The sequence below is a fragment of the Prionailurus viverrinus genome, chromosome B1, assembly GCF_022837055.1.
Source record: "Prionailurus viverrinus isolate Anna chromosome B1, UM_Priviv_1.0, whole genome shotgun sequence".
NCBI lineage: Eukaryota > Metazoa > Chordata > Mammalia > Carnivora > Felidae > Prionailurus > Prionailurus viverrinus.
The window spans coordinates 115601699-115890056 of NC_062564.1; the positions used below are offsets into that span (position 1 = coordinate 115601699).

At 40.1% G+C, this 288358-nt stretch overlaps 1 protein-coding gene, 1 long non-coding RNA gene and 1 pseudogene across 2 annotated transcripts; 2 read left to right on the top strand and 1 right to left on the bottom strand.

Moving 5' to 3' along the window:
* Positions 1–63363: 63363 nt before the first annotated feature.
* LOC125164070 (uncharacterized) lies at positions 63364–117113 on the bottom strand. The gene is made up of 3 exons (XR_007151629.1): positions 117028–117113; positions 112978–113156; positions 63364–63587 (listed from the first exon to the last, which is right to left on the bottom strand). It is a non-coding gene; the product is annotated as an uncharacterized LOC125164070 (long non-coding RNA).
* A 20-nt stretch (positions 117114–117133) lies between these two features.
* PAPSS1 (3'-phosphoadenosine 5'-phosphosulfate synthase 1) lies at positions 117134–222512 on the top strand. The gene is made up of 12 exons (XM_047856517.1): positions 117134–117288; positions 131137–131251; positions 138087–138322; positions 143761–143899; positions 148263–148381; positions 165779–165892; positions 168084–168195; positions 170503–170708; positions 175223–175358; positions 188909–189177; positions 207207–207436; positions 221782–222512. Exons 1-12 carry the CDS (start codon positions 117229–117231, stop codon positions 221918–221920), a joined length of 1875 nt encoding a protein of 624 aa, XP_047712473.1. The 5' UTR covers positions 117134–117228; the 3' UTR covers positions 221921–222512.
* Positions 137174–137501, top strand: LOC125164069 (cytochrome b-c1 complex subunit 7-like; annotated as a pseudogene).
* Positions 222513–288358: the final 65846 nt, after the last annotated feature.

A 288358-nucleotide genomic window follows, 5' to 3' on the forward strand; every position in this document is an offset into this window, starting at 1 on the left:
AAAATACTCTGTCCTGGAAACTTAAAAGTTTTCTTTATAGCAAGATGCCATTTGTGGTAATGTACCACTGGGTAGCAAAGAGGCCAGCCTCTCTGGTTAAATATGGCATAATTATATAGTTCATAAAATTAAAGCAACATGTACATATGTGCTATGATTACTCCTGCTCAAATAAAATCTTGTCTTCTGAAATAAAAATGAAGCTAGAAGTAAAAATGAAATGAGACATGGATAAGCATGAACTAAGATGGAAGCAAATGTGGGAGGAGGCTGTTATTAGAGAGTTCACCTCTGGTCACGGAGAGAGGACTTTGAAGGCAGAGTAACTCCTCAGGATACACGTAAGCATTACAGCTGAAACCACTGGGATCCTACAGTATACTGTACATACCTGAGGAGGGTAACAGATGGAGCGGACGAGCTACCCCTGAGTCACTCTCCAGCGCTAAACCATGCGGACCCTTTGTCTCCTGCTCGGGAAGTCCCCAGGTTCCAGTCCATTCCAGTCTTTTAGATCTGCGACCATTTCCCTCCTGTTTTTATTTTTCTCTCTCACTTTTGTTGTCCTTGGTCTTAAGACTTCTAAGGATTGTTTCCTCTAGCTTCTTCACTAGTTATTAGCAGTTTGCTTCTCTTTTGAGAAACTTGTTTGGGGGCACCTGGGTGGCTCAGTCGGTTGAACGTCCGACTTCGGCTCAGCTCATGATCTCGTGGTTTGTGGGGGTTTGAGCCCCGTGTCCGGCTCTGTGCTGATGGCTCAGAGCCTGGAGCCTGCTTCGGATTCTATGTCTCCCTCTCTCTCTGCCCTTCCCCCACTCATGCTCGGTCTCTGTCTCTCTCTCTCAAAAATAAACATTAAAAAAAAATTAAAAACTTGCTTTAAAAAATAATCTAGTTTACCCTTGTGCTTCATCACCCATCTTATAGTCTCACCCAACAGGCTTCCAACATTCCTTCAAAGCAATCCCAGGGCAAATTACATTTTGGTATATTTACATAATCCTTATTTCACAGAGCAACATCTTTCAAGGTCTTTTAAGTATTAGATGAAGGATGATGTTCAGAGAACAAAATGAGGGTCAAGAAAGTCAACTCTCAGGGCTCCAAAGAGTTATTTGGTGTCCAAATAGAAGACCAATTAAAGTACCAGGAATAGGGGCGCCTGGGTGGCTCAGTCGGTTAAGTGTCTGACTCTCGGTATTGGTTCAGGTCATGATCTCAGAGCTTTGGGAGTTTGAGCCTTGCATTGGGCTCTGTGTTGGCAGCTTGGAGCCTGCTTGGGGTTCTCTCTCTCTCTGCCCCTCCCCCTACTCATGCTGTCTCTGTCTCTCAAAACAACAAACAACAAAAAAACTTAAAACAAAAAGAAAGTATCAGGAATAAATGGAAAAGAGGAAGAAGAAAGAAGGAAGTGAAATGAGGGAGGCACACTAATAGAACTTTATGTAACTGAATCTTGAGCAAGACAAAGGAAGATGAAGCAAAGCACCCAGAGGCCTGGCATGATGAACACATTTTGGGGGTAAGGGCTAGAGCTGAGCATCTAGATGTAAACTAGAAGTACTGAGGGTAGAATCTGAGGCACCACCCAGACTCTAATGGGCTGCCACAAAATGGGATGGTGATGCTGACCAAATAAATAAATCTGCCACGTGCTTTTACCTTCAGCTTCTAAATCATGCATGGTCAGAGGTTACACCCCAGGTACAAAAAGCAAGAGCTGAAGGAGTAAACATTAGGAATGTCATTATTCACGACCATGCTTCTCTCTCTTGCTTTCAGAGTACTATCTACGGGCTTGGACACCTTGGATGTCACTTTGATCTTAGAATATGCCACCTTCAAGAAAAGGATGAGGTTTAGCACATGGAAAAAGAACTCCGGATTCACCCTGCCCCTGTCTCCCTAGAGTGTCTAATGCTTGCTGCAGGGAAAAGCAAAGAATAATTCTTACTTCATCCTTGAAGAAAGGTTTACAGATAGTACATAATCCTAGTTTTTCCATCACATTTCTAAACAAACAAAATGTATGAAAGAAATGCACACCTGTGTCCTCTCTCCATTCAGGGTATACACAGTCACTTTTCATGGTACTTTGGCTAAACCGTAATAGCGTATCAGTGGTGAGCTACTCCTAACTGTCAGCAGTAAGAAATACGATGGACGAAAACAAGAAGCAAAGGGGTTTCCTGGGGGAAGCAGAATAGACAAAGAATATTTCATTACAATGGAGAGACCTGGCTTTCATCTGGATTCTGATATTGCTAATTGTGATCTTTAAAACGTCACTTGAATAGGTCCAACGGGCAGAAAATCAGTAAGGACATAGTTGAACCCAACAATAAAAACTAATCAACAGGATCGATTGACATATATAGAGGACGTCATCCAATAACAGAATACACATTCTTCTCAAGCTCACATGAACATTCACCAAAATAGACCACATTCTAGGCTATAAAATACACCTTCATAAATTTAAAAGACATAAACAGTGTCTCTTTTCTCAGACCACAATGGAATTCAACTAGAAATCAATAACAGAGAGCTGGAAAATCCCCAAATAGTTGGGAGATTAAACAACACGCTTCTAATTAACACATGGGTCAGTGAAGAAATCAGGAGAAATTTTAAAATATTTTGAACTAAATCAAAATAAAATCACAACTTATCAAAATTTGTGGGATGAATTAAAACCAGTACTTAGAGGGAAATCTATAGAAGTGAATGCATAGATTAGAAGATATAAAATCAATAAGCTAGGCTTATACCTTAAGAACTAGCAAAAAAGGGAGCAAATTCAATCCTAAGTAAAAGAAAAGAAATAATAAAAATTAGAGCATAAATCAGTGCACTTGAAAAGAAATTAGTAAGAAAAATCAATGGAACCAAAAGCTAGTTCTTTGAAAAGATCACTAAATGTAATAAGGCCTCTAGGTAGGCTAAGAACAAAAGGGGCAACATAAATTACTAATATCGGAAATAAAAGAAAGGACATCACTACAGATTTTAAAGGGATGATAAAGCAATACTATGAACAATTCTACACCCTCAAATTTGATAACCTAGGTGAACTGGACCAATTCCTTGTGAGATACAATCTGAGAAAACTCACACAAGAAACAGACCACCTGAATAAGAAGCCTATGGGGGGGGGGGGGGGAATAAGAAGCCTATTAAGGGAACTGAATCAATTAATAACATTCCAAAATACAAAACACCTGGCCCAGACAGCATCATGGGTAAACTCTTCCAAATATTTAAGGAAGAAATTCTACCAATTCTCTGCAATGTCTTTTGGAAGACAGAAGCGGAGGGAGTACTTCCTAACTCACTGTATGAGGCCAACATTACCATAACACCAAAACCAGACAAAAACATTAAAAAAGAAAACTACATACCACCAATGTCTCTCATGAACACAGATGAAAAAATGCTCAACAAAATATTAGCAAATTTAATACAACAATGTATAAAAACAATTACATATCATAACTACGGATTTATACCAGGCATGCAAAGCGAATTAAATATTCAAAAATCAATAATGCAATCTATCACATCAAGAGGCTAACAAAGAAAAATCACATCATGTCAATAGACGCAGAAAAAGCATGTGACAAAATCCAGCACCCCATTCATGATAAAAACGCTCAGTTAGCTAAGAGCAGAGGGAAACTTCATCAGCTTGATAAAGAATATCTACCAAAAACCTAACATCATACTCAACACTGAGGAGCTCTTTACCAACATACTAAAATCCTAGCTAATGCAGGAGGAAAATGACATAAAAAGTAGACTGGGAAGGAAAAAAATTAAACTATCTTTGTTCACAGGCCACATGATCTTCTATGCAGAAGATCCAAAAGAACTTACAAAACCCCTGAACTAATAAAAGATTATAGCAAGGTTGTAGTTTACAAGGTTAACATACGAAAGTCAATCACTTTCCCGTACATCCACAATGACCAAGTAGAATTTTAATTTTATAACACAGTACTATTTACATTAGCACTCTCCAAAAAAGAAATACTTAGGAATCATTTTAAGAAAATATGTACAAGAGCTACATGAGAACAACTACAAAACTCTGAAGATATCAAAGAAGTAAGTGGAGATATCCCATGTTCAAGCATAACAAGACTCAATTATTGTCAAGATATTAGTTCTTCCCAACCTGAACTACAGATTCAATGCAACCCCAGTTAAAATCCCAACAAGCTATTTTGTGGATATCAACAAAGTTGATACAGAAAGGCATAACACCCAGAATAGCCAGCTCAATGTTGAAGAAGACTAAAGTCAGAAGACTGACACTATCTGACTTCGAGACTTACTATAAAGCTATAGTAATCCAGACACTGTAGTTTTAGTAAAAGAACAGAAAAACAAGTCAATCGAACAGAATAGAGAGTCCAGAAATAGTCTAAATAGTCTAAATAAAGTCAACTGATCCTTGACAGAGGAGCAAAGATAATACCTTGGAGCAAAGACAGTCTTTTCAACAAATGGTACTAGAATAACTGCTGGTCATCCACGTGCAAACAAAACAAAAGTCTATATATAGATCGTAGCCATTCATAAAAATTAACTAAAGATGAATCATAGGCTTAAATGTAAGATACAAAACTATAAAATAATAATCCTAAATAGATAACACAGGATAAAAATAATTGACTTTGGGTATAGAGATTTTTAGATACAACCACAAAAGCACAATTCATAAAAGAAATAATTGATAAACTGACTTCACTAAAATTAAAAACTTGTGCTCTGTGAAAGGCAACGTCAAGAGAAGGCAAGCCTCTCAATGGGAGAAAATATTCACAAAAGGGACTGTGATAATAAAATGTTATCTAAAATACACAAAGAGGGGCGCCTGGGTGGCTCAGTCGGTTGAGCATCCGACTCTTGAGTTTGGCTTAGGTCATGATCTCACAGTTCAGGAGATCAAGCCCCACACCGGGCTCTGTACTAGCAGTATGGAGTCTGCTTGGGATTCTCTCTCTCTCTCTCTCTCTCTCTCACTCTCGCTCTCGCTCTCAATCTCTCTCCTCCCCCCCCCCGTTTCTCTTCTGCCCCTCCCCTACACTCTTTCCCTCTTAAAATAAATAAATAACTTAAACATTTTTTTAATAAATAAAATACACAAAGAATCTTAAAACTCAACAATAAGAAAACAACCCAATTCATAAATGTGTAAAAGACCTGAACAGATCTCACCAAGGAAGATATACAGATGGCAAATAAACATCTAAAAAGATGCTTCATATCGTGTATCACAGAGAAATAAAAATTAAAACAGTGAGATACCACTATGCACCTATTAGAATGGCCAAAATCTGTAACACCGACAAAATTAAATGCCGGTGAAGATAACAGAGTAACAGAAACTCTCATTCACTGGTGGCAGAAATGCAAGATGGTACAGCCACTCTGTAAGACAGTCTGGTGGTTTTACACAAAACTATACATACTTCAATCATATGATCCAGCAATCACACCACTTGGTATTTACCCAAGGAGTTTAAAAACTTATGTCCACACAAAAACCTGCACACATCAAATATTTATGGCAAGTAATTGCCAAAATTTGAAAGCAACAAAGATGTCTTTCAATAGATGAATGAAAAACTGTGATATACCATAGAATGGAATGTTACTCAGTGATGAAAAGAAATGAGTTATTTCAAGCCATGAAAAGACATGGAGGAACACTCAATGTAAATTGCGAAGAAGCCAATCTGAAAAGGCTATCTACTGTATAATTCCAACTATGTGAGATTCTGGAAAAAGCAAAACTCTAGGGGCAGTAGAAAGATCAGTGAGTGCCAGGAGTTAGGGCGGGGGAATGAAAAGGAGAAGCACTAGGAATTTTTAGGGCAGTATAACTACTTTATATGATACTGTAATGGTGGATACATGTCATTACACATTTTTCAAAACCCATAGAATGGGTTTATTCTATGCAAAGAGTGAACCCTAATGTAAACTATGGACTTCAGTTCATAATAATGTATCAATACTGGCTCAACAATTATAACAAATGTATGACACTGAGGCAAGATGTTAATGATAGGGAAAACTGGGGAAGTGGGGACACGATACATGGAAATTCTGTACTTTCTGTTCAGTCTTTTTGTAAACCAAAAAAGAAAGGCTATTCATTTTTTAAAAGTTCTTCTCAGATTTACCTATAAACTCATTCATATTTAAGACAGCGGTAATTTTTTAAAAAAAAAATTATTCCAAATACTGTGATTTAAGCTGTAAAGCAACATTCGAACATTAATGGCAGAACAGCCCCAATTATGTCCTTCAAGAACAATGACAATTTGCTCAAATACAACCACTGATCTAAATTTGCCTTATAATTCAAAAGCACTTAAGCCTTCTAAATGTAGAAGGCATTCTAAACACTACTTAATGTTGACGAAACATCTGTGGTCAGGGCAGCATTCCATTTTGTGGTATAACATGTTTAGATGTATAACTCCATCACAGCCCCCACAGGTTTTCATATTCTACATACGTATTCATTCCAACAAACACGAAGGCTATGCTTTGTATACCAAATGGTAGGGCACATCTCATCCCTGTGGAAATTAAAGGCCCCATTCAGTGTGCAGCCTAAACCCATATAGGGAGGGGCTCAGAACAAATCCATAACGTGCCATTTGCAAAACTGTACCCAGATGAAACCACACCTAAGACTTGTTTTGCTTCAAAAATGACACCTAAGACATCCCTTAAGAACATGCTTATAGCCGAACACTCACTTTAACGGAGCCCTCTAAGTGAAGAGTTTTCTCAAGCTGTTTGCCTCAAGGAACCTTGCTACCAAGAACCTTGCGATCAGTTAAAACGCAGCTGAAATTTGCAACAGAAATAATGGCCAGGTCCAAAAGATATTTTTCTGCTATTTGCAAAATCCCATGTAAGTTGTACACTGTGATTTTAAATGAAAATATCTCAATTTTGGGGTGCCTGGGTGGCTCAGTCAGTTGAGCGTCCAACTTCAGCTCAGGTCATGATCTCACGGTTCGTAAGTTCAAGCCCCACGTCAGACTCTGTGCTGACAGCTCAGAGCCTGGACCCTGCTTCAGAGTCTGTGTTTGTGTCTCCCTCTCTCTCTGCCCCTCTCCTCCTTGCACTCTGACTCTATCAAAAATTAAAATAAGAAAAACATTTTTAAAAATCTCAATTTTAATCAGCCTTCTTAAGACTTCTACGAATTACATCTTCAGTTCACAAGTGCACATGAATGCCTTTTGTAAAGAAGCACTTTACTGCACGATGATTTTACTCTTTAGTCCTAATCCAAAGGGTGTGGGATCTGGGAACCTCTTCCTATGAAAGCACCCTTGGGATGGAGGCTGACGCTAAGGAGTCTGGGCCTCAGAGTTCCATTTCCAATGTCCTGTTGCTGGCACACCCTCAGCTTATTACACTTCTCACTGACAACCGCATCCAGGGCAATTCACAGCTGACACCACATTACTTCCACTACTTCCGTTTCCAGACACGATATTTAGAAACTATTAGTAACACTTGTGGTTTATAAACAAATACTTAATAATAAAGCTGGCTCATCAGACAGCTGTATTTGTTAAATTCTGGCTAGGTTTAAAGAGTCAATCCAAAATCTTTGTAAAATATAATCAAATCTCATTTAGAGGAACAAAAATGTTTTTGAGGACAAATGATTCAAAAAAGAATTCTGTCAATATTTCTTTTTTTTTTTTTTCAGTTTCATGTTGGAAGGAATCAAAGGATTCTTAGAATTCAAAAGTAGGTAATTAACTACTTATATAAAAAAGGGAGTATGTATCCAACCCTGATTGTTTCACAAACAGCATTTTAGAAGCACAGTGCAAGGACATCATTTAAAACAAACAAACAAACAAACAAACAAACAAATTCAGCTTCATTTTCTTAATGATGGCTGAGTAGGGCAGGGCTCCATGGCTTGTATAAATGGGGCAAAAAGAACAGAAATGAAGTTTAGGGACTGATACCATACATTACCTTTACTTTTTGTGTTTCCCACTTAACCATTTGGAAGGAACTTTTATAAATGACATCCTTCTGGCTGTAGTTTCATACTTTTCCTCCTTCTTGTTCACCTACTAGAGGCAATGGACTTGTCGAGAAGGTAAACAAAACAACCAAAAAGAAGGATTGGAAGGGGGGAGAAGTAGACTACACCACTGAACAGAGAATCTTGAGAAAAACCATTAAAATCTGTATGTCACTGATGGTTGATGTTGGATGAAGATACAGTAAGAGGAAGTAACCACTGCAAAATTTATAAGTCTGTGACACACACTAAGCCTACGTCCAAAATTCACAGAGGTACAATAGGAAATTACAAGACCGGCCATTAAGACAGGTACACCTTTCTCCAGTTTCCATGACTGTTGGCCAGATAACTAGCTTAATCTAATTTTCTCTCTCACGTACGTGAGCACATAGATACAGATACAGAGAAAGAGCCAGACCAGAGGTTCTATCACCTAATTTCAGATATATTCCTTGCATTTCTCTCAACCTTATATTACATGAATTATCCTTGATAAACCCACATCCTTTAGACATGTATAATCTCAACCTGAATGACCAAAGAATCTTAGTGATAAAGAAGAGTTATATCATCCCCTTAATTTCCTTCTCTAAAAAAGGTTACTAGTACTCTCTACCTTTACTTCGCTTTTCTCCTAAATTCCTATAGAGTTTCTTTTAGACAAATGTGCTGTCTCTGAAACACAGAAGCAATCACGAATCAGATTTTCCTTTTTATCCCTCTATGCAGCACCCGTTTCATGATCTTCATCATGTTTTATGAAAGTACTGGAAGAAACTGCCAAATTAATCTTCCTAAGTAGGATTGCAACTTTGTGCACATCCAAATCTTCAGGCTGCAAAACAAAACCTGAACTCCCGACAATCACCATCTTCCCGAATCTGGTCCTCACCAGGAATGCCCTGAAAATGGCACCAAATTGGATTAGAGGGATTGATTAATCCCAGCCTTCCTAGACCATTTAAGGATTTTTCATACTGTATTTCAAATGCTTTTATTTCTCCCTTCCCAACCTCGTGGAAGATTTAAAAAAAAGTGTCTAGGTAGGTGGCATCATTACTATTGTCCTATTAGAGATGGTGTCTGCCTCAAGAAACGCTAAAATGACCCCCACAGACAATAAGTAATAAAGTATGCATTCTCAATGGTGAAAACTGGTGCTCTAAGGGTGGAAGAAATGGTTTGTAATCCTCCAAAAGGCATTAAAATTTCACAGGGGGAAGGGAGTAGTTAGGAAAAAACTGTCTAAAAAAGGCAATAATGAAAAAAAAAAAAAAAAAGGCTGAGAAACACAGATAGAGGAACCCAGAGGGCACCTTATATGCGAATTGGCTAAATGATCATGAACAAATTACTTAACCTGAGTTCCACATTCATATACAGCTGACATCATGGGTTTTTGCTCACACTGGCCAGCATCTTCTCATCCTTCCCTTCTCACTTTTAATGTTCTTTCCTCAAGGGGTCCTTTCTTGACCACTGTCTAAAGAAGGTCTCCCCTCTTTTTCCCTCTGAGCACTACTGACCCACTTTCACAATTTGTGATTATATACTTGTTTCCTTTTTTTTTTTTTTAATTTTTAACGTTTATTTTTGAGACAGAGAGAGACAGAGCATGAGTGGGGGAGGGTCAGAGAGAGAGAGGGAGACACAGAGTCTGAAACAGGCTCCAGGCTCCGAGCTGTCAGCACAGAGCCCAGATGCGGGGCTCGAACTCAGCCACAAGATCACGACCTGAGCCGAAGTCAGACGCTTAACCGACTGAGCCACCCAGGCACCCCTTGTTTCCTTGTTTTAATTGGATGGCTCCCACAGTAGGTGGTAGGCTCCATGCGGGGAGCGACCACGTCTGTCTGTTCACAACAGCACACACCCAGCCAGGCACAAAAGGGTGCTCCCTGGTTCTTGCCAAGCTCTTCCCCTTCAACCGACTTGTATTCCCCTGACATACTGAAGGGTGCACCAGCGCTCTTCTCTAGAGATTAACCCCAAGAGATAGTCTTCAATACTGGCAATTCACTAACTCACTAATTCACTTCAAGGGGTGCCTGGGTGGCTCAGTCGGTTGGGCATCCGACTTCAGCTCAGGTCATGCATACCTCACGGCCCATGAGTTTAAGCCCCAGGTTGGGCTCTGTGCTGACAGCTCAGAGCCTGGAGCCTGCTTCACATTCTGTCTCTGTCTCTGCCCCTCCGCTGCTCATGCTCTCTCTCTCTCTCTCTCAAATATAAAATAAAACATTAAAAAAAAACAAAAACAACTTCCAGGTCTCCTTGGCCCCAGAGCATAACCTGCCAGAAATTTTCCCAAGGATCTTTGATCAATTATAAAAATTTTAGTATGGGGGCACCTGGGTGGCTCAATCAGTTAAGCGTTTGACTCTTGATTTCCACTCAGGTCATGATCTCACGGTTCATGAGATTGAGCCCCACATTGGGTTCTGCGCTGATAGCTCGGAGTCTGCTTAGGATTCTCTCTCTCTTCCCCTCCCCTGCTTGAGCTCTCTCTCAAAATAAATAAACAAACATTTAAAAAATTTTAGTATGGGGGCCCCTGGGTGGTTCAGTTAAGTGTCCATCTTCAGCTCAGGTCGTGATTTCATGGCTCGTGGGTTCAAGACCCGCGTCGCACTCTGTGCTGACAGCTCAGAGCCTGGAACCTGCTTCAGATTCTGTGTCTCCCTCTGTCTCTGCCCCTCCTCCATTCACACTCTGTCTCTCTTTGTCTTTCAAAAATGAATAAATGTTAGAAAATCTTTTTTTTTTTAAAATCTTAGTATGACTTTCAGAGTTTTTACATTAATAAACTTGATATTAAGAGGGATGAGTTAGGGAAGGAATGTGCATATTTTTTAAATTCAATTTTGAATATCAAAATGGTACTTTTTACTCTTCAAGGTGTCCAAGATTTTAACGTTTATTTATTTTTGAGACAGAGAGAGACAGAGCATGAACGGGGGAGGGGCAGAGAGAGAGGGAGACACAGAATCGGAAACAGGCTCCAGGCTCCGAGCCATTAGCCCAGAGCCTGACGCGGGGCTCGAACTCACGGACCGCGAGATCGTGACCTGGCTGAAGTCGGACGCTTAACCGACTGTGCCACCCAGGCGCCCCAAGGTGTCCAAGATTTTAAAAGCCCTTCCTTTTCTTAGTCTAGTGGCTGTTGTTCTACCTTTGGGTGTATCAATAACTGAGCTGCTAATAGATGATACAATGGAATAGTCTAGGATATATATCCAATTCCACTACATGCAGGGAGAAAAATCTGATGTGAACAAGAAGTGAGTGTTTGTATTAGGTAGAGAGAAACCCAATGAGATATGAGAAGTCATTTCAAATCAGAACAGCTAACATTTGGAGAACACTGCTCCCTCAAAATAGCTCCTGTCCATTTAGGAGGAGCCAGGTCAGCCATTATTACAGTAAAGTGAATCTTGGTAAAAATGTAACATGAGGGAATCATGTAAAATCCTAAATGTAAAATTTTTTTAATGTTTATTTATTTTGAGAGAGAGCTCAAGCAGGGGACGGGAATAGAGAGAGAATCCTAAATGTAACAAGAGAATCACGTGTGTATATATACATATATATACACACATATACATATGTGTATCTGTGTGTATATAGGTGTATGTATATATGTGTGTGTATATATAAGTATATGTGTGTCTCTCTACAGCATCAAGACATTTGGCAAGTTTTAAACTATAAGTTTAGTTGGAGGAAGTAAAAGAAAAAATACATATACACATATGTATGTGTTACATATATATATATTACACATACATACATGGGAGTATATAATCCACATATATCTACCTAAAAATATGTACATTATATGGATTAAAACAAAAAAAAGCATAAAATATTTCATTCCTTCCATTTTCTATTAAATGTGGTCTTTACTTAGGGTGGCCATATAATTTAACATCCTAACCAGGCCAGTTCTGAGAGTGCCAGATAACCTTACCAGTAATGACACCAGCACAGCAGTTATACACTGCGGCTGTCCTAGGCATACGAGGACATGGTCACCTTAATAATAATAAAGTCCATGGAAAACTGCAAGATTTCACGAAATAAATATAAGATGAACAATATTAAAATGTGTCCCCTTTAGAAAAGTTTTTTAAAAAAGGCTCTAAGAAATAAATCTTAAAAGATGAAGTCCACAAAAAACTTGCTCTATTTGGGACAACAACCTGCCAAAGAATATAAATTAAAAAATGAATAGTAAAGGATTAAACTAGGGAATTAGCCTCTAAGAGGACCAGCAGCTTAAATTAATATTTTCTTTAATTAAGAAAGCCAATCCTTTCTAAAACCATAAGCCGATCCCATATAGACATTTCTGCACCACAGACTCTAATACCACTTAGTTATTTTTGTTACTAGGAAACATTTGCACAAAAACAAGATTTATATTCTCCTCTTGCTTCTATTCTTCCACCTAAAGGAGTAATCCTCCATTATTAGCAATGCACTTACTATCTCCACAGCAACTAGTGTAATTGTGGTGTTGCAACAGGCGGAGAATGAAGTGGAAAACAAAATAATAGAAATAGTGTAGAAGAAATAAAATTTCCACACAGCCTTGGTGAGGAAATAAGCGCACACACACACACACACACAAGGAAACTTGCTAAAAAGAAGCCTTTTGAAGTTGTTAGTCAGTTGCTTCTAGGCCTTTAAGATGCATAAGTATGCAAGGGGGTAAAAATGGTAAATTGTATGGAGTAACTGCAGATGTCTTCTCACCAAGAACTTGAAGGTGGGGAAGAGGGGTGGTTTCTGGAAGAGAAGTGATTTCCACAGGTGTTCACATGTGGATCTCAAGAAGGTATAAAGTACAAATGAAAGGTCTAAGAGAGGACCAGAGCAAAGACTAGAGCTAAGCAAGCCTTCCAAAGCAATCACTGGCCAACAGGTGTTGGGGGAGGAGTAGAGGGGGAGGAGGGGGGGGGCAATCCTGGGCAAAAGGGGAACATCAGTCCAGGCAAGACCATGGCTGTAGAAGGCAGAGGGCAGCAAACTAAGAATCAGGAAATCTGGGCTCTTCATTGGCCTCTGCTGATACAACACAGGAGTAAATAACACAAGGAAAAACGCAGTTTCAAAAATACTCAACGCATTAATTCAGAAAACATGTACTGAGTGTCTGCATCATGCTAAGAAATTAACGCACACACACACACACATACACACACACAGTATAAGTTTTGCTATCAAAGAGCTCAGTCTGAAAGAACCTAATTTCAACAGAAAATCACCTTCCAATATGGTAGTCCAGTTGACAGAGAAAGGCCTAAGTACTCCAGAACAATGAGGGAACCCCTAGCCCCCAGGGGTGATGTGGAGAAGGGAGACTGTGAGGAAAGCTTCCTGCAGGACCTGCTGTGGGTCAATTCATTTGTGCTTTAAATCACTTCTCTAAAAAACAAGGTCATCACGTAAAAGAATCTTCCACATTGCTAAACCCAATGAATACTGTGTTCTCCTCGTAATCAACTTTTCAAGAACTCACAACAGAACTAATTACTCCATCCTCTTCTAGACATTTGATTCTGCTGGCATATGGAACACTGCTCTTCTGGTCCTTCTCCTGCCTTGCTGGTTACTCCATAGTCTCCTACTTGATCTTTCAACTCGGTTATTACCTGGGGTTTGATCTCAGTCTCTCTTCTCTACCTACAAAATCTCCTTAGATGACAGTAGATTCCCCATAACTTTACATAGCACCAGTCCCATGCTGAAACAGCTCCCACACCGACCGCATCCCTGAATGCAGGTCTCTTGGTCATGGCTGGCTATCTGACATCTGTCTCCATTGGGATGACTAACAGGCAACTCAAACTAACCAATGTCCAAAACAGAACTCTATTCTCTACAACTGTCTCACCCACCAAAAATCTGGGAGTCCTCCTTGACTTCTCCTACTCTCTCATGCCCCTCATCCAAACCTAACCATAAGTCTTGTCAATTCAATCTCCATACCTCTCAAATGCATCTGGGGCTCTCCCTCTCTCATACGGCCTCCCATACAGGCTGCATCCCTTCTCGTGCAGTAGCTTAACAACTGATCCTGCTTCTACTCTTGCTCCTTTCCACCTCATTCTCTGCCCAGCAGCCACAGTCTTATAAATGTAAATCAGATCATGCCTGCTCCTTCTTAGATCAAGTCATAAGGTCTTCTGACTGCATTTGCAGTTAGGCCCATACTCCTCACAAAGTCTGCAAGCCCCATCCAACCTGGTTCTGCCGGCTGAGCCACTTCTCCCTCACTGCTGGCTCCTTCCCACCACTTGTGTGACCAAGCACTCTCCTCCCCAGGCTCATGCATATGCCCTTCCCTCTCATCCTTCACAACCCAGTACAAGTCTCACTGCTTCCAACAACCTTTTCCCAACTGTGCTAGAACAGGCTTCCCCAGTCACTCTCCACCATATCACCCTTAAGTTGCACTTAAAGACCGGCTCTACCTCTGAACTTAACCTTCTTTACTTATTGGTTTTACTTGTTTATCATTGTGCAATCTTTCTTTTCAGCGTCCTTTCCTCTCTCAACGCATAAACTCAAACAATCTCCATTAGGGTAGGAGCCCTGACTGCTATTCACTGAATCTCTAGAATCAAGAATAAAGTCTAGCACCTAGCAAGTGCTCACAACATTGTGTTGAATGTGCTCATCAACTTCAGAAGGAATCAAGGAGGGCTTGGAACTATGTCTCAGCCATCTGTAGAGTGTCAGTACATTTATGAAACCCAAAGAAACCTATCTTGAGAATTTGGTGAGAACAGTGGCTTGCCCAATAGCTGGGGAATGTTTTGCTATGAAATCCTCTGCTTTTAGTTATGTTCCCACACAGAAATGCACTCTTCCCTTCCTTCCCCCCTCCCCTCCCATGTCTCCCTCTCTCCTCTCTCCCTCTCACATCGTGCCTGTGTCTTCTTATATTCTAATCTGTTTCTGGCAGACCAATATTTGGTATCAAGTAATAATTTCTGTGATCTAGGTTTTAGAGTGGACTTGCTCCTCAAATTGTTACAATAGGGAACTGAACAAGGGCATACATGAGTAAGCAGCATTATGTATATACGCAGGGCAAGGACAGGATGAAGACAATGGTACATAAACAGGTAGAGAGTGAGGTGACAGATGAGAGGAGTTAAATGTGGGGAGGCACTGGGGCTGAGACCAGGCCAGATGCTTCACACATCCTATGGTATCAGCTCATAAATGCATAGGAACAGTCATCTTTTCTCTAAGCATTATCCTAATAATCTACATGTTTCATTTATAGGCCTAGGCACACCTCCTGGCATTGAAATTCACAAATTTATGTTACAGATAACCTCAGAGAGATGTTCCCCGGTACCATTCAGCCTGTTCACTCTTTCCAGCAAAAGGCACCAGAACCAGTTTTTTCTGGTGCTAAGGCGACACCATGATATAATTAATTCAGTTTTTATACAACACACCAGAATCACTAGATGGCAACTATTAAGGAATTATTCTCAGATTCATGCAGGGTATTTTTGCTTAAAGATAAAATTGGTCACAGCTGCACTTCCCAGTACAGTAGTTGCTAACCACAGATAGCTAAGCATGCGAGACGTGGCCAATGCACACAGAGATGTGCTGTTAAGTGCAGAATGTATACCAGATTTCAAAAATTTAGAAACAAATAAATATTCCCAGAATTTTTATATTGACTATAATTGGCAATAGTAAATAGAATATTTTGATCTATTGAGTTAAAATATGCTCTTAAAGGGGCACCTGGGTGGCTCAATCAGTTGAGCATCTATCTGACTTCGGCTCAGGTCATGATCTCACAGTCCGTGAGTTCGAGCCCCGCGTCGGGCTCTGTGCTGACAGCTCAGAGCCTGGAGCCTGTTTCAGATTCTGTGTCTCCCTCTCTCTGCCCCTCCCCCCGTTCATGCTCTGTCTCTCTCTGTCTCAAAAATAAATAAACGTTAAAAAAAATTTTTTTTTAAATATGTTCTTAAAATTAATTTAACTTTAAAAAAAACTTTTGTAATGTGGCTGTTGGAAAATTCAAATTATACATGTAGCTATCATGTGTGGCTCATATATATTTCTATTGGCAAACACTGAGTTCTTAGGGGATGGTTACCTCCTGGGGGGCAGGGCAGCACCTTGGTCCCAGGTCTGATCTTTGCCCAGAAACTATTTCATCAGCTCACCCAGGAGAGAGAAGCTCTGATTCATACTAACAAAAGGTGCAACAGGAAACATTTATCTATTAACTTATCAGGGATGGCTATGAGATAGGATAGGTACCTTCTGGTACTGGTGAAGGTTACTAGGCCTCTTACATAACTAAGACATCTTCATTCCATGATGGAGATATTGGCAGGGAAGGCAAACTATTAACCAAGAATTGCCTGATGAGGAGAAAATGCAAGCAAAGGAGTCCAGAGTCCTACAGGAGCCCGGCACCCCTAGAGCCGAGGCTCGAGAAGTTCCTAGACTAAGGAGATGAGAGCCCAGAAAAATCTCCTCCCAAAGCATTTTAGAACACAGACCAAAAGCTTCTTTCCTACACATCATTTGAGTTTCTTCCAAACCTTCACATTTAAGATGAAATCAATCCTACTTTTTTTATGCATATATAATTTCCCCCTTAAATTAACAAAGTGACTCCAAATCTCAAAGGGGTACATTCAAAGGAAATGCAAATATGAAAATGTCCTATCTCTGTGGTTTTAAAAGTTTCCATTTTTTAAAATATTTCTACACAAGGCAGTCTCTTCTCCTAGAAAGTCATATATATATATAAATATATATATATATAAATATTTATGCCATCCAGCTAATTTTCTACCAATATTTCTTTAAAAATATCTTTATTTTTAAAAATCTTACATTAGCCCTTATTTCATTTGTTAAAATTTTATTTATGTATTTATTTGAGAGACAGAGAGATGAGAGTGCTTGGGGGAGGGGAAGAGAGAGAGAATCCCAAGCAGGCTCCATGCTGTTATCGCAGGGCCCAAATCAAGAACCATGAGATCATTACCTGAGCTGAAACCAAGAGATGGACGCTTAACTGAGCCACCCAGGAGCCCCTTTCATTTTTTAATATAGGAAAATCCCAAGATTTTATTCCTTACACTGCTATGTCTACATTGTACAAAGGAGAGACCCTAACTTTTAAATTTTTATTTATTTATTTATTTATTTATTTATTTATTTATTTAATTTATTTATTTAGATGGAGAGGGAGAGTGAACAGGGGAGGCACAGAGAGAGGGGGAGAGAGAGAATCCCAAGCAGGCTCCACGCTGTCAGCACAGAGCCCAACACAGGGCTCAATCTCACAAACTGTGAGATCATGACCTGATCCAAAATCAAGAGGCTGAAACTTAACGGACTGAGCTACCCAGGCGCCCCAGAAGAGACCTTAATTCATGGAAGTTGTCTCCAAATCACAACATAAGATTAGCTATTGGATGATTCCTTTAAAAAACAAAACAAAACTAATCCCATCCATTATAATCCTTGTTATTTTTTTTAATGTTTATTTTTCAGAGACAGAGAGTGTGCGTGCATGCAAGCAGGGGAGGGGCACAGAAAGAGGGAGACACAGAATCCAAAGCAGGCTCCAGGCTCTGAGCTGTCAGCACACATCCCGACATGGGGCTTGAACTCACAAACCATGAGATTATGACCTGAGCCGAAGCTGGATGCCTAACCAACTGAGCCACTCAGGCGCCGCCCCCCCCCCCCCCACCCAATTCTTGTTATTTTTAATTCTAGTAATTGATTCTTCAATTCCAAGATATCACCTACTCTGGGGTCCTCTAACGCTCTGGATACTTACTATAGACGATCCAATGAATGATACCATCTTTTATTTAATTTGCTGTAGTTTGGGAAGTCCTTGTACAGATATGCCCTTGCTCTCAGAGAATTCATAATAAAGTTGCCGGATAAGCAAAGAGCAGATTTAGAAAAAAATTAAAGGACTCTGGAGTCAGAACTCAAGTGATAATCCCCCCCACATTTGGACTATCATCTTACCCCCAAACAAACACAGAGTGGTGATGACCACCACGTGGAGTGCAGAGCCATATTTCTGTCCTGCAACTCTGATGAAAAAGGCCCAGCAAAGTGGCGCTACTTGCTCCAGAACCAACAGACTTTTTTTTTGCTGAAACCTTGGTACTGTCACTTTAAATGTTTGCTAGGTATAAGAATGTACAGAATGATCAAAAGCCCCCAAAGCGGTTAGTTTTGCATGTAAAATATGATAGCCCCCAAAATATAAACACTTGCTATACCTGATGTGCCGTAACAATAAATCATGAGATTACACAGCTTTCCCAGTGCTGGCCTAAGGAACAGATCCAAATGCAGATTGTTGTGGTAACTCTATTAGTTTCTCTTTGCTGCTGTAACAAGTTACTACAAATTTGGCAGCTTACACAACACACATTTATTTTCTTACAGTTCTGGAGGTCAGAAGCACAAAATGGGTTGCACTAGGCTAGAATCCAAGTGTGAGCAGGGCTGTATTCCTTTTGGGAGGCACTAGGGGAGAATCTATTTCCCTACCTTTTCCAGCTTTGAGAGACTGCATACATTCCTTGGCTAGTGGTCCCCTTCCATCTTCAAGGCCAGCAATGGTCCTTTAAGTTTTTTAAACTCAAAACTGCTAGTTCGGACTCTCTGATTCTGACTCCTGTGCTTCTCTTTTCCACTGGGTCCAACCAAATAATCCAGGCTAATCTCCATGTGGTAACATCAGCTGATTAGCAACTTTAATTCCCCCTTGCCATGTAACATAGTAGATACACAGATCCTGGGGATTAGGATGTGAAACCTTTGAGGGGGGCTATGATTCTGTCGACCACCATCTCCAATACCAATTAGGAGACAGCCAATGAAACCTCACATGTACAAATACTGGCCCCCAATTGAACTTTCAACTATGTTATAACGGTGAAAGCCTTAAAACTTAAAAAATAAATATCATGGGGCACCTGGGTGGCTCATTCGGTTGAGCGTCCAACTTCAGCTCAGGTCATGATCTCACAGTTCGTGAGTTTGTGCCATCAATTCCTTGTGACTTACCACCCAGAGGATTAAACTAGGTCCTGTATTTCAGTATCAGTATTGAAAGATGGTGATGCTTAACTTTCAATACAGTATTGTCAGACATAGTTCTCTAAAAGTTTCTGAGTGTTCAGTCAGGGTTGGTATTGAGTCTGGAGAAGAAGTACATTCTTCCATTCCCGAGATTAGTGCACACGGCTCAGCATGATTTGCAATTTTATGCCTGCTACTCTAATGATATATATTTTTTAATTTTTACATTTATTTATACTTGAGAGAGAGAGAGAGAGAGAGAGAGAGAGAGAGAGAGAGAATCCCAAGCAGGCTCTGCAGTGTCAGTGCAAAGGCCGACGAGGGCCTCAAACCCGTGAACTGTGAGATCATGACCTGAGCCAGTCACATGTTCAACCAACTGAGCCACCCAGGTGCCCCTCCATGCTAGATTATTTAAGTGCAATGGTTCAACTCCACTGCCAAACTGTCTGCTTTCAAAATCTAATTCTGCCTCATACCAGCTCTGTGACCTTAGGCAAGTTTAACCTCTCTGTCTCAGATGGGGATTCTTAAAATGGGGATAATAATATGGGCCTCAGAGTGTTTGGGGAGAAGTAGAGAAGTTCTAAGTGCTCAGAAAAAACCCTGGCAAATAGTGAGTGCTTTAAGTATTTGGTGAATAAAATTTTAAATGTTCCTGCTTGCTGCTTATAACTTGCCAAACTATATTCCAAGGGAATGTGCTTCTCAGCACTAATCCATTATAGAGGATATATCATAAACGCACACAGATTTTATATATATATATATGTATATATAATATATATAATTTTATTATATATTATTATATATAATAATTACATATATTATTATATATTTATTATATATGTTATTATATATATAATATATATATAATTTTTTAACAAAAACAATGCCTTTTTTTGCTATTAAAGTTGGGTAGCTACTGGGGTGGTCATAACTGGACATTAAACAACTTGCTGGACAAATGCAAATCTCAGAAAACAGTAGCAGCTGTGTGAAATAAACCGTCTCAGGGCCTCCTAAAGAAAGACTCACAGCATCGGGGAGGACAGTGGGGTCTGTGATTCTTAATGGCCCTGGGCATTTTCTGGGACAGTGGTGTTCATGGTACAATACTCTTCAGAAGGCTGTGCTCCGTAAGGCACAGCAATTGTGCTCCGTTAATGCTACCAGCATCTGCTGAGAGGGCTGGCATATTGTGATTGCTACTTTGAAAGCTTTTCAGCATTCACAGATGATGTTATATAGTTCTTATGAAAGTTCTTGAATTCAATGGCAATGCACAAACAACTTCAATTATTTCATTTTAACCGTGATGAGGAGGAGGAGGAGGGAAGGGTGAAGGATAGGACCCAGACCCTACCAATACAGGCATGATGTGACGAATGGCTATTCTATTGCAAAAGAAATAATGATGGAGCACCTGGGTGCTCAGTCGGTTAAATGTCTGACTTCACCTCAAGTCATGATCTCACGGTTCGTGAGTTCAAGCCCAGTGTCAGGCTCTAAGCTGACAGCTCAGAACCTGGAGGCTGCTTCAGATTTTGTGTCTCCCTCTCTCTCTGCCCCTCCCTGCTTGTGCTCATGCGCGCGCTCTCTCTCTCTCTCAAAAATAAACGTTTAAAGAAGTTTTTAAAAAATAATGAGAAATAATTCGATTTTTGAGGTAACAGAATTGAACCCTTTGTTTTAAAAGTTAGAGATGCAGGTTATATGCAAAAAAAATAAATAAATAAAATAATGAAAGCTAAGCCACTGAGTATTTACTATGAACCAAGCATTACCCTTGAAGTTTTGCTCACAAAGTTTTATACATCATACAGTCACCTTATTGAAGTAAATATTTTATTCCCTTTTTATAGCCGGAAAATGGAGGTTCATCTGAGAAAGCTGCTCAAGGTCACCTAGTGGCGAGGGGTGGTGTTGGGATTCATGACACCCCACTATCCTCCCTGATGAGTGTGTCTTTCTTTAGGAGGCCACAAGACCATATATTTCACACAGCTGCACTTGTCCAGGTGGGCCTAAGCCTGTGTGTGTTCATCTCTCTGGTGTTACTTCATGACCTGAGGTCAGCTGAGACCAAAGAAGCATCCCAGCAGATGGGGTGGTAAACATACAATCCTGTATCAAAATATCCACTCCCTAAAAACTGCCATATTTCCAAAGCCAGTGAAAAGATTACAGAAAGCCTGGAGGGATGTCGGGCAGTGTGGGACATTAGAATCAGCCGGCCCTCCCTTCAAACCCTTGCTCTGTGGTCTTGAGTGTGTTAACATTTCTAAAAATGGCTTCCCTACCTCCACAGTGGAGACAGCACAGTTTCTGTTTTGCAGGGCAGTCTGGAGATGAAGAGAGTGGTTCCAGGGTAGATGAAAAAATGCTATCTCAGAGTATCTGCCATTACTCAACCATCACTATTTTCCCCGATTAGCTCCAGCTTCTGGGTGTGAGGAAGCTTGGAGGACAAGCTCTGTGTCAAAGGCCTGACTTCAAGTTCAACTACTGCTGCAAGTGTCTTCCGAAGAGGTCTCCACTTGTCTTTGGACATGGGCTGCCATCTAAAGGTATGCCTCCACGGCCCCTCAATTCACTAAGTGGTCCATGATCCAAAACCATATAGTCTTTCTTTGACTGGCACCCCTACCCCTAAATAAAAACTCATTCCTTCTCATTTTCTCTAGGTATTAGATCAGATTACCTACTTAAAGTAATTCCCAGGTTAAGGAAAAGGATCCTTAACCCATCCAGTGAAGTGTATGTTAAGAGTGCCTTCCCAGGGTGATTCTCCTTGGCAAAACAGGCCAAGGAGGCCTCTGACACATGTTGTCACACCTGCCAGGCCAGACGCTCCAGGGTCACGCACAACCCCAGTTCCAAGAGGAGGAGCCAACCCTGAGCAGGCCTCTAGCACATTTCCATCTTGGTCTCTGCAGTTGTCTCTCCATCTCCAGGGCTACCCCTCTCTTCAGCTCCTTCCCAGTTGAGGAACAGCTTTTCAAGAGTTTAATTTGTATCACATATTTTGCATTTCTAATCATCTTAAAAAGAGGCAAGGGCACCTGGGTGGCTCAGTCGATTATGCACTGGACTCTTGATCTCAGCTCAGGTCATGATCTCACAGTTCGTGCGTTCGAGCCCTGCATCAGGCTCTGCGCTGATGGCACAGAAAGCATCCTGTCTCTCCTCTCTGCCCCTCACCTGCTTGTGCATTCTCTATCTCAAAATAAATAAACTTTAAAAAAATTTTAAGGAGGTAATTAAATTCCAGGGGTAGACACTTCTCCCCCAATTTTCCATAAATATGATGCCTCCAGTTCCACAGTTTCAATTGGAGAGCAATTTACCTATGTTCAGATACTCACTGAACACTTTCTTGGTGAAACAAGTACAGCCAAATAAACTTAAGAGTCAAGGATGCCCTAAGGTGGGTACTTCAGCTCCTTCCCAATTCTGCCCAAGGCTAACCTTGACATGTGGGCATCTTTCTTTCCACAGATGAAATGCATCACTATAAATGAACCTCAGCACAGACAGTACCAGGCAAAGAAGTGAAATTCACCTGAAGGGGTCCTTCCAGAGTCTTTCACCTGATTTGACTTTTAGTACCTGGCTTTCTTTTCGGACACTTTGCTTTGAATTTGTTACCTCCTCTTTAACAATTTTAATATGTTGTTTTATTCTTTTTTAACAGTACAACACTCAATCCACTTAATGCTTCTTTTTAAAAAAATCTAAGAATGTGCCAAATTTGGTTTGAAAGTTTTAAGTGCCATGATTAAACTACGAAACAAAATTGTAAAGCTGAATCTTAAATTGTCAGCAAATCATCAAGTTAGGGTTTGGTAGCAGGGAAAACTAACCAGCAAATAACAGATTACCCTATTTATATTTTCATCCTAGAAAAGTCATGGATAGAAATTAGAACTGATCTGAGTTTCTGTATGGAAAGGCTAAATTGGGGGTGCCTGGGTGGCTCAGTCGGTTAAGCATCCGACTTCGGCTCAGGTCATGATCTCACGGTCCGTGGGTTCGAGCCCCGCGTCGGGCTCTGTGCTGACAGCTCAGAGCCTGGAGCCTGCTTCAGATTCTGTGTCTCCCTCTCTCTCTGACCCTCCCCCATTCATGCTCTGTCTCTCTCTGTCTCAAAAATAAATAAAAAATAAAACATTAAAAAAAAAAAAGAAAAGGCTAAATTGAACACTATGCATAATCTAACATCCTTTATTAAAACCATAAGAACAGAGTAACGGGCATTGGAAATGCAAATGTAAACCCATAGCAAAATTTAAATGCTGACTCCAGGTAGCAAAGAGGGTATGATAGAATAATAAAACATGAGAATGCATAAATGAAGAAATGCTTTATAACTATAATGAAAATTAGCTAGTGGAAATTTATTGCCCTTTCGTTAAATCAACCCAAAAATGTGTTACCAATGATATGCTTTTCAAGAGATCAAACAACAAACACATAAGGTTTTTTAAAAGGTGACCTATTTAAAAGTGATGGTGCTTAGTCTAAAGCTAGTGTAGTGATAAATCTGCTAAATGCAATGACTGAAAGTTTTAACTTGGTCATCCTACTGGGAATGAAGGAGGCAAATTGTAGAAGCAGAATTTCTTCCAGAGAGCTACCAGGCAAAATTAGCACTGCTCCATTCTGCTATATTTCCCCACAAAACTTTAGCTTTACAGCGAACAACAAAATACAAGCCCAAATAGCTCTTTAAGAAAGCCTGTGTGTTCTGTTTTCATCAGATAAATCCCTTGCGTAATGAGCTACTGACCTATTGTGCAGCTCCACAGAGAATGTTGATCCTATTGCTGAAATCTTATGAGAAACACTAAAGGAACACAGAAACTAAAACTCTTAAATTTTAAAGAGAGAGGAGAAAGTTTTCTAATTCTGAATATCATTTAAAAAAAGGCAACTAAATTGAACATTATAATTCACTTTTTAAAATGCAAAATGACTAAAGTGATCATGGATTATATACTCATAGACATAGCTAGAAGGATACTTAATGCAGAGTTGCTTAAAATAGTAAAAACTGGAAGCAAACTAACTGTCCAAAAATAGGCGATTGGTTCAGCTGGGATGCAGCCATATAATAGAAAATTATAAAAGCTGCTGTAAAAGAGTATTTTAGTGATAAAGACGTCCACATTTGAATGAAAAAAGCAAGTTAGAAAATAAGGTATAGGGAACAAACTCAGTTTTGTAGAGAATGACTTTCTAGCAGTGCAACTTCAGGAAAGTTATTTTCTCTCTTTAAATCAGTGTTCTCAATACACATTAGCTCTTTGTGTTATATGTTCACAGGGTGAAAAAATTTGAAGATATAGTATTAAGTGATTTTCTGAGTGATGGCTGGTTTATCTGTACTTTTAAACTTACATAAGTAATATACTTATCATATGGGGGAAATTTAAATAAATTGGAATATTCTCACACAGAAATCATCTTCTTAAAAACCTACCATAGAGCTTTGCTCACAGTAAATAAGCCTTGGTTGAGTTGAATTTACCCTTCAGATTTCATTTAAACCAGTTTGCTCTGGGGTTCATTTAAAATTACTTAATTTAACAGCCAAACTTGCCTATAATATTTTTGTTGGACAAAGGAAGGCATACTTGCATTGTTCAGCCTCTTACGAATTTATGAGCCCCATTTCAGGACTCATTAGAAAGCCACTGGATCTTGCTATTACCAGTGGGAGGCAGCCTATGGGAGCCTAGTCACTTTCTGTTTCCTCCCCAGTCCCCACTGTCTCCTCTTTTTTGGCTCCTTCTTTCCCCCTCTATTTTCAAAGCCAAGGGACGCTCTGTACTGACTGTAAGCTTCAAGGTCAGTTACAAAACCTCCTTCGTGTTAGCATCACCAGTACCTAGCACAGTGACTGGAATAGAGTATCTGTTCACTAAATGTTCACCAACTGAATGAAGTGAATAAATGTCTGACAGTTCAGGTTAGAGGCTTCAATTCCCCCATAAGATAGCCAGATAAAGGCAGGTAGGCTACTCTAGTCTGAAACTGTCTAGTAATTGTCAACCCCTCTCCCCCCAAAACAAAACTCCCTTCAAAGTGTCACTTCTTTAAAAAAGAAAAAGTCCAGGGGCACCTGGGTGGCTCAGTTGGTTAAGCCATGGACTCTTGATTTCCACTTGGGTCATGATCTCACAGTTCGGTTCGCGAGTTCCAGCCCCACATTGGACTGTGTGCTGACAGTGTGGAGCCTGCTGAGGATTCTCTCTCTCCCTGCCCCTCCCCATCTCATGCTATCTCTCTCTCTCTCTCAAAATAAATAAACAAAAAAATAAGAAAAAGTTCTCATTTGTATTCTATTGTCTATTTTAATAGATGTAAGATTATTTTTATTTTCCCCTATATATTGTTTAAAGTATCTGGAAAATCCCAGTTTAAGTAACTTGCTCAAATAGGGAGAGTCAGGTTACCACCCAGATAGCCTCAGGTCTCCTGGATTCCAAAGCCCAAGACCATTCTACATCATGTGGTGTGAAAAATTCCCTCTGACCTTTGACCCTAAAAGCCGTTTTAGATATGGTTAAGAACAAATGTTTTCAATATCACCCAAGCAAATACTTCCTATCCCTCCAAATACTTCCTAGGGCTTTATAAAATCCCAGAAGAGAAACGGAGACCAGGAGGCAGCAGCCCAAAGGTGTCCAGTGTTTCCCTCCAGGTTTATAAGTCAACCAGCTTTACTTAAAAATGAAAACTAAAGAAACCAAATTAAATATTAACTCGCAAAACAACACTTCAACCAGAAGACTACCCTGAAGTAAGGCTAGCAGCAAACTAAGGAAAGGACCATGAGAATTTTGCACTGCTTATTTGGGGGTGGGGGGGGAGTTAAGGGTAAAGTTAGAGTTTTCCACACGTCCAGTCTTCCTCCAAATTCTAGGTTTGTCAGTTTCAGCCGTTGCTCTGGCTCTGTTTAAACAGTGAACAAGCAATTCCCCTGAAATGGGGTGGCAACCAAAACCTGTCAGGTATCCACAATGAAAGGTTTAGCTTCCTGAAGATCTGAGGAACTTGCCAAAGGGTTTCCCACGCTAGACCACAGCCCACCAAGTTTACTGAGCAGGAAATTCTGTGGCAATTCACTGGTTATCACCCAATCCAGCACTCAAACACACTATTATTTATACATAAAGTCACAATTTGTTGGGGTCTGAGTTGTGCCATACATTATGACAGGTCTTTCTTGCTTTAACCCTCATTATTCTCATCTGTAGTTATAGTCCCATTTTACTGCTTCAGAGTGTTTAATGTGACTGGGAACCCACCGTTAGTAGAGGAGACTACGAGCGACACCAACGATCTGAAAAGTTCAAATTCAAAATCCACACCCAACCTGGGGTCACTAAACAGTTGAATGTCTTCAAAATTTAGCATAAACGTCAAAACGTTTTGAGGTCATATTAGAGCAAGCAAGATGAAACAGAAGAATGGCCAAGATTGATGAACAGAAAGAAAAGACTGCAGAACATTTGAGTTGTTTCAAGGGGTCGCCGCGGGTTACTGACGACGATCCGTATCTCGGAGAGGTAGACGCGTCCACTCCCACCCATCTGCGCTGAGAAACCTACCCTCCCTTTCCTTAAGCCAAGTAACTCGGGAATGCCAACCGTTGAAAGGCTTCAGGGAGGGCAGCCCAGGGCTGGACTGTTACTGTCCACACGTCGTCAGTAAGTGGCTCTCAGAAAAGAACAAGACAGTCCCTCCTCCACCTCCTGAACTTCAGTCCTGCCCTCCGGAGTGGCTCTGGACAATGCACGGTTTAATCTGTGTCCTTTCAACGCCAGGACCGAGTTACCCGAAATGGTTGCAAATGAATGAGACCAATGCTCAGAGCTGGGAGACTCGGCCACACACGCACCCCCTAGCAGGCAAAACCTGGAGAAGGATGCCCTGGGGCGGGGCGCGCGGGGGCCGAATTAGAGCCACGTCCGCGTTCGCCATCCACCTTCCCCCTCCCCGCGCCGCGTCCGTCGCGCGGCTTCTCAGCCCGGTCTCCTCCCCCGGCCCCTCCGGGCGCTCCTCACCCGCTCTCAGCCTGGGGCTCCCGACGCTCCCGGCCGAAGGCGGCGGCTCCCGGGCGGGATCGGCCAGGGTACGGAGCCCGCTGCCGCAGCCACCCCCGGACCGAAGCCGCTAGAAAGTTTGCTCGGGGTCTCTCGCCGTGAGCGCCGCGGCCCCGCCGAGGAAGCCGCTCTCCGGTTCCCTCCCGCGGCCGCCGCCCCCGAGGCCGCTCCCGGCGGCGCTGCAGCACGGGGCCGGGCTCGGCGGCCGAGGACGGCTCCGTGCGCGCCGAGGGCGGGGTCTCCCCGCCCGCTCGGCCCGCGGCGCGGCGCGGCGCGGCGCTCCGTGTTTACCGCGGCCCGGCGGCCCGCTCTCCCCGCCCGCCGCCCTGCGCGCTCCTGACATCATTCATTCTCTCACACCCTCGCCCGCCCACTCCATTTCCAAACAGTGACTCACCCGCGGCCCGGTGGTGGCAGCGGCCGTTCCCGCTGCTGTGGCTCTCCAGGCGCAGAGCGGAGCTCGAAAAACCGGTGCGACTTCTTAAGAAGAAAACCCCAGCCGACCCTCCCCTCTCTCAACCATTAAAGGTGCTGGGAAGGAGGGGCTTGGCAGGCACGGCCGATTGGCTCCGGGCGGAAAGCCTGAGGGCCCGGAGCAGACCTCCCTGAGCGGTGACAGAGATCAATCTGGGAAAGTTCTTTGGGTGCCGCTCCCAGCAACTTTTAAGGATGGGGCGGGGAAGGGATTCCCCCACCCCGTGCCTCGCCTTCTTCAGGAACTGCTTCCTGACGTGGGTGTGAGTGGGCTTGGGGACGTCAGCGGTTATTCGAAGGGTTGGTGCCCCGGCCTAGGTCGAAGAAGTGGGTTTCCAAACCTCGCAAGGTTGCCTGGCTGTGTCAGTAATAGGTCCGCTCGGTGGCCAACTCTAGGTGTGAGCTGGAAGGGTGCTCCAAGTTAATGAGGCTAATAATACTTTCCCCTCGGTGACTAACCGCCGTGTCATCTGTCCTGTTAATTGATTTGCTTCTCTTTAAGGACAAGAGACCGTAACCAAAATAAACATTGAGAGAGTAGTTCTTTGCTCAAGTGAGCGCTGCGCTCTTCCGCAGCTTTTGGAGCACAAGGCGGCCCAGTGGTTTCCTTGATGAGCTCAGCAGATATGTTTTTAGAAGGGGTGTTGCCTTCTTAAAAATGGTCAAGGCTCTACGTTTCTTGGAGTTGCTGTTCATACACCTGCTGGGCAGTTTTCAAAGTAAACAATGGCAGTCTCAGAGTCTAAATAGGATGAATTAGAATTGGCCAAATCTTCATTGAATTTAAATGACAAATATTTTATGTTCATTTCTACTTCTGGACAGGGTAATTATGTTTAGAATTTGCATTGCCTTATGGGTGATTACATATAATCAGCAAAAATAATCCAGAGGCATCTCTAGGTGCCTATTGCAGAAATCATGTAGGGAAACAATCATTTATCTATGATAATTAAAAACTACTATAACAATAACAACAGCAACAACAACAACAAACACACAGGGCTGTTCCAAAACACACAACTGTAAGATTCCACTATAGAAGCTTCCCCCAAATGAACTTGCTCCTGAAATTAACCAAAGTTTCAGCATCGTTGTTGTGAAAAAATGCACTCACTTAAAGCTGCAGAAAGGCAAGAACCCAGAAGAGCACACCAACAATTGAAGTTAATTTTCCTTGGGTTTATTTTTCCTTTTCAGGAGGAATTCATTTTCAATTTTACAAAGCCTAGGCATTTTGCCCAGAAGACAATAGCAAATAGATTGGTTTGCTAGGATGAAGTCAAAGTAAATGGAAATTCAAACCAACAGTTTTTGTGGAGAATCACAGACAGACCTCATCAGAAGTTTGGGTGTCCTGGGACTAGATTCAAATGTGTAGCCACAGGCAAGTTTGGGTGAATATCCCACTGATTCCCTACTTTATAAAGTTCAAATATCTGGACATTATGGAGATATGTACAAATAAGGTTTTCTACAGATCTCAAAAAATGATGTTGTGGACTTTTGGGCCTATGCACAAAGATAAACTCAAAAAATTCATAACAAAGCCTGCCATCCCGTCTGTCTTACTACATGATGTAAATCCCGCAGCTCCATCAGGGGAGGATCACTTTCTTTACAGAAGGCTGTTTTGTTTTGTTTTTTTATGTTTATTTATTTTTGAGAGAGAGAGGGATAGAGAGCGCACACCTCTGCAAGTGGGGGAGGGGCAGCGAGAGAGGGAGACACAGAATCCCAAGTAGGTTCCAGGCTCTGAGCTGTCAGCACAGAGCCCAAAGTAGGGTTCAACTCACCGACCGCCAGATCATAAACCTGAGCTGAAGTCAGACACTTAACCCACCAAGACACCCAGGTGCTACCAGAAAGCTGTTTAATGGATAGTTCTGGATTTGTGGTTATTACTGTGCCTCAGTTTAAATATTGTAAAATAAATAATTAGGCCATATTATTATTCACTTAAATATCCTCCAGTGAACATAATAGTATAATTGTGATTGAGTTGCATGAAGTTTTTACATTTTATTCATTGTTAACATATGGGAAAACAAATTATTCATCTTAATTTCTGTGTTTTGAAAAATAGTGACTTGTCCTCACAGAAAGAGGTGCTTTTTTTTTTTTTAACTTTTTGTTCTTACAATGTATCAAAGTTGACTAAGTCCTTGGTTAGTCACATTACAAAAATTATAGTGCTGAATGCTCTAAGGGAAAGGAACGGTTGACCAGTATGTTCTTGTCAATTTTTTCTAAACTAGTGCATACTTCAAATAACATTTTATAGATCTCTCTTTGTTATGATAAAACATACTGATTAAGTTAGGGAAACATTTGCAGTACTTATCTCCTCTTATACTAACTCTTACTCTGGACATATCTAACATTGACTCAACCAACAATGTTTATTAAGTTCATACTTTGTGCCCACATTGTTTATCTCAGAATCACCATGTGCATCTTCTAAACATAGGTGTCAGTAATGGGAAAGTTTCTTTAAAAAATTTTGCGTTAGAATGTTTATTACAGTATTATTTATTATTTTCCCAGGATCCCGTGTAGTGCTTGGCATGTAATAGTCAATGAGTGAAATAAACAAATGAATAAGCCTTAAGGAACAAACCAATAGTGAAGTGACTCCATGTTATGGGATATTATGTAGGCGACAAAAGAATAAAATAGTCCCATAGGCTCTGACTTCAGAAAACTGTCCTTGTTAGTGACAGGTATAAGCAGTGAAAAATATAAGCAGAGGGAAAATACACCACACACACACATACACACACATACCCCATTTTTGTGAAACAAACACCACTCCCATGAAAACTTTCAGAACCAAACTATATTACCTCTCAATAGTGAGATATAGAAAGGCAGAGTGTGAAGGAGAAACTTGTATTTTTGGACTATTGTTCAACACAAGCAGTATTAGAACTTAGAAGACAGTAATGTAAGTCCACGGCATAGGAAGTTTACAGTCTAGTTGGAGAGACAATGACACCCAGAACAACTAGAGATTAAGGCTCTTCACCTTTCGGATTTGGAATTTCAAATATTCACTTTGTGCCAGGCCCATCCAAAGGCCAAATATTTACCATTTATTGAGTACTTACTATATGCCAGGGACTATGCAAATCGCTTTAGCTGTATTATCTCATTTAATCCTCTTTCTGTGAGGACAAGTCACTATTTTTCAAAACATGGAAATTAAGATGAATAATTTGCTTTGTCATATGTTAACAATGAATAAAATGTAAATACTTCAACAATCTGAGGTTAGGTACTCATAATGCCTTCCTCTGCATTTGAGGGAACCAAAGATAAGAGAGATTATCATTTTCCTGAGATCACACCCAAGTAAGTGGCATCACTAGGGCATAAAGCATTAATTTTTGGCTTCAAAGTACACACTTTTTGACACCTATTCCATAAATTTCACCTACACAGATATAACTCTTCTCATTTAACAATACTTACCTTTTTTTAAAGAATTTTTTAAAAGTTTATTTATTTATTTAGAGAGTAAGCATGAGTGGGGGAGGGGCAGAGAGAGAGAGAGAGAGAGAGAGAGAGAGAAAGAGAGAATCCCAAGCAGGCTCCGCACTGTCAGCACAGAGCCCCACCAAACAGCGAGATCGTGACGTCAGCTGAAACCAAGCGTCCATAGCTCAACTGACTGAGCCGCTCAGGTGTCCCACTTTTTTTTTTTTAATGTCTATTTATTTTGAGAGAGAGAGAGCATGCGCATGTGCACACAAGCAGGGGGAGGGGACAGAGGGAGGGAGAGAAAGAATCCCTATCAGGCTCCAAGCCATCAGTGCAGAGCCTGACATGGGGCTGGAACTCAGAACCATGAGATAATGACCTGAGCTGAAATCAAAAGTCAGACACTTAACTGACTGAGCCACCTAAGTGCCCCAATACTTACATTTTTTTAGTTTTAAACACGTTTGTTTTAAACTTAAAAAAAAATTGTAACATTATCATATTCTAAAGCAATTGAAAAGTGAAAAACATAAGCACTGTAAACATTTTGGTGTCTAATTTCCTTTCCTTAAATTTCTATTGTTAAGATAATTTCAACAACATCATACAGAGAATTCTTATTCTGATTTTTAAAAATTTAGCACTATATCTGTATCCTTTTCTCACAATTATCATATTAGTGGCTCTATGGTATGCCAAAAAATCGTATCTGCTTCCGCATGTATGTGTTGTTGAACTTAGTCTCAATCTGGTAGTCTGTTAATTTGGGGGGTTAGTATAATATTTTTTCATTTTTCTATCAATGAAAACTCTTAGACTACCTTGTTTATATTAGTACTACTATACTATGTGTGCAAATGTTCTACATTAAATAGAAGTGTTTTGAGTCTTCAGAAAAATGAAAGGTACTATGTGCCACACTTAATATCATTGTCCATCTGCCTCTGGCCTAGAGGAAGACGGGGAGGGTGTAGGAGGGCAGCTCCCAGCTTTGCAGCAGCCCAGGTGCAGAATGGCCATGGTCTGCGATGGTAGATGGGATTGCAGGAAGTACAGTGGATTTGAAGTAGAATGAACAGAATTTGCAGATTGATGCGCTATGGAGATGGAACCAAAAATGACTCCAACTCATTTTTGTTTGCTTAAGCACTTGGGTAGATGGTGGTGCCCTTTACTAAGACAAGGGATGCCAAGATAGGAACAGGTTTGTGAAGGCAGAGAATGATTTTTAAAAAAGGAGTTTGAAGGGGTGCCTGGGTGACTTGCCGGTTAAGCATCCGACTTTGGCTTAGGTCATGATCTTACAGTTTGTGAGTCTGAGCCCCACATCGAGCTCTGTGCTGACAGCTTGGAGACTGGAGCCTGCTTTGGATTCTGTGTCTTCCTCTCTCTCTTCCCTTCCCCTGTTCATGCTGTGTCTCTCAAAAATAAATATTTAAAAAAATTTTTTTTAAAAAAGGAGTTTGAGATGTGGGTGGTATAAATGGAGATGTCAAGCGGGCACCTGATGATGTTAGTCTGGAACTCAGAAAAGAGGTATGATCTGGAGACAAATTTTAGAATAGTCAGCATGTAGATCCTAAGGGGGAAAAAAATGAGATGGCCTGGAAATAGTATCCAGAGTAAGAAGAGAAGAGTCCAAGAGAGGGCCCAAAATTAGAGGGTTGGTAAAGGAGAACCCTGCAAATGGGTGAAAATACATAACTAGGAAGAAAAGTAGGACAGTGCAATGTTAAGGAAACTAATGTTAAGGAAACTCTACATTAAATGCTCCTGAGAAAGCACATAAAATAAAGACCAAAAAAGTCCACGGATTTGGTGACACAGGGCTGTTGCCTTAACCGGGGTGGGCAATGGGGGGATGATTATGCCAAGATGGAGTGGAATCTGAATGAGTGGGAGTGAGGAAGAGCTGGGGTTGGCAGGGGGCTGACTGGGGTAGAAGCTTACTTGGCTTCCTGGAGTGCTAGTCTATAGGGGTTCCAAAGCATTACAAAATAACTTTATAAAATACAACTTGGGTTTGGTAGGAAATGAGAAGTGACTGCTAATGGATGTAAGTTTTATTTCTGGGGTGATGAAAACGTTCTAAAATTTATCTACAACTGATTGAATGCCGATGGGAAGCCATCAGTAAAGGAGATGAGGAGAGAGACAATGGGGAAGATAATCACTAGTCAAGGTTCAGGAGAAGTCAGGAGAAGATAGTACCCACCACACAGAAGGAAGGAATGGCCTAACAGGCAAGAAGGAACAGCTCCTCTAATATAAGAGGGGAAAGGGAAAAAAGAAGCATGGGAATCATGTTTGTAGATTGCTTATAGGAAGTTGAAATCATTGCTTTCTATTCTTCCATTTCTTTAGGAGTTCAGAGGTGGGTATTAGTTTTCAGTTGCTGCTGTAACAAATCACACACTTATGAATTTGAAACAACACAAAATATTAGCTCACAGTTCTGCAGGTCAGAAGCCCTCCAAACTCTCTGCTGAGTTTCCCAGCTCCCGGTTTTCTGGGGCTGAAATCAAGGTGTTGGCAGGGTAGGCTCTTATCAGTAGGCTCTGGGAAGCTTCCAAACTCATTCAGGCCCTTGGCAGAATGTAGGTCCCTTTGGTTGCAGAACCAAGCCCTCTGTTGCCCTGCAGGCTGTCAGCTGGGGGGCTACCCTTGGCAGCCAGAGGCATCGGCCCCAGAGTTAACAAAGGAGTGCCGAACCCTTCCCACACTTCCAATTGTTCTGACTTCTGCCACGTGTCTTTGCCTCAGCTGGAGAAAGGTCTCCGTTTTTTTTTTTGTTTGTTTGTTTGTGTTTGTTTTAATTTTTTTTAACGTTTATTTACTTTTTGAGACAGAGCATGAACGGGGGAGGGTCAGAGAGAGAGAGGGAGACACAGAATCTGAAACAGGCTCCAGGCTCTGAGCTGTCAGCACAGAGCCCGACGCGGGGCTTGAACTCACGAGCCATGAGATCATGACCTGAGCCGAAGTCGGACGCTTAACCAACTGAGCCACCCAGGCGCCCCGAAAGGTCTCCGTTTTTAAAGGACTCATGACTAAATTGGGCCCACTGGATAATTCAAGATACTCTTTCTATGGTAAAGCCCGTAATCTTAATGACATCTGCAAAGTCCCTTTTGCCATGTAATGTAACATATTCACAGGTTCCAGAAATTAGGGTGGGGACAATTTGGGGGCCCATTCTGCTGACCCTAAGGTGACATAGTCAACTAAGAATAAGGAAGTGGAAGAGGTGGGTGGTTTTAGAAAGAATGAAAACAGTCTGAAGTCACCACACTGCAGAGTAGGAATGTGAACTGACTAGAAAAATATAAATTTGGCAGATGCTACTGAAGACTCAAGTCAGGCCTCAGTGGTACCAAGAATGTCCTTCTCCAGCAGTGTTCAGACACCAGGGCATGGGCACCAAGAATGGGGGTGGTGGATGGGATAGACAAGCAAGGAGCGGGGGAGTCTAGGATAGTGTCAGTGGAGCAGTGGACTAGGGAATAAAAGAAGGTCAGGGGGAGAAGCAAAAACACTCAGAACTATTTCTGCCTTTATAGCCACTATGAGGGGGCTGATGCAGAAGGGCCAAGAAAAAGGACGAGTGGCCTAGAGATCCTGGAGACATGGCAGAAAATGTGAACCAGGGGTAAGAGACAGAAAAAGTCGGAAGCACAAGAGATTGGGTGGTGAGACTTACGAACTACTTATCTGAGTAGTTTGGGCAATGGCAGGGCCTGAAATGTGGCTGTGAGTGGGTGGCTGAGGTGGAGGGAGGGAGAAGAGAAAGAGCACAGGGCACTAGAAGAGCAATTCTCATGGCTGCCGAAGTTACCCGGAACGATGGCCAGACTAGGAGTAGAAGACTGTAAATCAGCTGCCAAACAATTAATAAGTGGGAATGAAGAGAGGAAGAGGATAGCAGAAAAGATGTGAACGCTTCAAACAAGCAGGGCACTTTACGAAAGCCTGGCATAATCTCAGTCCAGACATATATCCAGAAATCAAAGAGACACAGCCTTCACCTTTCAACTCCAAGGGATGTACAGTGTGAGAAGATAATCAGATATCCTTGATAGGCTTCAAGGAAAGCATGTCCCTAGATTTCACGTAAGGCCAAAAGATATGGGGGAGATTCAGAGACATGATTGAGCAGATAAGAGAATTTGTGATCATAAAGTAGGTATTTCAGAGGATATAGGAGAAGGGTTTAGGGAGCCTTGGGTTAGAATCAGAGACATCGGGGAAATAAGTCACAGAGTATTATAGAAATAAGTATATGGAAATATGTATAGAGATGGAATAGGCAGGTGTTGGGGGAGATTTTCTCCCTAAACCCACTGCCTACATTTTCTGAAGCTGACGGCTTGACCCTTTCCCAAAGCCAAGGTAGTAAAAGGTATTCTTGTGTAATATAACTCAAGGCTGAAATGGAGACATACTTATTTAGCGTAATAGAGTTCTGGAGATATGTCAAGAGGAGATTAATCTTAGTGCAAATGGTCTCATTTTATATTGGCTATTCCATTCCAAGGCCAAACTACTATAGGGACCCCTGCTCCTCTCCTTTTCCTCCTTCAGGATCCAAAATCCACGAATTGGCCCCTAATCACCTGCACTTAGATAGACTTCACAATGAGTGACAAATCATGACAATGTTTTGGAAATAGGCAGGAGAAACTGGATTTGAAAATACTGAGCAGCTCTTCTTGGGAAGAGAGAGAGAGAGAGATCCGGTAGGGGTGGAGTTGGGGGGGGGGCACACTTTACTGATCAACATAGGAAGCCATGGAGTCAGCTAGGATAGGGCACGGCTGTGGATGGAGCAGGAGTAGATTGGGCTAAAGAGAACAGTACCAAATATCCATCACTTGGAAGAATCTGGTCGTTTGAAATATAGTACTTGAACTAAAAGTAAGAGCTGATCTAACCTCTGGGGTCTGGTTGACTGGCTAATGTTGAGATTGCTTTTTTTTTTATTGTATGACACTCACTTCACTTCCACCATAAAGGGATAAGTGTTGGGACAACATGAGAAAAGAAATGGCAGAAATAGTTCCGAGAGTCTCCTGGAAGGTAGTGGGAAAAAGTTCCTTAGAAAATTCAGCAGGAGCAACAACAACAAAAAAAAGATGACAATGAGTTGATTCCCAGATAGATGAGCCTGGAGCAGCATTGCCCAAACTTGCCAGTTTTGTAACAATCGTCATCGTGTGAAGCCCACCCATTAATGAATCTTCAGGGGAGGGATTCCAGACACCATTTTAAGTCAGTGTCTGAGATGATTTGAATATTGAGAAAAAATTGGAAAATTCCACCTCAAGGTAATGATTCTCTACCTTTTTTCCCTTTATTGTTGAGCAAACTGCACTCTTATTAAAGAAGCACTAGCCATAATTTTCAACCTGGGATCATGCCATCTCAGAAGGGCCTATCGGAATCACAAGACTGTCTGGGGTTGGGTGAGAGGGGGAAGGGAAGGGAGGATGGAGGGCACTTCAACTTTAACCAGCTTCCTCAGGGAGACTGGAGGCTCCTTTTCAAGAGGGAGGGTCATCCCCCACCATTCTACTCCCAAACTCCTTCCCTGTGTGAGTCACTCATCCAGACTAGTCTAGGGGAAGAGAATTTACTAACAAGCTTAATAGTTATATTCTAATGTTTAGAGTGTTCTGTGACTATGATTCTTGTGAGTCAGTCTCTAGTGGGCCAGTCACCTTGATGTTCTAGCAAAGTTGAATTTTAAGCCAATCAAACTAAAGACCAGACTTCACAGACAGGTACCCACAGCAGGGAAGTCACTCCTTATAGGATACATGTCCTTATTGGACAGCCTGATAGCCTCTCAGGCCACACTCACTTTCTCCATTCACTGCCTCTTCAATTGTTCCCCCTGCTTCCCTTCCAATTAAAATGTGTGCACACATCCTCCCTCCATACCGTTTATTAGGGCACTACATGTGATTATATCACCTTACCCCACTCTGCCCTTCTTAAAAGGAATGGGACTTGAATCGCAAGTTTTAACAGACTTTTCCCCCCTAATTTAAAATGTGAAGGAGGACGATATTGCTGTAGGACATGCTAACTTTATGCAGATCTGACTTTTCAGCTATTAGTTCAAACTGAGATGTCTAATGCAAAAGGTACAAAGTCCACCTGGTTATCCAAGCCCTTTCTAGAATGAAGGGAGGTAATAATTGCATCCTGTGCTTTCTATATGAAAGTATCCAGTCAATGACCTTTAGTACGTAATAAATACTATATCAATCATGTTTTCAGTTACAAGTTACATGTTACTTCCTAGTGACTAAATATAGTCAGGGATAAAGAGACACGGAAGATAGATGAAAATCTTTGACTTCTCAGCTTTTTCAATTCTTCCAGTCATAAGTGTATTTTTAGGCAGTGGCCAGTAAAAACTATATCATATATACAATTTATAATTTTGACATGAAATAACACCTGCTTTTATACTAATGTCATTGAAAAGAATCCAGAATACTTTCATATAACATTAACTCATGTATTATATCTTTACAACATCCTCTTAAATTTTGATGGCTCCTTAGTCTGAATTCAGTATTGAATATGCATGCTCCAAGATTCAGAAGAAAGTAACTGACTCTAATAATTTTTAAATTTCTCATTTTCCTTTGTGTTTTTAAAATCCATTGTTTTCTGTTTATTTATTTTTTTTAAGTAAGCCCCACACCCAGTGTGATCTGCAGCTTGAACTCACGATCCTGAGATCAAGACCTGAGCCAAGATCAAGAGTTAGATGCTGGGGCACCTCGATGGCTCAGTAGGTTAAGTGTCCAACTTCAGCTCAGGTCATGATCACCCATTTTGGTTTGTGGGTTTGAGCCCCACATTGGGCTCTGTGCTGACAGCTCAGAGCCTGGGGCCTGCTTCGGATTCTGGTCTTCTTCTCTTTCTGCCTCCTCCCCAGCTTGCTCTCTCTCTTTCTCTCTCTCAAAAATGAATAAATGTTAAAAAAAAAAAAAAGAGGTGGATGCTTAACTGACTGAGTCACCCAGACACCCCTACACTTAATTTCTTAACATTATATCATCCACTGCTACCCCCAACCTGGCATTCTTCATTCTCTCCTGCCCTTGCCCTTTCTTAGCTAGTTCCCATAAATTAATCTTGTCCTTGTTTTAACCATCTATTCCTTGGTCTGGTTTCATTCATTCTATTTACTTTTCCTTTGATTAAATCTGAAGAAAAAGATTATCTTATTTATTATATATATCCTAGGTTTCTCCACTTAGCAACCTGTCACTACTCATTTGTTTAGTTGTACTTTTCACCTGTTTTGAGTCCATCTATCCCATAAACATTTATCAAGTACCTATCAAGTACCTACTATATGCTGGGTTTTATAGGGGGACAAAGGTATAGCATATATCCCTGGTTTCAAAGTGTTCTCAATACAGTTGGGAAAACAAGATGAACACATTAGAATTACATTTGTCAGAATGTGATCATATTTCACCTAGAAGTAACTTAAAATTTAATGCATTATTTCACATTTGTTTTCAAAAGTTCTCACTCCAACTCATGGGCCCCATGACAACCTGCTTAGAACCCACTTTAATTGTGTCTACCAGTGTCAACCAACCACTTCTGGCTTCTGGCTTCCCACTGCCCTTCATCTGAACAGCCTTTGAAACATGCTAGGTGATTTAAGTTGGATGTAATTGCATTAACAGAAAAAGTTAAGAGGAAAACACAGAATAATAATTGTAATCATATTCACTAAAATGCCGCACCATAGGCAAATGGCTATACATGTACCCATATAGCCAGGGTCTTGGCAGGAAAAAGTTGGCACACCCAAAGAGATTAACTAAAAAGAGTTTAATGAAGGGACTATTTATAAAGGATGTAGTCAGAGAGGCTGGTACAAAGATAAAACAAGAAATGATGAAGCACTCAGGCACACTGGGAAGTCATTACCACCTCTGGGCCTGAAAAGGAACGGAGGGAAAGATGTTTCCATTGCCAATAAGAGCTAACACTGTGAAAACGGGCTGCCAGACAGAAGCTGTGGCTGCAGGTGGAGGAATGTAGCCATTCAGAGTGGAGAGAGTGAGATGAACAGTGACCCTGACCTCTCTCCTCCTGCCTCCACATTTCCTGCTGGTGACTGACCTGGAGCTGAAGGGTGAGGAAGCCCAGATGATACAGTCAGTAAAGTTCAGGGTCCAGGGCTACAGAACAGGGCTGAGAAGGGTGAGAATGGATCTGGAAGGGCAAATGGAGAATAACCACAGCATAGCTCCCTACAGAGTTTTGGGACCTATGACAGATGGGTTTATGATGAGGTATATATATTTTTTAATGTTCTGTTTTTGAGACGGAGAGCACAAGTGGGCGAGGGGCAGAGAGAGGGGGAGGGGAACAGAGGATCCCAAGTGGGCTCTGTGCTGACAATAGTGAGCCCGATGCAGGGCTCGAACTCATGAACCATGGGAATGAGATCATGACCTGAGTCGAAGTCAGACACCCAACTGACTGAGCCACCCAGGCACACTATGACAAGATATTTTTAAAGGCAGTGAACTCCAGCATCCTCAGCCCAGTTGGGAATAGGCATAATAGGGCATATTATAAAGACCAATGACCTCAGAGTTTAGCCTAACCAATCACCCTCCCAAACTCCTCCCCTACATCAACTACTGTATGTTTTAAACGTGGCCAAGTTGTTCACATTACATTCCTTGTTGCTTTTGTGGGAAAATGCTCTTGGGTCATGCTAAACCTTATCTTTATAGTAACTAGGAGAAAAAGAAGCCACCATGAAGGTAAGGTAAGCAGTTATGCAGGTATGCCCCTGGATAATTCCAAATTAAACCACACATACAACAAAAATCATCCTAAGGTTTGTGATTCAAAGACTCCCTAAATGGCCTCTCCTCAGAAATATGCAAATAATCCATTCTTAGGATCTTAAATAATTAGAATTAATTTGTGGAAGCATTCTAGGGGTAGGGTGATACACAAAATGATTCTTAAGTGTCACAATTTACCAATTGTTTAGTCAATGAAGACTCGGGCTCTTTTCCTGTAGCAAATGACCTTCTGTGGGCCACATAATCTGACCATGGATTCCCAGGCATTGTCTGTTGATAGCAGAGTTCTCTGAAACAACTGGGCTTTAATCAAGGAGACAGTGAAAGGAAAGTAGCCTGCTCTTCTCATCTCCACCTACTTCCTGGCCTCCATTCCACATTATCTTGACCAAACTGTGGTCATTTTAAATAAAGAATCGTCATGATCAATAATCTCTGTTACAGAACGGATGAGGACAGGGGAACAAACATTGCATTTGTCAGTGAGGTCACTGATGTCCTTTGCCAGAGCAGTTTCAGTGAGGCAGAGTTTCCCATGTGGTAAGACAAGGGAGGCTGCTGAGCCATGAACGATTGCAGGTGAGCTAAGCCACTTAAGTTTCTAACATGGCCAGGAAAGGGGCTGAAGCGACCTTGATGGGGGTCCTTAGGATGTCAAGTAAATACAGTAATTTCCTCTGGTTGCCACAGCATGGGAAAGTGTGGAAAGCACAGCTGTAAGGTCATAGCAATGGAAGTCAAATTGCAATTGAGGGGGAGTAAGCAGAGAAATGGAGGTGGAGGCTGCAAGTACAGAGAATTCTTTCAAGATATAGGTCAGTGAAAGAACAGGGAGGGAATAGACTGATTCTAAGCAGGTTCAGTAGGTAAATACTTGAGCACATTTGTGGAGAACAGAGAAGGATCTGGCCATGGAGAAAAATCAAAGATACAAAGGAGAGGAAAGCTATAATGTTAAGGTGGAAAGGAGGAGTGCTGAAGGACTTTACTACTTATACTATTTTCTTTGTTAAATAAGAGGTTGAGTTAATGGCTGAAAGTGAGAGAGGCAGGATCTTGATATAGGGTTTTAAGAGAGAGAGAGAAAGATTTGAGATATCTGCTTTCAGAAATGAGAAAGGAAGCTGGCAAAAGATAAGTAAAAATTTGCCAATGTTGAGAGCCAAGCTGAGGATGGAGCTCATAAATATATAATGAAGCTAATCAGCAGAATTATATCTTTAACACAGCTGTGCCAGGATGCCCGGGTGCTTGAGTAGAGACAGTTGGATGGTTTCATCTGGAATCAGGACCTGGGAGACTAGTTTAGTAGAAGGGTAAACTGGTGAGAGTACTAAAGCAGTAAGAAGAGGAGGGATAGAATCTGAACTCATTAGAAGATGAGCTCTGCCTTACTTTCTTGGTCATTGCTGTATCTCTGGTCTCTGGAGCGGTGGTCCCTAATCTTATCTGTGGATTAGAATCACCAGGAGAGCTCTAGAAACTCCTGATGCCTAGGGGCTCAGTGGGTTAGGCGTCAGACCTCAGCTCGCATCTTGTTCTCGCAGTTCGTGGGATCGAGCCCCAGGTCCAGTTCTGCTCTGAAAGCACAGAGCCTGCTTGGGATTTTCTTTCTGCCTCTCCCTGCCCATGCGCTCTCTCTCTAAATAAATAAACATTAAATTAAAAAAAAAGAAAGAAAAGAGATTCCTGAACCACTTAAATTGGAATCTCTGGGTGGGCTCCAGGCACAGTATTGTTTAAAGGTCTCCTAATGATTTCAGTGTACAGCCAAGGATGAAAACAATTGGTCTAAAACAATGTCAAACATAAAGTAAAAACTTGATAAATTTAGTTCAGTGAACGAAGCAATGGAATTCAGATTAGAGAGGCCCTAAAGCTAGGAAGGGCTGAGACTAGGAAAAGGGATAAAGACTGAAGTCTCCATGAACTTGAAATGCAGGTTTGAGGCCACGGCTCTCAGAGAGAGGGATTATAAGTTTATTATTTTGGAGTGGACACAGCTGCAAGAGATATGATTGAACACAGTTCAGGCCAAGGGGACTTTGTGCATACTACGGAGTGATGCTTGCTATTCAGCAGAAGTTAAAGACCTAAAATTAGGGTATTGGAAGATTTGTGGAGTGAAATGTCAAAACTGCACAGGGGATTGCCAGAGAGGAGGGGAGGAAGACTTGCTGTTCACAGCAGTCAGGTTGGACATCGATCTCAACTGAACTGGTTCGGAGATGGACTTCCTCCTGTTGGTTTCATGATCCCAAAATTCATGTTTTCAGCAAATTCGTCAGGCCTTCTGAATCTGAGATCACCTTTGCTTCCCTGGGACTGCGTCTATACCTTACACTAAGACAACATACTAAAGACTTATTGGGAATTAGTTCATTTGTTTTCCTGCTTCTAAGTGAGTATCACAAGAAGGCATTAAAGCCTGGCGATGCAGGGCAGCAAAAAGTGGGAAATGCTGTCTAAATTCACATCCTTTACCTACAATTTTGCTTGAGGCTATTCTCATCAGGGCTTCTGTTGAACAAAGATGACAACAGAAACAAAAGCAAACCATAAAACTCTCCCCTCCTCAAATCCCATAATGGCTTAGGAGAAAAATATTGAGGCCAATAACCTTTAAAATGTCATGTCTTCTTATTTGAATAGGGTATTTATTGCTTACTTATCTTATCGCAACCCATGACTTCAATATCGGATTATGCCCAGTCACATTGAACTCTCATGGTGAACTAAATGATTGGGGTGGGGTGGGTTCCCAGGAAAGAGCTAGATACACCCTCCCCCTTGCCCAATACCCAAGTCATTTTCAAGGAACTATTTTTAAGTGGTTGGACAAAGTATGGTCAGGTGGTGAAGAAGTTGGTAACTCATTATTTTATTTTATGAAGTACTTGCACTACTCCTCCCAGTGAGGTGAACATTAACTTTCTAGATGGAAAACTGCAGTTCTAATCATCTCTACAGCACTTCTGTCACGTGACCTATCTGGGGGCAGCTCCAGATGGCAGCGTGCAAAACAAATGGTGTGAGCCTCAAGCAGTATTTGATTAAGAATTGTTCTTTTTGGGGCGCCCGGGTGGCTCAGTCGGTTAAGCATCTGACTTCAGCTGGGTCATGATCTCGCGGTCTGTGGGTTAGGCCTGCATCAGGGTCTGTGCTGACGGCTCAGAGCCTGGAGCCTGCTTCAGATTCTCTGTCTCCCTCTCTCTCTGCCCCTCCCCTGCTCACACTCTGTCTTTCCCTCTTTCAAATAAATATTTTTTAAAAACATTAAAAAAAAAAAAAAAGAATTGTTCTCTTTGTGGGAAACAATCAGCACTCAAACCAGCAAACTCTGGTGAACTCTCCAGAGCCTGCTGCCCTGGCAGGATGTTTTGGGAAGTTTCAGGAGGACAAAAAATACCCCTCACTGTAGTAGATGAGAGGGGGTGAGCCAAAGAAATGGTCACAGGAAAAATGTATGTAAGAAAAAAAGACGATTTCAAACTGAAGACATGAAGTGTTCACCAAAATGGCAGGACTAGAGAAGCATACGAGTCTCCCCATCTCTACCCTGTCCCAGGCCACCACCTTCTATCCCTCACTTAGAACCTAGGACAGGCAGCAGACTCCAAATGATTTCCTGCCTCCGGTTGTGGACCCTCCATTCCATTCTATATTCTGCAGCCATCTGGCTCTTTCTAAAAGGTCATTTTGGTTTTATCACTCTCCTACCTGAGCCCATTACATGGCTTCTCATTCCACCCATTTCTCAGGATAAAGTACAACTCTGAGGATAGCTGAAAAGGTCTATTATGACTTGATTTCTACCTACCACTCCAGTTTTAAATCTTGCCACTCACTCCCAGTTCCTTTGCTTCATATTAAACTTCCACTGTGTTTAAACCAGTGGCTGGAAACTCTCTTGCCCTTCTTTTTCTGGCTAACTCATCCTTATTTATCAGGACTCAATGAAGACATCCTAGTGGGTGCTTCTATAGCACCCTACACTTCTCTACCGTAAGTTATGACATCCCGTAGGCTGTTTAATTATCTGCCTTTCTTGCTGGACGATATTAGCTCACACTGAGTGTTTAATATCCGCCATACCCTGTTAAGCATTTCCCTTAGCTTATCTCTTATGATTCCCACAGTAATCCTGCGAGGGAGACACTCGATTACAAATAACTAAACTGAGGCTTATGTGAAGTCATTTGCTTAAGTCATAGGTAGAAAGCTCCATAGAGCAAGATGTTGGTTTTGCCTATCATTTGATCCCTAGCAACAAATGTAAACTTAGCCTACGGGTTACCTAGCATTTACATTGCACTTAGAGTGCACTGGGCATGTCGCAATCTTACGTATCAATAGGATGAGGAAACTGAGGGATAAAGGTTAAGTGAGGAGCCCTTAGTGACACAACTAAATAGCCAGGCTGGGATTTAAACCTAAGCAGCTAGCTTCAGAACCACTACACTCTTAACCACTGCACTGTTGTTCCTTTGCATGAGTAGAAATATTAAGGAAATGAATGAAACAGTCAATAAACCAAAGCAAATTAAGGCCACCGTTTCATAAGGCAATTTGTTAAGTCTTAGGACTGCTCCCATGAAGTCTTTCACAGCACCAACAACAGAAGGATGAATGCACAGTTCCGACAAAACAAAAACGTGTCTAAAAAAAAGAATCCTTTTTTTATCTGGCAGCGTCCTAGCTTCGCTGAGTAGTAATCAGTGATTTAAAAAAAAAAAAAAAAAACCAGGGGCGTCTGAGCTGCTCAGTTAAGCATCCCACTTTGGCTTAGGTCATGATCTCACAGTTAGTGGGTTTGAGCCCGCACCAGGCTCTGTGCTACAGCTCAGAGCCTGGAGCCTACTTCAGATTCTGTGTCTCCCTCTCTCTCTGCTCCTCCCCTGTTGGTGCTCTGTCTCTCAAAAATAAGTAAACATTTAAAAAAAATCAACTGAAATTTCCTTCATTATTATTATTATTTTTTTGCGCTGAAATATGTACTCAAATGGCATTCTGTAGAGAAAATGGGGGGAAGAAATCCAATGGAATTATAGTGAAAAGCTGAAGTCAACCAGCTATACTAGAAAGGCACTGCTGTGGTCTGGGAAAAGCAAAGAAGAATGGAAAAATCCTTGCAGTTCCTAACAAGGCAAAAAGTTTAGTTTGGCCTTGTCAAGTACAAATAGAACTTGGGTGGCAGAGAGAAAAAAGCAAAGGAATGCTTTCCTAGTTGTGTTTTTCTCCTTTCCCCAAATGGAAAATTTTATTGCTGTTTCTTCTGATTTCCATATTGTTTTGGTGGTTCCTACCACAATGAATTGTTTTAAAAAAATCACTTCAGCATTTTTCTCTCTTTATAAAATAGAAGAAATTTGAATTAATGAGAAAAAAATTTCTTTTAGGAGGATAATAACTTGGAGTACATGAAAGCAAGAGGATTTCTAAGTGAGTGAGGGACTCTCCCCCAATTATTAGAAGAAGATATGACCCTGCAGTTGTTGTAGCTCCTATGCAGGAGACCCCCAGTAACTGTCCCAAATTTGATGCCAGAGCCCTATTTGACTTGGTTAATATACATATGTGTGTGTATATATATATATATATATGTGTGTGTGTGTGTGTGTGTGTATACACATACACACACACACACACATATATACACATATACACACACATATACATATAGACTCATCTATCCAACTGTCTATTTTACATCTCTTACACGTCAATAAATCCTACCCCTAACCTGTGCACTCTTCCATATCTCTGAGGCAATGTCCCTAGTCAACAACGATTGTCTTTTGTCTCTTTAAAATATATAGAAATATAAATAAATCTATATAAATAATATAAATATATATATAAACATATATGTGTATATAAATAATATAAATGTGTATATATATATATTTTAAAGAGACGAAAGACAATCGTTGTTGACTAGGGACATTGCCTCAGAGATACGGAAGAGTGCACAGGTTAGGGGTAGGATTTATTGACAGTTGGATAGATGAGTCTATAGATCAGAGAGGTGAAGTCCAGAAATATTAATCTGGGAATGGAAAATAGTTAAACCTATGAGAATTTGATAAAATTACCTAGGGAAAAGGCTTGACTAGGAAAGAGAAGTTCCAATATTAATACCTGCGAAACTCCAACATTTTGACATCAACTAGAGATGGAGAAACCGATAAAGGAGGCAAATGATTAGAAGCAGTAATGTAGGAGAAAACCAGGAGATGTCTGGAGAGGAGTGTTGTATGAAGGAGAGATGGATCAACAGTGTCATCTCCTACTGTGGAATTAAGTACGCTAAGTTTAGAAAAGCCTCCACAACATTGGCAATAATAGAGACATTTACTGACCTTGATAAGGACAGTTTCTGTGGAGATGGAAACTAAGGTGTAGTTTGCCAAAATGGCTTGAGGATATACAAGGGGACTGCATCTTAATATATTTCCACCAAGTAAGAAATGAGGAACAATAAGAGACAATAAACCACAAGGTCAAAATTAATAGGAAAGGAGGCAACAGCAGATAAGCAGTATCAACACATTTTTGGAAGATGGAAAGCACAGGAAGTAGAGGCTGACTTGACCTAGCAGAGCGTAGGGGGGGGATATATGCTTAGGTACCTGGGGGCAGCGGCAGGGTTGAGTAGTTTTGATGAGGAACAAGTCAGTTCGCCCTGTGGAACTCTTTAGATGTTCTGCAGTTGGATTCAGCAGGTACTTCAGAAGGTGGGTGTGAGTACCTGGATGAAAATAGAGATGTTCATTGAAAGTTGTTATACAGTGACCAAGCTCACTGATTCCCTTCCTTATGTGACCCAGCCAGAGGACTACATTCCCATGTGTCTCCTGCCTGCCCAAGAATTTTATTCTCTGGAGAAATTGGATTAGAGAGAAACTTTTGACTTTGGGACACGTAGTCCAGTGAAAGGACAGGACGAGGCATGGAGTTGTAAATACACAGATTAAATGAACATTTTCATACCGAATTATAGTTCTTGGATGCCTTTCCCCTGCTATGCTCCCAGAATTCTGTCAACAGACTGGTAAGCAGATGGGAGGATTCTTCTCTGGAGAACCTAAATTACCCCTAAAAAAAGACTGACAAACACTGATATTTTCAGATTCACCCAGCGAAAAGTCACTGCCTTAGATTTCTCAGACCACTATAACAAAATGCCAAAGACTGGGTGGCTTAAGCATTTATTTATTTCTCAGTTTTGGAGGCTGGGAAATCTGGTGAGAGCCCTCTTCCTGGCTTGAAGATAGCCAGTTGCCTTCTCGTGAGGATTTCTTTCTTTTCCTCTTCTTATAAGGCCACCAATCTTATCCAATTAGGACCCCACTCTTAGCACTTCATTTAACCTTAATCCCTCCTAAGAGCCCTATCTCCAAATATAATCACTTGGGATTAGAACTTCAATGTATGGATTTAGGAGGGGATACAATTCTGCAGCCGCTCTGGAAAACAGTGTGGAGGTTCCTCAGAAAATTAAAAATAGATCTACCCTATGACCCAGCAATAGCACTGCTAGGAATTTACCCAAGGGATACAGGAGTGCTGATGCATAGGGGCACTTGTACCCCAAAATTTATAGCAGCACTCTCAACAATAGCCAAATTATGGAAAGAGCCTAAATGTCCATCAACTGATGAATGGATAAAGAAATTGTGGTTTACATACACAATGGAATAGTACGTGGCAATGAGAAAGAATGAAATATGGCCTTTTGTAGCAACGTGGATGGAACTGGAGAGTGTTATGCTAAGTGAAATAAGTCATACGGAGAAAGACAGATGCCATATGTTTTCACTCTTATGTGGATCCTAAGAAACTTAATAGAAGTCCATGGGGGAGGGGAAGGAAAAAAAAAGAGGTTAGAGAGGGAGAGAGCCAAAGCATAAGAGACTCTTAAAAACTGAGAACAAACTGAGGGTTGATGGGGGGTAGGAGGGAGGGGAGGGTGGGTGATGGGTATTGAGGAGGACACCTTTTGGGATGAGCACTGGGTGTTGTATGGAAACCAATTTGACAATAAATTTCATATTAAAAAAATAAAAATAAATAAAAGTTTCCCTAAAAGGAAAAAAAAAAGAAGGGGATACAATTCAGTGCACAGCAGTAAGGAAGAAATAAATGTCAATAGTTTGTCTTTTAATATATTTGGGGTCTGTTTATAATGGCAGTCATCCCACCATGATTAATACAAAAGGATCCAACAGAAAATAAGAGTGAAGGGGTTGTCTGTCAGGCACAAAACTTTCTAGAGGGCAGCCAACCTCTCCCAACTAAAACAGAAGACAAAGGGCTTTAGGAGAAAGGTCTCTAGGTGAAAAAATGGAATGGATGTGTTAAAATGTTTGGGAAAAATTATTCAGAGGTTCATCAGATCTCTTGGAAAGAACATTCAGAAAAAAATAAATAATAAACATAAGGGAAGCTAAGAAATGGCAGTCTGAGTCCAGGAAAACGAAAATGCTGTATGAAAAGGAAATATTCATTATGTACAACTTGAGTTGAACAGTGAATATTTACTGGTTATAGTAATGTAAATGACTGCTGACAGCCAAATATTACAATAAAGTTATACTGAGAAGATGAAGAAGGAAAGGGACATGTGTATACGTCTGTTATGACATACTTTAACTTCTGTAACAAGAAGTGTATGGAAATTGTTTAAAATAGATCAATTAGTAGCAGTATAATCGTGTAATTTTAAAAAACACATAATTCCTAGTAGAAAAAACATAAAAGTTGAAAGTGGTTTTCACTGCCAGTGGGGTGAGGAACAGGATTGTGGACTGGGCAGGGGAGTGTTAGTTTTCGCTAAAACCTTTTAGTACTAGCTGGATATTTCAAAACTATATGTATAATTTGCATAAAAATCAGTTACACATTTTAACTTTTTAAAATATATTGAATGAAAAGTGAGGAAGGGGAAATGGGAGCATCAAAAGCTCTTTCAGGTAGCTTTGCCCCCAAAGAGGAACAAAGGTATACAGCAGCTCCAATATTCAAGAGTGGGCTGAAACTTTTTTTTTTTCAAAATAATTAATTAATTTATTTATTTGGACAGAGAGATAGAGAATGAGCAGGGGAGGAGCATAGAAAGAAGGAGAGAGAGAGAATCCCAAGCAGGCTATACACTTGGTGTGGAGCCCGACACAGGGCTTGAACTCATAAACCCATGAGATCACAATCTGAGCTGAAACGAAGAGTTGGATGCTTAACTGACTGAGCCACCCAAGCGCCCCAGACTTAAACATTTTTTAAAAATTAAAGTAATAACGCTTAGTTAACAAACCAAATAGTGCAGGTTAATAATGAAAAGCAAAGTTTCCTGCCCCACCCTTTCCAGCTCATTGCTCTCCATTCACTTATAAACGTTTAAACATAGTGTCTGTCAGCACAGAACCTGCGTATGGTTTCCTGCCCCAGGAGAGAAGGCACAGATAGCTATAAAGGGAGAGGAATGTCCCACGATCCTCTTACTATCTGGGGCTGGATGCCCCTTTAGAGGGAGGGATGCCCGGGGAGAAAGCTAGGAAGCAGACAGGGCATTTCTGGGTCACTGCTCTGCGCAATCCTGTGATCTCTCAGAATCAGCATCCTCACTAGGAAGACGCCTACTGGAAGAAGAAAGAAAAACCAATTCTGTGTGTGGCATAGCTTAAAGTTGTGAGGACCGCATTCCACAAGGGAAGTAAAAAGAGTGATTTCCCATCTCTGTCCCTCTTGAGAAAAAGGGTGAGAAGAAACTCACAAAAGCTTTCTGTTGGTATCTTTGTCCAGATCCTGTGTGGCCATAATTATAAAGAGGCATAGAATGGTTCTTGTGGTCACAGTTCTACAAGTGTATGGTATGTAGGGATGCATTTTATTGCACTCCAGTGCCTATAACCATAACAATATGTTGTAAACATACACTGCTTACTTTCTGAACATTAATGAAACAACTATACTAGTTCAGAAGAACAACCAAAACTATAAAAGATTTCAAAAGAAACATAAAAAAACCCTAAGGAAAATGACTTAGCTGGCCTGCAGATCATTATCTGATGATTTTTAAAGATTACATTTTAAATTATTTGGCATCCTATGCTTCTCCTGTTCCCAGCATATTTAAGAGAATGACAGATGTGCCGAGTTTAATGTAATACAATCCATTATAAAAATTACTGAACTAAAATGCTATAGGCAGGGCTGAGCACAGGTATGAGCCACTGCCCTGGACTGAGAATTCCTTTTTGGAGGGAGGTTGTGATAACCAACTTGGGAAGAATCAGCCACCCATTTCCAGAGGGATATTTCATATGTATTCCCCAACAGAGACCCAACTCTGAAGTTTTCCATGATATTGTCATATTGACATGTTGACAGAGGAGTAGATAGTTGCATCTTTGAGCTGTGGCACACAGTGACACCAGCCTGGAAGAGGGACCAGACTTCAGGGACCAGACAGGTAAGTAAAATAGTATTGATGGTGGGACACAAGAGTACTTGTGTTAAATGAAGCCTTCACTTATATGGTAATTGGCAATCTGCCCTTATCCCCAGGGGATACATTCCAAGACCCCCAGTGGATGCCCACAACCACAGATAGCAGTGAGCCCTGTGTATACTATGTTTTCTCCTATACGTACACACCTACAATAAAGTGTAACTTATAAATAAGGCACAGTAAGAGATTGAAAACAATAACTACTAATAAAGTAGAACAATTACAATAACACACTGTAATACAAGTTATGTGAACGTGGTCTCTCTCTTTCTCAAAATATATTATTGTACTGTACTTGCCCCTCTTGTGCTGCTGTGAGATGAGATGGAATGAGGCGAATGATGTAGGTGTGGTGACATAGCGTTAGGCTACTACATATCGTCAGAAGGAAGAGTGTCTATTTGCAGATTGCTGTTGACTATGGGTAACTGAAACTGTGAAAAGTGAAACCATGGATGAGAGGGAGGATGCTGTACATACATCTACACATACACGTAGCAGCCACACTGAGCTGGCCAAACAAGAGTCTGCTGGTCACATCCTTCTTAGGGGCTGCCAACTTGTGATCTTTGATTAGCTCTAGGAACACTGCCCCTGTACAAACTCTAGGTTCAGAAATGACCTCTAGAGTCTCCAGTATTTCTGACCCCATCCTGGAGCAGAAATGATTTAGGCCTAACATAGTTTAATCCAAAATAACTGTCTAAAGTCCACCTATCCTTCAAGTCCTGCTCAAACTCCAATTTGTCCATGAAATTATCCCTTTCACCCCCTGAGATTTAGACTTGCCCTCTGCTGACCTTGCTTTTTTTTTTTTTAGGTTTACTTATTTATTTTGAGAGAGAGAGAGAGAGAGAGAGAGAGAGAGAGAACACAAGCAGGGTAGGAGCAGAGAGAGGGAGAGAGAGAATCCCAAGCAGACTCTGTGCTGTTAACACAGAGCCTAATGCAGGGCTTGAACTCACGAACCATGAGATCATAACCTGAGCTGAAATCCAGTTGGTTGCTTAACCACCGGAGCCCCCCAGGTATCCCCTGCTGACCTTGCTTCGTATTTCTGTTACAACAATTCCACTGTCCCTTATTGCAATGGCTTGGGTATGTGTCAGCTTTAGCCCCCCCAATGGCCCAGCCTTACATATAATTCTTTGTAAAGTTTAAATGAAGGAATTTCTTAGTATTTTAAATGGCATATAGAAATTATAAAAAATCCTGTATCTGTATCCAAACCAAAGAGTATCTCCCCCTCCCCAAACTAATTCTCTTCCCGTTTCTCAAACTGGTATTCCTCAGAACATTAGTCCCAAGCTTCCTTAAAAATGCTCTGTGAACAAATGGTGGACTCCATATCCTGACAAAGAGTCACAAAGCACATTGACATTGTAAAAGCTCTGAGAAGATCAGGAGACACCAAAGAAATGTTTACTTTTTTCACCCAGGGTTCTCTTCATTTATTTGACCAAAGATCCCTTTTCAATAGGACTATTTAATGGCTTGCTCTTGGAATGTAGCCTTTGCCAAGGCAGGGAGGACAGACTGGCCCCAGGCTGCCTACAACCAAGTCCTTACCATTCATTGTCCTTGGGTAGATTACTTGACTGCTTGATGCCTAAGCTTTCTCATCTGTAAAATAGGCGTAATAGAAGGACATACGTTTATAGGGCTGCTATGAAGGTTAAATGAATTAATACATGTACACTATGTGCTTCAGCCTAGATTTGGAGTTTAGGCTAGAAAATCAGGCCTCTGGGGCGCCTGGGTGGCTCAGTCGAGTAAGCATCCGACTTCAGTTCAGGTCGTGATCTCAGGGTTCATGGGTTGGAGCCCCGTGTCAGGCTCTCTGCTGTCAACACAGAGCCTGCTTCGAATCCTCTGCCCCCAATCTCTGCCACTCCCCCACTGGTTCGCTTTCTCTCAAAAATAAGTCAATAAACATAAAAAAATACGAGAAAAAGAAAATCAAGCCCATGTGTTTCATATTCAACAACTGAGAAATAAGATACTGATCTGTTAGCTTTGCTACCAATAAAAAGCATTTAAAGAAGGAGGCATGCTGATGGGTTTGCTAATATGATCCACCACGACCCTGCCTTACCCACTCCACTTCACCACTTTGATTGCAGTGTCTCGGTCAGAGAGGCCAGGATGGACATGTCTTTCTTTGTAGGGGCAGAGTGAGCAGGGAAAGTGTTTGTCTCGGTGAACTAGTTTGCTAGGGCTACTGTAACAAAGTACCACACATTAAGTGGCTTAGAGCAACATAAATTTACATCTCCCCTTTCTGGAGGCTAGAAGTCTGAAGTGAAGGTATGAGCAGGGCCATGCTCCCTCGGAAGCCTGTAGGGGAAGAACCCTTCCTTGCTTCTTCCAGTTTCTGGCAGCCCCAGATGTTCCCTGGCTTGTAGCAGAGTGATTCCCACAATTCTCCCAGTCCCTTCATGTGGACTTTCCTCTGTGCACATTCGTCTCTGTGTCTATAAAAACATCAGTCATCCAAGGTTACAAACCACATTAAGGCCCTCATTTCAACAAGATTACCTCTGTAATCTAGACCCTATTTCCAAATAAGGTCTCATGCTGAGGTATGGGGATTAGGACTTTGACATATCTTTTTTTATGGGGACACAATTCCACCTACAACATCTTGAGACCAGGTGTCTAAAATAGAGGAAAAGAGGTTGAAGATAAGTTCTGAGGCTTCTTCCCCACATCACCAATCAGAGACATAATTCCTCTTTATTTGGGAATCCAGAAGAGAATCCAGAAGTCCCTCAGTCCTTTCTCTCTTCCTAGGGCTGAAATTTAGAAATGTACCCCTCTCTCTATGGAAAATGAGGAAGTAGGGAGATGTCACCCCCCCCCCCACCCGCCCCCAGTCCTCAAAATGTAGCCCAGGGATAGCTCTGGGATTAAATAGGTCTTTTGGAACTTCTTGTTGTCCTGCTTAGGTCCTTCCATCTCTCAAGGGTATATCCGTGTTTACTGAAAAAAAGAAACTGGTTACCTAGACACTGGAAGACTTGAGTACTCCTTGGTGTTGCACTTGGGGCCACCTCAATTGGCTATGCCCTTGGGACCTATGTTCTTTCAGGCCTGATTTTTTTTTTTTTTTTTTTGGCAATATCCTCATTAGTCTTAGAAACAACTTTTAGTGGCTAATGCACAACAACAATATGTATTTGGATTTTTAATAAAGTTTTGGGGGAGGGGAATGGTTATTCAATAATGAGGGAAAAAGATGGAGTTACACGTGGAGCAAAGATAGTGTTCCAAATAACAATGTATAGAACAAGCCAGGCATTTTAGTCTGGGGAGAGGAGCTAGGAAGTGTCAAATGTTTACGAAATGCTTGATATGTATTGTCTCACTGAAATCTCACGCCCTGTGAGGCCTGAGGGTGGGCTATAGGTTGGGGCACTCTGTCTCCAGAGCTTGCACTTTTTGGAACAGAGCTACACACCCTCCTCTGCATGTTACAGAGGATGTTGCTCTTATCTCTTTGCCCTGAGAGAAGTTTGTAGAAGTTCTTCCACAGCGCTTGATACATTTGGAATTATTCCTTCAGAACAGGAAGTGGTCTACACTCACCTAATTTGTTGCCTGTCACCTTGTAGGCAAATTCTTAGTTAAATGAATGAATAATTTTTTTACCAAAGAATCTTTTGAGGATTTTTCTGATCCACGCAGATGTTACAGTCTTGAAAGTAGAATGATGAATAGTGATTGATGTCCAAGCTGATGATCTATATTCAGAGAAGAGACATTATGTTGACCATTGTTTTTCATGACTTAGAACTTTCCCCCTCAGTTTTAAACTGAGAAAACCCAATTTCTTCCTAGGTCTCTTCATGGAAGTGTCCGGAAACTGGTGCTCAATGCTAGTGCCTTAGTATCCTCTGGGAACCTGCTGAGTGGTCACTTGTAGAGGCTCTTTCTAGACTCACTGGGATAAGGTGACTTTCAGCCATTGTCAGTAGAGAAACACATGGTAATCTGGTGTCCCGTTCAAATCTCAAGTTCATTTACATAGTGGATTTTAGAATGCAAGGATTTGACTGGCCTTGGTGTTACATTCTACTTCCTATGAAGCACCTGATTTCTGGAGACCCTGAAGCACAGGGTGGGTCTAATAAATTCATGGAAGGAAATGCATATATTAGAAGAATCTCAAATCAAAATCTGATGGTAACTGACCCTATGACTTGCTTTGGGAAATGGAAGGAAATGGAAAGGAAGGAAGCTGTGGTTAAACTCAATACCCTTGCCTTATGCTATTCTAGACGATTTGTTCATATAGGACAAATGAAAGAGCAAGAGGAAATAATGTATTCAGGAAAAAATAGGTATTGGAGGCTAAATGGGGGCCAAAGGTAGGCAAAGAGTATGTCTCTTCTGTTTTCTAAATTTAAGAGAGAAAAAAAATGGCTACTGCTTCTTAGTCTGGTGGTTTCTGGCAGCCTAGATCTTCAAATATTTTTTCAGTAGCTTCTATTTCTTAATTCAGTCATTCATTTATTAGTTTATTCCTTGATTGACTTGAATAACAAGCATTTATGGTGTACCTACTGTGTGCCAGGCACTCCATGGGACACTTAAAATATAGAGATGAATGAGACCTATTGCCCATCTTCCAGAGTTTGTGGAAGAATTTAAACATGGAAACAGAGTAGACTGGAAACACCTTGGAGGCAGAATATTCATCAGGTAACACCAATACCTGGCATGGTGACTGGTACATAGTAGGCATTTAATAAATGTTTATTGAATGTCTTAATGAAGGTATTGGTTTGACATTAATAAAGCAATTATGACATTTTAGTGTTAAACTACAAAATACACGTAATATAGTCAAAGACTTCAGTAAATACCAAAAAGAGATTTGTGTGGTAGGAATTTAATTAAATTTGCTGATTGAGAAAATATCCCAACATAATCTATACAGTAGACATTCTTTAATATAGTGAAACCTCAACTGTGCTACAGCACAGCTAAGTTCCGACTACGCTTTAAATGATTCATCCTGAGTTAAACGTCTCAGGGTAGAGTGTTCTTCCTTAAAACTGGCTGATATTTCATTCAGCTGTGGCTCAACCTGAGGAAAACAGCTGATATCAGAAGGGCATCAATTGTTCTAGTTATATCTGTGAAAAGAATAGCATGGCATGGGATGACAGTTGCTATGAGGACATTTATAACAGTGGTGTGTTTATATTCTTATTGATTTCTGATAGCACTTTTAAAATAGAAGCCATAAATTATGTATGGCCAAGACCTATTAAGAACTGCAAGGGAACTACACTTAAAACAAATGGCCCAAGAAATGTAAAGTCAGCTGGCTTAGAGCAAGAATTTCTAACAATCATTTATTTGTAACCGGTACTAGTCATGCTTGTGGCCTTACTGGATGCTAAGGGGTGTCTCTGGTGTGGCCACAACCAGGGGTCAGTTACCAGCTATGGGGAGTGCACATATGATCCAGTGCCTGCCAAGGACTAGGGGTTATATTACCAGGGGCTCTAGGATTTTGCTGATTTCCACAGATGACTGCCAACAGAGGGCCACGAAGTTCCGCCTCATGAGACTGTGTCCTTTATAACTGAGCAACACTCTTTCCATAGCATGATAGAGACAGAAGAGCATGAGATAGGGCTGCACATGTCCAATATCAGGGCCAGTGACACTGCTAGTTTGAACATGCTTCAGCCATGGCTTTTCCCAGAGCTGCATAAGGAGGTCTTGAAGCATCAGCTGTCCTGGAACAAAATAGTGGCATGTTCTAAGCTCTTCTAGTCAAAGAACTCTGTGGATAAGGGATTATACTTATATGAATGTTCTTTTTGAAGTTCAGGCCCAATAGCATGTGACAATTTGGCTTGAAGGACTGCAGAGAGAACATTCCTTAGCTTCACCTAATGTTTGAAGACATACAAACAGCTCCTAGGAGTGCTTTTTAATGCCTTCTAACTGTGTAAGTGGAGGAAGACATCCAGAAGAAAGTAGGAAAGTATACAATCTGTGTGGAGAACAGAAGAAAGCATACAAACAGTTTCTGAACAGCATGCACAGTGACTTTGTGGCCACCTGTACCTAGACTTTTCCTGCTAGCACCAGTCAGGGAATGAGCTAGTTGTTCTCAAGGATGGTTGAATGACCAGGGCTGGAAATCAATCTCTGGGCATGAGCTGGCTCTATGACAATTAAAAGGCACATCCCGGCCCTTTTCAATAGCTTCATCATAGGGCAGGGACCTAGAATCTGGAAAATGGTTGGCCAATGTTCTGAGACCCCTCCTCCTGGCATGTAATGTGGAAGTGAAGTTCATTCTTTCAGCTAATATTTATTGTTTGGTACATGCTAGTTTCCAGGACTATAGAGGTGAGAGACCCAGACTGCCTTGATGGAGTTTGCTATTAGCCTAGTGAGATAGATAGATAGATAGATAGATAGATAGATGAAAGAAAAAGAAAAAAAAGTTTTAAAACCCAGTCATAAAAATAAATATATATTTTCAAATAGTGATATGTGTTGTAAAAGAGAGAAGTACAGGATACTTTGAGGCATTGTTATAGAAAAGCCTAATTTAAATTTGGAGGTTGGGGAAGGCCATATTTTGAGTAAGTGACATTAAGCTGAGAGTTGAGTTGAAGTTAGCCTGCATGTGTGAGGGGTGGGAGATGAGCCCTGGGGATATGGGAAGGCTAAAGGAACAGCAGATGTCTTGTGGGGGAAATCTAGCCCTTCTGAGGAATGGAAGAAAGCCAGGGTGGTTGTTATGTAGCGTCTGACACAGAGATGGGTATGACTTGATGTGGGAGGTAGGCAGGGAACATACCATTCAAGGTTTTATGGGCCATGTTGGGCATTGTGATTTTTTAAAATGTTTATTTATTTATTTAGAGAGGGAGAGAGGGAGAAAGCACATGTGAGCAGGGGAGGGGCAGAGAGAGAGAGAGGGAGAGAGAGAATCCCAAGCGGTTCCTCACTGTCAGTGCAGAACCCCACGTGGGGCTTGAACCCATGAACCATGAGATCATCACCTGAGCCAAAAACAAGAATTGGATGCTTAATCTATGGAGCCACCCAGGAACCCTAAGAATTGTGATTTTGTCCTAAGGATGGAATGTGGTGGCCCGTGACCTGTAGTGGGCAGCTGCTGACCTGAATCATACTATGATACTGCTTCTCAGCAGTGGTTTTTTTGTTTTGTTTTGTTTTTAAGGGATTGGAGTGTGACTTTGGGTACAATGCCAAAGAAACAGAGTCACATTTCATAACACATTTTGTAGGTTATCAATGATGATGGTGATAGTGCTTTGTCAAGGTTGTGAGAAAGGCACGCAATCCTGCAGGAAAATACTTCATGTTAACTGGATATCCCACAAACTTCCAATGCTACAAGCACATGTGCAAACTTCCAGGAAGGAGGGGCCAGTAAACAGAGAGGGTCCTTGCTAAAAGGTGAATCTGAAGGCAGTTGTTCACCCCCTTGTAAGCTGCTGCCTCCTACCATCAATTCAAGAAATAAAAAGTGGGTTTAAATAGCCCCCTCACTGACCCTTCTCTTAAGCTTGACATTTTTTTTCCTGTATGTTTCTTAGGAAAGAATAACCAAAAAATACCAAGCTGCAAAATCTTTAACACTCCAAAGAATGCCCGTGGTGCTGCCCACATTTGCAAAGCCTGAGCTGGGATTTTGTTTTTGATTGAGATTCTAACAATAATCCCAAGGAGCATGTACCTTTTGAGATGTTTTTTATAAGTATGTAACTTAACATGTTTTGCATTTGGCCTGGGAACTGATTTTATTTCTTTTAAATTTGGTGTATGGGAAGCATATGTATAATTATGTGTAGAAACCTACCACCCCAATGAAACAGGGAAAACCTATGGATCAGAAGAGGAAAGGGCTATCATTTCAAGTTAGGTTTTTATGAGTTCAACCATCAAATATTTAAAAAGGAAGTAGCTGTCTAAAAGCATTATTTATAGAATATCACATAAACTATATGATCTACTGTTTATGGATGTATTAGTTCAGAAGAACAATAAATTCTTGGTTTTAAGTAAGTGTTAGAGATGGCAACCATGACCTCTACAGAATAAAAGTAGGTTGGAGAGGCGATGGACTAATTGTTTCAGAAGATTGAGAATGAGAACAAAAAAGTGCTAGGATCGCACAGGGTGTGTGAACTCCTCACACTGCTCAAGACGTGGCCGACAGCCATCAGTCCTAAGGCAGTAAATTGGAGCTAATACTAAACTTACTACGTGCCTTATTCCATAGAAAAATAGTTTCACTTTCACCTTAAGAGAAATGGGAAACTAATAAAAACCTACTTGACAGCTAGAAGTATGGCCATGAAGAAAAATGATTCCAAAGCCATTGGCAGATAGGGGCTGGATCCACCGAACTGAACACTATGAGGTTTGAACAAATATTTTTCAAGTCCTATTTGGCACGGGACTGTGAAGCTGGCCTTCTAGAAAGGACAGCAGGCCAGTCTTACCCTGGTCTTACTATTATTATTTATGATTCTTGATTGTCCATTGAGTCCCATTTTAAAAGTCCAGAAATTCAAAGGGCGCCTGGGTGGCTCAGTCGGTCAGGCGTCCTGGCTCAGGTCACGATCTCCTGGTTTGTGAGTCCGAGCCCTGCGTCAGGCTTTGTGCTGACAGCTGGGATCCTGGAGCCTGCTTCGGATTCTGTGTCTCCCTCTCTCTCTGCTCCTCCCCCGCTCGCACCCTGTGTCTCTCTGTCTCTCAAAAATGAATAAATGTTAAAAAAAAAACTTTTTTTAGGTCCAGAGATTCTTGGGACACCTGGGTGGCTCAGTCAGTTGAGCATCCTACTTTGGCCTGGGTCATGCTCTTGCAGTTTGGAGTTCGGGGCTCCACATCAGGCTCTCTGCTATCAGCATCAAACCCGCTTGGGATCCTCTGCCCCCCTCTCTCTGCCCCTCCCCCACTTGTGTTCTCTCAAAATAAATAAATAAATAAACATTAAAAAAAAAAGTCCAGAGATTCCATACTTGAGTATAAGGGAAATGAGCACTTACTTCTCAGCTGCGAAAATGGTATGAAGGTGAGTGTAAAATTCTGAGTATCATTCAGTCCAGATGATTTCCAAAGCTTTGTACCATATTTCAGCTGTTTGAAAATTAATTTTTCTTTGCAGTTACTTAGTTTTCGAGAAACTTAAGGACCCATTCAGGTAACGTTCTAGTATTTTAATGAACGATACTTAAAAGAGTTGTTCCAGGGACGCCGGGGGGGGGGGGGGGGGGGGGCTTGGTCAGTTGAGCATCCCAACTTCAGCTCAGGTCATGATCTTGCAGTTCCTGAGTTTGAGCACCACCTAGGGCTCTGTGCTTACAGCTCAGAGCCTGGAGCCTGCTTCCTCCCTCTGTCTCTGCCTCTTCCTCACTCACGCTGTCTCTCTCTCTTTCTCTCAAAAATAAACTTAAAAAAATTTTTTAAAAGGTTATTCCAATGATTTTTCAAATGCTTGTTTATTTAATTTACTTACTCATTTACTTATGAGCAGGAGAGGGGCAGAGAGAGGGAGACAGAGAATCTTAAGCGGGCTCCATGCTGTCAGCACAGAGCTGGATGCGAGGCTCAAACTCATGTACTATGAGATCATGACTGGACTTGAAATCAAGAGTCAGACATTTAACCCATTGAGACACCCATGCGCCCCAAAACTTCTGTTAGTTATTTAAAAGGGAAGGTCTTGAAGAGAAAATCTAGAAGCTGATTTTTTAGCTGTAGTAATTGAGATAATAGTTTTATGTGTACAATTGAGAGGCCCCATCTTCCTGTCTTACTCCCACCAGCTTCCTTTATTTGAACACCCTTCATGGGACACAGTGAAAACCAGAGGAAAGGGTATTCATTTGAAATGGTTTCTTTGTATTTTTTTGACAGACGAATAAACTCACTGCCTAAAATATCATGAGTTCTTGCAGTGAGGCAATAATAAATGTTTTTTATATGAACCATGGTTATTTTCAGATATGTAATACATTTAATTTGTCAAAAGAGTAGTCCTCATTAACAAATTTTTTGTGTGTTTATATTATGTTTATATTCTGACACATGAGAACATAAATTCTAGGGGTGCCTGGGTGGCTGGTCAGTTGAGCGTCCGACTCTTGATTTTGGCTCAGGTCATGATCCTAAGGTCATGGAATCAAGCCCCACATTGGGCTCTGCACCTAGTGTGGAGACTGCTTAGATTCTCCCTCTCTCCCTCTGCCCCTCTTTCCTGCTTGCTTGCTCTCTCTCACTCTGTGTCTCTAAAATAAAAAAATAAAAGATCATAAATGCTATCTGGTGACTATGGAAATTAGCTTCAATTAATTAATTTTATAAGACTGAAAGGGACTTGAGACTTTTTAAACTTTAGATAAAGCACAATAATGTCACTTCCAGACTACTGATTAATTTCAATACCTGAGACTGTTTCCTGCAAAGATCTATGCTTGGACTTTGGATTGTAGATTTTCCACACCCCACACTTCTACATCATCCAGTTTTCTGGAGGTCATTCACATAGATTGCTAGAATCTATTAGAAGGAGGAATCTTAGTCCATTGTTTTATTTCAGGAGTTCTAGTAATTGAGGAGATAATAATAGGAAACTCAGTAACAAGTTTCTTTCACCATACTATTTACGGATTTTCACCTACACTTCTTTTTTTCCCTTGTTCTCAATACTATTTCTGCAAAACTTTTGCAGGTGGCACTGAGCAATAAAATAATAAAAGTCTGAAGATATGGTCCATGTGTTCTGGGAAGTTTCGGTCTAAAGCAGTTAGTAAGACTATCTAGGACTTGGCAGAGTCTTCCAAATGGGATTTGCCTCAGCCATGCTTTAAGGAGCAAACTAGTGATAAAAGGCTTATAAAATACTCTTAGGTTTGCATGCTATTGAACAGCTTGGTCTGCCTTCAGCCTGTAATTTACTTCTGGGACTCCAAAGTGGGTTTTGTTGTCATTCTGAATAAAATGAGTTGTGTAAATAACAGGTTGGTGGAGACTGCTGGTTGTCCACCAAATTCTGTTCCACCCTTTTCTAAATTACAGAGTTGTAGGTGGGCCATAGCTTACAAGCTAGAAGTGCCATTTCCAAACTCCCATATAGCTAGATATGACCATTATCTAAGGTCTTCCTAACAGAATATAAATGGTAGTGATGAGGTTTAGAGCCTAAAACACTACATGTACATGCCTCCCTAGACAATGGGGGAGAAACATGAATCATTCATTCTTACAGCTAATATTTGCTGAGAATCTACTCTTTGCAGGTAGCATTTTATTTATTTATTTTTTTTTAATTTTTTTTTCCCAACGTTTATTTATTTTTGGGACAGAGAGAGACAAAGCATGAATGGGGGAGGGGCAGAGAGAGAAGGAGACACAGAATCGGAAGCAGGCTCCAGGCTCTGAGCCGTCAGCCCAGAGCCCGACGCGGGGCTCGAACTCACGGACCGCGAGATCGTGACCTGGCTGAAGTCGGACGCTTAACCGACTGCGCCACCCAGGCGCCCCTACAGGTAGCATTTTAAATGCTGGAGATATTTCAGTGAACAAGAGACCAGAGTTCTTGCCCCCTCCTTGAGCTCATATAGACAATAAAAACAGGTGAATAAGTATAATGTACAGTTTGTTACAAATAAGTGCTAAGGACAAAAATAAGGCAGGGAAGGGAGATTTGAAACATCGACTAGGTATTAGGCCATTATAGGAAGTGAAATGAGACCAAATACAGGTATAGACAAGGCAACGGGAGGAGAAGCTGTTGTATTCTGGATGTATGTTGAAGGTACAGCCAAGATTTGTGGAAGGACTGGATATGAGGTATGAGATAGAAAAAAGAAGAGTCAAGGATGACATCAAGATTTTGGCTTGAGGAACTTAAAAAATGGTACTACCATTAATTTAGGTTGAGAAGACTGTAGGAGGGTTTAGAGGGAAATATCTGGAACTCAGTTTTGGACATGTCAAAGTTGTGATGCCCATTAGATTCCAAGTGAGGTGTTAAATGACTACTAAAAATATGGTCAAAAGAAGGATCCCAACTAAGGGTATTTATCTGGAAGTCGTCCATATGGATGTTATTTAACATTACAAAACAGGATGAGATCACCTAGGGAGTGAATGATAAGGAAAAAAGAGATGATCCAAGGACTGAACCCTGTGCCCTTAACCTTTGGATGTAGGGTTGATGAGGGAGACCAAGCCCACTCAAAACAGAAGAGAGACCAAAAAAAAAAAAAAAAAAAAAAAAAAAAAGATAGGAGGTATACCAGCTAAGTGTGATGTTCGAAAAGGCAAGTGAAGTAAGTTAGAAAGCTGGGGAGAACTTGGATCCTTAAGTGACTATGTAAAGCACAGCAGCCGCCTTACTCACCCTGTGGGAATGTTAAATGAGAAAAATAGACTTCATTATTTTTAGCCCACTGAGTTGCATCTCTTTGATACAAAATTTTAAACTATTTACCCTAAAAGCAGGTCAACGGCAAATAGTATCACTAGATAGATCTTCAACAACAACAAAGTCAGATACTAACTTGAAGTGTGATGTATGTGCGTGTGCATGTCTGGGTGTATTTGGAAGGGTTTGAACATTTCAATGATGTTTTTTAAAACCCCGCATAATTTGGAGTCAACTCTACTACCACATTTATGGTCTTAGAGAAGGATTTATTTCTGGGAAAATAGAATCTACTTATATGTACATAGTAAGCATGTCTAGTTTTGTTTTCTTGATAACCATCCAGAGGGTAAATTGAGACAGAAATGATTTATTTGAAGAGCCCTTTTCGAGAGTCCTTTTTGTGATCTTTGACCTTAGTTTTCCGATGGTTCTGTTGTATTAATTCTCTTGACTTTCAAGGACCAAGAAGTGAACCTCCTCAACCAACTTCTACTAATCATTCTGCCTAAAGGAAATAAACACAGAAGGATAAAGTTATTTTGATACTCATGAATTTGTGTAGTAAGCTTTCAAATTTTGCTTCTGACCTAGCTATTTTACAGTGGGCACATTTTCACAGCCCTATGACTAAATGTTTACATGAGGACTCCAAGGTTTTTAGAGAAAATCTACTTGCTGATATTCCTTTCCTTCCACATCCTATTATCATCTCTTAACCTAGAAACGATGAGGATCTTTGCCACCATTTCATAGCAGTGCTAATTTTGTACCCCCATAATCTTCCCTTTTGCCAAATAATTTGTAGTATGGTCCCAGTGTTTGGCAGGATAGAAATGCTATAAAGTGCATTTCTTCCAAATGGGATTTGCCTCAGCCATGCTTTAAGGAGCAAACTAGTGATAAAAGGCTTATAAAATACTCTTAGGTTTGCATGCTATTGGACAGCTTGGTCTGTGCTCCTTTTAAAAGTGCTCCTTTAAAAGTGCTCCTTTTAAAAGATGACAGAAAACTCAACAACAAGAAGAACAAAACAGAGTAAAGTTGCAAATGCAAAGCTGATTTTATCAAATGCACAGCTGACTTTATCAAATGCACACAAGGCAAAACTTGAATAGGAGCCACACCTTTCACTGGCCAAAATGGAAAGATCCTAGCTTAGAGAAATTAAGAGGAAAATAAAAGTACTCTGAGTAGTAGATTGCCAAATTTCTTAACCTTCTATCCAAGAACTGCATATTGCTAGAGTCTAAATGGCATCATACACCATGAGTCAGAGAGCTGGGTTCCTGTGTCAGCTTAAATACACAGCAGCTGTGGATCTTGGGATTTGGGGAAACACCAAAATCAAGGGCAAGAGCAAAACTGAAGGCAAGGAGGGAGCCCATTCAAAATGCTAGAAACTGGTATCTATGCATGTTGCCAAGATTGAAGGGGCCAGAAGCATTTCTCAAAGCTCAGCTCGTGTAATCAGAAATGTGAAAGTCAGAGGAAGAGACCAAGGGCAGTCAGCAGAGGGCTTTCAAGAAGAAGGGAGCATTCCAGGGAAATTGTCTAGAATAGGTGTTTATGAGTGACCATTAGGGACCAGATATGGGGTAAGCTTTGGATGGGTGCACTCTTTCTGTATGAGATAATAAAATCTATATCAGTTACATTGTTTGATTCTTCCTCCACTTGTACACTTATTCCTTCACTCATTCAACAAACACTTTGATGCAAAAGACACAGAACTAGGTAGTAAACATAAAATGGTAAGTGGAATAGACATGATTTCTTATCCTTACGGACTTTACAATCTAGTAGAGACCCACAGAATTTAATCAAATCATCCATTTATCTTACAAACACATAGTGTTCTGTACTTGCCACTTATAGTGTTCTAACCACTTTATAAATAGTAACATTTAATACTCGACAACCCATGAGGTAGTTACCATTATTGTTCTTGTTTTATAGATAAGGAAACTGAAGTATAAAAAAACTTGCCCAAGGTCACACAGGCGGTGTGTGTTACAGCAGGATTTGAATCCAGGCAGTCTGGCATCAAGGTCCATGCTCTTAAGCATTTATTTACAAACTCTCATAAGTGTTCTGTAAGCAAAGTATAGGGTGCTATAATAGGTTATAACTAGGGGATCTGATCTAATCTGGGAAGAAGCGATTAGATGAGAAGTTCAAAAAAAGGGTGTGTTATTAGTGTTAAGTGCTCCAGGTAGTTCAAGCAATATGAAATTAAAAACAGGACACTGATTTTTGCAGTAGGGAGGTCAGTGGCAAATGTGGTAAGAACAGTTTCAGAGGATACGTTGCAGCTGCCAGCTCATGGTTAATTGTTAGAGCTTCCCAAGGAGGAATGGGCTGCTTTGTGAGGTGAGAGTTCCTCCTTTTAGAGATTTTCTTCAGAAACCCTTGGCTTATCACATAGTATACGCTCAACAAACACATGCTTACTAACTGGTAGGGATGTTACAGAGTATCGGATTGTTAAACCAGATAAACTTTAGGTCTCTTCCAACCTTAAGTTTCTAAATTGTCACTAATTCTGAATTTGTGAAAACAGTGCATTTGGTTATGCTGAAGTTTTTCTTCAAGACCTATCAAAATGGCTTGACATAGAAATTTATAGTGGGTGTAAGATTTTAGGGACTGTTTTGAACAAATTGTTTTCAAATGCTAGGAGTCCAATTTACATATAGTTAATGCGTTAATCTAAAACAAGATACTCTAGGGGCACTTGGGTGGCTGAGTGGGTTAAGCGTCTAACTTTTGATTTCAGCTCAGGTCATGATCTCACAGAGTGGGATCGAGTCCCATGCCAAGCCCCACACCGGGCTCTGCTCTGAGCATGGAGCTTACTTGGGATTCTCTCTCCTCTCTCTGCTCCTCCCGCATGGGCACGTGCTAGCATGCTCTAAATAAACAAACAGGGTACCCTTATTAAAATTTTTGGCATTATTCTTGTGACAGTTTCATATATATCACTATATGAAGGTAATAAAATTGTATTTATTTAAAGTAAGTATATAGTCTAGACGTTGATTTTTATCTGACCTTTCCTATCATTCCCTAATTAGTTGCACTAGTGAAAAAGGACAGACAATTTTTAGAACATACACTCAATGGCTGGCTATAATCCCCATTCAAAGATTTACAATAGATGTTGCTCAATTACTTTCCAAGAGATATGTTTTGCTCACATTCTGAAATGTTTGCTGTTCAGGGTACAACTCACATTGTAATCCTTGTTCTTGAAACTCTCTGCTTGCGGAGAATGACTTGAGAGGAATTTCACTCTTTTCCACATGCTTCCCCAATTTCTGAAGACCATAGACATTTGGGAGGGACCTCAGTGGTGGCTCTGGTGTTTTAAAATGTGATTTGGGGAGTGCCTCGGTAGCTCAGTTGGTTGAGCATCTGGCTCTTGGTTTCGGCGCAGGTCATGCGGTCGAGCCCTGCTTGGGATTCTCTCTCTCTCTCTCTCTCTCTCTCTCTCTCTCTCTCTCTCTCTCTGCCCCTCCCTCCACTAACATATATGCTTTCATTCTCTCCCTCTCTCTCTCAAAATAAATAAATAAACTTTTTTAAAAAATGTGATATGGGTACCCAGCTGCCACTGTCACACTGCAAGGGAATCTGGAAGGCAAATAGAGAATGTGAATTCCTTGCCACTTTGGGGAGAGAAAAGCATATTTTAAGAGTTGCAGTAGAAAAAAAATTTTAAAGGTGGGTTAATTTTATGGCACTCCTGGAACATTTAAAGGAAACAAATAATGACACAACTTAGCTTTAGTTGTTCCTGCTGTGCCAGCATTACAAAATAGTTAATCTTATGATCTCTCAGTGATACTATCGGAGGTAGCAGTGGAGTGGTTCCAGAATGTAAACTCACAGAGTGAGTGCTTTAGGCTAAGACAGCTTCTGCAGGGTAAGTCAGACATCCACTGGAATGAACTTCTATGAGGGCGGGCACCACTTCTATGCTCCCACAATAGTCCCTCACTGATGGATACGTAAGTGCTTTCTAATTTTTCTCAATTACAAACAATGCTCTACTAATATCCTTGTGTATACTTTTGTGTACATATTTCAGTTAGGTCTGAAGAAAAGATCTCTAGAAATGAAACTGCTGATTAAAGAGTAATTATATTTTACATTCTTATAGCTATTTCCAAAATGCCCTTCAAAGAAGTCACAGCAATCTATACTTTCTGAAATTTGTGTTCCAGAAATATTGACCCAAGAAGAAAGACACTACGGAGGCATTTATAAGTTGTGTGTGTGTGTGTGTGTGTGTGTGTGTGTGCGCACACACACACACGTTTTTATTAGAGATTAAATCATACTTCATTAGATTACTGTTGAACTCTAAGGCTTTTACACTACCCATTCTCAGAGACCTGGGTTGATAACAACTTCTCTCTCTACACTCAGACCTGAGACATTGTATCCCAGAGATTTGTTGTGTTATTTGGGGGTGTTTCAAAGAAATTCATGATTTGGTCACTTGAGTTTTGCTTCTTTTGCCAGTTTTTCTTTTGGCAAGGAGGAGACAGGGTACAGAGAATGACAATCCCAGGGGAGGTAGGAAAGGAGATGTAACTCCTTGTGCATCTGGGTGTACTTCTGCCTACAGCACTAGGTATGGAGAATAGAGAATGGTCGGGAATCCCTAAAAGGATGGGTTTTGAATACACATAGAAGGAATCGTAGAGCGGTTGCCGAGCTTGGTGCTTGAGATCATAGGCACTGGTGTACAAGTACAACAAAAAGATGGGAAGGTAACACACAGAACATACTTCAACAGTTATCTTTCATGGCTATGCCTTTTTATTCTTGCTGACTTTTTTATATTTTAGGATTTTCTTACAGTGTGCATGTATTATTGGAATGTCTTAGGTTTCCAAATTGGAAAAAAAAAAGAAACAAAGAAAAAGAAAACTAAAGAACTTGGATTTTAGTTCTGCTACTTCCTAATTCTGTAACCTTGGGCAATTTAAATTTAAAAATTTACCTTTAACGTTTTATTTATTTTTGAGAGACACAGAGAGACAGAGCGTGAGCAGGGGAGGGCCAGAGAGAGAAAGGGAGACACAGAATCCGAAGCAGACTCCAGGCTCCAAACTGTCAGCACAGAGCCTGATGCGAGGCTTGAACTCACAGACTGCGAGATCATGACCTGAGCTGAAGTCAGATGCTTAACCAGCTGAGCCACCCAGGCACCCCAACCTTGGGCAAATTTTTAAATCTTGCTTAGCCATAATCCTCCCATTCTTAAAATATGCATAAATAAGTTAATCATGAAGATTAAGTGAGATAATATATAAAAATGCTTAATATGCACGAAGGACAAGGACCTGGTATACAATAGAGCCCAGTGAATTGTTTCCTCATCAAAATCATTATTATTACTAGTGGTGGGGATGATAGTAAACAACTTACATACAGAAGTGGTGGACTGTGTAAAGATATCAGTTGGTAAGAACTTCTTCATACAACTCATAATTGAAAAAGCATTGCAATTCTCAAGAAATGAAGGACAAGGAGAATAAAGTGTAACAGTTTTCTCAAGAAGAATGCTTTTTTACAGGTGGCTGGTGCATAGAGATTAATTTTAAATCTGAGGAAAACTTTATGTATTAAAAAAATTTTTAACGTTTATTTATTTTTGAGAGAGAGAGAGAGAGAGAGAGTGAGCAAGTAGGGGAGGGGCATAGAGAGACAGGAAGACACAGAATCTGAACCAGGCTCCAGGCTCTGAGCTGTCAGCACAGAGCCTGACGTAGGGCTCTAACTCATGAACCCCGAGATCATGACCTGAGCCAAAGTCAGACGCTTAACCAACTAAGCCATCCAGGCACCCCAAACTTTATGTATTTTTAATCAATATCTTATAGCAGGTGATATGTACTCTCCAGACTTTCCTCATGAAACACAATTATTAGCTCTCACTTTGGAATCAGACCAATATCCATTACTGCGGGTCGTAACACCAGCACTGATATTTATTGTTTGGGTATTCAAATAAAGTCCAAGAGGGGCACCTGGGTGGCTCAGTCCGTTGAACAACTGATTCTTGACTTCAGTTCAGGTCATTATCCTAGAGTTGTGGGATTGAGCCCCATGTCAGGTTCCACACTGAGTGTGGAGCCTGCTTGGGATTCTCTCTCTCCCTCACACTCTGCTGCCCCCCAACTCACATACACCTGTGTGTTCTCTCTAGTTCCTTCTCTTTTGCTCTCTTTCTAAAATAAATAAATAAATAAATAAATAAATAAATAAATAAATAAATAAAGCCCAAGTTATTGTTTATGCTTTTTTAAGTCAAGCTCTCAGCTTTTGTGGAAGATCCCCTTTATGGATCAAATTAAGGTTTTTAATTCATTTATTAATAGCCTACAAGTAATTTCACTTAACTATGGATTGTCTTTTTGTCTTTACAGTTCAATATGGATTGTTATGCTTCCTTAGAATTTATATACCAAGAGAAATAAAGCCATATTAAATTTCTGGCTGAGGAAGATGGGGATTTCCTCAATTTTAATTGTTCAAAGTCATCTCACCACTTCAACTTTTCTATTGCTGGTAAGCAGCCTCTCTCTCTACCAAAAAGCACTACCATGAACTGGCTTCTTTGCATTTTCTTGCTTTTCAACATTTGTGATTTCTGTGTCCTTTGTTTTATGAGGGGTCTCTTGGCTTATTCATAGTTAAGTGATAGACTTTTTTCTTTTCCAATTTTTTAACATTTATTCATTTTTGAAGGACAGAGAGAGACAGACAGCGAGCATGGGAGGGACAGAGAGAGAGGAAGACACAGGATCTGAAGCAGGCTCCAGGCTCTGAGCTGTCAGCCCTAAGTGGGGCCAAACTCATGAACCCGAGAGATCGTGACCTAAGCCGAAGTCGGACACTTAACCAACTAAGCCATGCAGGCGACCCCCCACCCCGTGATAGACATTTTTAATCTCAGGATTTTTATTAAAAATTGTGCATAAATCTGAGAGGAGGCTTTTGGCCATCTACTCTGAACTTATAATTCCTCTTTTTGTTTGAACTCCTAACTCTAGTGTTGACCTGAATCCTAGAATCATTGATCCTCATTTCTTATGAGTAGGTATTTTCATTGTTAGTGCCATTTGTGTTCTTATTTTTCAAAGTCTTTCATTTTCAAATATTTTTGCATTCTCAAAGCCTAACACAGTGCCTGGCAAGTGCAGGCCCTTTGTGAGGGTTTATTGGTGTTAAAGCAACCACTTCCTTTGGTTAAAAACCTGCCCAAGTATTTAATTGGTTAGATGTAGATCTGTGTTATCAGCCCTCTTGCACATTAAAACCATCTCTGTGATTTGAAAAACGCCAGTGCTTAGGCCCCACTGCAGGCAATTTTGTCAGAATCTTAGGAAGGTGGGGCCCAGGCATTTCATATAATTTAAAAGCTTTCCAGGTGATACTAATATGTACTGGGGCTGAGAACCACTTATGCAGGTCACATTTTTTGGTAATTTATTTTAATGTTTACCTGATTACATTTTTTCCCTTTGTAATCATTGCATCAATATCCAATAACCTAGACTTCCTATGAGATTTAACGTAGATGTTTGCCCAATCTTTTATATGCCAAGAAAAAAAAATCATTTGCCACCTTCTCCTCCTTTCCACTTTTATTTAGTACATTTAAAAATTTGTGAGAAAGATAAGAGATCTTGAAAGCAACACAGTGTTGCTCTCAGAGCCTTTGTTCTACCCACTGGGTGTATTATGACCTCACCCTTTGGTCCCTAGGATGGAAATTAGCTCTAGAAATGGTACTTGGTAACAACACATGCATACATGTGAGGGGCCTCCCTTACAAATGTTACCTATAATCCAACAAATAGTGACTTTGGGACTTGAAAGATGCAATGAGAGAGTACAGTTAAAATCTAAAAGCCACTTAGAGTTCAAGGCATTTTTGCCTTCAAAGGCAAAACAAAGTTAAATTAAGGGGTTGAAAATCATAGTTCTGAGTGTGATGTTTTTAAAAAGAGTTATTTTTTGTAGCTAGTGTAGGGCATAGTTTTGTCTACGATTATAAACACTGCCTTCTAATCTTTTTTCCTCCGTACTCCTAGCCTGTTTTTATGGCACAAGGGCAAGAAGTTCTAGAATTAAAGGGCTTTTTGGTGTCCTTTGTAGTAAAACACTGTATTCTTTCCATAGTAAATGAAACAGCCACAAAAATTATGATCTCACTTGTAAGATAAATATTTGGATAATTAGTGTGGTTTTAAAAGGAACTATCCCACACACGAATACAAACAAGAAAATGTTTATTTAGTGAATAAAAAGATTCTATCAGTAGAGCATAAAATTTTGAGAAAATGCTTGAAAATATTTTTAGAAGATATTTGTTCTATAGGAATTAGCATTTCTGGAAAATCATGAAAAATAGGTCACTTCAAATGATAAACAAGTACCTTTGTACTAAGTTTATCAGATACAAAGCAAAGAGAAAAATTGACTATTAACTAGTCAGCCAAACTAGATCATTTAGACTATTCAAATTCATTCTAATTAGATTTAGCTAAATTAGCAGTATAATGACCATTTTTAATGTATTTTTACATTTTATTGTATTATTGTTATTCATTTTTATTACTGTGTATGATTATAATTTCACTATGCAGTAAATAATCGATTCCAAAAAGATTTTTAAATATCTTAAGCAGTACAACAATCTTATTATTTCTTGTTAAGATTATTATAAAGCTTTTGAATTAACAAATTAAACTACCTAATTATTTGGTCAATACCTACCCATGGAAATGCTTTGAGGTAAACAAATCTAAAAACTAAACTCTGGGAGTGCCTGGGTGGCTTAGTTGGTTAAATGTCCAACTCTTGATCTTGGCTTAGGTCATGATCTCAGGGTTGGTGGGATAGAGCCCCACATCAGACTCTGTGCTGACAGTGTGGAGATTGCTTGGGATTCTCTCTCTCCGTTTCTCTCTGCCCTTCTCCCGCTCTCTCAAAATAAATAAATAAACTTAAAAAAAAAAAGAACTAAACTCTGAATTTGCCCGTGTACATGAATTTATGCTTCATTCTAAATGCTCCCTCGTAGTTTTCAATATTTGTGTGTGAACTAAGTGAATTAAATATTTTAAAAGCAAACCAGAAGGCATATCTGTAATGTATTCAGACTGTTGTGACTGAACATATATATCAAAAGTATTAAATAAGTAGATTTAGAAGAACAATCAAGTTACCTGTGAAATTAATAGAGAGTTCTACTCACAAACAGGAAATCATGGTGTATTATTATTGGTTTTCTACTCCTCACTATACATTTTCAGTTTTACTCCCTTTTTTTCTTTCCTTCTTGCCTGCCCTTGCCTCTCCCTTCCTCTTTCCTACTTCTTTCTCTTCTTTCCACTCTCCTCTTTCCTATCTCTATCCTTCCCACCCTCCTTTCTTCTAAGAAACACATAGTGAGCCCATGCTATGCACTGAGTATTGTGCTAGTTGTGGGGACATAAGCAAGAGAGACCTAATTCCCACTTAATGGCAATTTTATATTCTTTTTTTTAAATGTTCATTTATTTTGAGAGAGAGAGAGTGGGGGAGTGGGGCAGAGGGAGAGAGAGAGAGAAACTCAAGCAGACTCCACACTCAGCATGGAGCCCAATGCGGGGCTTGATTTCATGACTATGAGATCACTACCTGAGCTAATATTAAGTCGGATGCTCAGTCAACTGAGCCACCCAGGTGCCCGGCAATTTTATATTCTGAGTTGGAAGACACAGATGAACCATTGGGAAACTAAATGAAGAATTATAATAATATCAAGCAATAATAATTAGTAAGTATTTTCTGTGTCAATACCCTTTTAATCATTTTACTTGTATTGTCTTGTTTATCCTCAACAGCTCTATGAAACTAGTTGTATTGCTTGCCCTTTTCTACAGAAGGTGTAACTGAGGCCCTGAAGAAGTTAAATCACTTGGTCCAGGGTGTGGAGCTAGTAGGTGGTGGGAAGTGCCATTTAAATGCAGAGAATCTGACTCCAGAACCTGTAGTCTTAACCACTAAACTGTACTACACAGTAGAGGAATTCTTTAGTTGAAGAGAAGGGAGCAGATTAAAGAGTTTGGTTGGTTTATTTTGACCATAAAAACAACAAAAAAATTTTTTTTCTGTCCCTTTTATATGGATGTAATTTTAACCTAGCTCAGCAGTGAAATTTTCATCTTGATTATGTGGTTCTTATAGATTGTTTTACTAAGATTTAGTTCACAGTTATCCTTTTAAAAATTTTTAATGTTTATTTTTTGAGAGACGGAGACAAAGCGTGAGTGGGGGAAGGGCAGGGAGAGAGGGGGACACGGAATCCAAAGCTAGCTTCATGCTCTGAGCTGTCAGCACAGAGCCCAACTTGGGGCTTGAACTCAAGGACTGTGAGACCATGTCCTGAGCTGAAGTTGGACACTTAACCGACTGAGCCACCCAGGCGCATCTCACAGTTACTTTTTTATATATGGGATCCAGTCTGGCTTGAAAACATGCTCCAAATTTTGACTGCAGGACTGACAGTTGTCTTGGCTGCATACTAGACGAATCAACTAAACCTTCCAAATGAACTGTTTTTCAAACAGGTTTGGCAAAGGATGTGTGTTTAGTGAAGATAAATGTCATGTCTAAGCCTTGGTAGAGTGTTCCCTTAGGAGAGATGGCTAATATTGCACAACTAGCATTTCCCATGGCAATTTTGAGATAAATAAGGGAATCTTTCAGTTTGGGAATTGATGTACTATGTACGATTACAGCCTTATCCAATAGCTCATATTTCAGATGCTAAAGATAGATGCTTCAGTTATAATGTGTGTTTGTGTGTGTATTTTAGATGTAGCAAATAATTTCTAATTCTTTTCGTATACAAATGTGCCAAATAATTCTAGAAGGGGAAAAAAGGGCTCTTTGTATATTTTGGATAACAGTCCTTTATCAGATGTATGTTTTGCAAATATTTTCCCCCAGTGTGTGGCTTGTCTTCTCATTGTCTTGACACTGCCTTTCACAGAGCATAAGATTTTAATTGTAGTGAAGTCCAGCTTATTAATGATTTCTCTCATGGATTGTGCCTTTGTTGTGTCTAAAAAGTCATCTCCATACTCAAAGTCAATTAGGTTTTATCCTATATTATCTTCCAGCAGTGGTATAGTTTTGCATTTTACATTTAGGTCTGTGATCTATTTTTAACTAATTATTGTGAAGGGTGTAAGGTTTGTGTCTAGATTTTTTTTGTGTGTTTGTGTGTGTGTGGATGACCAGTTAGTTGTTCCAGTATCATTTGTTGAAAAGATTTGCTCCATTTTCAAACATCAGTTGACTTTATGCATGTAGGTCTACTTCTGGGTTCTCTGTTCTTTTCCAATGATCTATTTGTCTATTCTTTCACCGGTACCACACTGTGTTGGTTAATGTAGCTCTCTAGTAAGTGTTCAAGTCAAGTAGTGTCAGTGTTCTGACTCCGTTCTCTTTCAAAATTGAGTTGGCTATTCTGGGTCTTTTGCCCCTCCATGTAAACTTTAGAATCAATTTGTCAATACCTACAAAATAACTTGCTGGGCTTTTGATTGCAATTGCATTGCATCTATGATTCAAGTTGGGAAGAATTGACATCTTGAGAATATTGAGTCTTGTGCATGAATGTGGAACATCTCTCCATTTATTTAGTTTTTTGATATCTTTCACCAAAGTTTTATAGTTTTCCTCATATATATATATGTATATATATATGTATATATATGTATATATGTATATATATGTATATATATGTATATATGTGTATATATATGTATATATATGTATATATAGTTGGATTTATTTCATTCATTTCATTTTTGGGAGTGCTAATGTAAATGGTTATGTGTTTTAAATTTAAAATCCCATTTGTTCATTGCTAGTTGACTTCTGTATATTAACCTTGTATCCTGCAATCTTGCTGTAATCACTTGTTAGTTCCAGGAGTGTTTTTTGTTGTTGTTGATTATTTCATATATTACATGGACAGTCATATAATCCCAGGAGATTTCTTGTCTGGTAAGTTGTGACTGTATCTGTATCTGCATGTATGTCTCTCCAATTTTGGGGGGAGTGGCTTGCTCTGTGACTTCACTTCTCTGAAGAATTTAAGAGGAGTTCTTGATTTTTACACTTGTTCAGCTTTGTACTTGTTGTTAGGACTGAGTGGCAACTTCTAAGCTCTTTGTGTGCCAAACTGGAAACCCAGGTTTTCTCTTCATGATCTTTTAATAGTTGATTTCTTTTCAATTTCACTGCATTGGGTGTTCAGTTGTAAACATCTTCAAATAAACTCATTCCTGTCACTATTAGAACTACACATTCCAATAAATTGCTGCCTTTACTTATTAAATTAAATTCTAGTACCTTTCCACTGTTAGAATGATTTTTAGTATAGACATATGTGCTTGTGAGACATACTTATATTCAAATGTAAGTACAAAATCACATTATAAAGCTACACATTACACATTATTTTTGTTTGTAAGTCACTGTAGATTTATTTATTTTCTTAATTTTTTTAAAAATTTAAATCCAAATTAGTTAACATATAGTGTAATAATGATTTCAGGAATAGAATTTAGTGATTCATCATTTATATATAACACCCAGTGCTCATCCCAACAAGGGTATTCCTTAATGTCCATAACTCATTTGGCCCATCCCCCCCACCCAACACCCCACCAGCAACCCGCGGTTTGTTCCCTGTATTTAAGAGTCTCTCACAGTTTGTCTCCCTCTCTGTTTTTATATTATTTTTGCTTCCATTCCCTTATGTTCATCTGTTTTGTTTCTTAAATTCCACATATGAGTGAAATCATATGATATTTGTCTTTCTCTGACTGACTTAATTTTTCAAACATCAGTTGAAAAATTCCACTCTAGTTCCATCCACATTGCTGCAAATGGCAAGACTTCTTCCTTTTTGATCACCGAGTAACATTCCATCGTGTGTGTGTGTGTGTGTGTGTGTGTGTGTGTAGATATACATGTGTATATGTGTATACATACACTACATCTTCTGTATCCACTCATCAGTTGATGGACATTTGGGCTCTTTCCATACTTTGGCTATTGTTGATAGTGCTGCTATGAACATTGGGGTGTTTGTGCCCCTTCTAATCCTTTGGATAAATACTTAGTAGTGCAATTGCTGGGTTGTAGGGCAGTTCTATTTTTAAATTTTTAAGGAACCTCCATACTGTTTTCCAAAGTGGCTGCATCAGTTTGCATTCCCACCAGCAGTGCAAAAGAGTCCCTCTTTCTTTGCATCCTCACCAACATCTGTCGTTGCCTGAGTTGTTAATTTTAGCCATTCTGACTGGTGTGAGGTGGTGTATCATTGGGGTTTTGATTTGTGTTTCCCTGATGGTGAGTGATGTTGAGCATTGTTTCATGTGTCGGTTGGCCATCTGGATGTCTTCTTTCAAAAAGTGTCTATTCAAGTCTTTTGCCCATTTCTTTACTGGATTATTTGTTTTTTGGGTGTTGAGTTTGATAAGTTCTTTATAGATTTTAGATACTAACCCTTTATCTGATACGTCATTTGCAAATATCTTCTCCCATTACGTCGAATGACTTTTAGTTTTGCTGATTGTTTCCTTCACTGTGCAGAAGCTTTTTATCTTGATGAGGTCCCAATAGTTCATTTTTGCTTTTGTTTCCCTTGCTTCTAGAGACATGTCAAGTAAGAAGTTGCTGCAGCTGAAGTCAAAGAGATAGTTGCCTGTTTTCTCCTCTAGGATTTTTATGGCTTTCTGTCTTATATTTAGGTCTTTCATCCATTAAAATTTTTTTTAATTTTGTTTAATTTGTGAGAGCAAAAGCAGGATAGGGGCAGAGAGAGGAGAGCAGAGAGTGAGGAGAGACTACCAAGCAGGCTCTGTGCTCTCATCACAGAGCCTGATGTGGCGCTCAAACTCACAAGCTGTGAGATCATGACCTGAGCTTAACCAACTGAGACACTTAAGGCAGACACTTAACCAACTGAGCCACCCAAGCGCCCCTAGGTCCTTCATCCATTTTGAGTTTGTTTTTGCGTATGGTATAAGAAAGTGGTCCAAGTTCACTCTTCTGCATGTCATTGTCCAGTTTTCCCAACACCATTTGCTGAAGAAACTGTCTCGTTTCCATTGGATATTCTTTCCTGCTTTGTCAAAGATTAGTTGGCCATACGTTTGTAGGTCCGTTTCTGGGTTCTCTATTCTGTTCCATTGATCTATGTGTCTGGTGTTTTTTTTTTTTGTTTTTTTGTTTTTTTGTTTTTTTTGCTAGTACCATACTGTCTTGATGATTACAGCTTTGCAATACAGTGAAGTCCAGAATTGTGATGCCTCCAGCTTTGGTTTTCTTTTTCAGGATTATTTTGGCTATTCAGGGTTTTTTCTGGTTCCATACAAATTTTAGGATTATTTATTCTAGCTCTGTGAAGAATGCTGATTTTATTTAGATAGGGATTGCATTGAATATGTAGATTGCTTTGGGTAGTATCAACATTTTAACAATATTTGTTCTTCCAATCCGTGAGCATGGAATGCTTTTCCATTTCTTTGTGTCTTCTTCAATTTCTTTCATAAGCTTTCTGTAATTTTCAGTGTATAAATTTTTCACCTCTTTGCTTAGGTTTATTCCTAGGTATTTTATGGGTTTTGGTGCAATTGTAAATGGGATTGATTCCTTGATTTTTCTTTCTGCTGTTTCATTATTGGTGTATAGAAATGCAACCGACTTATGTACATTGATTTTATATCCTGTGACTCTGCTGAATTTGTGGATCAATTCTAGCAGTTTTGGGGTGAAATCTTTTGGGTTTTCCACATAGAGTATCATGTCACCTGCAAAGAGTGAAAGTTTGACTTCCTCCTTGCTGATTTGAATGCCTTTTATTTCTTTGTGTTGTCTGACTGCTGAGGCTAGGACTTCCAGTACTATGTTGAAAAACAGTGGTGAGAGTGGACATCCCTGTCGTCTTCCTGACCTCAGGGGGAAAGCTCTCAGGTTTTCTCCCATTGAGGATGATATTAGCTGTAGGCCTTTTGTATATGGTCTTTATGATCTTGAGGTAGAACCCTTCTGTTCCTATTTTTTTAAGGGTTTTTTATCAAGAAAGGATGCTGTATTTTGTCAAATGCTTTTTCTGCATCTATTGAGAGGATCATGTAGTTCTTATCCTTTCTTTTATTAATGTGATATATCACATTGAATGATTTGTGGATATTGAACCAGCCCTTCATCCCAGGAATAAATCCCACTTGATTAATAATTCTTTTAATGTATTGTTGGATCCAGTTTGCTGGTATCTTTTGAGAATTTTTGCATCCATGTTCATCAGGGAAATTGGTCTGTAGTTCTCCTTTTTAGTGGTGTCTTTGGTTTTGGAATGAAGGTAATGCTGGCCTTGTAGAATGAGTTTGGAAGTTTTCCTTCTATTTCTTTTTTTTGGAAAAGTTTCCAAAGAATAGGTGTTAAGTCTTCTTTAAATGTTTGGTAGAATTCCCCTGGAAAGCCATCTGGCCCTGGAGTCTTGATTTTTGGGGAGATTTTTGATTACTGATTCAATTTCTTTACTGGTTATGTGTCTATTCAAATTTTCTATTTCTTCCTGTTTCAGTTTTGGTAGTTTATATGTTTCTAGGAATTTGTTCATTTCTTCCAGATTGCCCAATATGTTGGCATATAATTGGTCATAATATTCTCTTATTATTGTTTATATTTCTGCAGTGTTTGTTGTGATCTCTCCTTTTACATTTTTTATTTTATTTGGGTCCTTTCTTTTCTCTTTTTGATCCATCTGGCTAGGGGTTTATCAATTTTGTTAATTCTTTCAAAGAACCAGCTCCTGGTTTCATTGATCTTTTTTACTGTTATTTTTATTTCTATATAATTGATTTATGCTGTAACCTTTATTATTTCCATTCTTCTGCTGTTTGGGGGATTTATTTGCTGTTCTTTTCCCAGTTCTTTTAGGTGTAAGGTTAGGTTGTGTACCTGAGACCTTTCTCCCTTCTTTAAGAAGGTCTGGATTGCTATATACTTCCCTCTTATGACTGCCTTTGCTGCATCTCAAGGTTTTGGTCTGTCGTGTTTTCATTTTCATTGGCTTCCATGTACTTTTAAACTTCCGCTATAATTTCTTGGTTAACCCATTAATTCTTTAGTAGGATGTTCTTTAATCTCCAAGTATTCATGGTCTTTCCAAATTTTTTCTTGTGGCTGATTTTGAGTTTCATAGCATTGTGGTCTGAAAATATGCAAGGTATGATCTCAATCTTTTTGTACTTGTTGAGGGTTGATTTGTGACCCAGAATGCGATCCATTCTGTAGAATGTTTCATATGCACTCGAGAAGAATGTGTATTCTGCTGCTTTAGGATCAAATGTTCTGAATATATCTGTGAAGTCCATCTGGTCCAGTGTGGCATTCAAAGCCATTGTTTCCTTGTTGATTTTCTGCTTACATGATTTGTCCATTGTTGTAAGTGGGGTGTTGAAGTCCCCTACTATTATAGTGTTATTATCAATTAGTTTCTTTATGTTTGTGATTGATTTATATATTTGGTTGTTCCACTTTGGGGACATAAATATTTACAATTGTTAGATTTTTCTTGGTGGATAGACCCCTTAATTATGATATAATGCCCTTCTTCATCTCTTGATACAGTCTTTATTTTAAAATCTAATTTGTCTGATATAAGTATGGCTACTCCAGCTTTTTTTTTGATGACCGTTGGCATGATAGATGGTTCTCCATCCTCTTACTTTCAATTTGCAGGTGTCTTTAGGTCTAAAACGAGCCTCTGGTAAGCAGCATATAGATGGGTCTTGTTTTCTTATCCATTCTGATAACCCATGTCTTTTGATTGGAGCGTTTAGTCCATTGACATTTAAAGTAAGTAAAGAAAGATATGAATTTAGTGCCATTTTGTTGCCAGTAGAGTTGGTGTTTCTGGTGATGTTCTCTGGTCCTTTCTAGTCTTTGTTGCTTTTGGTCTTTCTTGTTTTGTTTTGTCTTTTCTCCATTCAAAAAGTCCCCCTTAAAATTTCTTGCAGGGCTGGTTAAGTGGTCATGAACTCCTTTAGTTTTTGTTGGGAAACTCTTTATCTCTCCTATTTTGAATGATAGTCTTGCTGGATAAAGAATTCTTGGCTGCATGTTTTTCCAATTCAGCACGTTGAATAGATCCTGCCACTCCTTTCTGACCTGCTAAGTTTCTATGGATAGGTCTGCTGCAAACCTGATCTATTTTCCCTTATAGGTTAAGGACTTTTTTTCCCTTGCTGCTTTCACGATTCTTTCCTTGTCTGTTTTTTGTGAATTTGACTATGATATGCCTTGTTGATGGTCGGTTTTTGTTGAAAAAAAAAAAAAAAGCCAGGGAGTTCCCTGGGCTTCTTGGATTTTGATGTCTGTGTCCTTCCCCAGATTAGGAAAATTTTCTACTATAATTTGCTCACATAAATCTTCTGCTCCCTTTTCTCTCTTTTCATCCTCTGGGACTCCTATGATTAGGATGTTATTCCTTTATAGTAAGTCACTGAATTGTCTAAGTCTTGTATCATGATCTTTTCCTTTGTTTCCCCCCTTTTTTCCCCTTTATTATTCTCCACAATTTTATCTTCTATATCACCAACTTGCTTCTCTGTTTCATCCATCTCTGCCATTGTGGCATCCATTTGAGATTGCATCTTGGTTATAGCATTTTAAATTTCATCCTGACTAAATTTTATTTCTTTTATCTCTGCGGAAAGGGACTTGATTTCTTTTATCTCTGCAGAAAGGGACTCTATGCTTTTTTTCAACCCCAGCTAGTATTCTTATTATTGTGGTTCTAAATTCTAGTTCACACATCTTGCTTACATCTGTCTTGATTAAGCCTCTGGCTGTCATTTCTTCCTGTTTATTCTTTTTGAGTTAAGTCCTTCATTTTGTCATTTTAGATGAAGAAAAAAATTAATAAAATGAAATTTAAAAATTAAAAACAAAACAAAAAATCAATTAAAGGCAGCTGTATCCTAGGTGCATTTTGGTCTGCTTGTTGAAAGAAGCTTGACAGAATAGAGAAAAAGGGAAAGAAAAGAAAATTAAGAAAAAAATTAAAAATTAAAAAAATAGAATAAAATAAAATAAAGAAAATTGAATAGATTAAAAAAATTTTTAAATAAAAGAATAAAGTAAAAAAATTAAAATTTCTTTCTGTATCCAAGAAAGAAAGAAAACATAAAACAATTTAAGCAAAAACAGAAGCAAAGAAAATGAACCAATAAATGAACGAGCATACAGAATGAAACCCAAATGAAGTTACATCCAGTTTCCCCTAGAACTGATACTATGAAGCCCTTTATAGTCCATACAGTAAGTGGAGTGACTTGTGCTGGTCTTCTAGGGAATGTGCTTGGAGGGCACAGTTGGGTGGGGCTTGGTGTAATGGCTCTGTTCTCCACTAGGTGTCACTGCTTAGCTTACTGGGGTGGATCAGCGTGGTGAGTCTGTGCATGCGCAGGAAAGGTGGAAATGGTTTCCGCAGCTCCCTAGTCACGGGCACAGGAACTCTGCTCTCTCACCAACCTGCAATCATGCACCCCTCCTTTGTCTCAGGCCTCCGTCCACTCCCTGCCTTTACCCTATGTCCAAGCTGTCCTTGGACAGCTGCCGGGTGGCACCTCCCTCCAGAGTTTTATCTCAGGTGGGGTTCAAAACCCCACACTTCAGAAACCCCTGCAGCTTGGATTCCTGCCAACTCTCTGGAGGAGGGTCTCTCTGAGCAATGGCTGGGTGCCGGCTTGCCCTAGAAAACATTTGTGTGAATGTGCAGTGGCAGAAGTTCAGCAATTATGGCAAATCACAACATACAGTCAGCCTCAGGTTTCACCACACTCTGGCATCTTTGTCCCAATACCAGCAAATATGGCTGCTCTCTGGGGTCCACCGGGACCTTTGCCTGTGGGGATGCCGTATGGCCTCTACCAAATGCTTTGAAAGCAGGGAGACTGCTTCTCCCATGTGGCACAAGGACCCCTCAGACCCCACTGCCTGCTCCTGGGTCTACTTCCTCACCAGAACACTGCCAGGCACTGAGCTCCAAAACTTCAAACTCTGTGCTCCACTGTTTATAGAATCCTGGTGGTATTGAAACCCTCTTTCTTCCTGTCAATGGTTTTGGGGAACAGATTTCTTGTTCAGTCCCCTGAGATGTTTTTACTCTTTCTCTCTCTCTCTCCAGCTACTTACAGGAGAGTGCCTTTCTTGCATGATCCTGATGTGCCACACTCTCCCCCCTTCTCTTTTTCTGTCCTCTCTCTGCAAAAACAGCTCCCTATCCCCCCAGATTTTCTTTCCCCCAGTTCACCTCTCTGCACTGTGTACCTGCCAAGTTCTGTGGCTCAGGTTATGCAGAATTCTGTGTTAATTCTCAGATCAATTTCCTAGGTTTTCAAAGTGGTTTGGTGCTAATCTACCTGCATTTCAGGGACAAGACAAGCTCAGGGTCTCCATGTTGCTCTGCCATCTTAACTCCTCCCTTACACATTATTTTTTTTAAGTTTATTTATTTATTTTGAAAAAGAGAGGTGGGGAGGGGCAGAGAGAGAGAGAGAGAGAGAGAGAGGGAGAGAGAGAATCCCAAGCAGGCTCTGTGCTGTCAGTATAGAGTCAGATACAGGGTTTGATCTCATGAACCATGAGATCATGACCTGAGTTGAGATCAAAAGTTGGAGGCTTAACCAAGTGAACCACTCAGGCACCCCCCTGTTTTTTTTCATTACATGTTATTTTGAACCAACTGCCACTTTGGCTTCCTATTTCTGTGAATGTGGAGTTCACTATAAAATAAGATGTTTAATAAGGTCTGAATATAATTATTCAGGTGAAATCATTATTGGAAATAAATGACATTTCTCTGTGTTCTACCCCCAGGAAAAAAAAAATAGGGACAATTTTGATGTTACCTTGTTATCACTAACAAGCAGATTTTGATTATTTTAGCAGCAGAGATAAAATTGCTAGCTACTCAGAAGTTTCAATCTGTCTTTTTAAAAAATATAAAGTAGGAGCTCAACATACGTTCATTAAACCTTTTTAAACTAAATTACCTTCTTAAAATGTTTGAATAAGTAATAATAGAAAAAATTTTAAGTCCCAAAAGAGCAGCTATTGTAAATAAAGTTTTTTCCTGACCGCTTTGCCCAGAGGAAACCACTCTCACCAGCTTTCTTATAAAATTTTCCAGAGATAGTCTATGAATATTATATTTTCACAAATGATGGTGATGGTAATGATCATAAATGACAACATGTATGCCAGACACTGCTGTAAATATTTTACATAAATCAATTTCTTTAATCCTCATACTAGGTCTACGATATGTACTAAACCCTATGATAGTACCTTTTAAAGACAAAGAAATGGAGGAACAGGAGATTAAGGAACTGTCCAAGGTCACACAGCAAGTTTGGAAGAGCTAAGATTCCACTGCAGGTAGTTGATTCCATATGATATTATCTGCATCACTATATTGTCTGCATACTCACCACACTGTTTTGGACCTTTCATTTTTCACTTAATATTTTATCTTGGAAATAGTTTAGAATTAATCCATGCTTTCTGGTGGCTTAATACTCTTGCATTATATAGGTTCCCAACTTGGAACATTTGACAATGTCTAAAGGTATTCTTTTGGTTGTCACAACTGGAGGGAAAGCTGGCTACTGGCATCAAGTAGGTAGAGTTTAAGGACATCCTCACCAACAAAGAATTATTTGACTCAAAATGTCAACAGTACCAATGTTGGGAAACCCTGCAATATACCTATATTTAACCTGTTAACATATCTTTCTAGACTAAAAATATTCACAATCAGAAATCTGATTGTATACATTTGCACTCCAGTTTCCATAAGATGAAAGAGTAGAGAAACAAAATCTAAAATGGACAACTCTGGATGATTTTGAGGACTCAGAAACTTTTGCCTATCTGTAAAAGCTTTAAGGTTTCTAAGAACAGCAAAATTGATCTTTAAAAATTTTTTTTTAATTTTTAATTATTAATTTAATTTAAAGCTTATTTTTAGAGAGACAGAGACAGCATGAGTTGGGGAGGAGCAGAGAGAGAGTGAGACAGAGAATCCCAAGCAGGTTCTGCACCATCAGCTTGATGCAGGGCTTGAATTCATGAAGCCATGAGATCATGACCTAAGCAAAAACAGAGTCAGATGCTTAACCAACTGAGCCACCAGGTGCCCCTGGGAAGGGCAAAACTGAGAGGGCCCAAAGTTGAAACCATTTTCTGATTGATCTAATTAAGCCCCTCTGATACTTCGAGTGATAACACATCAAAATAATGTTGATTTTCATTACCTAACGAATCTATTGTGATCCAAAATGAGTTCAACTCTGGAGAAGTTTGGGCTCTCCTCATTGTTAGGTGGAGAGGACTGACCAGCTTTGCCAAGTCTCCTATTCCTTCTTGAGCGTTTAGAAAGAGCTTCCGGGGGGGTGGGGGGTGGGGGGCAGTGGGGGGGAGAGCTGCTGGAGTGAATCATCTTTGAAGATAAAGTAATGATTCCCTAATGGGTATTATTTATCTATAACAAAAGTGATTTTTTTTCAAAAATAACATAAGTAATACATGCTTATAGTAATTCAAATAATATCGAAGGATATAAAGAAAAAAGTAAACATTTCTCTAACTGCTCGACCTAATCCTATTTCTAAGGATAATCAGTATTGTTTGTTCCATAGTCTATATCTATTTCATATATATTTGCAAATATCTATTTATATATTTACTATAAATGCACACATATAGTATTTTTCTCATAACGATGGGCTCCAACTATTTATCTAAACCTCTTTTCCCACCCCACCATTTATCAGTTTAACCTGGATACCTTACAAGTCAATCCAAACAGATCTAACTCATTAGTCATCACCATATTATATGTTAATACAGGTATACCAAAATTTATTTAACTATTACCCTATTGTGGATCATTTAGATCATCTCTAGTTCTTACCATAAGATAATGTAGCAAATATGATATTTATGTTCACACACTTCTAAAATTATTTCTCAGGAATTGATTCTAAGAGGTAGATTTACTAAGTTAGAGGATATGTGAATTTTAAATTTGAGAAGTTTTATCAATGCATACAATTGCCTATTTGCTCACAGATTACTGAAAAAAATTGGAAAGAATTATAAATGACTAATGATAGAGATAATTATGGTACTGCAATAGATGAATTTTATAGATACTAATAGATGGATTATTGTATAAATATTAAAATGTTATGGAGGTTTTACAACATTTACAACATGAAAATGTTTACAAAGCAAGGGTAAAAAGTAGAATACTTTGTATGTATAATTACATATGTATAGGCTTGAGAAATGGAAGAGTAGGTGAACAAGTGAAAACAGTTTGGTGGAAGTAGAGATAAACTTTTTCCTTTATAGTTCTTTGATATTATGTTGCTTGTATAATAAATACAATAAAAATGGGAACCTTTAAATAATTAACAGAAAAGATCAGTATAAAAATAAATTTTTATCAGATTTATTGACTTATCTCCATCTAGCCTTAATTTGCTATTTACCCCTTCTAATATACAATGACAAATTACATGTGTGTTCATGTTATTGGGACTGGATACTTTAAAAAGATGATGTTTCCAGGGTGCTTGGATGACTCAGTTGGCTAAGTGTCCAACTCTTGATTTCGGCTCAGGTCATGATGTCATGGTTCATGGGATCGAGTCCTGTATTGGGCTCCATGCTGATGGCACAAAGCCTGCTTGGAATTCTTTCTCTCCCTCTATCTCTGCCCCTCCCCTTTCACACTCTCTCTGCTTTTTATTAATTAATTAATTAATTAATTTTGCCATTGGATACTCTTTCCTGCTTTGTTGAAGATTAGTTGGCCATATATTTGTGGGTCCATTTCTGGATTCTCTATTCTATTTCATTGATCTGTGTGTCTGTTTTTATGCCAATAGGATACTGTCATGATCATTACAGCTTTGTAATACAGGTTAAAGTCAGGGATTGTGATGTCTCCAGTTTTGGTGTCTCTCCCTCTGTCTCAGGATAAATAAGTGAACTTAAAAAAAAAAAAAGATGATCTTTCCTTCATAGAGAATGCCATAATACTGGAAAAATCACTGCACATCACATTGTGAAAGTTACTGGTAGGTGTCAACCCAATAGATTTAGCATAGTCTCTTGGATTTGGACAAATGTTCATTCGTTGAAGTTTGCCTTCCTAATTAGGTCATCAAAGGTGTCTTTCATTCAACTTTTTCTATAAGTTTTAATGAAAAAAAACCAGCTTTGAAGATGATAAAATAGTAGAATTATGAGAAGAAATATCTTTGCTCCTCCTGAAGCAGGTTTTGAAGGAAAGGAAGGCCTTAGCCAGGTCCAGAGGAGATGGGCCCAGGTATTCAGGCAATAGCTTGACCTAAAAGATAAATGCAGGCATGGCCCAAGGTATGCTTGGTTCTGAGAGAGCCATCTAACTTGAACAGGAGTTGCCTATTGTGATGTAATGGAAAATAAGTTTAGATAGGTAGAGGGCAAGGAAAGAGAAGAACAGGCATTGAAAGCCACACAGAAAAAAAAAAAGTATATTGAATGCATTAAATTGGATTGATTGAAACAAGGAGACATTCTAAGATCCTCAGCCAGGAAATAAGAAAAAGTGAACAGTTGCTATTTTTACAAGGATGGAGAGGCAGGTATTTAATTCTGGAGTAGGGGCAAAGGGGCATATTCGGTATGAAAGAAAAACAGCATTTTGTCTCATCAATTTAAATTGCTTTTTGTCACAAGGGTGCCTGGGTGGCTCTGTCAGTTGAGCATCTGACTTTTGACTTGGCTCAGGTCATGATCTCACGGTTCATGGGATCAAGCCCTGGGCTGGGCTCCCATGCTGAGCATGGAGACTGCTTGGGAATCTCTCTCTCCCACAGCCCCTCTCCCCCACTCATGAGCTCACTCTCTCTCTCTCTCTCTAGAATAAAATTTAAAAAGTGTTTAAAGATTGTTTAAATTGTTTTTATATATTTTTTAAATTTTTAAAAATGTTTATTTATTTTGAGAGAGAGAGAGAGAGAGAGAGAGAGAGAGAGAGAGAGCATGAGCAGGGGAGGGGCAGAGAGAGAAGGAGAGAGAAAATCCCAAGCATGCTCTGCCCTGTCAGTGTGAAGCCCAATGCAGGGCTCAAACTCACAAACTGCAAGATTATGACCTGAGCCAGGACCAAGCATCAGATGCTTGCTTAACTGACTGAGCCCCTCAGATGCCTCTAAATTGTTTTTAGTCACAAAGAGTGTTTTATTCTAATCTGCAAATGACATTGAAAGAATACATGGGTTTGGTGGTTGGTTTTTGTTTGTTTGTTTATCAAATATAAGCATGGGTTAAAAATTGTTGAGAAACACAGAATGAAGTCCATGTATTACTGCTTTTCACTAATATAATTAAAGTAATGAGATATAATAGACCATTATAATTTTTTTGACAGTTGTAATTTTTAAAAAATGACCCACTTGTCCCTGTGCCCAGTCTCACCCATCAATTTCTGATCCTTTTCCCATATGTCTTCCAGTATTTATCTTTCTACATTAAGAATTATATGTTTATGCTGTTATATCTTGATACAGCCATTTTTAATAATTTTTTTTTTTTTAGAGAAAGAGTGACCAGAGAGGAGGGGCAGAGAAAGAGAGAGAGAGAGAGAGAGAGAGAGAGAGAGAGAGAGAGAGAGAATCTTAAGCAGACTCTGTGCTCAGTGCAGAGCCCAAAGTGAGGCTGGATCCCTGGGATCATGACCTGAACTGAAATCAAGAGTCAAATGGTCACCCGACTGAGTCACCCAGTCATCCCTTGATTCAGCCATTTTATATGTGATCTACTGATCTTTTTACATTGATAAATGAGGATTTAGCCTCCCTTCGCTCCAACTTCCCAGTATAATCAAACATAGATTTGTCTATATTTTATTCTGTATTTACACTACTTTGATTGTCTACATATTTTTTCACTGCCGGATCTAGTAGTGTACCATGATTATAATTCCTTGATTTTCCCCTGGAGTCATTGTGCCAATTATTCATTTGGTAGTCATCTAGATAACTTTTCATATAACCCAATATTTGTCAGATAATCTGAATTCCATTTATAATTTATTTCCAGAAACTTTTGCTCCCCTACTTCAATCTTGACTGATTGCTTTCTAGCCCCATTTTGTGATTTGTCATTCCTCACTTTCTTTTTGCTGTTATCCTGGGACTTCTTCTCATCCTCTTCTCTTTTGGATCCTTTGTTTTGAGAATCATGTCTTCTTTATAGGTTTCCTCCCTATTTGTTTGACACTTTGCATGCCTAAGAATGGCTTCGAGTCTGCAGAATATTTTGAGGGGCATTCAGTTTCTGCCCAGAAAGAGACTCAAGTCTTGTGTCTGGCTGCAGGTGGGGACCTGGATAGGGAAAGGGAACTGGTGGTGGGTGAGGGTGTGTTTCTCTGATAAATACATAGACTTCCATTTAACTGACCTATTTTTAGCCCCTCAACTCCTTGAGTTTTTCTGTACCTGCTGTCCTTAAGTGCAAAGCCTTTTTGACTCATGTTCTATAAGGAATCAACCTTAAGTCTGAGAATTTGGGAGGGAAAGTCACCAGGCTCTTTGAGATCTAGGTGTCTCTTAGGCAAACTTTTTTTTTTTTTTAAATTTTTTTTTTCAACATTTATTTATTTTTGGGACAGAGAGAGACAGAGCATGAATGGGGGAGGGGCAGAGAGAGAGGGAGACACAGAATCTGAAACAGGCTCCAGGCTCCGAGCCATCAGCCCAGAGCCTGACGCGGGGCTCGAACTCACGGACCGCGAGATCGTGACCTGGCTGAAGTCGGACGCTTAACCGACTGCGCCACCCAGGCGCCCCTCTTAGGCAAACTTTCAAATGATTCTCTTACCTCACATTCCCCTTCTGCAAAACCCCATTCTTGAGCATGTGCTGCTTGGTTTTCTTTCCTCCTGCTGAAGAAACTCAGGTTCAGCTTCTTCTACTCTTCCAAGTCATCAGCTTTCCACTCTCCAAAACATGGTGATATTTCCTACCCACTGTGTCCTGTTTTTTTTTTAATCTTTTAGAGCTATATATTTTAAATATATTATTATATATATTACATATATTATTATATTTTTAAAATATATTTTAAATATTGTCATTTTAATAGGCATCCAGGAGAGAATGGAAGTAATGCACTCTGTTCACCTTATTGAATCAGAAATCCCCATTTCTATTTAAAATCCTGTGATAGTGCATTATTTTCTTTCTTTATCTTTCATTACGGAATCTGTTTTCAAAGATAATTTTGGCAGAAATATAAGTAATGAATTGAGTCATTTTTTTTATCATGAGGATTAAAATAAGACTAGAATTATCATTCTTTGATCTGCCTTTGAAAATGTGATTTTTAGTTGTTCACACATGACTTTTTATCATTCTCTTGAAAACCTTTTCCTTTCACCAGTGCTTCTCCATTATCAGTTTATTACATTGACTCAAATACAACATTCTTATGTCTTAAGCAAGTCTTATGCAAGTACCATCCCTCCCCATATTCTCCAGATCCTCTAAAATCGCATTTCTTAGGACATTTACATTAGTTATCATAGCTTCTCTACATGATTATATTTTTGGAGAATATACTGGCTGATGTAAAGCTGTCACAGTAAAAACAAGGCAATAGTTGGGTTACCGATTCTTGTACATATAACTGCAAGAATTTTGTAACGAGTTTCTTTTAAAATTCTTAACTTTAAGGGGCGCCTGGGTGGCGCAGTCGGTTAAGCGTCCGACTTCAGCCAGGTCACGATCTCGCGGTCCGTGAGTTCAAGCCCCGCGTCGGGCTCTGGGCTGATGGCTCAGAGCCTGGAGCCTGTTTCTGATTCTGTGTCTCCCTCTCTCTCTGCCCCTCCCCTGTTCATGCTCTGTCTCTCTCTGTCCCAAAAATAAATAAACGTTGAAAAAAAAAAAAATTCTTAACTTTAATACTACATATACCTGCCTTCATCTCTGGAATTGTCAGTGTATTTATAGTATATGAAGCAAGGAAAGGAGAAATAACAAATAAAACTGTGCTAATGAATATGTATTATATTGATATAAAAATAAGGTGATAATAGTTGATATATAATTTAAGTAGTGAATGTTTAAGAAATTAAACACCAAAGCAAGTAACCAAAAGCACCTCCTATAAACCAACAGCTAGGATGGTCATTTTTTGGCAATATTTCTAGTAAGTTAGGGTGACAAATTATCTCTGTATGCTATCTAAATGGAAAAACAGTTAGGGTTTGAGATGACAATTGATATCATTGATTTTCTTCACTGAATTGACCGTTAGAAACGCATAAGCATCATCAAATTTGCTCTACTGTTCACACCTGATGAATTCAGTTACACACATGATAAGCTGAAGTTAGCTGTGTGGTATATATATACTCATTTTTATAAGGCCCTTACTATGGAAAAATTAAATTTTAAATCAGCTGTGGATTAGCTTATCACAGCTCCTTTACTGTATCCCTTACAGCAGAGCCATCCTTCAATGAAATGACTGCTCAATACATTTTGCTTGCTTTTTGGTTGTTGCTTTTCTGTTGTATTTTGCAATTTATTCAGGGCCTCTGGTATATAAAAAGTAGGTAAGCCATAAGAAAATTGTCCAAACAGTGTGTACATATATCCTGTAAGAGTTATTTTTTATGTGCTGCAAAATAAAGGTCAGAATGGATTCACTTATTCTGCACTGGGAAAATCATTATTCTGCGTGGTGTGCTTTCGTACAGTCTCTAGTTAATGTACTAAATTCCCAGCTCCCTTTGTATCTTCCACCTCCACTAAAGAGAGTCTCCTAAGTTCTCCGAATTTTAGATAAGAGAAAGCTTACTGCTGAGGCAGGATGCCCTGACCAGTTAAACCTGGTCAGTATACTTTTCTGCAACAGTGACCTGCCTCTAGACCTTCCGATATACATATCTGTTTTTTCTTTCACTTCTTACTTCCAGATTATGGAGCGCACTTTGGAAAAAGATACACAAAGCTCATTGGCTCTCTTGGGGATTTCCAACATTAGCTCGGTTTTACTCTCTAGATACCTTCCTTTCCAATTGGCCATAAAGATGATTCTAAACCTCTATCGCATTTACCAAGCCTAATGCTGGAGGGTGTACTTCCCTTATCTCCACCTATCGGAGAAAATAACAGCAGCTGTCACTTACTGAGCACTTACTACCAAGCACTTCACAACAAAACTACACGGTGGGTAGAAAAGTGAACTTCAGGAAGGGAAAGAACCATGCTCAAGGGCATGCGGGTCATACATACACATAACTTATCAGATACATCGATTCATGCCTTATTATGTTTTTGTTTTCCCCTTTATTATCTTTTAAAATATATTCTTTGATATGTACACAAATATATAATATATGTCATCATTACAGCTAAATAATAAAATGAATGTCCATAATCCCATCATCTAATTTAGGAACTAGAACATAATCAGTAGTGTTGCATCTACCTGTGTTCCTCCCTCTCCCCTCTCTGGCCTCCCCTTACTTACAGAGATTTTGTATTTATCATTTCCTTGCTATTTTTTTAGCTTTTTATTTCAAAACAATTGAAAATGTTGAATTTTTAAAAATATTTTAAAAAATTCCTGTATACAGATTCATTTTGCCACATTTGTTTTCTCCTTCTCTTTCTCTTGTGCATGTTGTTATTATTATTTCTGAACCACTTGAGAATAAGTTGCAGATAGCATGCTCTTTTGCCTCTAAAATACTTGAGTGTACATTTTCTAAAAACAAGGATTAAAAACATTCAGTTATCAACATCAAAAAATCTAACACTGCTTCATTACTAATCATTATCTAATCAAAGTTTGCTTTCAAATTTCACCAGTTACCCTAATAAAATATCCTTTAGAGCCATCCTACTCTATCCCTCTATGCCCACACCCCACACTCCACCACAGGATCTAGTCCAGGGTCACACATCACATTTAGCTGTCTGGACTTAATCTGGAACAGTTCTTCAGTCTTTGTGGTTTTTAACCTTCACATTTTTTTTTTTAACAGTTCAGAACAATTATTTTGTGAATATCTCTCAGTGTGGGTTTCTTTCATAATTTTTTTGTAGAATGTTTCTTCCTAATTAGATTTAGGTTGTGGATTTTTGGCAGGATTAATGTCCTTTTCAGTGCAACACTCTGGAAAACCATAAGGTCAGTTTTCCCATTTTTGGTGATGACAACTTGGATTAGTTGGTTAAGGTGATGTCTTCCAGATTTATCCATTTTTAAAGCACTGTTTTCCCTCTTTGTAGTTAATAACTAATTTGTGGGGAGATTAAAAAAAATTTATTTTATTTGAGAGAGAGAGAGAGACAGAGCACGAGCAGGGGAGGGGCAGAGAGAGAGACACACACACACAGAATCTGAAGCAGACTCCAGGCTCTGAGCTGTCAGCACACAGCCCAATGCAGGGCTCGAACCCATGAACCATGAGATCATGACCTGAACTGAAGTGGGATGCTTAACTGACTGAGGCACCCAGGCGCCCCATTATCTTTTTCTATTGTTTATTTTGAGAAAGAGAGAAAGAGAGAGAATCAGTGGGAGAGGGGCAGAGAGAGATGGAGAGAGAGAGAGAGAGAGAGAGAGAGAGAGAGACAGAGACAGAGACAGAGAGAATCCCAAGCAGGCTCTGCACTGTCAGCATGGAGCCTGATGTAGGGCTTGATCTCCTGAACTCCTGAATTGTGAGATCATGACCTAAGCCAAAATCAAGACTCAGATGCTTAACCAACTGAGCCACTCAGGCACCCCTGTGGAGAGATCTTTGAGACTGTGTAACTATCTTGTTTTTCATCAAATTTCAACCCAATAGTTTTGGCATCCATTGACAATTTTGGCCAAGTCAATTATTATTACAATGCTTGCCAAATGATTTTCTACCCCCATCATTCCTTCTGCATGAGATTCTACTATAAAAGCTCATCTTTTCCTTCATCTCTATTTATTTATTATCAGTAGAAACTCATCTATTTATTTAATCTAAGTATGAACTTTAATCACTGATCAGCAGGGCCATGTTTGTCATATATCAACTTTCCATATGGTCTTAGATCGTTCTGGGCTCTCTTGTTCAATTGGTCATTTGGTCTTCCCTTTGTCAAAGCAACATTATCAATTATCATGACTTCAGTGTCTTATTGGCCAAGTTCCCACCTTTTATTAAGGAGGTCTTGGAGGGGTGCCTGGTGACTCAGTTGGTTGAGTCTCTGACTCTTGATTTCAGCTCGGGTCATGATCACACAGTTGTGAGATTGAGCCCCACCTCGGGCTCTCACAAAGTGTAAAGCCTGCTTGGGATTCTCTTTCTCTTTTTCTGCCCCTCCCCTGCTTGTGCATGTGCTTTCTCTCTCTCTCTCTCTCTCTCTCTCTCTCAAAATAAAAAAAAAAAAATAAACCTTAAAAAATATTTAAGGAGTGTCTTGGATATTTCCCTTTGTCATATAAATATCAGTATTAGCTGTCATGTTTCACAAAAACCTCTGTTGATATTTGGTTGGAATTATATGAACTCTGCAGGGCAATTTGGGGAGAATTCTCTTAAAAAAATTAACTTTCCTTTCCACAAACATAGCATATTTCTCCCTTTATTAGGTCTTCTGAATGTCTTTTTATAATATTTTATAGGTTTTTTTTTTTTTTTCTGTACAGGCCTTATACATCTTTTATTAGATTTAATTTTGAATATCTCATTTTTGAGCTATTTAAATGGAATATATTTTTAAATTTCATTTTTATGTGCTTGTGGTTATAGAAATGTTTGCTGAGTACTTATTAGATTTTATAGAAATGCAACTGAGTTTTGCATATTGATTTCACGGTAAGCTCTAACTATTTCTAATAAGTTGTCTTTTAGATTTTTATAGACTGTCATATCATTTGTGAAATAATGAAGTCCTTTGCCTTCTTTTCCAATCTTTTGTCTCTGATTTATTTTTCCTGTCTTTCAGTGTAAGATTAATAAAACGACTAGGCGAGCCTGCACAGCACTGGGACTGTCGCCTCACTGCCCACTTCCATCCCGGTCCCCCTTGCAGTTTGGCACCATCTGGTGGTTAATTACCCACTCCAGTTTATACACTGATGGGAGTGACTCAGGGCCTGTAGCTGACTGGCTTTTAGGAAAACATCAATGATTCCAGGAAGCTGGACTCCTGGCTCCAGCATGCCAGTTTTTTTGGCCCATTTTGGGAATACTGAGTTGGGAGATTACTGAGCAAGTAGAATTCGAACTCCACCTCCCCTTTGGGTTTTGTGCTCTTTTTCTGCTTGGCTCCCCACTCTACCTGTGCCCATACCATTTCCCAACCTCAGAAGATAAGAACTTTATCTTCCTTCCTCCCTTTGTTCTAGCTGTGGGGTTGAGTGGTAGATGGAAGCAAATCATCCATTCTATAATCTCAGAATTCATGAAATCTTGGGTATATTTTTACAAGGTTTTATTGTATTTATTTGTATATTTTGCTCTCTCCTTTCATTATAACATAAGCTACAAAAGTTTGAGGATTTTGTTTTATTCATAGCTGTATCACTAATGAGTAGGAATTCCTAGCATATAGGCACTCAAACATATTTACTGGATAAAATAAGTGGATGGATATTGAAATCTTTGATTATATGGTAGATTTGTTAATCTCTTCCTGTTACTCTATTAATTATTGCTTTATGTTTTTAAACCTCTTTTATCAGATGCATACAAAATTAAAATTCTTATATCTTCCTTTTTTTTTTTTTAATGTTTATGTATTTTTGAGAGAGAGAGACAGAGCGCACAAGCAGGGGAGAGGCAGAGAGAGGGGGAGATACAGAATCTGAAGCAGGCTCCAGGCTCCAAGCTGTCAGCACAGAGCCCAACCTGGGGCTTGAACTCACAAACCACGAGATCATGACCTGAGCCAAAGTCAGATGCTTAACCAAATGAGCCACCCAGGCACCCCTAAAATTCTTATACCCTCTTGATGGACTCAGTCTTCCTTAATAATGTTTTGTTTTGTTTGGTTTCTCTTTGGTTATAAAACCTATTTTAATGCTAACATGTCATGAAGCTTTCTTTTAGTTAGTACCTGTCAAGTATATCTTTTCATTTACTTTTACTGTCAACTTTTATATATCCTTATGTTTTATGCTCCTTTTTTCTAAATGATATGTGGCTTGATTTTTTGGGGGGGAGCTGGATTTTTTAATGCAACTGAACAATCCATTATTTAACTGGTGAGTTTAGTTCATTTATGTTTATGATGATTACTGATGTATCTGAATTTAAAATTTCTATGTATCTTGAAACCTGTTTAATCTGTTTATTGATTTTTTCAATAACAATTTAACAATTATCTTTCTAGAAAACACTTTACTTCTTTTTCAGATCATACTGTTCCTGTTAGTCTTGTTTTGCCTGCTTATCTTTAATTTCATTGTTTAATTCCATTGTAAGTTAAATAATTTAATTATTTATTTCAGTATATATTCTATACCCAATCCTCCAATCTATGGTTAAGTTACAAAAGTTATACTAGGTAGCATTTATATGGTGCTAACATAACTGCTACATACATTAGATAAACACGTATGTGCCAGATACTCTGAAAATTTTTTTAGTAATATATTGTATTTAACCCCATATTCCCAAAGTATTACCATTTCAGTGAAGTACTCTTTTAAGAACTTTACTTGTATTGACTCATTTAGCCCTCATTTTCCTGACTAATCCTATTTCACAGATCAGGAAACTGCAGCAAAGGGAGGTCAAAAAATTTGATCAAGGTCACATAGCAGGTGGATTTCTGAGCTGGGATTTGCACTCAAGCTGTCACTATACTCTCTCTTATACTCAGTATAAGGAGGCCGGGTGGGGGTGAACCAAACATTGTTTTTGGCTAAAGAAAATTTTATTTTTGTTTTTTTTCAATGCTTGCGATTTTCAATTTTCTTCATGTGGTAATTGGCTTTTTTCATTTCTTCTTTTGTATTGTTCACAATCTCTGTCCATTTTTTTCTTGGAGTCCTAAATGAACTTTATATTAAAAGCTTCTTGCCTTAACAGCAATAAAATGTAATTTTATTTAATAAATTTTATTTTTTACAAGACATGAAATCCCAGTTAACGTTTTACTTTCCTAAGTAAAATTAGACGGAAGATTTATATAATAATTCCTTTTTCAAAAAAAAAATGCACCTCTGCTCTCTCATCCTCACTATCAGGAAAGTCACAGCTATTATTTTCCAGTCCCTGAACTCAAAGTTCCGTAAGACAAACATAGAAAAAGGGAAAAATGTGTTATTTAAAAAATCTGTTATGTCTATCATGTAAAATATCATTTCTGGATCCCTGTGAAATGAAATAAAAAGTTATTACTTATGTAAAAGGACTAAATTTACCTAAAATGCCACAAACAGAATATGACATAATTAATAAATAGACACAACTTATATTGCATTATTTTAAGGAAAAAAATCCAGCACGATTCATACTTTTTTTTTTTAAAGGTAAAAGTTAGTGGCCATACAAGGTATAAACAGGAATAACTAATTTTCAAGAATGAGTCCCTATAGAGTTCCTTTATGGAGATATCCAAAGGATTATTCAATTTTTAAAACAAAACCAAAATGTTTAAGAAATTCAAGAATTAGACACTCCCATTTTGAGGCTTCAGAAACCAAGCCTTAGGAAAACAGCACAATTTAGGAATGTTGCCATCTAGTGTTCACCTTTAGAATTGGCCCCATAAAATTAACGTAATCTAAACAGATTATTTTAAAACGTTGTTAAGATCTTGCGACTCTTGAAATTGGAGCCAGAGATCAAGAGAGAGTTTCCTCAGGTAAATGAGAGGTTTTTTTTTAATTAAGAAAGAAGGAGGTTACTAAAGATGTGTGTGTATATACATGTGAGGACAGCAAATGAATGAGGATAGACAATGGAACAAGAAAAAGGCAAATACACAGGATCCTTTAGGGAGAATAAAAATGTGAGGAAAAGGTTGAGGGTAAAATCTTTGAAGAGGTAGGAGAACAGAGCAACTGGTAATTGAAATGTATTGTATGTGAACTTAAAAAAATAAAATGTATTTTGTGTTTACAACTGTTGAGGGATTTTTTTAGATAATAAAAGCTACCACTTGAGTGTTTAGTGAGTGCCAGAGATTCTAAGTGCTTTTCATGTAATACACCTTTGACTTCTATAATTACTGTTAGTATCTCCCATTTAAAGATGAAAAATTGAGGTACAAACTGTGATTTGTCTAAACCTAAAGGGCTGGCTCCAATGTCCATGTTCTTAATCCATGTGTTATTCCTCTTTCTTTCTTTAAAAAAAATTTTTTTTAATGTTTATTTATTTTTGAGAGAGAGGGAGAACACAAGAGGGGGAGGGACAGAGAGAGAGGGATACAGGATTCAAAGTAGGCTCTGCACTGACAGCAGAGAGCCTAACATGAGGCTCGCACTCACCAACCATGAGACGATGACCCTAGATGAAGTAGGGAACTTAACTGACAGCCATCAGGTGCCCCTGCTCTTTCTAAAATAAGTACAGGGTGCCTGGGTGGCTCAGTCAGTTAAACCACCAATGCTTGATTTCGGCTCAGGTCACAATCTCATGGTTCATGGGTTTGAGCTCCGCACTGGGATCTGTCCTGACAGTGCAGAGCCAGAGGCTGCTTGGGATTCTCTCTCTCCTCTCTCTGCCCCTCCCCTGCTTGCACTTTCTCTGTCTCTTTCAAAAACAAATAAACTTAAAAAAATAAAATAAGTACAGAATTTAGACTGAAGTCACTATATAACATTAGCTGGAAAGTTTAGTTTTATTATTTTTATTATCTGGAGCTGGTGTTAGCACCAATAAACTCATCCAACAAGTGCTCGGTTTTCCCTTTTACATCTATGCTATACTCTTGTCAAACTTCAGTATATATACAAATATTACAGTACTCTAGTCTTATTTGTAAAGTATGTTTATTGACTTCTTTAGTAGTAGTGATTAACTTTGTCTCCTCCACTCGATCCTCTTTCTGATCACCAACCCAATTTTGGTCACTATTATGAGTTGAACTGTGTCCCATCCCCGATTCGTATGTTGGAGTCCTAACCCCCAGTACCTCAGCATGTGATTATATTTACAGATAAGGTCTTTAAAGAGGTAATTAATTTAATTGAGGTCATTACGGTAGCCCTAATCCAGTATGACTGGTGTCCTTTTAAGAGGAAATTTGGACGCAGATGGTTACAGAGGCAAGACTGTGTGAATGCACAGAGACAGCGATCTATGCCGCTATCTGTAGGCTGAGGAGACAGAGGCCTCAGAAGAATCTGCCCCTGCCAACACCTTGGTCTCAGACTCTAGTTTCCAGAACTGTGAGAAAGATAAACTTGTGTTGTTTAAGCCACCCAATCTGTGGAGGTATGGCAGTTTATTATGGCAATACTGGCCAACTAATAGAGTCACTGTATTAATCGGGTCTTAGTTTGACAAAATACAAACACTCTTGCTAGTTTAGAAAGAAAAGAGAGGGGTGCTTGGGTGGCTCAGTCGGTTAAGCATCTGACTCTAGATTTCCGCTCAGGTCATGATGTCACAGTTCATGAGTTTGAGCCCCACATCAGGCTCTGCACTGTGTTAGCCCGGAGCCTGCTAAGAATTCTCTCTACCTCTCCCTCTGCCCCTCCTCCACTAGTTGCGTGTGTGTGTGTGTGTGTGTGTGTGTGTGTGTGTCTGTCTGTCTGTCTCAAAATAAATAAATAAACTTAAAAAAACTAAAAAGAAAATAAACATTTCTCAAAGGAAAGTAGATAGCTCAGAGAATCGTTAGAGGACTAGAGAGCCAGATTGGGAGGCTATGCACTTCAGAACAACGCCTGAGCCATGTTGTGAGATTGTGCCAGTAACAGCTCTGACGAAACCAGATGCTGTAGTGCAGGCCACTCACTCTCCACCTGAGATGCCAGAACTTCTATCTTCTGATCATGATGTAACCGGGGCCCACAGGTGCAAGAGCGCCTGGCTCCAGGGATCCGAAACAGACCAGGTTAGGCTCCTTGCTGCTGACAAAATCCAAAGGCAGAGAGATGAGTAATAGTGAAACAAGAAAGGAATTTACTTCGGTGAGGCCAATGTGGGGAAGACAGGGGATTAATAATGTCTCAAAGACTGTCTTCAAATACTTCTAAATTTATGTAAGGAAAAGTTTGGTGGGTATATGCAGGTGGCAGTAAAGGTCAGGTAGATCATTGCCTTGAGGTCAGTTATTGCTCGAGGGGTGGTTTGGGTTCCTATCAAAGACACTTTGCCCAACAGGTCCTTTGACTGAGTTAAAAGTTAAGCTGGAAAGAACTTAATCACTTAAAAAGTACAGAGGTCAAAATGAAGGCAGTTAAAGTCCTCTTTCAATGAAAGTTAACATTTAAGCTGTCACCTTGGCAAAAACAAACAAACAAAAAAGGATTTCTTGCAGTCCTTGTCTAGTCATGTAGCTCATTTCTGGTTTGATGTCTCACTGGGGTGTGTGTGATTGGAGAAGCCTAGACTCCATGCCTGCAACCCAGCTGTGAGTTGAGTGTGGGAGAGTGAGTATTCTGACTTCCGCCTTGTGCAAGTGGATCAAAAGGCAGGAAAATGCCCAGAGAAAGGGTTCTTGAGAGGTGGTGGTATACCGGAAAAGGCACACAAAGGGAATCAACTTCAAAACCTCAGTAGTATGATTCTTTGACTAGCTGCTCAGGTGGTACATTTCTCTGAGACCTAGTTATTTCCATAGTCCTTAACCTTTTCTTGAATCTGTTTTTATTTTCACTGGATAAGACTCTCTCCCGTCTAGAATTGAACTATTAAGCGCAAATAGCTGGCCCCCTCACCCCACTTACCGTGTGCTCTTTTGTAAGAAAGAAAAAAAAATAGGTAGGTTAATATGAAGATGTTGGTTGCCAAATGTTCATTTATCCCACCTTATATCGGTACAAGAATCCACAGCTTTCCTCAGTGAGTCATTCCTTCCCCCTGTCTTTCTCTGTGGTTTTGTGGGGATAACATCTCTACTCTGCTACTCCTGCCCAAGTTCCAGAAGACTTATGGTTCAGTTTGGCCACAGAACATACCACATACCATCCCTCCTCCCCAGCCCTGTGATTAGTTTGGAATAGGTAGGCACAGTGTCTGGGACAGACTAATGAGACTCAGTCCCAGGTCACTTCCTAGGACTTTTCTTTGGTTCTTCTCTTCTGTGGTTGCTAGGCTAGGACATAAGCCTTGGAGTTGCTGCTGACCAAAGTGATGTTTCTTGATAAAAACTTTCCTGAGTGTAAAGATGACACAGAGGAAAGTAGAGCCAAGGAATAGATAGGAACGGTCCAAGTATCCCTTGAACACCTAGAACCAGCTGTGCCAATAGTCATTTTCAGCTTAAATCCATTTAAATGATTTCAGTAGCTTTCAAACAAAAGACTTGACTAATTTTGTTAGTTAAATAAAATAGTTAATTGCTGGGGCACCTGGGTGGCTCAGTCGGTTGAGCATCTATTTGACTCATGACTCAGGTCGTGATCCCATGGTACATGGAATCGAGCCCCCAGTCAAGCTCTGCTTAAGATTCTCTCTCTCTCTCTCTCTCTCTCTCTCTCTCTCTCTCTCTCTCCCCCCCTTCCCCACTCATGCTTTCTCTCCCTCTCTCTCACTTTCTCTCTCTCAAAGTAAATAAATAAACATTTAAAAAAAGTTAATTGGTGGGGTGCCTGGGTGTCTCAGTCAGTTAAGCATCCAACTTTGGCTCAGGTCAGGATCTCGCAGTTTGTGAGTTCAAGTCCCGCTTCAGGCTCTGTACTGACAGCTTAGGGCCTGGAGCCTGCTTCAGATTCTGTGACTCTCTCTCTGCCCCTCCCCCATTTGTGTTCTGTCTCTCTCTCAAAAATAAACATTAAAATTAAAAAAAAAAGTTAATTGGTAAGCATAGATTTTTCCCTGAAAATTCTGCTTTAACAAACATTTGTAGTACCTCCTACTCAATGTCCAAATGAAAAAAACTTGGCCTTGTTTTTATACAAACTGTGTATACCCACCCCATTCCCCCCCTCCCCAGACACACACACACACACACACACACACACACACACACACACAGAGTAAGGGAAAATAGAGCAAATATATCAAAGATTTTATTCATCTTGGGTTCCTCTCTTTAGAGAAAATGACCTTTGTAGGATTTGATGAGAGATAAAACATACTTGCACATATTTTGTTGTATCTTTGCTTTGTCCAGATTAACTCTTGAATGTAATAGAGAATTATTTTTCTCTTTCTTGCAACCCAGTGTTTGGATGTCAGCATAATGTTAACTGCATTTATTTTGTTTCTTTTTAACATGTGTGGCTTCATTCTCTTTAGGTTTGGCCTTTTAGTCCTTCCCTACATCTGATTATTCCAAGGTAAATGCTGGAGCATATATACATATTTGACAGAGGAGTATTACACTTTTATCTCTGGGTCTTCTGTAAGAATTTGTGAGTTCTATCAAGTAACAATAGTACTCTGCTCTACTTTGTTTCATCTTTTAGCTTGCAATGCCTGGTTTTAACTGTCCTTTGTCTTCCAATCAGAAATCAGATCCTGCTATACTAATCTTAAGAGCAACTGTTATATTGAAGGAAAGAGACCACTGTCACCAGTTTATATCTTTGGAGGAAATATTTCATTAAAGGTACTATGCCTGAATATTTATGGACTCTGGTTCTCCAGTTGCGTTTCTGCATAAATTACAAACTGAGACATAAATAGGGGCCCTAGAGAAACAATAGAAATAAGCACTGTCTTAGTCTGTTTGGGTTGTTATTACAAAATATCACAGACTGGGGGTATAAACAACAGACATTTATCTCTCACAGTTCTGGAGGCTGTAGGTCTTAAGGTCAAGGCTACAGCATAGCTGCCTTTCAGTGAGGGCCATTTGCCTGGTTCATAGCTAGTGCCTGTTTGTTGTGCACTCACGTGGTGGAAGGGGCTAGCGATCTCTGTGGGGTCTTTTTTATAAGACACTAATCCCGTTCATGAGGGCTCCCCCCTCATAACCTCAATCCCTAAGGGCCCCACCTCCTAACACCATCACCTTTGGAGATTAGGATTCAACATGTGAATTTTGGGAGGACACAAACATAGCAAGCACTAGGACACATTAGTGGGAAGAGATTTGTCCCTGATACGCCACAGTGCCTTCTTTTATTCCAGTTTTTCCTTTAACAACATTAACTCTGTGTTTTATTGGACATACTGTCATTGGACATACTGACATAGTGTGTCTTTCCATATCATCTTGAAATGTGTTCTCATAATTCCAAAACAAAAACTTACTCCTAAATATTTAGATTCTTATTCTACAACTCTGCTTTTATGAATTTCATTTACTAAAATATCTGTATGGAATAATTTTCACGTGACTATCTGGAAGTTGTGTCCAATAAAGTCAACCGAGAATACAACTGCTACGTAAGAAGTGAAGAGCTCTGATTTTAGGATCCTATGCATCTTACGTTGCTAGCCTGCTCAACCTAGAAAGGGACGGATACTAAGGTGGGGGTGATTTCTTGCTATTACAACATAATAACACAAGGTCTGGGCTTCTGATTGGCTTGTTTGAAATGAATGCATGGGTTTCTTGGAATCTTATCTCACAAACACTCAAACCAGTGTGGCCAACTCAGTATTCTGGACATCCAGGGAGAAAAGAATTGGGGATGAGGGGGGTGGCAGAGAAGAAGGAAAGAGAAAAGGAAGAGGAGAGAAAGAGAATTGTGTTGAACATTTTATCTTTTGTAAATAGTGTCCCCAAGCTTGTAAATAAAGGATAATATTCCCTGACTGACATTAGGATCTTGTTTTAATATTAGGAATTTATAATTCCCTAATTGCTATTGATATTTGCAGGCTAAATGGAGCAGATGTACTTTTAAATTAGATTTGCCAATTATAAACAAATGGATGCCTCAAGTTCAATTTTTTCTTAGTTCCTTATTGTATGAAAGTATTCTAATTTTGTTTACTGCAAGAAGTATATGCACAGTTAAATTGGCATTTCTGTGATTAAATATTTCAAAACTTCTTTTATTTGATTTTTAATTTTTACTGAGAAAATGGTTATTTCCAAAATTAAAAGAAGGCAAGTGATTATAGTAAACAGTAAAATTCTTTAAGTATTTATAAATAAATACCTGTATTTTCTTTAAAAAGGGTCATTTCTGAAAGATACCTGTATTTATAAATATAATTTAGTCACAATATGTTAACTTTATGCAGTAATTTTTCAAATGATTTATATATACATTTAAAAATTTACTTTTGAGAAAGAGAGAGCACGCATGTGCACAAACGGGGGAGGGGCAGAGAGAGAGAGGGAGACACAGAATCCAAAGTAGGCTCCAGCTCTGAGCTGTCAGCATAGAGCCTGATGTGAGGCTCGAAATCATGAACCGTGAGATTGTGACCTGATCCAAAGTTGGATGCAAAACCGACTGAACCACCCTAGAGGCCCTCAAATTATTTATACATTTTTGTTTACCTATCTAACAAACTACTTCAAACAGTGGCTTAAAACAACCACCATTTATTATGCCTCACAATTCTGTGGATTGGGATTTGGCTATGGCTTTCACTACTAGGACTAGAATGTCCAGGTTGATTTCTTCACTCACATGTCTGCCATTTTAGCTAGGATGGATTAAATGATGAGGTTTGCCTCATATATTTCCATTGCGGTCAGATATTTGGGGCTTTGGTTCTCCCTGTTGGTCAGATTCCTTGGTCTTTTCCATGTAGTATCAGAGCCTCTCTTTCTCCATGTGGCCTCTTCATACTGTAGGACTTTGGGCAAGGTAGCCAGATTTCTTAAATTGTCAGGCTCAAGCCTGGAATTGACACAGTCACTTCTGCTACATTCTATTAGCTAAAGTGAGTCATAGCGTCAGCCTAGATTCAGGGTGGGAGAAGAGCACACAAGGAGGTGAATACCAGGAGAGCTGTTCCTCAGGGGAGAAGAGGTACTTTGTGGAGACTAGATACTACAGCACATGTGTCCCTTGACAACATCATTTTCTGGAAATTCAATTGTAAAATTGAGTATTTCTCAGGGTGTATCTTTCATGTAATCTGAGGCTTAAGAAACGCTTTTCAGAAAAGAGAACCTGGTTTAAAAAATTTGAAAGACAGTGCAAACAATAGCCCTTCTCTTGAGCTTATAATGGCATGCTAAAACCAGTTCGGATTTTGCCAGATAAAAACTTAGTTTAACCCACATTTCCCACACATTTAGGTGCATTGAACTGTGCCTGGCATTTAGTAACCACTTATAAATATTTGTTGAATCAGATTTATCATAGGACCCTTTTCCACAAAACACATGTTGATGGTTACAAAGAATTAATGTTTCCAACAGAAGGAACTTTGGGGAAATAGGTCTATTATGTAAGAGAAGAGTACATGATTCTGAGTTTCTTCCAGACCTACAACCCCCATCTAGCTGCTTTCTAATGAATTAATTGTTGTATCTTAGACTACAGAACCCCACCTCCTGGTTGCAGGTGATTAGATTCCAGATAGACCCCTGACCTAGAGGCACCTGTCTGCAGGCTGGCCAGCAACTTAAAAGATATCCTGGCATGGGAGCTTTTACCAGTAGGAGTAGCCTAAATTGGATTGTGATAAGGAGATCCAATTAGATCCCTGTCACTTGGATAGTTTGTGAGAAAATCAGTTAGTTGGTAGAGGTAGAAGTAGTAGAAGCAGGAGTAGAGAATAAATAAGTTTCCATTCTACAAAGCACTAGGGTGCTATATTTTTTTCTTATCCTATTTGTGTGGCTGCTGAAAGCTCCTCTTCTTTCCCTTTCTTCCCCCATCTTTAGGATAAAACCCTGTTAACTAAGGTAGTCACCTATGTCTCCATTTCCTACTATCTGAAAGAGCCTAATTAGTACATGATGTCAGGGAGTGAGACCTATATTCTCTTATTCAGAATAAGAAAACAGTGTGCTCAATTGCACAGTCAGGGGAGAAGCGCCAGTATGACATGGCCTTTTGCAAGCATGCAAACACAGCAGGAGCTCCCACCAGTGGGGCCAACGACAGGTAGGACAGAGTCAGCTGGCAAAGGACCTGCTCAGTGTTTTCAAATGTTGTAGGAAACTCTTTGATCAATAGCTGCAGAGGAAGCTGGCTACAGGTGAGGATTTTTCTTTAAAGAATCTCAGAAATATATGATGAAAATTCTAGTCTGGGCATGTTATTTTTCCCCATTGACTACCAGAAAGGAAAATGAGAAAATTAATTATAGGAGGAAGGTGCAGGTGGAAGGAAAGAGCACATGGACACCAGGGAAGCTGGAATTGTGCAGATTTCACTAATTTCTAAAGCAGGGTTCTTCTAGGGAACAGTGGAAAATGACGAGAAACGTTTGCTGGCCACTCACTAGTCTAAGGCTATGTTGCAGTCAAAATGCAACCACTCCCAACGGTACTAGGAGAGGAGTGGGGAACAGCACCCAGAAAACTCAGTTTATGTCCACAGAAATGCATGTCTAGAACATCAGTGAGATGATGTAGGATACTGACAGGAGATCCAAACAGCAAGTTACTCAGTGGGCATGGCCACAATTCTCATGAGGCAGAAGTAAGTTGAGATGCCAGGAATAAACAGAACTTGCCTGCTGTTGTCCAGACAAGTTCAGTGGATGCCCAGCATTTGGGGATTTATCAAAAGAGAGAAACATGTTTGCTTTGGGGTGTCAAGATTCTTTTTTGTTTTTTGATAAATACTCTATTTTTTAGTATATGTGCTGCTGAAACAAGCACAATAGTCTTTATTTTTTAAAAATAGCTTTATATTTACAGGTAAATGAAACAGGTGGTACAGGGTTCCCGTATATCCCCACACTCAGCTTTCCCCATTGTTAGCATTTATCTTCGTATGAGACATTGTTACACTTAATGAATCAATACTGATGCATTATTATTAACTAAAGTCCATGGTTTATTTGGATTTCCTTAGTTTTTAGGTTTTTCCCTGATTTCTTTTTCTGTTCTGGGCCCCTCTCCAGGATACCACATTACATTTAGTTGTTTCATGTCTTCTTAGGTTCCTTGTGGCTGTTACAGTTTCTCAGACTTGCCTTGTTTTTGATGACTTGGGCAATTTTGAGAAGTACTGGTGAGGTATGTTGTAGGTTGTCTGTCTAATGGAATTTGCCTGATGTTTTTCCTCATGATTCAACTGGGATTTTGGGTTTCCGGAGGAAGATCACAGGGGTAAAGTGTCATTTGCATCACTTCATACCAAGACTGCACCCCGTCAACATGATTTATCACTGCTGATGTTGATTTTGCTTACCTGGCTGAGGTAGTATTTGTCAGTTTTCTTCACTGTGAAGTTACCCATTTGCTTTCTATTTCCATAATGTAGAAGAAGGGGGTACAGCCCGTATTTAAGGAGTAGAAATTTATGCTCCCTCTCCTTGATATTTGAGTATCTACATAAATTATTTGGAATTCTTCTGCATGGGAGATTTGTCTCCTTTCCCCACTCATTCATATATTCAATCATTTATTTGTCAGTTTGGACTCAGAGATGTTTATTTTATCCTTTGATAATCCTATATTACTTTATTTATTTTGTTCCTTAAATTTTTCCAGCTTTGGCTGTTGGGAGATCTTTCATTTGGCTCCTGTGCTCCTTTGACAGACCTGCATGAATATGGTATTCTGCTGTTTTTTTGTTTTTGTTTTTGTACTTCAAAAACACTCTGGGGGCTCCTGGGTGACTCAGTCAGTTAAACCCCTGCGTCAGGCTCTGCCCTGACAGTGCGGAGCCTACGTGGGATTCTCTCTCTCCCTCCCGCTCTCTCTGCCCCTCCCCTGCTTGCTCGCTCTCTCCCCCCTCCTCTCAAAATAAATAAATAGACTACAAAAAACAAAAACAAACAAAAAGCACTCTGACACTCCGAGATGTTCCAGGCTCATCTTACATGTTTCTTTGCTTGTCCTAGAATCCAGCCATTTCTCCAAGAAACTCTGGTTCCTTTTACTGGAAATGGTATTAGAAACCAAGATCTGGGCATTAGGTATACTCACTGCTACTGGGATATTGTTTCTTCTGAGCCCTCTCAGCTTCCAGAGCAAAGTAACATATGTACATCACTTATGTATATGCCCATATCTATAAATATTTCTATATGTAATCATCTACATCTGTATTAAACTAAACCTGAGTTATTACAACGTCTCCGTTCGAATCCATTACCAAATCCATTACCTCCTTCCATCCAACCCCCACCTCTTGTTTATCTGAATCTCACTCCAACGGTGAGAAAGTTGGCTCCTACTTTGTGCCATCCACTTGTTTAATTCCCTTGCACATGTACAGCAGCATCAGAATTGTTAACCTGTCCCCTGATGGGGAATGACTTTACCAACTAGTATAGTGATTATGTGCAGTTCCTTTTATTTTTTTTTTAATTTTTTTAATGTTTATTTATTTCTGAGACATAGAGAGACAGAGCACGAGTTGGGGAGGGGCAGAGAGAGAGGGAGACACAGAATCTGAAGCAGGCTCCAGGCTCTGAGCTGTCAGCATAGAGCCTGATGCGGGGCTCAAACTCACGAACCATGAGATCATAACCTGAGCCGAAGTCAGACGCTTCACCGACTGAGCCACCCAGGCACCCCTACAATGACTAAATTTAAAAAGACCAACCTGGGGGCACCTGGGTGGCGCAGTCGGTTAAGCGTCCGACTTCAGCCAGGTCACGATCTCGCGGTCCGTGAGTTCGAGCCCCGCGTCAGGCTCTGGGCTGATGGCTCAGAGCCTGGAGCCTGTTTCCGATTCTGTGTCTCCCTCTCTCTCTGCCGCTCCCCCGTTCATGCTCTGTCTCTCTCTGTCCCAAAAATAAATAAACGTTGAAAAAAAAATTAAAAAAAAAAAAAGACCAACCTGTTGGCAAGAATGTGGAGCAACTAAAATTCTCATGCACTGCTGGCAGGAATATAAAATTGTACAACCACTTTAGAACGTGGTTTTGGCTGTTTTTCAAAAAAAATTAAACATATGCCAGCCATCCTCCTGATACTGATACTCCTAGGTATTTACCCAGGGGGAAAGAAAGCAAATGTCCACACAAAGACTTGTCTATGAATGTTCATGGCAATTTTATTTGCAATAGCCTCAAACTGAAATTACCTTCAACAGATGAATAAACAAATCATGGTATATACATGTTGTGAGTTTAGCTAAGCTACTCCATGATATTCTGCCTTGGCACCTATTTTGTTTTCCCAAGGGACCTGCAGGGACCTTAAACTGACACTAGTCCTTCATGCAAGCATATACCCTAGACAATAGCCTGCAGAGTCACAAGGAAAAGTAAGTTCCTGATATGACTTCCCTAACTGCCCTTGTGATCAATAGTCTCCCCAACCTCCCAGGACTTTCCCCTATGTGTCACTTAGATGACCCCCCCACCCCACCCCAACAGAGCTTACCCAAACCCTGCTCTCTTTGATTTGAATGGATCAGTTTGGGGTTAGCCTGGGAACCCCAGAGCATTCCACCTGGGGATCCTAATAGAGGCACTTGCCCCACCCAGCCTTGCCTCTTTCTCTGCCTGCACCCTGCCTAGCATGGCCCCTCCAAGTGAGCCATGTATTTCCTCAAGGACCTATGAGTAATAAACTTCTTTACTTTACTATCTTTTGTATTCTGTTGTTGAGCCACAACTCACCATCCAGCACCCTGTGCTCTGCTTAACAAATGTTAATTTAATGAAATCATAACACTGTACAATGGAATACTCCTCATCAATAAAATGGAATAAACTATTGATACACGCAACAACATGGATGAGTTTCATCATGATTATGCTGTAAGAATCTAGGGAAAAGAATATATGCTGCGTTTGGTGCTGCTTCCCATTACTTATTACTCAGCTACTTTCACAGAAATTATTAACACAAAGTTTCACATATAGTGAAGTGCTTGAAGATAACTTGTGATTTTTATTAAATTGTTCTCAGGTTCAAATGACACCTATATTAAGAACATAGAATAATTTTATTTTTATTTTTTTCAGTGAGACAGAGAGAGCAAGTGTGCACAAGGTGGGGAAGGGCAGAGGGAGAGAATCCTAAGTAGGCTCCATGCTCAGCAAGGAGCCTGACAAAGGGCTCAATTTCATGAATGTCAGATCATGACCTGAGTTGTAATCAAGAGTCAGATGCTTAACCAACTGAGCTGCCCAGGTGCCCCAAGAACCCAGAATAATTTTAGAACCGGAAGAATTCCTTAAGATGAATTTATCCAATTGACTCCCCACCCCTGTCTCCACCCCAGAAGTTACATGATTTACCTCTCTAACTAGAAAGCCTAGAATTTTAGCAACTTATTTCCACTCCCTGTGAAAAAGATCTCCTCTGAATTATGAACAAACCATAATTCTAAAATATAACAATTTTTAGTAACTGGTCTTATGAACTTTATTATTTGGGGGCTTTTTTCCTAAGGAAACAAATGACAATAACCACAAGGAAATGCTTTAGATGAAATTGATCAGTGAAGTTTCAGGGATTTTTTTCAGCCCTATTTCTCTTACCTTGTTCTTTTAAAAATTTTTTTTAATGTTTATATTTGAGAGAGAGAGAGAGACAGAGTGCAAGTAGGGGAGGGGCAGAGAGACAAGGAGACACAGAATCCGAAGCAGGTTTCAGGCTCTGAGATGTCAGCACAGAGCCCTATGCAGGGCTCAAACTCATGAACCACAAGATCATGACCTGAGCCAAAGTCAGATGCTTAATCAACTGAGCCACCCAGGCGCCCCTCTTATCTTGTTCTTTATTCAATCAAATCCCCCTGGTGGAGAAGATATGCCTTACATACCTTCATGTATCTTCCCCACATAACGCAAAATGTGAAGAAATGGAACTGCCTCGACTAGAGAGGTAACTTGTCTACAAACTGATCCCTTGGCAAGCCCCAGAGACTTGTAGTAAGTAGGAGGAAGAGAATTTTTCAGAATCTGCAGTGATTCCTTCCAAACAGAAATAAAATATCCTGGCCTGCTTCCAAATTGCTGAGAAACTGGTGGGGATTTAACTAACAATAGGAAGTGTGGAGGGTGAATAAGATCCTACTGCACATTGCCTTTGGCTTGTGCAGCAACTTAAAAAACATTTTTTAAATATTTATTTACCTACGTTTTGAGAGAGAGAGAGTGAGCACAAGGCAGGGAGGGACAGAGAGAGAGAGGGAGACATAGAATCTGAAGCAGGCCCCAGGCTCTGAGCTGTCAGCACAGAGCCTGACATGGGGCTTGAATTAGAAACCGTGAGATCATGACCTGAGCCCAAATCAAGAGTTGGATGTTTAACCAACTGAGCCACCCAGGTGCCCCACTTGTGCAGCAACTTTTAAATTCTGTTTATCCCAGATGACCTTCTGAGACTGATGCTCCAATACTAGTGAGGTAAGTGATGGTATTACCAAGCTTATGTAACTATTACCCTTTTACTGGGAGTACCTGAAAGGGTTAAAATACACTTTGCTCTGGGTTTCCCAAGTTTTATAGCTCTTTGGTTTAGATTAAAATATTTGCTTTGTTCTTCTCAGTTTTGAATGACTTTTGGAATATTCAAGGTTACGAGGGACAGTATCTCAGATATGTAGGAATGCACATTCATTATTTAGAGCAGTAGTCCTCAGAGTATGGGTCCTCTCTTGCTAATGGCTTTGCCTCATATTTACCTGAGAGAATAAAGTCCCTCAGTGGAAAGTCCCTCATCTTCCACCTCCTATACAATGGGTTGGCATCTGTGCCTATCTTCTCCTTTTACTGTATTTTGCAGGAATTACCTACTCCCTGTCAAAGGCCCAGCTTCACTTGTGCCCTGGATTCCAACCCCCAAGGGCTTCCATCCATCAGTCACCTTTGTTCTGTGTTGGGTCATTCTCATCAGCATGCAATTTCTGGGTTAGCCTTTTCTTTTTTTTAATATCCTACCTTGATTCTGTATTGTCTTTCAACTATGTCTCGTTTCTCTTCTTCTTTTTTAAGCCAAACATTTTTTTTTTAATTTATTTATTTTGAGAGAGAGAAAGAGAGAGAGAAGAGGCAGAGACAGAGGGGGGTTGGGTGGAGAGAGAATCCTAAGCAGGCTCCATGCTGTCAGTGCAGAGCCTGATGCAGGGCTCAAACTCACCAACCATGAGATCTTGACCTGAGCTGAAATCAAGAGTCAGAGGCTTAACTGACTGAGCCACCCAGGTGCCCCTAAGCCAAACATCTTAAGGGCTGTTCCTACATGCTCACTTCATTTGACCTCTAATTCAGTCTTAAAAATTTTTTTGTATGTCTATGTCAAAATTATATATCCAAATAGTTTAGAGTCAAATAATGCTATAAGGAATTTTAAGACAAAGAGCAAACCCCTGGTCATCTTCCTCTCTTCCCCCAATTTTCTTGCCCTAGGGGCAACCACTCTTAAATCTTTCAGGTAAATCTCTTGGTACGTATCTCCATATCTTGAAATAATAGGTGTATTGCTATTCTTGGTCTTTATGTTTTAGGCAGTATCTATTGGTTTCACACCATAGAAAATGAAGATTTATCTATCCCTCTTTCTTCTGGCACACATGCGCACACACACACACACACACACACTTCTTTCATCCCCTTAACCACTCCATGTGGTGATACTGCAATTTTGTTAAGGTTTTATTCATAGTTTATATTATTATGACCAAGTATGTGTGATTTAAAGCTTAGCCAAGTAGTAAAACTATTACCATTCTTCCTTTCCACCATGATAGTAGTACTCTGGAAATAGTTTCTTTTTTTCTCTTTCTTCGTGTGTGTGTGTGTGTGTGTGTGTGTGTGTGTGTGTGTGTGGCTTTCTTTGTAGAGTTCTTTATTTTTTTTTCTCTTCTTAAAAATAAGTATCATCTTATGTGAAAAAGAAAAAGTAGAGAAATGCACCCATGCTTTTTTTTTTTTTTAAGGAATACTTCATTAAATGGTTATATCAAATACTTCTGGTGCCGCATGCATATTCCCTCAGCCCTTGCTATTGTAGAAAATATCATCTTGACTTCCACATGTGAATATACCTCCATTTCTTTGCATGAAGGCTTTCTTTGGGACCAGTGCCCTCTCTACCTATGGGCATTGCAATCCAAAATTCCAAGGGATGAACACTCTTCTCCCTAGGCGGCATCCTTGAATAATGACTCCCCAGCTCTCTCCTCTCGGGTAATATATTTTGAAGCATGTGTTCAACACTGTTTCTTAGAGTTACTCAGTGGGATTAAAGTGAGTTACTCACAATGGCTGCTTTATTGACTTCCTTCATGTATCATGTTCCCACTCTACCAATGGTGTTTCTTGGACTCACCTCCCAAATAAATAATGTGTACTCAAATCCTTCTTTCCATGTCCTGCTTCTTAAACAACACAAACTAAGATAATTAGTGCTGAGTATTTCCTGTTATATCACATTTTAAGGTACATTATGTCTGGTGTCCCAGTTTTAGAAGATGCTAAAATTGATAAGTGGGTGCAGATGGTACCAGCCTGATCTCTCCATTATAAAATTCCCTTTCCTGCCTGTATTAGTCAGGGTTTTCCAGACAAACAGAACCAATAGTATAGATAGATAGAGATTTACTATAAGGAATTGACTCACGTGGTCATGGAGGATGAGAAGTCTCAAGATCTGCAGTTAGCAAGCTGGAGATCCAGGAGAGCTGATGGTATAGTTCCACTCCAAATCCCAAAGCCTGAGAATCAGAAGAGCTGATGGCATAAGTTCCAGTCTGAAGGATAGCAGGCTTGAGACCCAAGAGCCAATGTTTCAGTTCGAATCTGAAGGCAGGAAAAGACCAATGTCTTAATCAAGGAAGTAAGGCAGGAGTTCCCTCTTACTTGCAGAAGAGTCATCTTTTTAGTCTAATCAGGCCTTCAACTGATTAGATGAGGCCCACCCACATTATGGACAGCAATCTACTTAGTCTACTGATTCAAATGTTAATCTCATCCAGCAGTACCCTCACAGAGTCACCCAGAATAATGTTTAACCAAATATCTGGGCACCCTGTGAACCCATTCGGGTTGACACACAAAATAAACCATCACACTGTCTTCCACCTAATACTTTTAGCAGACATTAATGATTATTGCCTATGTTAATTGCCTCATCAGGTGCTTAAAATGGTGATTTTTAAATGCCAACATTCCTTCTGCATTTATTAACTAGAATTCTATCAGTATGAACCTTTCCTCATCAGCTATTTGATTACTCTGAAATACAGTTTGTACAGAAAGGCTGTGGTAAATTTGTCCTTTTTGATGACTTACTTTTCTAAGCAGTTATCACTAATACAACCACAAACTCCTTGTCAGTGTCTGAATCATTTTCAGTATGGTCATTCCCATAAGATGCTATATTAATTTTATCTTCCTAAACTAGGCTCTCCAAGGGCCTTCTGACTTCTTGGAGAGCCTTCTGACTAATTATCCTCTAGACCTGGTACATGGCAGTCATTCTCAGATCTTCCTTCACCATAAATCTGGGAATTCCTTTTGACTGTTTCCTGTGTGGAAACATCTATTTTCTGAATGCCCTCTTTCCATTAGGTGGAGCACATCCTCCAATATTTCCTTGAGAAAGGGTGTATGATAATTCCAAATTCTGGGTGGGAAATGCATTTCTTTTGGAACTCTGAAGGTATTGTTCTATTTATCTTCTAGCCCTCAGTGTTTTTCTTAGTACCTTCAATTCATTTTCACTCCTGATTCTTTGTTTTTGAACTGTCCTTCTCCTTTGAAGTTTGTAGGATTTCCAGGCAACAGTACTATGCATTGTACATTCAATTTCTATCTTTTGAGCTGGACATTCAGGGAAAGACTCCAGTCCTTCACTTCTAGAAAATTTTGTCTAATGATTTACTTAGTTATTTCCTCCTATGATTTTTCTCTTTCTGGAATTTCTAATATGTGGATGTTGGATTTCCTGGACTATTCCTTTAAAAATTCTATTTCTATTTTTTGGGGATTTTGCTCTGCATTCTGGAAGCTATCTTCACCTTTTCTTCCATTTCTGTTATCTTGTTTTTAATTTCCAAGAGCCTCATTTTAATTCTGAATACTTGTGGCATTGCCATCTCACTGATAAATCCTTCAATATGTAACTCTAAAATTACTCCTTTCAAAAATATAACAATGTTATTATCACCAAAAAATGTAACTCTTTACTATCAAGAATCCAGGTACTCTTCAAATTTCCTCTATTGCTGTGTACATTAAATATTCTTCTCTATGTGAGTCAGTCGTGAAATAAGTTTCATATGGTTCAATTGCTTAATACCTCTCTTAAGTTTTCTTTTAATCTTCAGTTCTTCATTTGTTTTTTTTTTTTCCTTCTCCTTTTAATTTAATTATTGAAGAATCAGGTCCTTATGTAGAGATTTCCACAGTTTGGATTTGGCTGCTTGCATTTATGGTGATTTGTACATCTTTCCTCTGCATTAACTGTAAACTGGTAATCAGATCTGAAGGCTTGATTAGAATCAGGGTTGAATGTAAGGGGCATTAATACCACAGGAGGCAAAGTGTCATCAGGAGGCAAAAAAGTTCTGATGTCCTTTATTGTCATGATGTTAGCAGCCATGAGCAGCATTGTCTTTATACATTATTTCATTAGAAGGTACAAAATGGTGATATTATAATTCCATCTTTCCTTCATCTATTAGCTGTATTTCTACAAAGAGAACTTCCTCTCATCAACTTTTTTCATTACCTTACTTACAGTTAGTGCAGGGAAGGCAGGGTAAATTCTTTCCTTTATCAGTTTCAAAATAATGAGTTGGCTCAGTAGCATCCTCCAAGGGTAGCAATGAGTTGTCTTTAATTATAATCATTATGAACACGGACATTTAAACATATTTGGCTTATTTCAATACCTTATAGTTATTATCCCTTTAGTGCTCTAATCTAATTGTACCATCTTTGACAGGAGAAAACTTCTTAAAGTTGGCTTCTGAGTCCTTTTGACATAATTCTAGTGGGGTTTTTTTTTGTTGTTGTTTGTTCAATCCTAGTGTTTTTTGATGATTTCCTTGTTTCTGGTTTGACAAGATGTTGCAGGCTCATTTGCATGACTGATGTCTGGAATCATGAATTTGAACTGAGAGTATCAATATAAAGTCATGATGTATTTTAACCCTAAAAATGTCTTTCATTGGGAAAAGCTCACAAATATGGACTGAGAAGCAATGAGTACAACTTAAAGCCCAGATTGTGATATCTTTATACCATTTCCCTTTAAATACCATTTCCTAGGACTCCTTGAAGAAATGGCTGGGGCGCCTCAGTCTCAGGTCATGAGCTCATGGTTTAGGGATTTGGAGTAACGCATGCGCTGTGAGCCCAGAGGCTGCTTTAAGATTTTCTGTCTCTGTCCCTGCCCCGCTCTTTGAGAATTGAGAATTATATCGAAATTCAATTCTATATACAGACTTCAAATTAAACACCCCTTAGAAAAAGCTACAGGGAACCAATGAATTGACATTTTATGTGGTCAAGTAAACAAGGTTGGATTTAAAATTTTATAAGTACCACTCTGACAGCAATTCAAAAATGGAGTAACATGTGTGTGAGCAGCAGCCACACAGGTGGAGGGTGCTCAGTTAAGGGGATTAGTTGTGATTCATCTTGAATAGGGGGAAGGCCTAACAAACGGCAGTAACAGTGGGGGAAATAGACTGATTTGCTACTTATTGAGAAGCAGTACCCTCAGGTCTTAGTGATTGAAGATGATGTGGTGGGCGGCGTGTGGGAGGGGGCAGGCGCAGAGTACTATTTCTGTGCCTGTAGCAAGCTTTGGAAAAGCCCTTAGAATGGGGGGGGGGGAGTAACTCGTGGAAGAAGACCTCCCCCCCGCCCCCATTTTCCTATGAACTGGTCCTATAATAATTAGGTGAATTTGAGAATGTCCTGCACATGTGGGCAGTCTACCCTTTGGTAACCAGCAGCCCTCCCTAAGCCTGGAATTCAGTCCTCTAAGACTTTTCGGAAAAACTAATAATATAGGGGCCCTTTTGGCCTAGCGGTTGAGAATTACTGGACAGAAATCTCCTGATATGAAGCGAGGTCTCCAAGTGGGGAAGGAAGCACCTTGCAGATGACCACTAATCCCAGTCGAGATATTAATTATTGATGACCAAGGAAGGGGCATTGACTGTTTCTTGAAGTTACGCGTTGAGCAGAATTTTAAAGCCACCAAGCGGAACGTGTGGAAAATAAGCTGTTCAGTAAATCATTTCTTCCCTTTGCGAGGCTGGAAAATCCCTTTTTAAATGTGGCCAGGGTGACAAGGATACAGAATGGGCAGACAGAAGACTGGTGGCCGCGCTTATGGAGGAAAAGTCAGAGGGGCAGGAGACTCCATCAATGTCTCTTTCCAGCCAGCATCAGCTGCAGGGAGCCAAGAACCTCCCTTGCCCTTCCGTGGGTGGCCCGCGCCTGGGACTTGGCTCCAACCTCAGCGCCTGCGCAGCACAAGGCGTCAAGCCCGGGAGAGGCCAGGAAACTTCCACGACTACCTTCCCAGGCCCCGCCCCTTCCTCAGAATCAAGAGGGAGGAGCGTCGTGCGCGCTCGCACCGTTGCAAGCGCCAAAGCCCCACCCCAGCTCCTGCCTAAGGTTCTGGCCCGCCGCTTCGCCCCTCCCCACATACCTCTGCTCCAGATCCATTTCGGAGGCGCAACCAACGCGCCACGCAGTAGGAGGTACGAGCACGAGCCCGTGCGTACGTAAGCGCGCGCCGACTCGGGCGCAAGGAGGCCCCGCCTTTTCGTCCCGCCCCGCCCCCGTCGGCCTCTCCTCCGGCTACTCTCCTGGCGTTTAGGATCCCGGCACCCGCGCGCGCTCTGCAGCTATGGAGGTACCTGGGAGCCTGTGCAAGAAAGTCAAGCTGAGCAATAATGCACAGAACTGGGTGAGTCGGGGCAGAGAAGCGAAGGAGGCTCTAGGGAGGCTCTGGTTGCAGCTCGTTTCGGAGCCGCTCCTTCCCTCCCGCCTCCTCTGCATCCTCCCTGGAGCTCGGGGGATGGTACCCGAGGCCCGGCGCCTTCCAGCTGGGGCGGTGGGGGGTGCCAGACGGGCTGGCGCGGCGGGGGTCTCGAGCTGGGCTCTGTGTGCGGTCCGACCCACCCTTCGTGGGAAGAATGAATGCTCCCTTACCGTGCTCCTCGACTCAGATGAGACCTCGCAGAAAATCTTTCGGGAATGAGCTGACGGCTACGGAAGCGTGCACCCCCGACAGGGGATGCTTCCCGCATCTCTTGGAGTGGCCAGAAGGTCTGCAGAGGAGGCGAAGGCGGGCGCATTTTCATTGCGTTCGTGGTTTTCCTTGGCTCTGCCAGTGCATTTATCCCAGGTTTGGATCCATCGCCACGTCTTTCCATTTGCGACTTTCAGTGTGAAGGGAGAGTACCCAACAATGTGGCCATTCATGAGTTGAGACTGCTCTGAACTGAGGTTCTTTGTGGCTCAGTATTAAATCGGAATGTTTGACAAATAACATGGAGTTTTAAGGACTCGATTCCTGGAGACAGTAAGGTATGGGTAGACTAATAGTTTATAACGTTTAGCAAGGACTGCCAATTGGATTTGATGGTTAAGTGCTGTGTCCTCAGGAGGTTGTTTCCTTCCTTATTTCTTTGATGAGAAACAGCCTTAAGATATTGTAAGTATAGAGCAGATTGAGGTGGGGGAGGGGGAGGTGGTGTCCAACTTTGGAGTCAGGAAAGGCGCTGGTTTTAAGTTTAGATGGGTTTTTATTTCACAGTACAATCCGATCATGAGGTTTAATTTTAAATGCAACCTCGTAAATCATCATTAACCTTGATGAGTTAAAAAAAAAAAGCCATTTCAGGCAAATATTCATTTGATGTGAGTTTATCATATCTGTTGTTACTTAAGATTCTCACCTGATTCCTTTCTTCTTTTAATTATTTAATCTTATGTGATAAGGAGGGAAAGGAATAAAAGGTAAATTAGAACATTGGAAAGAGCACTGGACTACTGGCCTGGTCTCTGGTTCCAGCTTTGCCATTTAGTAGCTGAGTGAACTTGAGGAAAAACATTCTATTTCTTTAACCCTTAGCTGTCTTAACAAGGGTGTAATAGTGTGCACTTCTCTAGGTTGTTTCGAGGAGCAAAGAAGATAATGAATTTGAAAGCGCAGTGAAACCACTACCGTGTAACTTGGTGTGGCTCTTGTACCTCATGGTGTTTTTCAGTTCGTGAAATAAGGTTGGCTAAATTAGGGTATTTACAGATGATTTCATTTACACCATCCATAATTTATTTTTTAACTGTTTGCCAAATAGGTGTTCATTCTTTGTACAGACCTTTGCCACTGATGGAGAAGATGAAAAATGAGGGACTCCATGCTTTCCGGCCAGGTGCTCATGGCCTGGTTGGGGCTGGAAGTGGCATTTGCCAGGTGATGAGTATTTCAGACCACAGTGACTAGTGCAAGACATGTTTTATCGCAGTTTAGAAGGGAGATTTGTTTATCCTAAATGTTTGGGTAAAGTTTATGGAGGAGAAATGTGCCCAGATTTGTGAGGCAGAGAGGAACTGTATGAATAAAGGCTGGAAATAAGAATTAATAATAATACTATTTTTTATAGAAACAAGGAAACCTTGTTTAACCACTCTGGAGAATTTTTACCGAGGAGTGGAGAGAAGTTTGAATGGGTAGGGTGGGGCTAGGTTATGCAGTTGTTAATGTTAGCTCAGTTAAGACTTGATTCCTTGGGAGATTTTTGGTGAGGCTAGAATTTTTAATTTTCTGGGCCTTATAAGTCTTTTTTTGCCCCAATAGAGAACATCCGTCATATTTTCCTTTCACATACTGAAGTCAGCTGATACACACAAGTCTGAAGAACCCATACTCCTTTAAAGTTTCCATCGCATGATGAAATTGGATTTCCAGGAAGGTTGGGCTACTGAGGAAATTAGATACTGTTAGAGCCTAGATGTGGAAGTCTTAGAAAACAGATAGGGTTATAGTGAGGTCTAAATGAACTAATAGATTTAGAGCGTGCTGGTACATGAACACTGTTTAAGTTGTTCTTGGTATTGATTTATCCGATGCGAGGGTGCAAAGGGCCGGGTTAAAGCGCCTGTGGGAATAGCAGAATAGATGCATTAAAAACACACAAGAAGAGTAAGAAGGAGCTGACTAACTAGAATTAGGGAATGAAAGAGGGAGGCGTGTTAAAAGTTGGATCCTGAGGTTTTAATCTTGAGAAATGGGGAGAAAAGTTGTGCCGTGCTGGGAAATTGGGAAGTAGGCTGGAGGCTGGGGTAATGCTGATAAAAGTTAAACACTGAAGGAGAATTTACTGTGTGTCCAATACAGTTTTAAATGTCTTGCTTAAGTTAACTTACTGAATTTTTGCAACATTTCTGAAGTGGATATCATGAGAGATAGTCATTTAAAGCTGCCTGGGCTCAAATCTGGGCTCTGCTCTTTACTAACCACATAACCTTTGGCTAGTCACTTGATTTCCCTGTGCTCACCTGTAAAATGGAAGCGTTGGTCTCACTGGGATGTTGTGAAGATTTAAAGGAGCTAATATATGAGAAATGCTTACAGTGCCTGGCATATAGTAAATGTTGTGTATAGTTCTTATTTTTACAGTTATCCCATTTATTACAAGTAGTGTTTTCATATTATAGATGAAGAAACTGAGGCACAGCGATGTCATAGAGTTTCTTAGTGGTGGATCCAATTTTAAGCATGCTGCACACGCGAGACAGCTTTTAGTAGATATGCTCTCCATAGGAATATAGTGAGAGCCACATAATGTAGTTGAAAATTTTCTAGAGGGTCCATTGAAGAAAAAAGAAACAGGTTGAAATAAATTTGATTAATGTCTTTTATTTAACCCAACATATTTAAAACAGTCATTTCAACATAAATGTAACTTCAATACTATCATAACATAAAATTACTAAGATATATTACTTAAGGGTGTATTTTACACTTACACATCTCAATTCAGACTAGCCTCATTTCGAATACTCAGTAGGGACACGTGGACAACATGATAGGGACTGAGGTGGGTTAAGATTGGAAATAAAGATTTGATGATTAAATTTGAGTTAGAGAATGAAGAGAAAAATGAGAGACTAAGTCCTAAGCTTTGGGTAGTATCACCTGTGAAGGAACAGGTAAGAGAAGGGGCTTCATGAGAGCTAGGAAAGACCTAGGAAAATATAATGTTCTGGCATTGGGGGCATTATTTAGTATTAGAGGGAGATGTCTCCATACATCTACAAGAATGGTTAAAGAGAAATCAGGAATAAACTTGCTTCGTTAGCTTCCTCATACCTCAGTCTGACAAAGGATCAGATGAAATGCATTTCATTCTCCATCTGAGTGAACCTTTCTATACTGAAACCAGCTTTTTTCTTTTTTTTTCTTTTTTTAGGTTTTTTTATTTTGAGAGAGACACAGACAGTGTGAGTGGGGGAGGGGCAGAGGGGGGGAGAGAGAATCCCACGCAGGCTCCACGCTCAGTGCAGAGTCTGACATGGGGCTCGAATTCGTGTAACTGTGAGATCATGACCTGAGCCGAAACCAAGAGGACACTTAACCGATTGAGTCACCCAGACGCCCCAATGTGGGACTAGCTTTTATCTGCCCTTAGGAGTGTGTGAGTTGAGCTGAGGGAGATGTGGGGCACTCGGTTCAGGTCCAGGGGTTACTCACCCATTTGGTAGAATCATGTTGGGTTGAATTCCTTGCTTGGACCTGCCTTACTGGGGAGTTGGAGCCTCCAGCCCACGGAGTGGTCTGACATTCAGAAGCAACCTGTAGTCTCATTCTGGTTTGCCTTTCCATACTCCTATCTCCTGCTACTCCCCAAATTTCCATAGCTCCATATCTCCAGCCCCAACTTCTCTTCTGTACCTTTCATCCTCATGGTTTTACACAAGCCTTTCCTTGTGCCTGGGCTGCATGTTAACCTTTGTCACTTCCTAGAATCTTCGCAGAGCTGTGGGCTTGTTTATCATACAGTGGCCCTCCCTCCTGTGTGCGCACCCTCTTACACATTGCTGAATTGGGTATGCATCCCTGTATTATGTTGCATGCTGCCACTATCACGTATTATGTAGTGATATTTCATTACAGATGTTTTGTGTCTACACTGAGCTTCTCATATAACAAGATGGGGATAAGGAATATGGTACATAGTAAGCTTGGGTGCTTCAGACATTAAAATCCTTAGATAACATTAATATCTCTGCACAGCTTTAGAGAATATGCTTCATATGTGGTAGGATTCAGATTATAGTTTTGTCACCACCTGTGTGATCTTGGGCATGTTACCGTAATACGTTTGTGCCTCATCCTCAAAGGTAATAATGTGAATAATAAGATACAGCTTATGGTGGACCTATATCTCCACTAGGAGATAGTGCATATCTCCTAGGGTTATAGTGCGGTTTATTTTTTTAAGTTTATTTATTTTGAAGGGGTGCCTGGATGTCTCAGTTGGCTAAGTGGCTGACTTCAGCTCAGGTCATGATCTCGTGGTCTGTGGGTTTGAGTCCTGCGTCGAGCTCTGTGCTGACAGCTCAGAGCCTGGAGCCTGCTTCCGATTCTGTGTTTTCCTCTCTCTCTGCCCCTCCCCTGCTTGCTCTCTGTCTCTCTTTCAAAAATAATAATAAACATTATAAAAAAATTTTTTTTTAAGTTTATTTATTTTGAGAGAGTGTGCACATGCACGCATGAGCGAGGGAGAGGCAGAGGGGGAACCCTAAGCAGGGTCTGTGCTGTCAGCACAGAGCCCCGTAGGGGTGGGAGTGGGGGTGGCTCCATGTAACAAACCGTGAGATTGCAACCTGAGCCAAGATCAAGAGTTGGATGCCTAACCAACTGTGCCACCCAGGTGCTGCTGTAGTGAGGTTTAAGTAAGTCAGTATATTTGAAATACTATAGTGATACCTGGCACATGAACAATATTTAAGGTGTTCTTCTTATTTTTTATTATTAATTTTTTATTTTTTTGGGGGGGGGGAGGAGGGAGAGAGAGAGAGAGAGAGAGAGAAAATCTTAAGCAGGTTCCACGCCCAGTATGGAGTCCCATGTGGGGCTTGATCTCACAACTGTGAGATCATGACCTGAGCCGAAATCAAGAGTCAGATGCTTAACTGACTGAGCCACCCAGGTGCCCCCTTGTTATTATTTATTCATCAAATATTTAACACCTACTCTGTGTGTGCCTTTGTTCTAGGTGCTAGGGATGCAGTAGTAAAAAGACAGAGAAGGTATTGTATTCTACCTGGGAAAGAGTTAATTAAAAAGAAAACAAATAAATGAATGAGATAATTCTCCCTTTTACCAGTTCTACCTTTTTTGAGCAGTTTGTCCCATACACTGTTAGATGCCTTTCACAGAAGGCCAGTACCTCATTCTGGATTTTGGAGGAGACTGAGGTGGAACAGAACAGAAACATGCATGCAGAACACCCAGCTTATGAAGGGCCGAGGCAGAGGCCAATACTTTCATTCTTCAGAGCATTGGCCTGGCCCTGGTCAGGGGCAGGTATTGATCTGCTGCTGGAAAAATTGCCTAAAGAAGAAGGAAAGCTGGATTTCCACCAAGAATGTACTCTTACGAATGTTGACTAACAACAATAACAAGAACGATAACAAGGTCTGGATCTGTGTTGTCGAATCTGATAGCTGCTAGCCACCTGTGGCAACTTAAATTTAGTTAAAATTAGTAAAGTAAGAGATTCTTTTCCTTAGCTGCACTAGCCACATTTCAGGCACTCCACTGCCTAGTGGCCAGTGTATCGGACAGTACGGTATAGAAGATTTTCATCATCTCAGAAAGTTGTATTGACAAGGCATGTCTAGATAGTAACTTTGGGGTGGCTGCCAGCATTTCTTCTACTCTCTGTGTATTTATGTATTCATGTATTCATTTTTACTCTCTTTCCAGGGCAAGAAATTTTGAGAGCTAGTGGCTACTTTGGAATCCTAGTTCTGGGTGATTCTGTAGCCCTGGCTTCTGGCATGATACCTGGCAGTATTAGCTTCCCCCTCAGCATACTTGTGTCTCTACATGTGAATTGTGAAATAAACTTTCCCAGCCTGAGCTCTGTTACATTGAATTTTGAGAAGTAGTTCTCTACTCTAGTGGCTCTCAACCAGATAAGATTTTGCCACTTCCAAGGGGGTGTTTGGCAGTATCTGGAGACATTTTTGATTGTTAGCGTGTGCCTGTGCTGGGGGTGCTTCTGGCATCTGTTGGATAGAGGCCAGAGATGCTACTAAACATCTGACAGTGCACAGAATGGCTCCCACAACAAAGAATTATCTGGTTCAAGGAGTCGTTATTGCTGAAGCTGAGAGACCCTGTTTCTCCGCTTTGTTTTGGTAAGAAAAAGGGAAAGGAAATTGCATAGCTCTGATATGCAAAATTAGGAATTTAAAGTAAGATCCAGTTGATAATAACATTTTCTTATTCACCAGCTTGGAAGTTACCATCTTTTGCTCTTTTTTTTTGTATGTTTATTTTTGAGAGAGCACACACGTGTGCACGCACACCAGTGGGGGAAGGGCAGAGGGAGAGGGAGACACAGATTCTGAAGCAGGTTCCAGGCTCTGAGCTGTCAGCACAGAGCCCCCGCATGGGGCTCGAACTCACCGTGAGATCATGACCTGAGCTGAAGTCGGACGCTTAAAATTCCCAACTCTGAATTGTTTTGAAAGCAAGTTACTAAGTAATATAAATGAAGAGAATAACTTTTTTTCTTTTTTGGTATTTACCTAAGTGGTAATTATTTCTGTGAAATGTCCTTTTCTAAGGATATAATTCCTTACTGAGTGAGTTTTGACCAATAAAAATAGTGGGAATGTTAGACATTATGTATAGAAGTCCAGTTTCAATTTAAATGAATGTAGCCATTGTTCTGTGTCTTCTTTCTAGTTTCCTTGATGTTTGCATCCTTTCTCTGTGTCTTTATCTCTTGTATGTTTAAGGTTTTTTTTTAGTATATTCAGAGTTGTACAACTATGTTTAAGTTTTTTTTTAGTATATTCAGAGTTGTACAACCATCACCAGTGTCTAATTTTAGAACAATTTTTTCACCTCAAAAAGAAATCGTGTACCCACGAGCAGTCATTCCCCTTCCTACCTCTTCCTTTCTCTCTAGCTCCTGACAGTCCATAATGTTTTCTGTCTCTGGATTTTCCTATTCCAAATTTTCCTATAAATGGAATCCTACAACATATGGCTTACTGCATCTGGCTTCTTTAACTTCGTATAATGTTTCCAAGGTTCATCCATGTTGTGGCATGTTATCAGTACTTCATTCCTTTAGGTGGTCGAATCATGTTCCATTTTATGGATATATATCACATTTGGTTTATCCATTCATCAGGTGATGGACATTTGAGTTTCTGTTCTTTGGCTTTTATGGGTGATGCTGTTGTGAACATTTGTGTCCATGGTTTTTGTGTACTCTCGCATCGTTTTAGTAGTTAATATCAACATCTGAGGTAGACGTTAGTGTATTTTTGTCCAGCTTCTGAACTCCCTTCGTATGTATTAGGAGTGCCCCACTGTCACTATGGTGGGAGATGGAGGGGTCTGTCATGGCGTAATGATTTCTTTATTTACAGTTTGTCTCCTTACCTGAAGTGTTATCTTACCCCAGTATCTAGAAGGGATCAATGACTAAAATAGACTTAGATTCGTTTCTGACTTCTAGGAATCTTAGAGCTGGGCTTTCTACCTGGAGGTCATCCTAGGGCCCTTCCATTAAAGGTACCGACATTTTGAAATTTTGATTCAATATGTAAATGTTGCTTAATCTTTAAAACAGACTAGTTGGGTACCTATGATGTATATACAGAGTGCATGCATGGTAGTTGATGGCAATCAGATAAGCCTCCTAGGGACTTAGTTTTGATTCATGAGGTCTGGGGGAGAGCCTGAGATTCGCTTCCTGATGAGCAACATCATTCCAGTGTTGCTGTGCAGCATGTTTTGGAATCTCACGGTGTTAAGTATAGTATTTTCAAGTTTTCTCAGCCTCCAGCAATGTATGATCTTCACTTTTGCTGTTTGCCTTTGGCTTGTTAATGTTCAGAAGATTAATTCCACTTGTGAGTAACTAAACTAAGTTATCAGTGACTGTGAACTAAAGGTTTCTTCTTTTTTTTTTTTAAGTTATTTTTCAATGTTCATTTATTTTTGAGAGACAGGGAGAGACAGAGCATGAGCATGAGTGAGGGAGGGGCAGAGAGAGAGGGAGACACAGAATCTGAAGTAGGCTCTAGGCTCTGAGCTGCCAGCACAGAGCCCGATATGGGGCTCAAACCCACGAACCATGAGATCATGACCTGAGTGTAAGTCGGACGCTTAACCCACCAAGCCACACGGCGCCCCAAGGTTTCTTCTTTTTTGTATGTACTCTGCCATGTCTTCACTTTATTCACATGTTACGCTACCATCTCTCCATAGTATGTCTTGAGACATGAAAGAAACATGACTGTTACCATTTCAGAGATTCCCTTGACAGGGAAAAATCTGTTATAAGATGGCCGACAGGACTGATAGGGGAACTCCAGTCCCTCCAGCCTGAAGACTCCCCTTCCGGGTTCTTCTTCCCACCCTGCTTGCTGCCACTGGCACCAAATTACTACTAATGAGGAATGCAGAAGTAACAGACTATAAATTGTCCCCTCTGTTGATGCTCTGGGCTCAGACCTCTGGAGGGTGATCTCTGAGCCCACTGGTCTAAAATAAACCTCCTGCCTTCCAAGATCTCCGAGTGCCGCTTGGTTCTTCTGCCGGGTGATCCAGACCAGTTTCCGTAACACCCTTTCAGGAATACACTGTTTAGCAGTCAGCTTAAGGCGGGTGGTGGGATGGATGATAGATGTCGAGTCCAGAATTATACTTGTTATTTGGTATATGCTCATTGCTTTTACACATTCCACTTAAAAAGGCAGAGTTGCTCATAAAGTCATGATAAACTCATAAGGCATAAGATTCTCTAAATGGCATCATAGGAGAAGTTCATTTGTCCCATAGGGAAGTGGACAAAATAATAAAACCGCCCATGTGGAAATTAAGGACGGTCAAAAAAGGCACCCTGGGCCACTTGTGTGCATCATGACAGAAGTGTGTCAAATGTGTAGAAAATGTGCACCACAATTGTCAGAGGCCATGTGAAGTTAGCCTGGTAACAGGACTGAGAGTTGTTTAGCCTTACGTGTTGAAAGTGAATAAATTCTGTTGAATCATCCCAGTTCTGCTAGACTTAAGATTGCTGAATGTTGGTCTTCATTGGCACGTTAGGCAGGGAAAACAAATCATACCTTAAAATAAGTGCCTTATATCTAACTTTTACTGAGCACTGACTAGGCACAAGAGAAGAGTTGGAACGTTGGGGAAAATACCAAGAACTGCAGCTCCCTGCGCTTGACCTACCCACCCAAGGAAGTCAAAACATATGTATGTAGAAAGACACCTGAAAGTATAAAACGGTCCCTCAAGAACAGGCAAACCATATAGGCGGTAAATGTTACAGGGACTGCCTGGGTGCACACACCAGGCCACATAAATATTTCTACAAACCACCCAGACGATTAGGAAGGAAACCATAAACCTGATTTCTCTGTCCTGTGGATAGAAGCTAGGCCCTTGAAGACTGAGCAGGAATGTAGAATCAGAAGGAAACGACTCACTCTTGGCCCTTAGTGAGTCACTAATGTCATTTCTTGTGGGTGTAATTGGGGGAAGGATTTGGCCAGTGGGAGGGTGGAAAAGAAGGGAAGGGGAACTAGGAGATTGCATGTGGGAGTGGCCTTTAGGTTCTTAGTAAAGTTCAGGCATAATTCCACCTCCTTGCTATTCCAGTAGTTTAAGAAAAGTGTTCTTTAATTTACTCTGAGAAACTGGGAGGTAGGAGATTGTGGCAGAGCTTTTTTTTTCTTTTTAAGATTGTTTTGTAATATGAGAAAGATCAAACATCCATAAACAATAAGCGTCCTTAGACTGCCGTCCCTGCTGCCAGAATTTTTTTAAATGTGGGAGGCAAGAAACCCTGAGGTAACATTCTTTTCTAGTGATTAAAACAGACAATCTCTGCTTATCCTATATTTTCTCCCAGCCACATCCTCAGTGGTTGGTTTATAGCTTCTCAGGTAATTTTATACATTCTACTCAATTTAAATGAAAGCAGGAGGTATTTTACAGGGCCAGAATGAATTAAAATTCATTAGATACATGTTTCTTCTTGCCCCAAACCGAAATAACTTGGAACAAATCCCAAAGCAAAATGACCTGAGTCAAACAGGTTTTGCAGCTGACTTGTGTAGCACGCCCCCACCCTACCCCCTTCTCCCCAGGCAGCCTGGCTGGGGGCTGAAACTAGTGACCTCTGGGTAGAGGTGTCCCTCCTCAAGAGATGAGGGTATCTGTGTGGGGAACCTTGTTTTTGTTTAAGATCTTGGAAATGTGGAGCTGGAAAGTTATGTTTGCTTCATTAGTTTATTGAAGAGAAATAAGTCGGGTGACCCATATTATAATTTTTCATAAGTGATTATTGAACATGTATAATATAATTTTATTGGAAATCCATCTGTTAATGAGACGATTAGTGGGTGAGGGGTGTGGCTCTTGCGGTGTACTTATTAAAAAGAATTGGCAGATTGTCCCTTTGGCCTCAGAGGATTTTCCACAATGAGTGATGGTAGGACCCAGAAGGGCAGAGATGCCTTTGTCTGGTGCACTAGGAGTACCTGCACCGTCGGCAGGGAAGTGGGGAGAGAGACCTGGCGCCTCGGGCAGACCGTTTTTAGAAGCGAGTGCATCTGGAAGTTGAAGATCTGGATAGAAATGCATTCCTTTACAAAGGTCATGCTTCTATGCCTCCAAGGGTGTTTGTTCCCCATTTTGAAGACCTCTGGGCCAAACCACAGCCCTGGTTGGATCTACTCTGACTGTTACATGCCTCAACCTGTGTCCCCCTGATGTGGCTGCGGAAAACACTGTCCTAGTGACGGGTATTGCTTTGAATTTATGAGTGTTGGCTTCACAGGAGTTGTTCAGACTGCCTGCCAACCACTCTAGATTTCCTTCGTCCACATTTTCACTTTTCTGCGTTCTCACTCTTCCTTCTGTCTGGAGGTGCTTCACCTCCCCCCCACCGCCCCAGCTCATCACAGGTCTTAAGTGTCCTCTTTTTGGTGAAGCCACTCTGTCTGGACATCACTTCTCTGATATTTCTTCACAATTTTGCTTTATTTACTTTTCTCCTTTCTGATATTTATTCCTGCATAACTTATATCATTTACTTAATCATTTTGGTCTTTCTTCCCCCTGTTGTCTCTTCCATTGACCAGTGACTTTTTTTTTTTTTTTTTTAAAGAGAATATGCAGGGGAAGGGGAAAAGAATCTTGAGTTGGGGAGTGGCAGGGGGGCTGGGAGAGGGCAGAGAGAGAGAATCTTAAGGAGGTTCTAGGCTCAGCATTGCAGGGCTCCATCCAATGACCCTGGAATCATGACCTGAGCCCAGATCAAGAGTCTGATACTCTATGGACAGGAGCCACCTAGGCATCCCTAGTCCAGTGGCTTTCAGGCACTAACTTGTATCATCATCACCTGGAGGGCTTTAAAATACAGATTGTTTGGGCCCTGCCCCAGAGTTTCGGATTCAGTTGGCCTGGAGGCAGGATCTAATAATTTGCATTTCTAACAGTTCCCAGGATACGCTGATTCTGCTCTTCTGGGGTCACACTTTGAGAACCACTGCACTAGGAGTGAGGACCAGATAAAAGTCCCAAGAGGAAAGAGATTTTTTATTGGTACTGTAAACTGTTTCATTCCTAGAGGAATGTCAAGCATGTAGTATGTATTCAGTAAATAGTTTTGAATGAATGATGAATAAAACTGCCTTAAAAAGTAAGAGTTTATAAGCAGTATCAAATACAAACACCCTATCAAAAAAGGATGCTGTCACGTACCTATTTTGTAAAGGCATGCTATTAAAAAGAACCTTAATTATGGTTTTGCTCCATAGGGAGAGAAAATAGAGACTCTTAATTCATTTTGTTTTGTATAGAAAACAACATTATTGATATAATATGCATACCATTCAATTTATCTGTTTAAAATGCATAAATGGCTTTTAATATTTTTCAGTTTTGCAGCCATGATCACAATCAATTTTAGAGCATTTTAATAATCCCAAAAGATCCTTCTACACGTTACCAGTCACTCTCCCTGCCCTCCAGTCTCCCAGCCTGAGGCAGTCACTAATCTGCTTTCTGTCTCTCTAGCTTTTCTCGTGTTGGACAGTTCAATAAATGGAATTATACCATACATGGGTATTTGTGACTGGCTTCTTAGCCTAATGTTTTTGAGGTTCATCCAAGTTGTAACGTGTTTGAGTACTTCATTCCTTTTTGTTGCCCGATCATCCATTGAGTGGGTATATCGTGTAAATTTTAAAATATTTTATCTAATTATCAACTGGTGGACAATTGGGTTTCCACTTTTTGGCTTTTATCAATAAAGCTGCTAGGAACTTAGGTATGTATGTTTTGTGTGGACATGTTTTCTTGTGAGTATCTGGGAGTTTAATTATTTGGTCACGTGGTAACTATATGTAACATTTTCAGAACTGCTGTTTGCCAAAGTGGCTGTAGTATTTTACATTTTCACCACAAATGGATGAGGATTCTAATTTCTCTGTATTCTCACTAGCACTTGATACTGTCTTTTTGATTGTAGCCCTCCTGGTGGATCATATACGTATCTCTTTGTGGTTTTGATTTGCTGTGCATTTTTCTGGTGGCTAATGATATCGAACGTCTTTTAATCTGCTTTTTTTGCCATTTGTATTTTTTGCTTGGAGAAATGTCCATTTGGATACTTTGAGACCTGTATAAATTTATGCCATTTTTGTTGAAGAATATTTGGGAAAATGATTGCATTCCTTTTTTTTTTTTTTTTTGTGGAAATAAGCAATGAATTTCATGTTTTGCCAATTAATTTAATTAATAATTTAATTAATCCAGCTAGTTTAATATTTGATTTAATTAATTTAACCCTCTGAGCCACCCAGGAACGCAAAAGCTCTTACTACTGTGCATTTCATGATGCCTACAGACATTCCTTCCACACTTTGTTTAGGAGTCTGCTTCTATGCTACCTTCTTAGAGGCCTTTCTTGATCGTCCTGGCTAGAGAGGTACTCATACCTGATGTCTCTTTTCAGCTTACCATGTTTTATTTTTTACAGTCGCACTTGTCATGCTCTGATACGACCAAGTTTTACTGCTTTGTCTCCCCCAGTGTGATGCAAGCTCAGTGAGGGTAGGGACCCTGTTTAGTTCACATGGTATACTAGTAGGGCCTAAGTGAGTGGAAGACTGGGTTTGGAGTCCACTGCTCCCTTGTTAACTGGCACTTGGGCAAGTTGTTTAGCTTTTCTCAGGTTTAACATCTTCATTTGTGAAAACACAGGACTAAGAGTTTTTGCGTTCCTGGGTGGCTCAGAGGGTTAAATTAATTAAATCAAATATTAAACTAGCTGAGTTGATTAAATTATTAATTAAATTAATTGGCAAAACACTGAACACCATGCTTAGGTACTGTAAAGAAAACTGTTAGTTTTAATCTTTTTCCTTGCTTTTGGCATGTTACATAGAATAGTGACAGCAAGGAATATGTATTTACTTTTTAAAGGACTGAGGTAAATCAGAATTCTTTTTTTCTTTTTTTTTTAATTTTTTCCAGGGGATGCAGAGAGCAACTAATGTCACCTATCAAGCTCACCATGTCAGCAGGAACAAGAGAGGTCAGGTCGTGGGGACCAGAGGTGGTTTTCGTGGCTGCACAGTTTGGCTGACAGGTAAGATCAAGAGAAATAAACCAGTTAATTTCAAAAGCAGTGTTTATAGACAGTCTTGAACAAGGATTAAGGGTATTTATTTAAATTTTGAGCTATTTGTGTGTCTGGAACATCACTGCATGTACCTGGCAGCGTTGCTTAATTATAACCTATTTCCTTTTGGTAATTCCTTTTGTTCTTTACAGAATTGCTATTGAAGTAAAGGGGGAAACCAGAATGCATCTTAAAACTACTTTCTAGGGGCGCCTGGGTGGCGCAGTCAGTTAAGCGTCCGACTTCAGCCAGGTCACGATCTCGCGGTCTGTGAGTTCGAGCCCCGCGTCAGGCTCTGGGCTGATGGCTCAGAGCCTGGAGCCTGTTTCCGATTCTGTGTCTCCTTCTCTCTCTGCTCCTCCCCCGTTCATGCTCTGTCTCTCTCTGTCCCAAAAATAAATAAACGTTGAAAAAAAAAAAAAAACACACACAAAAAAACAACTACTTTCTAGTTAATAGCTATGTTATATTCTATAAATTTTTGTATGCACCAAGACCTGGATTCTGCCTTCAAGAAGCTAATGATGTAAACGATATGAAGAGAAACAGTGATAAAGAATTTCACAAAAAAGAATTTTTGCTTTGGCGTCTGATTGTTTTTTTCATTGGTTCTCCCAGAGTCTCCCTTCGGGTCAGCCAGCGCGGGCTGGTGAGAGGGTCAGTTGATCTAGATTTTGGAGGTGGCTTTACGAATGATGGATTCTTGGGGCACCTGGGTGGCTCAGTCGGTTGAGCACCTGACTTAGGCTCGGGTCATGATCTTGTGGTTCGTGAGTTCAAGCCCCACATTGGGCTCACTGCTGTCAGCACTGAGCCTCCTTCAGATCCTCTGTCCCTTTCTCTCTGCCCCTCCCCTACTTGTGCTATCTCAAAAATAAGCATATAAGAATGACGGATTCTTTCACTTCTAGTAATTGTATTTAAAGTTTTGTATTTAATTGTAAATTAAATTTAATTTAAAAATATTTAATTGTATTTAAAATTAACCACCAAAATTTTATACCTATTTACTCCCCTACCAACAGTGTGGGAGAGGGTCCATTTCCAAGTGTCTTTTCATCAACATGGATATTACCAATCCTTAAAATTTTTGCTGATGGGTGAAAAGCAGCATTCCTATTTTCTGTGTGTATGCGCTTTTTAAAAATTTTTTTTTCATGTTTATTTATTTTTGAGAGAGAGAGAGAGAGAGTGTGAGTGCATGAGCAGGGGAGGGGCAGAGAGAGAGGGAGACACAGAATCTGAACCAGGCTCCAGGCTCTGAGCACAGAGCCCGATGTGGGGCTCGAACCCACGAACCGCGAGATCATGACCTGAGCCGAAGTGGGATGCTCAACCTACTGAGCCACCCAGGCGCCCCCTGTGTGTGTGTTTTTAATTATATGCTTCAATTGTAGACGAGTCTAATTGTTTCTGTAGGAAAGAAGACCCTGTCCTCACATTCTTCTCATCTCCTCATTCTTAAGTTTAGGTTGTTGTTAAATTGTTACTTTTCCATTGTCTACGTTCATAACACATTCTGTTCTCAAATCTTAAATTTTCATGATTGTTTTTTGTTTGAGCTCTGTAAGTAAGTTGATTCTATATCCACCAGTTCATCATCAGTCCTTTTTTTATGGTGTGTCCACTCATGAGCTCTCTCTTTGGGTCTAGTTTTAAGTGTTTGTGTTCTGTTGTTGTTTCTATAAGATAGTCCTCCATTGGATTTTGAATTCCCTGAGATTTCTTTTTTTAATGTTTATTTTTGAGAGAGGAGGAGAGAGTGTGCGCACATGTGTGAGTGGGGGAGGGGCAGAGAGAGGGAGAGAGACAATCTGAAGCAGGCTCCGAGCTGTCAGTGCAGAGCCGGACATTGGGCTCAAACTCTGGAACCATGAGATCATGACCTGAGCTGAAGTCAGATGCTTAACTGACTGAGCCACCCAGGCAGCCCTGAATTTCCTGACTTTTTATGTTTGAGAATGTCTGCCTGTCTTTTATGATGATTTGGCTAGATAAAATATATATTTGGTTCATACTATGTTTTGGAATTCTTAAAGCATTACTCCATTTTAATCTGGTATTAAATGATGTGAAGAAGTGTGAGACTACTTTGATTTTTTTTTTTTTTTTCTTTTTAGGCGGTTTCCTTTTTCATCTGGAAGCCTGAAAAATTGTTTCTTTTCCTATATTTTCTTTTAGCAGTTTTGCCTTTCTCATTTAGGCCCTTTATCCATCTGTAGTTGATTTTTGTGTGTATATGAGGGAGCGGTCTATTTTCTTTTTTTTCCATGCGGATAATCAGTTGTCTCAACAGCATACATTGATGAAGGGGCATCCTTTTTTTTTTTTTTCCCCTCAGTGCCAACTGTGTTATGTCAGGTTTCCACCTAGGTGTGAATTTGTTTCTGGGCTCTCTGATCTATTCTTCTGGTCTGTTCCTCTGTGATTGCCACACTATCTTACTATATATTTATAAGTCTTGAAATCCAGTGGAATAAGTCCTCTTACCTTATTCTTCATCAGGACGATCTTGACTGTTTTTTGGTGGTGGGGCAGGGGGGCTCTTTGCTTTATTGTATAAACTTTGTGATTGGTTTAACTCTAAAATTTGATAGGGATTTAGTTTGGGATTCCATTGTATCTAAAAGTCAATTTGGGGAAAATTGATCTTTAGAATATTGGGTAATCCTTCTCTTGAGTGTGGTATATTCCATTTATCTTACCACTAATGATGCTTATAAATACTGTTTTTCAGATTTTTTGGTGCTTGCTTTATGGTCTAGTATGTAATCAGTTTTCATAAATATATATTTGAAGAGAACATCAGGGTGCCTGTGTGGCTAAGTTGGTTAAGTGTCCAACTTCGGCTCAGGTCGTGATCTCACAGTCTGAGTTTGAGCCCCATGTCAGGCTCTGTGCTGACAGCTCAGAGCCTGGAGCCTGCTTCAGATTCTGTGCCTCCCTCTCTCTCTGCTCCTCCTCTGCTCATGCCCTGTCTTTCCCTGTGTCTCAAAAATAAGTAAACTTAAAAAAATTTTTTTGAAAAGAACACCTATTCCCCCGATACGTGCAGTGTTTTTAGATATGCTCATTAGATCAAGCTTGTTAATTATGTTGTTAAATCTTCTATAGCCTTTGCTGTTTTTTTTTTTTGACAATATTTTTGGAAATGGAAGTAAAGATTTCTTTCTCTGTTTTTTTTTCTTTTTGAGAAAGTGCACAGTGGGGGAGGGGCAGATAGAGAGGGGGACGGGATTTGAAGCGGCACTGTGCTGACAGCAGCGAGCCCAGCGTGGGGCTCGAACTCAAGAACCCCAAGATCATGACCTGAGCCAAAGTTGGCTGCTAAAACCGACTGAGCCACCCAGGTGCCCCGGAAGTAAAGATTTCTTTCTTTTTCTCACAATTCAGTAGCTTAATCAGGATCTGTTGGGGTATTGAGTGGGTTGTCATTTTCCTGGAACATAGTTTTCTTTTTCTCAGATTGTACTCCAGATAAGCTTTCTTTTATATTTCTACGTTGGTTGGCGTACTAGTTTACCAGGGCTAGTGTACTAGGAGACCCAGACAACTACACCTCTGCCAACCTCCTAAGTACTCCACCACACATTAAGCCTGAGTGATGTTTCCTGTTCGCATACACAATTCTCGGATCCATCTCCAATAACCTAGGAGGGGTCTTAGCCCTAATTCTCTCCATCCTAGTTCTAACAAATCACATCAAAACAACAGGGAGGCTTCCAACAGCGGAAATTTATTCTCTCACCATTCTGGAGGCTGGGAGTCTGAGATGAATGTTTTGGTAGGGTTGGTTCCTTCTGGAGACCCTGAGGGAGAGTCTGCTGCAGGCCTCTCTCCTAGCTGCCGGAGGTTGCTGGCAGTCCTTGGCCTTCTTTGGTTTGTAGATGCAGTGCTCTGTCTCCTGCTTTCATCTTCACATGGCCCTGTCACAGTGACACCAGTCGCTGGATTTAGTGCCCATCCTGGTACTGTATGACCTCGTTTTAATTTAATTACATCCACAAAAACCCTATTTACCACTAAGGTCCCATTCTGAGGTTCCAGATGTGTATGAATTGGAGGTGGGGGATTATTCAATCTCATACATTTGGTTTCTTTTCTTCGGGTATACACATTTTCCTTATCTAAGTTTTGGATTATCTGTCTTGTAATTATCTGCTAATTTTCTCTAACTGCTTTAGCTTTTTGTCTTTTTGTCTGTGTTCACTGTAATCTCAACGAAACTTCCTGTGTCAGTAACTAAAATTTTCAGTAGTCTATTCTTATTTTGTTTCAAACTATGTATATGTATGTATGTGTGTGTGTGTGTATATATATATGTGTGTGTGTGTGTGTATAAATAGGTACTTTTATTATGATTTAGGTTGTTTTGTGTAAAAAGTCTAAGATTTCCGGTTTCAGCGTTTTTTTTTTTTTCTTTCTGATGCTTAGTGTCCAACTGGTGGTTAAAAACAATAAAAAACAGAAAACTGTTTTTCCTGTTCCTCCCCGTCTCCATCTCTTTTTTCTAGTTATTGTCTCTGTGTAAGAGATTAGCCAAGATCTAGTGGTGTAAAACAACCATTTAAATTCAGTTCCCATTTTGTGGGTAAGGACTTCCGGAGGGCTCAGCTGGGCGGTTTGCCCTGATGTCTGGCTTGGTTGCAGTTCTCTGAAGGCTCACCTGGCTGGCGTCCGTGATCACGAACTCACTTGATGCCGCTTGTCAGCCGGGAGCTTAGCTGGCTGAAACACTGGCTAGTGATCTTTTGAGCACGGTGGCCTCAGGGTATTAATAGTGGGCTTCTCTCAAATGGAGTGTCCAGGTAGCCTCAGAAGTCACACATTGTCGTTTTCACTACATCCTTTTGGCAACAGGTGAGTCCTAAGGCCAGCCCAGATTCAAGAGTAGAGAATTAGACTCTGCCTATTGACGTGACAGTGGCGATGTCACATTGTCAAATAGTTTACAGGGTCGGAAATTCTGTTGTGGGCATCTTTGGAAAATATCTGCTATGCTCATTAATACAATTTTAATTTAATTTAATTTATTTAATATTTAATTTTTAATATTTAATTTTAATATTTAATATTCTTTATTTTATTTAATACAATTTTTTTTATATAAAACTAATACAGGTTTTTCATGTATAAAGCAACTAATGCTATTAATCCTCCTTTTTTTTTTTTCTTTTTTTTTGGTTTATTTATTTATTTTGAGAGAGAGAGAGAGACCACATGCATGGGTGCACATGTGAGAGAAGGGCAAAGAAAGAATCCCAGGCAGGGTCCAGGCTCTGAGCTGTCAGCACAGAGCCCGACTCATGAACCGTGAAATCATGACCTGAGCTGAAGTCAGACACTTAACCGTCTGAGCCACCCAGGTGCCTCAACACCATTGATTCTCTTAACGTATCAATTGTACCTTCATAGTGTCTTTCAGGGGAATCCATACATGATTATCTCTTGCCTCGTAACCACCTTAGTTATGAATTCTGTAATTACATACTCAGCAAGATGGCACGTGTTTCTGCAGGAATGTATGCTTTCCTTTTCCTTCTTGTTGTTTAGTGAATAAACATCATTGGTACAGGAAGGTGAGTTGAAATGAGGATATTCTTTCAAGGTTAATTTAAATTGGACTCCCAGATACTTTTATCTATGGTTGTCTCTGAGAGGTATTGATCCTAGGATATAGAGATAGCTTCATTTGTCCTTTTTCTTCCCTCACCAGGAATAATTTGGGCATGTAACTCAGTTTTTAAGTTGGCATGCAGCTCTGGAGTAGTGTTAACAGGAGGACAAAGTGCATATCTGAAACGGAGTGATTTCTAGGATGCCTTTGGCCACAGACAGGAATTATTAAAAACAAATACTTGAGTATACAGCGCTGCAGTCTTGGGTAAAATGGCCAGCAGGCCTGCTGTTGCGCGTCAGGCCGGTGGCCAGAGGGTATTTGAAAATGGTGTTACAGTGCTGCAGGGTTCAATAAACTGGGGTTAATGCAAGGTGTTACCATTTATGAACATGATGATGTGAAAGAGGCCATAAAGCTTCCTGAGAACCTGTATAACGACAGCTTGTTTTGCATTCAGAGAGCAGTGGACCTGACCATAAGGCTGCGTATCTTGCCTAAAGAGCAGTGGACAAAATATGAGCAGGATGAATTTTACTTTGCACCATATCTGAAAGAAGTTATTTGGGAAAGAAAAGAGAAGAATGGGCAAAGAAATAATCGCGGAGTTTAAGTTGGTGGTTGGTTGTAGCTGCCCTGAAACATTTTTTAGGAGTTGGATAAACCAGGGGCACCTGGGTGGCTCAGTCGGTTAAGTGTCTGATTTCAGCTCAGGTCATGGTCTTATAGTTCGTGAGTTCGAGCCCCATGTCAGGCTCTGTGCTGACAGTTCGGAGCTTGGAGCCTGCTTCGGATTCTGAGTCTCCCTCTCTCTCTGACCTTCCCCTGCTCACGCTTTGTCCCTGTCTCTCAAGAATAAATAAAACATTAAAAAAAGTTAAAAAAAAAAAACCCAAAAAACAAAGAAGTTGGGTAAACCTTAAGTGTATAATTTAGAACTATTTGAACTGCAAATGTACTACTTTACGTGAATGTCTATTTATTTAAAAAACATAAATGCTTACTTTATTTGAACTATAGATGTTTTTCTAGCTAAGATCTAAATCTTGTAGAGAAATGTGGGATAAATGTTACTGAGGGATTGCTACGTGTAATGAGTGTTATGAAGCCAGTGATTTAAATTCTTTGTTACTAAGTGGTCTCCTAACATTGCATATGAAATGTGCTTGGACTATTCAATTTTAGGCTTGTCTGGAGCAGGAAAGACCACAGTGAGCATGGCTCTGGAGGAGTACTTGGTTTGCCACGGTATCCCATGCTACACTTTGGATGGTGACAACATCCGTCAAGGCCTCAATAAAAATCTTGGCTTTAGTCCTGAAGACAGAGAAGAGAATGTTCGACGCATTGCAGAAGTTGCTAAGCTGTTTGCAGATGCTGGCTTAGTGTGCATCACAAGTTTTATATCCCCTTATACTCAGGTATGTGGCTTTTGTACCATTGCTGTTCTGACATCATCGAGTGAGATGGCCTCAGGCAAAAACAAGTGATTGAAACGCTCACGTATGCTTGGAAGCTAAATTCAAATTAAAATAATTAACCTACAACACTTTTGTGCTGGGACTTTCTGAGTAAATTCCATTTTAATAAAACCTGTTATGACTGCCCCTGCCTCCCAAAGTATAACCAAACTTGTTGACCTCAAGCCAGTGGCCACATTATTTCAAGCTTGACTTTTCAACTCAATAAATGTATAATGAATACTCAATGTGTGTCAGACACCCAGGGAAAGTCTTAAGTTTCTTAACATGTGCCTGACCGTGGCTTCTTTGCTCACAGACAGAAGCACTCTCCTCTTTCATCACATTCCTCCTCTTATTTTAGCACTAATTCACTGTTTTGTAGTTCTCTTAAAAAATCATGTCATTTCTCACGTGAGATTTTTGTTTCCCCACCTGGAAGGCATACTTCTCCTTCGATCGATCCTTCTCTTCTCGCCATCAGTTGACTCCTGTTCGTGCTTTCAGGCTCAGGTTAGGCATCTCCTCCTGAGTGCCTTCCCTTTCTCCCTCAGCCTTTGTGGGGTACCTTTGGTGCCCTTGTTATTGTGCCCTAACCCTTTGTTTTATTACAAATGCTAGTTCATTGGTTGGTGGTGGTAATAGTGGCAGCAGTCCTGGTGGTGGTGGTGGTAGTAATGAAAATAATAGCAGCTAACATTTATTAAACGCCAGCTGTATACCATGAATGAACTCACGTAGTTCTTATCACCCAATGAAGAAGGCAGAGTAGTAATGAAAATAATAGCTAACATTTATTAAATGCCAGCTGTATACCATGAATGAACTCACGTAGTTCTTATCACCCAATGAAGAAGGCAGAGATGAGGTAAAAGGTGTAAATTACCCAGGGTCACTGTACATGGTAGAGCAAGGCACCCAGACAATGTCATTGGAATCCATATTCTTACCATGCTTTATTGCCTCTAACCCCCACTGGTTCCTTGAAGGCTGAAACTACATCTTATTTATCTTTATAATCTTGATGCCAAGCCCAGCTTCTGGAATACAGTAGATATTTAGCGTTTGTTAAATGACAGCATAGTACAGATGTGAAAGAGCAGGTGAATTACTATGTGGTTAAAAGCAGGGACTTTGGAGCCAGAAACAATGGGTTGGAATCTCACCTCTGCCTGTTATGACCTTGGCTGGTTGAGTTGACCTTCCTAAGCTCAGATAATGCCTACCTCCCAGTGTTGTTCTGAGGATTAGGTAAATCATGCGTTCAAAGCTTTCAGCATGGTGCCTGGTGTGTACTGAGTAAATATAAATAATAGCACAATTCTAGTGTTGTATCATGAATTTGGATGGTTACATAGACTTTTTTTAAAACCAAAATAAAACATGAACTGTAAGAGTTACAGGTAAGTATCAGATGGAATGTTAATTGTAAAGATTCACTTAACTGAACCATGGCAGGAGTCCTCAAGGGTCCTGTGAGGACTAAGTACTTTTCATTTGCCTGAAGCATTGGGATCAGCATCAATACATCCGTTTAAAGTATACTGGATCATGAAGTGTGTAAGACAATGATAATTGTTTGAGTTCTTGAATCCTTGATATAAACAGTTTCATCGTAATGTAACAACTGATATTCTTGCACATTCTGGAAATCTTTGCAACTCTTAGAAGAGGAGAAAGTAACATGATTTGGAGAGCTGTCAGCTGGATTTCTAAAAGTATGTACTGATCTGCTTTTTGGCCCCCTTGTTTCCATAGTACGGAGCGAAATTTGTTGCTCTTACTTCTAAAAGCACAGAGAGTGAGGTTTGGACTGTGCTTAGGTCATGTCAAAATCTGTGATGTTTGCATCAAACCATATGATACAGGATATGTGTATTATTCTATGTCACCATTGAACTTGGGCATCTTGGTTCTGAAAATAAACCTGATAGTTCCTAGCCAGTCTGGTGGGATCTTAGAGATGTTGAAGTAGGTGATTAGGCAAATGTATATAAGAGGTGCTGTGGAAGAATCGCAGAGGAGATGATGCCTGAAATGAGTGATGGAGGATGAATCAGAGCATACTATTGAGACCAGAGGGAGAAAGCTATTTTAACAGAGACATAGTACAGTGTTTGCAGCAGCATGGAAATGTGAGGGAGTCTGGTCTTTTGGGGGAACTGTAGGTACTTTGTTACGACTGCCGTGCAGGGTGAATGTGAGGGGAGATGAAGCTAGAGCTATTCGCAGAGGTTCGATGATGAACCTTGACTGCTCAGGACTTTGCCCCATAGGGCAAAACTTGACAGTTTGAGATTGTTCTAAGGAACGCTGTCTCAGGGTTTGCATTTTAGTAAGGTCACCTTTGAAGCTTGGAATGAGAGTGGTCTGGAGATAGGAGACTGGTTAGGAGGCTTGCAGAGTGAATTCAAACAGCAACAATGGGAATGGAAAAGATGGGGGCTATTTGAGGGCTCTTAAGCCTGTAGCATCGGTAGGACTTGGTGCCTGCTTGATTGTTGAATTTGGGGTGAGCACGAATGATGGTTCTTTCTGAATAGAAGATGGTATGTTTGAGTTAGGAAATACAGGAGGGGAAGGGAGGAGATGACTATTTCATTTTAGGTGGGTTAGGTTTGAAATCCTAGTAGAGTAAGCAGGTCATTGGAAAATTGGTTCTCAGAAAAGCTGTGTAGAATTGAGATAGATTTAGGAATCACTAACTTTGTTAATTAAAACCCAGTTGAAGTTGAGTATATACAGAGTATATAGAAGAGTTGTATAGAATGAGAAGAGAGCCGTGGACAGAAACTTGGAAATACATTCATATAAAAGGACAGTTGGGATCAGTTAAGGTCACACCTTAATCATTCTACCACATGCTGTGGTTATTATAGCTAATGAAAGATATATCAGAATAAGATCTACGATAGGTATATAGTAGGTATTCTGAGAAGCCAGAGGAAGCAAGGGCCCTCTGTCAGCCTGGGCATGCAGGTTGGGCTTCCTGGAGGATGTCAGCACAGAACTGTGCTATGAGGAGAACATGCTTTAGCCAGAAGAGAGGGGTGGAGGGTTTTGAGCAGGGAGGGTGGCTAAGGCCTAAGGTCCAAACACCTGGTAACAGCCAGGTGTGAATTATTAATAGAATATCTAGTGTAAGACTGAGAAGGGTGGGGCCAGGTATAGAACACCTGATGCCTCTCCCTGAGAAGCCTGGGTTTTACCCTGATGGTGGTAGGGAATCTCTGAAAAGTTAGCCACATGGTTGAATTTGCATCCTCTGCTATTCTAGGGACAGTGTTAGGGTATGGCTTTGAGCAGATCAAAGATAAAAGCCAGCAGACTGATTAACAGCATGTTGTTGCAGTTGACCAGGAATGAGGTTGAACTCGGGAGTAGGGAAGACGTGCAGACTGGGTTGGTGTAATAGAGGCAAAATCTGAAGGACTTCGTGGCAGAAGGCAGAGGGGGTGGGGTGTGGAACTGAGGGAAGGAACCAGAACAACTCTTGGGATTCTGGGTGAATAGTGCTGTCATCCTTGATTTGGGCAGTATAGGCAGGGATGTCAGCTGGGGAGAAAAGAGGGTGGATGCCATTATGGACATACTAAGTTTGAGGTGCCCGTGAGATCTCCAGGTGGGTATATTTAGGAGGAGGTTGGAAAGGTGTGTTTACTTCCAGGAGAGAGGGTAGGGCTCAGGCTGAAGCATTAGTGTATATGTTGTAGTCGACACTGTGAAGGCTGCTGAGGAAAGTGCTCAAGGACTGACTTCATGTGAGCAATGGGCTCCTAATGGGCTGTGGGCAACACCAGTGTCGAAGGGATGGGGAAGTAGGAGGAGCCATGGGAGCCTGCATAGGAATGATTAGGAAATAGCGTCACTGGAATATATAGAGTTACTAGTGTGAACAGCAGCAGAAAGTCCTGTAATTCAAAGGCTGAAGAGTACTTATGATTAAGGGATTTTTGTGATTTGTTAGTTCACTGTTTTTTTTAATGTTGATGTATTTTGAAAGAGTATAAGCGTGTTCAAGAGTGGGGGAGGGGCAGAGAGAGACTCTTAAGCAGGTTTCTGGCTGTCAGCGCAGAGCTGGATGCGGGGCTTGAACCCACAAACTGTGAGCTCATGACCTGAGCTGAAATCAAGAGTCAAACACTCAACCTACTGAGCCACCCAGGCGCCCTAGTTCACTTTTTTTAAAAACGTTTATATGAGAGAGAGCGTGTGCGCACATGCACAAGAGAGCCCAAGCAGGGAAGGGGCAGAGAGAGAGGAGGAGGAGAGAGGTTCTGAAGCAGGCTCCCTGCTAACAGCAGCAAGCCGGATGTGGGGCTTGAACACCCAACTGTGAGATCATGACTTGAGCCGAAGTTGGACGCTCAACCGACTGTGCCACCCAGATGCCCCCGCAGTTCACTTGTTTTTAACGGATAAGTGACTTGTTGCCAGGGGAAAAAGCTGGCAGAGAAGGAAGAGGATTTCAGATGGAGGGGGGACATGGATTGAGGAAGGTCCATTAGAGGGGTGGCTCTAGAATTCAAAGGGAGGAAGGGGTAGCAGGAGTGAGGGAGACAGAGGTTGCTGGCCATGTGGATACATTTATGTGGCTGAGGGGAGATTGAGAGCATTCGTGCCTGCGGATCTTCATTTTGAAATGCGGAAGAGAGTAGTGACAGTGGAAGTAGGGGCCATAAGAAATGTGAATGGTAAAATGAGCTGTGTGGGGATAGAGTGGCGGGAGTTGCAGGGCTGGCTTTGGAAATGTTGGCACTGCTTGTGTCCAGAATATGAATGTGGAGTTGGCCTTGAGTGTGGAAAGATGAGTGGATCTTAAGGGGGAAACAGTTTTAGCTTAGACAGAAAGAAGAGGTTGACTTAGGAAACCGTTCCAGAGGACAGGGCGGAGCAGTGAAGGTGATTACCCGAGAGTTGGGGGGTTCGGGGCAGGACAGAAAAGTAAAGTTTTGGGAGTGCTAGAGATGAGAAGTGGTCGCAGGACCTTGTATTTGGCACGGAGATAAACCACCTTGAGGACTCTGAATGGACTCAGGCTCAGGCTAAGATTGAACATGTTATGAGAGGCCTGATGGCACCTGCATTCAGGCTGGGCTTTGACTGTGGTTCCCTGTAAAATTTAGGTGAAAGTTTTTACAGGGCATCTGTTGTTTTCCCTCCTGGAACTCCCCAATATCTTGGATTTTTAGAATATCAGATTTTAAAATCGTTATGAGGAAATAGTTTTTTGGGTTAAATTTTTTTTGTTTATATTTTAAAATATAAATTGTTTTGTCTAATATTTAATTTTCCACTGCCTCAGCTGATAAAGCCCTTTTACTCATCCTTGATCATTTATAGTACCTTTGATTCGTATGAGCACCTTTTATTATGTTTCTCTACATCTTTTTTCTAAGGATCGCAACAATGCAAGGCAAATTCATGAGGGTGCAAGTTTACCATTTTTTGAAGTGTTTGTTGATGCTCCTCTGCATGTTTGTGAACAGAGGGATGTTAAAGGACTCTACAAAAAAGCACGAGCTGGAGAAATTAAAGGTAAGTTTCCCTTTGCTTGCATTTTTTTTAAGACTTTATTTTTAAATAATCTCTACACCCAGTGTGGGGTTCACATGCAACCCCGACCCGAGATCAAGGGCTGCATGTTTTACTGACTGAGCCAGCCAGGCGCCCCTTTGCATACTTTATCTTGCCATATCTGAGACTGATCATCTTTGCTAAGAGATTGGGAATATTCAAACAACTTGGAGCTCCTTGAGAAGAAAAAGTGGGTCTTAATACTATGCTCTTGTGTCTCTGAAGCCTACCAGCAGTACCTGGCACCGTGTGTAATACTCAGTGGGAATGGTTGGTCAGGTTGGAATCCTACTCCCAAGACAGTGTTTTAGAAGGTTGGGACTTCTGGGGCTGTTGGAAACCTACTTGGTATAATTAGGTGCATTAGACTGCATAGCAATTGCTAGCTGCTGCCACTTCTGCTTTTTGTTCCGGTGAAAATGAAGGAAATTCCATAGATCATGGGAATTGTAAACATTTTGAAAGCAAAACCAGTGCCTTGTTCTTATTTATATCATGGTGTGGAATGGTCCCTTATTCATTCGGTGTACATTTGTTTAATTAGGTTGAATTAATATATCTCTGATTCCATCAAAATGAAGATACCTTGATTTTAAAAATTTTTATGCTTTGCTCCTAAAGTTACAACTACGATGAACATTTGGACATAGGAGACATTTAGAACCTGTCTGATGTGACCTTTGATACCAATTATATTAATCTTCTAGGTATCGTTTAACATTAGTTCTGTTCTATTATTGTTAACAACAGAGGACGTGCCAGGGATTGATTACTCAGCGCTGTGTAGGGATCAATGATTCATGCAGGTAACTGCTGCCTTCCCAATAGGGAGTATAATAGCCTGGGACTATCACAGGAGCTCTGTGAATTCAAGATTTTGTCACTCAGCTTCTGGTTCTGCATAGCAAAAGGTGGAACAGGAAGGACTATGCTGTTATTCTGGGCTCTTCTACATTGGACCTGGGGATGCTTAACCAGTTGGGGCAAGTGTGGGGCAAGTTCCACCTGCTGTGGTGAAACCTGGTTCCTTAGGCAAGGCTGGCATTCAGTTGTGCCACCAGGGAAACTCAGTTTCACCCATGAAGCCTGTGCTTTCTTGACTCAAAGAGAACAGGTTGCCTGACCTGAATAACTGACATTAGGAGGGAAACCAGTTCAGCTCTTCATCATCTGTGTCCGCCTGTCTCTGTCGATGGCCACTTTTCACTTCGGTTTCTCAAAATACAGATTTGGCAAAGAGAAGCAAAATGATGTGTCTGGGATCTTGAAATCTAAACCTTATTTTAATTTTAGTTGGCTTTGTTTTTGCAAGGATGGATTGGTGAGGGAGGTAGATTTGTCTCTGGCTGGAGTAAGCTACTTTTGAACAGGGATAACATCTTGAATATTTTTGTATCATTAGAATTACACACATAGTAAATGCTTATTGGATAGATTAGAAGATGGAGTGGAAATTGGATGTTCAACACACATTGATCAGTGCTACCTGTTTGCAAGCTGTGTGTTTGCTGCTGAGATGCAAAGATGAGTAAGACCACATGCAAAATACCTTGAGTTATTTGTAATTTGCATTCTATATTTGGGAGTGTGTTTGTAGTAGCTTAGTTTTGTCTGTGTTACTTATTTACTTTCTTGACTGTTTTCTGTCTGTTCCTCTCGGTAGACATTAAAATGTTCCTTAGATTAAAATATATGTGTTAGAGTCCCCGATTGTAGAGTTGTATGTATGTACACATGTATGTATGTATTTATTTAGAGCCCCACGCATGAGTGGGGGAGAGGGGGAGAGAGAGAGAGAGAGAATCTCAGCCTCCATGTTCGGCGTGGAGCCTGGCATGGGGCTCCATCCTGTGACTCTGAGATCATGACCTGAGCTGAAATTAAGAGGTGGATGATCAACCAACCAAGCCACCCGGGCACCCCTGGAGTTGTTGGTATTTAAAAACCGTGTACTGGGGCGCCTGGGTGGCTCAGTCAGTTAAGCGTCCGACTTCGGCTCAGGTCACGATCACACAGTTTGTGAGTTCAAGCCCCGCGTCGGGCTCTGTGCTGACAGCTCAGAGCCTGGAGCCTGTTTCAGATTCTGTGTCTCCCTCTCTCTGACCCTCCCCCGTTCATGCTCTGTCTCAAAAATAAATAAACGTTAAAAAAAAAAAATTAAAAACCGTTTACTCATTGTCAGAATGGTAAATGCTGTTTCAGAGTTGTGATGGTAAATGTTCAAGGACAGAAGAGATTGTATACATTCAGCAGACCTCAGGCTTTTAGAGGGCTTTTTGTGACACTATAACTATCCCTGTGTCAGCCATTCTAATGATTATTTTCATGATTACTGCTCAAGTAGTTGCTATTTACTTAAATATAAATGCTTTGCTTAAGCATACATTTATTATAATCATTTATGGGATAAATTAGCTAGAAAGAGAATTCCTGGGCTTTTAAAATAAGCCAAATCTTCTAACACAGTGGTTTTCAGGCTTTGCTGCACAATAGCATTATTTGAGTGAACTTTTAAAAATCCTATGCCAAGCCCAAATCAGAATCTAATGCAGGTGGGGCCTGGCGATGGCATTGTTTAGCTGCATTTGAGAATTAGAGCTTAAGAACTAGTGTTTTAACCAGAATTATTTTTCCCTAGCTAGTCTATTGTGACTCACCACTAAATACTACTAGGAATATTGGTAATGCAGAAATCTCTTCTTGGATTCAGGTCTTCGTGTGATACTTAGAAACATGAAATAGAAGAAAACAAGTGGGCTGTAGACTTGTCTATTACATTTTAGAACTCTTTTGGTGACTGCACCTCTTAATAGTAATTTATTTTATTTTATTTTGTTTTATTTTAGTTTATTATATTTTATTTTAGTTATTTTTTTTAAGGAGATAGAGGTTTATTGAATATGCCGCAATGGGGTGGTTGGCATGACAGCAGAGAAGAGGCTGTCAATAGTAATGATTTTAACTTTTTTTTTTTTAATGTTTGTTTATTTTTGTGAGAGAGAGACAGAGCATGAACGGGGGAGGGGCAGAGAGAGAGGGAGACACAGAATCCGAAGCAGGTTCCAGGCTCTGAGCAGTCAGCACAGAACCTGACGCGAGGCTCAAACTCACGAGCTGTGAGATCATGACCTGAGCCGAAGTCGGATGCTCAACTGACTGAGCCACCCAGGTGCCCCAATAGTAATGATTTTAAAGTAATGTTTACCATTTTAACCCCAAGGTTGACCTAAGCACTTCAAGGCAGACAAGCCTTAAATGACTTCTGTAGGGGGTCATGTCAAGGGTGTAAGATAGGAACAACATATCTTCAGCTCAGCCAGCCCATTCTTGGGAATCATCCTGTATTCTTTCTCTTTGGCAATTACATGGTAACATATTTAAAGGGGAAATCTAAATAGTGGTTGACACATAAACTGATTATGTTTGATTGTAGAATGTATTTTGTGATGTGACAGGATTAGCTCCCTTAGTTACGTTTTGCTTAAGCTAATAGTGGTTACTTTGTCTTGAACACTTAATCCTGGTAGCAGAAGCAGCCTTCAGAGCTTCAGTTTGGCTGTAGATAATCCTTGTGAATATAATGAACAGATTAACTTGGTGTCAGTGTTTGCATTGAGAGGAAAAAAAAACCTCATCTAGTTTGGTTTATGACTAGGGTTTAAGTACTGTATTCTGTCTTCCTGTGGAGACATTGAGGTGCCCTGGACCACTTGGTATTTATTCCTATTTATTCATAGGCAGTTTGGGCATTTAGTTAAAAGAAAAAAGGTGACAGAAGAAGTTATAGTCAATCCTCATTATTTGAGGATTCCATATTTGCAAGTTTTCCTACCTGCTAAAACTTTTAACCCCCCACATGAGTACTCATGGTGCTTAGGCAGTCACTTGTGGACACACACAAAGTGGCAAAAATTTTAGTCCTCCCACCTGAGTACACGTTCCCAGCTGAAGTTGAACAAAGTGACACCCAGCCTTCCTGTTTTAGCTTTTGTACTGTAAAGAAGTGTCAAAAAGAATCTGGTGATGACTGAGCCTTGCAGGAAGCTGACCCCATGTTTCCCCTAGGGGCCAGTGGTTTCAGTAGTCACTCACTTAGTGTCCGTGGCAACTTTGTTGAACTGTGAGTGAGAATTACCTGTACATGTTTAAAGGAGAAACAAAAGTTTAATCAGAAGTCTTCTCCCAAGGAAGAAGTTTCAATACTATAACCTTGTAACTCAGAAGGGTTAGTGTAAATACGAACTTCACCATAGCAGAGACTTGCACCAAAGAAACAAGCCTGTTTTAATTTCTACCCCCTTCAATGCTCTGGTACCTTTTGTAGGTTTCACTGGAATCGATTCTGAGTATGAAAAACCAGAGGCTCCAGAATTGGTGCTGAAAACAGACTCCTGTGATGTGAACGACTGTGTCCAGCAGGTTGTGGAACTTCTACAGGAACGGGTAAGGGAAGGTCAAAGAGAGAATCATCAGAATAAATAATATTCATCTCGTGATCTTCCCCCACCAAAAACAAAACAAAACAAAAAAACCAGGTGATGCTAATATGTAGCATATGGTGCTGACAGTTTTCTGAGAGTGTGCGTCCCTGTGTTAGGTGTTGTGGGGGCCCCAGTGTATACAGTATGAAATACGTTGGTCAACATGAACCATAGGAGGCTTGGGAGCCAAAAAATCTTTTATTTTACCAGTAGTTTTACCACACAAATACCTAATAGAGAATATTCAGCCTTGATTATATAGCTCTACAACTTGGTATTATTGTATTTTTTTTTTTTTATTTAATGTTTATTCGTTTTTGAGAGACAGAGACAACGTGTGAGTGAGGGAGGGGCAGAGAGAGGGAGGCACAGAATCCGAAGCAGGCTCTAGGCTCTGAGCTGTCAGCACAGAGCCTGATGTGGGGCTCGGACCCACAAACCATGAGATCATGACCTGAGCTGAAGTTGGATGCACAACTGACTGAGCCACTCAGGCGCCCCGACATTATTGTACATAATGCAGGTAACTTTTCCTAGACATTTAGAGAGTACCCAGATCTTAGCCTGTGCAACATGATGATATCCTTACGGTTGAGTTTTAGGAAGGGAAAGGTTCCAGGACATAAAGATCTTTCTTTGGTTCTGGAGCATGTAGAAGCATAAAGAGGCTGGCTATTTTCCCAAGGACTCAAGCCATTTATTAGATACATGATTCTCTCAGAGTTTAGTGCAGTCTCCATAGTTAGAAATTCTTTTTTTTTTAATTCTTTTTTTTGTAATTCTTTTTTATTTTAATTTATTTGAGAGAGACAGAGACAGAGTGAGCGGGGGAGGGAAAGACAGAGAGAGGGGATCCCAAACAGGTTCTGCACTGCCAGAGCAGAGCCCGATGGTGGGCTTGAACCCATGAAATGGTAAGATCATGACCTGAGTTGAAACTAAGAGTCAGATGCTCAACTGACTGAGCCAACCAGGTGCCCCCTAGAAATTCTTTTTCTTTCTTTCCCTGCTCCTTTCTTCATACTTCCATGGGCCCAGTGGAGGGTCATGCACTTAACTCAGTTAGGGAGGACCTGGCCTTTGGGTGGGCATCAGTTGTTACTCTTTCTCCTAGTCATGGTGTCCCCACCTTTGCTGCCTAGTGCTGTGCAGGAACTCCTGTTTAGTGGTACATAGACAACAATGCATCATTGTGCCCCATTCTGTTTTAACTGTGGCCTGGGGCATCTGAACCCCCTCTTGATGTTTCAGATCTTATTACCATAATCCTCTGTCATCTAGTATTTCTTACTGGATGTATTAGACATCAACTTAAAAACATTACCTGTGTCTGGATATATTATAGATGTTTGGCCTTAGAATTGTTTTCACATTATAAAGTATCTGCCAGATAATTTACCTGGAACTCCCGAATGTATTTCCCTAAACGTTTTCGCCAAATGAGTAGAAATAATGTGAATGTGTAATGGCACTGCTCCGATGTTTTTCTCCGTATGTATTGGCGTACAGTCTGCAGGCTCACGAGACCCCATCCTGGGAGGTTTTCTGTGCTTCGTCTTTCTGCTGTCTGGGTTTCCTGTTAATCGGCTTCTGAGCTCTGCTGCTGGTCCTGCTGCTGTGCCTCTGGCTTCCCTCCTCATTATCCATTCTTTCATCGTCAGCAGTCAGACGTCTGTCAGAAGCTCACTACTTATTTTGTCACAGTCCTGAGCACTGGCAATACAAAGATTAATCAGCCATGTCTCTGTCCTTGAGGGATTTACACTGTTGGTGATGGAAGGGGGGATAAGAGGGTGCAGCTGCTAGAGATGTGTTAGAAACATGGTTTCAGTGTGCACAGAGCATTCTGGGAGGCACAGAAGAATGAGTTTGGAAAGGCTTTATTCCAGATCTTTCTCACCTGTTCGTTTTTAAAAGATTTTTTTGGGTGCCTGGGTGGCTCAGTTGGTTGAGCACCCAACTTCGGCTCAGGTCATGGTCTCATGGTTTGTGAATTTGAGCCCTTCATCGGGCTCACTGCTGTCAGCACAGAGCCTGCTTCGGATCCTCTGTCTCCTCCCCTCTCTACCTCTCTCTCTCCTGCTCACGCTCTCTCTCTCAAAAATAAATATTAAAAAAAATAAAAGATACTTTCACTGGGCATAGTATTCTGAGTTGACGGGTTTTGTCCCTTTTAGTACTTTAAAGATGATGTTCTATGTTCTGTGGTCCTCTGCATTGCTTCTGATGAGAAGTTCATTTCTTGGCTCCTCTCCTTGTAATGTTTCCTTTTATTTCCACCTGAATTCAAGATTTTCTCTTACTCCTTCGTTTTTAGCAGTTTGAGTATGGTGTGTCTGGGTCTTTCAGCAGTTTTAGGTTTTTTTTCTTTCAGTTCAGAGTTCTTTGACTTGTTCTTTTTTTTTTTTTTTTTAATTTTTTTTTTAATGTTTATTTATTATTGAGAGAGACAGAGACAGAATGTGAGTGGGTTAGGGGCAGAGAGAGAGGGAGACACAGAAGCAGAAGCAGGCTCCAAGCTCTGAGCGGTCAGCACAGAGCCCGACGTGGGGCTCGAACTCACGAGCTGTGAGATCATGACCTGAGCCAAAGTCGGACGCTCAACCAACTGAGCCACCCAGGCGCCCCTGACTTGTTCTTTTATTACTTTCTGAAAACTCTTTTTGGCCACTATCTCTTCAAATATTTCTTTTGCCCTATTCTTTCTCTTTTTCCTGGGATTCCAGTTAGACATATGTTAGGCAATGTAATACTGTCCCACAGCGTTTATGTGTTCTGTGCTTTCATTCTTTTTATGTTAATTTGTCAGCTTTAATAATTTTTACTCTCTTACTTTCAAGTTTAGTCATTCCTCTGTTGTATCCAGTATATTGACACTTAGAATTATTAAACTTCGATAATCATTACAGAAATTATATCATAATTTGGCTCTTTTTAAATTTTTTTATTTTAGAGAGAGCAAACGAGTGGGGGAGAGGGGCAGAGGGAGAGAGAGAATCTTAAACAGGCTCTATGCTCAGCACAGAGCAGAGCTTGATCCCGTGAACTGTGAGATCATGACCTGAGCTGAAATCAAGCATCAGATGCTTGACAGACAGAGCCACTGAGGTGTCCCTCTAGTCAGTGATTCTGAATTGTTTTATAGAACCTCAGGGAAGTACACATTGATACTCTCATATATAATGTAGGGGGCTCATGAATCTCTGAAGCCATTTTAGGGACTCCAGTTAAAACCAGGTAGTTCAGATACTTATATGGCGCTATTAAACTTAGCGTGTGATGGATGCTGTGTCATCTCCCTTCTGTCTTTACTTTCATTCCTAACCACTTCTTTGAGGCCCTATATAGAATAGCATCCTTTGGGTTTGACCCTTCATCTACATAGAGGCTTTTTTTTTTCTTCTTTTGTAGTGAGTGGGTGATTTTGTTGTTTTTTAAAACTATTTTGAGAAAATTTTACAACTTTTCTGTAAATGTAAAAGAGTACAGAGAGTTCCTTATATCCTTCACCCAGCTTCCTATTATTTTAATACCTTACATGACTATAGAACATTTCTCAAAACTAAGAAATTGACCCTGGTAAGATACTGTAAACTACATGACAAATTTACTTGTATTTCACAGGTTTTTCCACTAAGGTCCTGTCCTGTACTAGGATTTGATCCAGGATCTCACCCTGTGTTTAGTGTTAAATTGGGTTTTAACCATGATTCTGTGAAATGAAAACACAGACTTCAGGTAGTGCCTGTCATGCCCAGGACTTTTGCAGTTCCTCCGTCCCCAGTGGTTAAAAATTGAGGGTAAACTGCCCCCGTATGATTTTCAGCTTGTACTACCTGATATTTCCTTAACTGGTCACCCCATCTCCAGTTTGATATGCCTTTTAAAGATTAAAAAAAATTTTTTTTCTAATGTTTATTTTTGAAAGAGAGAGAGAGTGAGCTTGTGTGAGTGGGGTAGGGGCAGAGAGAGGGCGACAGAGGATCCGAAGCAGGCTCTGAACAGACAGTAGGGAGCCTGATGCGGGTCTTGAACTCATGAACTGCGAGATCATGACCTGAGCTGAAGTCAGACACCCAACCAACTGAGCCACCCAGGCGCCCCTGATGTGCCTTCTCTTCCATCCTGTATCGTTCACAGAGTCATCTTTCTAAAGTGTAGTCTAGGTTTTGTTTTGTTTTGTTTTTTTTACTCTAAAGAATTTACTGATTTTGCCATGGTTTATAGAATTAAGGTGATCTGTGTTCAAGGTTCTCCACAGTTTGGTTCCAAGCTACGTATTTTCTTATTATTGTCCTTATGTATTTATTCTGCCACAGTATTATTACTGTTTTTTTCTTGGTGCTGTTGCTTGCTTTAGTGTCTGTGGCTTTAATTAAAGCCTTGCTTCCAATGTGTTTGCCCCTAATCAATAATTATACTAATTGTTCTTCTTTATAGATGGTAGTTTATGTTGTACCTGCTAGACAGTTGATGATTGGATAGTTTCATTCTGTCTAGATAAAAAAAACTAACATTTACTGAGTATCTAAGGGTCATATGTGTGGGACTTTGTGTATTTTATTTATTAATATATTTAAATGTTTATATTAGTGCACACACGCTTTCATGCAGGGGAGGGGCAGAGAGAGAGGGGACAGAGGATCTGAAGCGGGCTTTGTGCTGACAGCAGAGAGCCCTATTTGGGGCTATAACTCACGAACCATGAGATCATGACCTGAGCTGAAGTCAGAAGCTTGACCTACTGAGCCACCCAGGCACCCTGCTTTGTATCTTTTAAAATATTTGTTTTGATTGTTAGAATCTGGGTGGAAGTGACCTTTCTCCTAGTTCAGCTTTCAGCTACTTCTCACTTGACTGTGATGTGACAGTTTCCCAAGTGGTCTTTGTGCTGAGTATTTTGTGTAAGTACTCTGGTTTTATTCAATACAGTAAACCCCTGAGGTGTTTTAGAGATACTAAGTAATTCGCTTATGGACATATTGTATTTTATACCTAGGATTTTGGGTGTATGAATTCCTAGGATTCATTTCCATTTGCCTCTGGCTTTTACTTTCAACAGTGTTCTCATGATACCTAAAGTGCAGTGTAATTAAATCTATAACCAGAAAAGTGTTCTGGTTATATTAGTTTAAGATGGGGAAATTTTCTCTTGAAAAATTATTTATTTGTTATTTTTTAGAGAGAGAAGGGAGTATGCAAGTAGGGAGTATGCAAGTATGCAAGAAGGGAGGGGCCAAGGATGGGGAGGGGAGAGAGAGAGAGAGAGAGAGAGAGAGAGAGAGAGAGAGAGAGAGAGAGAGAGGAGAGAGAGGGAGAGAGAGGGAGGGAGGGAGGGAGAGGGAGAGAGAGAATCCCAAGCAGGCTCCATGCTCAGTGCAGGGCTCGATGCAGGGCTTGATCCCATGACCCTGGGATCATGACCTGAGCTGAAATCAAAAGTCAGATGCCCAACTGACTGAGCCACCCAGGTGCCCCATGAAAAAATTTTTATTTTTATCCTAAAGCTCAGTGGTGACAGAAGAAATGCAAATGGCTTCTTAATGCAATTGCTTTCTTTTGGTATCACCCTCATTTGGGGAAAAGATAGGACTTCACTTCTCATTAAAAGTATGTATTTCTGTGTTTTACTTGGTTGAACCTGTTAGTTAATTTAAATTTTTTTTAATGTTTGTTTCTTTTTGAGAGACAGAGAGCACACATGGGGAGGGACAGAGAAAGGGAGAGAAAGTATCCCAAGCAGGCTCTGCACTGTCCTTCCATATGGGGCTTGAACTCACAAACCACAAGATCATGACCTGACCTGAAATCAAGAGTCGGATGCTTAACCGATGGAGCCACCCAGGCACCCCGATCCTGTTAGTTAATTTCACATATACTTAGTGTCTTACGTAGTAGGTACTGTTGTAAAGCACTGGGGATGTGGCATTGTATTAAACGGTAAAAATTCTGCCTCATGGATCTTAATTTTTGGTTTTAATTACCATTATTTATAGTTGTAGACTAGAACGTATAAATTCATTTTTTCTTTTATTAGCATGATGTAGAATTTATGAATGTAGTTGAGGGAAGAAATACACACCCGTACATGACTACTTCTGTTCTGACATTTATTCTCCTTTGATTGTTTTTTTTTTTTTTTTTTTTTTTCACAAAGTTGAACCTCAGACGAACATTAGGGCACATGGGTAAACCAGTAAGCACCTGATGTTCAGCTTGGAGTTGATGGTTGGTGATGCAAGGAGTCCATTTGCCTGCTGCACCCTGAAGGCAAGGGAACTCCGTGTGGTCTGCACCTTCCGAAGAAGCAGATCCTCCCTGGTGGTCCAGGGTGGCACATGCAGCACAACCTCATTGTCATCACAGAGGCATTTGTGGGGTTTTCCAGAGGTGGCTCATGGGAGGTCAGGGTAGAGCTGGTTGCACAAATCTAGACTGGGAAGTGAAGGGGATGACAATGTCGAGTGCAGTGCTGAGAGCAAGGAGTGAGTATATGAAGTTAGAGGTTGTGCACTAACCAGCATTATTCGTATGAATAGAATTGTGTGCACTAGAAGGGAAAGTGGCAGGCAAAGATAGAAGTCCAAGAGAATTCCCACATAGGCAAGGCCTTCAGTAGTTGTTCTGGTAGCATTAATACATTTGATGTTGGGGGTGCCTGGGTGGCTCAGTCACTTAAGCATCTGACTCTTGGTTTTGGCTAAGGTCATGATCTCACAGTTCTTGGGTTCGAGCCCCTGCATTGGCTTTGAGCTGGCAGCATGGAGCCTACTTGGGATTCTCTCTCTCCCCTTCTGTCTGTTCCTCCCCCCACTCATGCTGTCTCTTCCTCTCTCAAAATAAATAAAATTTAAAAAAAATACATGTAATGTTATATCAAAACTCTGAGAAGTAAGTTATAATTATCCTCATTTTACTGATGTGGAAACAAGTCAGAGAAGTGAAGCTGTTTGTCCCAGGACGGGGGGGGGGGGGGGGGGGGGGGGGGAGGGCGGGGGGGGGGGGGTAGAGTCAGATTTGAACACGGTGTGTTGGATTCTGCGATCCAAGAGCCCATTCTTCTCCCAACTGCCTTGCCTTTTATCTAGATTCTTTCCATTTCTTGTTTGTGTCTGAAGTATCAGTCTTTTCTGTGGGTCTTTTTCACATTCCTTGACCTTTTTTTTTTTTTTTTCCTAAGCATAGTTGGGAATGAGAACTTGAGAGTATTGGGTCTTAGAAGGAGCTCATAATTTTTAGCCTACCTTCAGAGTACTTCAGAGCAGATCAGAGGCAGCACTGTCTGAATTGGAAGGAATGTTGACCTTGTAAAGAAGTAAATTGCCTGTGCCTGTCTCTGATTAGTGTGAAATGTGTATTCTATGTAGTGTGAAATAACAAGTGATTGTCGGTTACCTAATTTAACTTGCAAAGCTGGGGCACATCGTGCCAGATGAATTACAATTTACTTATGTACTGACACCTAAATCTAAATAGTAAATGAGTGGCTTGGGTTATTAAGCCATAGAAGAAAATCTTATTTCTAAAATAATAAAGCTAAGTACATTTTGTTTCTTTTTCGGGTTCCTCAGTTTGTTAGATTTTTGAGGTTGGTTTGTCTTATTCTCTTACCAACTAATTGTCGAATTCTCTGACACCAACTGGGTGTCTAGCAATTCGATTCTGTTCTCACACTAACTGTCCAGAGTTAGTTTGGACACTGCAGGTGAAGGGCTCCGTCTCACAAGACTGCCTTCACTTCAGATGCCAGCTGCAAACAGACACCTACATTTCTGCCTGACGGACTGTACATTCAGGGGTTACCCAGACCCCCTATCCCCTGGTTGAATAATTCAGCTCACAGAACTTAGGAAAGCACTTTACTTACCATTACCAGTTTATTATAAAGGATACAACTCAGGAAGAGCCAAATGGAAGAGATGTATAGGGCAGGGTATGGGGCAGGGAGAGCTGTGGTGCTTCCATGCCCTTTGTGGGCATGTTGTCACAAACTCAGAACCTCTCTGAATCTAACCATAAGGGCTTTTATGGAGGTTCCATCACATAGCCGTGATTAAGTCTTTGGCCACTGGTGACTGAACTCAGTTTCCAGCCTCTTCCCCAGCCCAGAGTTCTGGGGACAGAATTGAAAGTTCCAATGCTCTAATCTAAGTATGGTGTGGTCTTTTTTGAGGACCCCCTTAGCCTGGAATCATCACATTATCATATCAAGCACACTTTCCAGTTAGGAGATTCCATGAATTTTAAGGACTCTGTGTCAGGAACCAGGGACAAAGACCAAATATATAGTTCCCATTGTAATATATGGCAGACTTTTTTTTTTTTAATGTTTATTTTTTGAGAGAGAGGGGGAGACAGAGCATGAGTGGGGGAGGTGCAGAGAGAGAGAGAGAGAGAGAGAGAGACGGAATCCAAAGCAGGTTTCAGGCTCTGAGCTGTCAGCACAGAGCTTGACACGGGGCTTGAACTCACGGACTGTGAGATCATGACCATGACCTGAGCCAAAGTCGGATGCTCAACTGACTGAGCCACCCAGGCGCCCCCATGGCAGACTTTTTATTGGAGCAGAGAGGGATAGCATGGTTGCGGCTTCCTAGACGATCCAGCTGTTTGAGAAGTGCTGTCTCCATGATAGCTAGCAAAGGAATTTTTCTATCTGATGCTTGGTAATGCTTTGGAGAGACTCTCCCGAAATGAATTCTACCAGGTATTGTTTCTTTAACGTTCTTTGAGATATGGCACTGGTTTTGCTGTCCAAGAAAAATTTGTTTTTAGTGTTCTGTACAAGGGCTATTTTAGGATGATGGGTATTTTGATCAGCATAATGTTGTATATTCTCAGTCGTTCCTGGATTGTCTTATTTCTCTTTCTGTCTGGTCTTTGTACTATAATTGGAATAAGGAAATGTGTTCGTTTATATAAATACTTCATTTCTCAAGTGTTTGGTCAGAGCATCTTTATTTTCTTAATGTGCTTCTGTTGGTGTATCTTCACATTTTATTCAAGAAAGTAGAAGGCACTGAAAAATGCTGAGGATTTTGGATTTAAGTTTCTTCCCCAAACCCTTGAATGGTCACTAGATGGCCTGCTGGGATTGCATTTAACTTGGTGTGTTATGACATAAGGAAGTAGGATTCTTGCTGCTGGTTTTAATCTAAAGTGATATTTTAAATACTGTTTTTAAATCTGCTAGGAACTCTAGATTTACTAGTGCTATAAATTATTTAAAGGTTTGTCTTTTTATGAAATGGTGGTTTAGTGCTGTAAATGGATTTTATACTGCACATAAAAACCTGACTTCACAGCTCAGTTTTAAAGTGTTGCCAGAAGGTCGTTTGGTGTTCATGCTTTGGATGCATGTAGTTTAGATAATAGAAATTTAATAGTTACATAAAATATGAATGAGCTGTAGTGTTCAAATCTGTTGAGCAGATTTGGCTGAAGAAAAAAGTGCAGAAAATACTTAAAGGCAAAACTTAGAATGTGGAATCACAATGTTTATTAACGTGTTCACAGTTCTTTAGGAAGATTAAAAAGAGAAGGCAAGATTACTACTATTTTCAGGTAGTGAATGTTCTGTCTGCCAGTTTCCAGATAAAAGCAAACAATTGTTCTTTTGAACAAAGGTTACAGATACAGTGTGTTAGCTCTTAGATTGTGTTTAGTCAAGCAAAAAAAAAAAGAAAAAACCACTTTTGAATACCCATATAACAGTTTAGAATTAAGTTAATATTTAAACATTCATAATATTTCAATATTTCTAGATCTAGGTGATTCCTGGTAGCATGTGAATTAATGATCCCCTACTGAAGAGCTTCCCCTGTATTCCCTTTATCCTTAAAAGCTGGGTGACTGTGGTGCTCTTAAGACTGGACGCGAGGGGTTTAGGTATATAAACTCTTGCTCGTGGCCTGGCTTGTGGTCTATTTTTGTTTTAGAGGAAATTCCCTGAAATAAAAAGTTTTCTGTGTACGAGGCGAAGAAGAACACATTGTTTCCTAACAGCTGACTGTGTTTCTGGAAATCCTAATGAATCCCAAATAGAATGGATAGCTCAATGTGGCTGGGACTTCACGTTATGTTGTCCAGATATCTTGTCTCACTTTGAGGTGGTTTTGCTCCTTTTAGATGTTTGGCAGTGGTTTTGGAAACTGAAAAGATTTGTCAGTAGAATGTGCTAGAAACTGGCTGTGTCTACATTTAAAAAATTCTTTTTGTATTCCTCGTAGAGTGTTCTCTTCTCTCTACACATAGAATCTATATAGAACTTGCATTCTTTGAGCAAATGTTCCATGTTTCTTTTGATTCGTGCTGTTATGCTTGTGCTGATTCAAAAAATATTCACTTGATGTATTTTTTTTTTTTATTTTGGAAGGGAAAAACAGTAGCAACCTCTTGAATTTTTTTTGACTTTAGTTAAGCATTGGAAGAATTTTGTACTTAAGTTGGGAGGCTAAATTCATTTAAAAATATTGCTGGATGTGAATTTTGAAAAGGGAACAGTTATGGGTAATGCTTGTGATGAAAAAAATGATTTTGATTCAAAATGAAAAAAAATTCCCCTTTCTTGAAAGGAAAGTGATTATTATAGCCTCCATGTCCATGCATATAATGTAGCAAGTTACTAAAAATGTATTCATCCCAAATGTGCTCATGGTTGCATGAGTACACAAAACATTAAAAAAATAATTTGAGCTCATAGTATTGATACTACTCTTTGATGTTCAAACAAGTTCCTTGGAGACACTTAGATTTTCTCACAAATTATTTGTATATTTGTTCTCTTAACCTAGGGTGTGGTTGGAAGGAAGACGTGATACATAGAAATATTTGTTCTCAGTTCTTACTTTGAGTGTCTCTTCAGCGGGAGTGGGTTCACGTTCCCCAGTGTCCAGTGTGGTTCTGGAGAGGGGTGTTTCCAGGGTGGAAGCAAGGTGCATGCACCCAGCCACGTGCCTGGAGCATCACGGTGGACAGTGCGTGCCGCTGCTGTTTGTCACTATTTGTGAGCCGAATCTAGTGATGCCGGTCTTGGGAACCAGCTCAGCATGCCCTGTTGCATCCAACAAGGGTAAAAAAGATTAGTCTGTTGGATGCTGTCCTGTGGCCCTCCAAAACTGTTGACAGTTTTCAGCGGTAAATGCGGTGGCAGAGCAGAATAGTCAACGCCTACAACGTAAAAAAGATCTCCCACTCTTACAATAATGTAACTTTCAGAAATGGCAAAGAAAACTTTATGTAGAGTTGTTTGTGTCCGTGAAATTCTTCTCTTCCCTGGGTTCCCTATGTCATTGTTGCCTGACTGTGGATTCTGGGTTTTGAAAAAAGTTGGTTGAAAATCCCTCACTTAACCTTCATGGAAGTGATGAGGACTAATTGAAATGTTGAGTATTTTTAGTTTTTGTCTAGAACTTTATCAACTTGTGAAGATCACATGCAGACCAGAATTCCTGGGAAATTATGAACTAAGAAGATAAACTAAGAACAATTTGTGTGACAGAATGTCTCATAACTTAGTTTTCATGAGAGAGACAGTAAAGGTTTGTTGTTGTTGGTTTTTTTGGGGGGAGGGGGGATAATATTAGGACCTTAGTTGGAATCCCAGTTGTAATATTTATCAATTAACTACATAAAATACCTAATTTCTGTGGCTTCAGTTCCCTTGTCTGTTCAATGAGAATTACCATACCTGTCTTAGAATTGTACCGAGGAGTCTATATGAGTTAGTATATGCAGAGTGCTTAGAGCAGCTCCTGGAACGTAGCAAGCACATTATATTTATTGAATATTTTTTGTGTGTTAAGTGCATTGGCAGATAGTATGGCAGGGACTGGGGGCCAGTTCTTAACCTCTTCTGAGCCTCAGTTTCCAAATCTGTTAAAGGAGAATGTTTCTGTCTTCATAGGTAGGATTGCATGAAGATTAAGTGGATTCATTCATATGCCCTTAGGACAATGCTGGAATGGTAGTGGGCATTAATGTTAGTCCCTGTACTTCAGGTATTTTATTTTTATTTTTATTAAAAACATTTTTTTAATGTTTGTTTATTTTTGGGAGAGAGAGAGCATGAGCTGGGAGGGGCAGAGAGAGAGACGGAGACACAGAATCCGAAGCAGGCTCCAGGCCCTGGGCTGTCAGCACAGAGCCTGATGCGGGCGGGGCTCAAACTCACAGACCGAGAGATCATTGACCGAAGTCGGATGCTTAACCGCCTGAGCCACCCAGGCGCCACTGCACTTCAGAGATTTAAAATTACTGAATTTCACAACAGGCCTGTACCATATATGCATATATATCTATTTTAAACAGTTGAGGAGGAGACAGGTTCACAGATGCTAACATCTTTGGTTTTGAAGATACTGTGTCTCTAATGTTTCTGGTTTCAAGTCTGTTTTGTGAACTTTTATCATGGTCTTCCTGTTAATGAATGCCTGACTTTTTGTGTAATGTCATTTTAGCATTTGTTCCTAGTGTGGAGGATTTCTGGTCTTTATCTTGCAGCTGGAAAAATGGGTGTGTCTCAAGACCTCTGAGAGCTTTTGCATTTCTAAGAAGCTAATTGAACATGGTAGGGTGTGTGCAGTTCTCCTAATGCATGTCATGTTGTTTGTGCAGGAAAAGTTGATCCTGAATTTTTATTTTCTAGTTGATGAAATAATAGGTTTTGTACAGACTTCTGAAACTACCAGTGCCCTGTAATGGGAAGGGAATATACGAAAATGACAATGATAACTGTATGTGGGGTGATTTGTTTTCTCAATTCCAAATTCTCTTCACTGCTCTTTTATAATTTAAACTAAATATACTAACAGTAATTCCTGGAATTAGAATGCACAGAATGGACGACCGTAAGTTATTTCTTTTGCTAGATTATAAGAAGAGTCATCTTTCATCCGGTTTTATTGAGATATAATTGACATACCAGAAAAACAAGAGACTTCGCTATATGTGATTTCCTCTTCAGGTACACAGTGAAATCAAGTATTATATATAAATTGTGAATGTATACTTACCATTTAGACCCCAATGGCAAACTTTTTTTTTTTTTTTTTTTAATTTTTATTTTTTTTTTTCCCAATGGCAAACTTTAAGACATGCCCTCTTTTGCTTGGCATCATTAGAAATAATTTGCCTTGGGGCACCTGGGTGGCTGAGTCGGTTGAATGTCCAACTCTTGATTTCGGCTCAGGTTATGATCTCACAGTTCCTGAGTTTGAGCCCCACATTGGGCTCTGTGCTGACAGAGCCTGCTTGGGATTTTCTTCCTCCCTTTCTTTCTGCCCCTTCCCCTCTCACCTGTTCTCTCTCTCTCAAAATAAAAAAAACAAACTATCTGCCTCATTTTTTTTTTTAATGTTTATTTATTTTTGAGACAGAGAGAGACAGAGCATGAACGGGGGAGGGTCAGAGAGAGGGAGACACAGAATCTGAAACAGGCTCCAGGCTCTGAGTGGTCAGCACAGAGCCCGACGCGGGGCTCGAACTCACGGACCGCCAGATCATCACCTGAACCGAAGTCGGCCACTTAACTGACTGAGCCACCCAGGCGCCCTACTGTCTGCCTCATTAATACAGGTTGTATAGTATTGAAACCTACAAAGAGAAGAGAAAATAGAGGCAGGTGGTGGAAGCTGTCATTCTTCCTTCACTGTTGTCTTTAATGTCCTCACGTAGTATTAGCCATGTAAACACAATGAATAGCCTGCAGCTGTGGATGCCTGCTGGCTGCTTCATTGCAGAAGTTCTGGAAGGTATATGAAGTACCCTGGGCTGTGTGCATGGCTTATGTTTTACACACTCACTTTTCCACTTGCCTCCTCCTCTGAGCAGTGGCATGCTCAAGGGACAAAAATACCTTTCATGTCTGCACACCAGAGCAATTAGCTAAACTTGGTATCGTAGCAAGTGGTGTTTTTTTTTAAATTTCTTTCCTGTGTTGAAATTTTATTACTTAGTTTCTCTTTTCCATCATGTTTACTCTCTTTATCCTTGGTTTTATCATGAGAAAGATCAGAGGACTTGAATTTACCAGTAGGAGGAGACTGATTTTGGCATATGATTTAGCTGATGCCAAACTGTCTCTTTTGTTTCAAATTTGAGGAGAAATGTGGGAGAGTAAATCTTTCTAATGTTTTTATTTAGTTTTGATGGGGTGGGGAGGGGCAGAGAGAGAGAGAGGGAGACACAATCTGAAGCAGGCGGACACAGGGCTCGAACCCATGAACTGGAACTGTGAGATCATGACCTGAGCCAAAGACAGATGCTTAACCGACTGAGCCACCCAGGCGCCCTGAGAATAAATCTTTCTAGATTTTCAGAATCCATAGGGGCTACTTGAATAGTAGCACTAGGTCTTCTATGAGATCATCTGGCTTTGATATACATATCTGATTGCTTTTTTCCTCTACTGAAGATATTAATATAAGTCCAAATATAAGTTGGAAGTTTCTTCCCACACTTACTCCTCAGGAAAATAGAGTCTGTCTTCAAAAATCTGATTCTTCTATTGGTATTTATTTTATTTATTTATTTTTTTAATTAAAGTAACTATTTTAATGTTTATTTTATTATTGAGAGAGAGAGAAAGACAGAACCTGAGCAAGGGAGGGGCAGAGAGGGAGAGAGACACAGAATCTGAAGCAGGCTCCAGGGTCCAAGCTGTCAGCACAGAGCTCGACACAGGGCTCCAACTTACATGACCTGAGCCGAAGTTGGATACTTAATTGACTGAGCCACCCAGGGGCCCTCACCATTGATACTTTGAATTACTTTTGTTGTTCTGCATTTTTTAATGGACTAATTTTTATTATTTTAACTTTTGTTTTAGAGAGCATTTGTGGGAGAGGGGCTGAGGGAGAGAGAGAATCTGAAGCAGGCTTTGTGCTCCACTTGGAGCCTGACAAGGGGCTTGATCCCACAACCCTGGGATCATGACCTGAGCTGAAATCAAGAGTTAGATGCTCAACCAAATGAGCTACCCAGGTGCCAACCCCTCCCCACCCCCATTGACTATTTTTAAGAGCAGTTTTAGGTTGATAGCAAAACTGAGTGGAAAGTACAATGAGTTCCCATATACCCCCTGCCCTCTTCCCCCATAAGCCTATCCTTTCAATACCCTTCACCAGAGTAGTACATTTGTTACAATTGATATACCTAGTGTAACATCGTCATCCAAAATTCATAGTTTACACTAGGGTTGTAAATTCTGTGGGTTTTGACAAATGTATAATGACACTATCTACTGTCGTAGTATCATTTCATTGCCCTAAAAATGCCCTCTTCTCTGGTTCTTCATCTGCTTACCCCCACCCCTTGGCCCATAATTCCTGGCAACACTGATGTTTTTAGTGTCTCCATAGTTTTGACTTTTCCAGAATGTCATATAGTTGGTATCTTACAGTATGGAGCCTTTTCAGATTGGCTCCTTTTACTTAGTAATATGTAGTATAAAGTTCTGTAGTGTCTTTTTCGTAGCTTGATAGTTTGTTTCCTCTACTGCACTTGTTGTCTGGATGTCCCAGTTTATCCATTTGTCTTCTGAGGGACATTATGATTATTTCCAAGTCCTGCAATTATGAGTAAAGCTGATGGAAACATCTGTGCAGGTTTTTGTGTGGACATAGGTTTTCAACTCATTTGGATAAATACCAAGGAGCACAATTGAGTGTGTTTAGGTTGTTTTTTTTTTTTTTTAATGTTTGTTTATTTTTGAGAGGGGGACAGAGGGGCAGAGAGAGACACACAGAATCCAAAGCAGGCTCCAGGCTCTGAGCTGTCACCACAGAGCCTGATGCAGGGCTCCAACTGACAAACCACAAGGTCATGACCTGAGCCAAAGTCGGACACTCAACTGATGGAGCCACCCAGGTGCCCCGAGTGTGTTTAGTTTCGTAAGAAACTGCCAGCTTGTCTTCCAAAATGTCTGTACCATTCACATTGCTACCAGCAGTGCATGAGAATTCCTGTTACTCCACATCCTCACCTGCGTTTGGTTTTTGTCAGTATTTTGGATGTTGGCCATTCTCATAGCTGTGTGGTGGTTTCTTGTTTGTTTTAATTTGCCTTTCCCTGCTGACGTGATGTAAGGTATCATTTCGTTTGTTTCTTGGTCATTTGTAGATCTTCTCTGGTAAGGTTTCTGTTCAGATCTTTGGCCCATTTTTTAAATATTGGGCTATTTGTTTTTCTATTGTTGAATTAAAAAAAATTTTTTTTTAATATTTATTTACTTTTGAGAGAGAGACAGAGCATGAGCAGGGGAGGAGCAGAGAGAGGGGGAGACACAGAATCTGAAGCCAGGCTCTGAGCTGTCACCACAGAACCCCAATACGGGGCTCAAACTCAACGAACTGTGAGGTCATGACCTGAGCTGAAGTTGGACGCTCAACCGACTGAGCCACCCAGGCGCCCCTCTTATTGTTGAATGTTAAGTGTTCTTTCTGTATCTTAGATAACAGTCCTTTTTCAGATATGCTTTTTGCAAGTATTTTTTCTCAGTCTGTGGCTTATCTTCTCATTCTCTTGAGTATTACTCTATTTTGAATAACAAAGTATTGCTTGGACAAAATACATGTATGAAAAGTCCTTAATCATTGACAATTTTGTATGCTTATAAAGGTTACCTAATAGATTTGGCTTAAAAGAAAGTTGAAGTAATTAAACACATTTAGTAATTATTCCTTGGGGTATGATAAGTGTTGCGAACAAGCCTTGTAAAGATCAGCTCAAGAGCTATGTTGTGGTAATCACAAATACATTCTTGTATATTCTGAGAGACAAGCATTGCCCCAATGTTGTGTTAAACGCATACTTGGAGTTCAGATAAAATTTCCAGACTGCATTTCATATGGGACCAAAAAGTGCTGTTCCCCAAACTGCCAGAGTGGGAGTAAAGCTGACATACTCTTGGGTTTCATGTGGCAGGACTGAGAAGGTGATCGCTAGTGATAAAGATGCATACAAAGGCTGGAATAAAATGGTTTGGTGACATGTTAAAGATAATAATGATTGTATTCAGAGTCACTGTATTTACTTCCAAGTACTTTCTATTGTTACCTCTTAGTTGAGGTCACCTCTTCTTTGCAGTTGCTGGGTTTTACATATGTGGCACATTCTCGGAATTCATTCTTTTCACTAGGCAATGGGACATGATACTCAGTGACTTCTTGTATGTGGGATATTCTCTGTTGAGAGAGCTGACATGAGGAAAATTGGAGAGGGGGCACCGCAGTCAGAGCCCTCTTTTATGCTTTTTTTATAAAGTCTCACTTTGAAATGTTAATGTTCTTCATCAAGACACCCTTTGGAGAACTTTAAATTGTTGAGGCAAACATCTAATTGTACTTTTGTTGTTGTATAGGATATCGTACCTGTGGATGCCTCTTACGAAGTAAAAGAACTGTATGTGCCAGAAAACAAACTCCATCTGGCAAAAACAGATGCAGAAACATTGCCAGCACTGAAAATTAATAAAGTAAGTGCTTTGTTGGTCTTCGTACCTAGTGATTTAGCCTTAATATATACTCATTATCTGTATACTTTGTTTTTTAGCAATGTTTGAGGGCATGGGTACTGGTGGCTGGGGGTTAGTTGTAGTTTATGTCACAATTTCCAGGATTTGGAAATGTATTTAATGTATTTAATGTCATAAGATTTATCTATTTTGAAATAGCAAAGATCAAAGATTGTGTAAAAGTTTTAGGTTTATCAGAAGGAATGAGTTCTTAAGGCTTCAAAGTACTATATAGTAATTAAAATGAACAATTTTTCCCTCCAAACATGTTTCATAATCCTCTGCCAAAACCTTGAATCTCTTATTTTGGTAAGAGTCATTATGTGCATGTCTTAGCTCTCATTAAGTGTTCTCCCCGCCAAAAAAAACCTACTGAGGTAAACTAGATACAACAACATTGGAAACTATAATTTATCATTTTCAAATATTAGAGAATTTTAAATTATATCCTTTAGATGCACTTTTAAAATTGAGAGATGAATAAGAAGCTGGACCAGAAGTTGAATTTCCCAGCCTTTCATTTTACCAAAAATCCAGAACACCCAGGGAAGCACCAAATCTTTAAGCACCAACAAATTTCTGGGCTTAGAGAAGGCCTCTTTAAGTAATTATTCAAATCCCTGATTAGAAGTAGATTATTTGATGTGCTTTATGGGATTGGGTCTCTGACCAGAAGCCAGGACATTCTGAGGGAGCAGAGAGGGAGAGCCGGAGAACAGAGCCACGTAGGAAGGTGGCCGTTGCAAAGGAACAGATGTTGTCATTGACATACTTTGCATGGAGTGAACATACATATATACACACAGAATGAGGATGAATGATTGTGAATCCAGGTCAGCAGAGCTCTCCAACACAGAAACACAGTAGCTCTTTTAATGTAGTGGCTTGTTCTTTGCATGGCAGTTATGAAAAGTAATTAACTAAAAAAATCCATCTTAAGTCGGATAGTGTATTAACTTGGGGGGCCAGAGCAAATACCGTAGACTAGATGGATTAAACAGCAAAAATTGCCCCTCTTGTGGATCTGGAGATTGAAAAGTGTAAGATCAAGGTGCTGGCTGATTTTGGTTCTTGGTGAGACTCTTTCTGGCTTGCTGATAGCTGTGAGCTCTGGTGTCCCTCTTCCTGTGAGGGTACCAGACCTGTTGGATTAGGGCCCCACCCTTATGACCTCATTTAACCTTGTCACCTCCTCATAGGCCACATCTCCAAATACAGTCACATTGGGGATTGGGGCTTCAACATATAAATTTGAGGGGGGACACAGACATTCAGTCCATAACACATACCATCTAGAATTGAATTCCAGTAGAGACAAATAGTGGCCACTGTCCAACGTTTAGAAATAATTGGTAAGAGGAAAACTTGAAAGTAAGTGAAACAATTTGGTCTATGTATATAATTTATCCTGTGACTTACAGGAGGGGAATACATTGGCCCACATACTTTGGGAATAAATGGTAAGCTACATTTTACTGCACCCAGTTGGCCAGGTGCTTTATCTTTTCTCATTTGAGAGCCACTGCTGCACACACGCACAGTTAAAAAATGAGCATATCCAGCTTCTGTTAATGGTATGTAGTCCATCAATTCCTTAATGTTCTGGTAGGATAGGTTAGAAATCTGAAAAGTCAAGACGTAACATAATCTTTATGAAATAAAGGGTGCCCTGTCATTGGTCAGCCACTTGTTCTGGTAAATATTTTTATGTAAAGTTTGTTTTAGTTTAAGGCATTAGTTGTCACAGTATAACTTGCAGACTATCATTTAGCATTTTCTGGGAACCTATTAAAAATACAAATTCTTGGGCCCCACACCAAAGCGATTGAAGTAGAATCTGTGGAGGTGGAACAATCTCTATTTTAATAAAGGCCTTCCCAGGGTTTCTTCTAGCATATTAAAGTTTGAGAGCCACTAGTTTAGGAGATGCCATCCTTATTAGAAATGCTTTGAAGACTAATGTTATGCACATTTATTAGGAGAGATGCACATTTTCCTAGTGCCCTTCATCTTTATTAGATTTGTATAATCTATAATCATTCTTGAGGTGTTTCTTTCCATTGCTTTCCAAATTAAACTCTTAAAGGTTATTACTGCTTTTGTTCATAAGTATATGAAGTAGAGCATTTTCCTTTACTGTCTCATTTACTAGGTGGATATGCAGTGGGTACAGGTTCTGGCAGAAGGTTGGGCAACCCCCCTGAATGGCTTTATGAGAGAGAGGGAGTACTTGCAGTGCCTTCATTTTGATTGTCTTCTGGATGGTAAGAGCTTCTGCATTCAACTGTACATTGAGTATGGAAGAGAAATTACACAGGGGCAGCAATTCATCACTGCCTCTAAAAAGTAGTGGTGATGTCTTTAATGGAGGTAGCATTTTAAGTGTTTTATTTATTTTTGAGAGTGAGTGCAAGTGGGGGAGGGGCAGAGAGAGAGGGAGACACAGAATCCAAAGCAGGCTCTAGGCTCTGAGCTGTCAGCACAGAGCCCAACCCGGGGCTCGAACCCACGAACCATGAGATCATGACCTGAGGTGAAGTCGGATGCTTAACCAACTGAGCCACCCAAGCGCCCCGGAAGATAGTATTTTAAGACCAAGTTATATCGGTACTGAATGTTTGAAGTGAACTGTGAGATCTTTTTGTTTTGTTTTGTTTTCTGGATTGTGATTTATTGCAGAGGGAGATATGCAGGTTTATATATGTAGGTTTCCCTGGGCATAAGGGCTGAAAATGGATTTAAGAAACAAATAGAATTTCCCTCTGCTGTATCCACCTGATCATCATGGAAGGCCTTTCTCTGAAAAAGTGCACATATATCCTGAATTTTGCTGTCCTGAAATCCATGCTTGTGTGTTTTTTTTTGAATTTTTTTGTCAATGTTTATTTATTTTTGAGAGACAGAGGGAGACAGAGTGTGAGTAGGGAAGGGGCAGAGAGAGAGAGAGGGAGACACAATTCAAAGCAGGCTCCGGGCTCTGAGCTGTCAGAACAGAGCCCGACGTGGGGCTTGAACCCATGAGCCATTAGATCATGACCTGGGCTGAAGTCGGAAGCCCAACCGATGGAGCCACCCAGGTGCCCCTGCTTGCTTGAGTGTTCTAATAAGGAATCAGCAAGGCCAAGTTAAGGAGTCCTGAAATAGGGGCACCTGGCTGCCTCTCAGTTGGTGGAGCATGTGACTCTTAATCTCAGGGTTGTGAGTTTGAGCCCCAAGTTGGGTGTAGAGTTTCCTTAAAATAAAATCTTTAAAACAAAACAAAGAAGTCCTGAATTAGATGGTTAAAGTGATGGTTCTTCTTCCTCTTTTAAAGCACTAAAAAAAAAAAAAAATTGTCAAAGGCATTGATGTTTAATATATTTTACTGACAATTCAGCTACCCAGAACTTTGTATACTGTTGGTAAGATTAATTTGTTACATTAAATAAAATATTTTTAAATGTCACTAAGCCTGTAAAATAGCCAGCATGTTTTTCTGTGTTATGACTTTTAACTAAGGAATGAAATTGATACCAGAAATTGTAACTCCTAGTCATTCTTCTCAAGAAACTTGTATCACAAAAATGTAAGTGTTAAATACTGCTTTTTGATTTTTCTTCTTTGGAACCAATGGCAGAATCTTTGTGGACTGCCTCCTTCGGAATGATTTAGCCTTGTGTTTGTTGCAAATCTACCTATTAATTTTCCCCTTTAAACTGTACCTAGTGGTGGTAACTTTAAAGCAGCCAAGCAGTTATCACTGATTTTTGTTGACCTCTTTTGTCCAAGGAAGGCAAGCCATGATTTCCAAGAAAGTATGCTTTTATCTGGTCTGTAAATAAGATCTACATATGAATTTGAGAGTGCATTTTATTTTTCTAACCTGGGCATGATGAGTAGGAAAAAAAAAAACCTTTTAGAACTTGAAAGGTTGGAAACTGAGGATGTGCTTATTGTCTCACAGACAACATATTTGGATTGAAATAGACACACTTGCTTCCTTTGTTTCTTGGCCAATAATCACTGGTATTGGTTTAGTTCCGATTAAAAACAAAGAAATCAAAAAATCTTTTGGGTGTTTTTGTCTTCCTCTCTCAAGGAAACCCAAGTATCCGCAGCAGACTCAAGTATACTTGCCACTCAAAGTATAGTTATCAGAACGGATTTACATTTTCCTAGAAAGGCCCTGAAAACATTTTTTGTCTAATTCATATATTGGAGGTGCTCAGTATATTTTGATGACACCAGGCTTAACCAGTTGATTCTTCCTTGTTAAACTGTTTCTTCTATGTCTGTGATTTTATACCACTTTTTTTCTTCCCAAAGACAGTTTCATGAATTGTTGTGGGAAGTGTGGGAAGTACATTGCTACACGGTGTTGACGCTCTTAATGTTTTGCTGTTTTTTTTTTTTTTTTTTTTAAACCTGTTTGCGGTGGGGGGGTTGTTCTCTCTCCTGATTTTCTGTGCCAGGTACTGTCACTGACCCATAAATCTTGTATTATTTGAAGAGCATCCCCTGAAGTGGAAGGTGGATATATGGCCTGTTGAGTAACCCAAGCTGTGTGCTTCATGTTCTCTTGTGTCCTGCAGGGGGTGTCATTAACTTGTCAGTACCTATAGTTCTGCCGGCTACTCATGAAGACAAAGAGAGGCTGGACGGCTGCACCGCATTTGCTCTGATGTATGAGGGCTGCCGTGTGGCTATTCTTCGCAACCCAGAGTTTTTTGAGCACAGGAAGGAGGAGCGCTGTGCCAGACAGTGGGGAACAACGTGCAAGAACCATCCCTACATCAAGGTCCTGAGCAAACCTTGCTGCCTTGTATCTTGATTTGCCAATAGTGTTTGTGCCGCAGTGCGGGCATCACCCGTATGTTGACTCTTCTGTTGGAATTGTTCATATTTTGCAGAATGGGGGGGGCGCCTGGATGGCTTAGTCAATTAAGCGTCTGATTCTTGATTTCTCGGCTCAGGTCACGATCTCACAGTTGTGAGATCGAATCCATGCTGGGCGTGGAGACTGCCTCAGATTCTCTCACCTTCTCCCTCTGCTCCTCCCCTGTTTGTGCATGCGGGTGCTCTCTCTCTCAAAAAAAAAAAAATTATTTTGCAGAAAGGACACTGGATCTTAGATTAGTGTGATGAACCATGATCTTGTCATTTTGGTGCAGATAAATAATTGTTCAGTAAATCTTTTTTGCATTAGGCACTGAGCTTGGTGCTAGTTCTGGGGATATATGGCTGATGTACACGGCAGGCACGTTCTTTATAGGCTTGGAGCTTACTGGCTGGTGGTGGAGCAGACATCATGTGCCTACAGGTCGGCTCTGAAGACAGGGTGCTATGGGAGCCCGTGGCAGGGTGATTTTATCTAGTCTGGACTTCCAGTCGAACGTTGTTTCCGATACGAAAATAGTGAAATCCGCTTAGTCTTTCCAGAGGGCCTCGTGTATTTTATGTATTATGTGTGAAATGTTATTGAAGTAAAATTCCTGTCAGTTGTTTTAAAGTACACTATGAGCTTTAAAAGAAATTAAGTGAAATTTTAGTAGTTTTATCTAGAAAATTTTTATGACGTCTGTTTAGATCCTGACAATGTCCTAAATCTCATCCCATGAAGGATAAGAAGTGATACACTTTTTAAAATAGGGAGATATATTGTTTAGAAAATAAGGAATTTGAACTAGTGATGGTGGTCAGATGTTTCTTCAAGTTAAAATTCTGCCGTTATTAAAAAAAATTTTTTTAATGTTTATTTGAGGGAGAGACAGAGAGAGAGACAGTGCATGAGCAGGGTGGGGTGGGGGCAGAGAGAGAGAGAGAGACTCCAGGCTCTAAGTGAGGGAGGGGCAGAGAGAGAGGGAGACACAGAATCCGAAGCAGGCTCCAGGCTCTGAGCTGTCAGCACAGAGCCTGACACGGGGCCTCAAACTGAGGAGCTGTGAGATCATGGACCTGAGCCGAAGTCAGATGCTCAACCGACTGAGCCACTCAGGTACTCCCATAATTCTCCATTTATTAATGGTTTACAAAACATGCTTATGTAAATTCTTCAAACCGCATAGCAAACCTATAGGATGGGTGGCATTTCTATCCTACACAGGGAGAAATTGAGACCTACAGGGGATAGATGTCTTGAGCAAAATTATAGAGCTAATAAGTGGAATGAGGGTCTGATTTGAATTATAAGACTTTGCGGGGGGCCTGGGGTGGCTCAGTCCGTTCAGTGACCAACTTCAGGGTCGTGATCTCTTGGTTCGTGAGGTTCAAGCTCTGAATTAGGCTCTGTGGCTGACAGCTCAGAGCCTGGAGCCTGCTTCAGATTCTGGTGTCTCCTCTCTTTGCCCTTCCCCCACTCACGTTCTCTCTCTCTCTCTCTCTCTCTCTCTCCCCCCCTCCCCCCTCTCTCTCCCTCCCCCCTCTCTCTCCCTCCCCCCCCTCTCTCTCCCTCCCCCCTCTCTCCCTCCCCCTCTCTCTCCCTCCCCTCCTCTCTCCCTCCCCCTCTCTCTCCCTCCCCCTCTCTCTCCCTCCCCCTCTCTCTCCCTCCCCCCTCTCTCCCTCCCCCCTCTCTCCCTCCCCCCTCTCTCCCTCCCCCCTCTCTCCCTCCCCCTCTCTCTCCCTCCCCCTCTCTCTCCCTCCCCCTCTCTCTCCCTCCCCCTCTCTCTCCCTCCCCCTTCTCTCCTCTCCCTCCCCCTCTCTCTCCCTCCCCCTTCTCTCCCTCCCCCCTCTCTCCCTCCCCCCTCTCTCCCTCCCCCCTCTCTCCCTCCCCCCTCTCTCCCTCCCCCCTCTCTCCCTCCCCCTCTCTCTCCCTCCCCCTCTCTCTCCCCCCCCCCCCCGTCAAAAATAAAAGTAAACATTAAAAATTAAAAAAAAATGAATTAAGGACTTTGGGGCTTCAGAGCCATCTTCCATAATCTATAGCAGAGAGTAATTACTGATGCATGTGCTGCTTCTATTTAGAGTAATCTGCACAACTTGTTAGGATGCAACCTTGAGGAACCAGCAGGATTTCGATAAGGAACGGTGAGAAACACAATTCCAGTTTTAGGGATCAGGAGGAGCAAAGACCCCATGTGTTTGAGAAATGGCTGGTTATTAAGCGGGAGAGAGGACCTTGGGAAGAGAGAAGGCTTAGCATTCTACCCTGAGATGTTAAAATGTTCAGTCATCACATGGTTTACATATATTTATGCTTTATGCTTTTCAAACTGCCTTTCTGTCGTTTAGTCCTTACAATGATCCTTGGAGGTAGACTAGTTTTCTTTAACTTGAGGAGTCTTCTTTTGGGTTTGGCTTGCCCAGACCTGCAGAGGCACCAGTTAGGAGTCAGGATTAGAGTCTGTCGTGGGTCTTTTGTGCTGCTCTGCCTTGCTAGGAGTGGAGGTCACAGGCAGCCTGGGAGCATGAGACCGTCACAAACAAAGTGGCACTTTAAGAAGCTTGGCCTGGTGGTCTTGTGCAGGATATCCCCATCCCACCACCACTTGCACTGGTACTGTCTGAGCTCTCCAGGTCTCCAGCCTACACCATCCGCTGTGCTCTGGCTGGAATCCCACTTCCTTATGCCCACTGCCTTTCTGTTCTTGGAGCAGCCGGAGTGAGCCTTCAAAAATATAAATCTGAGCATAGCACTCTATCCTCTGAAACTCTCCAGGGGCTGCTCGTTGTCAATAGAATAAAACCCAAATCCCGACAAGGTCCGGCCCTGACCTTCTAACTCATGGTCTGTCTGTCTGTCTGTCTGTCTCTCTCTCTCTCTCTTTCTCTCTCTTTCTCTCTACCTCTGCTCCTATCCCTGCTCTGACTTTCCTGGCCCTGGGCTGCTTCTCAAGGACAGATGCTCCAGGCTTTTGTTTCTGCTCCAGCACTTTTTACTTGTTCTTCCTCTGCCTGAAATACTTTACCTCCGTGGCTGGTTCCTTTTAGTCATCTCGGGTTCAGTGCCACGCTCCTCAGAGAGACCTTTATTGACCTCTTGCTCTTACATGTCGTTCACTCTGCTTCCTGGGCACTGTGTTCCATTGCCCCAGTTATTTTCTCTGTGATACTCGTCACTAGCCACTACCTGTCTGGCTTCTGTTTAGTGTCCCACTAGAACGTAAGGTCTCTTCGATCTTTCTCCCATTTTCTCCTGCATTTCCCGGTGCCCAGCAAAGGCCCTGGCATGTACCAGTTACTTGGTAAATATTTATCGAATGAAGGGTTTGATGGATGGGGAGGGACTTTATAGACCCCGTAGGAAGGGACTATAGTGGTCTGGGTATATTATTAGTACCTAAGCTGAAGCCAGGGAGGGAAGGGTGAGTTTCAGCTGTGCTGTGGAAGTGGACAGGTCCCAGAGGTCACATCCCTACTCTCAGATGCAGGGAAGGAACATGAGTGAAGTTGTGAGAAATTAGAGGTGATGTGGAGATCAGAAGGTATGAATTTGCGTCCAGCTCCATCAGCATTGCTTTAAATAGTCAAAAGTTTAGGATTGGAGAACACAGAGGAGGGGTGGGCTCACTCAGGGTTACAAAGGTTTCTTTACAACAGTGTACAACAACAATGAAGACAATGTTTTGTTACATAACAAGTCATAATTACTTACTTTGACGTTGTTTGCCTTTACTATGTAAATATCCTAGTTGTGTCACAAGACCTCTGAGAAATTATAATATATATTCTAATTTTTGTTTGTTTTGTTTTTTAATTTTATTTGAGAGAGCGAGTGAGCATGGGCGGGGAAGAGGGAGGGGGAGAGAGAGAGAGAGAGCGCGCGAGAGAGCGCGAGAATGAGAGAATCCCAAGAAGGGTCCATGCTCAGCATGGAGCCCGATGTGGGGTTAGTCTCATAATCATGAGATCATGACCTGAGCTGAAATCAAGAGTCAGATGCTCAACTGACTGAGCCATCCAGGTGCCCCAAATACATTCTAAATTTTTTTTTTTTTTCAACGTTTATTTATTTTTGGGACAGAGAGAGACAGAGCATGAACGGGGGAGGGGCAGAGAGAGAGGGAGACACAGAATCGGAAACAGGCTCCAGGCTCTGAGCCATCAGCCCAGAGCCTGACGCGGGGCTCGAACTCACGGACCGCAAGATCGTGACCTGGCTGAAGTCGGACGCTTAACCGACTGCGCCACCCAGGCGTCCCCCAAATACATTCTAATTTTAATGTGTCTCTAATCCCAGTTCAGTTGATAAGCCAAACATGTTTACCATTGGCCTTAAGATTAGTTTACAACTATATGTAGCTCATGTGAGGGAAATGTTCTTCCTTATTTTGATCTTGTTTTCTTTAAAAAAAATTTTTTTTTTCTTCCCATTAGATGGTTATGGAACAAGGAGATTGGCTGATTGGAGGAGATCTTCAAGTCTTGGACCGAATTCGCTGGAATGATGGTCTTGATCAGTATCGTTTCACTCCTACTGAGCTAAAGCAGAAGTTTAAAGATATGAATGCTGGTAAGACATGGATCTGATTATCTAACATGGTACTTAGCCTGGAGTTTCTGCTTGATGGGAATGTTCTATTTTTTCCAACACTTACTGAAGTGTGAAAGAGAATGATGAGTAAATGTAGAATGGAATGTGTTGGGAGAGATAGTTGATCTAATCCAACCTATGTAGTTCTGTTAGATTGGTGTAATTTGGAAGCTGGTTTTGCCAATTACAGATTGACCTTTTATTTGTGTCTTATAAAACTCATATGCTAAAGCTGAATACAGCTATGGAAGAGAAATTGAGTAATTCACTCTTATCAATGTGCTTTATATATTGGAATATCTTATGAGTCTAACATATCACTGCATAAACAATATCATGTTTGCTGTTCATTCAACAAATGTTTATTGTGCACCTTCATACCAGGTGCCAAGTGCTGAGGATCCATTAATAAATAAGACTGGAGTATATGGTGTATAAGAGAGAGATGTAAAGGAGATAACAGGAAAAGTTGTTGAAAAGTAGGTTAATAATGGTTTCAGATTTCTGGATTAGGGTGAAATGGACTAGTATGAGTAGACTCCATAGATGCTGCTCTTTATTATTATTTTTAATGTTTATTTTTGGGAGAGAAATTGCGAGTGGGAGAGGGGCAGTGAGAGAGGGAGACACAGAATCCGAAGCAGGCTCCAGGCTCTGAGCTGTCAGCACAGGGCCTGATGTGGGGCTCGAACCTGTGAACCGCAAGATCATGACCTGAGCCAAAGTCGGACACTTAACCGACTGAGCCACCCAGGCGCCCCGTTGCTCTTTATGACCCTATCTTATCTGGGGCAGGGATTTTCTTATCTGACAGTTTGTGAATTGTAGGTCTTTCACACAGAGGTAGGTAAATGATGTGTTTACACTGGTGCACCCACACTCACAAATTCAAGCTTCCATTTCAGGGACCAGCATTCACTGTAGAGTTTGGGAGGCATTTTTAAGATCTGAAGATTGCTGCAATCATGCTACCAGTGAATTCTCACCCATTACCGAAGTGGTTAAGCCCTAAGCATTGCTGCTGCCTTTTAAAATATTTTCTGTGTAGAAATGGAGTGGACATGGCTGAGAAAAGTCCGGTGAAAATGGTTGCTTTTTGTAAGGAACTAGCTGGCCACTGAGCCATATTTGTTAACCCGGAGCCTCCTTCTCAAGTGACTACAGAACCTGGGCAAGAGCACTCGTTTCATGAGTCGTGTTTAGCTTCTGTGAACTCCAGGTCCTGGTAGTCGTGCTGTTCCCTGCTTCACCACCCAGAAGTCATGTGGTTGTTGAGAAATTACTTTCCTCTCTAAGGCTCACTTCCCTCACTTGTAAAAATGAGGACAGGTGATACCTAACACATAACACTTTATTTTAAAAAGTGAAATAAGTTGCTTACGGCACTGTAAAGGGTACATGGTAACAGGTTAATGTGTCATAATTTCTGAGTCTGAAGCTAGTCTTACCTATTTGTGTAAAGGTTAGAGAAAGAATATCTTTTCATTCTTTTTTTTCTTAAATGTTTGTTTTTGAGAGAGAGAGATAATGCGTGCATGCACGGGAGGGGGGCAGAGAGAGAGGGAGACAGAAGATCTGAAGTGGGCTCTGTACTGACCACAGAGAGCCCTATGCGGGGCTTGAACTCACGAACTATGAGAATGACGACGTGACCTGAGCCGAAGTCTGATGCTCAACTGACTGAGCCACCCAGGTGCCCCGAATATCTGTTTATTCTTAAACTCTACTGTACCTCACTGATATTTGAGATAAGAGTGTAAAATAAGTGGAGAACTGGAGGCCACACACTGTTCAGAGCTGTGCAGTTCCCACCCAGCCTGCCTCATTTGTTCACAGTTTCTGCTTGGCCCGTGTAGGGTATCTGAGCCTAGGGCCCCTGCCCCCACCCCTCCTTAACTTCACTCATCTCTGAATTTGAAGCATGACTGAAACTATGTGTGCAGATGTTTTTCTGGATGCTAGACTTGGTGCCTGCCTGTACGATAAGATATTTTCTTCTTTTTTGCTAACATGCTTTGGGCCACTCATAGGGGAATGTGTCGTGATGGCTGTAGGTCAGTGATGGCACCTCATTCTCTTCAGTCAGCAATTTAAGGGTCCTTGTGTAAGTCCGTTCTGGCATTGAAATGTAAGAGAGAGGGGCTTCTGGGAAAGGTTTTCTTCCTGAGAAGAAACGGGCTTAGGACAAAAAGTCCTCTTTTCCTATACTTTTTCTTCCTGCTTTGGATGCTGTCATGGAAGGATACAGTGTTTGCAGCTCAGGTAGCTATTTTGTATCTGTGAGAATCCATGAGAACCTTACACTGAGTTTCTGGTCTAGTCCTGGAGTCCTTTATATCCAGATTTCTTATTCAAAGACTGAATGCGTGAATTATTTAAGACACTTCGAATTGGATCTTATTTCATATGCAGCCATAATCATCTGATGGTTTAAGACATATAGGCCTTTGCTTTTTTTTCCCTGGTAAACAAGAACATGTTTAATGGAAAGCGTGCTGAGACCACACCATATTTACTTTAATTTTTTGCCAAAATTTGAATTCATAACTGTAATTCATGTTAGTAAATTAATTGTTGGCACTGATGAGGGGTCTTATCAAGGAATTATTCATAATTGGAGTCTTTAATATTACATCTGTTTTATGCTCTTCTTTTCGAGCCAAACATTTTAGGTCATTTAGAGAATTTGTTGCATAATGAGTGATTGCAACTTTGTTTAAAGTAGCTGAGAGCCAATTATCCTTACATCAGACAACAAAGATTGTGGAGTATTATTTTGTTTACTTTTCCATTTTAGACTAAGACAAGCAACAGACCAGGAGTTTCTTTTGTAATTCTTGTTCCCTCTTTTAGGAGGCCATTAACAACTCCTCTGCTGATGTGCCTGTATCTCCTACATAGTTCAAGGAGAGAAAAACGCAATCTTTATTTTTTCTTCTACTTGGGGTTTGTTTTCCTACCTCTCCCTCTTTCTCCTTCCTGCATCTTAGAAGAAGAATTTTGATTACCTGATGGTGGGGTGTTGTCTTGTGCTCATTATTATTATCACTTCTGCTTCTTTGAGACTGTTCTGTAGCTTGGAAGGATTGAGAAGTCTTTAATAACCACATCAGTGATTGCAAGGTGACACAGTCCCAGAGGGCAGGTTCTTTGAGTCACTGATGGTTGATCTTGGAAAGGAAGAATGGATTTCACTTAACCTAAGTGAGAGCCAGTTAGTATTTATTACACACAGAATATTGTTCTCTTATTGGATTACCAATAAGAAAAAGTTGACATAACTCCTTCCAGGCTAGTATAGTATCACAGTGTTGAAGAAATCTGGGAAAGCTTTGCAGAGTTGTTGAACTACAAACTAGAATGGATGGAGACAGCAGGTGGATATTTTACGCAAAATTGGGAACAATACATGAGAAGGCTGACGCAGAAGCAGATAGTTTGCCTGTGAAGGCACTAGACTTTCTGGACCATAAATGACAGCGAACTGGAGATACCGTGATTCGAAGTTGGGTGCAGGGAGCCTCTGTCAGTCAGGTCAAGGCACACTCAGATGAGGCTGTCAACATAATTTAACAAAGTGAGTATTTGAAGAAGGGTGGTCAGGGTTAAGGGAACCCAGGAGGAATCTTGAGGCCTCCAGGGATTAGCAGCTTGGTGTAGTGTTACCCCTCCTGAGGACGCTGGAAGGAGACTGTGTTTCTGAAGCTGGGTGAAAGGAACTGAGCTGTGAGGAGGGGCTCTCGCCAGAATCCCTTTACTCTCCCCCCGGTTGTATGGGGACGGAGGCCAGAATCACGGTGCTGAGGCAGAATGGTGCTGGGGCAAGAGCCCCCCACAAACTTTCTCTGGTTGTCTGTTAATGTCTCCGACATCACCGAGGCAGGAGTACAGCCCCCATGGCCTGACACACAGATACACACACAGACACACAACAGACTAGGCAGGAAGGAGAATGGAGAACAAGTAGGACAGAGCCCAATTGGCAATACATTCAATTTTTTTTTTTTTTTTTTTTTTTTACTATAATTTGAAAGCATTTCTAGGCTTGAGAATGGAAAACAATTTATTGCTGCCATACTTTGGGGTATAAGATTATCACTTTGTGAAAAATGCTAACTAATATGTTCATGTTTACTCAAGTGCCCTGTCTTATTGATTCTTTTTCCCCCCTTCTAAGCAGCTTAAGTGAAAGAAAGATCAGTAATTTATGATGGTCCAGAGGAAGGAAGAAAAACCAAACTCTTTCTTACTTGCAACTCTCTTCAAAAAAGCTCCCACAAAAACAAACATTAAACACACAACCTTCCCTAATAACTCTAGAACTACTGTCTGTACTCTTGTTTAGCTGCTATATTGACTTAGGGAAAATCAGAAATGCCTATTATTAGAGCTTTGGGGTAAAGTGGCCGATAATAAAGCTTGAGTGGGACTGGGAGAGACTTATTAATTAGTGCTGCATGTAGGACAGTTTTACAGAGAAGAAGTTGAAAGGAGGGAAGCAGGAAGATGTTGTAATTCTGGGTTTAGTGGTTGGGATGCATACCAAGGCTCTGACTGTGGGCTGGGCAGCGAACACTGTTTGGAGAGATCTGGGGGAAGGGTGACTGGGAGTCAGGAGCACTTCACGCTCCTCACCTCATCTGTTGCTCGGAACAGCCTTGCTGCCAGAACTGAAGTTGTCTGTGGGCACTGGGCTAAGAAGCCACAGAGCAGGGTCGGAGCCAGGTTCTTTGCGCCCAGTGGCATTTGCAACCCGGCGTCCTCCTACATGAATCCGGGGGTCAGTGTTCATGCTCTTCCCACCACCAGGAGGAGCTAGTGGTTGCCATTTCCTTTCCCTGTCACAAGTCAGCACGTGCTGAGGAGAACCTTTTCCTGTGTTCCTCCCCTCCCACCTGCTGGAAGGAAAGGGATCAGACTGTACTTGTTTCCTAGTGTGTTGGCTCCTGGACTAGAGGGAAGGGGAGAGAACTTGCTTTACTGGGTTGTCCCTTTATGTAGACATCAAATAAGAAGGAATAGGTTTTGGGGGCCAGACCTGTGTTTGGCTTGAGTAATAGTGAAGGTGGAAGGATTGACAGGAGAGGGGACAGCAGTGAACATTATGTATTGAAATGCTTTCAGTAATAAGTCTCTATAACTGATGAATTGGATGGTCAGAATTAGAGATGCAGCTAACAGAAGCCATCTGTGTGCACACAGTAATTGAATCCAGGCGAAGGGGTGAGTTTCCCGAATGAGTATGCAAAGAAAGCACTTCATAAGACACAGCAATGAACCTATTGCTCTGAGAGAACTACAGGATGTCAGAAACAAGTGATCAGCCCGAAATGGCCACACAGAATATAAAACATACACATCTGATTACAACTTTGTAAAAAGAAAAAATGTTATGTATAGAGAGAAAACTAGGGGATTGTGCAAAACAACCAAAAACAGCTATGTTAGGATAGTGCATTTGTAGGCAGTTTTCCCCCCCCAAATGTCCTTAGTGTTTCATGGTTTTTACTTAAAAGGGTCAAGGGGAAGATGAAGTAGAAAAGTTTGGTGCCATGGTTGGCAGGCCCTGAGACTGTGAAGGCCGTGGGGTCGGTGTTTTTTGTCAGAAGCAGTGGAGAGGTTGGGACACTTTATTATTTATTTATTTATTTAAAAAATTTAATGTTTATTTTTGAGAGAGAGACAGACAGACCATGAGCAAGGGAGGGGCAGAGAGAGAGAGAGAGAGAGAGAGAGAGAGATAGACACACACACACACACACACACACACACACACACACACACTCTGAAGCAGGCTCCAGGCTCTGAGATGTCAGCACAGAGCCTGACACGGGGCTCAAACTCATGAATGTGAGAGCATGACCTGAGCCGAACCCACTGAGCCACCTAGGCACCCCAGATCAGGACCCTTTAAAACAAGAAAGTGCCTATTGGATTTGGCAGGAGTTTTGTATTCACTAAGTAACAACGGGAAAGAATTGGTTAAGTAAATGAATGTGGTCCCATTCTTTTCTTCCATCGCTTGACCTTTCACACTGTCACCAGGTGTATCTTCTGAAGACAAAGATATAATCATGTCCTTTTGGAGTTGAAGGACCTGTATTCCTTTTATCATACACTTCTCCTCTGATTAGTGAATGTTTGCTTCTCCTCCTCTGACTAGATTGTAAGCTCCTGGGGGTAGGACCAGTTTCACCATTGTTACCTCAGGAAGGCATATCTAAAACAGAATTTCTGTCCTGTCCCCAAACTGGTTTCTTCCCTGCCTCTCGCTGCCCTGGCAGGTGCACGGAGTCTGGATGGGGGAGGGGGACCAGTTCGTAGGCGCGTCTGGTGAAGGGGCAGTGAAGGCTGATGTGTGCAGCTGTAATGGAGCAAGTGGAGGTGAGATCTGGGGACAGCGTGATTCACTGGTTGGCTGCACGTGGTGTAGGAGGGCGGGAACAGAGCCTGCAGGGAGGTCGGTAGGAGTGGAGACTCCGGTGCCTGTGGAGTGCTAGGAGGCAGCCGGGGAGACCGTCTGGAGCTCAGGGGAGAGTTGTAGTCAGAGAATGCAGATTCAGGAGCCACCGACATGGAGCGCTCGGTGACCTCAGGCATGGGGGGCGCGGGATGGGGAGAGGTCTGAGGGAAGGGGTTCACCTGCCTTCACTGTTGCCACAGTGTGACTCCATTCCCCAGCACGTAGGTTGTGTCTGTCAGACGAGCCTGTCAGAATCCTGGGGGAGGAGTAAATGAAGCATGAGGAAGAGTTGGTGGAAGTTTTATTTTACATGGAAGTGTGGGAACATGCTCCTCAGCAGCAGTCTTCTAATTTTGTGGTCTCTCTTCTTGCTGTACCTTCTCCGACGTCAATCCCGCACAGTCCTGTGGAGACCCATTTTCTATAAAACATGACTGATTGAGTCACAGCCCCTGTTGAGTACACTGCATCCTTCCTAACCTGGCATTCGAAATTCTACGTAATAATCTTGTGCCAGGTTTTATATCCACCTTTGGCAAAGTGAATGATTCTCTGTTCCCCAGACACATCTCTGCTTTCCTGTCTTAACACTTTGGCTCACACCAGTCAGCTTGGTTGTGGTGCTCTGTAGACTTCTCAGCCACGTTGCATTTGTCTGTTGGAGGTCAGTCAACAACAGTCTGTGGGCCAAATCTGGCCTGCTGCCAGTTTTTGTAAATAAAGTTTTATTGGAAAACAGCCATACTCACTGGTTATCCATTGTCTGTGGCTGTTTTTGCACCACTTTGGCAGGGTTGGCATAGTTACAGCAGAATCCCCCATGGCCTGTGAAGCCTAAACGATTCACTCTGGCTTTTTACAGAAAAAGTTTGCTTTCATGCGTGGTGTCAGCAGCTTCACAGTGTACTTTCTAGAAGTCAAGATTATAGAATTCCTGGTCTTTTTCCAGGAACATGGAGACAGAGGTCTAGAAAGAGATGGAAATCAGAAGTATAAATATTAAATTTTAGTCATCTGGTAGATCATCTCCCATTTTCAAACACGGTTAAAACAGTCTTAAACTAAGCCATAAAGAATTACAAGTAGAAAGGCAAATATTTGACACTCATTGTGTGTGACAGTTAGGAAAATCATTGTCCTTTAGAAAATGAGGATGAGGATGTGAGGCAATAATGACAGTTGCTATAAGTATTAGTGGCCCCAGGTCCATAGTGGCTCATAATTTTTTTTTCCATCCTTGATGGAAAATTGATGGAGGAAAATTTAATAGTGATGCATTGGGGTTGTGTTAGTTGGGACAGTATCCTGGGGTGTCAGCTTCCAATGGATCAGGTATTCCTATTGTTCATCCAGGTAAGTTCTCTAGTGGACAAACCAGATGGTAGGGATGAAAATACAGCCTGCGACTAACAGCTAAAGCCATTTGTGTAATTCATTGATAAATAGTTAGAAGAGATTGACTAGAAGTTTAGGAAAGACCTGGTAATATTGGCAAGAAAAAATGGGCAGATAGATTTCTGAGGAGTGGATAGTAAGGAAATAATTCTACCTGGAAGAAATGTTGGCAGTAAAGTCCTTCATATGCTGCTAACGCATTTTTACTGAGTCATCTGTCTTAACTTTATCTGTTAAATGTTCAGTGTGGAGCTAGATTAATTCTTTTTGGAAAGAAAGCCTGCATAGATAATAAATTACAAGGATCTGTGAAATATGTGTCTTTGAGACCGTTTATTCTATATGTTTCCTTTTGCACATCCTGTCGTATAAATAATCCTGCCAAATGGTGATTTTACAAAATCAGATTTGATCTGATTGAAGTCTAGGCATGTAGTGGTCGTACCTGAGATACATCACCCAGGGGCCCTATTCAAAGATAGATGCCTGTTCCTGATTAAGGAGGACAGAAGCTAATGAGCACAGTGCTAACGCACCCTCATCTTGCAAACACCATCTGACAGTGTGAGTTTATGTTGGTGTGGACCCCTGAGCCACCAGTAGAACAGTGGGTTTAGTTTCTTGCCAGGAATATTTATTTATTTATTTATTTAAATTTTAATTAAAAGGTTTTTTTTTTAATTAAAAAAATTTTTTTAACGTTTATTCATTTTTTGAGAGACAGAGACAGTGAACGGGGGAGGGGCAGAGACACAGGGAGACACAGAATCCGAAGCAGGCTCCAGGCTCTGAACTGACAGCACAAAGTCTGATGCACGACTCGAACTCACAAACCATGAGATCATGACCTGAGCTGAAGTCAGACACTTAACCGATTGAGCCACCCAGGTGCCCCCAAAGGTTTTTTTTTTTAAATGTTTATTTATATTAGAGCAAGCGCAAGTGGGGGAGGGGCAAAGAGAGACGGAGACAGAATCTGAAGCAGGCTTCAGGCTCTGAGCTGTCAGCACAGAGCCTGACTTGGGACTAGAACTCATGCTGTGAGGTCATGACCTGAGCTGAAGTTGGACGCTCAACCGACTGAGCCACTCAGGCACCCCAAATTTGAAATTTTTTTTAAAGTTCATTTATTTTGGGAGACAAAGAGTGTGTGTGTGTGCAGGTGGGGGAGGGGCAGAGAGAATCCCAAGCAGGCTCTGGGGCTATGCACTGCGCCCAGCATGGGGCTTGACCTCACAACTGTGAGATCATGACCTGAGCCGAAATCCAGAGTCAGATGTTTAGGGCGCCTGGGTGGCTTAGTCAGTTAAGCGTCTTACTCTTGGTTTTCGCTCAGGTCATGGTCTCACAGTTTTGTGAGTATGAGCCCCAGGTCAGGACCTGCTTGGGATTCGCTCTTTCTGCCTCTCTCTGCTCCTCTCCTACTTGCGTTGTATCTGTCTCTCTCAAAATAAATAAAATCCCCCCGCAAAAGAGTCTAGTGTTTAACTGATGGAGCCACCCAGTGCCCCTCCTTGTAGTCACTTTTTTAAATAGTTTGTTTGAATTGGAATGTAAATAAGGTCCACACATTGTATTTGCTTCATATGTCTCTTGTCATAATTTTTAACGTTTTTTAACTTTTTGTTTTGAAATAATTTTAGATGTATAGAAAAATTACAAAAATAGTATCAGAAATTCCTGTACATTCAGCCAGAATCCGCAGCTACTAACATTATACTTTATTTGCTTTGTTCTCACTCTGTCTGAAAGTTGTAGACATGAGGGGATGCCCCATTATCCCTTAGTATGTCTACATGCCTTTCCTAAAAATTCCAATCTCCTGCCTAACCATAGCATGCTTGTCAAACTCTGGCAAAGAATATTGATGTAACACTGTCAAACCCATATACTCTGTTCAAATGCTGCCATTGTCTTAAGAAGGTCCTTTAGAGCAAAACCAACAACAGCAATCATGTTTTTTCTTTGCCACCTTTCCTTTCTGGTTCAGGACTCAGTCATGTCTCTTTAGTCTACTTCAGTCTGGAATTGTGTCTGTTATGACCTTGACATTTTTTAAGAGTACCTATCATTTATTTTGTGGAATGTCTGTCGTTTGGATTTATCTGCTGTTTCCTCACAATTAGATTCAGGTTATACAATTTTGTCAGAGATCCTACTGGAAGCATTTGTGAGTTCTCAGTGCATCATATTTGGTGGCTGACAATTTTGATTTGTCCTAAACTTTTTTTTTAAGATTAACTTTTTAAAAAAATTTACATTTCTCTCTTGTTTAAGATTGTGTTTGCCATGTTTTCCTGATGTAAAGTTAACAAATTTTGTACTTACTAAGAAGTATTTTTGGAGAGAGATTTTGAAACTATAAATATCCTATTATCAAACTTTTACCCACTAGTTTTAAGGGAAGCAAAAATAATATAAAAGCATGGAGGGGCATAAAACATTAAGAGACTCTTAAATACAGAGAATAAACAGAGGGTTGCTGGAGGGGTTGTGGGGGGGGAGGAGGATGGGCTAAATGGGTAAGGGGCTTAAGGAATCTACTCCTGAAATCATTGTTGCACCATGTGCTAACTAATTTGGATGTAAATTATAAAAAATAAATAAATTATAGAAAGTAACAAAACAAACAAACAAAAACCAGATACTGCCAAGTGGTGAGTTTTCTAATTGTCATTCTTCCTACATTTGTTTGTTGACCTTCTGCCATAAGGTAGAGTATTCCATTCTCTCCCATTGGTTTATTCATTTATTTTAGTCTTAAATTTTTTTTAATGTTTGTTTATTTTTGAGAGAGGGAGGATGAGCGGGGGAGCAGTAGAGAGAGAGGGAGACACAGAATCTGAAGCAGGCTCCAGGCTCTAAGTTGTCAGCACAGAGCCTGATTCAGGGCTCGAACTCACAGACTGCGAGATCATGACCTGAGCCGAAGTCAGATGCTTAACTGACTGAGCCACCCGGTGCCCCTTGTTTATTTTATTTTTTATGGACTCACATATTCCTGTTTTACTCAGTAGGTTACAATTCATTACCATCATTAGCATTATTATTTACGTTGGTGTTTAACTTGTCCTGGGTTGGCCATTGGGGTTAGTCATTGGGTCATACTGGTTGACCCACTCATTTTCTGAGCACTTCCTTTCTTTATGACACACACAAGATGTTCCAGCTCATGTTGTACTTGCCTTGCCCTAGCCCTAGAATCAGCCATTTTGCCAGTGGTATTTAGAATAGAAAATTTGTGCTTTTGTTTTGCTCATTGTCCTTGGGTAGTGGTTGCTTGCAGGACCTTTCAGTGGACAGAACTAAGAGGTGTGTATATGTATATGCACACACACACACAAATAACCCCACACATTTATAGGTGAAGACCATGAGCTCATGCCGATACTTTCAGTCCTAATTCAGTACCACATAGTCTATTCTAGCCTTTCTCCTTTCCGTATTTATGCCTTCCATCTCCGACAGTTTTTTGTTTTAATGTTTTTAATTTAATACTCGGGGAGGGGCAGAGAGAGGGAGGGAGACAGAGGTTCCGAAGCAGGCTCTGGGCTGACAAGCCATCAGGCAGCGAGCCTGATGCAGGCTTAAACCCACAAACTGTGAGATCATGATCTGAGCCAAAGTCAGACTCTCAACCAACTGAGCCACCCAGGCGCCACCATCTCCTACAGTTGAGAATCCTGGCTCCCATTATCCTTACTATATTTACGTATTTGCCCTCCCTTGCTGTATATAAGCAGTCTCCCAAACAGGTGGTCTCCTGGGCCATGGTCCTGCAGGCTTGTGCTGGCCCAGAGTCCTCCCCACTCCCTGAGGTGTGAGTCTGGAGTCTCCCCCCGCTCCCTATCAGTGCAGTGACTCCCATTGGCCCAGGAGGAGGATTCACTGATGCTTACTAAGTGTGTTTGTTGAGATCAGGCTGTTTATAAAGAATGGGCAGCATAAAGTGAAGGGAAGAGAGGTGAGTGACCAGACTTAGGCCGGAATCAGAGTGGGTAAGGTCAGGCAGTAATCTCCTAAGTGGGGAAATATATACATTCTTCATTTGTCCTTTTATGAAGGACTAGAGTATATGCAATAGAGTCAGGAGGTAAAATTGCTTCTTGCTCCCAGAGTAGGAGGAATTCTGGAGTTTTACTTAATGGTCAAAGGGATGTTTGGGGATCTTTTTATATCCATATATAAAACAAAATTTGAAGTGAATTCAGGATAGAAAAACTTTCAGGTGTGTACCCTCTTCCCATCTCCTTAAGGCAGAATAGTTTGAAATGCTCATATATTTGTATCAAGACTTTCTTATTCTTGGGTGAAAGTCTATTTCATGGGTGAAAACCAACCTTGTTCATGTATAAAAGGTAACCTAACAACTTCAAAGCATAACAGTAATGCTGTAAATCTTGGAATATCGCAGGATGTGTGCCCCCCCCCCCCCCCCCCCCCCCCGCGCTCAAAAAAACCCAAACTGCTGGTCAAATAAGGTGCCACAAATTTCCTCCTGTGGCCTTTTGTCATCATGATAGAAGAAAGAATTCAGAACAGATTGGGGAAGACATTGTATGATTTGGCTTACAGTTGTTAGAAGAGGGGAAGATATTCTTCTGAGTCAGGCTTCGACCCACATGGCTTGATGCTCTACCACATGTTGTGAGGGCAGTAAAACACACAGCTCTTCTAACTGGGTTCACCACTCTGTTCTGTGAAATTTCTCTATGACTCCAAAGAACCATGCTTTCTAAGAACATAGCCTGTTAGCAAGCTCCATGTGGGAGTAAAGCCAGGGTTGTAAGCAGAATTAGTCTAGGAGTTTTCATTGCTTGGGTAATAGCAATGGCTCTTGTGAGGGATAGTGTTGTTGATAAAAACTATAATACAAAATCTAGACCTGGCATCACAAAACAACATAGGGTTCTAGTCAAGCAAAGTTAAAATCAGTGTATATGAGCACATTTGGATAGTAAGTAACTTTTTTAAACTATAAATTTTTCTACCTTCCTGTCTCCTTTTAATAATGCAGTGTCTTAGGTACTATGGAGGGATTGACCTGGTGGGTAATTAAGGCAAAGGCCAAGAAATTATATCCATTGTGAGCAGCTGAACCAGGATGTTGGGACCAGAAAGTCTGGTGATTATTCTCGTTTCCCATGAATGCAGAAAGCAATTGTTGTAAATCCATGACCATTCTATTACACATCCTCAGACATGTAAAATTTGTAAAGTAAAAACATAGCAGAAGTAGAGGTCAAGTTGCCTTGGAGTAAAAGGTCAAAGCAGTATATGTTTTTCACCAGTCTCTGATTGTGGGCATGTATGTTTGTTTAATCCTAAGCGTCAAGCTTTAGGAAGAATTGCTTATCCTTTGGAAGGTAATCTGTTAGAAAAGTACTATTCTCGGGGCGCCTGGGTGGCGCAGTCGGTTAAGCGTCCGACTTCAGCCAGGTCACGATCTCGCGGTCCGTGAGTTCGAGCCCCGCGTCAGGCTCTGGGCTGATGGCTCGGAGCCTGGAGCCTGTTTCCAATTCTGTGTCTCCCTCTCTCTCTGTCCCTCCCCCGTTCATGCTCTGTCTCTCTCTGTCCCAAAAATAAATAAACGTTAAAAAAAAAAAAAAAAATTTAAAAAAAAAAAAAAAAAGAAAAGTACTATTCTTGACTCTGGAAATTCTCTTTTCAGATGCTGTCTTTGCATTTCAATTACGCAACCCAGTGCACAATGGACATGCTCTGTTAATGCAGGATACCCATAAACAACTTCTAGAGAGGGGCTATCGGCGCCCTGTCCTTCTCCTTCACCCTCTTGGGGGTTGGACCAAGGATGATGATGTCCCTTTGATGTGGCGTATGAAACAGCATGCTGCAGTACTGGAAGAAGGAGTCCTGAATCCAGAAACAACAGTGGTGGCCATCTTCCCATCTCCCATGATGTATGCTGGGCCAACTGAGGTAGACTGCTTTTAAGATTTGAACTGCAGCAAGTTGAAATCACATTTACTAATACAGCTAGAGTGGATATTTCTTTGATCTGTTGGTCTGCTCCAGTCATTGCCTGGAGTACTCTTATGCTCTGTTGGGAATGTTCTTTAGAGGTGGCCCCAGAAAAGCAGCCTTTTTGTGAACAAGAAGACAGAGACTTGGCTTTTGGTCCCAGTTTTGTGAAGGAGGGAACATTCCCTGCAGACAGATGGCTCAGTGAGCTTGGGAAGGTGTGACAGAGGTACCCCTTAAAACTGTTGGCTAGCTCTGATAATACCCATCTTAGTCCTTTAACAAAGTACTGTCATTCTTCCCTGGAAACAGATTTGGTCTGATTTTTGTAGCTTCTAAATTTTGGAAGGGCCACAGGTATTTTAGTGGGAAGGTAAGCATGGTACCTTTTAAAAAATTCTCAGAAAACATTCTTCATCTGTTTATAAAAGACTGGAACAGAATAGAGTCAGGAAGTAAATTACTTTAAAAAAAAAAAAACTATTTTAAGTTTATTTATTTATTTTGAGAGAGAGTGAGAGAATGAGCCAGGGAGGGGCAGAGAGAGAGGGAGAGACAGAATCCAAACCAGGCTCTGCACTGACAGCACAGAGCCTGATGCAGGGCTTGAACTCCTAAACTGTGAGATCCTGACCTGAGCCAAAGCAAGTGTCAGACACTTAACTGACTGAGCTATCCAGGCGCCCCAAAATTACTTCTTGATATTTGGTGGGAGGAGGGTTCTGGAGTTCTCTTTAGTGGGCAAAAAGAATGTTTTGAGATCTTTTTATGAGCATACATATAGAAGAGCACTTAATCAGGTTTTTGCTTCAAGGCAGAATAGGCATTCAAAAAAAATTTTGTTGAATGGATGAAAAAATCAATGAATGACCTAAGAAACAGTATGTGGCAAATTCCTAGCTAGCTTCTTGTTGAATTTTCAAGATGAAGTGCACATTATTGTTGCACTGTTTTTCAGCCCTTGAAAGGAGATCAATTTATTTATATTTACTTGGGAGGCAAACCCTTTTAAAAAAGATCTAAATAATTTGTGTATATTCTGTGATGTCTTCCTCCAAAAACGTTTGGGAAATCCAAGCGTGTTTGGCTGTTTAGGCTCAAGCCTAAAAATTTTCATTGGAACTTAGTTGTGGGATTGTACACTCTTACTCTTTATCCAAGAAAAACCGACAAAGATAAAACAATCGTAACAAAAAAGCTGAAAGATTAAAATGTATTTGATTCTCTTTTTAGATCCAATGTAAATAATGCATTGGAACTTCAGTAGATAAAACTCCTCATATTCTTCTCTCTTTGTTGGTATCAAACGTTCATGAAAATGGGGCAGTGATCACCCTTTAAGTTTCCTAGAGACCACTGCGACCTTTAGTTCTTATATCTCAAAGAGTGATTAAATTGTTTTTGAGAAAAAGTAACGAATTTTGTTCCAGTAGTTCCACACCCTTTCCTTTGGTGCTGTCTTCATCATCATTTTAAAGGAGTCATTTGGTCTGAAATTCTGCGGAGTTTGGATGAGTGGTTTTGAACATGGGAGTGACCCAAGCGACCAGCGTCAGGAATAGGCTACCTAGGAAACGGAAGGGCTTTACCATCCCAATTCAGGATATATTTTGTCCTCTTTGTGTTTCGTTTCTTTGTCCTTATGTAAAAGGGGAAGAGAGATGACATTTTAAATAAACCAAAAATTGCTTTTAAAAAGGGGAGGCTGAGAGGATAAGTAGTAAAAACAGCCAGCTATGGTAAAAACAGATTATGCTTTCTTGAGAGAACACAACAGAGGATGGAAGCATGCTGTTTTGTCTACATCGGAAAGGTTTTTACATCTTCTGATTTCAGAACCTGGGCTGTTTCTTATGGAAGATTCAAAGGTGAAGAAGGTATGTAAAGGTACATTTGGGGTGCAAGCTAGCATTTTGGCTTATCTAAGGGTTGAGTTTTTGGCAAGCATAGCTGACTTGTTGGTGAGCTGGCTGCAGCAGGCCCTTCCTTGGCCTCAGATTTGACTCCTGTGGCTACCCGTCGGGGCATTGTCTGGTGAAGACACTACAAGCCTGCTGCCGGGGGGTCCAGGCATGGTTGTGGTTTGCCACCGGTTGGTTTGTAATCTCAGGTTAGGCTTCTTTGGACTTCTCTGGGTTACATTTAAATGCACAATAAATGATTATTTAACTGGTACACAGGGAGGTCGGACTAAATGTTCTTTAAAGGGTCTGTTCCAGGTCGTTTTCTAGTTTGTCTTATTTTATTTGAACCTCATGTTTAAGTGTAGCATACGTAGGAAGCAGCGCACGTTTTACAGATGTATGGTTCAATGAATTTCTCCCATTTGAACAGTTATACGGCCAGCATCCAGACTTTAAAAAACAAAGACTATTAATCTGCACCCTAGATGCTGTCCTTCCTGTCCTTCTGTTCCCTCCCTGTTTTCCCCCAGGTGGTCATTGCTATCCTCACTTCTTACATCGTGGGTCCAATTTGCTTGTGCCAAAGTGTGGATACCCTGGGAAGCAGACTCTGAGAGCAAGGTTAGAGTTCAGGAAATTTATTAGGGAGAGCCCTTGGGATCAATGCTCATGGAAGAGGAGAGAGAGGAAGGGAGTGGGGTTGGGTAGAGGGAAAAGTTGAGCTGTGATTCAGTCTTAGCGGAAGCCTGATTTGACCCTATGGAGTCATGGAAAGGCCCTCAGAGATGTTCCATGTTGCAGAAGAAATAGTCACTGACGCCCCTGTGTTGACCAGTGATTGGCTCCCCAGGGAAGGGGCATGCCCTTGGCCACTGTTGCTCTTTTCTGCAGAGGCAGTTTCTGAAGAAGGCTGACCGCTGCTGGGTGTGTGTTGGCCCCTCTCCGAGAAGCTAGGAAAGAGTCCTCTTTTCCTGGGGGGACCCAAGTGTTGCATCACAACATCCAGTCCAGCCTTTTTATAACTGAAATCGTGCAGTATATACTTTTTTTGTGTCTGGTTTCTTTCACTTTACATTGTGTTTCTGAAACTCACATCGTGTGTGGTTATTCTTAGTACAGTCACTAAGTACTACTGTACTTGTGTGTGACTGCACCCAATTCTGTTGGTGAGCATTTGAGCAGTCGCCAGTGCTTTGCTATTAAGAATAATGCTGGAAAAACAATTGGGTGTTGTATGGAAACCAATTTGACAATACATTTCATAAAAAAAAAAAAAAGAATAATCCTGGAGGTGGCTCAGTTGATTAAGCATCCAACTCTTGATTTTGGCTCAGGTCATGATCTCACAGATTGTGAGTTCGAGCCCTGATGGTGTGGAGCCTGCTTGAGATTCTCTGTCCTCCTCTCTTTCTGCCCCTTCCCCTGGCTCTCTCTCAAAAATAACCAAACATAAAAAAAAAAAAAAATAGTGCCAGTATGAGGATTTTAAGTGCATGTCTTTTCATGGACATTTGTGTTGGTATATTCCTAGGGCTAGCATTGGTGGGTCATAGGGTATGCATTTGTTGAGCTTTAGCACATGCTGTCCATCAGTTTTCCCTTGTGGTTGTACCATTCTACTCTCCCAAGTGAGAAAATAAGTTATGTCCTCACTATACATGATTATCTCTTCTCTTCCATTTTAGCCAGTTTGTTCCTTTAGCCTATTTAGCCTCACATTTTGTAATACTTTACTACTTCTTAGCCAACCTCAAAAATGTTTTCATTGAGCCAGTTTTACTGGAGAGGAAATGGAGAAGTGGGAAATGAGTTGTATTTATATACAATGATTGAGAAATGGAATATAATAATAGCTCATTTTCATTGAGTTTTTACTGTATTTGCCTGGCAACATTCAGGGATTTTATGTGTAGTAGCTAACTTATTCTTTTTTTTTTTTTTCTTTAAACTTTTTTTTCAACGTTTATTTATTTTTGGGACAGAGAGAGACAGAGCATGAACGGGGGAGGGGCAGAGAGAGAGGGAGACACAGAATCGGAAACAGGCTCCAGGCTCTGAGCCATCAGCCCAGAGCCTGACGCGGGGCTCGAACTCACAGACCGCGAGATCGTGACCTGGCTGAAGTCGGATGCTTAACCGACTGCACCACCCAGGCGCCCCATCTTATTCTTTCTAGTAACACTAAGAGGGTAGGTATGATTATTCTAAGTTTACAGATGAGGAAACTGAGGTAGAGCTGTTAATAAACTTTTCTAGATCACAGAGTAGTCTATAGATAGTCTGGGTCCAGGGCCATGTGCTATAACTTCCACAACATTTTTTTTTTTTTTTTTTAGTTTTGTGGTATATTGTTAAAATATATATTTTTAAATATTTACTTGGAGAAAGAAAGAGAGGAAATCCCAAGCAGGCTCCGTGGAGGGCTCGAGCTCATGAACCATGAGATTATGACTTGAGCTGAAACCAAGAATCGGATGCTTAACTGACTGAGCCACCTAGGCACCCCAAAATGTGTTTTGAAATAAGTGGCCACATATGTTTTGAAAAAGAGTTTGGAAATAAATTCTTAAATCATCCTATAAGAGTCCCAAAACAGTGAGGTCAGATGGCCCTGTCTGGTGTTCATTGGAAGAGGAACTTGTACACAGTGGCTTTCAAACTTATTTTTTGTTCATCACAGCCTAGAATTGTGGGTTGTGAGATATTTTTGTCCATCTGTATTCTTGCTCTTTGTATTCTTATGATACCTGCCTCATGGTATTAGTAATATCTGCCTATCTTTTTGTTGTTGTTTTTGTTAGGAGTGGATAGGATGATGTAAATCATTTAATACATTGCCTGGTTGGTGACAGCACATGATAATAATATCAACCGTCTTTACTAAAAACAATAACAAACTGCTTTGCTGCAAGTTCTCAACACCCCTAGGATTCTGTCCCCACATCATGGGAGCTGCCTATACCTCAGGGCACTTGTCAATCTGTGTGAAGTCCTAGAATTTCAGCTTCGGAGGGGTGACCTCCTCTGGAACAGACTTCATGTCCTTTGGTTTGGAATGTCCTTTGGTGTTTGAGATAATATATAAAGAACATGAAAGTAAATAATAAAAAGACAATGAAAATAACCACTTTTTGAGTGCCTGGGTGTGTGTCTGTCACACTGAATAGATTCTTTGCCTACATTGTATAACCTCATCCCCACAACAACTCAATGAGACAGCTTTGTTCTCATTTTACAGATGAGGTTACTGAAGCTCAGAGAGGCCAAGTAGCAATGGTGGTCCATCAGAGAACATCAAGAGTGGGACAGTAAAGTGGTAAAAGCAGATTTTATTCAGGAACTATTGCGATAGGGAAAAGAGTCCCGTATAAAACTGTGCTCACTTCTGAATACTGCTAAAGTGGGGATTGACAGCCAAAGGGCAGAGTGGGTGGTAGTGGGGAAAGGGTGGGGAGGTGGTTGGGAGGGGGCTGGTCAGTGGATAGACAATTACCAAGAGGAAACATCAGAAGTTATGAGCAAGGGATGATTCCAGTTAAGCAGACGTCGCAGGATTCTTGCTGAAAGTAGGCCACCTGATCCAGTATCACTTGGTTGGGGGGTGCAGGTGAGGAAGAAGAATTTGATCACATGTCGAGGATGGAGAGTTTTGGCTAACCTGACTTGGCAAGAATTTTGCTAAAGCTGGGTCACACGAGCTGTACATGGAAGGACACTGAGGGCTTAGAGGAGCCTCTTTAAAGTTAGGTCAAAAAGCGAGTCAGATCTTTCACCAGCATGACTGCAGAGTGGTGCTGAAACTGTGGCCTGATTCCATGGCCTGCTGTTCTCTTCTCCAGAGCTCCTTGCTGCCCGGAAGTCCCTAAGGGGCCTGTGCTTTGCCAGTGGGTGGGAGGGCAAAGAAGTCAGGTGCCTGCACAGAGGTCTCACGTTTTCTAGAAGAGTATAAAAGCACCTTAAAGTTGTGTCTGCCTTGTAGATCTCTATCTGGAGTATTAGTTATAAGCTAAGGGGTGTGGCTCTTGTCAGGAAGCACTGATCTGGTACCTGAGCAAGGGGCAGTTTTTAACTTCTGAACTTTTAAAGAACAAATTAGAAGTTCTAGTAAACACCTTTGTATTTTAAACCCCTTAAATGTTTTACTGTTTATGACCTGGCAGGGTGTAAACTGTTAGATTGGGTGACTTAAGAAAACTATTTCTTTATCTCAAGTGCCCCCCCCCCCTCCCCCGCCCTTGAGTGTTTGACTTATTTGGCTTATTCACAGCCTTAAGTGAAAAATTTTTCTGTAATTAAAAAAACACTCATTTTTTTGTAGCTTTTCCAGTGACATCAGGAAAAAGTCTGCCAGTAATGCTTATTTGCCAACTAATAATAATAAAAAAATAAAAACAATGACTCTTCCTTTAATCATTTTCTGTAGGTCATTTAGAAGGCATTGGTACCAGATTTGTTTCCCTAGCACAAATGCTTTTTAGAGCAATGAGCAGCTGTTAAGCCTGTTTGGTTATCAACAGGATGTCCCTGATTTTCCAGTCTGTAAAGATTTAATGGCTTGATTCCTAAATTCCATTTTAGGAATTGGGTGGGTGGGGGAGGCATGTGGAGCGAGAGTTACTTTTCTAATGCTGCAAAGGTGTTATGTGCCTGCATTTTCATTTTTGTGAGGTATCCATTGACTGTAGGAAATTGTGGTTGTCCTATCTCACAAAATACTAAATCCATTTTTGTGAAGGATAAATAAATGCATGAGAGTGCTGAAAGTCCCATGTATTATGGAATGTGAATGTGTGCAGCTAATAGCTACATCCTTGGTTTAAGACATTTGGATGAGGTTAACCAGTTGAATTTCGGAGGAAACATACAGTTGGAGGTAGCGATTTCTCTTTGCTGTGGAAGTTATCCATGCATGAGTAAATGACTCCTTAATAGAAACTGTTTCTGTGTAAATGAGCAGATGCCCTACGTGGGGGACAGTAGGAGCATATTGCCACCTGGATGCCAGTGTGTTTATTTAATTAGTCGGTGCTTCGCACCAGGATCTGCAGTATAAGTAGGATGTCTGTTAGGATATACATCTGTTCTCCCTGTAAGCACTTCTAAGAGTTCCAACAACCTAAAGGGACATTACTTCTTGAGATCTGAGCCTAATTATAGGAGCCATAGACTACCAAATTTTAATTATAAACTTTGATCCTCTCTGGGGTCTTTGATAATTTTGTCTTCTCATTTATATTATTCATGTTTTTAGAGTAGTGCAACACAGGCTTACAGTCTCTTATCCAGAATCTTTGGGGTCATGTATTACCTAATTCCCCTGGGATATAAAGCACATTAATATTTCTGTAGTGAATGACTCTTCACACCGAGTGGGATCAGTAGAGCCCGTAACTAATTTCATGTCAGTTTTGATCGGGTTTTATGACTAAATTAGTTTTAAAAGCTCAGCGTTTGGGGTTTTTGATTTTTCACAGGGATGTGTTACCTAATTGTAATTTCACAAAATGTACATATATCCTGTTGTATGCCTTAAACTCACACAGTGTCATATGTCAATTATATCTTAATAAAGCTGGGAAAAATTGGATTTCAGGTTTTTGGATAAGCAGATGTGGGGTCTGTTGCACAAAAACATTTAGAATCTGTTGGTGTATTTTTATTTTGAAAGTAATTTTGAGGGGCATGTGGGTGGTTCAGTTGGTTGGGCATGTGCTTTTGGCTCAGGTCATGATCTCGTGGTTCATGAGTTCAAGTCCCACATTCAGTTTGCTGTTGTCACCGCAGAGCCTGCTTTGGATCTTCTGTCCCCCACTCCCCACCCTCTGCTCCTTCCCCGCTTGTGTGTGCTCTCTGTCCCTCAAAAGTAAATAAACCTAAAAAAATAATAATAATTTTGAGGATCTGTATAGTCTGATATTTTATATATTTTTAGCTTATATATAGTTTCTTGATAACTGAAGTTACTAATTTAATTCAGAGACATTAAATTTTATAAGTGTTTTAGGATGCTTTTCATGGTGGAAAATAATCCCTTTTTTCTCCTGATTTTTCTATAGATTCTCTGCTCAGCATCTGTTCTGGTTTCTTACTAAAGCAGCATCATGTTCTAATATTGTCTGTTAGTCTGGTCTTCCGAGGTTTCCTGCAATTATGTAATCTACACTGTTTCTTTCCTAAATACAGTGCTAACCAGAATTTTTTTCTGCTGGCGTTCCATCTTACTGTAGGGCCTGACACGGTATAAGGGCTCAGTAAGAATAGGTATGCATGGATTTGGGGGCTGGAGATGCCCAGGAATAATACTTGATCTCTGAGTTGTTCATTTTGCAGCCTTGGACATGTTACTAAAACTCTCTAAGTTACCAGTGTACTTATTTATAAAACAGGAATAGTAACTGATCAATGTGCTGTATATATAAAATGGGATAATATTTATAAAACACTTTGTGCAGTGACTAGCATATTAGGAAGAGCTCAGTAATTGGTACCTGTTTTGATCTTCTCTGACCCTGGTAAAGGACTTCATGAAATGTTTTCCAGTGCCTTACCACCTTTGGTTCCTTAAAATAATACTTGCTGAGAGAGTGAAGAGGCAGAAGCAAATCAAGCTCTTTGGTCTCTTTTTAAAAGCAAATTTTAAGACCCTGGGCTTGACAGGCAGGAGCAAGAGGGGCAATCTGGGCCACGGTGGATTTACTCCCACCCACCATGGGAGAGTTTCCCCTCCCCAATCCTCCCACTCGGCAAGGCTGGGCTCAACCAGGACAGCATTATTTATAAATAAAATTAGTTTGGTTGCTTATGTTTCTGAACAAATACATCTCTTACATTTGAGTTGTATTAGTTCGAAGACTCAGCTGAGATTCCTTGTGAAAAAGGGGACCTTTGGAAAAACTTGTAATTTGAATGTCAGATCTCAGTTTCTTGATTTGCAGAAGGAGGGATTTGGATTCCACAGTCAAAACTCCCTTTCAACTCTGAGGATTGTGTGAGAGTAATTCTAAGTTGTGTATAAGTACAAGTTGGAGAATGAAACATCTAAGTAGAATTTGTAATTTTTGCATTGTACATCAGAAATGTGACTCTTGTCAGGACTGAATACCATACAGAGTAATAGATATTGGTAGAAGCATTTAGAGTACTAGTTGCACCATTGAGATAGAAAGCCATTAGAACCAGAATCTAATGATGGGAAGGATGAACCTCCTTTTTCATTTGTCTCTCTAGATTTTCCAGTCACTTGAAGAGTTTAAAATGATGCCTACTGCTGAGAAATCAGGAGGCAAGCCACTATGATTTGGGAATTTCAAGAAAATAGATTAATATTTGAGTGATTAACGTACAAAGAAGAGAGGGGTATTTTAACATGCAATTCATGAGATGAATGAAGGTAGTCTTTTTACCCAACAAAAGTAGATCATGGATTTGACTTTCTAAAGAATTTTTGTGTACTATTAAAATAAGTACATTTTTGATAGTCTGGAAAAGAAAATTTGCACATTTATGTAAGAAAATCATTTCTGTGCCTAATGTTCTTTTATAAACCAGTTGAGTATTTGAGTTTTGCTATATGGAATGTTGACTTTGATAAAATTTATTACACTTCTCTAAAAGCAAATGTCGGTATAAATATATAAAGAAATAGGTCACTTAAGTTGGCCATATATTGTTCTACTTATTCTCAATATTCTTAATAAGAAAAGTTGAACATATATACTTAATCTGCTAGGCTTCTGGCATAGTGGGATTTCTCAACTGGGGCAGGAGAGGATGGTGTAGGTAGGAGTTGTGGTATTATAAGAGGTGATATTTCTAGTTATATATTTTTATAATGTAATTTTATTTTTTTATTATTTTTTAAATGTTTATTTTTGAGAGAGAGCAAGAGCGAGCGAGCAGGGGAGGGACAGAGAGAGAGAGAGGGAGACTCAGAATCCAAAGCAGAGCTGTCAGCTCCGAGCCCGATGTGGGGCTCAAACCCACGAGCCATGAGATCATGATCTGAGCTGAAGCTGGATGCTCAACCGACAGAGCCATTCAGGCACCCCGATAATATAATTTTAAATTTGGAAAGTTTGTTCATTTTTTGTTTCAGAAACTCCTGAAAATAAAATTTACCAAAATCTTTGCCAGGTTTGAGAGTAGGGGGATAGGTGATGGCTGCTATTTTTCTAATGGAGTCAGGGAACAAATGGACTTTATGTTTGTCAAAAGGGATGCCAATTAAAAATAGGTAAGAGAAAAATAAATGGATATGTGACACTTTTCTGAGTAAGATGGACATATTGGGATGAGCAGTATGGGACAAGAGCAATTCTAAGATATTTACATTATAAATATTGTGTATGGGAGAGAGAGAAGATGGCGGAGTATGAGGACGCTGGGCTCACCGCGTCCTGCTGATCACTTAGATTCCACCCGCATCTGCCTAAATAGAAATAGTGTGTATGGAGATATATAATGTGGTTTGTGTCCATCAATAATCTTTTGGTTCATTAGTCACACGATATCTTAATAAATCTATGAGGGTGGCAAGGAGCAGGCATTATAGGATTAATATTTGCATAGATAAATGTAATTTGAGTCAATTATAATTTGAATTATGAACTACTTCCCTATTCACACTATTGAACAGCAAAACTTAATTAATTCTGACTTGGATTACAATATAGAAATTAAAGATTTGAATAAACCTTAGCCCCCACAATGTACTTTGGGAGGAAATTCTAAGCAAATATCTATTTTACCTACAGTTATTGATTCTAACTAGTCCATAGTCTGTGTAAAATTTTGATAAGACACTTCTCAAACCTTATTTGAAAGTGAAGTGAGATAATTGTTGGACCTCAATATTAGGTGGAATTTGAACAGGGGAAGTTTAAAGAATTATTAGACTTCAATAGAAGAGTAATTATAAAAATGTAAAGTGAACTCTGAAGGGTACCCTAGGGTTGAGGGAGATTACAAAAGTAGAGATAAACTTAGAAAAGAAATCCCCCTCCCTAAAGCTGGGCTTCAGACCTCATTGAAAAAGGCATGGTTTAGGGGTGCCTGGGTGGCTCAGTTGGTTGAGTGTCCAACTTGTGGTTTTGGCACAGGTCATGATCTCCCGGTTCGTGGGATTGAGCCCCGCGTTGGGATCCACGCTGACAGCACAGAGCCTGCTTGGGATTCTCTATCCCTCTCTCTCTGCCCCCCAGCCCCCATAAATAAGTAAAGAGAAAGCATGGTTTCATCCCACCACATGGTGGAGAAATTCAGTGGACTGTCTGGACCATAACTGGTTCACAGAAACCAGAAAGCAGGAAACAACCCTCTGATGAACAGGCTAGCTGAGGCTGACAGACCAGTGCTGAGTGGGTCAGGACTTTGGGAGGGGGCCCTCTTGCTGCCAGAGCAGTGCACAGAGTGTGATAGCTGTGTTGAGGTGGATGCAGGAAATAACTTTCTGGGGCATGGGTGAGCACAGGCTGGTGGGTGGGTGAATGGCAGGACTCAGAAAGCTACTGCTGCTGAGAGGCTTGGAATGCACCAGTGTCTGCACTAGGAGGGCAGCAGTGAGGTGTTCATTGGGCTCAGGCTAGGGCTTGAGGTCGTTGAAGGCTTGTGTACTTTGGGCTTGCCCATGGGCCCGAGTGCCACCCATATCCTCCATACACAGGCCGCTTGGACAACCCCTTCCTACTACAATGTCTCTGATACCCTCTACTGATAAAACTAAGCATTTCTTCTTTACAGTGAGCATAGTGTTAAAAGAGTTCAATCTGTTGTCTCAGAACAAGGACTGAAGGGTGAATTTGGAGTTGAGAGACAACTGATTGATAATTGGCACAAAAACCTAGAGTGACATGCCCAAAAACATTAAAAACAAACTTCAGAAGGGGCTCCTGGGTGGCTCAGTTGGTTAAGCATCCGACTCTTAATTTCAGCTCCAGTCATGATCTCACAATTCATGGGATCCAAGTCCTGCATTGGGCTCTGCGCTGACAGTGAGACCCTGCTGAGGATTCTCTCTCTCCCTCTCTGTCTGTCCCTCCCCAGCTTGTGCACTCTCTTTCACTCTCTCAAAATAAATGAACGTTAAAAAAAAGCCTCAAAAAAATGAGAAGTGCCAGTAAATTACCTGTGGGCTAGAATGAAGCTATTGACACTTTAAAGGAAAACCACACAATTCAGACTCCTTAGAAGAAATCATGTGCTAGTCCAGCTTGCAGTAACAAATTGTTTAAAATATGAAGAAGCAGAAAGGGGCGATCTATAATTCAGAATAAAACTGTCACTAGAAACATACCTTGAGATGATGCTGATGTAAGAATTAGCAGTTAAGAGCATTAAAACTTCTTAAAGCAAATATGGTCTAACGGATAAGAAATCTCGAAAAAAAAAAGGAAACTATAAAAAAAAAGGATCAAATGGAAATTCAAAGACTGAAGTAGATATGAAATGAAAACATTTGTTGTATGGAGTTAAATGCAGACTAGAGGTGGCAGAATAAAAGGTCAATGAGCTGGAAGTCACTCAAAGTTACCTGAGAAAAGAAAAAGGGAATTAGATGGGGAAAAAAATGAGCAGAGCCTCTGTGACTTGTGGGCAGTATCCAGCCATCTTACAAATGTGTAATTGGAGTTCTGAAAAGAGGAGAGAGAGAAAAAAATGTGGCAGAAAAGGTGTGAGGTTTTTTTGTGTTGTTGTTGTTGTTGTTGTTGTTGTTGTTTAAAGTAGGCTTCATGCCCACTGCTGGGCTGGACCTCACTCTGAGTTCAAGACCTAGCCGAGATCAAGAGTCCAGATGCTTAACCGACTGAGCCACCTGGGTGCCTGTGGCAGAAAAGGTTTTTGAAAAAATGGTTAAAAGTTTTCCAAAATTGATGGAAAACATCAGCCTACGAATTCAAGAAGACTAATAAATCTTAGGATACATCCAAAGAAAACCACACTTAGGTACAGGCAGTCAACCTGCTGAAAATTAGTGATATAAAGAGGAGCCTTAAAAGCAAAGTGATGGGGGCAAGGAGGTCTGACTTCTCAGGAGCGATACGAAGTAGAAACAATGCAGTGACGTCTTTAAGAGAAACACAGAAAGCCTGTTTATCTATAGGATTCTGTATTCAAACAAAAATAAAGATGAAGTAAAGATGTTTTCAGGTAAGAGTTGAGGATTTTATTTGGAAAAAGTTTTTCAGAAGTCTTCCAGCGGACTTCCCCAGAGGTTGCATTATATGCCCAGATGCCCACGCTGTATGGCAAGGAAGGGCCTGGCGTTTTCATCTTCTAGAGTGAGGTTTTTGTCATCAAGAAATAGATGAAGAGAAATCAGTTATTGTATAGGCAGTCATCAAGAAATAGATGTCATCAAGAAATAGATGAAGAGAAATCAGTTATTGTATAGGCAACCAGCACTATTTGCCACATAGGTGTTAAATTACTTTTGTAATCAAGAAAAAAGCCAATCTGTGTTTGGCACACGGATGCAAGTAAAGCAGAAAATAAGTCATTTGCTGTTAGGTTGGCCATTTATGGATCCTTAGAAGGCTCCGTAGGAAACCTGTAGACCTCATCTTATATTCCTTCCTCGGTATGCATTCAGTATTCCAAACATGCTTGCCACTGGGCATAAGAACACAATAATACACTTTGACCTCGGTGTGCTGGAGAGAGACCCAGGCAGCTCTCACTGGGTTTTAGTGACTACCTTCTAGGCAGCATGTCCTCTTTGTCAGAGAGCAAATGAATTTTCTTTAGAAACTGGTTAGGAAGCAATTAAATGCAACTGGGATTGTCATGGACTATTTCACAGAGTAATAGTTAGCAGCAGCTGTGTTTGCAATTGTCCTCTGTTGAGGGTCAGGTGCTATCTTGAGTGCTTTCAAATCTCCCATCAATTTATGTGTTAAACATTATCTTTCCCATTTTTATACTTTTTTTTTTTTTTTTTTTTTTTTTTTGAGATAGCGTGAATGGGGAAGGGTCAGAGAGAGTGAGGGAGACACAGAATCTGAAGCAGGCTCCAGGCTCTGAGCTGTCAGCACAGGGGCCAGCGCGGGGCTTTCACTCATGAGTGAGATCGTGACCTGAGCCCAAGTCAGATGCCTAACTAACTGAGTCCCCCAGAGACCGTCTCATTTTTATAAATGGAAATTGAGGCTTCTATTAGGAAATCAACTAAGGACATTGCATCGTTAAGAGGCAAAACTATGGTTTAAATCTAGGACAGCCTGATTCTAAAGCCTGTGTTCCTAAACCGGATATAGGATGGCTGTGGGCGGACTTGGATTCTCTTGACTGAAAAATATTGTACCTTTTCAGTGGGTTGTAAATTGATTCACACCAGTCATTCTTGGAAGTGTTACATGTGATTTGCTCATTCCTGGTTGTTATAATGCTAAAAGTATTCTCATAGGGAAACCATTCACTAGAATATAAATTGAAATCATTCAAGTTATTTGCAGGATAGTGTTGACTCTGTCCATGCTTGTTGTATTTACATTTAATTTACTCATTTAATCTCTAGAAGAACTCGAAGAGGCAATTCAATTTTCTGGTTATTTTATAAGACAAAATTAGAACTGGCCACTGCCACCAATATGCTTTGTGATTCAGTAAGGTACTGATTTTTCTGGGTTTGGTTTCCTCTCCTTTTAAAGGGGCAGAGGGAGTTGGATTAAATGATCTGAGCTTCCTTACATATTAAAATTAAGCTATACATTCCTTGTTCATAAACCATTTGGTACCTGAATGATTCAGGTATCTAGACATAAACATTTAATGAGCAAAGTAAGTTCACCTAAATTCAGAGAATGTAGATTGGTCTTTTAATTTAACTCTGTAAGCAGTAGCTAATTTGCATGAGGCTGAAATGATTTTCCATTTAACTGAAGTTGCAAAATGGTTCATTGATGATTTGATTCTGACTGACCCTTTGATAAAAATTCTGAGTCTGAACTAGTCGCATCTACAGTGAAGGGGCAGAGAGGAGTGAGCAGTATTTTCATGAAGGACTGAATCAGGGTGGTTGGAGGAGGAGGTGGTGTCTATGAGGAACACAAGTATTCTATCGTTGTGTTTTGTCATCTTGTTCGTACAGAACTATTACAGCTTGTTGCAAACTGTAGTAATGCTGAATAGTAGAAGAGATATAGGACCTTGGGGTCCTCTTTATTTAGCTAGCATATGGGGAAAGAGAACTAGAATAGTGCACAGGCAGCTTTTGAATGGTCCTTGTTTGGAAGTGGTACACATCACTCTGGGTCTCTTGGTTGTTTTGTTTTTTTTTTTTTTTTTAAAGTTTATATCTTTTGAGAGAGAGAGAGAGAGAGGGAGAGAGAATCCCAAGTAAGCTCTGTATTCTCAGCGCAGAGCCCGATGTAGGTCTTGAACTCATGAACTGTGAGATCATGACCTGAGCTGAAATCAAGAGCCAGACGCTTAACCGACTGAGCCACCCAGGTACCCTGGCTCTTATTTTTTGGACCAAATCTCTGCCACATGGCCACACTGCAAGATATACTGAGGGTTATATTAAACTATGTGCTCAGGAAGGATAGTATAAGGTACATAGAAATACAGGTAGTTGGGAAAATAAGTGAGTGAAAAAAAATCAAGACAGTTTTTACTATAGGAAAAACAAACAGTTGTACAAGGAGGGGGATGAAATAAAGATGATAATGGGTGACATTTACTGTGTACTTTATACCAGGTACTATTCTAAGTTTTTACATTTCCCCATATTACTTTTCTTAGAAACTCTGAGATAAATACAGTTGTAATTACCATTTTACAAATGAATTTCACCAACAGTGATGATATCACCATATTTATTGGATAAGTGGGGTAGGGAATAAGGACAATGGAGTGAGTCAAGCATCATCACAGTAGGAAATAGAAATAACATAGAAGTAATATAATATCTAAAATTAAATAGATCAGCAGTATACACATGCCATTTAGAAACACAGAGGTAGGGGCTCCTGGCTGGCTTGGAGCATGCAACTCTTGATCTCGGGGTTAGGAGTTTGAGCCCAGTGTTGGGTGTAGAGATTACTTAAAAATGAAACCTTAGAAACACAGAGGTAAATATCAGTAAGCTTAAAAAGCTGGAACTCCTCAGGGTGATCATTTCAGGTACGGGGTCTGGGATTGTCCTTGTGCTATTGCACTTTCTAAACTGTTTCAATAAAAGTATGTCTTGGTATCAAAGTATTGAGAGATCAAAGGACAATGATGTGTGGGTGGTCATCATTTTTATCTTATTTTCAGATACAGCAGAAATGGTTTTGTAAATCATTAAGTAGTGGAGCCTAACACTGAAAGGGAGCCAAGGCCAGATTTCTTTTTTCTTTTCCTTTTTCTTTTTCTTATTTGTTTGTTTGTTTGTTTGTTTATGAGAGAGAGTGTGCATGTGTGTGTGCGTGTGCACGTGGGAGACAGGCAGAGGGAGGGGGCAGAAAGAATCCCAAGCAGCCTCCACGCCCAGCATGGAGCCCGATGCAGGTCTTGATCAATCCACAACTGTGAGATCGTGACCTGAGCCAAAATCAGGAGTCAGACACTCAACCAGCTGAGCCACTCAAGTGCCCAGGAGCTGAGAACAGATTTCTAGACTGGGTTTCCTCTGCACTTTCTTGATAAGTCACTTAACCTTTGGGCACTCATTTCTTCAAATGTTAGTGAGAATGATGATCTCTTACATGGCTAAAATGGTTTTTAAAATTACTTTAGCTTCTAAAGTTCCATGTTTCTGGGTGTTAAACTAATTTTGTTTTTAAACAAGCACTACTGTGAATGCATCAGAGCTTCAGAGCTGGTTTTGGATGCAGCATGGCTGTGTGGTCACAACTAGCCCTTGCTATTATTCTTACCTAGCATCTTCAGTAGTAGTCACTTGGCTGTAGGGTTTCTCAGTACCAGTTTATGTAAGTATTCATATAATTGAAATCCAGTAGCTTTTTAAAAACCTATTCAAGTGTAACAAAGAAGAGTGTGTACCTTACAAGCTCTGAATTTGGAATATACAGCTCAGTGACTATAGTTGATAATACTGTACTGTATATGTGAAATTTGATGAGAGTATATCTTAGTTGTTTTCATCACACACACACTCCGAGGTGATAGATGTGTCCATTAACTTGGTTGTGGTCAGTATTTGGCAGTATATATGTATATCAAATCATGTTGAATGCTTTAAATATATACCATTTTATTTGTCAATTATACTCAGTAAAACTGGGAAAAAAAATTGTCATTATCCCAGAAGCCCCTTCCAGTTTCTTCCCTCGAAGGGTCAACCGCTACCCTGACTTGCAATAGATTAGGTTTTAAACTATATATAAATGGCAGGTAGTGGTTTTTAAAATCATACATATATATGCATATACATTTACTTGTTTCTTAAGTCAAAAATATTTATAAATACATGTACATAAACGTCTGTACACATTCATACTTTTAGATTTTGCGGGGAGGGCTTGCCAATTTTGTTTCTGGCTTCCCAAGAGGACAATATTTAAATTTGTTGAGATTTCCTGCTGATATTGATTGTATAAGTAGTCCGAGTCCTCCCCAACTTATGATGGTGTTATGTCCTGATAAACCCATAAGTTGAAAATACCATTAAGTCAAAAATGCAATTAATACACCTAACCTACTGAACATCCTAGGTTAGCCCAGCCTACTTTAAATGTGCTCAGAACACATGAGCACAGTTGGGCAAAATCATCTAACACAGAGCCTATTTTATAATGAAGTGTTGACTCTCTCATATAATTTATTGAATGCTGTACTGAAAGTGAAAAACAGAATGGTTCTATGGGTACAGGTAAGTGTGTGGGTTGATTGCATGGCCTACTGGTGGCTGGTGAGCCCAGCATCCTGAGAGAGGATCCTACTGCCTATCGCCAGCCTGGGGAAAGATCAGAATTCAAAGTTAAAGGTGTGGTTTCTACTGCATGCATATTACTTTTGAACCATCATAAAGTCAGGGACTGTAAGTTTGAGACCATCTGTATGCACACATTTATTACCCATTTACTACTTCTAAGTATGGGCATAAAAGCATAGTTTCAAGTATGAAAACTTTTATTCTAGGTCCAGTGGCATTGCAGAGCACGGATGGTTGCAGGAGCCAATTTTTACATTGTCGGACGAGACCCCGCTGGCATGCCTCATCCCGAAACAGGGAAGGATCTTTATGAGCCAACTCATGGTGCCAAAGTGCTGACAATGGCCCCTGGGCTCATCACCTTGGAAATAGTTCCCTTTCGAGTTGCAGCCTACAACAAGAAAAAGAAGCGTATGGACTACTATGACTCTGAACAGTAAGTTTTATTGTCACAAATCTATGAAACGCCTTGTGCTCTAAGCTGCTCCCAGGGCTTTAAAGTATTGTCTCAGTTTTATAATAACTTCACTTTGTTGTACAAACTTTGTTGTACACATTTCAGAGAAAGGCCAAACCAAGGAAACTAATTTCTCAGTATTCCAGCAGTTAGAAGTAAAAATTGAATCTGGTTTCATGCTTCAGGTTCATATATAAATGGCATGTAGTGGTTCAGTTTTTTTGTTGTAGAGTGCATAAGGGCAGTATTGACATGACTATTTCTGCCATATCTACTGTATGTTATGGAGCATGTAGTAGAGATGATTACTCTGGTAAGCCCCAGAAATCTTAGTATTGAGAGAATTTAATAACTGTGCAATCACTTATGTGATAGACACTGTCCTAATTGCTTTATAGGCATTAAATTAATCCCTACAACAATCCCATGGTGCTGTTATCCTGATTTTATAAATTAGTAGTAAGCTGAGGCATACAAAGTTCGAATAACTTTTATAAGGCCCAGAGCAGTAAGTGGCAGCCCAGCAGTTGAATCCAAGCAGTGTGACTCCAGAGCCTTTGCTCTTGACCACGAAGAGTGTAACTTCTTTCTTCAAAGATCTTAGGAGGAGCAAAACACTAACAAGCTTTTAGTACAAATTATTGGTAGTGTTGAACATGTATCTGTGTCCCTTTAATGAAAAATTGTATTAATTTTTATTTATATATAACAATTGTTAGTACATTCTAAATTTATTTTTAAACATTTATTTATTTTTGAGAGACAGAGAGCACAAGTGAGGGAGGGACAGAGAGAGAGGGAGACACAGAATTCGAAGCAGGCTGCAGGCTCTGAACTGTCAGCATAGACCCTGACATGGGGCTCGAACCCACAAACCATGAGGTCATGACCTGAGCCGAAGTCGGACACTGAACTGACGGAGCCACCCAGGGGCCCCAATTGTTAGTACATTCTAAATTTAGAGTGACACGTTAGGGCTCTAGAATAGGAAGTTATGGGTTCTAGCTCTTTCTTTGCTGTGTGACTAGCCTTGTTTCTTCATCTCTAAAATGATGGCAGTAGATGAGTTGATTCCATCTTAGTTCAAAATCTGTAGTTCTTCCCATGATCTGTAGCATCTAGTTATTTTTACATTTTTAGCAGATACTTGTTTTGTTGATTGATGCTTTTTTAGTGCAAATTACAATTCATGTACAGCAAGTAGAATGGAGAAGTATTTTTTTATTTATGTTTTCTTACATTTATCTTTACTGATAGGTACTAATTGAAAATTGTCCATGGTCTAATAACCTTTAATCTAAGAGTGCTCATCCTTTTTTCCATGATACTTTATAGTTAATTCTGTGTTCAGGAACAGAGAACACTGATCCTGACCCTGTGTCCTCATTTGGTGTAGCCCATTTTGTAATAATGGGGAGGGACAAGAAAGAAAAAGAAACCTTTTAAAGATCAAAACATTCTCTTGTCTCTATAAGTGACATGAAGTTTGGTGTCATTTAATTTCTTTGTGATAAACGGTAAATTGGGTAAAGAAATACTGCTATTTACAGTAGAGTTTGAGAGATTTATTGGCTTTTCACTTAAGGCATAAATACTGCTGGAGAAAAAATGCATAATTTTAGATGATAGGCTTTTCTGAGTGATGAACTGGAGCTAAAATGCAGGAAAATTTTATGAGTCAGTGAACAGAAAGGGCTTATATAACTGATACAGGCAAGCGTAAAAGAACTCCTAAGTACACTTTGGGGCCTGGGTGTGGAATTCAAGACAGGAGCTATTCTAGACTATTATTTTCTGAAAATCTGAAATGTGATCCAGATTCTAGTATACTTCTGAACCAAACCAAGAGAAGAATTTGCAATAATCCAGACCATTTTTACTTTTATAAAAGATCAGGATTTGCCAACATATAGAAATAATTTTAAATCGTGGCATGTTTTGTTTTGTTCCGGCCTAAAAATACATAGGCCTGTGTATGTTGTTTGTATGTCTATTTATATATGTATGCATGTGTACATACACTTACATAATGTATGTGCACACAGAGCAATGTCACTGTCTCACAAACAGGGCATCTATAAGAGGGGTGTGCTGAGAGTCGCAAATGGGCCCTTCTCTTCCAAAGGGATGCCTCAGAAGCTTTAACAAGAGAATTTTTTTTTTTTCAACGTTTATTTATTTTTGGGACAGAGAGAGACAGAGCATGAACGGGGGAGGGGCAGAGAGAGAGGGAGACACAGAATCGGAAACAGGCTCCAGGCTCTGAGCCATCAGCCCAGAGCCCGACACGGGGCTGGAACTCATGGACCGTGAGATCGTGACCTGGCTGAAGTCGGACGCTTAACCGACTGCGCCACCCAGGCGCCCCTAACAAGAGAATTTTAAGTAAAGGGGCACCTGGGTGGCTCAGTCGGTTGAGCATTTGACTCTTGATTTCGGCTCAGGTCATGATCTCATGGTTTGTGGGTTCTAGCCCCACATCAGGCTCTGTGCTGGCAAAAAAATTTAAAAAAAGAATTAAAAAAATAAAAACAATTTGAGTAAACCTTGAACTATATTGCCACAAAAGGTGATTGAAACTGAAAATATAAATTAAATGTTAAGGAAAGTAAAAAGTTTCCAATACAGTCCTGTCTTTTTGTGGTTAAAATTATCTAGTGCCTCCATTAGAGATTCTAATTTACTTATTTCAGGGAGAGGCCTACACCCCAGCAGTTCTTTTGTAAGCTCCCCAGCTGCAGACCCTTCAGTGTGACTCATGGAGGGTAGCATTGCTTTCTACATATTTGTAAAACATACAGTGTCAGAGACAGAATGCTGGGCTGGGAAACCCTTTACTTCTGATCCAGCATGCAGTTGTTTGTTTAGTTTGTGTACAAGATGTTATGAACATAATCTTGTTCTGAAAGTAACAGTCACTTACAGAGTGAGGAGAGAGAAATAGAATCATTCTGCCCGTGGCCACATGGTTAAAACTTAGGTGAGTTTCCATGTCCGTGAGTTAAGGAAACAAAACTAAATAGAGTTGGGCTTTTCTTTTTCACTTCTCCTTTACTGATGTTTCATTACTGTGGTTTCTTTGCATGCATGATCAGGTGATTTAATCACCCGCAGGACCTAGAACCCATCTGTATGTAGTTGACAGAAGTGCTGGGGGAAGCCCTTGATAACTTTCACGTTTTGTTAAATCTGTGTAGTATTGCTTTAAGTCTCTCTTTTAATCATTCAAAAGCTAAATAATTACATCAGTTCTCATAAGATTTTCCAGTGATGAATTCTATATTAGTTGCATGAGTGGCTCATTTTCTTGGAATTTTTTTGAGTTTACCGAATCTTAATAAATTGTAACTTGGGAAGCCTTAAAACTGCCTTAGTTTTCTGATTTTTTATATTTGTGTTCACATATAATTAAGTTGATGGGAACATGTTGGAAAGTGATTAAAATTTTGTGGAAAGGCGATAGTCTTTGATGTAGTGAGAAAACAGAGTTATTAATTATGCACATATGAGGTTGTCTTATGTTTGATTAATGGATGTTATTCAATGCCAGCTTTTATGTAATTAATGATTTTGCAGCTTTTGATTTAATTAAATACTAGTGTAAGACAAGGCTTAGGGAGAACAAAAACAAACTTTATGAAGATTTCAAGTAAGATATTGATAGGAATTATGATAAAAATCATCTGTTTATACTTAGGAAGCTCAAGTAGGCTCGTATTTGCTATAATAGTGACTCAAGGAAATTTAGTTTTAGGACTATAAGACTGAACTCCATTCTTTCAGATATTACAAACAAACTTTTAGAATTCTCAGTTATTTGTAATGTTTTCTCCTTTATGCAGATCTTCTTAGTATTTGGGTAAAAAAATTCAAAGTTATGGTTCAGACTATTGAAATGGCAATTTAACAAAAAGAGCACACATGAATGAGAGTGCCTTGTGGAAATGGGTATATGAAGGGACAGGTGGACGAAAATGTTCCAGTCTGGTTATTTCCACATTATCAGTAGAGTGTTTTCATAGCTTTAATGTTGAAGTTGATATTAATTCACATACTGTTAGTGTCATTTAAAAAATATTCTAATTATAGACACTTTTTCATATAGCTTTCCCTTCTTTTATGTGCTTTCCACAGGAAAGCTCATCTTTTCTAGTGGTTTCTGTGCAATGACTTTTAAAGCTATACTTCATTGTTTCCAAGTTGCTAATTGTGTTAGTTTTCTAGTGCTAACACATGACTACAAATTTAGTGGCTTAAAACAATCCTTACTGTCTCAGTTTTTTGGGTCAGAAGTCTGGGTGGACTGCATTGGATTCTCTGCCCAGGCTGGGCTCTCATTTGAAAGTTCTGGAAAGAATCCATTTCCAAGGTGACCCTTGTTGGCAGAATTCAGTTCCTTGCAGTTGTGGGGCTGAGGTCCCCATTTTCTTGCTGGCTGTTGGCTAAGGATTGCTCTCTGATCCTAGAAGCCATTTTAGATCCTTTCTTCTAGACACCTCCGTCCCAGCAACAGAATCTCCTTCATGGTGAATCCTTCTTCCACTCCAAATCTCCCTGATTTTCCCTTCTATTATTTGAGAAAAGTCTTTGCTTTTAAAGGGCTCCAGTAATTTAGGTTAGACCCAGGTAATTTCACTATTTTGCCATACAAATGACCTATAGTGGTAGTAACATTATTTGTCTTCATTCTTTCATAGACCCCTCTTTTGCAGACATTCTAGAGAAGTGAGAAAGTTAAGTTTTCTAGAAGTAAAATAAAAGTAACTTTTTTCTCTGGAGGTTAATATTAGGAATAATAAATAGGACATCCTAAGGAGATGTTGTGGTATTTTCATTATAAAACCCAGTAGTACTCCTGTCCTGCCTTTTTTAATCAGTTACAACGTCTGAAAGAGAGAAGACATTGGTGGGGGGGAGGGTAACCAATATAAAGGTCCCAATCACAACTCTATTGTGCTGGAATAGACTATATGGAAGACTTATTTTTTTAATGCCAAGGACGCCAAAGAAGCGTTGAACCAAAGAAGGCCAAAGATCTGCTCCTTCCCTCCACCTCAGAGCCCTGACCAGTTTTGACTACTCTTATGAGATAAACGGACATATGTGATAGGGAAAAGTAGAAAGAGCAAATGAGACAGTTCTTGGGAAAGAGTTCCCACAGAGCTTAGGGGAGAATAGTCTGGGTCTCCCCAGAGAGCAATCCAAGGTGATCTTAACACTCCAGCCTGGTAGAAGGAAAATAGGCCTTAGTCATAAACCTTTGTTCCTAGAAAGTTCCTTTCTGGGTGAGTGGGGTACCCCGATTTTGATGCAATTTGGGGTAACAGATGAATAGGATGCATTCTTCCAGTGGTCAACCAATAAAATCATTATGGAAACATTTAAAAGAAAAATAACACTCAGGCAGTCACCTATTTTATGTGTGTGCTTTGAGTTTTATTCTTTTTCTGTACGTTGATTTAACATAGTTGAGTTTATAATAGGTTTTTTTTACCCTGCTTTTAAGTATTTACTTTTCATGAGCATCTTTCCATGTTGAGCTCACGTAAGCATGTATTTATTGTAAGCTCTCTGTATACATTCTATTATTCGTTCTGGTACCGTACCGTGCCACAAGTCCCGATGGTGTGTGTGCAGCACAGGGCCGAGTGAGGAAGCTTGGGAAGGTTCCCTCCGTGCTGCGGAACAAGACTGGCTGAGAGGCTTCCTCACACAACTTGTGTCCTTAGGTATCACCGAGGGCAGGTAGCATCTGCTTGTCATATCTGGTCCCACCCCTTTTACCCTGTTGTCTCGCACACATGGAACAGAGTTTTTCCATATCTGTACTTTCAAATGCTGCTCTACTGAGACCTGGTCGTGATCTCCCCTCAGACTGTGGAGCTGTGCCGTGTTGTCACTGGTCTTACTGCAAACAAAGAGTTCCAGGAGGAAAGAGCCACAAATCATCATGTCTGATGTCTTGATTTTTTGTTTTCTCTCTGCTTTGCTTTTTTCCCGTGACTTTTGGGGTCTCCTCATTTTTCTTATGCTTTCTGCCCTTTTGGGGTATGACTGGGATTTACTTAGTATAACAATATCAAATCAATTTCTTTCTTAACAACATGCCATTAGCAGACAGGCTTTCTCAACCTTGGCATTATTGACATTGGGACCAGATAATTGGTTGGGAAGGGGTGCCATCCGGGGCATTCTAGAATGTGTGCCCTGGGGAGGAGGAAGTGAGGTTGCAAAATCACCTCTCTTGAGAATCAGAGGTTTGTAACAATATTGGCATGTTTGGGTACTTATTTTCACTTTAATTATTTTGTCATTAGTCACAAGTCAAAAATATGGGTTTGTTTTTGTTTTTGTTTTTTACTCCAGAGACGACTTTTTACTTTTGTACTTGGAGCTGATCTAGATGTTTTGAGAGTAATAGATATCCTGGTTTCTAAGTAAATGAGGATATTCACATGTTTCTTAAAAGTAGAAAGCAAATAACAAGATGAAGAAATCCTGGTGACAGATATAAAGGAAATTATTTAATGTAGTCAAAGCAGTGTCCTTGCCATCTAGCAGTGTCCTGGGTTTACCTAATTTTCTGGTTAACTCATGGATGCTTAAGCTGCTTGAGTTACTAATTTTGAAAACCCTTTGAAAATGTATTATTTCGGTCTCTATAACCTACTGCAACTAAACAGGCTGTATACAGAGAGCAGCACTCAGGGACATCAGCGTGTGCTCAGAAGAGGTCACTACAGTCTGCTGAGAGGAAGTTTTCATACAATGGGATTTCAGCCATGTACCTCATACCAGACAATTTTATTTGGATGATGGGCACCTGAGAGCTTCTGAGTTCAGCTTTCAAAAAATTGAGATCCACCATCCACTCTTGAGTAATCAGAGGCTTCTTTCAGAACCAGGTGAAAGTTGATATGCTCTTTCCCAGCACAGAAGCCCCATTTTGGCCATTAAGGTATTTATGGATCCTTTTGAAACCTGTCCATTGGCACTCAGTTCAAAACCTCTGTTTGTCTACACTGTGGTAGATTTTGGTCTTCATGACCCTTTTTGGTAAAGAAAATTGACTTGACTGCAGTGCACTTCAGGACGGTCCTTGAAATTTGTTGGGTTTTTTTTTTAATGTTTATTTTTGAGAGAAAGCGTGTGCGAGAGTGGGGGAAGGACAGAGAGGGAGGGAGACAGAGGATCTGAAGTGAGCTCTGTGCTGAGAGGGAGAATCTGACACAGGGCTTGAACTCATAGCTGTGAGATCATGACCTGAGCCCATGTCAAGATGCTTAACCAACTGAGCCACCCAGGCACCCCTAGAAATTTGTTACCTGTCTGAGTGTTTGATAGGAACTGTTCTCTAGCTTTTACTTAAAAGATTGGGGTGTTGGGAGGGAAGTATGATGAATTAAGGATTTTGGTTAGGTAGGTTCTAGATAGTTGAATTTTTTGTGTATTTCAGTTGGTCTTTGGTTTGAAACTAAACATTGTTAAATTTGTCACGTACATTGCCAGCCAGTGGTTTTTTTGGTTCTGAGAAAGAAATCCATAAATAACTGTTTATCTGGTTTTGGAGAGGTGACTTTTTGACCTCACGCCTAAGAATTCTTAGTGTTTTGATCTACACAGTGTCATATATGAGCTTCTTTCAAGTTGGATGAAAAGTTAGACCCCAAATAGTTCATTTGATTCACTTAGAAATTACCACTATGATTTTTAGTTCCATCAGAGAAGAAATTCCCCTTTGCTCCTCTGCTTGCTTATCATCTAGTTACCTTTTTTTACAAAGCCCATACTAATTGAATAACGAACCCTCAAAAGGTACACTTGATGGGCCATCTGTTGACCCCAGCTCTTGTCCATTTGAACAACTCATGCTGCTGGTGGCTCTGATGACCACATATGTGGACTAAGAGACAGCAGATGGTTGTAAAGATTTAAAATCTTCAACAAGTGGCCAAGAGTCATTGTACTTCGGAGTTAGTCAAGATGCTGGCCACATGTAGTTAGTATATCCCACGTGGGACAGGATGCTGGTCCACAGGGTCCCCGCATAGCTTGCTAGATGGCGTGTTTTTCCTTCTCCCTGCCATTCCATCCCTTTTCTTTCTTTAAGAGATGTGGACTGTAAGAAGCTATGACCAAGTGGTTTTGAGAAGGAAAAAAAATCAAACATAGTTGTGTGTTTGTGTGTTGTTGTTGTTGTTGTTGTTTTTCCAGGCACCATGGGAGATTGGTTAACTAGTGTAATTAGATGGCTTATTAGAATTGCTTTGTAGTGAAAGCCCTCAGGGTCATTTATTTGGTAGCCTTTCTGTTGTGGCAGATTCCTGATTACTCCCAGGTAAAGTTGAGAGCTAAATTTAGATTATTCCCCAAATGCCTGAGTTTTTACTTGACTCAGTTATTTCTGTAAGGTCATGTCTAATTAAAGATGAAATGTGAAAAATATGATTTGATTCTAGATAATGTGACTCTTGTACGAAGTCCTTGCACCTGACTTCTTATAAAAAGTAAAATCCTTATGTGACAGTACAAGTATGAGGCAGAGGAAAATAAATGTGTTTTCTGTAGCCAGGGTGGAGTGGAACCGCCACCATGTGGGAACAGAAACTCCCATTTCATGTGATGAAGAAATGCTTGTGGCATGCGGGGCAGATGGAGTGTGAAATAGAGTCAGGAAAAGAGGTACCCAGGGACCTTGGTTTTAAAACGCAATTTCAGAAAGAATGCAAGCAGACTTCTGGATTCCAGACAGTTTGGCATTCTAGGGGAAAGAAAGGGCTGTAATTGGTCTGGCGTTTTTCCTTTAATCAAATAGTCAAGACAGTCATCCAGAAAGCTGTGCTCTCACTTCGTTCTCATTGCCATCACAAGCAAGCACTTTATGCATGGGGCACAAGATTTCCTTTGTTGAAATCAAAGTTTAAGATTTACGTGGCCATAAATCTCCAGGGTCATAATTTTCCTTAGTGAAGCTTATATAGGGAGCTGATCAGTGAACCTTCTGAAGACCTGCAACATTCAACCAGTGTTTTGTTGGGTAGATTCTAGCTAAACTAACTGATTTTACATCAGATTGGAGTGAGGATGTTTAGATACAATTGGAAAGCTCTCTGGACCCCTCCACCCTCTTGGCTTCCTCTCTGACCTCAGGCTGGCCTGGAGAGAAAGTCCGTAGTGTTGATGGATTCTATTATTAATCCATTCTCACACAGCTTCTTGTTCTCCTTGAGGGCAGTCTCAACATCTTTATTGAGAAGGTTGGGAGTGTGCTGCATTGACTGCCTCGTCTTTTTCTCACCCCAAACCATCCCTGTTTCTACCTTCCTTCACTCCTGCTGCTCCTCCGTGTCAAAGCCCCACTTCCTGTGTTCTTCATGTCAGACTTTTCTTCTTCATGTTTCATTTTTCTCCTGGCTTTCATCTTCCTTCCTTTTCTCAGTCTTGCCGTTTATTTTCTTCCACCTATACACTTGCTGAAACCTCCCATTTCCTTTAAAAAAAAAAAAAAATCTCATCTCTTTTTCCACTCTGTATCTCTGCCAGCTTACCACCACATCTCTTTCCTTCGCCATCTACTAAAACTCTTCAGTTAAGAAGATTTAAATTCCAATTTGTAAATCCAGTAGTTATTTTTTTCCCCTCATGGTCCTTTTCTCAGCCTCTCTGTGGCCTTAACACATTAGGATTTCTCTTCTCCTGTGACCTCCATATCATCTTGGTTTTCTTCCTACTCCTTGACAAATGCTTTTCCTTTTGCTGAGTCATCTTTTTTTGGAGAGCTTACTTACCTGTTTTCTCTGACACAGTCTTCATTTTAGTGTTGATAAATTTACAAATTATGTTTCTAACCCCAATCTTACTGAATTTTTTGGAATCTTGTCTCCCAGTCTTGCTTCTTGTCTAGGCCCATCTCACATGCAGTCAATTTCTTTTCTCCCCTCAGGTTGTCATGTGTATGAGAGAAAGGGGTTGGCTTATTTCCCTGTGGTAACCAGCCATCTGCATGGGCCAGTTTATTATAGTAGATCTGACTTGTCTGACACATTGAACAGATGATAGAAGTGAGAGAGACCCCTAAATTTAAACTAGTTTGAATCCATCTTTTAAGCAATGTCTGTTAGCCTTTCATTTTTATTGATCATCTCTGAAAATTTATATAGACATTTAAAATATGTTTTACCTAAGCAGATGAGAGCTCTTTATATATTGAGTTGAATGCATAGGTATATTTTCCTGTCTTTCTTGTAGTTGAGGGAATAGGTAGAGCACACAGGGTGACTAGGGGAAGATGTTGCATGCCTGAATTAAAGTAGTGCCTTTCTGCCCAATAGTTAGAGATGCTTTTCCTGTGACTGATGAAATGAGTTACACTATTTTGAATGGTTGTTTTTTTTTTTTTTTTAATGTTTATTTTTGAGAGTGAGAGAGAGAGATAGAATGTGATTGGGCAAGAGGTAGGGAGAGAAGGAGATACAGAATCTGAAGCAGGCTCCAGGCTCTGGGCTGTCAGCACAGAGCACGATGCGGGGCTCAAACTCACAGACCGCGAGATCATGACCTGAGCCGAAGTCAGACGCTCAACCGACTGAGCCACCCAGATGCCCGAGTCATACTATTTTGTATTGATGTCCTATATGTATAATATTCCACAGTAAAATTCTTAGATATGTTTCAAAGGGGGTTGGGGCAATTACTAAAGTCTGAGTATCTCACTCTGGAGTTGGAAAGGCCAGAACTGGGGCCAGCAGCAAATCCTAGATTCAGGACCAAGAGTCATGTTGATCTTAGGAACTAACAATTGTGATCAGGCATAGAGCCAGGCCAGATGAAAGAGGTGCACAGAGCCTGGTGGTGATAAAACCAGTTCCAAGGTTTAGAAGCCCAGTGAGCAGTGGGGTCATTGAGCACGCAGACAGAATCAGAAAAGCAGAAGGAGAGACCAGAAACCAATGCACAGTTTGGATCATGAGGAAATCACAGTATTTCTTTCTTGGTCTAGAGTCCACAATCTGAGGGCTCATAGGTAGACAGTGAGCCAGGTTAGGAAGGTGTATGTGGGTTCCCCTGTCTGAAGTGGAGGTGAGCAAGGTCAGAGAGAAGGTAGATGTGCAGATGATTATGGAAGAGATTGTTGTGAAAGTTATGGAGAAATTTCTAGGGAGAACAACTAGATAAAAGGGAATATACAAGTAGCTTAAATTAACCACAGCAATCAGAAATCCTACATTTCCCTTTTTTTTGCCAGAAGATGAAGAGTAGGGACTCATTTAAGACCAGATATGCACCGTTCTATATTGAACCAGTAAAATTTTTCTATGCATACACTTTTGCATTCTTTTATATTTCACCAAATATTTATTGAGTTCCTAATTAGAAATAGTTTTGAATGTGTTCTGTGTAGCTAGCAGCATCCAGATACACTCTTTACTGTTAATGCCTGGTACATAAGTGTGAGTTAATAGCCATTATAACTACTTTGAGACCAATATAGGAAGCATAATGGTATAGCAGGACCTTATTTATCTGCTTTCATCAGGGGCAGTATTGAGGTTTCAGGTTAATTTAAGGTTAAATTTTTAAAAATTACTTAAAATCAAATGGCTGGAGATTATTTTAAATAAACTTTTAACTCGTTATAAAAATTATTTGATATTTTTTGATTTTGATAATTGATAAAAACCATTTTTAGAAAACTACAGAAAACATGAGCAAAATTAATAGCACTGTGGTAATACTGTATGGAGATAACCACTGTAATATTTAGGTAGGGCCGCCTGGGTGGTTCAGTTGGTTGAACTTTCGACTCTTGATTTCAGTTCAGGTCGTGATCCCAGGGTCGTGGGATTAAGTTCTGCGTTGGGCTCTGCACTGAGCATGGAACCTACTTAAGATATTCTCTCCCTCCTTCCCTCCCTCTCTCGCTCTCCCTCCTTCTGTCTTCCCCCCTTCCCCTCTGCTCCATTCCTCTGCTGGAGCTCTCTTTCTCTGTCTCTCTCTCCAAAACAAAACAGTTTGCATATATTTCTCCTTCCTTTGTTCCTTCGTTCCTTCCCTCCTTCCCCACTTTGAGAGAGAGAGCAAGAGCTTGAGTGGGGAAGGGGCAGAGGAAGAGGGAGAAAGAGAATCGGAAGCAGCCTCCACACTCAGAGCAGAGCCAAACACAGGACTCAAGCTCACAGCTGAGATCATGACCTGAGCTTAAATCAACAGTTGGACAGCTTACCGAGCCACCCAGGCGCCCCTTGGGTATATTTGTTAATAGCCTTCTCTCCACACCCTCTGTATTTTTAACAGAATTGTAGTTGTATTGCATAGAAAGTTTTGTGTCCTGATTCTTTTACTCAGGGCTAAACCATAATTTATTTAGAAACTTTAACCTTCAGGTCATTTACAGTATTTTACTATCCTAAAACAACTTCCACTTAGCTATCTTTATGCATAACATAAAGATGTTGTGCGTAGATGTTGTGTGCATCTGATTTTTCCCTTAACATAGGTTCCTAGAAGTGTAATTATTGGTTAGAAAATATACTTGGCATCCCTCTAGAAGCACGTGGCAGTTTATGATTTATGTTCCACAAATAATGAAGTGGGAGGGAACATACGGCTGTTAGCTAGGAGCAAACATAGCCTGTGATCTGGTGACCCGAGTCATCCAGAGCTCTTGCTGGGTCCTGGTCTGCTATCTAGGTTGGTTCTTTTTGTTTGGGGGAAGAGGATAAAATTACTAGTGGACCATCTGTGCCATAGCCATACATGCTCAGTGCTTAATGGTTTAAGGGCCTTTGTGTGTTTTTGAATATAAGAAGATGAGAAAAACTAACAATACTTTGGTGGTATCAGTGGAAGAGTATCATTTATTGCTACTTACCTGTTTTTGCTATTAAAAAATTAGTTTTCTTTTAATGTTCCAGTATACATTTAACCTTTCAGAGTCAGACTTCCTAAAGAGCTTTCTGCCTGCATAACTAAATTGGATTTAATGGGTTTTTTGTTTGTTTGTTTTTCATTTTTTTTAATGTTTTATTTATTTTTAAGACAGAGAGAGACAGAGCACGAGTGGGGATGGGGCAGAGAGAGAGGAAGACACAGAATCTGGAGCCCGACGCGGGGCTCAAACTCACGAACTGTGAGATCATGACCTGGGCCAAAGTCGGACGTTCAACCGACTGAACCACCCGGGTGCCCCTGTTTGTTTGTTTTTAATTTCTAGTTCTAAATTAGTAGTTCCCATGGGCTGAGGAAGAGGAAGTGAGGGAGGGAGATGGGTATGGCTATAAAAGGACACCCCAAGGGATCTTCAAGGTTTTGGAACTGTTAATGCATCTTGACTGTGGTGGATACGTGAACCTACATATGTGATAAAATTGTACAGAACTAGGGGTGCCTGGGTGGCTCAGTTGGTCGAGCATCCGACTTTGGCTCAAGTCATGATCTCACAGTCCGTGAGTTCAAGCTCTGTGTCAGGCTCTGTGCTGACAGCTTGGAGCCTGGAGCTTGCTTCGGATTCTGTGTCTCCCCCTCTCTCTGCCCCTCCCCTGCTCATGCTCTGTCTCTCTCTCAAAAATAAATAAAAACATTAAAAAAAATTTTTTTAATTGTACAGAACTAAATACACAGAGAATTGAGTACAAGTAAAACTGGGGAAATCTGAATAAGATTGGTAAATTGTATTCATACTGATAACCTGATTGTGATATTATGCTATAGTTTGGCAAGATACTACCATTGGGGAAAACTGGATAAAGGATAGATGAGAGCTTGCTGTATTATATCTTACAATTACATGTGAATCTTCAGTGATCTCAGTAGATATTTCAATTAAAATTTGTTTCCTAGTTCTAAAAATGGGTATTTTGATAGTATGGTGGTTTTTGTTCAGTGACAGATTTGAAATCAGATTGAGCATTCATTTACAAGTACAGTACTATGTTTTATCCAGATCTTTTTGTTTCCATTAAGCTTATCTACCATGAACAGAAGAAGAAATGCTTTTTAAAATTGCACTGTCACTGGGGCACCTGGGTGGTTCATCAGTTGAGAGTCTGACTTTTTGGCTCAGGGCATTCTTGAGGTTTGTGGATTCAAGCCCTGTGTTGGGCTCTGCGCTGACAGCTCAGAGACTGGAGCCTGCTTTGGATATTCTCTCTCTCTCTCTCTCTCTCTCTCTCTCTGCCCTTCCCCTGCTTGCACTGTCTCCCTCACTCTCAAAAAAATTAAATAAACATGAAAAAAAAATTTTTAAGTTTCACTATCCCTAAGATTCTAGAAATGGGATGTAATTTTCTTTCTTTCTTTCTTTTTTTTTTTTTTTTCTGTTTCAGCCATGAAGACTTTGAATTTATCTCAGGAACACGAATGCGCAAACTTGCCCGAGAAGGCCAGAAACCTCCGGAAGGCTTTATGGCTCCCAAAGCCTGGACTGTGCTGATGGAATACTACAAATCCTTGGAGAAAGCTTAAGCTGTTGACCCTGTCACTCCACCTTTGACACTTAACTGAGTAACGAGGGGACCACGTAGTTCCTGTTGGCATTTCTTTGTGGTGGTGTCTGTCTGGACACGCTTCCTCAACACAGACCACTTTCCTTAACTAGCGTCAGTTTTGGTCTGCCTTACGAGTTTTGTTTTGAACTAGTGTAATACACTGCTGGTTTTAATGTATCTTTTCCACTTATTATAGTTAATATTCTTACAGTGCAATTTTAAAATCTTGTCTTTTTATATTATATTTATGCTTCTGTCTTATGATTTTTTCAAGCTGTTATATTAGTTGTAACCAATAGTATACACATTGAATCTCATTTTTCATCCCTTGGAAAAAGAAAACGTCCACTAAACAATAAACTTGGCTAGACTTCGTTTGGGGAATTTTACAAGACATCTGTAGCAATTAGGTTTTCTTTTTCTACATTGAAAAATATAAACTGCTTCCTTCCTTCCTTCCAGGAAGCTATTGATCTCTTAGCTGTTATAATCTATTCTTATGATCTGTGTAAGCCCTGAATGAACTTTCGATCTATTCAATAACATTAAACTTTTTGGCTTCTTATTTATATGATGTGTTTTGTTTTGTTTACACTTAACCTTTCCTTCTTGTGAAAAGTTTCTGACGGAGGAGGGAAAATACAGGCATCTTTCCGTTCCTTGAATCTAATAATTAGCTCCTGTTTTTCATAGTGAATTTTTAAATGGAAAAATGATAATGCATCCTGTCCAAAAATTCAACCAGATTCCCCAAATGTCTCTAATATTCTTAAACACCCTAAGGTGGTGGTACTAGCCATAGAGCTAGGGAGATGATGGTCCATTTGGGGAGGGGGCATCGTATCCAGTTTGCTTTTGTAGGATATCCTCAAGTAGACTATTCAAGTGGAGATGTTTATTTAGGAGCTGGATATACAATTTTGGTTGAGATGCCAGCATTTTTGATTTGCAAGCATACTTTCTGTGAAATAATCATGATCTACTCTTTAAAAATTTAGCATTAAAATGAGATGGCAGAGTATACATGGAGATAGTGTATTGTCATTAAGGTAAATGAGGATAAAATATCACTAGGCAAAGAGATAGAAGGAAAAATGCAAAAACAGTAAAATTGGATTATGGAAGGAATCAGTGAGAAAGTTGGTAAATAGAAAAAAATGGAGGCTACGAGTAGATATTTTCTAGTGGATAGATTTATTCACTCGTGAATACTGAATAAAAATATTCATTAGGTGATGTAGAGAGTTATATGGATGGATATGTTTACGGGAACAATTAGAAGTGACAGTTGGTATTATTTTGGTGCCCCATATTCTAGATCTCTTTTTTAAGGGAGAACTCCTTTATATAAGTCTACATAGGTTGAAGGGCACCATAGATTTTCCCTCTCCAACTGCAAACAGCTAAGGTATAACATAGCACCTCAGCTAATTTAGAAACTCCTACCTAAAGTGTTGAAAATGTGTAGGAAGTGATGCAAAGATATAGAGACAAAACGAATCATGGATTCATGGTGGCAGCGGTAGAGTTGAGATTCTGGGGACTGTGATGTCAAGTGGAAATGGAGCCCGTGGGGATGGGGTCTCCTGTGCGGAAGTAGTATCCCGTCTACAACATTCCACTGGTGTGACCTTGGGTCAGTCCTCCACATCAGCTTCATTTCATTCCATACCATTTTCTGAGCCTCATTCTCTTGGATTTTCCATCAATTCTCGAAGATACCCAATAGTCTTCCTATAAATTTCTTTGCTACCAAAATTATCTGGAGTTTCTCTTGTTTGCCATCAAGCTCCCTGATCATAACATAAGCATGTGAGGAAAATGTGTATTTCACATAAAAATCTTGATACTGCTAAATTTCAAGATGATTTTTACTGTCAGCTGTGTATTTAAGAGTTAAAAATACAGAAGAAAAACATCTTTAAAAACTTGGCACTTAGGAAACTTGTCCTTTATACTCATAAAATCAAGATGAGATCATGAAGAAAAGAAGTTACGATTAATAGCATTAGGATGAAATGTGTTCTAAAAAGTAGATTTCTATTCTATCTGTAATTGTCCTTTCCTGAATCTGGTCCCCACTGTACCCCCTGGCCTCCAGCCTGCCAAAGAGAGACATGATGAAAACGTATTCTATGCCCCTGGGCCCTTGGGATTGGCCACCCACTTGTGTGTTGCAGAGAAATGGGGAAGAAAATAGAAGCACCCAATGATTTCCACTAGTTCACATGTTGGTATGTGTATCTTTAATCAAAAAATCTGATACACACAAATTTAATTTTTCCTCTTCCCAGTCCATAAAAATGAGCCCAAACCAATCTTTAAAACATTCAACCTTTTTACATTCAACCTCTCCTGCCAAGTGGTCTTGGAAATCTCAGTGCCATTTTTTTTATCTATCCATCAGCTGGAAAAGAGAATGGAAAAATACTCCTTTTTAAAGAAAGGAGGAAAAGAAAGTGCAATCATTTGGCTAAAATGATGTTTTAAATCTGTCAATTCTCTGTTCTACTCTGGTAATCCAGACCACATATTTGAGTTTTATTTTCATTTAAGAGGGGAGCAATTATGTCTGTCTCTTGGAAGTCAGCATTCAGATACTTTATCAAGAAAAATTCGGAAGTCATGGTTCTTACACATGGTCTATTTTTATTAGCACATATGTATCCAGGGGTTGGTTGGCTCACAAAGTAAGGAAGTATTTGGCCACTGGGCCTCTTTTCTGTGTGTGGTATATTTCTTGGAGGGCCTGCAAACCTCTTGGGTTATATTTCTGCTGGATTCCATTCCCTGATCCACACATTATTGTCTTGAATATAATTATATAAAAATGGCACAAGGAACATCCTGCCCACTTAACTCCGAGCGAGTGTTTTCTGGACTGAGGTAAAAAGCTGCCTTCCCTAAAGATATGTACTTGAGGAGTGACTAAGCAGGGGTGTGTTAAGATTGAAGCCTCCTTCTTATCCTGACTTCCTGCTTCCCCAAATTCCCAAGGAAAATGGCACAAGAATTGAGGGCCTAGATTTGAGGAAACATGAAACATGGAAAATTTCATCACGGACCTCTATCTCCCAGACCTGCACCAGCACTGAGCATCTGTAATGATCTGTCTTCTCTGCATTGAAGTGAATTAGAATATGAGCTCCCTCACTGCATTCCTCACAACAGCTCTGGCTTAAACTCTTTGAAAAGTGTTTGTTTTCCCCAGCAGCACAACCACTCCAATTGCCCAAAAGAACATAGGCATCTGTTAAAAGTAAGCATACTGAGGCCTTGCTGCGCAATCAGTTCCCCAAGAAAACAGCCGCTTCAAGCAAGAGGAGTTAATGTCAACATGTCTGGATTCACTGCCTGGCTGCCCAGAGTTTGCCCTACAAGACTTTCATCTTCAGTGTGGTTAGTGTTATCTTGTGTGATCTAGGGGCATGCATATATAAGTGTTCTACATAGGTGCAGAAATAGAAATTTGATTTTCGACATGTTGTGGGCTAATTCCAATGAGCTACTCATACAGCCGTTACAGAAATTTGAGTAAGAAAAAAGTTAAAAGCTTAGATATTTAGATGTTTTGGCTTAAGCCAAGGAACAAGCTTAAGAGAGAGTACAGCTTTGTGATTTAAGAATTCAGGCTTGGAAATAAAATTTGACCAATTCCTTGTTGGTTGTGACCTGCAGCTTCATGAAGCCTGTTTCCTTACCTGTGAAGGTCATAGTCAGGAATTATGAGGCAGTGTGTGTAAAGTAATCCTTTATCATCATATTTAAAGATGTAGTCTTTTGGCCAAGAAATACAGTGATACCAATATCTTTGAGACAAGACCTTGTAATATGTGCATAGTAACACTGTTCTCTAGCCCACTTCACAAAGTGACTAAATACAGACACATGTTAGATAACAAATCTAAGGGGCACCTGGGTAGCTCAGTTGGTTAAGGGTCCAATTTCACCTTAGGTCATGATATCAAGGTTTGTGAGTGCAAGCCCCACACTGGGCTCAGTGCTGTCAGCTCAGAGCCTGCTTCAGTTCCTGTTTCCCTGTCTCTCCGCCTGTCTGTCTCTCTCAGAAATAAATAACCGTTAAAAAAAAAAAAAAAAAAAGCAACCAACAAATCTAAGACTATCCAAACACTATTCCTGGTTCAGCCATGCTTTTTTCCCTTGCATTTTCCTTGTGTCTAACTTCTGTGTTTTCTAGATTAAGAAAACAAGTACATTTTTGCAAGGGGAAAATGCAGAAAAATACACACATTTGTCTAAAACAAGCATAGACTAATTCAAATGCAAAAGAAAGGAATCGTTGAAAAAATGGTGGCACTTTGAAAAATGAGATCAATGAAATATATTTTAAAATATGAGGAGTGGTAGATCAGGATTAGAAAGAAAGTTTATTCTCAACATTAAGTTTAATGAGGAAGGTCTGCTTTAATTAACATCAGTTATATTAAAGCTGCATTTTACAAGCATTACACTTCAGATAAAAGCTGAGTTCAGCTTGTTTGACACCTTTGATTAAAGCATAAAATCTTAAATATATTTGACTTTTAGAATTGAACTATATAAGTGGTGCGTCATTTACTAGCTAATTATTTGCATCTCCTGGGGATATAACAGGTATTATGGTATTAGGAATATGAGGTACAAAATTATATACTGTTGCCCAGACTTTTCCACATAGGGATTCTTTTCCTGCTCATAGTCAAAAGATCTCATAGCTAAGAGTAGGGTGATGAATAAAGAATAGCAAAAAATTTAAATCATTGAAATCTTAATAGCTAATGTTTACTGAGTGCTTACTATTTTTTTTTTTAATATTTTTACTTATTTTGAGAGAGAGAGAGTGCACTAGCAGGAGAGGGGCAGAGAGAGAGGGAGACACAATCTGAAGCAGTCTCCAGAACTCTCAGCTGTCAGCACAGAGCCTGAAGCACGGCTGAAATCCACAAACCTCGAGATCACGACCTGAGCCGGAGTCGGATGCTTAACCAATTGAACCACCCAGACACCCCTGAGTACTTACTATTTTATTTTCAAGAAACTGCTAAGTGCTTTACATGTATTATTTTGTTTAATGCTTATAACAGTAACTGACATAGTAAAGAATATTAAGAAAGGAGAAGGGGAAAATAAAAGTTTAAAAATGAGAATTGAAATAAAAATTGAGTATAACATGATTTTGCTAGATGAGAATTTAAAAGTTAACTTTGGTAAAGAGGTTGGGTGTAAGATAAATGTGCAAAAGCCGGAATCACCCAAAATGTGCAAAACCAAAAATTTCTGTATTAATAATACTTGACTACAAATGAAAATGTCTGTCGGAGGAGGTCATCGGGTGAGCGTGACCGCCAAATGACCCAGGAACTGACCGTGGGCGGGCCAGCAGCTGGTGGCTCCTCACCCCTCCCCTGCGCTTCGCGTTTCCACGGTTGCGGACCTGAGAGAGCTATGTGTTAGGGGGACCACCTGGACAGTATGTGTGAATGAATCCTGTTAAGGCTGTTATGTAATCTTTTAAAATTTCGGTGGGCTGATGGGGAGATCTCGTCCTCCGGCTGCCGAAGAGAAGCTTCCTAGGTAAGTTCCCTTGCTTCTTAAGCTTGCCACCTCCCAATGTAGAGTGCCTAGTCTCTTTCTTCCCTCTCTCCTTGCCCTCCGGATATGGGGGCCGGTTTCACATTTCACAGGGAAATTCTCAAGTTTGTGAACCCAAAATGTCCCAGTCCCAGATGATAGCCACGTAACCCCTCCCAGATGGTAGCCACATAACCTGTAAAATACTTGGCAACAAAATTAAAAAGAAAAGAAACAGGTCTAGTTGAATAAAACTATAAAATGTTATGAAAAGCTATGAAGCAGGACCTTAAAAAATGGGAGCGGTATACTATGGTACTAGGTGAAAAGACAATATCGTAGAAATGTTAATCTTCTCACAATTAAGTGTTTGAGGCAATTAAAACCTCAATGAATTTTTGAGGGGTGAGTTAGATGAAATAGTTTTATCAGTTCATTTGGAATAATACCAGGAATAAGTGAGAAAATTAGGAGAAGTGAGGGTAGATGTAACTCAGCAGCTCACCCAGAGACTCATGAAAAATAAGTGATTGTTTTAAGCCACTGAGTTTTGGGGTGCTTTGTTAAATAGCAACCACTAATTTTTAAAAAAAGTTTATTTATTTTGGGACAGAGTGAGTGTGTGTGAGAGTGGGCAGGGGTAGAGGGGGAGGAAGAGAGAGAATCCTAGGCAGAGCCTACTCCACGAACCATGAGATCGTGACCTGAGCCGAAAACCAAGAATCTGAAACTCAACTGACTGAGACACCCAGACACCTCCAGAAATCACTGATTAATACAAGTATTACAGCTCAAGTATCCTGACTCAATTGTACTCCCCAGTGGACAATGGCTGGGGAAATTGGAGTTGTGGTTAAAGGTAAAGAGAAATAAAGGCATCTGGACTAGGGGTTAGAAACTTTATGATGAGGATAAATGATAGAATCAATTTGAATAGTGGTGACAAGATATAAAATAGAATTAGGCAACAGTGTATATATAGTAAAAAAAAAAAAAAAAAGTTGAGTTACCGAGCTATAAAATGGACCATAGTCTTGATAAAATATGAAAAAAACACCAAAATGAAACAGATAAGCCTAGTTCCCCAGATCAGGAGATGGCAAACTATGACCTGGCTCACTGCCTGTGTTTGTAAATAAAGTTGTGCTGGAACATAGCTACACAACGTTTGTTTATTGTCTATGGCTGCTCTTGTGCTCTAAAAGCAGAGTTGAGTAGTTGAATCAGATACCTTTTGGCTTGAAAAGCTGAATATATTTGCTGGCCCTTATTTGGAAGGAGTTTGCCAACCTCTGCTCTAGACTGATGGGGTTCTGATGGCAGAGTTTCTACTAGAGGAGGGGACAGGCTTGGGAAATGGAGCAATCCACACCATATTTAGTCTCTATCTCTCACCTTTCCATTCCCTTCTCTGACTTGGAGGGGAATAGGAAGGTAGGGGGAGATGGCTAAGGGGAGGGCATCCAAGACCTTCAGCAGATTTAACCCCACAAAGTCAAATAAATCAGGGTGATGTATGTTCAATTGTTTCCTATTACGGGAGTGAGATTGGTTGTTTATGACACTTAAATGTCCAAATAATTCAACTGTCAGACATTCAATCTGACTCAGTTCAGGGCTATGTTAACTGAACTGTTTACTGAATAGACCAGAGTTTTTAGCATCTTGTTGATTCAGCAACATTTCTTCTGGTCATAGAAACTAAAAATTTGTGATTACAAATAATTAAATTTTTAAAGTAGATAAATTGCAGAGAGTAAAAATAAATATGAATTTTAATAAGCAATAATTCCAATAGTAGTTTGTTCACTTCTGTACTTATAACAACTGCCCAGGAAAATACAGATTCATAAAGGTTGGTGGCCAGAAGGTCAACTTAGCAGCAGAAACACCAGATGAGTAGGGCTGACAGATGATTATTATGCCTGTGGTCAGTGGACACGAGCTAAGTTTCCTATGAAATCATTCACCTCTGCATTTCCTGACTTTGATGTTTTAATCTGTATCCTGTGCATTGTATTAACACTTTTCTTTGCATTTAGTTTCCTTATAAAAAATGAGAACAAAAGAAAAATTTTAATGTCCCAATCTCTCAAGGCAGTCACCATATAGTGAATAATGGCTGTACTGGGGGTCTTAAGTTCTTTATATTTTTACATCTTTGGAACAATAGGGAAGGGATTTGGTTCCTTTTATTCATATCTCTAATGGATTAAAAATATTGTGCTCAAGGTTTTCATGAAAAGTTTTCTATTACTACCAGAGATAAATAAAAGAGAACAAAGAACTTCAATAAAAGAAAATATAGCTTAGAGACAAACTTGAAAACTCCATTTTGACTGATTAAAATTATATTAAATGGAAAGTTTTAAAAGGCAATCTTTTTAGAAAGGGCTCTAGAGTGAGGACTTATACTTGGGTAACTCTGAAAGAGAGCAGAGGTGATATGGTAAAAGCAAAGAGCTTCATTTATAGGGGAGTTGGGGGTATTACGTTAAATGAGATTTTTTTAATAATTTATTATTTTTTAAATTTACATCCAAGTTAGCATATAGTGCAACAATGATTTCAGGAGTAGATTACTTGATGCCCCTTACCCATTTAGCCCATCCCCCCTCCCACAACACCTCTAGCAACCTTGTTTGTTCTCTATATTTAAGAATCTCTTGTTTTGTCCCCCTCCCTGTTTTTATATCATTTTTGCTTCTCTTCCCTTATGTTCACCTGTTCTGTATCTAAAATTCCTCAAATGAGTGGCATCATATGATACTTGTTTTTCTTTAATTTTGTTCAGCATAATACCCTCCAGTTCCATCCATGTAGTTGCAAATGGCAAGATTTCATTCTTTTTGATTGCCAAGTAATACTCCATTGTATATATGTACCAGATCTTCTTTATCCATTCATCCAATGATGGAAATTTGGGCTCTTTCCATACTTTGGCTATTGTCAATAGCATTGCTATAAACATTGGGGTACATGTGTCCCTTTGAAACAGCATACCTGTATTCCTTGGATAATACCTAGTACTGCAGTTGCTGGGTTGTAGGGTAGTTCTATTCTTAATTTTTTGAGGAACCTCCATACTGTTTTCCAAAGTGGCTGCACCAGCTTGCATTGCCACCAACAATGCAAAAGAGATCCTCTTTCTCCACATCCTTGCCAACATCTGTTGTTGCCTGAGTTGTTAATGTTAGCCATTCTGACAGGGGTAAGGTGGTATCTCATTGTGGTTTTGATTTGTATTTCCCTGATGATGAGTGATGTTGAGCATTTTTTCATGTGTCAGTTGGCCATCTGGATGTCTTCTTTGGAGAAGTGTCTATTCATGTCTTTTGCCCATTTCTTCAGTGGATTATTTGTTTTTTGGGTGTTGAGTTTGATGAGATCTTTATAGATTTTGGATATTAACCCTTTATCTAATATATCATTTGCAACTACCTTCTCCCATTCTGTTGGTTGCCTTTTAGTTTTGCTGATTGTTTCCTTCGCTGTGCAGAAGATTTTTATTTTGATGATGTCCCAATAGTTCATTTTTGCTTTTGTTTCCCTTGCCTCTGGAGATGTGTTGAGTAAGAAGTTGTTGCAGCCAAGGTCAAAGAGGTTTTTGCCTGCTTTCTCCTCTGGGATTTTGAAACCTTCCTGTCTTATGTTTAGGTCTTTCATCCATTTTGAGTTCATTTTTGTGTATGGTGTAAGAAAGTGCTCCAGGTTCATTTTTCTGCATGTCACTGTCCAGTTTTCCCAGCACCATTTGCTGAAGAGACTGTCTTTATTCCATTGGATATTCTTTCCTGCTTTCTGAAAGATTACTTGGCCATACGTTTGTGGGTCCATTTCTGGGTTCTCTGTTCCATTGATCTGTCTGTTTTTGTGCCCGTACCATGCTGTCTTGATGATTACAGCTTTGTAATACAGTTTGAAGTCTGGGATTGTGATGCCTCCAGCTTTGGTTTTCTTTTTCAAGATTGCTTTGGCTATTCGGGGTCTTTTCTGGTTCCATACAAATTTTAGAATTGTTTGTTCTAGCTCTGTAAAGAATGCTGGTGTTATTTTGACAGGTATTGCATTGAATATATAGATTGCTTTGGGTAATATTGACATTTTAACAAACTTTTTCTTCCTATCCAGGAGCTTGGAATATTTTTCCATTTTTTTGTGTCTTCTTCAATTTCTTTCATAAGCTTTCTATCGTTTTCAGTATATAAACTTTTCACCTCTTTGGTTAGATTTATTCGTAGGTATTTTATGGGTTTTGGTGCAATTGTAAATGGGATTGATTCCTTGATTTCTCTTTCTGTTGCTTCATTGTTGGTGTATAGGAATGCAACTGATTTCTGTGCATTGATTTTATATCCTGCAACTTTGCTGAATTCATGAATCAGTTCTAGCAGTTTTTTTGTGGAATCTTTAGGCTTTTCCGTACAGAGTATTATGTCATCTGTGAAGATTGAAAGTTTGACCTCCTGACCTATTGGGATGCCTTTTATTTCTTTGTGTTGTTTGATTGCTGAGGCTAAGACTTCCAATACTATGTTGAATAGCAGTGGTGAGAGTGGACATCCCTGTCTTGTTCCTGAGCTTAGGGGGAAAGCTCTCAGGTTTTCCCCATTGAGGATGATATTAATGGTGGGTCTTTCATATATGGCTTTTATGATCTCAAGGCATGATCCTTCTATCCTTACTTTCTTGAGGGCTTTTATCAAGAAATGATACTGTATTTTGTCAAATGTTGTCTCTGCATCTACTGAGAGGGTCATATGGTTCTTGTCCTTTCTTTTATTGATGTGATGAATCACATTGTTTGTTTCGTGGATATTGAACCAGACCTGCCTCCCCAGTATAAATCCCACTTGGTCGTGGTGAATAATTTTCTTAATGTATTGTTGGATCCAGTTGGCTAATATCTTGTTGAGGATTATTACATCCATGTTCATCAGGGAAATTGGTCTGTAGTTCTCCTTTTTAGTGGGGTCTTTGTCTTGTTTTGGAATCAAGTTAATACTGGCTTCATAGAAAGAGTTTGGAAGTTTTCCTTCTATTTCTGTATTTTGGAACAGCTTCAAAGGAATAGGTGTTTATTCTTCTTTAAATGTTTGGTAGAATTCCCCCGGAAAGCCATCTGGCCCTGGACTCTTGTTTTTTGTGAGATGCTTGATTACTAATTTGATTTCTTTAGTGGTTATGGGTCTGTTCAAATTTTCTATTTCTTCCTGTTTCAGTTTTGGTAGTGTATATGTCTCTAGGGATTTGTCCATTTCTTCCAGATTGCCCATTTTACTGGCGTATAATTGCTCATAATATTCTCTTATTATTGTTTGTATTTCTGCTGTGTTGGTTGTGACCTCTCCTCTTTCATTCTTGATTTTATTTATTTGGGTCCTTTCCTTTTTCTTTTTGATCAAACTGTCGAGGGGTTTATGAGTTTTGTTAATTCTTTCAAAGAACAAGCTTCTGGTGTCATTGATCTGTTCTACTGTTTTGTTTTGTTTTGGTTTTGGTTTTGATAGCATTGATTTCTGCTCTAATATTTATTGATTTCTGTCTTCTGCTGTTTTGGGGTTTTATTTGCTGTTCTTTTTCCAGGTCTTTAAGGTGTAAGATTAGGTTGTGTATCTGAGACCTTTCTTCCTTCTTTAGAAAGGCTTGGATTGCTATGTATTTCCCTCCTATGACCACCTTTGCTGCGTCCCAGAGGTTTTGCGCTGTGGTGTTATTTTCATTGGCTTCCTTGTACTTTTTACTTTCCTCTTTAACTTCTTTTTTTCTTGTGGTTGATTTCGTGTTTCATACCGTTGTGGTCTGAAAGTATGCACGGTATAATCTTGATCTTTTTGTACTTACTGAGGGCTGATTTGTGTCCCAGTATGTAATCTGTTGTGGAGAATGTTCCAGGTGGACTGGAGAAGAATGTGTGTTCTGCTGCTTTAGAATGAAATGTTCTGAATACATCTGTTAAGTCCATCCAGCCCAGTGTGTCATTCAAAGCCATTGTTTCCTTGTTGATTCCTGTTTAGATGATCTGTCCATTGCTGTGAGTGGGGTGTTGAAGTCCCCTACTAGTATGGTATTATTATTAATGAGTTTCTTTATGTTTGTGATTAATTGATTTATATATTTGGGTGCTCTCACATTTGGAGCATAAATGTTTACAATTGTTAGATATTCTTGGTGGATGGACCCCTCAATTATGACATAATGCCCATCTTCATCTCTTGTTACAGTCTTTATTTTAAAGTCTAGATTGTCTGATATAAGTATGGCTACTCCGGCTTTCTTTTGTTGACCATTAGCATGATAGATGGTTTTCCATCCCCTTACTTTCAATCTGAAGGTGTCTTTACATCTAAACTGGGTCTCTTGTAAACTCTAGCATATAGATGGATCTTGTTTTCTTATCCATTCTGTTACCCTATGTCTTTTGATTAGAGCATTTAGTCCATTGACATTTAGCGGGAGTACTGAAAGATATGAATTTATTGCCATTATGTTGCCTGTAAAGTTGGAGTTTCTGGTGGTGTTCTCTGGTCCTTTCTAGTCTTTGTTGCTTTTGGTCTTTTTTGTTTATTTGTTTTTTCTCATCTTTTCTCCCTTCAGAGAGTCCCCCTTTAAATTTCTTGCAGGACTGGTTTAGTGGTTATGAACTCCTTTAATTTTTGTTTTTCTGGGAAACTTTTAATCTCTCCTTCTATTTTGAGTGGCAGCCTTGCTGGATAAAGAATTCTTGGCTGCATATTTTGCCAGTTCAGTACATTGAATATATCCTGCCACTCCTTTCTAGCCTGCCATGTTTCTGTGGATAGGTCTGCTACAAACCTGATCTGTCTTCCCTTGTAGGTTAAGGACTTCTTTTCCCTTGCTGCTTTCATGATTCTTTCCTTGCCTGAGTATTTTGCGAATTTGACTATGATATGCCTTGTTGATGGTTGGTTTTTGTTGAATCTAATGGGAGTCCTATGTGCTTCCTGGATTTTGATGTCTGTCTTTCCCCAAGTTAGGAAGGTTTTCTACTATGATTTGCTCACATAAACCTTCTACCCCTTTTTCTCTCTCTTCATCTTCTGAGACTCCTCTATGATTTTAATGTCGTTCCTTTTTAATGAGTCACTGATTTCTCTAATTCTTAAATCATGCTCTTTTGCCTTAGTTTCCCTCTTTTCTTCTGCTTCACTGTTCTCTGTAAGTTTTTCCTCTATATCACTGATTCTGCTGCTTTGCATCATCCATCTTTGCTGCTGTGGCATCCATTTGAGATTGCATCTCAGTTATAGCATTTTTTATTTCATCCTGACTAGCTTTTACTTCTTTTATCTCTGCAGAGAGCGATTCTTCTATCTTCAACCCCAGCTAGTACTCTTGTTATCATGATTCTAAATTCTGGTTCAGACGTCTTGCTTCTATGTGTGTTGAGTAGGTCCCTGGCTGTCATTTCTTCCTGCTCTTTCTTTTGGGGTGAATTCCTTCATTTTGTCATTTTGAAGGAAGAAAAGGGATTATTAAGGTAAAAATTAAAATTAAAAAATGAAAAACACCACAAAATTCAAATAAAATATACTAGATCTTAGGTGTGTTTGGTCTGGTTGTTGAAAGGAGCTTGATAGATTAGGGGAAAAAATGGAAAGACAAGAAAAGAAAAAAGAAAAAAGAAGGAAAACTTGACAATTTGAAAAAATGAATACAATAAAATCGAATAAGATGAAAGGATGGAAGTAAAATACAATTTAAAATTTTTACAAAAAAGTAAAAATATTGTAGAAAAAAGTAATGAAAAATATTTTTAGTAAAAATAGAAAATAAAAAAATGGTTTTTCTCTTTCTGTATTCAAGAATAAGAAAAGAAAAAAAATTGAAAAGATGAATGAGAGAAGAGACTTTAATACAATTGAAATTACATTGGTTTCCCTTAGAAGTCACACTATGAAGTGCTTTATAGTCCATAAACTAAGCAGGCGGAGAGACTTGTGGTGTTCCTGAAGAGCAAGGTTGGCCCAGTTGGGTAGGGCTCAGTGGAATGGCTCTGTTCTCCACTAGGTGGTGTTGCTTAGCTTACTTGCATGGATTGCTGTGCACCTGTAGGCATGTATGCACATGCATGGGAAGGGTGAAAATGGTGTCACCCAGCTACCCAGTCTTAGTATCAGAACTCTGTGCTCTCCCTGAATGGCAACAAGCACCCCTCCTTTGTCTCCGGCTTCCATCCACTTCCCACTTTTACTCTGTCCATGACCAAGCCGACAAGTTGCCAAGTGGCACGTCCCTCCTAAGTTTTATCTCAGATGCGGCTGTTTCCCAACCCCTCACTTCTGACAGAGTGTGCTTTGTCCCGCTCAGACTTTCTGGGAGAGGGTCTCACCAAGCCATGTCCAGGTGCTGGCTGCACCCAGGAATGTTCGTGGGACCGTGTTGTTGCCGTTGCCCAGAGACTGCGGCTGGGTGCCAGCTTGCTCCAGAAAAAGTTCACGTGATTGTAAAGCAGCAGCATTTCAGGGATTATGGAAGATCTCAACAAACGTCTGGTATCAGTTCCACCTTAACGTCCTTGTTCCAACACCAGCAAATGTGGTTGTTCTTTAGGGTCTGCTGGGACCTTTGCCTGTGGAGGGGGGGGGGGGCGGGGGCCGCACAGCCTATACCAAATGTTCTTCCAGCATCCATCCGTGTGGCCAGAGGACCCCTTGGACCTCACTCTCTGCTCCTGGGGATTCGCCCTTCCCACCACAGCACTGCCAGGTATCAGGCTGTGGAGTTTCAGACTCTGTGCTCCCCATGTTATAGAGTCTTAATGGAATTTAAACTCTCCTCTTTCTCCTTTCTCCCTTTTTTTTTTCAGTCCCTTGCTTACTCTTTCTTTTCTCTCTAGCTGCTTTGTGTGTGTGGGGTGCTTTCCTGTACTCTCCCTCCATCTCCATCCTCTCTCCACAAGCAAAAACAGCTCTCTACCCTCTCTCTCCCAGTTCACCTTTCCATGCCATGTGCCTGCCCAGTTCTCTGGTTCAGATTGTGCAGGTTGTTGTGTTAATCCTCAAATCAGTTTTCTAGGTGTGCAAGATGGTTTAATGTTGATCTGGCTACATTTCAGGGATGAGAGATGCAAAAAGAAACTTTCATGCTGTTCTGCCATCCCAGCCCCTCCTCAATGATATTTTTTTAAAAAAGTCTAAGTACTTATTCCAGAACTTTCCATGTAGTAGGTATTCAACATGTTTGCTTCCTTCCCTTTTGAGGTAGACACTATGAGTCGTTTAATCTTCATTCCATCTTCTTTTCAGACAGGGTTCTGATTGTATTGAGGGTGGCAATGTGCTAAGCCCTAGAGGACGGGTCATGAAGCACCTAGAATGATTATTGACAGTCTTGTTGCTAGGCTTCTTAGACTCCCTTGTAGCTATCATTGCCACAAGGACCAAATTTGGGCCAAGGAGCCATAAGAGAAGTTCTGCTGGGGTGGGGGCTTTGCTTGCCTCATAAGAGAGAGGACACAGCTAGCCACACAAAATTTCTTTTTTTTTCTTTCCTGTCTGGTAAGCAGACAGGAAAGCTTCCTTGGCAAGCTCCATAACAAGATAGGATGGATGGTATTTAGCAATTTCTGTTCAGTTGTCTAATGTCTAAAGAAATGTTTTTCAAATTGTAGCCTTGACTCATCTGTATTAAAGTCACCTAGGTTAATATTTCTGGTTTGAAGCTGGAAAAACACATTTTATTTTTATTTTATTTTATAATGTTTATTTATTTTGAGAGAGAGAGAGTGAGAGTGAGAGCAAGAGAGAGTATGAGCAGGGCAGGGGCAGAGAGGGAGAGAGAGGGAGAGAAAGAGAGAGAGAAAGAGAGTCTCCACCTGTCAGCACAGAGCCTTGCATGGGGCTTGAACTCAATGACCATGAGATCATGACCAGAGGTGAAATTAAGACTTGGATGCTTAACCAACTGAGTCACTCATGTGCCCCAGAAAATGAATTTTGAATATGTGTTTTGTGTCATTCTTGTGTACCCTACACTTTGATATCTGGATTCAGTAAGTTGAGGAGGATAGTTCTTTTGAATTGGTTTGTTTAAAAGGTTATATATTTTGACTTGGGTATGTATTCTAATTAAAGGCTTTATTAAGCGTTGGAATTGATTATCAGCTTCAGAAGTGTGGTTTATGGAGAAAATATTGTTTAGAATCACATAATAAAACCCTGGCTCTTTGGACACGTTGAGAAATATTTGAGTTGAAAGAAACTTATGGGGCACCTGGGTGGCTCAGTTGGTTGAGCGTGCTATTTAGGCTCAGGTCCTGATCTCACAGCTCGTGAGTTCAAGCCCTGCATCAGCCTTTGTCCTGACAGCTCAGAGCCTGGAGCCTGCTTCAGATTCTGTGTCTTCCTCTCTCTCTGCCCCTCCCCTGCTTATGCTGTCTCTCCCTCTCTCCAAAATAAAATAAACATTAAAAAAAGAAAGAAACTTTCATATTTTCAGCTAGAGCCAGAGGTGGAACCTGGATCCTCTCCTGAACCAAGGCTTTGAGAAGTCTTTCTCCTTTGCTAAAAGGTTAAAACATATTTGCTTGCCCGTAAATAATTCTCAGAAAAATACTCAGCACCAAAGGCCAGTAGGCAAGCTTTTCAGTGTTTATAGTTATGTCTTTTTAGTTTTGTTGTTGTTGTTATTTGTTTGTTTGTTGCTGTTGTTGTTATGAGTTTTCTTCATGCTCTGAGAAATGCAAGGCGACTTTGTCACACTTCATGGAGCCTGGGCATCCCCTTACCATTAGAGACAGCTCACTGCCAAGGATCACTTGTGGAGGATTCCCACCCTATAATCCTGAAGTAAGACACAGGACATGATTATGGGAGAATCTATCCAAGCAAGTGACTTTTTGCAATAACCAGGGGAACATACTTAAAAGCTGAAATTGATTTAAAAGAGAGAAAATTGAGGTCACCTGGGTGGCTCAGTTGGTTAAGTGTCCGACTTTGGCTCAAGTCATGATCTCACGGTTCATGGGTTCGATCCCTGCATCAGGCTCTGTGCTGACAGCTCAGAACTTGGAGCCTGCTTTGGGTTCTGTGTCTCCTTCTCTCTCTGCCCCTCCCCCACTCACACTCTGTCTTCCTCTCTCTCTCAAAAATAAATAAACATTAAATACATATATATATATATATATATATAGAGAGAGAGAGAGAGAGAGAGAGAGAGAAAGGGAGAGAGAGAGAATATCTTGCCACAAAAAGTAATAAAATGTAAGCAGTGAGAAAACCAAAAAATTGGAAAATGATTGGATATGCTAGATTTATTATTAATGCATATTAAAACAACCTAAAGGATCTTGTTATCTTCTGGCTAGAATGCAATGAGATAAGATGTCAGGTGTCAGGGCATGGGGAAGTTTTGCTGGACTCCAAGTCGTCTACTTGGGCCACCTGCATGTTCGAGAGAGCACCACCTTCACACACCTCTGGTAGTCGGGGAATTGCTGATGTTGTTATGAACATGTCTGAGAGGAATTTCATACATGTGGAGGGATAAAGCCTACTGCAGTAAGAATGAGACATTTATATCAGACCCAATAGGAGCAGCCACTATAGCTTTTTACCCACAAGTGTAAAAGGAGGCAAGCAGGGTTTGGTAAATAACTGTGCCACGCTGAGCTGAGTGGAGAGGAGGGACTGAAGAACAAGGGGCAGAAGGACCCGGTAAAGAGCTTTTTCAGATGGCAGGCTTGGAGGGCCTGGCTTAGGTTTGAAAGAAGTCATGGAGAAGAGAGGATGCCTCTACCATTAACCCAAATAACTCCCTGGGCCTCGCAGCTCTGACCTGGTCTGCGGTGGCCACAAATGCTTTGCATTCAGTGTTCTCACAGGCGAGCTTTGGGCAATGCAAGGCCAGCAAAACTAAGTTTGTTCCTTTTGGTGCAGCTCCAAATACTAGATGTGTCTGCTTTGAGAGTTGGTGCCTCAGCAAAACCTCTAGGGAAGGGTCCTCTTTTTCCTTTCCTCCAGTGGTCCTGCCTCTAATCGTTCTATTAACACTGTCATGTGACAGGATAATCCCACCAAATTCTAAGAACACTTGTGATGCAGCCTTACCATTGAATTTCTAGGTTGTTTCTTGGAAAACTGCAGGTGTTCTTTTCTTGATTGAAATTTCAGGGTGTGTGAGGACGAGCCTTGAGGAAATAAAGCTAATAGGCAATATTTGCTCTGGTTTACAACGTGCTAAGCATTGGGTGAAGGGCTTTTCATACATTAACTCTTCTAATCTTTACAACCCTGTGGTATAAGGTCATACCCTTGTTCCCGTTTCACAGATGCAAAAACTGACACTTGGGTTAAGTCGTCACATGCTAATAGATGTGGGGTTTGGAACAGGAACCAGGGTATGACTGATTCCAGAGCCTAACTTTGTGTGACACAGGGTTTCTGTTGAGGGGTTTGAAGGTGTCTAGAAATGCAAATTAGCCCTTTGAGAGGAGAAGCTAGCCATTTATTTATTTATTTATTTATTTATTTATTTATATTTTTAAATTTCTTTTGATGTTTATTTATTTTGAAGGAGAGAGAGGCAGAGCATGAGTGGGGGAAGTGCAGAGACAGAATCTGAAGTAGGCTTCAGGTCCTGAGCTGTCAGCACAGAGCCTGACGTGGGGCTTGAACCCATGAACTGTGAGATCATAATCTGAGCTGAAGTTGGATGCTTAACTGACTGAGCCACCCAGGCGCCCTGAGGAGTAGCTATTTAAAGGTAGCAGTATAAGAATGAGACAAGAATAATAAATAGTTAAACATCTGTGCACCAGGTTATGTGTTGAGTGCTTATCTCATTTCATTCTTGCAATAGACTTAAGAGCTAAATAAAATTCCCATTTTATATTTAGGAAAACTGAAGCTTAAAGAGGTTAGGGAAATTATTGAAGATCAGGGAGCTAGTAAAATGCAAAGTCAGGACTAGATTCCAGCTCAAGAATTTTGCAAAGTTGGCACACATTTTAGGCTCTAAGTGAGCCTTGTGAGTTCTTATGTATTTTCTGGTTCTTATAATATGCTTAGGCTTCAGTTCCATAATCAAGATCCACAGGTTTTCTGAAGTGTTATCTGAAGACTTCCTGAATCAGAATTGCTTCTGATGCTTGATAAAAATGTGTACCCTTAGGGGCGTCTGGGTGGCTCAGTTGGTTGAACGTCCGACTTCGGCTCAGGTCATGATCTCAGGGTTGGTGGGTTCAAGCCCCGCATGGGGTTCTGTGCTGGCAGCTCAGAGCCTGGAGCCTACTTCGGATTCTGTGTCTCCCTTTCTCTCTTCCCCTCCCCTGTTCATGCTCTGTCTCTTTCTCAAAAATAAATAAACATTAAAAAAAATTTTTTTAAATGTGTATCCTTAGACCCACTGAAGCAGAATCTCTGGGGGAAAAGGCTGAGAGATTTGCATTTCTAAGAAGCCTCTACTTGATCACCTGGTAGCTGAATTCCAAGAGCAAGAGCAGAAGCACTCGGTGTCTAGGGACCCATACTTGAAACTTGCCCTCTGGTGTTCCTGCCATAGTCCATTGGCCAAAACAAGTCACAAGGATGCCCAGATCCAAGGGGAGGGGAAATACAGTTGACCCTTGAACAACATGGGTTTGAGCTATGCAAGTTTTTTTTTTTTTTGATAAATACACTAAAGTACCGTCAATGTATTTTCTCTTCCTTATGATTTTTTTCTTTTTTAAAATTTTTTAAGTGTGTATTTAGTTTTGAGAGAGAGAGTGAGAGAGCACAAGTGGGGGAGGGGCAGAGAGAGATGGAGACACAGAATCTGAAGCAGGCTCCAGGCTCCAAGCTATCAGCACAGAACCCAACGTGGGGCTCAAACTCACGAACTGTGAAATCATGACCTGAGCCTAAATCGGATGCTCAATTGACTGAGCCACTCAGGCACCCCTCTTCCTAATGATTTTCTTAATAACATTTTCTCCCTAGCTTACTTTGTTTTAAGAATACAGTATATAATACATATACAACATATGTGTTAATCATCTCTTTATGTTATCAGTAAGGCTTCTAGTCAACAGCAAGGCTATTACTGGTTAAGTTCTGGGTGAGTCCAAAGTTGTAGGTGGAGTTTTGGCTGGTGGGCAGGGGGTGGGGGGGCATGCCTAACCTCCATGTTGTTTGAGGGTCCCCTGTAGTCTCTATCTCTTTATATATACATATATATGTATATATATATTTATTTTTGAGAGAGACAGAGAGGGACAGTGTGTGACAGAGAGAGGGAGACACAGAATCCGAAGCAGGCTCCAGGCTCGGAGCTGACAGCATAGACCCTGACGTGGGGTTTGAGCTCAGGAGCTGTGAGATCAAGAACTGAGCCGAAGTCGGTCGCCCAACCTACTGAGCCACCCAGGCACCCTTGTAGTCTCTGTCTCTTGATGAAAGGAGCTGCAAAGTTAAATTGCAAGGCCACATTATGGGGCTAGGAGGGAGATAGTTTTGGACTATTAAGCACAAATCCCACCAAGTAGTGAGCTTGACTTGGCCCCCTCACTCTTTCATTTGCAATAATCCTGTCCTGAAGCATTGCCTTTTCCATGATACAGAGAATACTGGTACACTTAGTTTTACAGAAACAAAATAAAATAGTGGCTTTTGTAATGAGGTGGAGAGAGGCTGTGGGAATCCTTTTGTATCCTAGCAGTTGTACTACATTTCTCATGGCAAAACACTAAAGAGTTGTTTAACTTAAAGATGAATTTTGCATTTTTTTTAAACAAAAAGACAAGTGTTCTAAATTTGCTGTCCTTTTCTGTGCTGACAAGTGTTGGTCAATAGTATGCTACCCAGCAGACGTTTTTTGAAAATATAAACATACTTAATCTATCCTCCAAGTTTAAAGTGATGTTTTAACAATGAAAAAGAAAGTAATTGCTTTTCAAAAGAAACTCCTGCTATGAACAAAGCATATTGAAATTGGATGTTTGGAAATGTTCCCACTGTTATGTGATTTTATTGTCAAAAACAATGTAAATGTGTCACATACAAATTTTCTTCTCTCAAACTTAGAAAATTGGAATCCAATTTTTCTGTTGAAAAACATCCTTCAAAATAGAGAGTGTTAGTGAGTTTTGAAACTATTTGATAATAATAAGAAAATGCAATATTTTCAGATTAATTTACAAAGAAACAGACTAATATCAGTGGCATTTTAACAGGAAAACATTGAAAATTAAACTTCTGGGTTTATAACCAATTATATAGTTTTTCCATGTGGGTATAAATATCTGCATAGGGGGCTTTTTTTCAGATGATAGCCATTAAAACTTAGTGATATCACACAATGTTGAACTGAGGTCTAAAAAATAGAACAAGTTATATTTAATCACCTGTGTACAGTAAAATCATTAATATGAATGTTAAGTTTGAAGTATGAACAATGTTCTAAGAAGCATTAATAAATAAAATTTAAATTTGTTTAAAAATATAGATTATATTTATCTTCTTCAAGTTTAAAATTCAGATTTTCTAGTTTTATATTTCATAAATAACAAAGACTTATAGTAAAATGGATACATGCATTAAAAATAAATGACCACATCCATTAGGTTGGCTGTTATCCAAAAAACAGAAAATAAGTGTTGGTGAGGTTGTAGAGAAACTGCAAACTGTGCAATGCTGGTGGGAATGTAAAGTGAGACCACAGCGGTGGAAAATAGCATGACGGTTCCTCAAAAACATGCTACGATAGGGATGAACCGGGAAAACATGCTGAGTAATATGCCAGATACAAAAGGACAAATATTGTATGACCCCACCTATATGCAGTACCTAGAACAGACAAATGCAGAGGCAGAAAGTATAATAGAAGTTACCAGAGGCTGAGTGGAACGGAGAATGGGGAGTTATTGCTTAATAGCTATAGAATTTCCCTTTGGGATGATGAGAACATTCTGGAAGTTGTTGCACAACATTGTGAATGTACTTAATGTCGCCCCATTGTACACTTAAAGATAGTTAAGATGGTAAAATTTATGTTATGTGTTTCATCACAAAAATATAAAAAAGATACACATTTATGGGGGTGTGTGTTCAAAAACTACCAGTAACTACAAACGTACGATTAAAAAAAAAAAAAAGAAATTGGAGATCGCTGAGGGAAGGGGCTGTTTGGTGAGCTTGGTGAGCTTGACTCTTATAAATAAATGTAGAGAGCAGAGGTTCACCCTGGATTCTGGGTGTCATACAATCAGGGATGTCAAGAGCACAGAGTTGAATAGTCACCAAAAAAGCTTTTTAAAGATTTCTTTGTAATTTCTCCAAGTTACTACTTTGGTCATCGCTGGCTTATTTCCAATAGTAATGAACAGTAAAAATCCATTTGGACAATGGAGCCCATGATATTTTCCTTAGAAGAAGGTTGGGGCAACTGGGGGCCCTGCATCATACTCTTTGGTCAATCTGTAGGGAAGGTGAAGCCTGTATTCATTTTCTAAGCCTGCCATCACAAATTACTACAAATGGCACTTTAAAACAGCAAAATATTGGGGCACCTGGGTGGCTCAGTCGGTTGAGCATCTGACTTCGGCTCAGGTCATGATCTCGCGGTCTGTGAGTTTGAGATCCGCGTCGGGCTCTGTGCTGACAGTTCAGAGCCTGGAGCCTGTTTCAGATTCTGTGTCTCCCTCTCTCTCTGCCCCTCCCCGGCTCATGCTCTGTCTCTCTCTCTCTCTGCCAAAAATAAATAAACATTAAAAAAAAATTAAAACAGCAAAATATTGTCCTTTCATAATCGTGGAGGCCAGAAGTCTGAAATCAAGGTGCTGGTAGGACCATGCTCCTGCTGCAGTCTCCAGCAGACAATCCTTCCTTGCCTCCTCCTGTTTCTGGTGGCTCCAGGTGTTCCTTGGCTTACAGATGCACAACTCCAATCTCTACCTCCCACTTCACATGGCCTTCTCCTGTGTGTTTGTGTCTTTTACATTTCATAAGGATCCTTGCCATTGGATTTAGGATCCATTTGGGTAATCCAGAGAAATCTTATCCTAAGATCTTTAATTTAATGATATCTGCAAAGACCCCTTTTCTGCATAAGTTCACATTCACAGTCTCTGAGGAATAGGTTGTGAACATGCCTTTCTTGGGGTGTGGGGTGAGAAATAGGTCCCATTCAACCAACTAAAAATCTCAAGATATTAACATGATGTGGCAGCTTCTGAAAAGAAAGAGCTAAATGTATGGAACAAGAAAATGAGTAACAGAGGGTCATGTCAGGAATTCTGCTAGAACCTGAAATAGATCCTGGAGCTTCATGATCTATAATAAGTTTGTATAATTCTTTGCTAGGGCTTCAAAAATTATTTTTTTCTACCTTTTGTTTTGCCAGTATTGAAAGGTAGAACAATAGGAGCTTACTTAACACATAATCACAATAAGCAATACTAACTGGTATATCAATCTCAAAATCTTGGTACTTAATACAAAAACAGTTTCTTGCTTGCACTTAACACAGTCTGCAGGTAACATGTATATCATTATATTTTTTGACACTGTTGCTTTCAATGTGTGATTTCCTTGGTCACTGTGGAAGAGCAGAGCAGAGATGATCGTGCAAAGGTTTTAGGGCCAAGCCTGAAAGGGGTCTTTATGGCTTCCTTTCTACATTCTACTGTTCAGGATTGGTCACGTCATTCCAAATTTAAGGGCATGGAAGTCTGGGAAATGTATTTCCCTGAATTCCTGGGTATAATTAAAGAGATTATTGAGCATTTAGCTAGTATCTGTCACAACTTAAAAAAACTTCTCTCTCTTTTTTTTTCTTTTGAAGCATAGTTGACACACAGTGTTATATTAGCTTTCAGGTGTATAATGTAGTGATTTGATAAGTCTATACATTATGCTATGTTCATCGTAAGTGTAGCTACCATCTGTCACCATGTAACATTATCACAATACCATTGATGATATTCCTAATGATGTGCCTTTTATTCCTGTGACTTATTCATTCCATAACTGGAAGCCTGTGTCTCCTACTCTCCTTCACCCATTGTAGCCATCCCCTATACCCTTCCCTCTGGCAACCATCAGTTTGTCCTCTGTATTTATGTGTCTGATTCTGCTTTTTGTTTATTTGTTTTGTTTTTCAGATTCCACGTATAAGTGAAATGATACGGTATTTGTCTTTCTCTGTCCTGACTTATTTCACTTAACATAATACTGTCTAGGTCCATCCATTGTTGCAAATGGCAAGATCTCATTATTTTTATGGCTGAGTAATATTCCATTGTATATATATACCACATCTTGTTTATCCATTTATTTATTGATGGACACTTGTAGCTATTGTAAATAATGCTACAATAAACACAGGGGGCACATATCTTTTTAAATTAGTGTTTCATTACCTGTGGGTAAATACCCAGTAGTGGAATTACTGGATCATATGATACTTCTATTTTTAATATTTTGAGGAGATTTTATACTGTTTTATACAGTGGTTATACCAATTTCCATTCCCACCAATGGTGCACAAGCGTTCCTTTTTCTCTACATCCTTGTCAACACTTGTTTCTTGTCTTTTTGATTCTAGCCATTCTGACAGGTGTAACGTGATATTTTACTGTGGTTTTGATTTGCATTTCTCTGATGATTAGTGATGCTGAACATCTTTTCATGTGTCTGTTGGCCATCTGTGTGTCTTCTTTGGAAAAATGTCTATTCAGGTCCTATGCTCATTTTTTAATCAAATTATTACTATTATTATTTTTTTGGTGTTGAGTTGTAGAAATTCTTTATATATTTTGGATATTAACCCCTTATTAGATATATCATTTGCAAACATCTTTTCTCATTGAGTAGGTTGCCTTTTCATTTTGTTGATTTATTTTGTTTTGCTGTGCAAAACTTTTTATTTTGATGTAGTCCTAATAGTTTGGTTTTGCTTTTGTTTCTCTTGCCTTATGAGACATATCTAGAAAAATGTTGCTACGGCCAATATCAAAAAATTATTGTCTATGTTTTCTTCTAGGAGTTTTATGGTTTCAGATCTCACATTTAGATCTTGAATCCATTTTGAGTTTATGATTGTGTGTAGTGTGAGAAAGTGGTCTATTGTCATTCTTTTGCACGTAGCTGTCCAGTTTTCCCAGTGCCATTTATGGAAGAGACTATTTTCCCCCATTGTATATTCCTGCCTCCTCTGTCATAGATTGACTGACCGTATAAAAGTGGACTTATTTCTGGGCTTTCTATTCTGTTCCATTGATCTATGTGTATGTTTTTCTGCCAGTAGCATACTGGTTTGATTACTACAGCTTGGTAGCAGATCTTGAAATTTGGGATTGTGACACCTCCAGCCTTGTTCTTCTTTTTAAAGATTTCTTTGAGGATTTGGGGTATTTTGTGATTCCATACAAATTTTAGTATTATTTGTCCTAGCTCTGTGAGAAATGCTATTGATATTTTGATAGGAAGTGCGTTGAATTTGTAGATCGCTTTGGGTAGTTTGGATGGACATTAAATTTTTTTCTTGATTTTTTTTTCTAAAAATACTTAAGATATATGATGAGTATTCATATGGGAAAACATGATAAAATAATAACTGGGTGAGAAAATTAGCACAATGAGAAAATGAAAGTGAGAGATATCTTGTACTGGCATTTGTATTTTATGAGCTTGAATTCCTTTTCCTTATTTATCGTACAACCAAAGTTGCTTTTCCGTCCTTCATTGTACCTGCTTAGAATTCATACTCCAGATCAATGTCCCTGTGCCTGAGCAAAACGAGGCATCAAAATGGAAGTTCTGTTTAATTAGCCCCACCCACAGAACCTGTTTTGGCTCTTGATATTTGCCTAGGAAGTAGGAAAGAGTCAGTTATTGCAACTTCCCCATTTCATATAAAATGGAAGCATAGAAGCCTTAGGTAAGATTGTCATGCAAGGAATTGTCACAATGTTTAAGTTCTCAAGACAGATTGAAGGTGGCCCTGGAAGGGATCCTTAGCAAAGTATTGTTGAGGGATCGTGATTTTAAGCTCATAAACTGACCGTGTCCTTGATTGTAGCTCACGGTTGGCTACGGTTAAACAGTTATTTCAATATGACTCTGAGCCAAATGTTTTCTTTCTCTGACAAGAGTCAAAGCCAAGTATGTCTTTGGGGAAGTTACTTCACTTCTCTGAGCCTCAGTTTTCTCACCTATAACATGAAAATCTCACAGGAATTTTGGGGTTGATAAGCTAAAATATTTGAAAGTGGCTAACTCAAAGTTCTTGGCACATAATAAGGGATTCATAAATTTTCATTCTGTATTTTATTTTGGTCTTCCCATATTTTCTAGGCAGAGCCTGCCTCCCTCTCTGATGTGGCACTTGGGTGGGCAATGAGGACATGGAGGCAGAGGGAACAAACACCAGTTTAAGCACTCAAACCTGCTCCTCCAACTCTGTGCTACAGCACGTAGTAGCCAGCTTGTTTTGTGACGTGTGGGATTCCAGATACTTGTATTTATAACCTTAAACATCATCAAGTTTTAAGTGAGCCTTTCAGTCTTGTGGGAGTGGGGGAAAGAATGGTGGGTTAGGGGGCGGCATAAATAGGCTTATAGTTATAATCCGATGAGTATATTTTGGGATGAGGAGCTAAGATGAGAGAATATGGCCATATATCTATGAATGATGATCTGGTTCAGTGTGATGTGGTGGGGGCTTCCTGGCAAGCACAGCATGGAGCATGTCAGAGCTCTGAGGGTCTTCTTTGTTCTCTTTCTTGTTCAAGTGTCTCAGATCCATTTGCCAGGGAAGAGCTGAGCGAGAGAGGTTGGTCCCATGCCTGGAGCTGTCTCATCAGCTTTGCTTTACTACATTTCTATTTTCATCCATCTGGGTCAGGACTATACACAGGGAAGAAGTAATTGCAAAGAAAGCCTTTAGCTTCTCTTTTTAACAATTTAGAGGGGAAGTCAGGATTATGCATTAGTCTTGAGTTCTTCATAAGACTGCCATTTTTCTGGATATGAGAAAGAATAAGAGAGAAAAAAAAAAGAAAAAGTAAGAGATGCTATACTTGAAAATTTCGTAGTGGACGATCAATGGTGCAATTTCTACCGTCTACATTATAGAGTTTTACTGAAGCTTGAGGAGAAAAAAATTTGTTCTGGCTCCTTTTTGTGTAATTAAGCTGTATCTTTTCCTGCCAGTCAGATACTCAGATACTATTGCCCTCTGGAATTCATGTTCATGTTTAAAACCAGGGGTATATGGATAGGCTTCATAGATTTCATGAACTCCCTGAAACTTATGTTGCCATTGCTCCAGAAATGCCCTGAATGCCCCCTTCCAGTCATTATTTCTCCTTCCTTCACAAAGCAAACCACATTCTTTTTTGGGAGGTCACTTCCTTGCTTTTATTTATAGTTTTATCATCCCTAAGTATCCGAGTTTGGTTTGCCTGCTTTTTAAAAACTTTATATATATGCTGTCATATGGTATGCCTTCTTTTGTCTGGAGTCTAATGCTTGCTTTTGTGTTTGTGAAATTCATCCTGGTTTTTACCTGTAGCTGGTAAGTTATTTATTTTCATTGCCGTAAAGTCTCCCAGTCTGGGTCACAATTATGAGCTGAGGTCTACCCTCATCCCATTACAATACCTGAAGTGATTTTATATTTTTGTATTTCTTTATAAAGAAAGGAAAGAAAACAAAAATTTGAGTATCTACTTTAGGTTAGACACCATAAATCTGAATGTTTGTGGGAGAAGAGAGCGAATGTTACGTATTTGCGCTTCAGTTTTTATTTGGGGAGTGTTCAATAAGGGACATAACTAATATACAACATGTGAAAGATAATCTCGGATCCAAATACTTGCTCCTTAGTTTGAAAACACAAAATCATGCATGTGTGTGTGCATTTACTTGAGTATCTATGAAAACCTCTTTTTTGGGGGCACCTGGGTGGCTCAGTCAGTTAAGCATCCGACCGACTTTGGTGCAAGTCATAATCTCGTGATTCATAAGTTTGAGCCCCACATTGGGCTCTACATGGACGGTGTGGAGACTGCTTGGGATTCTCTCTCTCTCCTCTCCTCTCTTTCTCTCTCTCTCTCTCTCTCTCTCTCTGCCCCTCCCCCACTTGACGCATGCATTCTCTCCCTCTCTCGAAATATATAAATAAACTTAAAAAAAGAGAAAACCTCTTTTTTGTGCGTGGAAAGAAAAAAATGTTTTTTTCAGAAGTTGATTGTCAGCCCCTTTTGAAAGTGTGATGAATATTTCTGTATTTAGATACCTTAATATACTTGTAGTATTTTTTTTTTAACATTTATTTATTGTTGAGAGACAGATACAGACAGAGCATGAGCAGGGGAGGGGCAGAGAGAGAGGGAGACACAGAATCCGAAGCAGGCTCCAGGCTCTGAGCTGTCAGCACAGAGCCCCACGCGGGTCTCGAACCCACGAACCGCGAGATCATGACCTGAGCTGAAGTCGGACGCTCAACCGACTGAGCCACCCAGGCGTCCCAATATACTCGTAGTATTAATAGGAATTTGCTTTGTTACAAGCTTAGACCAAAAGTTATGATCTTTCCTTGATAAAATTCATCCAATTGTATATATTTGAGTTAAAAACAGAGACACACAGAGCTTTCACATTTATAAAGTACAGAGATTTTTGAAGCGGATGACCTCCTTGTCTTGTACATGCCTTGAGCAGACCCATCTTTATATACTGATTCGTTTAAAAATAGAATTCGGCTCATACGTTTGCAACTGAAGACACGATGGGGTTTCAGAAACAACAGCACCTCTGTTATCATTCTCTCATTATTTATGAAGAATGATTTTTTGTATCTTTGACAGCACTAAGGTCTAAATCGGAGGGGTCACAACACGAGGTCCCAGCAATTCTGAGCACATTTCCAGCTCACGGTTCACCAAAGTGAACTTACTCAGTCACGGAGTTGTGGATATGCCTTTTGTAGTGAAACAAAGGTCTTGCAGGCTCTTCATCGGGTACCGTGTCTACTTGTGAAAAGCTGCCTTAGCACTTTCGTGTGTTCATTTTTGACTCCAAGGGAAGATGAATTAGGACTTTCTGTTTGTTACCTGTGTTTAAACAATTAACATAATCTCGGTACATGGAGAGCCCTCAGGAAATATTTGGATGGTGTTACTCTAGGCTACTGAATTCTGGTAGCCAGCGCCTGTGCAAACAGCATTTGTTACAGCATCCACAACCTTTGATAGCTTTTGCAACATTACAAAGGCCTTCTTGCCACCATGGTATTTGCTGACATGGAGAGGAAAAGCAATCTTCTGACCTTGTTTATCCAATGAACACGTCCCAAAATGAGAAGCAGTTAAAGCTTGCTAATTTCTCAGGGTGTAAGAATGGACATGGTGGGGTGCCCCAGTGGCTCAGTCAATTAAGCCTCTGACTCTTGATTTGGGCTCAAGTCATGATCTCATAGTTCGTGGGTTTGAGCCCCGTGTCGGGTTCTGTGCTGACAGCGTGGAGGCTTCTTGGGATTCTCTCTCTTCCTCTCTCTCTCTGCTCCTCACCTGTTCATGCTTGTTCGTGCATGCTCCCTTTCTCTCAAAATAAATAATAACTAAAACTTAGGAAAAAAAAAGAATGGACATGGGTACTTTATGTTCCCCTAAGACAGGGTGACCAATGAGTCCTCCTTGCCACCCGAGTTACTGAAATAAAATGAAATGTAACTTCTGTTAAAAAAAGCTGGTGTTAAAATCAGAAAATCATTTTTGAAACTCTGATATTCTGTACAACAAATGCTGACTTGGAGCTCACTTCTTATCACTTTAAATAGGAAATATAAGTATGATATACCACTCCCTCTCCACCAATTTCCTTAAGTGGAACTAAACCAGTAATTATATATATTACTTATGTGTATAAGTAATAAATGCTTACCGTATTGTGTCCTCATCACCAAACAACAAAAATAGTCGTTGATAAGTAATCACTTTGCATGCTGCAACATGTCGAGTTTCCCCTGTGTGAGTATTCTTCACCTTTTAAAAACATTTGTATAGAGTCTGACATTTTAACAGTTAGTTGTATTTGGAATTGCAGAATTTTCCTATACATCATTTTGTTTAATATGTTGTAATGAATGTGATGGTTAATTTTATGTGTCAACTTGACTGGGCTAAGGGATGCCCAGATAGCTGGCAAAACATTATTTCTGGGTGTGCCTGTGAGCACATTTCTGGAAGAAATTAGCATTTGAGTTGGTGGACTGAGTAAAGAAGATCGACCCCACCAATGCAACTGGGCATCGTCCAATCCCTTGAGGGCCTGAATAGAACAAAAAGGCAGAGGAAGGGCAAATTTGCCGTTTGAGCTGAGACATCCATCTTCTCCTGCCCTCTGACATCAGTGATCCTGATTCTTGAGTCTTTGGACTGGGACTTACACCATTGGTTTCCCTGGTTCTTGGGCTTCCAGACTCAGACTAGACACCACCAGCTTTCCTGGGCCTCCAGCAGGCAGCCAGCAGATCAGCTGATTTCTGGCCTGCCATAATCTTATGAGCCAATCTGAGAATAAATTTCCTCTTATGTACATCTGTATATATCCTATTGGTTCTCTTTCTATGAAGAACCCAAATACAATTAGTTTTAGAGATACAAATATAAATCTTTTTTATGTAAACACCAGCCAAAATGAGTTGTGCTGAGAGGTATATATATGTGTTCCATGAAGTTACGTATTGAGAACCAAAAGATGTTCCACCGTAAAACATTAGCTAGGGAGATGTTCTGTGGCGTATGACTGTACAAGACTCTATTTAAAAAAGTTTTTTTTAAAACATGTATTCAGTTTTGAGAGTGAGAGAGACAGAGAGTGAGTGGGGGAGGGGCAGAGAGAAAGGGAGACACAGAATCCGAAGCAGGCTCCAGGCTCTGACCTGTTCGCACAGAGCCCCATACAGGGCTCAAACTCACGGACTGTGAGATTATGACCTGAGCTGAAGTCGGATGCTTAACTGACTGAGCCAGCCAGGCGCCCCCTTAATTGCAGAGTTATTAATCAGTTATGTTCTGACCTTTGAATGTTTACTATCATTGAGAGGTCTATAGGAATAGCCATTTTACCTTGCAGACCTGCAGGTGCCATTTCATAAGGGTGTGAGTTCCATTTCTATTTCTGTTTTCCTTAATGTCCAGGGTCCTCCAGCCTAGCCCAGAATAAGAATAGTGCATCCTGAGATTTTGTTACTTGTACCCACCTGTGCGTATGTAGGGAGAACTGAGCATGTAACTATAAGGACCAAGGATGAAGTGAAGAACTGGCACTGAACAGCATTTCTTGCAGGTTTTCAGGAGCAAATCTCTATTTGACTGATGTGAGCATAGTGATTTTACTAACAGGTCAGCTGTACCTCAAAAACAGTGGTGCAGAGAAGAGTGAGGCAAGCCTATAACTTACTGATCACCCCTGTGCCACCAAGGCCTACAGATTTAGGCATTCAGTAGAAGAGTAACCCCTTTGAGCACCCCTCTCCACCCTCTTGCTCTCTCTCTGTCTATCTCATCCCTGTTCCTCTTTCTGCAGACTTCTAGTTTCAGCCCTCAAATCCCGATATGTTTTCTTTGCTCTGGGAAATTTCTCTGATTTTTACAAGTGTTCTGCAAACTCCAATGGCTTTGACTTTTATAAAAATTTGACTTTTACTCATGAGCACTGTCCTCTGGCCAAACTTGACTGAGTTGAAAGAGACGAGGAACATGTAGGGGATGAGAGCAAAAGGGGACGCTGGACTAAACCTCATGCTCTGGAAGACCCTGTTTATCATAAATGCACACACACAAAGTAGATTTATTTAAAAGTGGCTGGGCACCTCTGCCCCCCGAGTTCTGGAGCTCAGTGCAGTTACAGCATGACTCAGGGTCTAGGGCCTGTGAAATGCTTTCTTCATCTCTTGCCCTCTGTCCTTGAAGCAGAAGGTGACCATGTCTGTATGCCACATGGGTTGTGATGCTGTCATTATCAGAGATAGAAACTACTTCAGCATGCAGGAAGGATCTGAACGGCAAAGATGCCTAGGTAAGAGAAAAGACGAATTAATGAACTCACCAAACTCTTCTTCCTCAAAATCACCTTTTCAGATAGAATAAATGCAACAGCTTCTTGCAGAGTGAAGTATCATTTCCCATCAGTGCTGAGAGCCCATTTTCTTCTCTTTATGCTCCAATTTCTGGGTCCAGAGATACATAAGAAATTAGTGAGCCACTTCCAACAGTTTGTACATGATTGCTTAAGATCACTTTTCTTTCTTTCTTTTTTTTTTGATTTTTCTCTTTTCTTTTTTTTTTCAATAAATGAAGTTTATTGTCAAGTTGGTTTCCATACAGCACCCAGTGCTCATCCCAAAAGGTGCCCTCCTCAATACCCATCTCCCACCCTCCCCTCCCTCCCACCCCCCATCAACCCTCAGTTTGTTCTCAGTTTTTAAGAGTCTCTTATGCTTTGGCTCTCTTCCACTCTAACCTTTTTTTTTTTTTCTTTTCCTTCTCCTACCCCATGGGTTTCTGTTAAGTTTCTCAGGATCCACATAAGAGTGAAACCATATGATATCTGTCTTTCTCTGTATGGCTTATTTCACTTAGCATCACATTCTCCAGTTCCATCCATGTTGCTATAAAGGGCCATATTTCATTCTTTCTCATTGCCACGTAGTACTCCATTGTGTGTATAAACCACAATTTCTTTATCCATTCATCAGTTGATGGACATTTAGGCTCTTTCCATAATTTGGCTATTGTTGAGAGTGTTGCTATAAACATTGGGGTACAAGTGCCTCTATGCATCAGTACTCCTGTATTTCTTGGGTAAATTCCTAGCAGTGCTATTGCTGGGTCATAGGGTAAGTCTATTTTTAATTTTTTGAGGAACCTCCTCACTGTTTTCCAGAGTGGCTGCACCAGTTTGCATTCCCACCAACACTGCAAGAGGGTTCCCGTTTCTCCACATCCTCTCCAGCATCTATAGTCTCCTGATTTGTTCATTTTGGCCACTCTGACTGGCGTGAGGTGATATCTGAGTGTGGTTTTGATTTGTATTTCCCTGATGAGGAGCGACGTTGAGCATCTTTTCATGTGCCTGTTGGCCATCTGGATGTCTTCTTTAGAGAAGTGTCTATTCATGTTTTCTGCCCATTTCTTCACTGTTAAGATCACTTTTCAACATTACAATTCCTCACTTACATTTTAATACATGTTGGATTAGATGTACTATATTGGTGAAGAATGATAGCAATTCTTTACATTGGCAATTGGAGGGATATTGAATGCTAGAATCACAAATAATTTGACTTTTATAAATGTATTTAAGAAGATTTACTTATATTTTAAAGTATTAATATTTGTATTGATTTACATAATTTTATTTGATATTTTGATATTCCATAATAATAATTTTTATTTTGCCTTTTGATTTCTGAAATAATTTTGAATATATTGGAAGAAAAGAATTGTTTTTGAAAAAATATACAGAAGATTTTAAGTTAAAATTTTTATTTTATTTCTTATTTTTGATGACGGTATTGCCAATTTTATGTATTTTAATTAATTTTTAAATTTGTATTTTCAAATTTTATATATTTTAAATATCATTATATTTTATTTTAAATTAATTAGATTATTATTGGTGGTAGAACACACATTATGTAAAAATGGTGACTGTAACAACATATTTAATGATTTTTCTGAAATGTAACTAAGAAAATTTTATGAAACAAATACATAATAATTTACAAAAAACACAGGTATTTTATTAGTCACACAAAATGTCACTGACTCATCAACAGAACATTCATATATGCAATATAGTGATTAAATTCTGTCATTTAAAAAATGTTGCCAGCTCTCAGTCATGTGAAACCACAGGTTCGTACAATCTTTTCAATTTTGTTGTTATGAATGTATTTGTCAAGGTAGGAGGGTTAAACATACTTCTTTCAATGGTTTGGTTGAGATTTAACGCTTAAATACTTAGATAAATGATATATGGCCTGCATCTTTGCTGGGAAGGAGAAAAACAGCTCTGGACATCTGAGATCAGGTGGCTAGGCGCCGACCTGGTTGCAGCCAGGCTGTCGTGTCGATGGGACAGAGACAGTTTCACAGGGCGCTGACATCAGACCAGGTCACCCTGTGCCTGTGATGGAGCAAGACAGAAATGGGACCACTCTGGAACCATGTTCCGGGTACAAGAATATTTTCCAGTGTCAATTATATTTCAATAATAATAAAAAAAAAAGAATATTTTTCAAACTGAAAAATGAGCAAACATCTCCTTCTCCTAGCTATTATGAGAGACTGCTACTCTTTACCAGCACTTCTTTTCCACTCTCTTCTCATTTTGTAGATAAGAATATTAAGATCCTCAAATATAAAATTATACCCGTTTCCTGCCGGCATCTAATCCTGAGCAAAGTCTCACTGTCTTAAACTCTCCTCAAAGTCACCTAACACAAGCCCAAATCCTGAATGTTCTTTCCAGTAACCTGGTAACTTTTTAAAAATTTTTATTTATTTATTTTGAGAGAGAGAGTGCAAGCACGGGAGGGGCAGAGAGAGAGGGAGAGAGAGAATCCTAAGCAGGCTCCACACTGTTAGTGCAGAGCTCAATATGGGCTCGAACTCATAAACCGTGAGATCATGACCTGAGCTGAAACCAAGAGTTGGACACTTAACCAGTGGAACTAGCCAGGCACCCCACCTTCCAGTACTCTCTTAATAAGAAGTCCCACATTCCCCATGATAAACATTCTCCCCAAATTCCCATCGCAGTATAGAGGCCTCCCTGGTGATCTTTGGCTGGGGGGCTTTGCCAATACTCATGCTCTGGATCCTGCACATATTAAGGGAGGTCCTGCCTGGAATGTGGATTCCAATTCCAGCTCAGTTTCCCCATCAGTTGGAGTTGTTGCTGCTTCCTTGCTAGTTACCAAGGACCAAACACATCTCTAAGGTCATGATTAATTCTACCCCAGACAGCACAAGAGGAAAGGAAATTCCTTCTGTTAAAATAACCTCAATCCTGTTCCTTGTGAAATGATAAAGCTGGTGTCATTTAGTTGTTCATGGAAGACTTCAATAAATATTTATCAAGCAACCATTATGATAGTTGATAAGGACATAGCAGTGAATTGACGACTGTCCCTGTGTTCATGGCGCTTATATGCTAGGGAACATTATGACCTCTTCCTATGTTTGGTTTATGTGTGTGTGTGTGTGTGTGTGTGTGTGTGTGTGTGTGTGTGTATGTATGTATGTTTTTTTACAATATTTATTTATTTTTGACAGAGAGTGTGCATGTGAGCAGGGGAGGGAAAGAGAAAGAGGGAGATAGATGATCCAAAGTGGGCTTTGCACTGACAGCAGCGAGCAACCCAGTGAGGGGCGTGAGCCCACAAACCGTGAGATCATGACCTGAGCCAAACTTTGACACTCAACTGACTGAGCCACCCAGGCGCCCCTATGCTTGATTTGTATTAACAGAGTCCCTGTATTAGATGCAAATGGCTTTTTTTAGTCATTCACGATGGACACCACCAACAGAGGGAGGCTTTTTGATGATCAGTCTTATTCTTATCCATCCCATCTTCCCATCTGGCTGTATACCACCCCTTCATTGAATATGGGGGAGGAGGGTATAAATTTCGAAGCACGGAAAGTTTAGGGCTAACTTCTCTGAAAGTTCATCTGTTTCGGTAGTTTAAAGTTATTTGCTATTGGTAACATGTATTTGCACACAGATAACTTATTAAATTTTAAAAATTGGTTTCCAATTAAATGTGTCTACTTTCATCTCTAGCATCTTGCTGGCACTATTTAAGGAAATGAGAGCTTTTCTTTGTAGTTACAAAAGATAACCTTACTTCTAGCACGGATGAGGTTATCACAAAATCGAAAATAATGCAATCCAAATTTAATTCAATGCCACAAATTTGTATTGAATATCCTTTAAAGGAAAGGATCGTATCTTTCTTTTATAAAGGTTATAATGCTTTGCAAACATTAGTGGACATTTTCAAGGTAATGCCTAGATCTGATCTCAATAAATTTGTAGCATACAGTATATATGTAGCTTACTGCATATACAAAGCAACATTTTTAGTAATGACTCATATATAATAGTGTCTGCAATGTGGTTTCCATTATAACTGTATTCCTCATCTGCTAGTAACTTTCTCCAAATTTAATCTTTTGGGTTGAAATTTTCCATGCCTGGTTTAAGCTCAAAGGTATTTAAAAAAATTATTTTTTTTAAGTTGCAGGGCTATTCCTTTGGCTATCATATGTACCCCTTCTTGTTTCAATGGAGGCAAGAAGGGGGGAAAAAGGAAAGGTTATAGTATATGGGTATGGTATTGGTGTGTTCAGCTAGAACCATAAAAAAGCCTTTATAGCCTAGACCTAAAATCATTTCACTCATCTCATTTCCTGAAGTAACTGGATCAGGCTCACTGTTATCTGGTATGTTTTGTCCTTGCAGGAACTATTCCTCTATATGGAAACAGTGGATACAAAGATCCTTAGATTAGATTCCCATGGCATTTTAATATGTATGGTTAGCCGATAACTGTGATGGATTGCATACAATGCCTTGTCTCAGAGGCTCTTGGGATGGGAGTTCAAGCCTCTATCATATTCTTTCTCCCCATTCTCTGCTCCATGTAGCAGATATGTAATTTAGGAAATCAAAAGTGGCTTCTCATGGAAAGTATGGATCATTAGGTATTTATATTGAAAAAGATGTCTCTTTAGTTTTAGTTTTGGTAGTCAACATTGCCAAACTTGGAGCTATTCTGCAGACATTATTTTTGTCCTAGGATATCTACAAATGAAGCTGTAAATACACCTTCACACCTCATCCAAAAATAAAGAATAAGTATGCAGCCCTCGTAGATGGTGGTGGTTGAGGCTTATTGGTGTATGAAGATAAACAAGCGTTCTTGAGGACATAGAAAAGAGGAAGAGCGCAGGCAGGAATTCCTTCTGGACCCACACAAGAGAAAATAAAATACCCCGTATCTTACATTCTCATGAGCCTTGAATCTTCACCTCACACTTGATTTAAACTTTATTCTCATCTTGTTTTTTTTTTTTTAATTTTTTTTAATGTTTATTTTTAAGAGAGTGAGACAGAATGCTAGCAGAAGAGGGGCAGAGAGAGAGGAAGACACAGAATCTGAAGCAGGCTCCAGGCTGTCAGCCCAGGGCCCGATACAGGGATTGCACTCATGGACTGTGAGATCATGACCTGAGCCAAAGTTGGACGCTTAACCAACTGAGCCATCCAGGTGCTCCAAACTTTATTCCCATCTTAAATGTCATTAGAAAGCCATCACTTTTGAAATTGTATAGCTTGATCTTTACCTATAAAAAAACATCAAATTGCCCCAAAGGCTTTTAAAATGATGACATGTTTAGTATCCTCTTTCTAGAGACATACCCGTGCATGTACATATGCATAACTGGGTTGCGTGCCTAACTGTCTATTCTTTCTCTGTAGCTCTCCCATGTAGACATATACATATACATCCACGTAGATTCAGAATTTTCCACAAGGAACAAAGGGAATCTCATAATGAAAAGCAACATTTTTTATGGATCCATGCCAAGGTACCGGATCCTTGTTCTTTTCCAGTTGATTTATCTTAATGATTCTCTGTCAGGCAAAAGCCTTTATGAATTCTGCATAATGTCCTATTCAATTACAGCAGCATGCTTGCCTCAGCTTTGCAAGGCTAAGCTTGAGATAACTTTTTCCTCTAAGAATCTCTCCCATGTTCAGTGACAAAATGAGACCAGTTACTGCTGGAAGAATGCCATTAACAAATAGGTTTGTTTTTCGTTTTTGTTTTTGGTTTTGTTTTTGTTTTTGGATTCGTGCTATGAAAAATTAAACCGGGACAAGTGTTATCAACCTTCGTCTATATTTGAATCTAGTTTTTAATTTCTTACCTCAGTTCAGTTAGATCTGGGTCTTAGAACGATGCTTTGAATTAGTTTTGGGTGTATGTGCACAGAATGCATTGGCAAAATGTACCTTCTCAGCCTCATCTTTCTACAGAGCAGCAGGAGTACTGCTCTGAGTTGTTCTGTAATAGTGCTGTTTGGCAGGATTTTCTGTGATAATGGAAATGTTCTATAATCTGCTCTATGCAATAAGAGGACCATCAGCCACTTGTGGCTGTTAAGCATTGGAAATGTGGCTAGTGTGACTAAGAAACTGGATTTTAAATATTAAATTTGATAAATTCAAATTTAAACAGCTACCTATGGCTAGGAGCTACTCTCACGACACAAGTCTGTAGAATTTAACTATTGAACATTGCACCAAGATTTTGACAAAAGGCTATTCCTGTAACAAACCACGCCAAACTTAGTACCTTAAACAGCAATTTTGTTTGTTTGTTTCTTTGTTTGTTTCTCATGTGGTTACAGTCAGATGTCACATGGGGCTGGAGCCATCTGAAGGCTCAACTGGACTAAAGTCCAAGATGACCTCTCACTCTGTGCCTGGGCACCTAGACTGGTTTGTGTGGAACAGGTCGAGACTGGCCAGGCACCTGTCTCTCCATGAAGCCTCTCCCAGTGGCAAGACTGGGTTTTCTCACAGTATGGCAGTCTCATAGTTGAATTTTTACACTGCATCTGGTTCTCCCAGGCTGAGTGTTGGAAGTGACAGGAAGTAGCAGCTACCATATTCTGGCATGGAAACTGCCCCACCATTCCTTCTCCTATAATCTATTGGTCAGAGTAATCACAGAGGCTGTCCAGGATAAGTGGAGGTGTCTTAGATTCTACCTCTTGGTGGGAAGGAGGTAAAAAAAAAATTGTAGCCAGTTTTGGTTCTCCAGAGCTATTCTTTAGAGTAGCAAATTCTCCTAAGTTCAACTGATATAAAAATGTGAAGGCAAATGTCTTTCTTTTCTTCTTTACCTGACCAATAAAGTAATTTCAATTGCTTATCTTTTTTTTTTTTTTAATTTTTTTTTCAACGTTTATTTATTTTTGGGACAGAGAGAGACAGAGCATGAATGGGGGAGGGGCAGAGAAAGAGGGAGACACAGAATCGGAAACAGGCTCCAGGCTCTGAGCCATCAGCCCAGAGCCTGACGCGGGGCTCGAACTCACCGACCGCGAGATCGTGACCTGGCTGAAGTCGGACGCTCAACCGACTGCGCCACCCAGGTGCCCCTTCAATTGCTTATCTTGAGGCCAAGAAAAGACAAGAGCAAAGAACTTTGTGCTTTTGTTGGGGCTTTTGATGATGTCCAAACTGAATTGAGGAGAAACTTAGTGTTTTTATTTTAACCCAGGATTCAGCTTCATGTGAGGAGCAAACACCACTGGCTGAGGTCATATTTATGATTCTGAAATGATTGAGAACACTAGATTCTGGTCAAAAGTTCTCTTGACTCTGCATGCATGTAAGTGCTGTTTTTAAAAAATCTATGAATATGTAATGATTGCTTAAATTTTTTGTTTTGTTGATGCAGCTTCAGTGGTTGGGTGGTCTTTTTATTAAGTTTTTTTTTTTCTATCACATTCAGTGTCAAGTTGACCTTTTATTTAAAAAAGTTAATTAAAAAACTCATCAGCTTCTATAAGTACATAAGCTTGGTGTTATCTTTGGATATCTTGTGTTGCTCTACAGATATGTTTGCTCATTTGATTTATATTTCATTATACATTCATAACATTTCTTCAGTTTAATGTCAACTTTCTTCAACTTTAAAACATCTGCCTGGATATCCTGTTGTCAGTCAGCTACCACCTGTCTTGTCCAAAAAAATTACACTCAGGTGAACATTGCTTCTCTCCTCGAAGGCTGACTGAATGCCAAGATGTGAATAATTTTGGCCTGCCAATCAGTGTTGATCAATAGTGTTCACACGACACCATGTGATGGCCTGGGTGTAGGTCTCTGAGTCATAACAGATGGTAAGCCATTCCGTCAAGTGGAAGGCCTTCGGATTAGTCTTGGGATCTCACGCATATCTAGCTGCCACAGTATGAAATGGCCTCCAAAAAGCATCTTCTGGTATTGATTTCATTTGGTTTTCTGCTCTTAAATCTTCATGGCCAAGAGTGTTTCTTAGGTAATCAAATTCAGCAAGGCTTTAAGATCTATCTTGCAGAAGGAAATCTGGCTGTGTCGGGCTTCCTGGGTGCACACCTCCACATTTATCAAAAGAGTGCTTTTCTCATGACTGTTTGGAAGACAGATGAAGGGGTAACTGGTGATTCCTTTTTCCATCCACTCCTTTTCTCTCTCTCACTGTCACCTCCATTCTGATCCCACAGTAAGTCTCAAAACCCTATCCCTGCAGGCCCTGCATTGGTCTGCTTTAGTTCCATTTGTCTGGCAGCTATAGCCAAAGTTCTGGTTGTATTTGTTATCAACAGCCATGGCTTATGGTACCTGGCAGGGCCTTCTTAGCACAGAGAGAATGGACAAAACGATGTACATGGTTTTGGGGTTGGAGATGTTTGGCAGAATGGGGAAACCAGTGCCTGGGAACTGAAATGCAATTTGTCACTCCCATACCTCAGGGGATTGCAACTTCTTTCCATCCTCACAACTGCTGTCTAGTACAGACCATCAGCAACTCGTCCACTTCCTCCCCTGCCCAGCAACTGCCAGAGCGATCATTTGAAAATGTGTATCTGATCAAGCCTGTCCCCTGCTCTCATTACTTTCTGTTGCGTTTGACATAAAGCTGAATGTACTTATCATGATTGGAACAGTGTCCACACGTCCTGACTCACCTCTCACCATCTCTCACATGCTTATTTAGCTCGGCCATATCAAACATCTGTAAGTGTCTTGAACTTTGCCACTCAGGCATGCCCTCTTTTGCCCCTGTTCCATGTGCCCTCTTCCAGTAAAATCCTTCTTCCGACTGTCTAGCTAACTCCAACACTTCTGTCCCCAGTAAGTCTTAGTTGAAATATCACTTTCTTTATGACATCATCTTCTCTGGCTTCACAGACTAGATTTGGCTCACCTGTTATATACACCTTTTCTCCAACTCGTCACACTCAGTGCACTCACATCATTGATGCTGCATCTGTTTTCTCCCATAGATAGTTTTGTGCAGATGGGGACAGTGTCTAACTTACTCACATCATGTCCTCAGCACAAAATATGCCTGGACCAGAATAGGCATTTAGTTACTGAAAAACAATATATTCCACATAATAGAAACATCTCTGATAAAGTATTATTGTTCAGCATGGCTCTGAAATAAGAAATTATAATGCAAATAACTGTCAGCCAGAAACACCTTTGTGACAAGAGATTTCATTATTACCCAAAGAGTTATCATACCCGCTGCCTTTAGGTTTAATTCTTGAAATAAGGAACACTCTTTGGAACACAGTTTATAAATTCATAGTGGTGACACTGCCTGAGATATTTTTAGATAATCTTAGTACCTAAGTACAAAGAAGGTCATAAGCCAAAAGTGATGAAGACAATAGAACTCTCCTTTTATAGGGAGCCTTGATCCCCATTTAGGTTTGCTGGACGTTGCTGTGTGCACATTGTGCGTGGCCAACCCCAGCTTTACATGAAAGGGCTTCATCAGCTTTTAAAAAACCATATGGTAAAAACATCGACACATATTTCTTCTGATACCTTCAGGCACTGCTAAGCAGCTGGTATTAATGAATAAGTGAAATCATGGTATGTTGTTGCTAGGAAAGAATAGTTTATAGCCAGGAGAATTACAGATCACTAGGCAAGAACACACAGGAATAGAAGGGATGTGTGATTTCTGCATTTCATGTGGATGTGGCCACCTGTACTGCTTGAGGCAATACAATGCTGGGCTGATTAGCAGGTATTAATTCTATTCCTACTGATGGTGGTCCTGGGAGATGGGACCAATACCTTCAATACTTATCATAAGTATTTCAGAGCCAATGTCCTTAACCGAAGCCACTGAGGGAGCTATGAAAAGAGACCTTGGTATTAAACAACAACATTTTGTAGTGTTATTTCTCTACATTTCCCATCTTTCCATACAGAAAACATATTTATTTCCTCCCACTGTATACATTAAAATTTTTATTGCATTGAGACATAATTCCTACTATAACCTTTTAGGAGACTCCATTCCTATCATAACCTAGATGTAGGAATTTCGTCATCTGCCTGGGATCCTTTCCAGCTTCATACAAACTTTGATGCAAAACTCAGTCCTTTTACTAGGTTACATAAAAAAATCCAAGCATACTTTTTGCCAGTTTTTGGTAGTTTTCGTATTATTTTTCATGTCACTTTGCAACAACCTGATGGATCTAGCTCAAGTGTTTCCTTCAGAGACCTGGCCTCTAGCTCTATCTTGTCATTTATCCTTTGCCCAGTCTGTACTCAGTCCTCTGACTCTACTTTTTTCTCCTCTATATTATTCACAGCAGGGTGGCTTTTTATCAGGAAACCTGGCTGACTTTGACCTATAGGCTTAAAAAGGAGTTTTTACAGAAAAGGATATTGACCAACAATAGATACAATAAAACTTTCTCTAAGCTTTACACTAGAATATGTTGGAGTTGGTGTCTTCTCCTTTCCCTATGCTGTCTTTCCTCCCCCATCTCCTATTTCCTGCCATTAAAAAAATTATTTGCCTTGGATGCTTTGTTTTCAGTTTTCAGAAATAATAAAATAAATTCCCTAGAGGGAATTCGGGTGTGAAGCTTTTGATTTTGTATAGTTGGCAAAGGTTATAGTGGAAAGCAATTATACTCAAAGTACCTGAGCTGTTTCTATACACATACGGGTGTGGGACTGTTCTCCCATTCTCCCCATGCAGCTGGCTGTCAAGGGCTTTACCTTCTTCTTTGGAACATAGACTGTTCTAGCTTACTGCAATAAGATTATCCAAAATGGACAGGAAAGACAGGAATCATACACATTCTTAGTGCTTGGACAGATATAAATTCCAACAGGCAGCCTTCAGCCTACGTCCTCAGTGCTGTTGCAGAGAATTTTCTTATCAGATGTGGATGGAAAGTTATCTTGGTTTTCGAATGGAAGCTATGAAGAGTCCTATAAATGTTTTAGTTTTTTTTTTTATTACTGTTTTTATGAAATGCAATAAGGGAACTTTGAACACACAACGAAGCCAGAATCTAAAAGAAGTTTCAGAAAGTGAAAGTGGTATGTGGATGCTGAAATCAAATTGGATGATGGAGTTATGGAAAATAGATAAAGTAGATAAAGGTCTACCTGGCTGATTCTAGGGATTTTGAGAAGGAGAAGTCTAGGTTGAAGGCCCTATTGGGAATGAGATCTAGACTTCAGTATTCTAAATATATAATCATAGCTGACATTTAATGTGTACCCACCGGGTACCAGGAACTGTTGAAGCACCGTATATAACCTTTTAAAACTCTTAACACTTCCAAGCAAATAGAGAAAAGGGATTTCCCCTGAAGAATGGCAGAAAAGAAAAGAAGGAAGTAATAAAGAAGAATTAAGAAACATCCAGAAAGGCAGTTGCGGCAAGATGGCGGCTTAGGAGGACGCTGGGCTCACCGCACGTCCTGCTGATCACTTAGATTCCATCTACACCTGCCTAAATAACCCAGAAAACCGCCAGAGGATTAGCAGAACAGAGTCGCCGGAGCCAAACGCAGACGAGAGGCCCACGGAAGAGGGTAGGAAGGGCGGCGAGGCGGTGCGCGCTCCACGGACTGGCGGGAGGGAGCCGGGGCGGAGGGGCAGCTCGCCGGCCAAGCAGAGCCCCCGAGTCTGGCTTGCAAAAGCGGAGGGGCCGGGCGGACTGTGTTCCGACAGCAAGCGCGACTTAGCGTCTGGGAGGTCATAAATTAACAGCTCTGCTCGGAAAGCGGGAAGGCTGGAGGACAAAGGGAGGGAGAGCTGCTGAGCCCTCTGACAACAGAGCTCAGTTTGGTGGGGAACAAAGGCGCTCGCGAGCGCCATCTCCCCCGCCCATCCCCCAGCCGAAATCCCAAAGGGAACCGGTTCCTGCCAGGGAACCTGCTCGCTCCACGCAAACACCCAACTCTGCGCTTCAGCAGAGCCAAACCTCCGGCAGCGGATCTGACTCCCTCCCGCTGCCACAGGGCCCCTCCTGAAGTGGATCACCTAAGGAGAAGCGATCTAAGCCTGCCCCTCCTGCCCCCGAGCACCTTGCCTACCCACCCCAGCTAATACGCCAGATCCCCAGCATCACAAGCCTGGCAGGGTGCAAGTAGCCCAGACGAGCCACACCACCCCACAGTGAATCCCGCCCCTAGGAGAGGGGAAGAGAAGGCACACACCAGTCTGACTGTGGCCCCAGCGGTGGGCTGGGGGCAGACATCAGGTCTGACTGCGGCCCCGCCCACCAACTCCAGGTATACACCACAGCACAGGGGAAGTGCCCTGCAGGTCCTCACCACGCCAGGGACTATCCAAAATGACCAAGCGGAAGAACTCCCCTCAGAAGAATCTCCAGGAAATAACAACAGCTAATGAGCTGATCAAAAAGGATTTAAATAATATAACAGAAAGTGAATTTAGAATAATAGTCATAAAATTAATCGCTGGGCTTGAAAACAGTATACAGGACAGCAGAGAATCTCTTGCTACAGAGATCAAGGGACTAAGGAACAGTCACGAGGAGCTGAAAAACGCTTTAAACGAAATGCATAACAAAATGGAAACCACCACAGCTCGGCTTGAAGAGGCAGAGGAGAGAATAGGTGAACTAGAAGATAAAGTTATGGAAAAAGAGGAAGCTGAGAAAAAGAGAGATAAAAAAATCCAGGAGTATGAGGGGAAAATTAGAGAATTAAGTGATACACTAAAAAGAAATAATATACGCATAATTGGTATCCCAGAGGAGGAAGAGAGAGGGAAAGGTGCTGAAGGGGTACTTGAAGAAATAATAGCTGAGAACTTCCTTGAACTGGGGAAGGAAAAAGGCATTGAAATCCAAGAGGCACAGAGAACTCCCTTCAGACGTAACTTGAATCGATCTTCTGCACGACATATCATAGTGAAACTGGCAAAATACAAGGATAAAGAGAAAATTCTGAAAGCAGCAAGGGGTAAACGTGCCCTCACATATAAAGGGAGACCTATAAGACTCGTGACTGATCTCTCTTTTGAAACTTGGCAGGCCAGAAAGAATTGGCACGAGATTTTCAGGATGCTAGACAGAAAAAATATGCAGCCGAGAATCCTTTATCCAGCAAGTCTGTCATTTAGAATAGAAGGAGAGATAAAGGTCTTCCCAAACAAACAAAAACTGAAGGAATTTGTCACCACTAAACCAGCCCTACAAGAGATCCTAAGGGGGACCCTGTGAGACAAAGTCCCAGAGACATCACTATAAGCATAAAACATACAGACATCACAATGACTCTAAACCCGTATCTTTCTATAATAACACTGAATGTAAATGGATTAAATGCGCCAACCAAAAGACATAGGGTATCAGAATGGATAAAAAAACAAGACCCATCTATTTGCTGTCTACAAGAGACTCATTTTAGACCTGAGGACACCTTTAGATTGAGAGTGAGGGGATGGAGAACTATTTATCATGCGACTGGAAGCCAAAAGAAAGCTGGAGTAGCCATACTTATATCAGACAAACTAGACTTTAAATTAAAGGCTGTAACAAGAGATGAAGAAGGACATTATATAATAGTAACAGGGTCTATCCATCAGGAAGAGATAACAATTATAAATGTCTATGCACCGAATACCGGAGCCCCCAAATATATAAAACAATTACTCATAAACATAAGCAACCTTATTGATAAGAATGTGGTCATTGCAGGGGACTTTAATACACCACTTACAGAAATGGATAGATCATCTAGACACACGGTCAATAAAGAAACAAGGGCCCTGAATGAGACATTGGATCAGATGGACTTGACAGATATATTTAGAACTCTGCATCCCAAAGCAACAGAATATACTTTCTTCTCGAGTGCACATGGAACATTCTCCAAGATAGATCATAGACTGGGTCACAAAACAGCCCTTCATAAGTTTACAAGAATTGAAATTATACCATGCTTACTTTCAGACCACAATGCTATGAAGCTTGAAATCAACCACAGAAAAAAGTCTGGAAAACCTCCAAAAGCATGGAGGTTAAAGAACACCCTACTAACGAATGAGTGGGTCAACCAGGCAATTAGAGAAGAAATTAAAAAATATATGGAAACAAACGAAAATGAAAATACAACAATCCAAACGCTTTGGGACGCAGCAAAGGCAGTCCTGAGAGGAAAATACATTGCAATCCAGGCCTATCTCAAGAAACAAGAAAAATCCCAAATACAAAATCTAACAGCACACCTAAAGGAACTAGAAGCAGAACAGCAAAGGCAGCCTAAGCCCAGCAGAAGAAGAGAAATAATAAAGATCAGAGCAGAAATAAACAATATAGAAACTAAAAAAACTGTAGAGCAGATCAACGAAACCAAGAGTTGGTTTTTTGAAAAAATAAACAAAATTGACAAACCTCTAGCCAGGCTTCTCAAAAAGAAAAGGGAGATGACCCAAATAGATAAAATCATGAATGAAAATGGAATGATTACAACCAATCCCTCAGAGATACAAACAATTATCAGGGAATACTATGAAAACTTATATGCCAACAAATTGGACAACCTGGAAGAAATGGACAAATTCCTGAACACCCACACTCTTCCAAAACTCAATCAGGAGGAAATAGAAAGCTTGAACAGACCCATAACCAGTGAAGAAATTGAATCGGTTATCAAAAATCTCCCAACAAAGAAGAGTCCAGGACCAGATGGCTTCCCAGGGGAGTTCTACCAGACGTTTAAAGCAGAGATAATACCTATCCTTCTCAAGCTATTCCAAGAAATAGAAAGGGAAGGAAAACTTCCAGACTCATTCTATGAAGCCAGTATTACTTTGATTCCTAAACCAGACAGAGACCCAGTAAAAAAAGAGAACTACAGGCCAATATCCCTGACGAATATGGATGCAAAAATTCTCAATAAGATACTAGCAAATCGAATTCAACGGCATATAAAAAGAATTATTCACCATGATCAAGTGGGATTCATTCCTGGGATGCAGGGCTGGTTCAACATTCGCAAATCAATCAACGTGATACATCACATTAACAAAAAAAGAGAGAAGAACCATATGATCCTGTCAATCGATGCAGAAAAGGCCTTCGACAAAATCCAGCACCCTTTCTTAATAAAAACCCTTGAGAAAGTCGGGATAGAAGGAACATACTTAAAGATCATAAAAGCCATTTATGAAAAGCCCACAGCTAACATCATCCTCAACGGGGAAAAACTGAAAGCTTTTTCCCTGAGATCAGGAACACGACAAGGATGCCCACTCTCACCGCTGCTGTTTAACATAGTGCTGGAAGTTCTAGCATCAGCAATCAGACAACAAAAGGAAATCAAAGGCATCAAAATTGGCAAAGATGAAGTCAAGCTTTCGCTTTTTGCAGATGACATGATATTATACATGGAAAATCCGATAGACTCCACCAAAAGTCTGCTAGAACTGATACAGGAATTCAGCAAAGTTGCAGGATACAAAATCAATGTACAGAAATTAGTTGCATTCTTATACACTAACAATGAAGCAACAGAAAGACAAATAAAGAAACTGATCCCATTCACAATTGCACCAAGAAGCATAAAATACCTAGGAATAAATCTAACCAAAGATGTAAAGGATCTGTATGCTGAAAACTATAGAAAGCTTCTGAAGGAAATTGAAGAAGATTTAAAGAAATGGAAAGACATTCCCTGCTCATGGATTGGAAAAATAAATATTGTCAAAATGTCAATACTACCCAAAGCTATCTACACATTCAATGCAATCCCAATCAAAATTGCACCAGCATTCTTCTCGAAACTAGAACAAGCAATCCTAAAATTCATATGGAACCACAAAAGGCCCCGAATAGCCAAAGGAATTTTGAAGAAGAAGACCAAAGCAGGAGGCATCACAATCCCAGACTTTAGCCTCTACTACAAAGCTGTCATCATCAAGACAGCATGGTATTGGCACCAAAACAGACACATAGACCAATGGAATAGAATAGAAACCCCAGAACTAGACCCACAAACGTATGGCCAACTCATCTTTGACAAAGCAGGAAAGAACATCCAATGGAAAAAAGACAGCCTCTTTAACAAATGGTGCTGGGAGAACTGGACAGCAACATGCAGAAGGTTGAAACTAGACCACTTTCTCACACCATTCACAAAAATAAACTCAAAATGGATAAAGGACCTCAATGTGAGACAGGAAACCATCAAAACCTTAGAGGAGAAAGCAGGAAAAGACCTCTCTGACCTCAGCCGTAGCAATCTCTTACTCGACACATCCCCAAAGGCAAGGGAATTAAAAGCAAAAGTGAATTACTGGGACCTTATGAAGATAAAAAGCTTCTGCACAGCCAAGGAAACAACCAACAAAACTAAAAGGCAACCAACGGAATGGGAAAAGATATTCGCAAATGACATATCGGACAAAGGGCTAGTATCCAAAATCTATAAAGAGCTCACCAAACTCCACACCCGAAAAACAAATAACCCAGTGAAGAAATGGGCAGAAAACATGAATAGACACTTCTCTCAAGAAGACATCCGGATGGCCAACAGGCACATGAAAAGATGTTCAGCGTCGCTCCTTATCAGGGAAATACAAATCAAAACCACACTCAGGTATCACCTCACGCCAGTCAGAGTGGCCAAAATGAGCAAATTAGGAGACTATAGATGATGGAGAGGATGTGGAGAAATGGGAACCCTCTTGCACTGTTGGTGGGAATGCAAATTGGTGCAGCCGCTCTGGAAAGCAGTGTGGAGGTTCCTCAGAAAATTAAAAATAGACCTACCCTATGACCCAGCAATAGCACTGCTAGGAATTTATCCAAGGGATACAGGAGCACTGATGCATAGGGCCACTTGTACCCCAATGTTCATAGCAGCACTCTCAACAATAGCCAAATTATGGAAAGAGCCTAAATGTCCATCAACTGATGAATGGATAAAGAAATTGTGGTTTATATACACAATGGAATATTACGTGGCAATGAGAAAAAATGAAATATGGCCTTTTGTAGCAACGTGGATGGAACTGGAGAGTGTGATGCTAAGTGAAATAAGCCATACAGAGAAAGACAGATACCATATGGTTTCACTCTTATGTGGATCCTGAGAAACTTAACAGGAACCCATGGGGGAGGGGAAGGAAAAAAAAAAAAAGAGGTTAGAATGGGAGAGAGCCAAAGCATAAGAGACTATTAAAAACTGAGAACAAACTGAGGGTTGATGGGGGGTGGGAGGGAGGAGAGGGTGGGTGATGGGTATTGAGGAGGGCACCTTTTGGGATGAGCACTGGGTGTTGTATGGAAACCAATTTGTCAATAAATTTCAGAAAAAAAAAATAAATTCACATAGTGGTTCTAAAAAAAAAAAAAAGAAACATCCAGAAATTAAAAGAAAAAGAAAACACACCCACTCCTCCTTTTCACCCTGCCAACAATGTAATTCATTTAAAGAAACTGCACTTCACTCTACTGACAGAAGAGGGTGATCTTGAACTAGAAATCCTAACGCATAACAGATAAAATCAGACTCAGTTGGAAGGTACTGGAAGAAGAAAATAAAAGTGAAAATAAAACTATTTCAACTGATGAAAATTTCCCCCAAGGAATCAATCAATGAGTAGAAGAAAGTTACAGTGCAATACTCCACACTGAATTTGATATCAGGCAAGCATTTGGAGCTATTAAAAAATCAAGTGAGAATAAAAAAATCAAGTATTAAGAACAGAAATACTAAAAAGTGTAAGAAATGTATTGAGGATTGATTGAAATTGGGAAAGATACTGAAGGAAAAAATAATCTCAGCAATGAAGACCAAATTACAAGGTGCCCAATGGAGAATAGACTTAAATGATAATTTAGTAAAAGGCATTTTTAAAAGGTAGAAAAATAGTCAAGAGAAAAATAATATAAAGAAGGAAGTAAAAGGGCCAGCAAAGATGATTAAATTAAAAGGTGATGAAAATCCAAACTAAGTATAATTGGAGCCACTGGAAAAGATAAAACATAACAATGAAACAGAACTAATATTCAAAACTATAATCCAAGAAAACTTTATGGAAATGAGAGAAAACCTAAATCTAACTATTGAAAAAGCTCATGGTAATTCTGGGAAAATCGACTTAAAACAATGAACTCTGTGAGTTATTATAATAAAATTATAAGACTGTAAAGACAAATTAAAAGTCTTTACATTTATCCATAAATATAATAAATTAAATTAGCATTAAATTTATCAAAACAAATTATATAGTTGGGAAGCATTTTCAAGAAACTCAAGAAAAGAATACAAAAGACAAGTATTTTCTTTCTGCCGAGTTATATCTTAAGTGCTGTATTGGTTTCATATGGATACCTTAACAAATTACTGCAACTTGTTGGCTTAAAATAACAGAATTTTATTGTCTCATAGTTCTGAAGGTCTGAAATCAATGTGTTTGCAGACCACGCTCTTTTTGAAGTTTCTGGAGAGGGGTCCTTCTTGCCTCTTCTTAGCTTCTTAGGCTCTTTGCATTCCTTGGTTTATAATTAAATCATTTCAGTCTCTGCCTGTCTTCACCTGACCTTCTTCCTTTTGTTTGTGTTTGTTGTGTCCACATGGCTTTCTTCTTTCTCTTATAAAGACACTAGTTGTTGGATTTAGAGCCCACCCTAAATCCAGGATGATTTTATCTGGAGATTTTTGGCTAATTACATCTGCAAAGACCTTATTTCCAAATTAGGGTATATTAACAGGTATAACACTTGAGTATATCTTTTTTTGGGGGGACACAGTTCAACCCACTACAAATGCCAAGACAAAGAAATAATATACCACTCACAATACAAGATAGTCAACGTAGACAAAAAAAGCTAAGAATATAGAAGAGCTAATGAACATAATCAATGAGGCAGATCTATTGGATATATATTAACATTAAACATTGATAATAGAGAATAATCAAATTTACTAAAATTGACCCCAGTAGAAATTTTTATTTAAATAAACCAATATTCAAGGAGAAATAGAGAAAGTTATCATGGAACTACTAAGCCCAGAAGTTTTCATAAGGTAAATGTATTAAACCTTAAGGGTTAGATAAACCCAATGCTATATAAATTATTTTAGAGTATGAAAAAAGAAGAAAATGAGAAAAAAAATCCAAATTCTTAAAATGAAGTGAATATAACATTGATATCCAGGCCTGATAAAGATAGTAACACTGTGTCATTTGTGAATATGGATGCAAAATTTTTTTAAGTTTATTTATTTGTTTTGAGAGAGAAAGAGAAAGAGAGGTAGGGGCAGGGAGAGAGGGAGAGAGAGAATCCCAAGGAGGCTCCATGCTGTCAGTGCAGAGCCCAATATGGGGCTCAATCCCATGAACTGTGAGATCATGACCTGAGCCAAAATAAGAGTCAGTTAGTTGCTCAACTGAGTGAGCCACCCAGGTGCCCTTGATGCAAAATCTTTAGTGAAATATTAGTGAATAGGCCCTATCACCACATCAAGGAAACAATAAACCATGACCAAGTGGGATTTATATCAATTCGGCAAAGATGATTCAATATTAGAAAATCTATTGATATGGTTCACTATATAATAAATCTCAGGAGAGAAAAAAACATATGAATACTTTCATAGCTGCTGAAAAAGACTTTGATGAAATTCCATTCTAATAAAAACTGTAGAAAATAGGAATAAATGGATACTTCCTTAATATCATAAAAATTATACTTAAATCCTAAAAATCACATTCTCACAGAGGCCAGGCCCATGACAAGTAAGCCTACCGTCTTCACTACTCCTTAACATTTTTTTTTTGAAGTATAAGCCAGTATAATTAGATAAAGGAAAACAAGTAGGGGCATAATAATTGCAAAAAAGGAACAACTATTTGCAGATAGATACCTGAAAAAAACCCCAGAGAATCAATGATAAAAGTAACTTAAACATTAAAAGAATTTAACAAAGTAGCAAGATATAAACTTAATAGGCAAAAAGAAATAGCTTTCTTATGCACAAATAATTATTTAGGAGTTATAGTGGAGGGAAAACCCATTTACAGTTATTACCCTCCCACCTCCAAAGATAAAAGCTTAGGAATAACTTAAGGAATGTGTTAAACTTATGTGGAAATGATAAAGTACTCCTAAATACTACAAACGGAACATCCTTGGTCTTGGATAAGGCATCTTAATATCATTCTTGTGAAGTTAATTTATACATTAGTGATCCCAACAAACATACAATCAAGCCTTTTACCTGGAGGAAATCAAATTGGTAATAAAATTTGTATGAAAAAAGAAACATATAAACATAGCTAATAAACACTCAAAAGGAAGCACCTTGGTTGGTGGTGGAGGGGAGGGACTACTATGGCTCTGTGTAAAAAAAGATTTTCAATAATTAAGGTAATCGGTAATGAAAACAATGAGGTACTGGTGCATATACATTCAGATCAATGAAATAGGATAGAAAGTTCAAAATAGATTCAAGTAGATACAGAAATTTATCATAGGACAAAGGTAGTGTCTAAAATTGTTGGGACAAAGATGGAATTTTATTTTATTTTATTTTTAAAATTTTATTTATTTATTTTGAGGGCAGAGAGGGAGAGAGAAAGACAGATAGACAAAGGCAGAGAGAGAATCCCAAAAGGCTCTGCACTAACAGTGCAGAGCTTGACCATTGTGAGGCTTGACCTCATGAATCTTGAGATCATGACCTAGCTGAAGTCAAGAACTGGATGCTAAACCGACTGAACCACCCAGGTGCCGCAAGATGGAATTTTATTTTTTTTTTTATTTAAAAAAAAATTTTTTTTAACGTTTATTTATTTTGAGACAGAGAGAGACAGAGCATGAACGGGGGAGGGGCAGAGAGAGAGGGAGACACAGAACCAGAAGCAGGCTCCAGGCTCTGAGCCATCAGCCCAGAGCCCGACGCGGGGCTCGAACTCACGGAATGTGAGATCGTGACCTGAGCTGAAGTCGGCCACTTAACCGACTGAGCCACCCAGGCGCCCCCCAAGACAGAATTTTAAATAAATGGTTTTGGGACAACTGGATAGTTATTTGGAAAAAAAAAAGTTAGATCTATTCCTCACATAAGAATAAGCATCAAACAGATGAGAGATCTAAATGTAAAAAATGAAACTAGAAGAAAACATTGGTGAATTCCTCTATAACCCATGTATAGGGGAAAGTCTTCTAAATATGATCTAAGTCTTGATGCAATAAAAGAAAAGACTGATCCATTTTACAAAAAACAAAACAACACAAAACCAAACAAACCTTTTTCATGGAAAAAAAAAAGCACCAAGTGACAAGCTATGAAAAAAAGATCTGCACTATGTATTATAAAGTGCTTATATCTCATGTATATTAAAAAAATTAACATTTGAGGAGAAAAGGCCAAATATTCAATTGACAGATGAGCAAGAGACATGAACTGACAATTCACAAAAGTGATATAAAATGGATCTCAAACATGAAAATATGTTCAACTTTACTCATAATAAGAGAAATGCAAATCAATCGTATACTGAGGTAATTTCTCACCTATTAGGTTGGCAAAAATTTTAAAGTTTAACAACATACTCTGGTGGCCAGACTGTGAGGAAGTGCCAGGCTGAACTCTCATTCACTGCAGATGGGACTGCCAAAATGTTACATCCTCTATGGAGGGGAATTTGGCAACATCTAATAAAACTACATATGCGTTTCCCCTTTGAGCCAAGAACGCCCCTTTAGGAATTTGCCATAAAGATATACCTCCCAAAATACAAAAATATATGTAAAAAAATTATTCATTGAAGCATTATCTGTAACTACAAGATATTGTAGTCAACCTAAATGCTCATACATTATACACTGGTACATTATGATTAAATTATGGTACATTTACACAATGGAGTACTACATAGCTATAGAAAAGGATAAGGAGCAAACCTATTAATACATATAGAGTGCTTTTTTTAATTGAAGAATAACTGACATACAATATTTTATTGGTTTTGGTGTATAACATAGTGATTTGATATTTGTATACATTACAAAATAATCACCATAATAAGTCTAGTTATCATCTGTCACCATGCAGAGTTGTTACAGTATTATTGACTATATTCCCTATGCTGGGAATTACATACCCATGTCTTATTTATGTATTTAGTAACTGCAAGATTGTATCTCTTAATCCCCTTTACCTATTTCTTAAAAAAAATTTTTTTTAACATTTATTTATTTTTTGAGCAACAGAGAATGAGCAGGGGAGGAACAGAGAGAGAGGGAGACACAGAATCTGAGCAGGCTCCAGGCTCTGAGCTGTCGGTACAGACCCTGCAACAGGGCTTGAACCCACGAACCGGGAGATCATAAACTGAGCTGAAGTCAGTTGCTTAACTGACTGAGCCACTCAGGTGCCTCTCCCCTTTACCTATTTCACCCATTTCCCTACCCCTCTCTCCTCAACCTCAACCATCAGTTTGTTCTCTGTATCTGAGTCTGTTTCTATTTTGTTTTGTTTATTTGTTTTGTTTGTTTTGATTCCACATGTGAATGAAATCATATGGTATTTGTTTCTCTGTCTTAATCCATTTATAATAATACCCTCTAGGTCTATCCATTTTGTTGCAAATGGCAAGATTTCATTCCTTTTTGTGGCTGAGTAACTTTCCATTACATATATACACATATATTTCATTGTACACATACATATATTTATATTCCAGTATATACTTACATCTATATATATTCCATTATCATTAAAAATACCTACACACACACACACACACACACACCATGTTTTCTTTATCCATTTATCTACTGATGGACATTAGGTTGCTTCTAAATCTTGACTATTGTAAACAATGCTGCAATGAACATATGGATGCAAATGTCTTTTAGAATTAGTGTTTTTGTTTCCTTTGGATAAATGCCTAGAAGTGGAATTGCTAGATCATACTGTAGTCCTATTTTTAATTTTTGAGGAATAGTGGCTACACCAATTTACATCCCCACCAACAGTGCACGAGGGTTCCCTTTTCTCTACATCCTCGCCAACACTTGCTATTTCTTGTCTTCTTGATGTTAGCCATTCGGACTTGTGTGAGGTGATATCTCATTGTGGTTTTGATTTGCTTTTCTCTAATGATTAGTGATATTGAACATCTTTTCCTGTTGAACATCTATAGATTTTCTTTGGAAAAATGTCTCTTCAGGTGCTCTGCCCATTTTTAAGTCAGATTTTTTTTTTTGCTATTGAATTGTATGAGTTCTTTATATATTTTGGATGTTAACCCCTTGCTGATATAACATTTGTGAATATCTTCTCCCATTCTGTAGGTTGCCCTTTGGTTTTGTTGATAGTTTCCTTTCCTGTGCAAAAGCTTTTTAGTTTGATGTGGTCTCATTTGTTTATTTTAGCTTTTGTTGTCCTTGCTTGAGGAGACAGATCAAAAAAAATATCATGAGAACCAATGTTAAAGAGCTTACTGCCTGTGTTTTTTTCTAACGGTTTTATGGTTTCAAGTCTTATACTTAAGTCTTTAAGACATTTTGAGTTTATATTTATGTATGGTGTATGGAAATGGTCAAGTTTAATTTTTTTGCATGTAGCTGTCCAGTTTTCACCACACTATTTATTGAGGAGACTGTCCTTTTCCCATTGTATATTCTTGCCTCCTTTGTTGTAGATTAATTGATCACATAAATGTGGATTTATTTCTGGCCTCTCTATTCTGTTCCATTGATTCTATGTGTCTGCTTTTGTGCCTTAACTTAGTTTGAAAAAAATTTGTGTTTAAATGTCTATTTTTGAGACAGAGAGAGAGAGAGCATGTGAGAAGGGGAGGGGCAGAGAGAGAGGGGGACAGAGGATCTGAAGTGGGCTCTGTGCAGGGTGCCTGGGTGGCTCAGTTGGTTGGGTGGCCAACTTCGGCTCAGGTCATGATCTCACAGTTTGTGAGTTCGAGCCCTGCGTTGGGCTCTGTGCTGACAGCTCAGAACCTGCAGCCTGCTTCAGATTCTGTGTCTCCCTCTCTCTTTGACCCTCCCCCGCTCACACTCTGTGTCTTTCTCTATCTCAAAAATAAATAAACATTGAAGCGGGCTCTGTGTTGACAGCAGAGAGCCTGATGTGGGGCTCAAATTCACAAACCGTGAGGTCATGACCTAAGCTGATGTCAGATGCTTAACTGACTGAGGCACCCAGGCACCCCTGCCTTACAGTTTTGATTACCAAAGCATTGTAGTATAGTTTGAAATCTGAGAATGTGATACTTTCATCCTTGTTCTTCTGAAGATTGTTTTGGCTATTGAGGGGATTTTTCGGATAGATTTTTAAATGAAAAAAATCAAAGCACAGAAAAGTATATATAGTATGTTATCTTTTGTGTAAGAGAAGGCAAAATAAAACATATATGTATCAGCTTGTGTACACAAAAAGAAATATAGGAGAGATGAGGCACAAATTAATAAAATTGCTTATATATAGGTGTGTGGGAGTGTCACAAATAATAGATCAGTAAGGCAAAATTTAATAACTATATAGAAAATTTTAATGATATGGTTTAAAAGCTTGATTTAGATACCACTAAGCTCCAAAACTAGAGAACACACATTTTTCTTCCAGGAACATCATGGTACGTGTAAAAATGGCTCAATTAATTGATTTCATAAAGACCATATTTCCCACCCAAAATACCCTTTGATTATAAATTGATAAAATATTTTAAACATTCTTATACACTTGGAACTTAGAAAACATAATTGTAACTAAACTAGGGGATAGAGAGGAAATATAAATTGGAATTTTGAAATAATTATAATAAATGATAATAAAACTAGTGCATATAAAAATTAGTGAGATACAGCTATAGCAGCACTCAGAGGGAGAGTTATAGCCTGCAATGTATTTCTTTAAAAAATTGACATGAAACTATTAAGCATTCAATTTATAAAGATAGGAAAAGAATACAGAAGAAACACAAAAACAGCAGAAGAAAAGGAATAACAAAAATGATGTAAAAAGCAACCAAGTCTGCAGACAAAATAAAAAACAACAGAGATGATCATCAAAACTGAAATGTGGTTCCTTGAAAACTTTAGTAGCATGATAACTTTAATAACATAGACATGTTTCTGAACAGACTGACCATGAAAAATAAGCATAAGGAATAAATCAGTAATGTAAGATTATCTCCAACCAAAGAGCTCTAACTGCTACAGAAAAGGATGATGATGTGGTAACAGAGCAGAAGTCATGTTTAACATTCACTCAAGTGCAGCCCAGATGCTGACTTTGCTTTCCTAATAGGTGTTGCACTTCTGTCTCTGGGTCTTCTGGGCCCAGCCTCTCAGTCTGGCCACTCTCCCCACTAATACATAGCTTCCACTTCTTTCCCCACAGACATAGAAACCCACCTGTTCAAACCCCCTAACCAAACCTTTTTTCTTTTCTCTCAGTTGACTTAAATTCATTGGCTTCGGAATACAAATCCAAGTAGATCCTCCCTTTGAATCTTTTCTGCTTTTCTCCCTTTTCTGCTGTGCCTTATCCCTTCACTCTGTGCAATAAGCACAGGGTAACATTATTCTGGAGTGTGGTCTTGGAGGAGAAAAAGTAAATCTCTAAGAGAAAAAATATTAAATATTTAAAATACATTTTAAATGCACATTTGTTGTATATGTATATAATTCCCTAATGGTAATAACAATTACCATGGTTATAACAATTAGGTACTGAATTTTAGGCATGGTCAGAAAGCAAAATAGTACTTATCTCATCTGAAACTCCTATTTCAGGAAAGAATTTCTGTTTTATATTTGTGTATTGGGATGGTTTTCTTAAGCTGGAATACTATAAGAGAACATATTAGACCCTTGGCAGAAATGACAAATACAGATACCTAACGGTGATGCTCAAATTCTTAATGTATAGATATTTACATACAGGTATCTTAGCTTTTCAAATAGAGTAGAGTCCGCTTGCTTTCTTCTATCCTGTGGCTTTTTCTTTCAAACATTTAAATTTGGTAAACTCTCAATGTGTCTCGTTAGACACTTTTGTAACTCTTTAAAACCATGTGTGACTTAATCCATATGCTTTTCATTCATTTACAATCAGATCATCAAAATACAGCCTTTAAAGAGCTATTTGATTTCAAAGGACATTTTAAAATAAGCATTTAAAGCCCTTTGAGAATAAAAACAGGATGCCACATTTTTCTAAGAGTAAACACAGCACAAACCAAAACACACTCATGCCCAGAGAAATCTAAGCTTCTGAATTTTAATTCTTTTTCATTCTTGACTAAATGAGCCATCCCTTACCTCCCATTCACTAATGGTGAAGTGCAGCATGAAGTGTTTTGAGATGAGGAAATCGTATTTTTCAAATTACTACATGAGAATCTATTTAGTCCCATGGCAGATGTACTGAATCAATAATGGGGGACAGAGCCCAGCAGTCTGTTTAGTACTCTCTCTGGCTCATTCTGATTGATACCAAGTTTGAGAACGACTGTATTAGGGCCCTGCTTCACTCTTCCATTCAAATGTGATTTCAGGAATGGTCATGAATTTGGTCGTTCCCATCTTAGTTTGAATTTTATACATATGTTACCTGTTTTGCTGTTATATTAAGGATTAAAGAAATCTTAAGTATCATGAAGAGGAAGTTTTTGTTTTGGAAAAAGGAAAGATAATCTTTCCACTGCCTCTGAAACTCAGCTACTTGAAATGGTATCTCTTGCCTTAAAATCAGAAACACCCTTCAAAATTTGGGGGGCAAGAAATTAGGAATTATATGGGGTGACTGGGTGGCTCAGTCAGTTAAGCATCTGACTTTGGCTCAGATCATGATGTCACAGTTCATGAGTTCGAACACCACATGGGGTGCGCTCAAGCCCTGGCTTGTGTGAGCACGAGCCTTGCTTCAGGTGAGCCCTGTTTCTCTGTCTCTCTCTGTCTCTGTCTCTGTCTCTGTCTCTGTCTCTGTCTCTGTCTCTGTCTCTCTCTCTGCCCCTTGTGGGATTCTCTCTGTCTCTCTCTCTCTCTCTCTCTGCCCCTTGTGGGATTCTCTCTCTCTCTCCCTCTCTTCTGCCCCTCGCTCACTTGGTGCCCTTGCTCGCGCGCTCTCTCTCTCTCTCTCAATCTCTCTCTCTCTTTCTCTCTCTCAAAAGAAAGAAAGAAAGGAAGAAATTAGGAGTTACAAGATTTTTTGGTAAATTAGGACCCACAGCTCATGGTTTGTGGATACTAATTCATGTTACTGTGAGTATTCTGAGCATTTTAAATGATGCTATTTTCTGCCTCACACCTTTTTAAATAATGGAATATTAATATAAGGAATTATAAAAAGTGAAGTGTAATGTTGTACGGTTTATTAGAGATTTGTTCTTCCTACTAGACCGAGTGGTTGTTAGAAGTGGCTGTGGAACTAGAAACACTTGGATCCAAATCTCACTGGGTCCAAATCTCACTTTGACTATTTACCACCTGCAAACTTGGGCAAGTTGCTTAACCTCTCTAAAATTTTGTTTCCATGTTCCTCATCTATGCAGGAAGGGAAACATATTTACCTTTTGGAGTGTTGTGAGGTTTAAATGAGATAAAAGATGGGAAGCATTTAGCTTGGTGCTCATTATATGATAGTGATTATTTGGAAGAATAGGAGAGCTGATTGCTTGAGAAAACGTGTGTGGGGGGGGCGGGGGGAGGGGTGGGTACGAATGGCTACTTTAAAAAGAGAAACAGGTTTGGCTTGGAAAGGGATTTGCCAGGATTTGCCAGGAAGCCATTTTGCTCAAAATTCCCAGATTCCTTTAGGCCATGGCACTTGTTTCTATTTCCTTTAAACTGTGCAATGCCTAGTATAGCTCCTGAAATAAATGCTCAGTCTTCATACTCTATTTCCTTACCCTCTAAGAAGGATTATCAATGAGACTGCAGGCCAGCTCATCGGCCTGGAAACCTGATGCCTCACAAGATTACAAAAAAGTTTCTTCCCTCAGCTTTTTTATAGACGCCTGCCTAAGGCTTCTTGACCCTTTGAGCTCCAGCTGGATGGAGGTGACTTCTAAACTCCTGCGATTATTATTATGCAGCCAATAATAGTAATTGACTTAACTGCCAACCATCTGTTTGAATTAGTGGTTAAATTTGGTCATGTATATAAAGCAGAAAGTTCAGAGAGTTTATCAGAGTTAAAATAAAAAAGTAATACAACTGTTGTGAGTTTGTTTTGGGAGAAGAAAACAGCTTTGGCTGGGCGTCTTCCAGATTGAGGCTTATTGTTGCTTTTTAGCCCAATTTTTGGATTGTTAGATCCTCAGGGCTTCTTGAGAGCCCTAAATTGGGCGAATCTGTCTGTCTTCCTCCTGAAGGCCTGCCCTGTGGGGAAGCGCCCTGTCACGGTGGTCCCAAGTTCCCAGTTCGCCTTCAGAATGCTGCGGAGTGCCACAGTGCAAGGGGAGTTCATCAAAGGAAAGTTCTTCAGACATGAAAGGCGAGAGTAATGCGACAGAATTATGATTCTGGGACTATTTTGGCAAGGAACTGGCTGACTGAGCACCCTGGTTACAGGCTTCACATTTTAGCTTATTTTGTCTTTCAACTTGTTTCAAGAGGTGGTGCCAAAAGTTTTTTTTAAATAGTTAAAAAAAAACCAACCAAACCCTAGTGTTCATAATGACCTTTCAAAAACTTGGAAATTCTCTTTGTACTAGTTTTGTCCTTTTCAATTTGGCAAAGAAGGCTTTGCATGCTTCTAATGGAAATTTTAATTATAATCTTTTAAAAGGCTCTATTAACAATCTCAGCAGTAATGGAGACCAAGCTTTCAGTACAGTGTTTATCTGTTTCTGCTGAGGGCATGTTAATCCACTTTGCTTGTATTTCAGTGACGATTTTGTCTAATGGAGGCACACAGTAGAGAGGCTGTACTAATCACAAAGCATTGTCCCTTAGAATATTGCTCAGAAATGAGGGTTCTTTGGGAGTGTATGTAAACTTGAGACCAAACCCCAAATTTGAATCTTTGAATAACTTTGAGAAGAAAGGACTCAAAAAAATTTAGTTCTCAGGGGTATGCAGAGAGAAAGCAGACGGTGAAGGACTTTGAGGTCATGTGATCAAAGTTCAGTCTTTGCATCACGCAGAGGTACAAAGCTGGTATTGAGAACTTCATTACTCCTCCAATCCTTTGGAATTTTTCAGATACTTCTGATGTCAAGTTTAAACAGCAACTCCCATGTGGTATGAATGAGAAGTGAATGCCATTGTACTGATAGAGAGGAGAGATTGTATCAAGGCTACTGGGTGGGACTGGGATATATTAAAATAGAAATATAACTTAAGGATTATAAGTCACACTTGCATGCGGTAGAAGGTCTTATGAAAGACATTGTGTTTGAACTCTTAATTTTTGATTAATTTATGTTGAATTAATAAAGTGTCTAGGGCTGGGGATTTTGTGTGGAAATATCGTTAGCAATAAGATAAATCTGGCCAATGAGATCTAGAGGAAGGTTTCTGCCTGGTATCTGGATACTTGACCCTACGAGTAGGGTGAGTGGGTATTTGGGGTTTCACTAAGTTGAGTCCAGGTTTCTGAAAAGAATTAACCGGGCATGCACCACTCTGAATTGGCTTGGTATGAGGGCATTTTCCTTCTGTAAATATATTATGAAGAGAATATTCTTATGTAAATCAATGCATTAATATTCAGGAAAGGTGTGAAAACCTGATTCAGTTAATGTCATGTTGAGGGAAGGTTGGCAAATGCATCTTAGAGAGGCTTATGTAGAGGAGAAAGATGAGAAATCATGGAGCATAGACCTGGGTTGTGTGTTCATGGATTTATTGGGTCTGTGTGCTTGAAGTGCTTCTGGAAACTGTCCCTGCTGCTTGTCTAACCTGCAGCTGGGTTGAACCAATACAATGAGTCAAGGATTTGCAAGACTTCTTTTTCTCTTTTCTTTCCTTTTCCTTTTCCTTTCCTTTCTTCTTTTTCATGTCTTTTCTTGTCTTTTTTTTCTTCTCTTCTCTTCTCTTCTCTTTTCTTTCTTTTCTCTTCTTTTCTTTTTTCTTTTGTGTGTGTGTGTGTGTGTGTGTGTGTGTGTGTGTGAGAGAGAGAGAGAGAGAGAGAGAGAGAGAGAGAGAGAATCTTAAGCAGGTTCCACACTCAGCTCAGAGCCTGAGGCAGGGCACAATCCCATGACCGTGGGATCATGACCTGAGCCGAAATCAAGTGTCCAAAGCTCAACTGGCTGAACCACCCAGGTGCCCCAAGGATTTTTAAGTCTTTTTTGCCTCACTGGTTCTGTCTTAATTGTTCCCTGGAAGGGGTCATGTGGGAAAACAGAGTTCATTCTCCTGGTGGTCTGCATAAATTGGCCTGTGACTGGAGCCATTGCAGCTGCTTATTGTTTAGATTGAGTTGACTTTCCCTTGCAATTATCCAGGAGAGGTGAACCTACGTAGGACTGGTAGGAGGAAGAGCAAGCATATGTTTAAAAGAAGCCAACACCTACTAAATGTGTATTAGAGAAATCATACTAGAGTCCCAGTTCTGCCTTTTATTATCTATGTGACCTTGGGCAAGTTAGTCCACCAAACTCAGTTGCCTCACCTATAAAATGATAATAATAATAATCCCATCTAATACTTACTATGTCCAGGCACTATGTTAAGCACTTGCTTAATATTATTACCGTAGAGTAAGCACTATGTTATCTCCTTTTACAAATGAGGAAGAAAATATTGGGGAAGTTAAATAACTTGTCCTCGGTCATGTTGCTAGTAGATTTTAGATACCTGGAGCCTAGATTTGAATCCAGATGCTTAGACTCTGATGTGGGTTCTCTTGACCATGACAATCTACTTCATAAGACTGTTGTCTACAAGTGTATGTCTTAAAAATGTATAGATATGCAAATTGGCTCAGCCTAATATGTCATGCATAGTAAACATGGAACAAATAGTAGCCATTATTACTATTGCATATTAAATGCTATATGTATTTTAATGTACACAACTCTTATCCTGAAGTTAAAATTATCAGATAAGCAAGCTGGGAATCAGGATAAATTCATGTAGCTGTGAAGAGGCACACCTATGATTTAAGCCGGGATTTTCTGGCTCCAGAGACCATGTACTTTCTCCTCCACAAGAAGTTTGCAACATGTAGTGTGAGGATTTCTGGAGGACCCAGAGTTGGTATGAAGGCTTTACAAATCCATGGTTGTGCTAAGCTTGTCTGTAGATTGGGTACATGATATATTTCGCACATATGTCCTATTTCATACATATGTCCTATGTATGCTATGATTAACATACATAAACCTACTTTAAAATTAAGCAAGTATAGGTTCATTATTAGGACTTTATAATCCATAGTGTGTTCTTGCCATGGTGTGTTTTCTAATGTTCAGATGCCAACAGTGCAATTACTCTTAAGAGGAAATCCATTAAGATATTTGAAGTTAAAAGAGGTTTCACATTTGTAAAGTTTTGGGCATAATAGTTACATGAGTTCATAGTCTCTACGATGAGTGGGACTATGCCTATTATGAATTAATTGACTAGTACATAATTCTTGTACCAAGTAGAAGATTATTGGGGTAAAGAAACTGTGGTATTATGGACAGACACCATGGGAGGAGGAAAGAGAGGCTCTACAAGTATCTTGTGTCTGGATACGCATCATAAATACCTAACAACAGTTTTAATGGAGGGAAAGAACACCCAGAGGAAATTAAAAGCAACAGCTTTGGCTATGGAAATGTGGATACCTAAATTGCTAAAGTCTTTTGTAGGGTTTGAGAAGTGTGATTTCCATTAAGACAATGGGAATCACATGGCCCTCACCCTGAGAAAGTGTGTGAGAATTTCTCCCTCAAGGGTTAGATGAGTTATGAGCATTTGAAAAGAGGAAATTTAGAGTTAATTTTCCAACTCACCATTACACTGGGGACTGTTGAAGAGGAGAAAATCCTATTATTGACTGTATGGGACAGTGTACAAGAAGTAAAGCTAAGCAAGTTTTTCCTTGTGTCTTCAATGACGTGGTGCCTCATGAATGAACCATTTGAGATATCTAGCAACTCTCTCTTTAATGCCACTCAATTTTAAGCCTCACTTCCAACTTGAATTAGGCACTGTGTTTGTAATTTAATTTTATGTCTGGTTTTAGTGATTACTTAAATCACATTTGTTGACTCAGAATGGCAGTGAAAGGACTTGAGTGAGTAGTGAATCACTGTGGCCTCTTAAGGCAAGGATTTCAAATGTCCTTTTAGCTTAAGAGTGTTTCTTCAAATGAAATCTGATGTAGAGTCCAAAGTCTACACAGATGTCAGTGGAAGTGCTCTGGTCGAGGCAGAGTGAACCCCCACCCCCTACGGAACATCTCCTCTCCAGTTCTACCCCCACTGTGGCCTTTAAGACACCTCCGAGGAACCCCTAGGTCTGGGAACCGGTTTAAAAACAACTGCTCTAAGGCCTGGGTGGCTCAGTCAGTTAAGCATCTGACTCTTGATTTTGGCTCAGGTCATGGTCTCATGGTTTGTGGGTTTGAGCCCTGCATCAGGTTCTGTGCTGACAGTGTGGAACCTGCTTGGGATACTCTCTCTCTTCCCTCTCTCTCTCTCTGCTCCTCCCCTGCTTGTGCTCTCTCTCTCTCTCTCTCAAAATAAACAATAATAAATAAACAACAACAACTACATACTACTGCTCTAGTACGTTTTCTCTTACAAGGATAAATTTCCTATATGATCATTTCCCAAACAGATTTTCTTTCCAGTAGAAAGCGCGATGTACCTTTCCTTTTCTTCTTCTTCTCCTTTTCCTTCTCCTTCTTCTCCTTCTCTTTCTCCTCCCCCTCCTCCCCCTCCTCCTCCTCCTCCTCCTCCTCCTCCTCCTCCTCCTCCTCCTTCTTCTAAAGGAATTAGTAGTTATCACTGAAGAGATAACAGCTTTCTTACAGTCTATCAGCTTCAACTGATTGTGGGGAACTAATTCTAAGAATTTAATGCCTTACTACTGTACATCATTGCACCTTTATGCAATGAAAGAACATTGGAGGAGGATAAAAATATTATAGTAATATAAATTAAAACATACCTAATTGAATTGATAATAAAAATCAATTATTGACCACACTGTATATGTGCCAGACAGTCTACCTACATTTTTTACTCATTTATTTCCTATAACATTGCTCCGAGCTGGACATCGTTATGTCCTCTGTACAAAGGAGGATATTGAGGCTCAGGGAGGCTGAGGTAAAATGCTAGTACCTGGCAGAGCTGGGATGCCATCTTGTTTGTCTGGTTTCTCACCTGTACTCTTTCCATAAACCCACTGGTCTTTATATATGTGCTGATTTACATATTCTGCCAGTGTCCTTCAGATCAGTTTGTATGTGTTTGGAGGAGACACACATTTCTTCCAAAATCGTGTTCAGAATAAAAAAGTTATACTAACATTGATTACATTCTGATTGGATCTCAAAAGGTGAACAATCATATGCTCTTTGTGCCAGAAATGATCATTTTTGACTTACTTTGGTGTGTTCCTCAAGATGGCATTTTTGAGGATTTTTACAGTAAGTTATATTGTTAATACATTCAGGATCCCTGGGAAGCAAATTATCTCTGTAGGTTAGGGTACAGGGTGAAGAGAAATACAGACAGGAAGTTAACGATCTGACAGCATTACTAAACAAGTCAGTGTTTCGGAATTTCAATGTGGGAGTGTGTGTGTGTGATATTTGCACACTAATGCCGTGCAAGAAATAGTGCAAGATTTATCTTTGTTACTGTTGTTGAACTTTACATTGGCCATTTATGATGTCATAGTGTCTCTCAGAAGAAACACCTCTCCATCCCATGTTCCACTAAAGCCAGGGCTCCATTTCTCTGCTTAAAAAACTCTTGGAAAGGATCTCTTCTCCACTGAAACAACTGTGGTTTGCCATATCTTATGATTAATTCTCAGTTCTCATTTTACTAGGTCTCTTGGCATCATTTGACGCAGTATATCACTTCTTCCTTCCGGGAGCCTTTTTTTCTCTTGGCTTCCATGATGCCACACACACTCCTACCTTGCTGGCCCCTCCTGCTCCTTTGCGACTGCTTCCTCCTCTGTCTGAGAGGACCTCTTCCAGTTCTTGCCTAATTCTCCTCTCTCTCTTTTCCTACTCTCTTCCAACCACACTGGCCTTGCTGATTCTTGGACACACCATGTTTTTTGTGTCTTAAATCTTCTTTATTTGCTTTCCCCTCCATCGGACATGTTTCCCTCCTACATCTGCATGGCTAATTCTCATTTCATTCATGTCTCTGCTCAAATATTACTCTGTCCCTTGGTTTAGAGTCATTCGGAAGTCCCCCACCTTGCTTTATTTCTATTTAAGGAAATTATCATGATCTGAAATTATATATAATTATTTGTTTACCTGTTCTGTCTGTCTACCCTGCCAGATTGTAAGCTTCTTGAGATCAGGGACTTAGTTCATCTTGTGCCTGACTATATCCCTAATGACTAACCAGTGCCTAGCATTCAGGAAGGGCTCAACGAAATTTAATAAAGTAATATATTTATGTGCTAAGCAGCTCCATGTGAAATGGCAGTGTTTTAATAATTAGCTTTATACAGATTAGCCACACTTGATTTTCTGATTTTTACTTTGTTAGTTGTGCAGTGGTGCTGTAGACCTAATATAGGGAATTTGTAAACTCAATCCTGATTTTACAACTTTATACATTGTGTC

Coding starts and splice junctions, on each gene's coding strand:
- PAPSS1 (XM_047856517.1), top strand. CDS start 117,229: ATGGAGGTACCTGGGAGCCTGTGCAAGAAAGTCAAGCTGAGCAATAAT. Junction 143,900..148,262: donor ACGAGCTGGAGAAATTAAAG/GTAAGTTTCCCT, acceptor TACCTTTTGTAG/GTTTCACTGGAATCGATTCT. Junction 165,893..168,083: donor CAGCACTGAAAATTAATAAA/GTAAGTGCTTTG, acceptor CTCATTTACTAG/GTGGATATGCAGTGGGTACA.